At 45.4% G+C, this 288,358-nt stretch overlaps 2 protein-coding genes across 2 annotated transcripts in view; both read left to right on the forward strand.

The window, feature by feature from the left end:
• Positions 1–19,149: 19,149 nt before the first annotated feature.
• Positions 19,150–220,370, forward strand: adcy8 (adenylate cyclase 8 (brain)). Its single transcript, XM_070876004.1, has 18 exons — positions 19,150–20,007; positions 21,925–22,074; positions 27,820–27,950; positions 28,551–28,662; positions 65,756–65,883; positions 81,539–81,697; positions 81,848–82,118; positions 130,857–131,054; positions 131,549–131,649; positions 139,709–139,910; positions 142,521–142,610; positions 167,895–168,067; positions 170,394–170,472; positions 175,061–175,219; positions 176,121–176,267; positions 177,729–177,821; positions 177,941–178,055; positions 219,883–220,370. Exons 1-18 carry the CDS (start codon positions 19,150–19,152, stop codon positions 220,368–220,370), a joined length of 3,654 nt encoding a protein of 1,217 aa, XP_070732105.1.
• A 62,945-nt stretch (positions 220,371–283,315) lies between these two features.
• The window catches only part of rnf139 (ring finger protein 139), a 37,124-nt gene continuing 32,081 nt past the window's right edge, over positions 283,316–288,358 (forward strand). Inside the window, exon 1 of the mRNA XM_070892814.1 lies at positions 283,316–283,798. Within this exon, the coding sequence (XP_070748915.1) occupies positions 283,636–283,798 (163 nt within the window). The 5' untranslated portion in view covers positions 283,316–283,635. The remainder of the gene's footprint in view (positions 283,799–288,358) is intronic.

Here is a 288,358-nt window from a genome sequence, read left to right on the forward strand (position 1 = left end):
AAGAAACATTTGAAATCTGTGAAACTCTTACACTGCTAGTGTTGTCTGTAAGCATAGCCTGGTCTCAGGAGTTACTGTATAGTCAAATCAGATTATAGAAATTGACTGGATTGAATTAAATCTCATTTTATTGTGATAAAAGAGACCCCAGGATAAAGAGCTTGAACTGAACTAAGTGTTCGCTTAGTCCATTGGTAGCACTTGTGCATTTAAGTTAGAAAGTTGTGAGTTCAGAGCCCAACTCCAGGACTTGAGCATTTAAGAGGCTGGTAATTCAGTGTAGTACTGAAGGAGTGTTGCATTTTCAGAAGTGCCATCTTTTAGATGAGATGTCAAATTGAGGCCCCTTCTTCCTGTTCAGGTGGACATAAAAGATCACGTGGCCTTAATTTTGAAGAAGGAGGAGTTCTCCAAGTGTTCTGGCCAACATTCATCCCTTAACCAACACCACCAAAAACAGTTTAACTGGCCATTGATATTGTTGCATTTTTGTGGATCTCACTGTTCATAGATGTTTGCCTAAAAAATAACAATGACTACATTTCAAAAACACTTAATTAGTTGTGAAGCAATTTCGAACATTCTGAGGATGTGAAAAAGTGCTGCATAAGTGCAAGTTCTTCTTCTATTGCACCGTGATCGGTTTTATTAAAAATATTGTGATTATAAGGTACTGAAAAGTGATGGTTGCACCACCTATTCTTCATATTTGACTCCACACTATACAATATTCTGATTATCATAAAATAATGACTAGTTTTTGTATGTTTAAGATGTATTGATAGTTTTTGCTGGTCCACTGGTCAAACCATGGTATAGATTAATGGTGCCATAATAGCTTGTATCATAACTGTTACACTATCCATGTTTCTGATAAATAAATGTACCGTGGGGTGTAATATGAAGAATACTTTGATAAGTGGACTGATCTGGCAGCCTTTACGTGACACCATTATAAATTACTTGCAATGTGTTCATAAGTAGCAATATTCTCCAAATTTTACCCCCTGTCCTTGCAATGACATGCATTTTTTTTTGATGTTACAGCCATAAATAATTTTTTGTTTATTTTCAGATTTATAAGCAAAGTAACCTGTATTTTGTATAGTGCACTGTAATTTGTACATGGTTATAAGAATATAAGAACATAAGAAATAGGAGCAGGAGTAGGCCACCTGGCACCTCAAGCCTGCTCCGCCATTTAATAAGATCATGGCTGATCTGATCATGGACTCAACTCCACTTCCCTGCCTGCTCCCCATAACACTTTACTCCCTTATCGCTCAAAAGTATTCAATGACCCTCATTATCTTATATGTTTTGATAAGATCACCTCTCATTCTTCTGAACTCCAATGTGTATAGGCCCAACCTACTCAACCAATCTTCATAAGTCAAACCCCTCATCTCCGGAATCAACTGAGTGAACCTTCTCTAAACAGCCTCCAATGCAAGTATATCCTTCCTTAAATACGAAGACCAAAACTGAACGCAGTGCTCTAGGTGTGGCCTCACCAATATCTTGTACAGTTGTAGCAGGACTTCTCTGCTTTTATACTCTATCCCCCTTGCAATAAAGGCCAACATTCCATTTGCCTTCCTGATTACTTGCTGTTCCTGCATACTAACTTTTTATGTTTCATGTACAAGGACCCCCAGGTCCCTCTGTACTGAAGCACTTTGCAATTTTTCTCCATTTAAATTATAATTTGCTTTTCTATTTTTTCTGCCAAAGTGGATAACCTCATATTTTCCCACATTATACTCCATTTGCCAAATGTTTGCCCGCTAACTTAGCCTGTCTATATCCCTTTGCAGATTTTTTGTGTCCTCACAATTTGCTTTCCCACCCATCTTTGTATCATCAATAAACTTGGCTACATTACACTCGGTCCCTTCATCCAAGTCATTAATATAGATTGTAAATAGTTGAGGACCCAGCACCCTGCTCGTTACATCTTCAAAGAACTCCAGCAAATTTGTCAAACATGATTTCCCTTTCATAAAACCATGCCGAGAGAGTACATGTAACATGCTATGTTAAAGCAACATCCCAGAGCACTCAAACTATCAAACAAAGTCTTGATATCCACCTATAAATGTAAAAGCAAAGAAATAGAAAAATACAGAAGAAGAAATGCTGTATTCTTATGTGCATATATAAAGCACATTTTCCTGTACGGATTAGTTTTGCTATCAAATCATCAAAATTCTGATAGTACTCTCTAGACCATTTATTACTATTTATTTGTATTTGCTCTATATTATTCTGTAAAATTGCCATTTATGCAGAGAACTGCTACAATTTTCACTTCTCTCATCTTGATTTTGTATTTTATCTTCACTGGCAACATCTTGTGAAAGATTGTATCATATATATGTATGCGAACATTTCAGGGATAAGTTTATAAATTTGCACTCCAGTCACAAAGTGGGACAGCCTATACTGGAACTTGGATATGCAACCACCACGATTGCCCATTCATTAGTTTTAATAGATGGACAATCGTTCGATGCTCAGGCTCTGTCAGATCGTGGCAGACATTTGTAGCTTGCTGGAAGAAGACCTGCTGCCAAGTGGACCTGGTGGACACTCCAAAGTGTCAAAGTGACCACCACCCTCAAATGATTCGCCTCAGGCTCCTTCTAGGGATCTGCAGGAGACAGTGCATCACCCAGGTGACCAATGCCATGTTTAACATGTCAAACACTTATGTACACTTTGCACTGATAAAGCCAGTCATACTGAGTGTGTGCTCAGCATTGCGGCTCTGGCTGACTTCCCACAAGTGCAGGACGTCATCAATTGCACACATGTGGCCAGGTGCAGGGAGTCATCGACTGCACACATGTGGCCAGGTGCAGGGAGTCATCAACTGCACACATGCAGCCATCAAGGTACCCCCAGATCACGCAGGAATGTTCGTGAACAGGAAGTGCTTCCACTCCCTCAATGTGCAGCTCATCTGCAAACACAAAAAGATCATCATGCATATATGCGCCAGATTTTCAGGGAGCTGTCATGATGAATTTGTCGTCCGCCACTCCACTCTCCCTCAGCTCTTTGCACCTCTGAACAGACTTACCGGCTGGCTGTTTGAAGACAAGGGCTATCAACTGAAGATGTGGTTGATAACACCCTTAAAGAGTGCTACAGGCAAAGCCAAATGACAACGAGATGTGTGATAGAGCAAGCAATCGGGATGCTGAAGATGCGCTTCAGGTGTCTGGACAGATCTGGAGGAGTTTTTCAATACGTACAAGTCAGGGTCTCCAGAATGATCGTGGTATGCTGCGCTCTGCACAATATAGTGTAGCGGCAAGGATTGCCACTGCAGGAAGAGCAAGACGCAGAGAGCAGAGCCTCTTCAGCGGAGGAGGAGGAAGAGGAACATGAGGAGGAGGAGCAGGAAGCTGAAGTGGATGTTATTGTGTTCCTAACACAGATGAGACTGCACACTGGGAGGTTAAAGTAACAGTGACCTCAGTCTTTATTAAGACATTGCAGAGTGAGGAACAGGCCGTCGGGGCCAGCTTATATACAGTGCTCCCAAGGGATGCTGGGATCCCTTGGGACTTCAGGGGATGCGTTCCCTGGTGGCAGAACATGGGAGTGCATGCATTACACATACACAACATCACTCCCCACCAAAGTCAAAGTGAAAACTATTTACAAGGTGAGGCGGTTGGGAGCCTTTCTTTCCCTGGTGGACCGCCTCAGTACAAATGTCTGTTCTGGTATGTTGGCTGTGCCCTCGCTGGGCTGGCGTGTTGTTGGCCCTGCAGGGCTGCTAGATGAGCCTGGCCTTGCTGAGCTGTTGGTCATGATGGGTTTGATTTCCTGGTCTGGTGTGGTGTCGTTGATCCTTTGGGGGTGTGTTGTAGGCTCGAAAAAGGTGGTGTCTACTGTGTGTTGTTCAGGGCAGTCTGTGAACCGCAGCCTCGTTTGGTCCAGGTGCTTTCTGCAAATTTGTCCATTGTCTAGTTTGACTACAAACACCCTATTCCTTTCTTTAGCTATCACCGTGCCCGCGATCCACTTGGGACCATGTCCATAGTTTAGCACATACACAGGGTCATTCAGATCAATTTCCCGTGACACAGTGGCGTGACCATCGTTTACATTTTGTTGCTGCATCCTGCTCTCGACCTGATCATGCAGGTTGGGGTGAACCAGCGAGAGTCTGGATTTAAGTGTGCTTTTCATGAGTAGCTCAGCCGGGGGCACCCCTGTGAGCGAGTGGGGTCTTGGCGGTAGCTGAGCAGTACTCGGGACAGGTGAATTTGGAGTGAGCCTTCTGTGACTCATTTAAGGCTCTGTTTGATGGTTTGTACTGCCTGCACTGTCTGCCCATTGGAGGCTGGTTTAAACGGGTCCGAGGTGACACGTTTGATCCCATTGCGGGTCATGAATTCTTTAAATTTGGCACTGGTGAAACATGGCCCGTTGTCACTGATCAGCATGTCAGGCAGGCCGTGGGTGGCAAACATGGCCCTCAGGCTTTCAATGGTGGTGGTGGCGGTGCTTCCCGATATTATTTCACATTCAATCCATTTTGAAAAAGCATCCACCACCAGCAGGAACATTTTACCGAGAAACGGGCCCGCATAGTCGACATGGATCCTCGACCATGGTCTGGAGGGCCAGGACCACAAACTTAGTGGTGCCTTTCTGCGCGCGTTGCTCAACTGAGCACGTACGCTGCATTGCCGTACACAGGACTCTAAGTCAGAGTCGATACCGGGCCACCACACGTGGGATCTGGCTATCGCTTTAATCATTACTATACCCAGGTGTGCGCTGTGGAGATCCGAGATGAACGTCTCCCTGCCCTTTTTTGGTCGCACTACGCGGTTACCCCACAACAGGCAGTCTGCCTGAATGGACAGCTCGTCCTTTCGCTGCTGGAATGGCTTGATTGGCTCTTGCATTTCAATGGGGATGCTGGCCCAGCTCCCATGCAGTACATAGTTTTTTACTAGGGACAGCACAGGGTCTTGGCTGGTCCAAGTCCTAATCTGGCGGGCCGTGAAAGGTGATTTATCATTTTCAAACTCTTCCATGACCATCAACAAGTCTGCGGGCTGCGCCACCATCAACAAATTTGCAGGCTGCGCCATTTCCACCCCCGTGGTGGGCAATGGTAGCCGACTGAGAGCATCCGCACAGTTCTTGGTGCCTGGCCTGTGGCGGATGGTATAGTTATATGCTGATAGCGCGAGTGCCCAGCTTTGTATGCGGGCTGAGGCATCAGTATTTATCCCCTTGTTTTCAGTGAACAGGGATGTGAGGGGCTTGTGATCGGTTTCCAGCTCAAATTTGAGGCCAAACAGGTACTGATGCATTTTCTTTACCCCGAACACACACGCTAATGCCTCTTTCTCAATCATGCTGTAGGCCCTGTCGGCCTTAGACAAGCTCCTGGAAGCATAGGCGACAGGTTGCAACGTCCCCACAATGTTAGCTTGTTGTAATACACACCCGACTCCGTACGATGACGCGTCACATGCTAGCACATGTCTTTTACATAGGTTATACAATGCAAGCAGCTTGTTGGAGCATAAAATGTTTCTGGTTTTCATAAAAGCAATTACTTGATTTTTTTCCCCATACCCAGTTCTCACCTTTGTGCAATAACACATGGTGGGGCTCTAAAAGGGCGCTTAACTCCAGTAGGAAGTTACCAAAATAGTTGAGGAGTCCCAGGAATGACCGCAGCTCTGTGACGTTCTGTGGCCTGATAGCCTCGGTCTTGGCGTCTCTGGGCCAAAAACTCCCCAAAAACTCCACTTCTGTTGCCACGAAGACGCATTTCGACCTCTTCAGCCGCAGCCCTACGCGATCCAGTCGCTGGAGGATCTCCTCCAGGTTTTGTAGGTGCTCGGCGGTGTCCCGACCCATGACCAATATGTCGTCCTGAAAGAACACCGTGTGTGGTACTGAAGTGAGTAGGCTCTCCATGTTTCTCTGGAAGATCGCTGCAGCCGACCGAATTCCAAATGGCATCTGTTGTGTTGTTGCAGGCGAGGCCCTTTGAAGACTCCTCCAGCTCCTGCATCATGTAGGCCGAAGTCAAGTTGCGCTTGGTGAATGTCTTGCCCCCTGCCAGCGTCACAAATAGGTTGACTGCCTTAGGTAGCGAGTATTGATCCTGTAGTGAGAAACGATTAATAGTTACTTTATAATTGCCGCAAATCCTGACCGTGCCATCACTGTTGAGTACTGGAACAATCGGGCTGGCCCACTCGCTGAATTCCACTGGGGAGATGATGCCCTCGCGTTGCAGCCTGTCCAGCTCGATTTCCACTCTCTCCCTCATCATGTGAGGTATGGCTCGCGCCTTGTGGTGAATGGGTCATGCCTCTGGGACCAAGTGGATCTGCACCTTCACCCCGGAAAAGTTTCCAATGCCTGACTCAAAAAGGGAAGGAAATTTGTTAAGAACCTGGGTACATGAGGCCTCATCGATATGTGATAGCGCTCGGATGTCATCGCAGTTCCAGCGGATTTTGCCCAGCCAGCTCCTTCCAAGCAGTATGGGGCCATCGCCCGGGACAATCCAGAGTGGCAGTTCGTGCACTGTGCCCTCATAGGTGACCTTGACCATGGCGCTGCCTCGGATAGTGATAAGCTCTTTGGTGTACGTTCTCAGTTTCGTGTGGATGGGGTTCAGGGCTGGTCTGAATGCCTTGTTGCACCACAATCTCTCAAACATCTTTTTACTCATGATGGATTGGCTAGCGCCAGTGTCCAGTTCTATGGCTACGGGTAAGCCATTCAATTTTACGTTTAGCATTATAGGTGGACATTTCGTTGAAAATGTGTGCACCCCGTGTACTTCAGCATCTGCCTCCTCTCTCTGAGGCTCGAAATTGCTTTGATCCACCATGGACCGATCTTCCTCTGCTACGTGGTGGTTAGCAGGTTTTGCAGAGCTTACAACTCGTTTGCAAGCTCGGTGGAGGTGCCCCATTGTTCCACAGCTCTTGCAAACATATCCTTTGAAGCGGCATGAATAGGCTGAATGGAAGCCTCCACAATGCCAACAAGGTGTGAATTGCCTTGCATTCATCCTTTGTTGGGGACTCTGAGTCATGTGGGTCACCTGAGGCCTGCTGGCAGTTGCAGACTTGTGGGTTCTGCCCTGTACATTTCTGCTCGCAAACACAGTTCCAGTTAATTTATGAACATTGCTCGCACTTGTGCGCTAAGAGATTTGTTTGGTGTTATCACTGGTGGATATAAACGCCTGTGCTATCGCAATGGCCTTACTGAGGGTCGGTGTCTCTACAGTCAAAAGTTTTCGTAGGATGGTCTCGTGGCCAATGCCCAGTACAAAAAAGTCTCTGAGCATTTGCTCCAGGTAGCCATTAAACTCACATTGTCCTGCAAGTCGCCTTAGCTCGGCGACGTAGCTCGCCACTTCCTGACCTTCAGATCGCTGGCACGTGTAGAACCGATATCTTGCCATCAGCACGCTCTCCCTCAGGTTAAGATGCTCCCGAACCAGTGTACACAGTTCCTCATACGACTTATCTGTGGGTTTCACCGGAGCCAGAAGATTCTTCATGAGGCTGTAGGTCAGTGCCCCGCAGAGGAGGACCGCTCTCCTTCTCCGTCCAGCTCATTGGCTACAAAGTACTGGTCTAGCCATTCGACATAGGCTTCCCAGTCCTCACCCTCCGAGAACTTCTCCAGGATGCCCACAGTTTGCTGCATCTTTGCATTGGATTCGTATTCTCGTCGCCAGTTATTGTGTTCCTAACACAGATGAGGTTGCACACGGGGAGGTTAAAGTAACAGTGACCTCAGTCTTTAATAAGACACTCCAGAGTAAGGAACAGGCCTTAGGGGCCGGCTTATATACAGTGCTCCCAGGGAATGCTGGGATCCCTTGGGACTTCAGGGGATGAGCTCCCTGGTGGCAGAACATGGGAGTGCATGCCTTACAGATACACAACAGATATGTCACCAGAAGTGGAGCACATTGCGCAGTGGCCCGAGATGGCCTCATTATGGCATGATTTAGTTAGGTTGCACCAGTGCACCAATATGGCACCCAGATGCTGAACCAGCTACCCCACCACCACCACCACAAAGCAGTCATAAAATTACTAAACCATTCGTATCACACCCACCCATTGCTCAAGGTTGAGCAATGTCTTACCATTCAGTCCAACTGTCCGTGCCACTTTCCAGGTAGCCGACAAAAATGGACAAGACGCAAGGAAATAATTTTACGTGGCTCAAAAATTCAACAGAAACTTAACCACCAAATTATATAACACAGCAATGTGCATATCCTTGTACATCTACAATTGTGTCATCTTTCTTGTCCTGAAACTCCTGCACTGTTCAACCCTGTGGCTTCAGCAAAGTTGAAGGCTGGCAGCTCACTTCCCTGCTTTTACTGTTTAGATACTTTTAGCAGACGTCCTCTGATATTTGGAGCCTGTGAGGGCCCTGCCAAAGACTGCTGCTCCTGCAACTGTGCAGGGGCAGACTCGGCCATTGGGAGATGAGGCAGCATGTGGGGCTCTGACTGAGGGAGGGGCAACAGGGAAGATGTGGGAGCGCTTTGAGCAGAGTCCTCACTTCCATATCCCCACCCATCATCATCCCTCTCATAGCCTACTCAAGGAGCTGGAGAGCACTTTGCTGCACATCAGTGGAGTGATGAACAGTTAAGTCTAGGTTTCTATCCATCCTAGGTATGTCTGCAATCAGAGTTTGCAAGCTGTTGTTCACAGCAAGCATGCACTATGGAAATAGTAGATGCATTCGTTGCCATCTTCCAAAATTCTACAGATTATGGAACAGTTCCTGCAGGTTGGAGGGTGGCAAATGTAACCCCACTATTTAAAAAAGGAGGGAGAGCGAAAACAGGGAATTACAGACCGGTTACCCTAACATCAGTAGTAGGGAAAATGCTGGAGTCTATTATAAAGGATGTGATAACGGCACACTTAGATAATATCAATGGGATTAAACAAAGTCAACATGGATTTATGAAAGGAAAATTATGTTTGACAAAACTACTGGAGTTTTTTGAGGATGTAACTGATAGAATAGATAAGGGAGAACCAGTGGATGTAGTGTGTTTGGATTTTCAGAAGGCCTTTGATGAAGTCCCACATAAAAAGTTAGTGTGCAAAATTAAAGCAAATAGGATTGGGGGTAATGTATTGGCATGGATTAAAAATTGGTTAACTGACAGGAAACAGAGAGTAGGAATAAACGGGTCTATTTCAGGGTGACGGGCAGTGACTAGTGGTGTACCACAGGGATCAGTGCTTGGGCCCCAGCTATTCACAATATTATAAATGATTTGAATCAAGGAACCAAATGTAATATTTCCAAGTTTGCTGACGACACAAAACTAGGTGGGATTGTGAGTTGTGAAGAGGATGCAAAGACGCTGCAAGGCGAGTGAGTGGGCAAACACATTGCAGATGCAGTATAACTTGGATAAACATGAAGTTATCCACTTTGGTAGGAAGAACATAAGGACAAAGTATTATTTAATGCTGGCTTGGGAAGTGTCGATGTATAGAGGGACCTGGGTGTCCTTGTACATCAGTCATTGAAAGCAAACATGCAGGTGCAGCAAGCAGTTAGGAAGGCAAATGATATGTTGGCCTTCATTGCAAGAGGATTTAAGTAAATGAGCAAGGATGTCTTACTACAGTTATACAGGGTCTTGGTGAGACCGCACCTGGAGTATTGTGTGCAGTTTTGGTCTCCTTACCTAAGAAAGGATATACTTGCCATCGAGGGAGTGTAGCGAAGGTTCACCAGACTGATTCCTGGGATGGCAGGACTGTCGTTAGAGGAGAGATTGGGTCAATTGGGTCAATTAGGCCTGTATTCACTAGAATTTGGAAGAATGATCTCATAGAAGGGGATCTCATTGAAGCGTATAAAATTCTGACGGGTCTGGATAGACTGGATGCGGGGAGGATGTTTCCCCTGGCTGGGAAGTCTAGAACAAGGGGTCACAGTCTCAGGATATGGGAAACGAAATTTAGGTGGTGAACCTGTGGAATTCCTTGCCACAGAAGGCTGTGGAGGCCAAGTCACTAAATATATTTAAGAGGGAGATAGATAGATTTCTAGAAACAAAAGGCATCAAGAGGTATGGGGGAAAAAGGGAATATGGTGTTGAGACAGAGCATCAGCCATGATCATATTGAATGGAGTGCAGACTCGAAGGGCCAAATGGTCTACTACTGCTCCTATTTTCTATGTTTCCATGTTTGACTGGTCCATTTGATGCTCCATGCAGGTGGCCACCCTTTCCATGGATGAACACATCATAGCCATGGCCTGTGACATCATGCTAGTTATGCTGGAGATGGACTCCTCTATTCTCCCTACAATTGAGCACATCGCAGCTGGAAAAGCTGCCAGTGCCTCACACATTTTCTGTTGCTCCTCAAGAATCATCTACTTTGTAGATGGCCCCTGAGGTTCAGCGTCTTCTTCCAGTCGAGCAATGCTTGGAGCATCCTGCGTCTTCCGACTAGGACTCTCCACTGCTGTCTCTGTCTCCACCATCTGCTCTTGCCCACATGTGATCTGTGAGACACCAGGTGACAACACTACTCTCTCTTTTACTGGGCCCACCGCCACCCAGCTTAGATGACACTAAGCTGGGTGGTGGTGTGAGCTGTGAGGAGGACGCTAAAAGGCTGCAGGGTGACTTGGACAGGTTAGGTGAGTGGGCAAACGAGTGGCAGATGCAGTATAATGTGGATAAATGTGAGGTTATCCATTTTGTTGGCAAAAACACGAAGGCAGAATATTATCTGAATAGCAGCAGATTAGGAAAAAGGAGGTGCAATGAGACTTGGGTGTCATGGTACATCAGTCATTGAAAGTTGGCATGCAGGTACGGCAGGCGGTGAAGGCGGCAAATGGTATGTTGGCCTTCATAACTAGGGGATTTGCGTATAGGAGCAGGGAGGTCTTACTGCAGTTGTACAGGGCTTTAGTGAGGCCTCACCTGGAATATTGTGTTCAGTTTTGGTCTCCTAATATGAGGAAGGACGTTTTTGCTATTGAAGGAGTGCAGCGAAGGTTCACCAGACTGATTCCCGGGATGACAGGACTGACATATGAGAAGAGATTGGATCGACTGGGCTTGTATTCACTGGAGTTTAGAAGGATGAGAGGGTATCTCATAGAAACATATAAAATTCTGATGGGACTGGACAGGTTAGATGCAGGAAGAATGTTCCCGATGTTGGGGAAGTCCAGAACCAGGGGACATAGTCTAAGGATAAGGGGTAAGCCATTTAGGACTGATATGAGAAGAAAATTCTTCACTCAGAGAGTTGTTAACCTGTGGAATTCCCTACCACAGAGATATATTCAAGGGGGAGATGGATATGGCCCTTACGGCTAAAGGGATCAAGGGGTATGGAGAGAAAGCAGAAAAGGGGTACTGAGGTGAATGATCAGCCATGATCTTATTGAATGGTGGTGCAGGCTCGAAGGGCCGAATGGCCTACTCCTGCACCTATTTTCTATGTTTCTATCTGCCCTGGTACTTAGTGTGCATAGGTTGTGTGATGGTGCACCCTCAAGTCCATAACCTCCTCTGAGGATTCGTCTTTCTCCTCTGGCTGGACTGACTGTGGGACACTTAATGGGCCTGTAGAAGAATATAGGGATGAATTAGATCTGTACTGATAAAAATGTTCTGAGTTACCATTATGCACATGATCATATTTCACTGGCTGCTGACATCATTTCAATATGATTGACTGTTGTATGCCACGTGGCTGTATGATATTTAATTGTGTCACCAGGTAGCTGGGAGCTCCCCTTCTCTCCATCTTTCACCACCAGCACTCCACAAATGCGACTCAGCTCCAGGGCCTCCTCCTCTGCTGAAGTGAGTGGTGCTGTGATTGGAGAGCCACCACATGTTTGCTACCTCTCCCGGGTGTGCTGTGCTTTCTTCTCCTGAAAGGAGGGAAACAAGAGACCTTTGAGTAAGAGTTATCGAATGAATGGATGGGCAATGTCTGTAGAGGGTGACTATGAGGAAGAGGGTGAGTGTCAGTGGTGGATGTACAGATGGGGATGTGAGGAAGTGCATAGATGGTGAGTGACAGATAAGTTGGTGTGATGAGTGATGTGCGGGAGTGGGCTTGGGAACTCAGAGTGAGGGGGTTGGGGTGACGCACACATCAGGATGTAGGGCAATGTGGCATTGTACTCACCATTCTTGACCTGATGAGGTCGTTAAAGCATTTCTGACACTGGATGCAAGTCCTGCCAATAATACTCCTGCTGCTCAATTCGTCACTAATCTCCAGCCATGTGTTTTTCATATGATCATTTGGCCTCTTCCTCCCATCACCAGAGAAGAGGAGGTGCCTGTGGGCTCCGACTCTTTAGAGTAATATCTCCAAGGAGGTATCACTGAATCTTGGGGCTGCTTTCTGCCTACATAATTAAGGATTGAGTTTTATCAAATTGTTAGAGCACAATCAATCCACTTCCCTCACAATCCCATATCCACAGGTCCACGTCCACTAGCCTTCAAGTAACATCTGTGCATTGCTCCTTTAAATAGCTCAGCTGAAGTAGAGTCATCCGTGACATCATTGAACCCGCAACAGTTAATTGGTCAGGAAACCCGGAAGTCTGATTCAATTGGAGTGGCTGTGTTAAAAAGCCACTGCAAAATGCATCTCTCCAACTCCAGTGTTCCTGACACAATCCATGACCCCCACCCACCCCAGCTGTCATCCACATGCAAAGGTAAAAATTCAGCCCTTGGTGTCCAAAATTGAATGCAGTACTCCAGATGGGGTCTGACCAAGACTGTACAACTAAAGCATCACTTCCTCACTTTTGAATTCTAACCCTCTTGAGATAAAGGCCAACATTCCATTAGCTTTTAAATTACTTTTTGTACTTGTGCACTTGTAGTGATTTGTGTACCATTCATTTGCTCCATTTGCTCCTCCACAGCTCCTAGTCTCTCACCATTAAGAAAATATTTCAGTTGCTCAGATTCAAAGTGGATGACCCTAAACTTCCCTACATCTTTATCTACCATAGTTTTGCCCACTCACTTAGTCTGCCTATGTTCCTTTGTAACGTCCTGCTCCCATCTATATGGCTTACTGTGCCTCCTAACTTAGTAACATCTGAAAACTTGGATATACAATTCTCTATTCCTTTATACAAGTCATTAATATATATGGTAAGAAGCTGAGGCCCCAGTACAGATCCCTATGGAATACAACTTGTTACAGCCTGACAGTCAGAATGAATCCTTTATTCTACTCTCTGTCTCCTACCTCCCAAACAATTACCAATTAATGTCACAAGGTTACCTCCAATTCCATGTGCTCTCATTTTTGCTAATAATCTCTTGTGCAGAACCTGATCAAATGGCTTATGTAAGCGCATATAGACAACATCCATAGACACTCCCTTACCCACCATGTGAATGCTCTTTGTAATGTTGTAACTCAAATAGATAGGATTTTTTTATCAAAATCAAGTTGGTGAAACATATAAATATCTCCTTGAGAATACATGTCTAAATTTCTCTGTGTAAGAGAAATGCCTTGCTGAAACCAGATTCTCAAATTTGATAAAGTTCACAAGGCCTCAACAATGGCTTTGGCATTACTGCAGGTGGGCTGAATCCAGTATGGAACTAACAAAGATGTAGTGCCACAGATGGCCTCACTGGCCATCAGTGATAGAGAGCATCAATGAAATTGGTAATACTAGAGTATGATGGGTATAATATCATTGCCTGAATGATGCAGGTTGTCTGATAGTGATTGTTCTAGAATATCATTTAGTGCTTTATGGGTGACAAGAGTGATTGATTTAGTTCCTAATGGACATGCTCCAGAGCACTGAAATCCATCTAATTTGGTTCAGATTGACATTAATTTTGCAATCTTACCCTGAAAAGCCACTGGAGTGCAAAATCAGAAAAGAATAACCTGGGGCGGGGGCAGGGGCGGAGTGCTAATGAAGTTAACAATATAAGGGTATTGTCGCAACAGACTCGAGAGACCTGTTTTACATTCAGTCACATGATCCTTAACTAGTGAAAGCTTGAGGTGATAACTGGAGGTGTTTCATTCCCAGCACTGATATCTCTTACCTGGTGAGTCTAAATATTCACAGCAAAAGCATTTAGTTACACAAGTATTGAAGTATCTCAGTAAAAGTTTTAATGTTATACTCATTATTTTCATGTTGTTTTTACTTTAATGTTGTATAGTCACTGCAAGAAAAGTGAAGCATTTGTGATTGTTGATGAATGGAAAATCTAGGTTCTAGCATGGTTCAACAACATAAGGAAACACAATCTAGGCACTACTGAGGGCATGTTGCAGTGTCAGAGGTACTGTTTTTCAGATGAGACGTTAATAAACCAAGGTTCCGTCTGTCCTCTCAGGTGGACGTAAAAGATCCCATGACACTATTTTAAAGAAGACCAAAGGAGTTCTCCCAGTGTCCTGCCCAATATTTATCATTCAACCAACATCACAAAATAGTTTATCTGATCATTATCATATTGCTGTTTGTGTGACCTTGTTTTGAGTAAATTGGCTGCTGTGATTCCTACATTACAACAATGACTACACTTCAAAAGTACTTATACAAAAGCAAAATACTGTGGATGCTGGAATCTGAAATAAAAACAGAAAATGCTGGAATTCTCAGTGGGTCAGGCAGCATCTGTGGAGAGAGAAACAGAGTTAACATTTCAGGTCGATGGCCCTTCGTCAGGGGTAGACCAAGCAATTATAGGCCAGTCAGCCCAACCTCAGTGGTGGAAAAAGTATTGGAAAAAATTCTGAGGGACAGGTTAAATCTTCATTTAGAAAGACACAGATTAATCAAGGACAATCAGCATGGATTTGTTGAGGGAAGGTCATGTCTGATTAACCTGATTGAATTTTTGAGGAGGTAACAAGAAGGGTCGATGAGGGTAGTGCATCTGATGTAGTGTGTATGGATTTTAGCAAGACTTTTCATAATGTTCCACATAGCAAACAGGTCATGAAAGCAAAAGCCCTTGGGATTCAAGGCTGAGTGGCAAGTTGGATCCAAAATTGCCTCAGAGGCAGAAAGAAGGGTTCAGTACTAGGTTCCTTGCTTTTTGTGGTATATATCAATGATTTAGACTTGAATGTAGGAGGTATGATTAAGAAGTTTGCAGATGATACAAAAATTTGCCATTTGGTTGATAAGGAAGAAGAAAGCTGTAGACTGCAGGAAGATATCAATGAACTGGTCAGGTGGGCAGAACTGTGGCAAATGGAATTCAATCCAGAGAAGTGTGAGGTAATGCATTTGCGGAAGGCTAAGAAGGCAATGGAATATACAATAAATGGTAGCTCATTGAGAAGTATAGAGGAATAGAGGACCTTGGAGTGCATGTTCACAGATCCCTGTAGGTAGCAGGACAGATAGATAAGGTGGTTAAGAAAGAATACGGAATACTTGACTTTATTAGCTGAGGCACAGAATACAAGAACAGGAAGGTTATGCCTGAACTGTATAAAACACTAGTTAGGCCACAGCTGGAGTACTGCGTGCAGTTCTGGTCACCACATTACAAGAAAGATCTGATTGCATTAGAGAGGGTACAGAGGAAATTTACGAGGATGTTGCCAGGACTGGAGAATTTTAGCTATGAGAAAAGATTGAATAGGCTAGGGTTGTTTTCTTTGGAACAGAGGAGGCTGAGGGGAGACCTTATTAAGATGTATAACATTATGAGCGGCCTCGAGTGGATAGAAAAGACTTATTTCCATTAGCAGAGAGGCCAACAACCGGGGGCATAGATGTAAAATAATTGGTAGAAGGTTTAGAGGGGATTTGAGGGGAAATGTTTTCACCGAGAGAGTGGTGTGGGTCTGGAACTCATTGCCTCAAAGGGTGGTAGAGTAAAAACCCTCACCGCATTTAGAAAGTATTTGGATGTGCACTTGAAGTGCCATAACCTACAAGGCTACCGACCAAGAGCTGGAAAGTGGGATTAGGCTGGATAGCTCTGTGTCAGCAGACACGCACATAATGAGTCGAAATGGCCTCCTTCCATGCTGTAAATGTCTATGATTTTATGATTCTATGACTGCCTGCCTCTTTTCAGCCGCTACGTTCATGCCTGGGTGTCCCTGGAGATGCGGTGTCCACCAGTACACTCATGGCCTTCTGCGACAGGTGGGCACCGGAGGGACTGAAGTGCATCATCACAAATGGGAAAAAAAATTAATTTGATTTATTAAGGTTCCTTTAAACGTTTTTTTAATTTACTGGTTTATTGGCTGTTGACCTAACTGCCGGTATTTTTCTAAAAGTTGTGAGCATGAATTGAAGTGTGCACCCCGGGTCAAGATTTCATTTGAAGTCCGAATGCTTCACTGCACATGAATATACGAATCCAGTAGTCTACCTTGTTAAAGAGCCAATTCGGTGTTAATTCATACTTCAGAAGCGAATACTAAGTTTGTTGCAGACCTGAGAGTCATCTAATGAGAAGCTCTTTCGACGAATAATCGATATTGAGTGGTGAAGTGACTATATGCTAATTAATATCTAAAACTACAAACTGCGACCCACCAAAGAGACCAGATATATCTGGGATAGTTTGGTCACGAAATCCACCTCATCTTTGGAAATGAAAGCGAAGCGATAGAGTCTTCGGAAACAGCCATTGTTGAAACCTGTCCATTGATCATCATTCCTTGGGCTCAATTTCCTTGTTCGAGACTCCTTCTGATGAAGGTATTACCTGGATTTGGGGGAATTTTATTGAACTTTTGTTGCCGAGCTGCTAAAGGGAACAGTCGGTGTGTACTATATAATAGTCGGTATATACTGCCGGGTTGCAGAATCAGTGAACCCGGAAAGATTGATGCGCCGCCTTCACTGAATCAGATTATCGGACTTCTTTGGAAAATATTTGTGACTATTGCTATCCACTCTTTGATAGATTCGTCCATTCTTGTTTTTAATGCATTATCTAAACACAATTTTAAACGCCTGCTTCGGTTCTATTCATGAACCCGCTCAGTTGTAATACTTTATGGAGATTAAAGGCGATATCTCGAAACTTTTTTTCCCATTATTAGGATTAGAATTATCTTGTAACCTCGTCAAATGGACCCCACTGTATGGGACCGCCAGTATTTTATTGCATTGAGAAAGGGGGTTATAATTTAGACATGGGCACGACGCTTGATTAAACCTGAGGATTCGAGTACGCTAATGAAAGGTATCTCTCCATAGATGCTGCCTGACCTGCTGAGTATTTACAGCATTTTCTGTTTTTATTACACCGTGTAAAAGCAAGAATGTGAACAAATTGTATATCCATAATGCGTAAATACATATTTTGCATTCATTGATATATGTGAAGTATGTATATATTTACAACACATTGACAATGCATACAGTGTCCTCTGTACAAATATGTATATGGTGTGCATAAAATGCTTCTGTATCAAGGAAATGTACAAATACAGTGTATACATGTGCAATGCATGCACACATAGGTAGAACGCCTAGAAGTAAATATATAGAGCACACGGTTTATATATAATTACCTACTTACTATCTGCAATATATACATATTTTATACACAAGTGTGTGGGTATTGTGCATATCAATAAATACATGCACGACATATCTATTCAGAATACAGTTAAAATGCAAGCCTCTGTCCTTTTCTCACGCCCCCTCGCCTCTTTCACTGTGGCTCGCTTATGTAGCCTATTTTCACTGCCTTTCATTTGTCATCCTTGCCCTTGTTTCTGGCTCACACGTTTATTTTTCTTCACACCCTTTTGTCTTGCATTTCCATTCTGCCTTCCTCCTCACTCGCTGCTCCTTTTCACTCTTTCTTGTTACATGTCTCAGCTCTGGCCATGTTCCTTCTTCTCTTTAACCCTTTCTTCACCACTCTTCCTCTCCATTTACCTTCCTAGTTTAATTTAGAATGCCTTCCACTCTGGCAATCTTGTATTCTCTCTGTCCTCTCTGTTCTCTCCTTTTGTTTCACACTGTGTCCAGAACACTCTCATTCTGTCTTTTTTCATTTTCTTTGTCTCGCTCTCTCCTGTTGTTTTCTTGCATCTGATATTTATCCTGTTCACTCTCTTCTCGATTTAAAGACATAGTCAGAGCCGTGTATTGCCTGCCGATGGCTTTCACTGTTTTTGCCTTTCTCTCCCCATCATACTTAACTTCCAATGGCTTGGTCACTTTGTCCCCTCTCTGTCCCTTTCGCTGTCCCTCTCTTCGGGACCCCACTGTCTGTTTCTCCGCCTCCCTTGCTCTCTGTGTGTCACTGTTTCCACCTCTCTTTTTTACTATCTATATTTGTCGCAATCTGTTTCTGTCCCATTTCTGACTGCCTACTTGTCAATTTGTTTCCATTGATATCTTTGTTTTTGCGTCCCTTTAACTCCCTCTCCCTATTTGTCTCTTCTGTCTCTCTCCTGCTTCTCTCCCCCCGCCCCCCTGCATATTTGCTGAGTGACGTCAGCACCCCCACCCTCAGCGTTGCTCTGTCAGCCTCTGTACGCGTTTTAATCCATTCCATAGCCGGCACTGACACTATCAGCAACTCTAATGCCAGCAACAAGACTAAGACAAGTAGGGACCGCTCCAGTGCCTCCGCTCGCTCGCTATTCTTAGCACGGGGTCCAGTGGAGCTGTGCTGCGGTTCGATGGCACGCCTTCCGCCCCGCACCCTTTCTCCAGCAGAGAAGCACTTGGCTCTGAACACTTTTACCACCCTGTTTACTTAGTGGGATGTTCGGCGCTCTTTCTGACGCCAATCCAGTTACTCGTGTGATCCGCAGTCGAGCAGAGGCGAGAACCGGGAAGTGAGGCTTGTTCCCCAGACTCGACTTTTCATTAAAGCCGGAATGCAAGATCTCTAGGTTAGAAATATTTGAGCTTCCGATTATAGGATGCGATAATTAAGTGAGGGGGACTCAGCGAGCGTGAGTATGCTCATTGGAATCAGGCCGGTGAGGGTTGAGAACTCGCTAATCTGTGTTGCAAAGTATCCTTGGCTAAATATGGAAGCTGAAAGGACGCTCGATGTAATTTTATAGTGTGTTACTAATAAGGACATACAAAATCATGGAATTATCTGAGGTTAGATGCTCCAGCGCAAGCGACGAACTCTATACCATTAACAAGACTCCAGGAACGAGACCTAAAAGGCTGCTTTGGCAAAATGCGGTTCGGCACATCACCGAACAAAGGTTCATAAACGAACAAACCAGCGCCAAAACCATCTCCTCTTCGGAAGACTCATGGAGTCCCAGCAGGAGGAAGCAATCTGCGGGCAAGATGTCCATAAGCGGACACAACAACGGGAGCACCAAGGTGTTCCCTGAGCGCACAAGCAACGACCTGGGCTTCTTGCACCTGGACTGCGCTCCCAGTAACTCCGACTTCTTTCTTAATTGGGGCTACACCTACCGAGGGGTGATCTTCCCAACTCTGAAGAACTCCTTCAAGTCCAGGGATCTGGAGCGACTCTACCAGCGCTACTTCTTGGGTCAGAGGCGCAAGTCGGTGGTAGTCATGAACATCTTGGACGTGCTGACCAAACTGACCGTCCTGATTCTTCACCTAACCTTGGCCTCGACCCCCATGGACCCAGCCAAAGGCATCCTGCTGGGATTTTTCACCGGCATCGAGGTGGTTATCTGTGCCTTAGTGGTGGTGAAGAAGGACACAACTTCGCACAGTTATCTGCAGTACAGCGGCCTGGTGACCTGGCTGGTTATGGCCACTCAGATTCTGGCCACTGGCCTCGGCTACGGACTGTTGGGAGGCGGTATTGGTTACGTGCTTTTTACCCTTTTCGCCACTTACAGCATGCTTCCTCTGCCTTTAACCTGGGCGATCTTGGCTGGCTTCCTGACCTCCACCCTCCACGTTATGGTACAGTTACTCATCCCCCGAGCTGCAATCCCAACCACAAACCAGGTAGCTCACGTACATGTTATACAAGCGGTATGTGGGTATGCATTACATTTCTGACGGGTGAACCAAAGAGACCGATTTGCAATGTACATGTAGCCAGAAAATGATTTATTAGTCTCGGTCTAGCCAATCAATCATACCTTTCGCCAGGCATGGTTTTTGTCTTTTGTAAACGATGTATTTATCCAGCTATGCAATTTCATATGAAATTAACTGAACGTGTGTCCAGATCCCCCAATCTTTCATCTTTCTACACTTATTGTCAGCAGCCTTTGTCCTCATCTTTGTGTCTAACCCGGCGCTGATATCTGACTGTTTTATTTATGTCTGGTGATTGTTGATGTAGTGGTGTTCGGTAGGTTGGATTTGTTGACGGGATTCATGCTGCACCAGGCCTGAAGGGTTAAAGATGTACCTGCAAATCCTGTATCAACGGTCGGGAGCATGCCTTTGGCGATGGATGGCATTGCATCGTATATATATATATATTCGATAACCAACACACACAAAGTATTTTATTTAAGCACTGATTTTGCGCAGTGGGGGCATTTCACTGCGGTAGCACACTCTGCCTCACCTTCAAGATAGAAGTTCGTGGGACTCAGATATCCCAGTCAAAGTTGCTTGGTCAGTAAATGAGATCTTCATGACATTGTATTGCTGACAAACATTCTAACGGTCAAAAACAAAGCACTTTTTTGTTGCATAGTTACATTTATGAGGGTAGAATAACTATCTGTGGAAAGCCGACACCCACGGCTCTAGTTCCCTTTCCTTGCTTGTGTCCTTCCACCAGCGTGTAGTTCAAGCCCAAACTTAAGTCGCAGCCTGTTGATCAGAGCGGCGAGGTCAGACTCCCTCTAGCGATGGGGCTGTTGCATTTTAAGTCTTCGCGTTTCCTTCAAGTACGTTAAAAGGCCTAAAAATAGATGTTTATCTTTATAAACTATAGGGACAAATTAAGCTTAAATAAATAAGTATTGTCAGAAAGAGATATTTGTAATGTATTTAAAATACGTATAAAATGAATCTCTCCAAATCAATCCAAGGCGCAATATCTTCTCCAGATGTGTAAAGGCTGGATTAACCGGTGGAGATTGAATGTAATCGTCATCCCCCGATAACAATCGGCAGTTACTTGTTTCTGTACAGCCAGGATATTTATTTAGCTAATGCGCCTAAATCGTGTCAGCAAATTGTTCCGAGACATGCACTCTGCAATGGAGCCCAAGCTTCTGTGTGAGTTTGTATTATTCCCCAGTCACACTCCCCGAGGTGAGTGGTCGGGTGTTGTAGAGAGAAGTCGCTTGCAAACATGCCTCGTCAGGTCTGATCAGAATAGGATGGCTCCCAACTACCAACGGCACAGTAAATCTGTAAATATTGACCAGCTTTTATTGTAACTTGAAGTCACTTAAGTCTATCAAATACTTGACGTTATGCCACGGTGCGCCCTCACATTTAATGGCAACTGAAGACATTGAACATACATTTTCAAATACGTTTCTACGTCAGATTTTTCCAATTAAACAGCAATGTTTGGATAATTGCAATATTTTAAAGCGAATCTGTAGTATGTGATAAATTAGTGGAGGCATTATCTATTAAGATATGTTAAGAAGACAAAAGTGTATCCCATCAGTACCAGTGGTAGTTCTAAGGAAGGGTCTTACATTCGAGACATGAACCCGTCTTTTCACTTTACAGATGCTGTCTGACTTGCTGTGTATTTTCGACATGTTGTCCTTTATTTCAGTGCCAGTAATAGTAATGGGAATCAATATTCACCTCACTATAAGTAAAACAGAGCGATAGTATTGACCAGCCTTGTGCTTTGCTATTATTGTGAGGAGGCGAGATGAAGAAAAATGAAATATTTATAGGGGGAAAAATGAAGTGTCTTGGTTCTTGCCGTTCCAGCTGATTGCCCAGTCGGTGTTGTTCATGTGCATGAACACGGCCGGGATATTTATCAGTTACCTGGCAGACCGAGCTCAACGCCAGGCGTTCCTGGAAACCAGGAGATGTATAGAAGCCAGACTTCGGCTGGAAACAGAGAATCAGAGACAGGTAAGGACGGAATCTCAGATACAGGCGCAACTGGCTTGGCCTCTTGCAGACATAATCACAAAATCCATATAATGCCGAGCATATATTTTAAACGTTTGTAAGTGGAAACAAATAAAAAAGTAAATGTCATTTGCTGGACTACAACAGAATACATTAATTTATATTTTAAGCTCTATGATATCAATTATTAATGCTTTAGTTTTAAATTATGCTGGAGTTCAGTATTTGAAGCAGAAGGAATTCTGAGTCTATAATCTGCAGCTTTAAGCAGCAGTGCTGAATAATTCCAGTTGTATGTGAAAATAGCTCACATATATAGACCATATTAAAGGACCAGCAGACAGTAAGACTGTATAATGAAAACTGCCTCGATTTTCTATTCAGTATTTGTGCACTCCGATTAACGAACTTATACCTAGAACCTGGCAGATTCAGTAACTTCACATTGATTATGATCTAAAGCTACCTGTCAGGGTATAGACACCATTACAGTTATGAGCGAGTTAACGTTGGTATAACATATTTGAACCACCTCACCGACGTTTCTGAAACTAAATGCCATCGGATAGTGAACATGGCATTATGAATGCCAGATTTTATTTGTTAGCAATTTCACAATTACTAAGTGAATATTAGTTCTGCAATTAGCAGTTAATCATCTATTCAGAAATATAATTGACTATTTCATTATTAGCTATTGTTCAGTAATTATTTGAGTAAGTTCATGATTTTTCACCACTTAAATTGGAAGACTGTGTCATATGTAATCACTTCTCCTTGACTTAACTTGTCTTCTCTCCTTACCTTTTCAATATTACTGGTGTTCTGTGCTATGGTCCTTAGGCTGTTATCATGGTTTCTTAAAAAATTCTGGGAGACTGTTTTGTTTCTGAGTTTCATAAATAAGATTCCTTTAGTAATCTTGGCCAACAGTTGTCACACTCTTCCTTTCTGATGTTACAAAGTTATTATCATCACTCAGTTTCTTCTTGAATCACCTCCAAAAATAGGACTAAAACTTTATTCTCACGATTGCAAGAGAGCTAACTGACCCCCTATCCTTTATTCGGTGGGTGATCTCAAACTCATTGTACAATAATCGATCAAGCTACAATAAAAAACAGTTAGGGCTGGACTGTTTATTCTGTGACTGAAATAATTCCAGATATCAGTTATTATTACTGTGCTCTAACCTTAAGGCCCCTAAGCTGATGTGTACATTGTATCACTAAGATGGTGCTTAAAATATCAGCTAAGTTCAACCTTTCATTTGACCATTTGGAAATATTGTCAATTAAAGATAAGTTTTCTGAATTTGAATTCGAACAGATCAAGTTCCTGAAAGCCCAGATGCTGTTTGATTATGGCCTTAGGCCATGAGTAGGGAAAGCAACTTTGCCAATATTAATAGGGTTTGCATGGATAGTTCTTTAGTATTAAATTGTTGATTACTTTAGTACCTTAGCACCTCAAGCATGTGGAATGGATCCATTAAATATAACAACATTCATTCAGTAAATACAATATGTCAGTGATATAATGCACTTTCTGGAAACATTTTAACAAAATATTTTGCAGTGTAAAAGAAATATAATAGGAAATCTGTTTTTGAAATGATGCTGGAAGAGAATGCAATACTGTCTATGTTAACAAGTGTAGTATCAGAAACAGTGAGCAGTTAATTCTTTCTTAGGTTCAAGCTCTTTTTCAAAGCATCATTTTGTGCCTTTCAGCATAAAGTGACTGATGTATTTAAGGAATACAATCTTTCACAACCTGCTGGTGGTGTCTAGATATAATACCTGTATGTCTGCATGCATCTGTGTATTGATAATACAATGGAAGCAGGAGTAAATGACATGTTATCTTGTGATCATATCCTTAAAATTGCTTCCCTAATTCTATGTGGCCACTTATCACATTCTACCTCCTTCCTAAATATCAGGAGAAAATATATATGCTGGGATTATGATCACTTCTAATCAACAAACAGTTATTCTATGTTTTGGAAAGCTCCTTTAATAATGTATCTCTGTCCAAGTATTAATAAACAGTCTGCTTTTTAAAAAACATTTTAGTTTTGGCCACTTCTTTTTTTTTAGCCCTGTCCTATAACATGAACTGTTCCCTGACTGAAAAGGTGAACAGACAAACTGTCCTCAGGCTTCTGCTGATGGTAACTTTTCTATGGGGTGAGTGCGGGGCTCAAATATGAAATGTGCTTCACTTCCTGCAAGAACTTGGAGTACTAATCCCCGTACCATCACATGTCACAAAAATTCAGGGGAGGGTTGGTTTGTTTTTTTGAAGATGAGATTTTAATTGTATTTTATTTTTAAATTTATTTAGATATTAGAAACCAGAGATTTTCATCACATCAGTTTCAGCTTGATTCAAAGCCAGGTTTCAGTGATGAAAAGACAATGGGGTATAAATTCGAACATTAGGGTATAAATTCATGTTGGGTGGTAGTGTATAATGGGCGGTAGTGAATCAGGAGTCCATTTTGCACTCCATCCGATTTTCATTTGCACTGAAGTCAATGGAAAAGAAAATAGGCTAGCATGCAAGATGGGCTGCAATTCGCTATTGCCCATTTTGCGCGATCACTCAAGACAAAGTTATACCCCAATGTTTTAATGCATTGTGTCACCCAGTTCCTCACTCCAATCATTTTGTTTCTGACATCAATTTTTATTTAAACTGATAAATATTATCTATTCTATGAAGTGTTGGGAGGGTGAAAATTCTGGAGCATTACTCAAAGGTTGATATTTTCAATTGTAAACTCATGAAAAAAGATGATATGCTGATATTCATTCACCATTAACATTGGCAGGTAGAAACCTCTTTAAAACGATCTGTAATTTGTGAAGATCAGATAAAAGGATATCTGTTAACATTTTGTGGTTGAGGAAGTAAATTCACTGATATATATATATTGTACTTACATATCCTTCTCTCCAATTACGCCAGATGTAAATGCATCTCATAAGGTACATCATCACAGTTGTCAGGGTTAATGAGGCATTCTGCTGAATTTATTTTGTCTTCAATTAAAATTGCAAAGATATGTAAGGGTAAGGATTCTACATTTTTATTAGAGGTAAAACTCAGCTTTGCTTCTCATTTAATCTATAATATGGCAAGAATTATTTCGCTGAGATACAATCAATACTGTCCTTACTTTGAAATGCAAATTCATGTGCATGTTGGTGTATTAAGAATATTATTAATGGGAAACTAAATTTCAGTAGAAAATCCATTCCTTTTGTTGTATTATTAAATAACCTTTTTATTTAGTTATTGTGAATGTTCCTCATCTATTTCTTATTTCTCCATTCAAAGTATTCTGTGCTCACTTATTTAGACTGCCAAGAATTTGCATTACATCTCTTTCTATTTTCTCTTGAAGCTGTTAAGTAAGTGAGATCACTGCACGCATGCAGCTTACCCCATATTACAGTATTCTCCTTTAGCAATAAAACTCAGAATCAGGGGGAGAGGAATGACAGTGCTGATCTCACATAGGAACTATGAGGCCTAAAATGCATCATTTACAAATAATTCTTGATAAGAACGTGACAGAATAGTGATCCATGTGGCCTAAATTGGTGAAACAGAGCATTTATAGAATCATAGAATCATAGAATGGTTACAGCACGGAAGAAGGCCATTCAGCCCGTCGAGCCCATGCCGGCTTTCTGCAAGAGCGATTCAGCTAATCCCACTCCCTCACCTTTCCCCGTAGCCCTGCAAATTTCTCCCCTTCAGGTACTTATCCAACTCCCTTTTGAAAGCAGTGACTGAGTCTTCCTCCAGCACCCCTTCAGGCAGTGCATTCCAGATACTAACCACTCGCTGTATTTTTCCTTGCGCACCTTTGGTTCTTTTGTCAATCATCTGTCTTCTCAACCCTTCTGCCAATGGGAACAGTTTCTCTCTGTCTAGACTCCTCATGATTTGGAACACTTCTATCAAATCTCCTCTCAGTCTTCTCTACTCTAAGGAGAACAACCTCAGCTTCTCCAGTCTATCCATGTAACTGAAGTCCCTCATCCCTGGAATCATTCTTGTAAATCTTTTCTGCACCTTCTCTAAGGCCTTCACATCCTTTCTAAAGTGTGGAGCACAGAATTGGACACAATACTCGAGTTGAGGCCGAACCACTGTTTTATACAGGTTCATCATAATTTACACACTTTTGTACTCTACATCTCTATTCATGAAGCCCAGGGTTACATAAGCTTTTTTAACCACTTTCTCAACCTGTCCTGCCCAACTATTTCTGACCAGAAATATACGAACAGCTGATAAAGACTCACAGTAATTACATCAGCAGCTAAGTAATGTAAGGCTTAACTTTGCCAGCAGGTTAAAAGCTCCACGAGCACCAGGATGCACATTCATGACCTTGCTTTTCACATAGTGGGGGTAATTTTGACTTTGGGTGAAAGTGTATAATGAGCGATAAAGATTTAGCCAAAAGCAAAATACTGTGAATGCTGGAAATCTGAACTAAAAACAGAAAATGCTGGAAATACTCAGCAGGTAAGGCAACATCTATGGAGACAGAAACGGAGTTAATGTTTCAGTTCGATGATTTCTTCTACCCCCTCAAGGTCTCCAGCAGCAGAGTTGGTGTGTCTGCTTAATCGATACTGGGCAATATCTGCAGTGTCACTGTGACAGGCTACCGGGTCAGCGGTGATTCTCAAACTCTCAGATCTCTCTGATTCTAGAGCCTGAAAGGATTGATGGAAGCTAGATTTTAATGTTAAGATAGTCCAGGAGTTGATGGGGGAAAAACATTTCCACATAGATTTAAAAAAAATATAACTTGCATTTCCATACCAGTTAACTGGAGAAAATTGGTGAATATTTGATTAGAACCAAAACAAAGATTGTAAGAATATTTATTGATTTGTAGATTGAAACTGAATTATATTGGAAGAAGTTAGAGATGTAACAGTTTTTAAGCAAATAAATATCGATTTAGCTTCCTGATATATATTTCTCCCAATTTTCATTTCCATTGAACTCAAAATCAGGAGGTGTGTCTAAAGGATGGCTGAATCAATATCGCCCATTTTATACAAAGTCAAAATTTCTCCTCCTGCCTTGTGTGTTTCTAATCTAGGCCATGTTGTCAAAAGAAAACACCGGATACTTTTAATTAGGAGCAACGGTGTATCATGGGCGATATCGAATTGCTGCTCATTATATGCCCCACCAAATTTTCTGTTGACTTCAATGGAAGGAAAATTCAGGTGTGGTGTATAATGTGCATCTAATTCGATATCCCCCATCTTACGCCATCATCAAAAGTTACATTACCTCCACTGTGTGGAAGTCATGGGCTTCCCTATAAAGAGAGAGAACAAAAGACCCTCAATCACAATTATAGGAGTATCTGTGTGCTACCTGCTGGGAAATACATAGGCCGGGGATGGCAAAAGATAGCGAGAGAAATGTAGGGAGATTGAACAGGGGTCAATCATTACATTGATTATTTTTACAAGAGTATATTGAGTAAAATAAAAGCAGAACTTAAATCATTGTGTGAAAGTTGAAGAAAAGCTATGTCAGCCTTTTCACAGAATTAATACTCTTGAAGAGGGTGGAGAAGAAGAGTTATAGACGTATTAACTACATTTCTTCCAAATCTAAAGAACCCTCTGTGAATATATTGCCTATAATTGCTAATGATATCCACGTGTGTATGTTTTTTTTTGCATAATTAAGGAGAGGCTGGTTCTTTCAGTTTTGCCACGGTTTGTTGTACTGGAGATGATTAATGATATGTCAAATGTGGAAGATGAACATTTACAGCACCAGTTTCATAAAATCTACATACATCGCTATGAAAATGTGAGGTAAGAAATCTATTTGCTATTGGTAGCTTTGTTTGATTTTAAAAAAACAATCTTGCTCAAAGAGGTCAAGTCTTCCATCCAGATTCTAACCAACAGTTTTTCTTTATTTTCCTTTTTAAAATGATCCTGCATACTAGTTACAAAGAAGTTAAAATGCATTGAAAATGGTCAGACTCTTTTAACATCTGACTAGTGAGGCATGCATGACTTGCATGGTCCTTTAGATTCTAGACTTGCTTAAACAGCCAGTAAAGTAGGCCAATCATCATTGATGGCTGGCAGTGAGGAATGGAAATGGTTGGCCTTTGTCCTCAATATTTTAATTATGTAATCCATGGTAAAGAGTACAGTCCCAATTATCTGCTCTCCCAGCTGCGCGTTCACAGCAGTAGAGATAGAAAGCTCCAGAAATAAGGGCGACGCAAATTTTTAAATAGACACAAATTTTGAAATGAACCTCCAATAAAACTAAGAAGCTGCCTGGTGGTAAGAAAATGTGAATAAAATAACTAAAACTGGCTGTGTATTAAGCATTGAAATGTAGCTATCCTATTTACCGAACAAAAGAAATATTAATGCAATATTTTCTGTTTTATTTAGCATTCTCTTTGCAGACGTGAAAGGTTTTACCAATCTCTCTACAACCCTATCTGCACAGGAACTGGTGAGGATGCTGAATGAACTGTTTGCGAGATTTGATCGACTTGCACATGTAAGTTGAATTAAGCATAAATGCAGTGGATGGACATTATAACTGAATTTGATAGAAAAGTCTGGTGCTACACTGAGTTCAAAAAGAATCTTGAAGGTTTAAATCCATCATGGTGTTTTGCTCAATGCAATAAACTAAATTCTGAATATTGTTTCAACACAGGTATCTTTGATTTTTATTTCTTTTGTCTTCGATTTGTTACAATTTTCTCTTAATTAATAGTTTAAAATGATAGATGATGTGAAAGTTCCATAAAATGTGCTGCTTTGTAAATTCACTGAGCATGCTTACATGCCTCTGTTGCTTGATAGTAATATACAACTCATTGTGATAATTAAATGTAACAAGGAAGTCATGTCCACAATGTGCTTGGATTTATTGCACACATTTTATAAAAATTAAAAAGTTCCATTTACTAATAAAGTTACAAAAAACTGATGAGCTCTTATTTATCATTTCAGAATCTAAGAATAAAGAATATGGGGACAATTTTCAACTACCAGCTGCCCATTTTTCACCTAAAAAACAGGCGGTTAGCAGTTGAAAATTGGGGCGCACCTAGGCTGCCCCATTGATGTCCAAAGCCCGCCTGATGCAATTTTCAGGTGGGTCTATAAATGGGCGAGCAACCTACATGCCCACCTGAAACAGGTGTAAGACTGCTTAAATATGTAAATTAGGGCCAATTGTAAGACCCCGATTGTAATTTTCAGGTACAAATTGGTGTAGTGCGTACTGCACCCTCCAATCCGCCCCCCCCACCCCACCACCAGCCACCTCTGCCCACTCGCCCCCTACCCATCCCACCTCAAACCCGACCCTGCCAGCTGGCTCACTGTGGGAGCTGGTCGATTTACCGTCCTCCCCAAATATGGTTCTGGCTTCCCAATGCCAACTTTGGGCAGGTGGCATGACCACTTCATGCTAGTTTTGGGTGGAGGTCAAATTCCCATATGTCCAAATATTTAATATAGGCTATATTGGACATATCGCTTTAAGAGGTGAAAAGAAAAATAATGCTGGAAATCTGAAACAAAAATAGAAAATGCTGAAAATACACAGTAGGTTAGTCAACACCCGAAAGGAGAAGACAGATACATATTTTGAGCATAACTTTTATGGCAACTATGCTGATATGTATTTCCAGCATTTTCTGTTTTTGTTTCTTTTTTAATGTACACTATTAATGGCTTTATAAATTCTCACATTTTAGTATTGTGGGATATGATGCAACACTTATAATGTGAATACCAAAGGGTTAATGAAATTCAATAGAAATTACTTCTGCAAGGGAGGAAATCTGAGCATCAATATCTGACTTCATCAAATGGTATTTTAAGGTATCAAAAGCTGAATATCAAATATGCTTGGCTCAGTGATAACACTTTTGCCTCTCAGTTCAAGCCTTACTGCAAGACTTGAGCACACAATCTAGGCTGACACTTCAATGCAGTACAGAGGGATTACTGTATTTTCAGAGATGCTGTCTTTCAGATGAGATATTAAAACCATTTGCTTGCTTAGTTGGACATAAAATATCTCATGGCACTATTCAAAGAAGAGCAGGGCTCCTGATGTCCTGGCCAAAATTTAGCCCTGAACCAACACCACCAAAATCAGAGTATCTGTTATTTATCTCATTGCTGTTTGTGGGTTCCTGCTGTGAGCAAGTGGCTAACATGTTTGCCTACTTAACAACAGTGATTGCACTTCAAAAGCAATTCATTGGCAGAGGAGTGCTTTGGAACATCCCGAGGACAGGAAAGATGCAATAAAAATGGAACTTCTTTCTTTCTTTGTGACATCTGTGTACTTTAGAGCATCAATACCTGCATATGTCAGGTGTTTGTGAAATCTTTACCAGCCTCCCACCTTCCACCTTCGATAAACTTCAGCTCATCCAAAACTTTGCTGCCTGTATCCTAACCCACACCAAGACAAGTCCCCTGGTCCTGATGAAATGCATCCCAGGGTATTAAAAGAGATGGCGGAAGTTATAGCAGATGCATTCATTATAATCTACCAAAAGTCTCTGGACTCTGGGGAGGTACCAGCGGATTGGAAAACAGCTAATGTAACGCCTCTGTTTAAAAAAGGGGGCAGACAAAAGGCAGGTAACTATAGGCCGGTTAGTTTATCATCTGTGGTAGGGAAAATGCTTGAAACTATCATTAAGGAAGAAATAGCGGGACATCTAGATAGGAATAGTGCAATCAAGCAGACGCAGCATGGATTCATGAAGGGGAAATCATGTTTAACTAATTTACTGGAATTCTTTGAGGATATAACGAGCATGGTGGATAGAGGTGTACCGATGGATGTGGTGTATTTAGATTTCCAAAAGGCATTCGATAAGATGCCACACAAAAGGTTACTGCAGAAGATAAGGGTACGCGGAGTCAGAGGAAATGTATTAGCATGGATAGAGAATTGGCTGGCGAACAGAAAGCAGAGAGTCAGGATAAATGGGTCCTTTTCGGGTTGGAAATCAGTGGTTAGTGGTGTGCCACAAGGATCAGTGCTGGGACCACAACTGTTTACAATATACATAGATGACCTGGAAGAGGGGACAGAGTGTAGTGTAACAAAATTTGCAGATGACACAAAGATTAGTGGGAAAGCGGGTTGTGTAGAGGACACAGAAAGGCTACAAAGAGATTTAGATAGGTTAAGCGAATGGGCTAAGGTTTGGCAGATGGAATACAATGTCGGAAAGTGTGAGGTCATCCACCTTGGGGAAAAAAAACAGTAAAAGGGAATATTATTTGAATGGGGAGAAATTACAACATACTGCGGTGCAGAGGGACCTGGGGGTCCTTGTGCATGAATCCCAAAAAGTTAGTTTGCAGGTGCAGCAGGTAATCAGGAAGGCGAATGGAATGTTGGCCTTCATTGCGAGAGGGATGGAGTACAAAAGCAGGGAGGTCCTTCTGCAACTGTATAGGGTATTGGTGAGGCCGCACCTGGAGTACTGCGTGCAGTTTTGGTCACCTTACTTAAGGAAGGATATACTAGCTTTGGAGGGGGTACAGAGACGATTCACGAGGCTAATTCCGGAGATGAGGGGGTTACCTTATGATGATAGATTGAGTAGATTGAGTCTTTACTCGTTGGAGTTCAGAAGGATGAGGGGTGATCTTATAGAAACATTTAAAATAATGAAAGGGATAGACAAGATAGAGGCAGAGAGGTTGTTTCCACTGATCGGGGAGACTAGAACTAGGGGGCACAACCTCAAAATACGGGGGAGCCAATTTAAAACCGAGTTGAGAAGGAATTTCTTCTCCCAGAGGGTTGTGAATCTGTGGAATTCTCTGCCCAAGGAAGCAGTTGAGGCTAGCTCGTGGAATGTATTCAAGTCACAGATAGATAGATTTTTAACCAATAAGGGAATTAAGGGTTACGAGGAGCGGGCTGGTAAGTGGAGCTGAGTCCACGGCCAGATCAGCCATGACCTTGTTGAATGGCGGAGCAGACTCGAGGGGCTAGATGGCCTACTCCTGTTCCTAATTCTTATGTTCTTATGTACTTATGACCAAGGCCCGTTCACCCATCACACCTGTGCTCGATGACCGACATTGACTCCCGATCCGATAACGCCTCGAATTTAAAATTCACATCCATGACCTCGCCTCTCCCTATCTCTGTAACCTCCTCCAGCCTGACAACACTCTGCACTCCTCTAATTGTGGCCTCTTGTGCATCCCCGATTTCCATCGCTCCACCATTGGCGACCATGCCTTCAACTGCGAAGGCCATAAGTTCTGAAATCCTCCTCTCGACCTCTCCACCTCTCTTCCTTTGACATGCTCTTTAAAACCTACCTCTGTGACCAACTTGTCCTATTATCTCTTAATGTGGCTCAGCATCAAATTTTGTATAATAATGCTCCGATTAAGCACCTTGGGACAGTTTCTATAATAAAGGCGCTAGATGAAAATACACGTTGTTGTGTTTTGGGCATTGATATTTGAGCTGATGAAGTATGTGTGTCTTCGGGTTCAGTGTCCTGCCACTTTCACATTGTTGCTAAATGATTTGAAATGCTCATTGATGTAAAAATGGCAAAATAATCCTACTCCAGAATACACTAAAATGAAGTGGGGCAAGGTTCTCTCAGGAAGACATCTCTTTTCGCTTGGGCTTAGCAGAATGTGTAGTGAAGCTGTGTTCAAAAAGTGCTCAGACAATCTGTTGGACTTTCTTGGCACTTTCTAAATGAACTGCCGAGTCCTTTGACTGTTATGAGAAAGCAAATGTTTCTGCCTGCATTCTCAATACATGCTAAGGATGGATCTTTGTACCTCCATGCAAGCATGTGTATGCAAAGTTCTCTTATGGTGAGTAGAATGTAATACACAGCCCACAGTATAACACCATAGGCAGTCCCTCGGAATCGAGGAAGACTTGCTTTCACTCTAAAAATTATTCCTTAGATGGCTGAACAGTCCAATCCAAGAGCCACCGTCCCTGCCACAGGTGGGACAGATAGTCGTTGGGAGAAAAGCTTGGTTTGCCGCACGCTCTTTCCATTGCCTGCGCTTGATTTCTGCATGCTCTTGGCGATGAGACTCAAGGTGCTCAGCACTCTTCCGGATGCACTTCCTCCTCTTAGGATGGTCTTTGACCAGAGACTCCCAGGTGTCAGTGGGGATGCTGCACTTTATCAGGTCTTGAGGATGTCTTTGTAACGTTTCCTCTGCCTACCTTTGGCTCGTTTGCCATGAAGGAGTTCTGAGTAGAGCGCTTGCTTTGGGAGCCTCGTGTCTGGCATGCGAACAATGTGGCCTGCCCAGCGGAGCTGATCAAGTGTGGTCAGTGCTTCAATGCTGGGGATGTTGGCCTGGTCGAGGACGCTAACGTTGGTGCGTCTGTCCTCCCAGGAAATTTGCAGGATCTTGCGGAGACATCGTTGGTGATATTTCTCCAGCGATTTGAGGTGTCTACTGTCCATGGTCCATGTCTCTGAGACATATAGGATGGTGGGTATTACTACGGCCCTGTAGACCATGAGCTTGGTGGAAGATTTGAGGGCCTGGTCTTCAAAACACTCTTTTCCTCAGGTGGCCAAAGGTGCACTGACGCACAGGAGATGGTGTTGAATCTCATTGTCAATGTCTGCTCTTGTTGATAAGACACTCCAGAGGTATGGGAAATGGTCCACGTTGTCCAGGGCCGAGCTGTGAATCTTGATGACTGGGTATAACTCTTGCAGCTATGCTTTTCTCTACAGCTACTAGTTCTTTTAGGGTTGATTGACGGTCATGTGGCTGATGGTGTGCATATGGACTTTCACAAAGGCGTTTCTTAAAGTACGACGTAATAGACTTAGAAACATAGAACATAGAAAATAGGTGCAGGAGTAGGCCATTCGGCCCTTCGAGCCTGCACCGCCATTCAATGAGTTCATGGCTGAACTTGCAACTTCAGAACCCCATTCCTGCTTTCTCGCCATACCACTTGATCCCCCTAGTAGTAAGGACGACATCTAACTCCTTTTTGAATATATTTAGTGAATTGGCCTCAACAACTTTGTGTGGTAGAGAATTCCACAGATTCACCACTCTCTGGGTGAAAAAGTTTCTCCTCATCTCGGTCCTAAATGGCTTACCCCTTATCCTTAGACTGTGACCCCTGGCTCTGGACTTCCCTAACATTGGGAACCTTCTTCCTGCATCTAACCTGTCTAAACCCGTCAGAATTTTAAACGTTTCTATGAGATCCCCTCTCATTCTTCTGAACTCCAGTGAATACAAGCCCAGTTGATCCAGTCTTTCTTGATATGTCAGTCCAGCCATCCTGGCAATCAGTCTGGTGAACCTTCATTGCACTCCCTCAATAGCAAGAATGTCCTTCCTCAAGTTAGGAGACCAAAACTGTACACAATACTCCAGGTTTGGCCTCACCAAGGCCCTGTACACCTGTAGTAACACCTCCCGGCCCCTGTACTCAAATCCCCTAGCTATGAAGGCCAACATGCCATTTGTTTTCTTAACCGCCTGCTGTACCTGCATGCCAACCTTCAATGACTGATGTTATCATGACACCCAGGTCTCGTTGCCCCTCCCCTTTTCCTAATCTGTCACCATTCAGATAATAGTCTGTCTCTCTGTTTTTACCACCAAAGTGGATAACCTCACATTTATCCACATTACACTTCATCTGCCATGCATTTGCCCACTCACCTAACCTATCCAAGTCACTCTGCAGCCTCATAACATCCTCCTCGCAGCTCACACTGCCACCCAACTTAGTGTCATCCGCAAATTTGGAGATACTACATTTAATCCCCTCGTCTAAATCATTAATGTACAATGTAAACAGCTGGGGCCCCAGCACAGAACCTTGCGGTACCCCCACTAGTCACTGCCTGCCATTCTGAAAAGTACCCATTTACTCCTACTCTTTGCTTCCTGTCTGCCAACCAGTTCTCAATCCACGTCAGCACACTACCCCCAATCCCATGTGCTTTAACTTTGCACATTAATCTCTTGTGTGGGACCTTGTCGAAAGCCTTCTGAAAGTCCAAATACACCACATCAACTGGTTCTCCCTTGTCCACTCGACTGGAAACATCCTCAAAAAATTCCAGAAGATTTGTAAAGCATGATTTCCCTTTCACAAATCCATGCTGACTTGGATCTATCATGTCACCTCTTTCCAAATGCGCTGCTATGACATCCTCAATAATTGATTCCATCATTTTACCCACTACCGATGTCAGGCTGACCGGTCTATAATTCCCTGTTTTCGCTCTCCCTCCTTTTTTAAAAAGTGGGGTTACATTGGCAACCCTCCACTCCATAGGAACTGATCCAGAGTCTATGGAATGTTGGAAAATAACTGTCAATGCATCCGCTATGCAGTCCATCAGGCCCTGGGGATTTATCGACCTTCAATCCCCCAACACAATTTCCCGACTAATAAGGATTTTTCTCAGTTCCTCCTTTTTACTAGACCCTCTGACCCCTTTTATATCCGGAAGGTTGTTTGTGTCCTCCTTGTTAGCAACATTGAAGCCATGGGATTAAAGACTGCATGAGTACAAAATTGGCTGAGGGACAGAAAGCAGACAATAGTGGTGAACAGTTATTTTTCAGATAGGAGGAAAGTATGCTTGGGACCACTGCTCTTTTTGATATATATTAATGACCTGGACATTACAGGGCATAATTTCAGATGACACAAAGCTCATTAATGTAGTAAACTGTGAGGAGGCTAGTATTAGACTTCAGGAGGACTTAGACAGACTGGTGAAATGGGCAGATAAAATTTAATGCAGAGAAGTATGAAGTGATTTATTTCGGTAGGAAGAATGAGAGGCAATATAAACAAAATGGTACAATTTTAAAGGGAGTGCAGGAACAGAGTAACCTGGGGGTGTATGTACACAAGTTTTTGATGGTGGCAGGAGAAGTTGAGAAGGTGATTAGAAAGGAAAAGGATCCTTAGCTTTATGAATAGAGTAGAAAAGCAAGGAAGTTATGCTAAAATGTTATAAAACATTTGTCATGTATGTAACCTTTATGTAACAACACTGCAATACTGTATATACGTAAGAAATGCACACCTTGACCACAGGGGATGAACTTGTGGGAGACACTCCTCATCTGGTCATCCAGGTATATAAAGGGAGGTCCCACGCAGGGTCATCACTTCTTGGTCCTGTGAATAAAGGTTCAGGTCATGGAGTGACCTTGTCCATAGAATGTGCCTTGTGTGGATTTGTGGTATTGTGTAAGGACATTACATTGGCGATGAGAAACGGGAATCAACGAGAATGGCCACCGGAAGCACAGATGAACGGTACTGTGTTGGTGAGGACTGGGACGATTTCATTGAGAGGCTCCAGCAAAGTTTTGTCATGAAGGACTAGCTTGGGAGACGTAGCGGCCGACAAGCGAAGGGCTCATCTGCTGACCAGCTGTGGACCCACGACTTACGCGCTCATGTTAGACCTGCTAGCACCCGAGAAGCCTGTGGACAAAACCTTTGAAGAGCTCAGCAAACTGATCGGTGAGCACCTCAAACTGGCGAGCAGTGTAAACATGGCCTGACACAGATTCTATACCCACTGGCCTCAGGAAGGACAGAGCATACCGGATTTCATTGCGGACCTCCGGCGCTTGGCCAGCCTCTGTAAGTTCATAGACGCCTGCAGGGGGGAGATGCTAAGCGATTTCTTTATTGAGGGCATCAGTCATGCTGGGATTTTCAGAAAGCTGATTGAGACCAAGGACTTGACCTTGGAAGCGGCGGCGTTGATGGCTCAGACTTTTATGGCTGGGGAGGAGGAAACCAAGATAATATACACGCGCAATTCTGTCTCCAATGTGATGATGGATCAGGGAGTCAATATCATAAATGCGACACAGAGCCCCACAGGCAGGCAAGGGCTGTTCGACACACCCTAGGCAGCAATAGAACCAAGAGTAAGTCTCAAACAGAGACAATGGCAGGCTGAACGGACATTTACGCCCCCACCCCCCCCAGTGGACAATGCGGCCCGGGATGGGGCCATTGACACCCACTAACAGGGTGTTCAAGAGCAGTCAAAAGGACAATCAGCGAGGAATGCCTTGTAACAGCTCTTTTGTTCACAACAATGGGAATCTCAGTTCATGCTGGAGGTGTGGGGGCAGACATGCTGCCAGGACTTGCAGGTTTTAACAGTTCATCTGCAGAAGTTGTAACCTCAATGGCCATTTAGCCAGAATGTGCAGAAAGCCTGTAACCAGGCTAATATATGAGGCGGATGAAACAGATGAGGGGTCTGCGAGGCAGGATGACGCTTGGAGCAAATCCCAAGTTCAGCGGGTTCATGTGGCAAACATTCACAGCTCATATGTCAAAACACCACCTATGATGATGAAAGTCCTATTAAACGGCATTCCTGTACGCATGGAGCTGGACACGGGGGCCAGCCAGTCACTCATGAGCTGTGGCCACTCAAAGCCAGCAGACCCAAACTAGAACGCATTGAGACACAATTACGGATGCACACCAAAGAAATCATTCCAGTGCTAGGCAGTGCAATGTTGGCGGTCACACTCAATGGATCGGTGAATTGGCTGCCGCTCTGGATTGTCCTGGACAATGGTCCCGCACTGTTGGGGAGGATCTGGGTGGTTAAAATGAACTGGAAATGGGGGGGTGTGCATGCCATGTCATCTGTGGAGCAAAGTTCATGCTCACAGGACCTACAGCAATTTGAGTCACTATTTCAACCTGGCGTCGGGACGTTCAAAGGTACTAAAGTAGTGATACGCATCACCCCGGACGCCAGACCAGTGTACCACAAAGCCAGAGCTGTGCTGTATGTGATGCAGGAGAAAATTGAGAGCGAGTTGGACTGATTGCTGAGAGAGGGCATCATCTCACCCATTGAATTCAGCGACTGAGCGGGCCCCATCGTTCCTGTCCTAAAAGCGGTGGCTCGGTCAGGATCTGTGGCGATGACAAGGCCACTATCAACCGCGTGTCCCTACAAGACCAATACCCGCTCCCAAGAGAGGAGGACCTTTTTGCCACACTGGCAGGCGGCAAGCTGTTCACCAAGTTGGACCTTACTTCAGCCTACATGACCCAAGAATTGGCCGATGAATCTAAACTACTGACCACCATCACCACGCACAAGGGACTGTTTGTTTACAACAGGTGTCCGTTTGGCATTCGGTCAACGGCCGCGATTTTTCAAAGAAACATGGAAAGCCTGCTCAAATCCATTCCCGGAACGATCGTATTTCAGGACGACATCCTCATCACCGGTTGTGACAATGAGGAACACCTCCACAACCTGGAGGAGGTGCTACGCCGGCTGGACCGGGTAGGCCTGCGACTCAAGAAGTCTAAGTGTGTTTTTGGCTCCCAAGGTCGAGTTTCTGGGCAGGAGGGTTGCTGCAGATGGGATTCAGCCTATCAAATCCAAAACGGAGGCAATTCGACGAGCGCCCAGGCCCTGCAACACATCCGCGTTGCGTTCATTTCTGGGACTCTTGAACTATTTCGGGAACTTTCTGCCGAACTTAAGCACATTGTTGGAGCCGCTACACGTGCTCCTGCGTAAGGGTTGCAATTGGTTTTGGGGGGACTGTCAGGAACAGGCTTTCAATCGGGCGCGGAACCTATTTTGTTCAAATAAGTTGTTGACCCTGTACCACCCCCGTAAGAAATTGGTTCTGACATGTGATGCATCGTCCTTTGGGGTTGGGTGCGTGTTGCAGCAGGGCAATGCTGAGAGTCAGCTACAACCTGTGGCTTATGCCTCCAGGTCGCTCTCTCAAGCTGAACGGGGATATGGGATGGTTGAGAAGGAAGCACTCGCATGTGTCTATGGGGTGAAAAAGATGCATCAGTACATCTTGGCAGGAGGTTCGAATTAGAAATGGACCAGAAGCCGTTAACATCCCTGCTGTCAGACAGCAAGGCTGTCAATGCCAATGCGTCAGCTCGCATACAGCGATGGGCTCTCACGCTCGCTGTGTATGACTACTCCATCCGGCACCAGCCCAGCACCGAAAACTGCGCTGATGCGCTCAGCAGGCAGCGGAGCAAAGCGCCGAGATGGTCATGGCTGTCGATGCCTTTGACAGCGCAGGCACCCCCATCACAGCCCGCCAGATCAAAATCTGAACCCAAAGAGATCCCCTCCTATCCTTGATTAAGAAATGTGTCCTGACTGGGGATTGAGCACCCGCACACGGAGCATGCCCTGAGGAGGTCAGACCGTTTCACAGACAGATGGATGAGCTCTCCATCCAAGCCGACTGCCTACTATGGGGCAGCCCGTTAGTCATGCCGCAGAGGGGCAGGGAGGCGTTCATCAGGGTACTCCACAGCGAGCACCCAGGCATTGTGCTGATGAAGGCCATTGCCCGGTTACATGTATGGTGGCCGGAAATTGATTCAGGCCTGGAACACTGTGTTCGCAGGTGCACGACATATGCCCAGCTAGGTAATGCCCCCAGGGAGGCCCTGCTGAGCCCGTGGCCCTGGCCCACCAGGCCATGATCACATATTCACGTAGACTACGTGGACCCATTCATGGGAAAAATGTTTCTCATTGTGGTTGATGAGTACTCGAAATGGATCGAGTGCATCATTTTGAATTCGTGCACGACATCCACCACCGTGGAGAGTCTCCGCATGGTCTTTGCGACACACGGCTTGCCGGACATCCTTGCTCGCGATAATGGCCCATGTTTCACAAGCTACGAATTCCAGGAGTTCATGTTGGGTAATGGCATTAACTATGTCAGGACAGCATCGTTCAAGCCAGCCTCCAATGGCCAGGCGGAACGTGCGGTCCAAATCATAAAACAAGGCATGCTCCGGATTCAAGGACCCTCCCTTCAATGCCATCTATCGCGCCTCCTGCTGGCCTATAGGTCCCGACCGCACTCACTCACGGGGGTCCCGCCCGCGGAGCTACTCATGAAATGAACACTCAAAACTCGGCTATCCCTCATTCATCCAGTCCTGTCCGACATTGTTGAGGGCAAGCGCCAGTCCCAAAATGAGTACCATGACTGAAATTCAAGGGGGAGATGTATAGAAATTGATGACCCCGTATTTGTTCTCAATCACGCTTTGGGGCCCAAATGGCTTGAGGGTACTGTAATAGACAAAGAGGGGAATAGGGCCATAGTGGTTAAACTTAACAATGGGCAGATATGCCGCAAGCATCTGGACCAAGTAAAAAAACAAGGTTCAGCATGGACACTGAGGAACCTGAGGAAGATCATGCGATGGTATTCACACCACCACCAGTGAACTAGCAACAAGAACATTCAGCAGCATGCACAGTCTCTGCAGTCAGCCCTGACAGGCCGGAATCACCACAGGCGACAGACACGCATACCAAGGCTCAACAACCAGAGCCCCAACTGCGGTGCTCCACGAGAGAGCGCAGACCACCCGAGAGACTTAACCTATGATCCCAATAAGCTGTTGAGGGGGAGATGATGTCATGTATGTAACCTTTATGTAACAACACTGCAATACTGTATATATGTAAGAAATGCACACCTTGACCACAGGGGGTGAACTTGTGGGAGACACTCCTCACCTGGTCATCCAGGTATATAAAGGGAGGTCCCATGCAGGGTCATCACTTCTTGGTCCTGTGAATAAAGGTTTGGGCCATGGAGTGACCTTGTCCATAGAATGTGCCTCGTGTGGGTTTGTGGTATTGTGTAAGGACTTTACAACATTGGTTAGGCCCCAGCTGAAGTATTGTATCCAATTATGGGCACCACAGTTTTGGAAGGATGTCAAGGTCTTCGAGAGGAGATTTACTAGAATGATACCAGGAATGAAATATCAGGTGGAGCAGGCTTGAGGGGCCAAATGGCCTACTCCTGCTCCTAGTTTCTCTAGTCTCTCCACGTAACTGAAGTCTTACATAAGAAATGGAGAGAATAGAAAGGTTGTTCTCCTTAGATCAAAGAAGGTTAAAAGAAGATTTGATAAAGGTGTTCAAACAAGGATTTTGAGAGAATAAATAAGGAAAAACTTTCCAGTGGCAGAAGGGTCAGTAACGAAAGCCAACCAACCCTTCCACAAGGAAGATTTTTTGGCTTTTAGCATTGTTTATTATTCAAATATATTTTTTATATTGATTCAGCACTGCTATTTATCATTTTCATAGATGACCGAGAGACTGGAATAAGTTCAAGTTTGAGAATGACATCAAAATAGGAACAGTGGCAAATAATAAGAATCACTATGCACTAATTCAGAAAGATGCTTTGTTTATGAGCAGAAAAATTGCAAATGCATTTAATGCAGGTAAATATAAAGTGGTAAGATCTGGCAAAAAAGGGCATATGGACTATATACACGCAGTGGGAATGTAGTGGAGGGATCAGAGCCAGCAGAATATTAGTGGACAGCTTACCAACACCATCATCCTACTAGTACCAGGTTTCAAAGAAAATAAACAAAATGTGTGGCTGTATAGCAAAGTATATAACAGTCCGGAATTTGCAGACAGTGATGAAGCAAAGGAGTTTGTTGCTAGCCCCGAAGAAAGCTGCCCACAAAGACTTCGAGATCGCTGTGGCGAGAAGCTTGCCAGTGGTGAATCCCTCGTGCGAGCTGCTATAATGTCAACAAGCTGTCTAAGCAGCCAATCACAATGCAGAATTCTCACAAACAAGGAATCAGGGAGTGAAGAAACATAGAAAATAGGTGCAGGAGTAGGCCATTCGGCCCTTCTAGCCTGCACCGCCATTCAATGAGTTCATGGCTGAACATTCAACTTCAGTACCCCATTCCTACTTTCTCGCCATACCCCTTGATCCCCCTAGTAGTAAGGACCTCATCTAACTCCTTTTTGAATATATTTAGTGAATTGGCCTCAACAACTTTCTGTGGTAGAGAATTCCACAGGTTCACCACTCTCTGGGTGAAGAAGTTCCTCCGCATCTCGGTCCTAAATGGCTTACCCCTTATCCTTAGACTGTGACCTCTGGTTCTGGACTTCCCCAATATTGGGAACATTCTTCCTGCATCTAACCTGTCTAACCCCGTCAAAATTTTAAATGTTTCTATGAGGTCCCCTCTCATTCTTCTGAACTCCAGTGAATACAAGCCCAGTTGATCCAGTCTTTCTTGATAGGTCAGTCCCGCCATCCCGGGAATCAGTCTGGTGAACCTTCGCTGCACTCCCTCAATAGCAAGAATGTCCTTCCTCAGGTTAGGAGACCAAAACTGTACACAATACTCCAGGTGTGGCCTCACCAATGCCCTGTACAACTGTAGCAACACCTCCCTGCCCCTGTACTCAAATCCCCTTGCTATGAAGGCCAACATGCCATTTGCTTTCTTAACCACCTGCTGCACCTGCATGCCAACCTTCAATGACTGATGTACCACGACACCCAGGTCTCTTTGCACCTCCCCTTTTCCTAATCTGTCACCATTCAGATAATAGTCTGTCTCTCTGTTTTTACCACCAAAGTGGATAACCTCACATTTATCCACATTATACTTCATCTGCCATGCATTTGCCCACTCACCTAACCTATCCAAGTCGCTCTGCAGCCTCACAGCATCCTCCTCGCAGCTCACACTGCCACCCAACTTAGTGTCATCCGCAAATTTGGAGATACTACATTTAATCCCCTCATCTAAATCATTAATGTACAGTGTAAACAGCTGGGGCCCCAGCACAGAACCTTGCGGTACCCCACTCATCACTGCCTGCCATTCTGAAAAGTACCCATTTACTCCTACTCTTTTCTTCCTGTCTGACAACCAGTTCTCAATCCATGTCAGCACACTAACCCCAATCCCATGTGCTCTAACTTTGCACATCAATCTCTTGTGTGGGACCTTGTCGAACGCCTTCTGAAAGTCCAAATATACCACATCAACTGGTTCTCCCTAGTCCACTCTACTGGAAACATCCTCAAAAAATTCCAGAAGATTTGTCAAGCATGATTTCCCTTTCACAAATCCATGCTGACTTGGACCTATCATGTCACCGCTTTCCAAATGCACTGCTATGACATCCTTAATAATTGATTCCATCATTTTACCCACTACCGATGTCAGGCTTAAAAGAAGTTGCTTTTAATCAGACATTTAAAAAATGTTATAGAGAGCTAAACAAAGATTGTGGCTCTTACATCTGGAAAAGGAAAACCTGAAATAAATATGAACAAACTTCTAAAAAAATTAAATAAATGTAAGTTTCTTAAAAATTGTAATTTTCATCATTATGGAGAAATTTGACACTCCATAAAATTAATATTAGTTTTTCAGGACCATAACATTTGTTTAGCAGTCAATACGCTGTTAAAACCCCAGTTACACCTAATCCAACATTTATCTATCTAACCTATTCACCTGTCTAACTTTTAACGGGGTATTTAACAGCGATAGTACTGCGGAAAAGCTTAAGTTTTCATCAGTTTCACTGATTTCACTGATGGTCGACGATGGGGGCACAGCGCAGCCAGTTTCAGAACAGTGAATGACTGGCCACAACTTCAGGATTTCCGCGTTAGGATGCGCATGAGCTAAATCCTGGAGTTGCAGTCAGTTTCAAAGGTATAATAACAGTGAAAGCGTTAGTTTGCTATTATTACCCACCGCAAATTCCAGGCCAACATTTAAATTGAAGCAGCCTAATTTCCTTGGTGAGACTGCGTCTGGAGTATTGGGTGGAACTTTTAACTATGCTAGGGATGTAAAACAGGCGATATCAGATTGGCCACCTGTAATACACCCCGCCCGATTTTCTTTGTTGACTTCAATGGAAAGGAAAATTAGGTGAGGTGTTTAGTGGTTGGCTGATCTGATATTGCCCGAAGTTGAAAGTTCCGTCAATTGTGTCCACTTTTGTGCCCCTACTTCAAAAGTGATATCATGTTATTGGAAAGGGTTCATCAGAGGGCTACAAGATTAATATCACCATTTCGATGTCAGTACTTTAAGCATTAAATGGTGTCAGTGTACCTGTTGATCATGGCCATCTAATAATCTGGAAGGACCTTTTAAACAGCTCTTTATGACTCCTGTCACAGTCCTCTAATAATCTGAACTGATAATCAAAGCAGCCAGATGGATGACTTAAAAGGCAAAGAACATGGCTGTAGTCTAACAATTGCATTGAAAGATGATGAAAGCTAAGTTAATTTTAAGTGCTTATTTGCAACTGGCATTTATAGCTAAACACTACAAAAGAAAATAGGCTGCTGGGAATTTAAAAACAACAACAACAACTTGCATTTATATAGCACCTTTAATGTAGTATAATATCCCAAGGCGCTCCACAGAAGTGTTATCAAGCAAAACTTGACACCAAGCCACATAAGGAGATATTAGAGCAGATGACCAAAAGCTTGCATAAAAGCATACAAAAAAGAATGATAGATAAAGACCAGCTGGTCCACCAAACAACTCCTATCTTGGCATGGTGTAACTTCTGAAAATCGTCCCCACCCCTCAACCACAACACCCACCCCCACAGCCATGCAATATCCTGAAAAGGCAAAAACCCCAGAAAAAACTCTGAAGCCAACCCAGAAAAAATCTCTGTGAAATTCATCCCTGACCTCTGAAGCTGATCAAACAAGTTCCTGGAGATTACAATGACTGTGTGACACAACCCCAATGATCCATCTGCCTTCTATGTGTAGACATGTTAGTCAATCTTGGGAATTCGCCCAGCTCCCTTTTGAATACTTACAGTGAATCCGCACTCACTGCACGTGCTGGCAAATTATTCCAGAGGTTAATGACTCTGCCAAAAGAAATACCTCTGAACCTCTAAATTGTTTCTATGCTTTCATAACTTATGCATGTCCCCTGATCCTCTCTACCCAATCGAGCTCAAATACTCTATCCTTTCATTACTTTCAAGTTACTTAAACTAGCTATCAATCTCGTGGTCCTCCTCTGACCACTTTCCATTGCCTCTATATCACCTGCCATGTAAGGGAACCAAAACTGGGCACAGTATTCTAGATGTGACCCGACAAAGGCCTTATTTCTTGTTTTGTATTTAATTGTCCTGGCGAGATATCCTAACACCATATTTGCATTTATAATAACCTTGTGGCATTGGACATGGACCTTCAATGACTTATGTTACCTAACACCTGGTTCTTCTCCTATTCAGCAGCCTTGTACACCCCACTTGGCATCGTGTATATATGCTTGGTGTTGTACCTACCCAAGTTCATAATACTACATTTATCTATATTATAAGACATCTGCCAAACATAACTATATTTCTAAGGTCCTTACACCAACAAATATAGTTCTGTCATCTGTGAATTTGTGGATGCTGTAATCAGATCATTGATGAAGATGGTGAACAGCAAGGACCTGAGCACTGGTTCCCACATGGAACCACTACCATTAATAATTATTTCTATCGATGAGAATGCAACCAGTTCCTTACCAAACTCAAAATTTGCCTGCTAATCCCACAGAACTCAATTTAGAATAATAGAATCATAAGGGGCCCAAATTGGCCTCCTGTGCGCCTGCCATTAGCGCCTCCAGGAGGAGTGCAAATTAATTTTCACCCGGGCGCATCAAGAACAGCGCCCCCCCTGCGGAATTGGGCGGGGTTTTGCAGAGGCGCTAAGAGAAATTCGGCTGCAATCCCTCACTTACCGCCTGGTGCTGACAACGACAGTTCCAGTTATCGAGTTGCAGTCAGGAGTCGGCTATTAAAAGGCGCCAACTTGACTAAGAATTTTTGACGGTCATTATTCTGTGCAGCTTGCGAACACAGAGGCAACGAGCCTGGTGGACAGATTTCAGCGATTTTTACTTCAAGGACTGTTTTGCCACCTAACTATTCCCTTATATCATTGAGGGCAGATTTGAAACCACAACATTTATATTGTTTCATGGGGGCTTGGCACTCGACCTCCTGCTCCAACGTCGGAGGCCAACTAGGTAGTGACAAATGAAGAGACAAATGCAGAGAAAAAGGCAGGGAGCAGCACAGGGAGAAGGACAGGGAGCAAGGCGGCAAAATATGGCCAGAGGGAGAAGGCCCAACATGGATGGCAACAGGAGACCTTACGGTCCCAGAGTATTCCAGCACAGTTCCCCTACATCAATTTCACTGAGGAACAGTGTGAACGATGGCTGCACTTCGGCAAGGAGGTGGTCACAGAGCTTTGCCATCTGCTGCAACCAGACCTCGAGCCTCAGACCAGGGTAAGGATGACTCTCTCAGTGGCAGTCAAGGTTCCATTGCGCTCAATTTCTATGCCAATGGATCCTTCCAGGGTGCGACAGGAGACATCTCCAACATCTCCCAGTTTGCTGTCCATCGCTCCATCCGCGAGGTCACAGATGCTCTGTACAGAAGGAGAAGGGAATACATTTCCTTCCCCAGGACCAGAGCAAAACAGCACAAGTGAGCATGTGGCTTCGTCAGGATAGTGGGCTTCCCCTGTTGCTGGGTGCCATTGACTGCACCCATGTCGCTTTGCGGGCACCGCATCACAATTATGAGGTCTTCCATAACGGCAAAGGTTACCACTCACTGAATGTGCAACTGGTGTGTGACCACACAAGCAGAATCCTCACCGTCAATGTCAGCAGCCACGATGCATTCAACCTGCATCTTTCAGCCACCACATCAAGCTCACGGCTGGATGCTCAGAGGCAAAGAATATGCGATTTCCACCGGGCTCATGTCTCCCCTCCGCAACCCTAACACTCCTGCCCAGTACTCATGCAATGAGAGCCATACCACCATCAGGAACATCATTGAGCAGACAATCGGAGTGCTAAAGCAATGGTTCCGCTGCCTTGACCATTCGGGAGGAGTCACACAGTACTCGCCTGAGTGGGTGACCCTTTTCATTATCGTTTGCTGCATGCTGCACAACCATGAGGGCACAGCCATTGCCACCAGGCATAGCCACACCACCTGAAAAGGAGGATGAGCAAAAGGAGCAGGACGAGTAAGTGGAGGAGGAGGACGAAGAGCAGAAGCAGCAACACCAATGACAGAGGAGTCAGCGAGTCAATCGTGATTCTGCAAGGATGGTCCATGAACGTCTCATCAGAGTTCGGTTCCAGTGAATTCCATCCCACTTCCCATTTCCTGTGGACGTCTCCATCACCATGTCAATTTGCCCTTCCATACCAAAGCCCCAAAACTGAAATGAGGGACAACAGCAAAGAAGAAACATTCCATTTGCTTTCCTGATTACTTGCCGTACCTGCATACTAACTTTTTGTGTTTCATGCAGAAGGAATCCCAGGTCCCTCTGTACTGCAGCACTTTTATATTTTTCTCCATTTAAATTATAATTTGCTTTTCTATTTTTTCTGTCAAAGTGGATAACCTCACATTTTCCCACATTATACTCCATATGCCAAATGTTTGCCCACTCACTTAGCCTGCCTATATCCCTTTGCAGATTTATTGTGTTCTCCTCACAATTTGCTCTCCCACCCATCTTTGTATCATCAGCAAACTTGGCCACATTATACTCGTTTCCTTCATCCAAGTCATTAATATAGATTGTAAATAGTTGAGGACCCAGCACCGATCCCTGTCGCACCCCAGTTACTGTTTTTCAACCGAAAAATGACCCATTTATCCCGACTCTCTGTTTTCTCTTAGTTGGCCAATCCTCTATCCATGCTAATATATTACCCCCAACTCCGTGAGCTGTTATCTTGTGCAGTAACGTTTTACATGGCGCTTTATCGAATGCCTTCTGGAAATCCAAATACACTACATCTACTGTTTCCCCTTTATCCACCCTGCTCGTTACATCCTCAATGAACTCTAGCAAATTTGTCAACATGATTTCCCTTGCATAAAACCATGTTGACTCTGCTTGATTGAATCATGCTTTTCCAAATGTCCTGCTACTGTTTCCTTAATAATGGACTCCAGCATTTTCCCAATGACAGATGTTAGGCTAACTGGTCTATAGTTTCCTGTTTTCTGTCTGCCTCCTTTTTTAAATAGAGGCATTACATTTGCAGTTTTCCAATCCGCTGGGACCTCCCCAGAATCCAGGGAATTTTGGTAGATTACAGCCAATGCATCCACTATCTTTGCAGCCACTTTTAAGACCCTAGGATGCAAGCCATCAGGTCCAGTGGACTTGTCAGCCTTTAGTCCCATTATTTTGCCGAGTACTACTTCTTTAGTGATAGTGATTGTATTAACTTCCTCCCTCGCTATAGCCCCTTGATTATCCACTATTGGGATGTTTTTACTGTCTTCTACTCTGAAGGCTGATACAAAATATTTGTTCAAAGCCTCTACCATTTCCCTGTTCCCCATTATTAATTCCCCAGTCCCTCTAAGGGACCAACATTTACTTTAGCCACTCTTTTCCTTTTTATGTACCTATAGAAACTCATATTACTGTCTGTTTTTATATTTCGTGCTAGTTTGCTTTCATAATCTATCTTACCTCTCTTATTTTTTTAGTCATTCTTTGCTGGTTTTTGAAAGTTTCCCAATCCTCTGGCCTCCCACGAGAGTGCTCCACTGACCCAGTGCCACTCCCCTGAGGCAGTACCTCAGCATCCCCATCAATCTGCTGGAGCACAGTTCGATGGGCTTCTGCGACACTGTAACGAGGTGTGGAAGCATGAACTCACCTTCTGAATGAGAGGTGATCTCATTGAAAAATACAAAATTGTTACAGGGCTTGACAGGGTAGATGCAGGGAGGATGTTTCCTCTGGCTGGGGAACCTAGAACTAGGGGTCACAGGCTCAGAATAAGGGGTCAGTCATTTAGGACTGAGATGAGGAGAAACTTCTTCACTCAGAGGGTGGTGAATCTTTGGAATTCTCCAGCCCAGAGGGCTGTGGAGGCTCTGTCTTTCAGTATATTCGAGACAGTGATCGATAGATTTTTGAATATTGAGCATCAAGGGATATGGAGATGGTGCAGGAAAGTAGAGTTCAGTAGAAGGTCAGCCATGATCTTATTGAATGGCGGAGCAGGCTCGATGGGCCGAATGGCCTACTTCTGCTCCTAATTCTTACATTCTTATGTTCTTCACCACCCGACAGAGGTCGGTGAATTTTTTTCTGCACTGGGTCTGAGAGGGACGCTAACTGCCCGCTAAGCTGTTACCAACCCAGCGCTGCGCTGGCAGTGCCTCCCGCAATCTTCAGTGGAGGTCTACCGGCGGCACTAAGAGTTAGCTCTACCCACTTGGTGATGTCATGAGTGTGCAACACCCTTTTAGCTCCGCGGTCACGAACATGACTGCTGATTCCTGCCGTAGCTTCTGGCGCTATTTCCGACAGGGAAAGCAGGCATCGCGGAGAAGCTGCCATGGCGATATGTCGGAGAGGGAGCAGGTGAGCAGGTAAAATTAACTTTTTTTGTCTTAATGCATCTCTCCTAGATGCTGGACACTGTTGTTTAGCTGCATTAGCTTTTCTTTGACTTTTCGGGTGTTCTAGCTGACCTCCCCTTTAGGTGCTAGGATGCCGGTTTCCTAGAGGCAGAAATTTAGTAGCGCCTCCACGATAGCGCCCCAGGAATCAGGGTTCACGCACTAAGAGGAGTGTGGAATGCTTCCCTTAGCGTCCCACTCCCCTCTTGGGGTGCTAAAAGTGAATATCTTGGTTGGAGGCGGTAAACATCGCCCGGCGTTAAAGTTACCGATCAGTAGGTGTCACCACCACAAACCAGGCTATACAGAATTTTTAGCCCTGGGTGTCGACCTGAATTTGCCCTGTGAAATCCTTCAATGGCCATATACGCTCTTTAATGCGTCTCTGGCTAACGTAACTGAAAAAGACCTCGCTCTTACGAGCACACTTCTACACTATCCTCTTCACCAATGTCCTTTTGCTGCTCTGACAGCAGCTTCCGTTGCCCTCAGCTGAGTTAGATACCTATTCCTGTTCCCCCGAGAGTTATTTTCTTTAAACCTATCTTTGGACATAACTAGTTAGCCAATTTAGTTTTAACAGACCGTATCCGTTCCATTTCCCACACTTCGTTCTCACCCCTTCCCCTCCATCCCAGAACCATGATAGGGTCCCCCTTGTCTTAACACTCCACCCCACAGCTTCCACATTCAATGGATCATCCTCCACCATTTCCGCAACATCCAGATTGATCCCACCACCAAACACATCTTCCCCTGACCTCCCCTTTCGGTATTCCGAAGGAACCATTCCCTCTGCGGCAACCTGGTCCACTCCTCTTATCACCCCGAACACCCACTCCCCTTCCCGCAGCACCTTCCTGTACAAGCGCAGGAGATGCAACACCTGTCCTTTTATTTCCACCCACCCCACTGTCCAGGGCCCCAAACACTCCTTCCAGTTGAAACAGCGATTTACTGGCACTTCTTTTAATTTAGTATACTGTATCCGCTGCTCACATTCCGGTCTCGCTTACATTGGGAAGATCAAATGCAGATTGGGTGACCGCTTTGCGGAACACCTCTGTTCCGTCCGCAAGGGTGACCCCGAGCTTCTGATCGCCTATGATTTTAATTCTCTGCTCCACTCTCACTCAGACCTCTCTTTCCTCGGCCTCTTACATTGTCCAAAGAAGTTCAATGTAAGCTCGAGGAACAGCACCTCATCTTTCGATTTGGCACATTACAGCCTTCTGGACTCAACATTGAGTTCAACTAAAATTTGCTGTGTGGTTGATAATGAAGAAGAAAGCTATAGACGGCAGGAAGATATCAATCAACTGGTCACGTGAGCTGAACAGTGGAAAATGGAATTTAATCTGGAGAAGTGTGAGGTAATGCATTTGGGAAGTGTGTATGGAGAAAGAGTCAGACTGAACACTGTGAGCTCAAAGTAAAGTGTGACCTTAGTCTTTTATTGCAGGTCTCCAGAGTGCTCTTCCAACCTGTGAAGTCTCCTTAAAAAGCTGTGCTCCCAAGGGATTATGGGATCCCTTGGGACTCCAGGGGATGAGCCCTCTGGTGGATGTACAAAGTAAATACAAGTCCACATGTATAACAACACTCCCACCGCCTCCCCAACCCCCACCCCCAAAGTCAATAGTGTAACTATTTACAATGTGAGTCGATCTGGGGCCCGTCTTGCCCTGGTTGGTCGTCTCGGTGTGAACGCTGGTGTTGTTGAATCATTTGTTGGGCCCTCGCTGGGCTGCTGTGCAGCTGGCCTTGCTGGGCTGCCTGGTGTGTTGGGCCCTGCAGGGCTGCTGTGGATGATGGGTTCTGCTTCGTGGTCAACCGTGGTGCTGGTTGCCACTGGTGTGTATGTTAGGGGATCAAAAAAGGTAGGGTCCAAGGTGGGTTGCTCAGGATAGTCTGTGAATCTGAGTTTAATTTGGTCCAAGTGTTTCCGGTGAATGAGTCCATTTGAAAGTTTGACCCGAAAAACCCTGCTCCCCTCTTTGGCTACAATAGTGCCGGGAAACCACTTGGGACTTTGTCCATAATTTAATACAAATACAGGATCATTGACTTCAATCTAGCGTGACACATTTGTGCTATCATGGTATGCGCTTTGTTGAAGCCGCCTGCTCTCCACCTGTTCATGTAGATCACGGTGAACTAACGAGAGCCTTGTCTTAAGTGCTCTTTTCATGAGCAGTTCAGCAGGTGGGATCCCAGTAAGTGAGTGGGGTCTCATGCGGTTGCTAAGCAGGACTCAGGATAGGCGAGTCTGCAGTGAGCCTTCAGTTACCCTCTTCAAGCCTTGCTTGATGGTTTGCACTGCTCTCTCTGCCTGACCATTGGACACTGGTTTAAACAGGGCAGATGAGACATTTTTGATCCCATTATGGGTCATGAATTCTTTGAACTCAGCAATGGTAAAACATGGCCCGTTGTTGCTCACCAGGACATCGGGGAAGCCGTGTGTGGCAAAAGTGGCCCGCAGGCTTCTCACATTCAATCCACTTGGAGTACGCGCCAACAAACACAAAGAACATTTTACCCAAGAATGGTCCTGCATAGTCGACGTGTACCCTAGACCATGGTTTGGTTGGCCAAGACCATAAACTTAGCGGCGCCTCCCTGGGTATATTGCTTAACTGAGAGCACGTATTAAATTTGTGAACCCAGGACTCTAAGTCCGCATCGATACCAGGCCACCACACATGGGATCTGGCTATCGCTTTCATCATTACGATGCCTGGGTAGGTACTGTGGAGGTCATTGATGAAGGCGTCTCTGCCCTTCTTGGGGACCACTACTCGATTGCCCCACAGAAGGCAGTCTGCCTGTATAGACATTTCATCTTTGCGCCGCTGGAATGGCTTTATCTCTTCCTGCATTTCCACTGGGACATTGGACCAGCTCCCGTGAAGCACACAGCTTTTGACTAGAGATAATAAGGGTCCTGGCTTGTCCAGGTTTTGATCTGCCAGGCAATGATGGGTGATTGCTCACTCTCAAATGCTTCCATAACCATGGCTAGATCTGCGGGCTGTGCCATTTCCACCCTCCGTGGTGGGCAATGGCAGCCTACTGAGAGCATCGGCACAGTTTTCTGTGCTTGGCCTGTGGCGGATAGCGTAGTTGTATGTGGACAACGTGAGCGCCCATCTCTGGATGCGGGCCGATGCGTTGGTATTTATCCCTTGGATAGGTTAGGTGAGTGGGCAAATGCATGGCAGATGAAGTGTAATGTGGATAAATGTGAGGTTATAAAAACAGAGAGACAGACTATTATCTGAATGGTGACAGATTAGGAAAAGGGGAGGTGCAACGAGACCTGGGTGTCATGGTACATCAGTCATTGAAGGTTGGCATGCAGGTATAGCAGGCGGTTAAGAAAGCAAATGGCATGTTGGCCTTCATAGTGAGGGGATTTGAGTACAGGGGCAGGGAGGTGTTACTACAGTTATACAGGGCCTTGGTGAGGCCATACCTGGAGTATTGTGTACAAGTTTGGTCTCCTAACTTGAGGAAGGACATTCTTGTTATTGAGGGAGTGCAGCGAAGGTTCACCAGACTGATTGCCGGGATGGCAGGACTGACATATCAAGAAAAATTGAATCAACTGTGCTTGTATTCATTGGAGTTCAGAAAAATGAGAGGGGATCTTATACAAACGTTTAAAATTCTGACGGGTTTAAACAGGTTAAATACAGGAAGAATGTTCCCAATGTTGGGGAAGTCCAGAACCAGGGGTCACAGTCAAAGGATGAGGAGTAAGCCATTTAGGACCGAGATGAGGAGAAACTTCTTCACCCAGAGAGTGGTGAACCTGTGGAATTCTCTACCACAGAAAGTTGTTGAGGCCAATTCACTAAATATATTCAAAAAGGAGTTAGATGTAGTCCTTATTACTCGGGGGATCAAGGGGTATGGCGAGAAAGCAGGAATGGGGTACTGAAGTTGCATGTTCAGCCATGAACTCATTGAATGGCAGTGCAGGCTCGAAGGGCCGAATGGCCTACTCCTGCACCTATTTTCTATGTTTCTATGTTTCTATGTTTCTATATTTCTATGTTACTCTCGGAAAACAGGGATATAAGTGGCTTAAGGTCAGTTTCCAATTCAAATTTTAGCCCAAACAGGTATTGATGCATTTTCTTTACCCCATAGACACACGCTAACGCTTCTTTTTCAATCATGCTGTCGGCTCTCTCTGCCTTCGACAGACTCCTGGATGCATAAGCCACTGGTTGCAGTTTCACGAAATCATTAGCTTGTTGCAATACACACCCGACGCCATATAATGACGCATCACATGCTAGTACCAAACGCTTACATGGATTATACAACACAAGCAATTTGTTTGAGCATAACAATTTTCTCGCTTTTACGAAGGCATTTTCTTGGCTTTTGCCCCAAACCCATTCGCCCCCTTTTTGTAGTATGACATGTAGTGGTTCTAACAGTGTGCTGAGACCCGGTAAGAAGTTACCAAAGTAGTTCAAGAGTCCCAGAAACGACCGCAGCTCCATCACGTTCTGTGGCCTCGGTGCGTTCTCGATTGCCTCTGTCTTCGCGTTGGTGAGCCTGATGCCATCCGCCGCAATCATCCTTCCCAAAAACTTCACTTCAGGCCAGGAAAACGCACTTCGAGCGTTTTAACCTGAGCCCCATGCAGTTGAGTAGACTAAGAACCTCCTCCAGGTTCTGCAGGTGCTCGACTGTGTTCCAACCTGTGACCAAGATGTCGTCCTGGAAGACCACGGTGCGCGGGACCGATTTCAATAAACTTTCCATGTTTCTCTGGAATATCGCCGCTGCTGATCGGGATTCCAAACGGGCATCTGTTATAAACAAAAAGACCCTTGTGCATGTTGATGCACATGAGGGCCTTCGATGATTCCTCCAGTTCCTGCGTCATGTAGGCTGAAGTCAGATCCATCTTCGTGAACGTCTTTCCTCCCGCCAGCGTTGCAAAGAAGTCGTCGGTCTTTGGTAGTGGGTATTGGTCCTGCAGGGAGAAATGATTGATAGTTACTTTGTAATCGCCACAGATTCTGACGGTGCCGTATCCTTTGAGGACTGGGACAATAAGACTGGCCCACTCGTTGAACTCAATCGGTGAAATTATGCCAGCCAGTCTAGCTCAATCTCTACCCTTTCTCTCATCGTGTACGGTACTGCTCTCACCTTGTGATGAATGAGTCGCGCCCCCAGAATTAGGTAGATCTGCACTTTTGCTCGTTGGAATTTCCCGATGCCTGGTTTGAACAGCGAAGGAAATTTGTTTAAGACCTGGGCACACGAAGTGTCGTCAGCGGGTGATAGCGCTCGGATGTCGTATCAATTCCAGCGTATCTTTCCCAGCCAGCTCCTGCTGAGCAGTGTGGAACCATCGCCCGGTACCACCCAGAGTGGTAGCTTGTAGGAGATCTTTACGGTAGCACTGCCGATTACAGGAATCAGTTCTTTCGTGTAAGTTCTTAGTTTCGTGTGAACTGGAGTTAAGACTGGCCCTGAGGCCTTGTTGCACCACAACCTTTCGAAAGTCTTTTTGCCCATGATGGACTGGCTCGTGCCCGTGTCCAGCTCCATTGACACCGGGAGTCCATTTAGTTCAACATTCAGCATTATCGGGGGACAATTTGTGGTGAATGTGTGCACCCCATGCACCTCTGCCTCCTCTGTCTGTGGCTCTGGTTCCTCGTGATCCTCCGTGGATCTGTCCTCCTCTGCAACATGGTGGTTTGCAGGTTTAACAGGCTTAGCAGCTCGCCTGCACACTCGTTGGAGGTGTCCCATTGTTCCACATCCCTTGCAAAGGTACTCTTTGAATCGGCATGAATGGAAACGATGATCACTCCCGCAGTGCCAACAAGGTATTAATGGCCTTGCATTCATCACCCTTGATGGTGGACTCTGAGTCATCTGCGGACGTACAGCTGCAGGTATGTGTGACCTGCCCTGTACGTTACGATTCAAAAACAACATCACTTTGTTCACAGTACTTGTAGCAGCACTTGTGTGCTGAGAGATATGCTTTGTATCTGGTGGCTATGAACGCCTGGGCTATTGCTATGGCCTTACTCAAGGTTGGGGTCTTTACAGTCAAGAGTTTGCGAAGTATGGCCTTGTGGCCAATGCCAAGTACGAAAAATTCTCTGAGCATGTGCTCCAAATGTCCTTCAAATTCGCAATGTCCTGCAAGGCGTCTTAGCTCGGCGACATAACTCACCACTTCCTGGCCTTCAGACCTTTTGTAGGTGTAGAACCGGTACACCGGAATCAGAAAGCTTTCCTTTGGGTTCAAATGCTCTCGGACCAATGTGCACAAATCGTCGTATGATTTCTCCGTGGGTTTCGCCGGAGTGAGCAGATTCTTCATGAGGCTACACGCTTCATAAGGTGATCGCCCTTCATTTGGCAGTGCTCTCTTCCCCATCTTGTTCGTTGGCCACGAAGTATTGGTCGAGTCGCTCCACAAAAGTTTCCCAATCATCTCCCTCTGAAAATTTCTCCAGGTTGCCCATTGTTCTCTGCATCTTTGGGTTTACTATCTGTATCCTGTCGACAGTTGTTGTGTATGGAGAAAGAGTCAGACTGAACACTGTGAGCTCAAAGTAAAGTGTGACCTTATTCTTTTATTGCAGGTCTCCAAAGTGCCTCTCCAACCTGTGAAGCCTCCTTAAATACCTGTGCTCCTAAGGGATTATGGGATCCCTTAGGACACCAGGGGATGATCCCTCTGGTACAGAGTAAATACAAGTCCACATACATAACAGGAAGGGCTAACAAGGAAAGTGAATACACATTAAATGGTAAGACACTGAGAAGTGTAGAGGAACAAAGGGACATTGGAGTGCATGTCCACAGATTCCTGAAGGTAGCAAGCTAGGTAAATTAAATAGTTAAGAAGGCATACGGAATGCTTGCCTTTATTAGCTGAGGCATAGAATACAAAAGCAGAGGGGTTATGCTTGAACTGTAAAAAATACTAGTTAAGCCACAACTAGAGTACTACGTGTGATTCTGGTCACCACATTACAGGAAGGATGTGATTGCACTGGAGAGGGTACAGAGGAGATTTACAGGATGTTGCCGGGAGTGGAGAATCTTAGCTTCGAGGACAGATTGGATAGGCTGGGTTTGTTTTCCTTGGAACAGAGCAGGCTGAGGGGAGACCTCATTGAGGTGTATCCAATTATGAGGGGCTAGATATAGTGGATAGAAAGGGCCTATTTCCCTCAGCAGAGGGATCAACAACCAGGGCGCATAAATTTAAAGTAATTAGTAGAAGGTTTAGAAGGGATTTGAGGGGAAATTTCTTCACACAGAGGGTTGTAGGGGTCTGGAACTCACTGCCTGAAACCCTCACCGCATTTAAAAAGTACTTGGATGTGCACTTGAAGTGCTGTAACCCACAGGGCTATGAACCTTAAACTGGAAAGTGGGATTAGGCTGGATAATTTGTTGTTGGCCAGCATGGCCATGATCGGCCAAAATGGCCTCCTTCCGTGCTGTAAATTTCTATGATTCTATGAATTTAAGATCATAAACTCTGCCCCCATTTTTTCGAACAGCAGCCATTTCACGTAATTCTGATATTCCCATTTACACCTCCTCTAGACCCATCTTTTTTTTCTTTACTTGTCCAATTACCATTTCCTTTTGCTTTGTACCATCATACCTTTTGCCATTTAATTTCTCCTGTCTTCCACAGACCATCCTTTTTATTCTTTCCTTCTGTTATGTATAAAATAACTCAATAGACTGAATACTGTAAACTCCGAACAGGTACAAACCTGGCTCTACTTTATTAGGGCCCAAAGTACTTACATTCCAAGATGGCTGGCCTTTTATGCCTGGGCCGCACACGTGCGCACAGTCCAATGACCTCTGACAGTGGCGCCACCTGGTGGCTAGTAAACCCAAGCTTACATACATGACAATATCCCCCTTTAAGATATTAATAACGGTCTTTTTACAAATTGAGATGGTCTGGCTTTCTGCTCCCGAGTTGAACGTCTCAGTTCAACTCCGGCCTTGGGTGATCATTCTGAGTCTGCTATAACTGGGGGCTGGGCAGCTGATCTGATGGGAGTGGCAATGACCATGTCAGGGATTGAAAGTCCAGATTCATTGATCATGTCAGTGATTGAAAGTCCAGATTCATTGATGACAGCAGAGTCCTCTGATGACTGAGGGTAGGTTGGTTGGTCATTGATTGTGTCTTCCTCAGACTGTTCCGGTTCATCCGTGTGCCACAGCTTTATCTGATCGTCATGTTTCCTGCATGTCTGCCCATTCTTGAGCTTCACAATAAACACTCTGTTACCTTCCTTGGCCGTAACAGTACCGACGATCCATTTGGGAACTTGACCATAATTCAGTACATATACAGGATCATTGATAGAAATGTCGCATGACACAGCAGCGCGATCATGATAATCTTGCTGACTTTGACATCTGTATTCGACACGATTATTCAAGTCAGGGTGGACAAGAGAGAGCCTGGTCTTGAGACCTCTCCATCAATAGTTCAGCAGGGGAGACCCCGGTAAGCGTATGGGGTCTTGTCCTGTAACTAAGCAATATGCGTGACAAGTGAGTTTGCAGTGAACCTAGAGTCACACGTTTCATACACTGCTTGATGGGTTGGACCGCACGCTCTGCTTGTCCTTTGGATGCGGGTTTGAATAATGCTGACCTCACATGTTTGATACCATTGAGTTTCATGAACTCTTGAAACTCCATACTGGTGAAGCAAGATCCGTTGTCACTTACAACGATGTCAGGCAGACCATGCGTAGCAAACATGACACGAAGGCTCTCAATGGTAGCTGTGGATGTGGTGGATGACATGATTGTACATTCTATCCACTTGGAATAAGCATCCACCACAACTAAGAACATCTTTCCCAGGAAGGGACCTGTAAAGTTGATGTGGATCCTGGACCATGGTTTAGATGGCCATGGCCACAGACTCAGCGGCGATTCCGCTGATGCTTTACTAAGCTGCATGCAAGTGTTGCACTGATGCACACATGATTCCAGATCAGAGTCAATTCCAGGCCACCATATATGAGACCTGGCAATGGCTTTCATCATGACAATACCGGGATGCATGCTGTGTAGATCATGCACAAATTTCTCTCTGCCTTTCGGGCATAACAACAACATAAAAACCACTTTATACAATCTGATTGAATGGATAGGTTGTCTTTGCGGCGGATGTAAGGTTTGGTCTCCTCACACATTTGCTTGGGTATGGCAGACCAATCACCACTAAGGATACAACGTTTCACAACCGATAATATCGGGTCCTGGCTGATCCAGGTGTTAACTTGTTGGGCCGTGACAGGGATTCCTTCACTTTCAAAAGCATCCATGACCAACAGTAGGTCTGCCGGTTGTGGCGTTTCCACCTCTGGTGTGGGCAACAGCAGACAGCTCAATGCATCGGCACAATTCTCAGTGCCAGGTTTATGGCGAATGACATAATCATAGGCAGATAATGTCAGTGTCCACCTCTGGATGTGGGACGAAGCATTGGTATTGATACCTTTGTTTTCCGAAAGCAATGAAATGAGTGGCTTGTGATCTGTTTCCAGGTGAAACCGAAGACCAAACAGGTATTGATGCATCTTTTTAAGCCTATACACACAGGTTAGTGCTTCTTTCTCTACCATGCTGTAGGCTCTTTCTGCCTTTGACAAACATTTTAAAGCATATGCAACAGGTTGTAATTTGCCTGACTCATTAGCTTGTTGGGGCACGCAATCAACTCCATATGACGAAGCATCACAGGCCAATTTTAGACGCTTACACAGATCATAATGTACCAGCAGCTTGTTAGAGCAAAGCATATTAGTAGCTTTCTCAAAAGCTCTATCTTGAGACGCACCCCAAACCCAGTTGTCGTCTTTTCTTAGCAGCATGTGCAGTGGCTCTAATAATCTAGGTAAGAAATTATCAAAGTAGTTGAGTATACCAAGGAACGAATGCAGCTCTGTCACATTCTGAGGCTTGGGTGCATTTTTGATGTCCTTGGTTTTCAAGTCCATAGGCCTGATACCGTCAGCAGCAATTTTCCTCCCCAGAAATTCGACTTCCGGTGTCATGACGACGCACTTCGAGCATTTCAGTCTGATTCCCACTTTGTCCAGACGATGTAGAACCTCTTCCAGGTTGTTCAGATGTTCGGCGGAGTCGTGACCTGTGACCAGTATGTCATCTTGGAACAAAGCGGTTCAGGGAACGGACTTCAGTAGACTCTCCATATTCCTCGGAAATATGGCTGCAGCCGAGAGAATTCCAAAAGGGAACCTGTTGTAGATAAGCAGTCCTTTATAAGTGTTGATGCACGCAAGTTTCTTCGACATGTCGACCAACTCCTGTGTCATGTAGGCCGACGTCAGATCCCGTTTTGTGAATAACTTCCCCCCGGCTAACGCTGCAAACAGGTCATCAGCCTTCGGTAACAGGTATTGATCCTGTTTCGAAACTGGGTTGATCGTAACCTTGTAGTCTCCACAAATCCTGACAGTACCATTACTTTTCTGCACAGGAACATTGAGGCTGGCCCATTCATTAAATTCGAACGGTGATATGATCCCTTCACACTGGAATCTGTCCAGTTCGATTTTGACCTTCTCCCTCATCAAGTACGGAACTGCCCGAGCTTTATGATGGATGGGTCTTGCATCGAGCCCACGTGGAGCTGCACCTTGGCTCCCGTGAAATTGCTGTTGCCTAGTTCAAATAGCGAGGGGACCTTGCTCAGCACTTGAGCACATGGAGTATCCTCCTCCAACGACAATGCTTTGATATCGTTCCAGTTCCATTTGATTTTTCTGACCAGTTCCTACCGAACAGCGTTGGACCATTGCCTGGAACAATCCATAACGGTAAATCGTGAACCACACCATCATACGACACCTTGATTACTGAACTGCCAGTCACCGTTATGAGTTCTTTAGTGTACGTACGCAACTTGGCATTAACTGGACTCAGCTTATGCCTCACAGCCTCAGTATCCCACAGCCTGTCGAATGTCCTCTGGCTCATTATTGATTGACTCGCACCCATGTCCAATTCCATCATACCGGCACATCATTAAGTTTTACATTGATCATTATCGGTTAACACTTTGTTGGGAATGAATACAGTCCATACACTGCCGCCTCTGGTATCTCGGATTGCATATCCGGATCCGCGCTATACTGGTCATCATCTTCCACATGGTGTGTCGCAGCACGCTTGCTCAGTTGCGGACACATGAGCTGGAGATGCCCCACTCTCGAACAGCCTTCACAAATATACTGTTTAAACTGACACTGATGATGCCGATGATTTCCTCCACAATGCCAACTTGGTGATAATCGGATTTATTCCCATTGGTGGACTTTGAGCAGCCACAGGTTTCGCGTATGCAGTCGGGTAGGCCCTGCCATATGCGGCTCTGCCAAATAACAATACTATCTTGTTTACAGTACTTGCCGAGTTCTGATTTTTCAATTATATCTGCTTTAAGCTTTTGTCTGTCGTCATGCATGATTGGGCAATCGTGATGGCCTTGCTCAAATCCAGCGTCTCTGCCACCAGTAGCTTATGCAGGATCACCTTGTGGTTGATGCCAATTATAAAGAAGTCCTGCAACATGTCTGCCAAAGCATTTTTGAACTTACATGGTCCAGTTAGACGTCTTAGGTTGGCAACGAATTCCAGTACATCCTGGCCCTCAGAACGAACGTGTGTATAGAATCGATATCTTGAGATGATGATGCCTTCATCTGGTTTGAGATGGTCACGTACCAGAGCACAAAATGTTTCATAGTCTTTGTCCATCGGACTTAAGGGCGAGAGGAGATTCTTTATGTGTCCATAGATTTTCAGACCGCAAACCATGAGGAGGACCACTCCATTTTGTTGGCCATGAAGTATTGGTTCAAGCAGGCTACAAAGTCTGCCCAATCATCTCCCTCCACGAATTGCTCCAGAATTCCAATTGTGCTCATTTTTGCATGCGAAGGTTCTTGTTACCTCGTCGCCAAATGTTGTGTATGCAATAACTCAATAGACTGAATACTGTAAACTCTGAACAAATACAAACCTGGCTCTACTTTATTAGGGTCCAAAGTGATTAAGATGGCTGGCCTTTTATACCTGGGCCGTGCACGTGTGCGCACAGCCCAATGACCTCCGACAGTGGCGCCACCTGGTGGCTAGTAAATCCAAGCATACATACATGACACCTTCCCTGCCCCCTTTGCCTGCCTCTGTAATTGCTTAAAGCCTGTTATATCGCTAACATTTTCCAGTTATGACGAAAGGTCATCAACCTGAAACGTTAACTCTATTTCTCGTTCCACAGATGCTGCCTGACCTGCTGAATATTTCCAGCATTTTCTGTTTTCATTTCAGATTTCCGTCAGCCGCTGTATTTGCTCTTTTAGTTTTATTTTACCATCGGCCTCTCTTTTAATACTGGAGACTTGCCTTACATCCTTCAGCGTAAGGATGGTTCTAAAAGTACTCAATTTCTCTTCAGTGTTTCTTCATTAGGACCTCCTAATCAATTTTACTCAAGTGCCACATATTAGGCTTGCCAGAAAAGTTGAAGCCCATGGAATAAAAAGGACAATGGCAGCATAGAAATGAAATTGGCTAAGTGACGGAACAGAGTGTAGTGCTGAATGGTTGTTTTTCAGACTGGAGGAAGGTATACAGTGGGTTTCCCCAGGAGTCGGTACTCGGACCACTGCTTTTCTTGACATATTAAAAACTTGGAAGTATAGTGAACAGTGAGGAGGATAGTGATAGACTTCAAGAGGATATAGACAGGCTGGTGAAATGGCCGGACACGTTGCAGATGAAATTTAACGCAGAAAATTGCGAAGTGATACATTTTGGTAGGAAGAATGAGGAGAGGTGATATAAAATAAAGGGTACAATCCTAAACGAGGTGCAGGAATAGAGAGACCTGGGGGAATATGTGCACAAATCGTTGAAGGTGGCAGAGGCAGGCTGAAAAAGTGGTTAAAAAAGCATATGGAATCCTGGGCTTCATAAATAGAGGCATACAGTATAAAGAAAAAAGCACAGAAGTTATGACGAACCTTTATAAAACACTGGTTCGGCATCAACTAGAGTATTGTGTCCAATTTTGCGCACTGCACTTGAGGAAGGATGTGAAGGCTTTAGAGAGTGCAGAAAAACTTTACAAAAATGGTTCCAGGGATGAGGGACTTCAGTTACGTCGATAGACTGGAGAAGCTGCGGTTGTTCTCCTTGGAGTAGAGAACGTTGAGAGGAGATTTGTTAGAGGTGTTCAAAATCAGGAACGATCTAGACAGAGTATATAAAGAGAAACTGTTCCCATCGGCGCAAGGGTCAAGTACCAGAGGACACAAATTGAAGGTGATTGACAAAAGAACCAAAAGTTTATGCAGCGAGTGGTTAGGGTCTGGAATGCACAGCCTAAAAGGATGGTGGAGGCAGAGTCAAACGTGGCTTTGAAAGGGAATCGGATAAGTACCTGAAGGAAAAAAAAATTCCAGGGCAGGGGAGTGGGACTAGCTGAAATGCTCTTGCGGAGAGCTGGCATAGGCTTGACGGGCCGAATGGCTTCCTTCTGTAACCAGTCTATCATTCTATGATTCTAAATTAGTTGTTATCGTTGTAAAGTTGGCCCTCGTGTTAGCAGTACGTTTTCAGTTGCCTTGTTTTGGTTGATTATGGTCACTGTTGCCCAGGTGCCTTTTTACCCCTAATTTCCTTTTACCATGTTGTAAAAGGAAACAATTGTTTATAATATCTGTAAATCTTTCAGCTGATGGGCTATTTTCTTTTCCTTTGGCATCCATTTGCTCTGAGCCCAGTTTACGCTACTGGCGAAGATCAATTTCACCCCCCACTATGTTTTATAATGAAATTGACAGACATATAGTACCTCTTGAGAGGTAATGCTAGTGAGACGATGTCATAGCTCTCAGAACTCAGCTATTAGCTTAAAGAGTCGTTTACATTGCATTTTACCAGCGATTCATAGAATGTTATTTTCTAAGCAGAATGATACATTATTATGGGACTTTTGGCATTATGTCACAATATTTAGCAAATGGAAACATTTTACTTACTTAAAGTTGAATTTAAATACATATCTCAGGGATTCATATGTAGCTCAGTAATTCTAGATAAGGTGTAATAGAACATAGAACATAAGAATTTGGAACAGGAGCAGGCCATCTAGCCCCTCGAGCCTGCTCCGCCATTCAACAAGATCATGGCTGATCTGGCCGTGGACTCAGCTCCACTTACCCGCCCGCTCCCCATAACCCTTAATTCCCTTATTGGTTAAAAATCTATCTATCTGTGACTTGAATACATTCAATGAGCTAGCCTCAACTGCTTCCTTGGGCAGAGAATTCCACAAATTCACAACCCTCTGGGAGAAGAAATTCCTTCTCAACTCGGTTTTAAATTGGCTCCCCCGTATTTTGAGGCTGTGCCCCCTAGTTCTAGTCTCCCCGACCAGTGGAAACAACCTCTCTGCCTCTATTTTGTCCATCCCTTTCATTATTTTAAATGTTTCTATAAGATCACCCCTCATCCTTCTGAACTCCAACGAGTAAAGACCCAGTCTACTCAATCTATCATCATAAGGTAACTCCCTCATCTCCGGAATCAGCCTAGTGAATCGTCTCTGTACCCCCTCCAAAGCTAGTATATCCTTCCTTAAGTAAGGTGACCAAAACTGTATGCAGTACTCCAGGTGTGGCCTCACCAATACCCTATACAATTGCAGCAGGACCTCCCTGCTTTTGTACTCCATCCCTCTCGCAATGAAGGCCAATATTCCATTCGCCTTCCTGATTACCTGCTGCATCTGCAAACTAACTTTTTGGGATTCATGCACAAGGACTGTTCCTGTTTTACTGTTTTTTTTCCCAAGGTGGATGACCTCACACTTTCCGACATTGTATTCCATCTGCCAAACCTTAGCCCATTCGCTTAACCTATCTAAATCTCTTTGCAGCCTCTCTGTGTCCTCTACACAACCCGCTTTCCCACTAATCTTTGTGTCATCTGCAAATTTTGTTGCACTACACTCTGTCCCCTCTTCCAGGTCATCTATGTATATTGTGAACAGTTGTGGTCCCAGCACCAATCCCTGTGGCACACCACTAACCACCGATTTCCAACCCAAAAAGGAACCATTTATCCCGACTCTCTGCTTTCTGTTAGCCAGCCAATTCTCTATCCATGCTAATACATTTCCTCTGACTCCGCGTGCCTTTATCTTCTGCAGTAACCTTTTGTGTGGCACCTTATCGAATGCCTTTTTGGAAATCTAAATACACCACATCCATCGGTACACCTCTATCCACCATGCTCGTTATATCCTCAAAGAATTCCAGTAAATTAGTTAAACATGATTTCCCCTTCATGAATCCATGCTGCGTCTGCTTGATTGCACTATTCCTATCTAGATATCCCGCGATTTCTTCCTTAATGTAGCATTTTCCCCACTACAGATGTTAAACTAACCGGCCTATAGTTACCTGCCTTTTGTCCGCCCCCTTTTTTAAACAGAGGCGTTACATTAGCTGCTTTCCAATCCGCTGGTACCTCCCCAGAGTCCAGAGAATTCTGGTCGATTATAACAAATGCATCTGCTATAACTTCCGCCATCTCTTTTAATACCCTGGGATGCATTTCATCAGGACCAGGGGACTTGTCTACCTTGAGTCCCATTAGCCTGCCCAGCACTACCCCCCGAGTGATAGTGATTGTCTCAAGGTCCTCCCTTCCCACATTCCTGTGACCAGCAATTTTTCGCATGGTTTTTGTGTCTTCGACTGTGAAGACCGAAGCAAAATAATTGTTTTAGGTCTCAGCCATTTCCACATTTTTCAAGGGTGCTTGAGATTGTCTTTTTATAATGCCTGGAGTGGTTTTTCCAGACCTCTAATCTCATGATATGTGTAATCACTGAAGAGAAATGACTGTTTTCTGCTTTTTCTCCTCAAATATAAGTGTCAGAATGTTCTATAAATGTGAAAGTGTGAAAATGTGCAACAATGCTCTCTTCACTGTAAATGTATAGCAAATAGCAGCTTTGACAAGTGTACTGTAAGACAATGAATATTTCTTGTTATACTGTGCATGCAAAAAGCTCCATCTGACACAATTCTGCAGTACAATTATATTAATTAAAGTAATGCATTTTCAATAACATTTTAGGAACATCACTGTCTTAGAATTAAGATCCTGGGAGATTGCTATTACTGCGTATCTGGACTCCCTGAACCACGCCAAGACCACGCACATTGCTCTGTTGAAATGGGTCTTAACATGATCAAAACTATAAGGTATTTTCATCATAATCATACAAGTGTGCCTCAGCTCATTAAAAATCTAGCTTTAAGGCAGTAAATTACATAATGCACTTAAAGTTGTGTGTTTAATAATGATTATTACTGAGATGATTAAACATATTAATAATGGATTTTACTGGGAATTTAAATGGATTTTAAGGTTTTCAACAGACTGAACATTAATTGAATATTTTGATTCATTATTTTGGTAATAATATAAATTATATGATGTACTAGTTAAATGTGCAGTCAACAATAACATCCTGAAAAAACCTTGTTCATTCGGTTTGCGTTTCCCAGCCGGAGCACGCCAGTGGTGGATTTAGTGACAATTCCCCATGTTAAATCATGCAAGAAACATTGAGATATATTTTTATTACACAAACATGGTGAATCAATAAAACATCTATTTTGCTCACCTTCTCATTTAGATATACTTGTGGTAGATCTATTATAAAGTGTCAGTCTTGGCTCAGTGGTAGTGTTTTGCTTCTAAGTTAGAAGATTGGGGGTTCAAGCCACACTCCAGAACATGTAAGAACATAAGAAATAGGAGCAGGAGTAGGCCATTTGGCCCTTCGAGCCTGCTCCCCATTCAATAAGATCATGGCCGATCTGATCTTGGGCTTAGTTCTACTTCCCTGCCCACTCCACATAACCCTTTACTCCCTTATTGATCAAAAATCTGGCTATCTTCGCCTTAAATATATTCAATGACCCAGCCTCCACAGCCCTCTGGGGCAGAGAATTCCACAGATTTCCAACCCTCTGAGAGAAGAAATTCCTCCTCATCTCAGTTTTAAATGGGCGACCCTTATTCTGAAACTATGCCCACTAGTTCTAGATTCCCCCATGAGTGGAAACATCCTGTCTGCATCTACCTTGTCGAACCCCCTCAGTATCTTGTATGTTTCAATAAGATCACCTCTCATTCTTCTGAACTCCAATGAATACAGGCCCAAACTGCTCAACCTTTCTTCATGACTCAACCCCTTCATCTCAGAAATCAACCGAGTGAACCTTCTCTGAACTGCCTCCAATGCAAGTACATCCCTCCTTAAATAAGGAAACCAAAACTGTAAGCAATACTCTAGGTGTGGCCTCACCAATACTCTGTACAACTGTAGCAGGACTTCTCTGCTTTTATACTCCATCCCCCTTGCAAAAAATTTCAACATTCCATTTGCCTTCCTGATTACTTGTTGTACCTGCATACTAACTTTTTGTGTTTCAAGCACAAGGACCCCCAGGTCCCTCTGTACTGCAGCATTTTGTAATTTGTCTCCATTTAAATAATAATTTACTTTTTAATTTTTCTGCCAAAGTGGATAATCTCACACTTTCCCACATTATACTCCATCTGTCAAATTTTGGTCCACTCACTTAGCCTGTCTATGGGCTAGAACCTCCACTTTTGTGCTTATCGCCCAAAAATGGCATTATTTCTGGCGTGGGCAGTAAAAAAGGGTTTTCAGATTGCCAGCTTCTCGCCCATTCTCAAAACACCTAGTCTCCATTTTTGAAATTGGGCGTTACCGCAAGCGATATGAAATGGGCGGTAGCGTTAAATTTCACTGAACTTCTGCCGTAAAGTGTGGCCGTCCTTAGCAACGGCATGGCAACGCTCGATTCCCATGATTCAGGAGGTCAAGGGTCATCATGACATGCGCAGAAGAGGAGACGGAGAGAGAGGTAGTTCAGAGTGACTGAAGGTGTGTCTGGGTGTGGTATGTTTGCTTTGGGAGGAAGGAGGGAGATTTTAGAGCTTCACAGCAAGTAGGCAATCAAAAAGTAGCTGTTACCACTCACATATTTGCCCAAATTTGGCCTATAATGGAGAGAGAGGAGATACATCACAGCAAGATGTGGAGACTGACGCTGGAGAGAGCAGTGAGGTGGGAGAAGAGCACATTGGAGGCCGCAAAAGAGCCAGGAGGTTCTCGGACGAGGCAAATGCCTCCCTCCTGCAGGAGGTGGAGTTACGCTGGGGTGATTTGACACAGGGAAGGCGTGGGAAGCCCACCCCAAAGGTCTACCAGAGGATATGGACCGAGATAACAGAGGTGTTCTCGTCGATGACCAACAAGGCTCGTGAGGGCAACGAATGCCAGAAACGATGGAATGACCTTTTGGGATCCATAAGAGTAAGTATTACATTGATTTACATGTACTTATGTATTTATATAATTTGATTTGTAACATTCATGAGTGACTGTCAGCAAATGTGAGGTCTTTCACTTTTACCGGGAATATTTTACTCAAAGCCTGCGGACACAGTGTATGTCTTTAGGTAAAGAATGATAATTTTCATAATAATCATGATTACATCTATCAGTTATGTGTTGTACCAGTCTCTGTGACAGTACCTAGCAATTATATCACGCAATTATCTCATGCCATGTTGTCCTGTCACCTTTTACAGAAGAAGCTATAGACGATGAGGGCCGTGCAGAGGTGAACGTATGGGGGGCCACTAGTCACCAGCGACATCACTGACATGGAGGAGCGGGTGCTCGCACTCGTGGGGAAGCATACCCGGACAGCCACGGATGTATCTGCAGACCCTGAAGTGATGCCACGTGAGTAAAGCTTATACCATTACATGATGTGAATCAATGGATGCCACACCATCTCGTATCCGAACAATCATATATGATAGATGATTTCTAAAATTGTCCTCGAAATAATGATGGCCTAATGAAAATCATTGCAATGCAAATGTGTTGATGGTCATGAAATGTGATGTCTGTGATGATTTTGAGAGCGGTGATGCTTTTGCCGTGCATATGCTGTGTGTAGAGCTGGACTCACCTTGTCACCCTCTAATAACCTCATTTGTGTTTTGCAGCTCAGCCAGCAGCGCGACCCAAGGCAAGACCACAGAGGCCAGAAGGTGGGGGCGTGGGGCCCGACTCTCCGAACGATCCTACATCTGGTGCTGAGGAGTTCCGATTCTCACCCGTCAATCCGCTGGGTCTGTTCTCCACGGATGAGAGCGCTGACTTCGAGGAACCTGCATCGCCACGCTCCAGAAGGCATTCCACCCCAAGGCCATCTAGTGGTCCACAGGTCATTCCCGCCTCCACTCTGGAGGTACAAGGCACAAGCACCTCGCCACAGGCACAAGATCCTGCTTCTGCATCAGAGAATGTTGCCCCCTCGGCACACTCCGCTCCCGTAACCATGCAACGACCACATCTGCCTTCATCCCCACCCCAATGAGGCACCGCCTGAGGAGCTCCTCAGCCAGGTGCCATGGAGCGAGGAGTGGTAGAGGGGTAGAGGTGGGGAGAAGAAGGGGAGGCGGGTTGGAAAGTGAGGTGCATGTCTGCAGGTGATGGCTGTGTTATATCTCCATCTGGGTGTATACAATTTGTTGTAATGTATGGGGGCTGGAGACCACCCTCCTGCTTTGCCTTTGTATTCTGTGGTGCTGGACATGTTGAACATTTGATTAATGTCAATGGTGAAAAAAATGGGGTGTGATTGGGGTTGGGTGTTTTTGCCTGTGATACTTATGATTTCAGACCAATGTTGGTATAACATTTTTGTTATTGAACATAACATTGTTGTGCATTGTCTCAGATAGCTAGACCGTTACACACTGGTGATTCCTTAACATGAAAGGGTTAAATACAACTTAACATCAATCAACGTAAACTTTAGCTGGCGCCAAGATGATGTCTGAGCTGCGCACACACAGCAGTGTGTCAGCGTTGTCACTCACATCAATGCTCTTTCAGGCAAATCGTTCAGATATCAGCTTCTCACTTAAGAGTCTTGCTGCTATGTAGCCACCACGGGCCCTTTCCTGTGGTCTGGAGGTGGATGTGGGCATGGTTGCATAGCTAGCCTGATTGTCTGGCCCTAGGTCAGCGTCCAGCCCCTCGTCGTCCTCTTCCTCTCTCTCCTGAGGTGGAGCATCAGTCCCTTCTGGCAATTCTTGGCCCCTCCTGATAGCCAGGTTGTGCAGCATCGAGCAGATGACCACAAATTTACCTACTTGCTCAGGGTTGTATTGTAGCTCCCCTCCTGAGTGGTCAAGACATCTGAAGCGCTGCTTAAGCACAGTTATTGTTTGGTGGCCCAATTGCATTGAAAGTATAATAGCGATTGATCAGAAGCAATGATTTCTTCACTAAAATACACCTGGAGTAAACCCCCAATAGTCCAGAATCTGAAAATATGTCTGTTGAGATGATCACTTCACCTGAGAAGAACTCCAGAGTCAATGCAAACTCCCCCAGAGTTGAGGCAGCCTTTTGAATGAAGTGACCTGCGATTTAAAAAATGCCAGCCACATCGTTGGCGTTCGTTCAGAATAGTTCCACTTTTTATGGGCGTTTTTTTGGGCGAGCGATATTGTGGGCGATATGTGCGAGGTGGTGAAAGTGATGGTGGGCGATCTCCTGGGCGTTAGTTTCGCCAAATGTGCTCTTTACGACAAAAAAAAAGTGGGCGGGTGGTATTATTGAATCTTGGTGTTAATTCCGTGTGGAAAGTAATGCTGGGCGATATTATGGGCGTGATTCGCCCATTCTGATGACTCCGCCCAAAAAACGTGGGCGGGCGGGAATATTTTTTCCCGGCATTAAGCACATGTTGAAAGTTTCCTAAAAATGCCTGTCAGTTTCCATTTTGTGTCAAAATGAGCGCGATATGAGTGTTATACGCCATTGGGGTGGTAAAATGGGCATTAAGTGGGCATTAAGCATGTAAAAATAGTGGCGGTTCTAGCCCCATATCCCTTTGCAGATTTTTTATGTCCTCCTCACAATTTGCTTTCCCACCCATCTTTGTATCATCAGCAAACTTGGCTACATTACACTCGGTCCCTTCATCCAAGTCATTAATATAGATTGTAAATAGTTGAGGCCCCAGCACCGATCCCTGTGGCACCCCACTAGTTACTGTTTGCCAATCGGAAAATGACCCCTTTATCCTGACTCTCTATTTTCTGTTAGTTACACAATCCTCTATTCATGCTAATATATTAGCCCCAACCTGTCAACTTTTATCTTGTCCAGGAACCTTTTATGTGGCACCTTATTGAATGCCTTCTGGAAATCCAAATACACCACATCCACTGGTTCCCCCTTATCCACCCGGCTCGTTACATCCTCAAAGAACTCCAGCAAATTTGTTAAACATGATTTTCTTTTCATAAAACCATGCTGACTCTGCTTGACTGAATCATGCTTTTCCAAATGTCCTGCTACTGCTTCCTTAAAATGGACTCCAGCATTTTCCCAATGAAAGATATTAGGATAACTGGTCTATAGTTTCCTGCTTTCTGTCTGCCTCCTTTTTTAAATAGGGGTGTTACATTTGGGGTTTTCCAATCTGCTTGGACCTCCCCAAAATCCAGGGAATTTTGGTAAATTACAACCAATGCATCCATTATCTCTGCAGCCACTTATTTTAAGACCCTAGGATGCAAGCCACCAGGTCCAGGGGACTTGACCACCTTTAGTCCCATTATTTTACCGAGTACTTCTTCTTTAGTGACAGTGATTGTTTTAAGTTCCTCCTCCCTCCCTATAGCCCCTTGATTATCCACTATTGGGATATTTTTGTGTCTTCTACTGTGAAGACCGATACAAAATATTTGTTCAATGTCTCTGCCATTTCCCTGTTCCCCATTATTAATTCCCCAGTCTCATCCTCTAAGGGACCAACATTTACATTAGCCACTCTTCTTTTTTATATACTTATGGAAACTCTTACAATCTGTTTTTATATTTCTTGCTAGTTTACTTTCATAATCTATCTTTACTTTCATAATCTATCTTCCCTCTCTATTATTTTTTAGTCGTTCTTTGCTGGTTTTTAAAAGTTTCCCGATCCTCTAGCCTCCTACTAATCATGGCCACTTTGTATGCCCTTGTTTTCAATTTGATACCATGCTTTATTTCCTTAGTTAGCCACGGATGGTTATCCCTTCTCTTAAAGCCTTTCCTTCTCATTGGAATATATTTTTGCTGAGAGTTGTAAAATATCTCCTTAAATGTCTGCCACTGCTAATCAATCATCTTACACTTTAATCTATTTTCCCAATCCACTTTAGCCAATTCTACCTGCATACCTTTGTAGTTTCCTTTATTTAAGCTTAGAACACTGGTTTGAGATCGAACTGAATTTGAAATTCAACCATGCTATGATCACTCTTTCCTAGAGGATCCTTTACTAGGAGATCATTTATTAATCCTGTCTCATTACACAATACCAGATCTAAGATAGCCTGCTCCTTGGTTGGTTCTGCAGCGTACTGTTCAAGGATACTATCCTAACTACACTCTTTGAACTCTTCCTCAAGGCTACCTTGGCCAATTTGATTTGTCCAATCAATGTGAAGATTAAAACTAGATTAACATCTTAGTGCAATACTGAGGGAGTGTTGTACTACTGGAAGTGGTGCCTTTTGGGTGAGATGCTAAACTAAGGCCCCATCTGCCCTGTCAGATTGAAGTAAAAGATCCGATATCCAGCCAATATTTATTCCTCAATCAACAGCATCAAAAAACAGATTCTCTGGTCATTTATCTCATTGTTTTTGGTACGATCTTGCTGTGTCCAAATTGGCTGCTGCATTTCGCTACATTACAACAATAACAATACATTAAAAGGTGTCAGCTTCATTGGCTGAAAAGCACTTTAGTACCTCCTGAGGTCATGAAAAGCACTACAGAATTGCAAGCCCTTTCTTATTTAATATTAATTTCTGCACAATTTTGTGAAGCTTCCTTCATATTTTGCTATCCTCGCTTCTGGAAATCTGTTTTATTTAAATTGTATGGTAGTTTTGAACATTGGTTGCAAAGTTTGATTTTGTTAAAACTTAATGGGGTAGAAATTTGTCTTGGGAGCTGGTGCATAATGGTTGGTGTTGGATGGGCTGCCTGATATACACAGCGCCTAATATTCTGTCTCATTGACTGCAGTTGAACTGACTATCAGGCGCTGCCTATAGTGGGCGGCCGATTTGTACTGTCGCCCAAGGTAAATTTTCCTTTAAGCATTAATTCTTATTGCTATGAAAGGCTGATTTTTTGCATTGCAAGAATTTTAGTTACTTCTTTTTGTCATGCAATACTTGTGCATGTAGCAGCAATTTTACTTGCAGTGAGCCTATTAAAATTAATAGGAGCCACTGGCCCCACAAAATCAGCCATAGCCAGTCGTCTAAACACCTAACCTGAGCCTGTCTGCAAAATCAGTGATCCCAGCACAAATTCTCCTCATTCCACATCACTTGGCTTTGAGAACCAATCATTGTTTCAGATCTGCCATGAAATAACATTGTAAGTATAAGCAGTAACAAAAAAAGTAGTAGTTTTGAGGATCAGATGCTCAAGTTGAATTTTGAATGGCAGCAACAAGGCACCAGTCCTCACAGCTGGTTTCATGTGTGAGGCTCACTGCAGCTGCTCATGTTTACGAAGGCGCGTTCTAAATCATGTGTCAATCAACACAACAACTTGTATTGATATAGAACTTTTAACGTAGTAAAACATCCCAAGGTGTTTCACAGGAGTGTTATAAGAGAGAAATTTGACACCGAGCCACATAACAAGAAATTACAGCAGATGACCAAAAACTTGGTCAAAGAGGCAGATTTTAAGGAGCATCTTAAAGGAGGAAAGAGAGGTAGAGAGGTGGGGAGATTTAGGGAGGGAGTTCCAGAGCTTGGGGCCTAAGCAGCTGAAGGCATGGCCACCAATTGCTAAGCGATTATAATCAGGGATGCTCAAGAGGGCAGAATTAGAGGAGCATAGATATCTTGGTGGGGGGTGGGAGGTTGTGAGGCCGAAGGAGATTACAATGATAGGGAGCGGCGAGGCCATGGAGGAATTTGTAACCAAGGATGATGTAAAGTCCTATCCCCTCAGTACAGATTCACACGAGGCATATAGTGAAGTCAAGGTCACTCTGGACTTGCACCTTTAATTCACAGCTCTGGAATGCTGCACTTGCCTGAGACCTGCCCTTATATACCTGTCTCTTGCAAGTGCACCCCTGGTGGTAAGGTATGCTGGTGGTTACAGGTCATATCTTATTACAGTCATGTATAGCATGTTAGGATAGAGTTATATATAATAATGTAAGATACATGACATCACCCTCTCCCAAGGTCTTATTGTCTTTATAGGTTCAGTCTCTCAGGTGGTCTACGCTCTCGCGTGGAGCGTCTGAGTTGTGGTTCAGTTGTTTGCCTTGGTGTCTGTTTTTCTTTGGGTGTGGTTGCTGGTATCTCGCCTCAGCTGTCTGTTTCGATTGGTGTGATTGTTGTTGACTCGCCTGGGCTGTCTGTTGGGATTGCCCTTTCCTCAGGTTGTTCCCTCTGTCTGTCCACCAGGTGTGGTGCGAGTTCCACATTGTAGTCTGCCTCTGGTTCCGCAGTGTTGTTGGTAAATCTGCTTTTGACTTGGTCTACATGCCTCCGGTAGGTTTTGCCATTGTCCATTTGTACTACCAGTAGCCTGTTTCTTCCTTGCCCGTTACTGTCCCTGCAAGCCATTTGGGACCCCTGCCATAGTTTAGTACAAATACTTTGTCCCCTATCTCATTTCATCTCCCCCTCGAATTTCTGTCATGGTACTCAGTCAGCTTATGGCGCTTTGCCTCAACGATTTCTTGCATGTCTGGGAGGATTAATGAGAGCCTTGTTTTTAAAGTCCTTTTCATCAACAGTTGCGCAGGGGGGAATCCCAATCATTGAGTGCAGACGAGATCTGTATGCCAGCAGCAGTCGCGACAGGCGACCCTGCAGCATGGGACCTTAGATTTTAAGTATGCCTTGTTTAATGATTTGCACTGCTCTCTCCACCTGGCCGTTGGAGGCCGGCTTGAACGGTGCTGTCTTGACGTGATTTATGCCGTGGTCAATTATAAAGTCTTGGAATTCTGCGTTGGTGAAGCATGGACCATTGTCACTGACCAATATGTCAGGGATTCCGTGCGTTGCAAACATGGTTGCGAGGCTCTCCACAGTGCTGGAGGTTGTGCTCGAGTTTAAAATGGTGCATTCGATCCACTTTGAAAATGCATCTACAACTACGAGGAACATTTTGCCCATGAAAGGGCCCGCATAGTCTACGTGCATCGGCGACCACGGTTTGGTAGGCCAGGGCCAGGGGCTCAGTGGAACCTCCCTGGGGGCATTGCTGAGTTGGGCACAAATGGTGCACCTTCGGACGCAGAGCTCCAGGTCCGCGTCAATACCAGGCCACCAGACTTGGGATCTGGCTATGGCCTTCATGAGAACGATCCCCGGGTGCTCGCGGTGGAGGTCCCGGACAAATGCCTCTCTGCCTCGCAGAGGCATGACTACTTGGCTGCCCCACATCAGGCAGTCTGCTTGCAGTGATAGCTCATGCACGCGCCTGTGAAAGGTTTTTAATTCCTCGGGGCAGGCATCGCGAACCTCTGCCCAGTCACTGGTTAGGACACATCTTTTTACTAAGGATAACGTGGGGTCGCTGGTCGTCCAGACTCTGATTTGGCGAGCCGTCATGGGCGAACCTGTGGACTCAAAGGCATTGATTGCCATGACTATCTCACAGTCCTGTCCGTCATACCCTTCTGTGGTCGCCAGTGGTAGCCTGTTGTCTGTGCCTGGTCTGTGCCTTATGGTATAGTCGTAGGAGTGCCCACCGTTGAATTCGTGCCGAGGCGTTGGCGTTTATTGCCTTGCTCTCGGATAGGAGGGACGTGAGGGGCTTGTGGTCGGTTTCTAACGTGAACTTGGCCCCGAAAAGATATTGGTGCATCTTTTTGACACCGTACACGCACGCGAGCGCCTCCTTCTCTACCATTCCGTACCCGCGCTCCGCCCGCGAAAGTGACCTGGCATAAGCTATGGGTTGTAATTTGCCCGCACTATTGACATGTTGCAAAACGCACCCGACCCCATACGCTGATGCATCGCATGTGAGAACTAGCTTTTTACCTGGGTCAAAGAAAGTCAAAACACTGTTGGAACACAGAAGGTTGCGTGCCTTATTGAAGGTGCGTTCCTGGACGTCCCCCCAAAACCAATCGCACCCCTTTCTGAGTAGCACGTGGAGAGACTCCAGCAGCGTGCTTAAGTTCTGCATAAAGTTCCCAAAGTAATTGAGTAGCCCGAGAAAGGCTCGCAGTTCTGAGACATTCCGGGGCCTGGGTGCCAGGCGGAATTGCTTCTGTTTTGGACTCTGTTGGGCGGATTCCATCAGCGGCAATCCTTCTGCCCAAAAATTCAACCTCGGGTGCGAGAAACAGACACTTGGATTTCTTGACTCGCAGGCCTACCCGATCCAACTGCTTGAGTACTTCCTCCAAATTACGGAGATGGGAGTCGGTGTCCCTGCCCGTGATAAATATGTCGTCTTGAAATACAACCATTCCTGGGATGGACTTGAGCAGACTCTCCATGTTGCGCTGGAATATGGCAGCTGCCGACCTGATGCCAAATGGGCATCGATTGTACAGGAAAAGGCCTCGATGTGTGTTGATGGTGGTGAGTAGCTTGGATTCCTCGGTCAATTCTTGCGTCATATACGCAGATGTGAGGTCTAATTTTTACCTCCAGCCAATGTGGCAAATAAGTCCTTCGCTCTGGGCAGAGGGTACTGGTCCTGGAGGGAGACTCTGTTCATGGTAGATTTGTAGTCCCAACAGATTCGTACGGATTCATCAGGCTTCATGACTGGGACGATGGGACTTGCCCAGTCGCTAAATTCCACAGGTGATATAATGCCTTCCCTCAGAAGCCTGTCTAGTTCGTGTTCAATCGTTTCCCTCATCACATAGGGTACAGCTCTGGCCTTGTGATGGACCGGTCTAGCATCCTGTGTGATGTAGATTTTGACTTTGGCCCCTTTGAAAGTGCCCACACCTGGCTGAAAGAGATGTTCAAATCGCTTTATAACTGTTGAGCAGGAGGTCCGTTCCTCTAATGACATGGCATGGACATCATCCCATTTCCAGTTTAGTTTTGCCAGCCAGCTTCTCCCCAGCAGTGCTGGGGGGTCTCTGGGGACAATCCACAGGGGAAGTCGGTTCAGTGTCCCTTTGTGTGTGACAGAGAGCATGGCGCTGCCAAGGACTGGTACGATTTGTTTGATATAGGTTCTTAGTGTGGTGTTACTCTTGTGAGTTTTGGTCTGTCTCTTTTGTGCGGCCACAGTTGTTCAAATTGTTGAGCGCCCATGAGAGATTGACTCGCTCCCATATCCATCTCCATGTTGACAGATATCCCGTTGAGTAGGATCCTCATCATTATAGGAGGCGTCCTGTTGTAGGAGCAATGGCCATTGATTGAGTTGACCCGCTGTACATCGGTGACCCGGGTACTGTCCCCACCATCTTCTGGTCTGCTTTTCAACCCATCCGATTTGTATACCAGCCGAGCTGCCATTTTTTTGCACATGCGGGCCAAATACCCTGTATATTCACAGATCCTGCAAACAGCCTGCTGAAACCGACATCCCCTTGCTGAGTGCCCAACCCCACACCTCCAGCACAGACCTGTTCCATTGTTCAAAGAGTTTCCAAAGAATGAGCTGCGTCTGGCTGATCTCTCTTGAGCTTCTCTCAGTTTGTAGTTGATTGCTCGCATTGTGGGTTGATGAGGTGTGAACGACCATTCCTGTGGCCCTTGATGGCTTCTGCCTGCTGTCGAGAACCTGTTCTTCCGGTTTTGTCTGTGTGTGGGAGTAGCAGCTTGTTTAGTGCTGTGAACTTCTTGTTCCAATATTTCATTAGTTGTCGTAGCTGCATTGTAACTCAACCTCGTTTATTCTTCCCCTGCCAAGAATGTCTGTGCAACCAGTGCTGCTGCCTCTAAGGTCAGGTTCTTGGTCTCTATGAGCTTTTGGAATATGGTTGCGTGGCCTATTCCTTCAATGAAAAAGTCTCTCAGCATTTCTCTCCTCAGTTCATTGGAGAACTCACATAAGAAGCCAACCTCCGAAGTTCCGCCACGAAGTCAGGTATGCTCTGGCCCACACAGCAACTGTAGTTGTAGAACCTGTGTCTGGCCATGTGTAGGCTACTCGCTGGCTTCAGGTGGTCTCTTACCAGTGTGCTCAATTCTTCAAACGACTTGCTTGCTGGTTTCTGTCAATCAAGCAGACGCAGCATGGATTCATGAAGGGGAAATCATGTTTAACTAATTTACTGGAATTCTTTGAGGATATAACGAGCATGGTGGATAGAGGTGTACCGATGGATGTGGTGTATTTAGATTTCCAAAAAGACATTCGATAAGGTGCCACACAAAAGGTTACTGCAGAAGATAAAGGCATGCGGAGTCAGAGGAAATGTATTAGCATGGATAGAGAATTGGCTGGCTAACAGAAAGCAGAGAGTCGGGATAAATGGGTCCTTTTCGGGTTGGAAATCGGTGGTTAGTGGTGTGCCACAGGGATTGGTGCTGGGACCACAACTGTTTACAATATACATAGATGACCTGGAAGAGGGGACAGAGTGTAGTGTAACAAAATTTGCAGATGACACAAAGATTAGTGGGAAAGCGGGTTGTGTAGAGGACACAGAGAGGCTGCAAAGAGATTTAGATAGGTTAAGCGAATGGGCTAAGGTTTGGCAGATAGAATACAATGTCGGAAAGTGTGAGGTCATCCACCTTGGGGAAAAAAAACAAAAAAAGGGAATACTATTTGAATGGGAAGAAATTACAACATGCTGGAGTGCAGAGGGACCTGGGGGTCCTTGTGCATGAAACTCTTCCCAAAAAGTTAGTTTGCAGGTGCAGCAGGTAATCAGGAAGGCGAATGGAATGTTGGCCTTCATTGCGAGAGGGATGGAGTACAAAAGCAGGGAGGTCCTTCTGCAACTGTATAGGGTATTGGTGAGGCCGCACCTGGAGTACTGTGTGCAGTTTTGGTCGCCTTACTTAAGGAAGGATATACTGGCTTTGGAGGGGGTACAGAGACGATTCACTAGGCTGATTCCGGAGATGAGGGGGTTACCTTATGATGATAGATTGAGTAGACTGGGTTTTTACTCGTTGGAGTTCAGAAGGATGAGGGGTGATCTTATAGAAACATTTAAAATAATGAAAGGGATAGACAAGATAGAGGCAGAGAGGTTGTTTCCACTGGTCGGGGAGACTAGAACTAGGGGGCACAGCCTCAAAATACGGGGGGAGCCAATTTAAAACCCAGTTGAGAAGCAATTTCTTCTCCCAGAGGGTTGTGAATCTGTGGAATTCTCTGCCCAAGGAAGCAGTTGAGGCTAGCTCATTGAATGTATTCAAGTCACAGATAGATAGATTTTTAACCAATAAGGGAATTAAGGGTTATGGGGAGCGGGCGGGTAAGTGGAGCTGAGTCCACGGCCAGATCAGCCATGATCTTGTTGAATGGCGGAGCAGGCTCGAGGGGCTAGATAGCCTACTCCTGTTCCTAATTCTTATGTTCTTATTATGTTCTCGGGTGCCAACAGATCCTTCATTAAAGCGTATGTTTTCGAGCCACAGCTGGTCAAGAGATGGGCTCTTCTCTTGTCTGCCTTATCGTCGCCTAACCAGTCTTTGGTTACAACGCTTTGCTGGAGCCTTTCTATAAAGTCCTCCCAATTGTCTCCCGCATTGTACTTTTCATCTGATCCGTTGTTCGCCATTCTGTGGACTCTATAATCCCGTAACTCGTCACCACTGTAAAGTCCTGTCCCTCACTACAGATTCACACGAGGCATGTAGTAAAGTCAAGGTCACTCTGGACCTGCACCTTTATTTCACAGCTCTGGAATGCTGCACTTGCCTGAGACCTGCCCTTATATACCTGTCTCTTGCAAGTGCACCCCTGGTGGTAAGGTATGCTGGTGGTTACAGGTCATATCTTATTACAGTCATGTATAGCATGTTAGGATACACTTATATATAATAATGTAAGATACATGACAGATGAGAATTTTGAAATCAAGGCGTTGCTTAACCTGGAGCCATTGTAGGTCAGTGAGCACAAGGCTAATGGGTGAATGGGACTTGGTGCGAGTTAGGACATGGGCAGTCGAGTTTTGGATCATCTCAAGTTCAGATCGGGTAGAACGTGGGAGGCCAGCCAGGTGTGGCTGGAATAGTCAAGACTAGAGGTAACAAAAGGTTTCAGCGGCAGATGAGCTGCGGCAGGGGCGGAAATAGGCAATGTTCTGCCTCTCAAATAGATAGGACTTATTGTTAATTTAAATGAATTTGCCAAGCCACATATGTAAACCACCCTCTTGCCTTCCGTGCATACTCTCACCCCACCAATGGTGGCTGAGCTGCCTGACCTGCTGAGTATTTCCAGTATTTTCTGTTTTGATTTCAGATTTCCAGCATCCGCAGTGTTTTGCTTTTGTAATGGTGGCGGATTATTCAGCTGTCTTCACCTTCATTTCTGTAACTCGCTGCCTAAATGGTTTTGTCTCGCTACCTCTCTTCCCTGATTTCAGTTACCTTCCCCACTTTCTCTCAAAGATTCAGTGTCTGTTTTTCTCCTTCTCTATGAAGCCCAATGGACGCTTTCCATGTAAAAAGTGCTAGATAAATACAAGTTAAAATCAATGGAAATGACAATCGGACAAGTTCTATATTGAACGGACAATATGCTCCATCAGGTTACCACCCAAGCGGTGAAGTTGAAAATGACCCCAGTATGTAATAAATTATTTTATTGCATAGATTTGTATGGACTAGATTATTCAAAGAAAAGCAAGTTGTAATATTTCAAATATTTATATTTTTTCCTTATCTCCAGTTTTCCCATCTGCCACTGTACTCCAAAGCCTTATTTGTGCACTATTCTGTGCACCATTCAGCTAAAAACATGCTGTAGTCCAGATTCCAAACATTGCCACAATTGTTGCTAATTGCTCTTCAAGTTCAGACAACTGTTGTGTTTGCAGAGATGGCAAGGTGAGCTATATAAATGTTTGCTTTCACCAAGGTGGAGCACACCGCTATCACCTGGCCAAGACCTGAATATGCCTTTCTGAGCAGCTGCTCAGACCTGTGGCCATTTGTTTGAGAGGAGACCCAAAGAACAAGAACTCTTTGTAAGATTCATCGTTTGACATTTAACCATGCTCTTTTGAGAAAGGATCTGGCACTTAAAATGCAACAAAATGTCACCATTGCATTTCAAATGGCACATTCAACTGGTTAAAGCTTTTTATGGTAATGATTTGTCAATTCAAAATCCCTCTTATGTCTTCAAAATCAATTCATGAGCTTTTGGTATTGAAGTTTATGTGAAGTGATCCAGCAAGTTAATGCAGTTAAGACATCAGTAACATTTAAGAGGGCAGTGATTCTTGAAATAATTCATTAATTTTCTGTAGTAAATATTAAGCACTTTGTTATATGCATTTATAAACAACTTAAAAAAAGGCATATCTAAACATAAATGAGATTAAAAGGTAACTATTCTGCTACTGTGCAGCCCATGATTTTCCAGCAGGAGTGCACAAGTGGAAAAGTGACCCTTAATTTACAATGCTGTTGAAATGATGCTGTGTGAATATAAACATTTAACATATTGCTTTGATCACTCTTTTAATGAAGGTGTTAACCCATTTATATTTGCATAGCATAATTTTAAGATTACAGCAAATAGCTTGTTTTAATGTTGGAAAGTTTCTATAATTTTTGTTTTTGTTTGGATAGATATGTGAGAGTCCATACGAAACATGAGATTGACATGCGTATAGGAATACACTCTGGATCTGTGCTTTGTGGAGTGCTCGGGCTTCGGAAGTGGCAGTTTGATGTTTGGTCCTGGGATGTCGATATTGCAAACAAACTGGAGTCTGGTGGAATCCCTGGGTAAATATCATGACCTTTACGCAAACCGTAAGCAATTTATTCTCCTTCTAATAATAAATTTACAACAAATGCTCTTGTTATTAAGGTTTCTGGGAGGGATGGTTTCTTGGTAGGATCTGAATGTGTTTTCTTTCATCTTCTGGTTTGCAGGAGGATTCATATTTCTAAGGCGACACTGGATTGTCTGAATGGTGATTATGAGGTAGAAGAAGGGCACGGAAAAGAGAGAAATGAGTTTCTGCGAAAACACAACATTGAAACATATCTGATAAAGCAACCAGAAGAAAGCCTTTTGACTTTGCCTGAAGACATTATGAAAGAATCCAGTACATCTTGTGACAGAAGAAATAGCACCACAACATTTACTGAAGGTTCCTGGAGTCCTGAACTTCCATTTGATAATATTGTGGGAAAACAGAACGTAAGACAAATTTTATCTGATCTAACTTCTCAGGTGTTGTGGTTTAGTGTAATTCATATAATGGAGTTATTTACCAATCAGTAGAAGTAGTAATCTTCGCCTGAAATCCTGCTACCATCATCATGCAGTTACTTTCTGAAATCATACCTGTGAAGTCTTGCACATATTCGTACCGATAGTTTTCTTGTTTTTATGGAAACATGACTAGCAATTTTGTAATGAGACAGAAACCAAAGCAGTATAAAGCACCCCACTGATTCTGCAGATTTGCCAATTTTATTTTTCACGCCACTTTGGACTTAATGGCCCCAATATTTACAGTGAGGTGGAGAGGGAGCGGGGGGTGTCAATGTTTTGCATTCTGGAAACCTGGAAGAATGCGTTTCCCTCAGGACCTGCCGATTTTAATGGCAGGAGCTGATTAACATTTTTTGTCTCCATTTCCATTTCCCGGCTGCAGACAGTCAGATTGAGAGGGTGACTGACTGTCGGGAGTGTAGGCCTTCAGCACCAGGCCGCAGCCGGGGAGCAGAGAGGAGGGGGGGGTAAAGGGATTGGAGAGGCCGAGGTGGGTGGGGAAAGATTGGAGGCCATGGGGAGGCATGATTGAAGACCGGTGTCTGTTGGGGGAGATCGGACGCCGGAGGGAGGGAGGGGGGGGGGAGGCGATCAGAAGGGTCATGGGGAGATCGGAAAAGTCGGGGGGGAGATCAGAGGCTGCAGCCAGGGAGCGCATGGGAAGGAAGGGATTGGGAAGACCGTGGCGGGGGGGATCTGAAAGGCCAGTTTGTGGCGACATCATGGTTTGGGGAGATTAGTTCACGGGAGGGTCTGATCATGTGGGTGGGGAGGGGGTGTCTGATCGTGGGGTGGGGGAAGCAGGTTAGCTTGGTGGGCCAAGGAGAAGCACTCCTGATCCTCAGCCCACAAGCAGTGCTAGAAAGGCACTTACCTCTTCCACGCAGCCGTCCTCATCTCACTTTAGCTGCCAGATTTCCCGAATCCCGGGAAACTCGGCTGGCCAGGATTAAACCTAAAATTGAGAAAATAATCTGAGGCACGCAGCCTCATTAAAATATTTAAACGAGGGACCCACCTCCTGCGAACAGATTGATCACCCATCCCCGTCCTGACACCATGAGAACCAGAAGTGGGCAGGTTCAAGATGGCTTGGAGTCAGGTTTGAGATTTTAAATATTTCAACATCCAACCTGACACAAACCCACCTGTTTTTGGGGGTTAAAATTTAAAATTTCCCACAATATTGCTGTATAATGTATGGATTCTTGTAGATATGATTGACTGATAAGTGTTGATAGACCATAATTAAGCTTTCTTAAGGCTATTTTGCAAATCAAAAATAAGCATTTAAATGAGGCAAGAACCCCTCCTACGCACAGTGCGCCCCGTTACTACACCAGAAAGGAAATAGAGAGCTTGATTTAGCGCTCCACTTCCTTTTGGGGGTGGTAACCCGAATTTATCGAGTGGGGCGGGACTTCCCCGCCTGGTGCAAAGTTTCGTTCTTCCCAGATGTTACAGCCCCCAAACAGGGCGATATGTAATTTCTAGGCCCCTCAACACAATATCTAACTGCATCTTAGACATTTTCAGTGTCTTTGGTGCAAGGTTGTTATATAAAAGCAGCCATGTACCAACTCAAGGAGCTTAGCTGAAGAGATATTTCCAAAATGGTCTAATCATTGCAGGCTGGGAGACAAAGAACTCTTTGATTTTGAGGATTTGAACTTCTGATTTTTAGATGGTCAACGGCAGCCCTGATATACAATGGCCCTGAATTCAAGGCCCCTACGGCTCACGCGCCTGTTGGGGCCCCGCAAGTTCCAGTTTTAGGCACGTGAAGCGCATGCGCCCAAACCCGGAACTTGTAATCTGTCCAGATCACACACATCTAGAAGTAAAGGATCTCCACGGGTGGAGAGTTGGGCTATTTCCCAACTACTGCCCAGCAAATGCCCTTGAAATTCTTACAAATGATAAAAGCAGACATAAGGCCTGCTTTTATCAGGCAAGGCTTTTAAAGGAAAGAAAAATATATTTTTCTCAAGAATTTAAACATTAAAAATCTTGTTAAATAAGGTAAGTTTATTTTTAGACCCTTTAAAATATATAAATTTATTTTTCAAAAAATTCAATTTTTGTGTTAAATAATTAATTAAATTCCATTTTGGTTCATTTTAAATATGTGATTTATAAAAAAATTATTTTAAATGTTTGTGTGTTTCGGAATCACCATAAGTATGAATGGGAATACCCCTACTTGGATTGGTTGGGCCGGCCCACATGATCCCAGGGACGCGTACGAAGCGCCTAAGTCCCAGGGATACGTGGGCCTTTATGCAGGCCTTCACGTAGAGGCCCAGGACCACAAGTCTCCCAACCTCCCAGACCACCCGTTTAGATTCGTAGAAATTTTTCAGGTCGGTGGCATCCGCCCGCAGGAAGTCTACAACCGCAATTTCTGGGCCAATTTCTTATGCTTTTACAGTACATTGGCTAAAGCTTGTGCTGCGATTATGCTATGTATATGGCAGAGGTCAACATTTTCACTGCTGGCGTTGAAAGGCCAGTAAACCAGTGGTTTGGCATCAGCATGACTGAGATTGTATCCAATAGATAGTCTTGTTTCATCTCTCCTTGTGGTGTGGTACAACTACAGCTGGGATGAAACCCACTTTTCAAGCAGCTTGCTTTAAAGTTTTCCAAAAGAAACTTGCAAACCACTGTACTATTCAGTTTTTAAAGGACTGAAATATGTTGCCCTGCCTGCAGTTGTTTGTCACTGAACAAAACAGCAGCTGCAGTCAGAAGCTTGCAAGCAGCACTGTGTTCATATGTTTACATAGAAATGTATGGAATTCTGACTTCCTCTATTTTATAATAATACGAGACAGCCTCCATTGACCTACTGATGTTGGTACACTTGCTGCAGAATAACTAGCAATAGGAATGAAACACTTTGGATCAATAAACTTGCTTAAATAAAAGGTTATTTAAAGGATCAGTTTCAAATCAGTAATCTTCACTGGCACTTGGATCAATTTTGATAAGACGTTTAATTATTAAACAATCTGTAATACAATGACAGTAGTAGTTGCAGTAATAAGAGTTAATCTGTTATTCTAGACAGGACAGATTTACCAACAGAGGCTTAACATGATGTGTCACAATGGAGAGTACAGCCTTGAAAATAGGGCTTTTATTGCAAATAGAACAGGTTTGTCTTTTGGAGCTGTAGTGCATTTCAGCAAGGACTTTCATCTATGTATTTCTTGCAGCTAGCTTGTTCAATCACACTCCAGATGTTACACACCAGATATTATACTCCAAAGTGTCATACTTTGTTATAGTTGCAAAATAATCTTTAAAAAAGAAAGCCAGCCATTGACCTGGAGCCTAAAATTTACGAGTAATTTACTGACCTCTAATTGACATCAGCTATAACCAGCTGCAATTACAAGCAGAGATAATTACCTGGATTTCCAAAGAGAAAGGGCAGGATAGCAGCTAAGTATCACAACCATTCTCCAGGCCCCAGACTAACTGTGGTCAACGGGAGATGTTTAATTTATATATACTTTTTAAAAATCCATAATATATTAAGTCTCTTGCCACTACACACACTTCCTGCCAACTTTTCCTATTATAAATTCCTATGTCCATGTTTATAATGTAAAGACTTCATGCTGCAATTGCACCTCCCAGCCAGTGACAGTCTTATAGCACCTAAGTTTTGTATCTCCCAACTCCTCAACACAGAGAAACTCCAATGCTCCAATCAAATCTATGGCCGTGATTTCACCTGCTGAGGTGGAAGCATGGCCGGCGATATCCATAGCAATGTCCCAGCCCGCTGTCGGCTCCAACATGCTTTGTACAGTTAACGGATATGATGTAATTGGCATCACGGAAACATGGCTCCAGGGTGACCAAGGCTGGGAACTCAACATCCAGGGGTATTCAACATTTAGGAAGAATAGACAGAGAGGAAAAGGAGGTGGGTTGGCGTTGTTAGTTAAAGAAGAAATTAATACAATAGTAAGAAGGGACATTAGCCTGGATGATGTGGAATCGGTATGGGTGGAGCTGCGGAATACCAAAGGGCAGAAAACGCCAGTGGGAGTTGTGTACAGACCACCAAACAGTAGTAGTGAGGTTGGGGACAGCATCAAATAAGAAAAAAGGGATGTGTGCAATAAAGGTTATCATGGGCGACTTTAATCTACATATTGATTGGGCTAACCAAACTGGGAGTAATGCGGTAGAGGAGGATTTTCTGGAGTGTATTAGGGATGGTTTTCTCGACCAATATGTCGAGGAAACAACTGGAGAGCTGGCCATCCTAGACTGGGTGATCTGTAATGAGAAGGGACTAATTAGCAATCTTGTTGTGCGAGGCCCCTTGGGGAAGAGTGACCATAATATGGTAGAATTCTTTATTAAGATGGAGAGTGACACAGTTAATTCGGAAACTAGGGTCCTGAACTTAAGGAAAGGTAACTTCGACGGTATGAGGCATGAATTGGCTAGAATAGACTGGCAAAGGATACTTAAAGGGTTGACGGTGGATAAGCAATGGCAAACATTTAAAGATCACATGGATGGACTTCAGCAATTGTACATCCCTGCCTGGAGTAAAAATAAAACGGGGAAGGTGGCTCAACCGTGGCTGACAAGGGAACTTAAGGATAGTGTTAAAACCAAGGAAGTGGCACATAAATTGGCTAGAAAAAGTAACAAACCTGAGGACTGGGAGGAATTTAGAATTCAACAGAGGAGGACTAAGGGTTTAATTAAGAGGGGGGAAATAGAATACGAAAGGAAGCTTGCAGGGAACATAAAAACTGACTGCAAAAGTTTTTATAAATATGTGAAGAGAAAAAGATTACTGAAGATAAATGTAGGTCCCTTGCAGTCGGATTCAGGTGAATTTATAATGGGGAACAAAGAAATGGCAGACCAATTGAACAAATACTTCGGTTCTGTCTCCACGAAGGAAGACACAAATAACCTTCTGAATGTACTAGGGGACAATGGGTCAAGTGAGAAGGAGGAACTGAAGGATATCCTTATTAGGCGGGAAATTGTGTTAGGGAAATTGATGGGATTGAAGGCTGATAAATCCCCGGGGCCTGATAGTCTGCATCCCAGAGTATTAAGGAAGTGGCCCTAGAAATAGTGGATACATTAGTGATTATTTTCCAACAGTCAATCGAATCTGCATCAGTTCCTATGGACTGGAGGGTAGCTAATGTAACCCCACTTTTTAAAAAAGGAGGGAGAGAGAAAATGGGTAATTATAGACCGGTTAGCCTGACAGTAGTGGGGAAAATGTTGGAATCAATTATTAAGGATGAAATAGCAGTGCATTTGGAAAGCAGTGACAGGATCGGTCCAAGTCAGCATGGATTTATGAAAGGGAAATTGATACGTCCTTGCTATACAGTATAAATGCACACGAGGCCCATGCTTGAGAGGTCAGTCTGTGACCTGTCCTTTATTCCTTAGCACTCAAGTGCAGCAAGTGGGTGGAGCTTCCCCTTTTACCTTGAAGGTCCAGGTTAAGAGTGACTCCCACACATTCACCACCTAGTGGTCATTGTTCTCACAGTGCACAACTAAGGTCAGATTATACATGGGTTACAATGCTGGTTGAATACATGACATCACCTCCCCCCCAAAGTCTTATTGGGATCACAGGTTGAGTCTCTCTGGTGGTTTACGCTCCCTTGTAGAGCGCCTAAATTGGGGCTCCGGTTGTTGGGCGCTGGCCTGAGTGTCTGCTGTTTGCGGTGCCTTAGGCCTATCCGGACTGCCCACAGTGACTGGGCTCTCCTCCCTTTGGTTCCTGTGTTCGGTCACCTGTGGAGGAGTGAACTCTACATCATCTTCTCCCTCTGCTTCTTCTATGGGGTTGCTGAACCTCCTTTTTGTTTGGTCCACATGTTTGCGGCAGATTTGTCCATTGTAAGTTTAACTACCAGAATCCTATTTCCCTCTTTGGCAATCACAGTGCCTGCGAGCCATTTGGGCCCTGCAGAGTAGTTGAGGACAAAAACAGGGTCATTTACATCAATACATCGCGCCCTCGCATTCCTGTCATGGTAGTCATATTGTGACTGGCGCCTGCTCTCAACAATTTCTTTCATGGTGGGGTGTATAAGGGATAAACGGGTTTTGAGCGTCCTTTTCATTAGCAGCTCTGCGGGTGGAACCCCTGTGAGTGAGTGTGTAGGCCAACAGGAGGCCAACAGGAGGTATGATAAGCGTCTTTGTAGGGAACCCCCATGGATTCTGAGCATCCCCTGTTTGATTATCTGCACTGCTCGTTCTGCCTGGCCGTTTGAGGCCGGCTTGAACGGTGCCGTTCTGACATGATTAATTCCATTGCCTGCCGTGAAGTCCTGGAATTCAGTACTTGTGAAGCACGGGCCATTGTCGCTGACCAAGATTTCCGGTAGACCGTGGGCGGCGAATATTGCTCGTAGACTTTCTACCGTGGCAGAGGATGTGCTTGAATTTAAAATGTCACACTCGATCCATTGGAGTAGACGTCTACTACAACCAAAAACATTTTTCCCATGAAAGGACCTGCGTAGTCCACATGGATGCGTAACCAAGGCTTGGCCGGCCAGGACCAGGGGCTAAGGGGGGCTTCCCTGGGCGCATTGCCTAGCTGGGCACACGTGTTGCACCTGCGAACATAAAGTTCCAGATCTGCGTCTATCCCTGGCCACCAAACGTGTGACCTGGCAATTGCCTTCATCATGACAATGCCCGGGTGCTCATTGTGGAGTTCTCTGATGAACACCTCTCGGCCCATCTGGGGCATGACTACACGGTTTCCCCACAGTAGGCAATCGGCCTGAATCGAGAGTTCATTCCTGTGCCTGTGAAATGGTTTAAATTCCTCAGGGCATGCCCTGTACGTGGCTGCCCAGTCCCCATTCAGGACACATTTCTTGACTAGAGACAATAGCGGGTCTCTATTTGTCCAGACTGAAGCTTCTATAAATATGTGAAGAGAAAAAGATTAGTGAAGACAAATGTAGGTCTCTTGCAGTCGGATTCAGGTGAATTTATAAAGAGGAACAAAGAAATGGCAGACCAATTGAACAAGTACTTCGGTTCTGTCTTCACAAGGAAAACACGAATAACCTTCCAAAAGTACAAGGGGACAGTGGGTCGAGTGAGAAGGAGGAACTGAAGGATATCCTTATTAGGCAGGAAATTGTGTTGGGGAAATTGATGGTATTGAAGTCTGATAAATTCCCGGGGCCTGATAGTCTGCATCCCAGAGTACTTAAGGAAGTGGCCCTAGAAATAGTGGCTGCATTGATGATCATTTTCCAACAGTCTATCAACCCTAGGTCAGTTCCTATGGACTGGAGGGTAGCTAATATAACACCACTTTTAAAAAAGGAGGGAGAGAGAAAATGGGTAATTATAGACTGGTTAGCCTGACATCAGTAGTGGGGAAAATGTTGGAATCAATCATTAAGGATGAAATAGCAATGCATTTGGAAAGCAGTGACAGGATCGGTCCAAGTCAGCATGGATTTATGAAAGGGAAATCAGGCTTGACGAATCTTCTGGAATTTTTTGAGGATGTAACTAGCAGAGTGAATAAGGGAGAACCAGTGGATGTGGTGTATTTGGACTTTCAAAAGGCTTTTGACAAGATCCCGCACAAGAGATTGGTGTACAAAGTCAAAGCGCATGGTATTGGGGATTATGTACTGATGTGGTTGGAGAACTGGTTTGCAGACAGGAAGCAGAGAGTGGGGATAAACAGATCCTTTTCAGAATGGCAGGCAGAGTGCCGCAGGACTCAGTGCTGGGACCCCAGCTCTTTACAATATACATTAACGATTTGGATGAAGGAATTGAGTGCAATATCTCCAAGTTTGCAGATGACACTAAACTGGGTGACGTTGTGAGTTGTGAGGGGAACGCTAGGAGGCTGCAGGGTGACTTGGACAGGTTAGGTGAGTGGGCAAATGTATGACAGATGCAGTATAATGTGGATAAATGTGAAGTTATCCATTTTGGGGGCAAAAACACGAAAGCAGAATATTATCTGAATGGCGGCAGATTAGGAAAAGGGGAGGTGCAACGAGACCTAGGTGTCGTGGTTCATCAGTCATTGAAGGTTGGCATGCAGGTACTACAGGCGGTGAAGAAGGCAAATGGTATGTTGGACTTCATAGCTAGGGGATTTGAGTATAGAAGCAGGGAGGTCTTACTGCATTTGTACAGGGCCTTAGTGAGGCCTCACCTGGAATATTGTGTTCCGTTTTGGTCTCCTAATCTGAGGAAGGACGTTCTTGCTATTGAGGGAATGCAGCGAAGGTTCACCAGACTAATCCCAGGGATGGCTGGACTATCATATGAGGAGAGACTGGATCAACTGGGCATTTATTCACTGGAGTTTAGAAGGATGAGGGGGGATCTCTCATAGAAACGTATAAGATTCTGACGGGACTGGACAGGTTAGATGCGGGCAGAATGTTCCCGATGTTGGGGAAGTCCAGAACCAGGGGTCATAGTCTAAGGATAATGGGTAAGCCATTTAGGACTGAGATGAGCAGAAACTTCTTCACTCAGAGAGTTGTTAACCTGTGGAATTGCCTGCCGCAGAGAGTTGTTGATGCCAGTTCATTGGATATATTCAAGAGGGAGTTATATATGGCCTTTACGGCTAAGGGGATCAAGGGATATGGAGAGAAAGCAGGAAAGGGTACTGAGGGAATGATCAGCCATGATCTTATTGAATGGCGGTGCAGGCTCGAAGGGCCGAATGGCCTACTCCTGCACCTATTTTCTATGTTTCTATGTTTCTGACGGGCTGTCACGAGTGAACCTTCGCTTCCGAAAGCTTCAATAGCCATGACCATCTCAGCAGCATGCTCGGTAGCCCCCTCAGTGGTGGCTAGTAGGAGCCTGCTGAGTGCATCGGCGCAGTTTTCGGTGCCCGGTCTGTGTCGAATTGTGTAGTCATAGGCGGCTAATGTGAGTGCCCACCTCTGTATGCGGGCCGATGCGTTTGCATTTATGGCCTTGTTGTCGGCCAAAAGGGAGGTTAGGGGTTTGTGATCTGTCTCCAACTCAAATTTCCTGCCAAACAGGTACTGGTGCATTTTCTTTACCGCATATACACATGCGAGCTCCTCCTTTTCTACAATCCTGTAGCCCCTTTCTGCCTGGGACAGACTTCTGGAGGCCTAAGCTACCAGCTGTAACTGACCCTTGGCATTGACATGCTGCAACACACACCCGACACCATAGGATGACGCATCGCATGTTAACACAAGTTTCTTACATGGGTCATATAGCGTTAACAGATTGTTGGAACATAACAAATTGTATGCTCTATTGAAAGCCCTTTCCTGGCTGTCCCCCCAGACCCATTCGCGACCTTTGTGTAGGAGCACATGTAGTGGCTCTAGCAGCGTGCTCAATTTGGGAAGAAAGTTACCAAAATAGTTCAGGAGCCCCAGGAATGAACGCAGCTCCGTCGTGTTACGGGGTCTGGGTGCTTTCTGGATCGCTTCCGTCATGGACGCAGTAGAGCTGATCCCGTCTGCTGCTACCCTCATCCCCAGGAATTCTACCTCTGGAGCTAGGAAGATGCACTTCGCCTTTTTCAGTCGCAGCCGTACCAGGTCCAGTCTGCGTAGCACCTCCTCCAGATTGTGGAGGTGTTCTTCAGTATCGTAACCCGTAATGAGGATGTCGTCCTGAAAAACCACCGTCCCTGGAATCGACTTGAGGAGGCTTTCCATATTTCGTTGGAAGATCGCGGCGGCCGAGCGAATCCCGAACGGACATCTGTTGTACTCAAACAACCCCTTGTGTGTCGTGATGGTGGTCAGCTTCTTCGACTCACTCGCCAGCTCCTGGGTCATGTAAGCTGAGGTCAAGTCCAATTTTGAAACAAGTTTGCCACCGGATAGCGTCGCAAAGAGGTCCTCCGCTCTCGGTAGCGGGTACTGGTCTTGGAGTGACACCCGATTGATGGTGGCCTTGTAATCACCACATATCCTGACCGACCCATCCGCCTTGAGCACCGGCACAATCGGGCTCGCCCAGTCACTGAATTCGACTGGCGAGATGATGCCTTCCCTCAGCAGGCGGTCCAATTCGCCTTCTATCTTTTCCCGCATCACGCACGGCACCGCTCTGGCCTTGTGGTGTACTGGCCTGACGTCCGGGTTTATGTGAATCACTACCTTGGCCCCCCATAAAAGTGCCAATGCCAGGTTGAAATAATGAGTCAAATTTGTCCAGGATCTGTAAGCATGATACTTGCTCCACAGAGGAAATTGCATTGACATCGCCTCATTTCCAGTTCATGACAGCAAGCCAACTCCTCCCCAGTAGTGCAGGACCGTCCCCCGGGACAACCCAGAGTGGCAAACAGTTCTCCGAATCTTTGTGGGTCACGACTACTGTGGCGCTGCCTAGCACCAGAATGATCTCCTTTGTGTATGTCCGTAGCTGTGCGTCAATCAGCGATAATTTTGGCCTCCTGGCCTTGGATGCCCACAACTTTTCGAACTGTTTGATACCCATCAGGGACTGGCTGGCCCCCGTGTCTAGCTCCATTGATACTGGGATGCCATTGAGGAGCACTTTCATCATTATTGGTGGCGTCCTGGTGCATGAACTGTATCCGTGCTCCACATGAACTCGCTGAACTTCAGCTTCCAGCGATTTCCCCCAGCGTTCATTTCTGCAATTTCTGCAGGTATTTTGCTCATCTCTGCAAAGTCCGGCTGAGTGTGTGCCTCCACGCCTCCAGCATGAGCTGCTGTTGGAAACAAAAGGTCCCGTGCCAGTCGATTGTCCCTGACTGCCCCTGTTATTGCCCTTGAGTGCACCATTAACAGGTGTTGATGGCCCCATTACTGGCCGCATTGTCCCTCGCAATGGCGTGAATCGCCGTTCAGCTTGCCATTGTCTCTGTCGAACTCCCCCTCTGGGTTCGACTACATGTTGGGGCATGCCCGATTGCCCTTGTCTGTCTGGAGAACTGTGTGCTGCTTTAATAATGTTGAATCTCTGTTCCAACCATTCCTTAACACAGTACCTCTCGTCTGTTCTGCTAGTGGCCATGCTCACGTGGTTTAAATCCAAGTTTCTCGTCGCCATTGATACATCCTTACTATACAGTATAAATGCACACGAGGCCCATGCTTGAGAGGTCAGTCTGTGACCTGTCCTTTATTCCTTAGCACTCAAGTGCAGCAAGTGGGTGGAGCTTCCCCTTTTACCTCTGAAGGTCCAGGTTAGGAGTGTCTCCTACACGTTCACCACCTAGTGGTCATTGTTCTCACAGTGTACAACTTAGGTCAGATTATACATGGGTTATAATGCTGGTTGAATACATGACAGAAATCATGCTTGACGAATCTTCTGGAATTTTTTGAGGATGTAACTAGCAGAGTAGACAAGGGAGAACCAGTGGATGTGGTGTATTTGGACTTTCAAAAGGCTTTTGACAAGGTCCCGCACAAGAGATTGGCGTGCAAAGTCAAAGCGCATGGTATTAGGGGTAATGTACTGACGCGGATAGAGAACTGGTTGGCAGACAGGAAGCAGAGAGTCTGGATAAACGGATCCTTTTCAGAATGGTAGGCAGTGACTAGTGGAGTGCCGCAGGGCTCAGTGCTGGGACCCCAGCTCTTTACAATATACATTAACGATTTGGATGAAGGAATTGAGTGTAATATCACCAAGTTTGCAGATGACACTGAACTGGATGGCGGTGTCAGCTGTGAGGGGGACACTAAGAGGCTGCAGGGTGACTTGGACAGGTTAGGTGAGTGGGCAAATGCATGGTAGATGCAGTATAATGTGGATAAATGTGAGGTGATCCATTTTGGGGGCAAAAACACGAAGGCAGAATATTATCTGAATGGCGGCAGATTCGGAAAAGGGGTGGTGCAACAAGACCTGGGTGTCATGGTTCATCAGTCATTGAAGGTTGGCATGCAGGTACAGCAGGCGGTGAAGAAGGCAAATGGTATCTTGGCCTTCATAGCTAGGGGATTTGAGTATAGGAGCAGGGAGGTCTTACTGCAGTTGTACAGGGCCTTAGTGAGGCCTCACCTGGAATATTGTGTTCAGTTTTGGTCTCCTAATCTGAGGAAAGACGTTCTTGCTATTGAGGGAATGCAGCGAAGGTTCACCAGACTAATTCCAGGGATGGCTGGACTGTCATATGAGGAGAGACTGGATCAACTGGACCTTTATTCACTGGAGTTTAGAAGGATGAGAGGGGATCTCATAGAAACGTATAAGATTCTGACGGGACTGGACAGGTTAGATGCGGGAGAAATGTTCCCGATGTTGGGGAAGTCCAGAACCAGGGGACATAGTCTTAGGATAAGTGGTAGGCCATTTAGGACTGAGATGAGGAGAAACTTCTTCACTCAGAGAGTTGTTAACCTGTGGAATTCCCTGCTGCAGAGAGTTGTTGCCTCCGATCCCATCCTCTCAGCGCCGGTAAAATTCCGGCCCACTTGTCTGATTCCCACATTGCTCTAAGTTTTGGCATTTAACTCTGGAGTGGATTTTCCTCCCGAACAGACTTCGGTGGGGAAGCCACCAGTCAGTTAAACAGTAGTCATCATGCTTACCTCCAATTATGCTCTCCAAGCTAGGTGGCGCTATTGATCACTCATCTATGAAACCTCAGTTGCATTTCCAAGACAGGTGGTGCTACTTGCCCGAAATGCTAAAAACCTGATGCTGCGGCCTCGAAATTGGAAGTCTTAGCACCGGCCGTTAAGGCCCATTTCGGCAAAGAAAATGGCGGCTGCCTCACTTCCGTCCGCTACCAACGGATCCAGCAGCGGCCGCCATTTTTGGCTGGACGGCAGGGCTGCTGATGTTCGCGCTCGCTAATGATATGTAGACTATGCAGATCACAACGTCAGTGAGTGTGCAATGCTCACCTGACTTTGGGGCAATGTTGATGGTGATGACAGAGCGAATTAGACGGTGGTCCATCCAGCAGTCAGCACCTATCATGGCTCGGGTGATACACACGTCTTTGTGGCCCCTCACTCGGACGATGATGTACTCTCGCAGATGACAGTGTTTTGAGTGAGGGTGTTGTCATGAGGCTTTATATTTGCCCTTTTGACGGAACAGGATATTAGCTATGACAAGGCCGTGTTCTAAGCATTTTGTCAGGAGGAGGGTGCCATTGGAGTTAGCTTTCCCTACCCCTCTCTGCCGATTACACCTCCCCAGAGGTCAGTGTCCTTTCCAGCTCTGGCGTCAAAGTCGCCAAGGAGGATCAGCTGCTCGCCCGTTGGGACTGGGGACAGGGATTGTTCGAGGCTAGAGTATAATTCCTCTTTGATCTCGTCTGTAGCTTCCAGTGTTGGGGCATACGCGCTGAAGACCATAACACACTGGTTTGGGTCTAGAGTGAGCCAAAGAGTCATGAGGGATTCATTTATCCCGCAAGGGGAGTCTTTGAGACAGCCCATTAGCTCATTTTTTATGGCGAAACCTACCCCATAGGGGCGGCGTTGTTCTTCTGGTTTACCTTTCCAGAAGAAGGTAGTAGCCACCACCTTGTTCTTTGAGCTGGCCTTTCCCTGCCCGTTGGGTCTCGCAAAGGACGCCGATGTCTGTGTCAAAGCGCCTGAGTTCCCAGGCAACAATAGCAGTGCGGCGTTCGGTCTGTTGCTGTTGGGGTTGTCCATGAGGGTCCTGACGTTCCAGGTGTGGAACTTCATCTTAAAGTGTGGAAGATGTCTGTGCATGAATTCTTTTCATGTGGGGTGGCCTTTGCATACCAGCTACCACATGGGCTTGACAGAGCAAGGTCTTGGTCCAGTGGCAAGGGGATCCAAAACGACTGGAGACCAGGCTCTGCTGTATGGGCCTAGTTCATACACACACGCATTCCCCTACTGTCCTCCTTTCCACAGGAACTCTCTCCTTGAGGTTCACAGTGTAGTCCTCGCAGCACCTCGCTGTTGGCCTGTTCTGTTCTTTTCCTGGGCCACTCCTTGGCCTCGACCTCACAGCTCCTGGACTTCTGACCTCCGCTGTGAGTCCCGACCTCCTCTCCTCCTACTCTGGCACTGACCTCTGACTCCTCCTGGGCCCCGACCTCTGACTCCTCCTGGGCCCTGACCTCTGACTCCTCCTGGGCCCCGACCTCTGACTCTTCCTGGGCTCCAACCTCCATCTCCTCCTGGGCCCTGACCTCCGACTCCTCCTGGGCCCCGACCTTCGACTCCTCCTGGGCCACGACCTCCGACTCCTCCTGGGCCCCGACCTTCGACTCCTTCTGGGCCACGACCTCCGACTCCTCCTGGGCCCCGACCTCTGACTCTTCCTGGGCCCCAACCTCCATCTCCTCCTGCACCCCGACCTCCATCTCCTCCAGGGCCCTGACCTCCTGGGCCCCAACCTCCGACTCCTCCTGGGCCCCGACCTCCTGGGACCCGACCTCCGACTCCTCCTGGGCCCCGACCTCCGACTCCTCCTGGGCCCCGACCTCTGACTCTTCCTGGGCCCCAACCTCCATCTCCTCCTGGGCCCCGACCTCTGACTCTTCCTGGGCCCTAACCTTCATCTCCTCCTGGGCCCCGACCTCCGACTCCTCCTGGGCCCCGACCTTCGACTCCTCCTGGGCCCCGACCTCTGACTCTTCCTGGGCCCCAACCTCCATCTCCTCCTGGGCCCCGACCTCCATCTCCTCCTGGGCCCTGACCTCCTGGGCCCCAGCCTTCGACTCCTCCTGGACCCCGACCGCCGACTGCTCTTGGGCCTCGACTTCCGACTCTCCTAGGACCCGACCTCCGACTCCTTCTGGGCCCCGACGTCCGACCTCTGTCATCACCTTCAACATTGCCCCAAAACAGCGAGGGCAACAGAAACAATGCCCTCTTTGTTTCTGAAAGCCCTATTTAGCCAGCACCTCACTACCAACCTGATGACTCCCAGTGACCCAGAGATGTAGAGTGTCCACAGTGCCTGATCTGCCCTCAAGGCTTCCATAATTAGTACCTGTGAAGAGGCGCTCGATCACTTGACCAGGAAACACCAAAACTGGTTCGAAGAGAACGACCAGGAGATCCAGGAGCTAATATGCCACAAGCGCAAGGCATTCTTGGACTGGAAACAGCAACATAACTCGAGGGCAAGAAAGCAGCTCTGAAGGCCAGGGTCCAACAGAAAACCCGCAACCTAAAAAACAGATGGTGGGTGGAGAAAGCACAAGAAATCCAGCAGCTAGCCGACAACCACAACGTGTGAGGATTCTTTAGCGCAGTCAAGATGACCTACGGCCCAAGCAGCCAAGGTCCTACCCCACTGCTGACCAAGAACGGAGAGGTGCTCATCAAGGACAAAGAGGCAGTCAGTGCCCGCTGGAAGGAGCACTTCGAGGGTCTCCTTAACCGAGACTCTGTCATCAATGTGAGTGTCCTTGACTCCATCCCGCAGCATGCAACCCGCCATCTTCTCAGCAAAACCCCAGCCCGGCATGAGGTTGAAATGTCCATTCGACAAGTGAAGAACAGCAAGGCATCAGGAACCAATGGAATCCCCGCCAAAGCACTAAATGATGGCGGAGAAGCAATACTGGTGCGGATTCATGACCTCATCTCTCTTATCTGGAAGGATAAACAGCTATTTAGTAATTTATCCTCTTACCTATTTGAACACAAAATCAAAGAGATATACTCACCAGCCGATCAGCCAACCACTTACCAGCTTGGCTGTGACGTCACTTTTTGATTTCTTGTCTCTCCTCCCCACACTGTTCGCTCACCGACTGCCACTGGGCCTTTATAGGCCGCTGACCCCAGACTGACGCTGACGCTGCTCCTCCCCGCACTCTGACGTCACCTCTCGATTTCTCACCCCTCTATCTTTGTCTGCAGCTGGTTGGGCTGGTCTCTGGGCCTCCGTCTCCGACTCTCGCACTCCTTATCTGCTGCTCGAGTGTCAGCGCTGGTAGGAAAAACAAGACAAAACAGCACCTGCCACCCCCACTTGCCCTTAAAACTCACCCACTTACCAAACTCACAAATGCCACTCTATGCTGGACAAATTTGACAGTAAGGCGGCTGTGCAGCCTGAGAAAAGTGGTGGTTAAAGAGCGGTTCTCGGATGGAATCGCCCAGCAAGAAATGTAAATTTTTCTGTTTATTTATTTCTGCATGTTTTCATTAGTTTTAAGAATGGGGAAATGTGTGTGTGGATCAGAGAAATGTTAGGGTTTTTTTCCCCCGTTTTATTTCCTAGCATGGCATGCAGCCTCCCTTTGCGAAATTGAGTCGGCCTCCTGAGCTTCTGCCCCATTGGTGCCCGAGGATGAGTGTGCAACGCCACTTTTTAGTGCTGCTCTCTCATCTTTGGGAGTTAAAACTGAAGTTAGCAATTTGAGGCTGCTAAAATCAGCACTCAGGGAGTGACACCGTCTCAAAAACGGGCATAACAGATTGCGACCCCGTTCTCTTTGCTGGTGCTCAGCCTTGTATTCCAGCAGCAACTGCAATTCCAATTCCAGCTCCAACTCCAATGACAATGAGGTGGTGCTGCTGCATCAAAGCACCGTCCCTTTAAATAGTGGAGAAAGACCAGGCCAAACATTACTGGCCATTAGACTGCACCCGGTATTGACCCACTTGTTGAGCGGTAAGCTAATCAGCAGCACATTTGGTGCTGAGATCAGCACTCCAATCATGTAAATGAGCAGGCAGCACAATTTTTCCTCCTGCTTGGACCACTTTGAATGGGTGCAGCCAAATAGTACTGGGGCATGACACCACCCATTTTCAGGACATATCCAATTTCTAGGCCTGCCTCTCTCCAGCTGCCACCTCCCCAACAATTCCCAACTGTCGCTGCAATCCTGACCATGACTGGGAACTGGCTTCCAAAACCTTTACGGGCTAGATTTTCCACTTTTTTGCATGCTTAATGCCCACTTAACATCCATTTTAACGCTGAAATGATGTATAATGCCCAGATATCAGCCATTTAGCCACAAATGGAAATGGACACTTATCGCCGAGCATTACTTTCCCCATGTGCGTAACACCGGGAAAAAATACTACCGCCCGCCCACTTTTTTTGGGCTGAATCATCAGAATGGGCGAAATCAACGTCCATAATATCACCCAGCGATAGTATGCGCATGTAATTAACGCCGAGATTCAATAATACCGACCGCCCACTTTATTTTGTCGTAAAAATCACATTTGCCGAAACTAATGCACAGGAGATCGCCCAGCGTCACTTTCACCACCTCGCACACATCTCACCCACAATATCGCTCGCCCAAAAAACCACCGGAAAACTAACCGGAACTACTCATAGCGTAATGGACGCCATGTTCTAAATCACATTATTTGAAAGACTGCTCTGCTTCAACCTTGGGGGAGTTTGAATGTACTCTGGAGGTCTTTGGAGGTGATGTGAACATCTGAACAACCATCTTTATCATACTGTGGACGATTAGAATTTAAAGGTGTCTCCTGAGTGTAACGTAGCCAAATTTGCTGACGATACAAAGATAGGAGGAAAAGCAATGTGTAAGGAGGACACAAAAAATCTGCACAATCAGGCTAAGTGAGTGGGCAAAAATTTGGCAGATGGAGTATACTGTTGGAAAGTGTGAGGCCATGCACTTTGGCAGAAAAAAAGTCAAAGAGCAAGTTATTATTTAAATGGAGAAAGATTGCAAAGTGCTGCAGTACAGTGGAACCTGGGGGTACTTGTGCATGAAACGCAAAAGGATAGTATGCAGGTACAGCAAGTGATCAGGAAGGCCAATGGTATTTTGGCCTTTATTGTAAAGGGGATAGAGTATAAAAGCAGGGAAGTCTTGCTACAGCTATACAGGATATTGGTGAGGCCACACCTGGAATACTGCATGCAGTTTTGGTTTCCATATTTACGAAAGGATATACTTGTTTTGGAGGCAGTTCAGAGAAGGTTTGCTAGGTTGATCCCGGGGTTGAGGGGGTTGACTTATGAGGAAAGGTTGAGTAGATTGGGCCTCTACTCATTGGACTTCAGAAGAATGAGAGGTGATCTTATCGAAACGTATAAGATTATGAGGGGGCTTGACAAGGTGGATGCAGAGAGGATGTTTCCACTGATGGGGGACACTAGAACTAGAGGGCATGATCTTAGAATAAGGTGCCGCCCATTTAAAACAGAGATGAGGAGAAATGTCTTCTCTCAGAGGGTTGTAAATCTGTGGAATTCGCTGTGGAAGCTGGGACATTGAATAAATTTAAGACAGAAATAGACAGTTTCTTAAACGATAAGGGGATAAGAGGTTATGGGGAGCGAACGGGGAAGTGGAGCTGAGTCCATGATCAGATCAGCCATGATCTTATTGAATGGCGGAGCAGGCTCGAGGGGCCATATGGCCTACTCCTGCTCCTATTTCTTATGTTCTTATGTTCTTATGTTCTTCATCGGGACATTCATTCTTTGTGACCAATCAGTGGAAAACAGAGAGCTATTGCCATGGGACCTGTCCTTTTTCACCCTCGTCTTGATGGCCAATTACATGCTGCGGACTCGAGATGGCCGAAGATACGCTCCGCAGCATTATGTGCTCAATGTAAGACATACCAGACTGATGAGGAGGACCAGACGTTACACCCCCCGCAAGTACAGGGAGAAGCAGGCTTACCTCAACTTGCCCAACACCACATTCTGAGACTGAGCTTCCACAAAAAGGTTATCACTGATGTATGCCAGCTCATAAAGGCGATCTGCAGCCTGCCAGCACCATCAGTACTGCACTGTCTGTCGAGGTCAAAGTCACCGCCTGGTTCTTTTCAGGCCTCAGCTGGCAACACTTGCAGTATGTCTCAGCTTGCCACACATTGCTGCATTAGACAGGTCACTGAAATCCAGTACGCACGCTGGATGGACTTTATCAGCTTCCCTATGACCAGCGAGGCTCAGACTGAGAGGGCTTTAGGATTCTACCGAATTGCTAACTTCCCCAAGGTGCAGGGAGCAATAGACTGTACGCACATCGTGATGCGGGCACCTTTTCAGGATGCAGAGGCTTTCAGAAACCGCAAGGGATTCCACTCCCTGAATATCCAACTCGTTGTCGACCACCAGCAAATTATATTGGCAGTGAATGCTAAATTTCCAGGCAGCATCCATTATGCTCACATCCTGCGTGAGAGCCCCGTATCTGACTTGTTTAAAAATCAGCCACAAGGTCAATGCTGGATACTTGGTGACAAAGGATATGGCCTCGCCACCTGGCTGATGACCCTTCTGCGTGACACCCACACCGAAGCCGAGAAGCGATACAACGAGAGCCACAGAGCCACTGAGCCACTTGCAATGTCGTGGAGAAAACCATTGGAGTGCTTCAGCAACGCTTTAGATGCCTGGACCACTCAGGAGGTGAACTCCAATATCACCCTGAGCAGGTAGCTCAATTCGTGGTGGTGTGCTCCATGATGCACAAATTGGCTATTAGGAGGGGACAAGAATTGCCAGAAGAGTCTGACAGTCCACCTCACCAGAGCGACGAGGAGGTGGACACTGACATTGGCCAAGACAATCAGGCTGACACTGAAGCCATGCCCTCGCCCCCTTGTAGACCGCATGAAAGGTCCCATGGTGACTTGATAATTACAAGACTCTTACGTCAGGAGCTCAACAATGAGCACTTTGCCTGAAAGAACATTGGTGGTATTTACAAAGCTGACAAACTGCTGGGTGTGCAGGTGGGAATCACTTTGGTGACAGTTAAAGATTAAGTTGATTGAAGTTAAGTGTAATTATACCCTTTGATGTTAAGGAATCACCAGCGTGTAACGGTGCAGCTATCTGATCCAATGCGCAACAAGGTTTTGTTAAATAAAAAGCATTTAACCCAAACATTTGTGTGAAAACATAAGTATTTCTGTAAAAACCAACCCTCCCCCCACCCCTCCCCTGGCTTCTCCTCACCACCTCTACCCCTTCCCCTTCCCCTCCTGACTCCAAGCCATCTGGCCGAGGAGCTCCTCAGGTGATGCTTCATTGAGCAGGGAGGGGGATGATTGCCGAACCGCTACTTGGACGGATACGGGAAAGGACGATCCAGAGGTGGGAACATGCTCCGAGCCAGAAGCATGATGTTGTTCCCGGCTCTCATGTGTCGTTGGCAATGGGGGTGCGGCACCTTGGGGTGCAGTGCCGCACTCCGGGACCACTGGGACACCTCTGCCGCCAGTGTTCTTGGCTACTAGCTCCAAGGCCTCCTTTATGCCTTCCATGTTATATATTATTTGTTGGACCAAAACTCGGTGCCAACTACGATCTTGGTGTTTAGTAGGCTTTTTGCTGCTGGTGAATTTCCCTCGTGCCTCCCACAACAGCCAAACAAGCACACACCACACGCCTTCAGTCCCTCTCTGCTCCCTCTCTCTCTGTCTCTTCCGCGCATGTCATGATGACCCTTGACCTCCTGAATCGCAGGAATCGAGCATTACCATACGTTGCTAAGGACAGCGACACTTTGTGGCAGAAGGTCAGAGAGATTTAACGCTACCGCCCATTTCATATCGCTCGCAGTAACGCCCAATTTCAAAAATGGAGACTGGGGGCTTTGAGAATGAGTGACAAGCCGGCGATCTGAAAACCCATTTATACCACCCACGCCGGAAATACCGCCTATTTTGGGGCGATCTGCACAAAAGTGTAAAATCTAGCCTTAAAACTTTTAAAGTCAGTGCAGCTACTCATTTCAAAAGCACATATTCCCTCAATTTACTGCTCAGGAAACATTTTCAGAAATCCCCTCCTTCTAAAACTCGACTCTCCCAACTGAGTACCCACATCTTCTCCCCCCACTATTCTCTTCTGACACCTCTCATTGCTCTCATCCTCACACCAAACACCTATATATTTCCACTGCTAATATGCCCTGAGAAAACTTTCACTAGAAACCCTTCTCTCAGGATACCCACACCTAGTAATGCCCTCCCTAATGGTCCCGCACACTACCATATCCCTCCCAATGCTCTGAAACCCTGGGCTTGTCTCATACTCCTACCACACCCCCGCCAGCGCTGCCATACCCAGCATCCCATTATCATCCCTGCCAGACCCTAGTTCTCAGTGCTGTCAAACATCGTCACCACTTTTCCCAGTGCTTCCACATCCCATAACCACTGCCCCAAACCCCAGAAAAGTCCAAACTTAAAAACAAAAATTGTTCTTGGGATGTAGGTGATGCTGGCCAAGCCACGTGTATTGCCCATTTCTAATTCCTTGAGAAGGTCGTGGTGGGCCTGCTTCTTGAACTCTACAGTCCTTGTGGTGATAGTGTTCCCATGAAGTTAAGGAATTCCAGGATATTGACCTAACAATAATGAAGGAATAACAGTATCCAAGTCAGGATGGTGTGTGACTTGGAGCGGGAGCAGCAGGGAGATAAAAGCAACACCCGAGACCAGTGCCGAGAGTAGGAGCAGCGAGTTGGGAGCAGCATGAATGGGCCTGTGAGCAGAAAAAAAATTAATCAAAGTGTGATGTTACAGGAAAGCAGGTAAGTAATTGGTTGATGCATATTTCTCTCTTTTTTTCTAAACTTGGGTTAAATTAAAAGCTGTGATTGCAGATTAAAAACTATACATAGATAATTGATATTTCAAAACCTAAAAACCTAATTAGTTAAATAAAATACAATAGAGATGGCAGGACAGGCGATGTGTTGCAGCTGTAGCATGTGGGAGCTGGTGGACACCAGTGTAATCCACGGCTCTCACATCTGCAGTAAGTGCTGGTGGCTCAACGAACCTCAGCTCAGAGTTGATGAACTTGAGTCCGAGTTTCAGACACTACGATACATCAGAGAGGGGGAGAGTTACCTGAAAACTCTGTTCCAGGAGGCAGTCACACCCCTTATGTTAAATACTTCAAATTTGGTCCGTGGTTAATGACAGGAGGGTGTGACTACGAGTGATGCAGAGATGGGGATTCAGAAGGTAGCATTGGAGGAGCCTCAGCCCTTCAGCCCTTGCTCTTGTCCAACAGGTACGAGGTTCATGCTCCCTGTGTGGATGAGAGCAGGGACTGCAGGGAGGTTGAACAAACTGACCACAGCACCATGGTACAGGGGACCGATCAAGTTGGGGGAGTAAAAAGAAATATAGTAGTGGTCGGGGACAGTATAGTTAGGGGAATAGATACTATTCTCTACAGCCGAGAGCGTGAGTCCCGAAGGCTGTGTTGCCTGCCCAGTGCCAGGGTTAACGACATCTCCTCTGGGCTTGAGAGGAACTTGGAGTGGGAGGGGAAAGATCCAGTTGTCATGGTTCACATAGGTACCAACGACATAGTTAAGACAAAGAAAGAGGTTCTGCTGAGGGAGTATAAGCAGCTAGGAACTAGAGGATTTTGTGGAGAAATTTTCCTCTCCTGAGCGGACCCACTGAATTAGAGGATCGCGCCCGATTGATGATAGAGATAGGTTCGAAACGATCTTTATTCCAACATAAGCTGGGGAAGCTGTCAGTCTCAGCCACGCAAGACAAGAACTTCCAAAAACCCAAAGGATTCACACATTATTATACAAATTTCAAATAGGCTGGCCTCCAATTAATCCTTGAAATTACATTGATAGAAAACAGTCAGTGGCAAAAGAAAAGTTATCTAACTGTCACAGATAACACAAATGGGAGAATAGACACAAAGAAAGGAATTCAGTCAAAGCATTGTTAACCCTTATCAGATTGCCTGCTAAGTGGCCTATGATCTTTTCACCCTCCATAGCATATAGAACCGCTCTCAGCTTCTTGGAATGTGTTATCTCTACAGGTTTGACCTTGTTCTGGCCTTTCCAGCCTGTTCTATGTATTCCCTCAAAATCTAAAGTTTCCATGTTATATGCCCATTTTCTATCATTTATGTGATTTTTACATACAATCTGTCTGTATTTTCCTCACTCTCCTACAAGAACCACAAAGGTAATGATCTCTGGATTACTACCTGAGCCACAAGCTAATTGGTATAGGGTAAATAAGATCAGAGAGACGAATGCGTGGCTCAAAGTTTGGTGTGGGAGAAATGGGTTTCAATTGGGGCACTGGCACAAGTACTGGGATAAAAGGGAGCTGTTCTGTCAGGGCAGGCTTCACTTAAACCGTGCTGGGACTAGTGTCCTGGCGAATTGAATAACTAGGGCTGTAGATAGGGCTTTAAACTAAATAGTGGACGGAGGTGGGGGGTGGGGGGGGTGCGGAAGGTTCAGGTAAGCGGAAATGAAAAAAGTCAAAAGAAAGGAGAAGGCAATAGTGCAGGGTAGCGATAGGGGTAATGATAACCAGAGTGTGACAGGAAGGGGCTGAGCGTATACACAGAAGAGTGCACCAGAAAGTGGGGTCAGAGGTGGGAACAATGGTAAAAAGACAAAATTAAAAGCTTTTTATCAAAATACACGCAGCATTCGTAACAAGACAGATGAGTTGACGGCACAAATAGAAATAAATGGGTATGATCTGACAGCCATTACAGAGACGTGGTTGCAGGGTGACCAAGGCTGGGAACTGAATATTCAGGGCTATTTGATATTTCGGAAGGATGCGCAGAAAGGGTAGCTCTGTTAATAAAGGATGAGATCAGTGCAGTAGTGAGAAATGATATTGGCTCAGAAGATCAAGATATTGACCTGGAAATCCTGGCCTCGCTGAGTCCGTATGGAATACGTACGAACCCGGTGAGGCCTCGCAAAAGCGTTTTTTGGCGCGCAATGCGCATGCGCCGAAAACCGGCTTTTCCGATCTGTCAAGATATCTCTTGACAGATCCTGCGCATCCCCGGAAGAAGGACATTTGTACAGGCAGGATTGGGTGATTTGCCCATCTCTTGCCCAGCGGATGTCCTTCAAACTTTTACGCCTGGTAAAAGCAGGTGCATAGCCTACTTTTACCAGCATAAAGTTTTAAAACATATAAAAATAAAATTTAAATACAAATTTTATAGTAAAAACCCTGTCCACTAAGGTAAAACCAATTAAAACACATAAAAAAAAAATATATATGTTTTCTAAAACATTTAATTAACTTTAATTTCAATTAATTTTAAATATGTGTGGGTTTTTTTTATTTATTATGTTGTGTTTCGATGTTTTAGGTGGTTATTCTCATTGATAGTAATGGGAACTTGTAAAATCGGAGTTCCCATTACTATCAATGAAAATACTGCAGAGTGATTGGTGGTCCAGGCCCACGTGGCTCCAGCTTCTCTGTCCGTATCTAGAAGATGTGGACATGCTGCGAAGCGTGTGGAAAGAAAGCCTCCGACCGGAATCCAAGGCACCTTCGGGACCACCAGGTACATTCGTAGAAATGTTTCAGGTCGGAAACCTTCAACCGCAATTTCTGGGCCATAGAATCAGTTTGGGTGGAGATAAGAAATAATAAGGGAAATAAGTCACTTGTGGGAGCAGTCTATAGGCCCTCTAACAGTAGCTACACTGTAGGACAGAGTATAAATCAAGAAATAATGGAGGCTTGTAAGAAAGATATGGCAATCATCATGGGTGATTTTAATCTTCATATCGATTGGACAAATCAAATTGGCAAAGGTAGTAGCCCTGAGGATGAGTTCATAGAGTGTATTCAGGATGGCTTCTTAGAACAATACATTATGGAACCAACCAGGGAGCAGGCTATACACTGCGACACATCAGGGAGGGAGTTACCTGGACTCTGTGTTCCAGGAAGCAGTCACACCCCTTACATCAATTAATTCAAATTTGGTCCGTGGTCAGGGACAGGAGGGTGTGACTACAAGTGAGGAAGGTATAGGGACCCAGGAGGTAGTGATGGAGGAGCCTCAGCCCTTGCTCTTGTCCAACAGGTATGAGATTCTTGCTCCCTGTTTGGACGAGGACAGGGACTGCAAGGAGTTTGAGCAAACTGACCACATGGCACCATGGTATGGGGGGCCATTCAAGTGGGGCAAGTAAAAAGAAATATTGTAGTGGTAGGGGACAGTATCATTAGGGGGATAGATAAGGTTCTCTGCAGCCAAGAGCGTGAGTCCCGAAGGATGTGTTGTCTGCCCGGTGCCAGGGTTAAGGACATATCCTCTGGGCTGAAGAGTAATTTGGAGTGGGAGGGGAAAGATACAGTTGTCGTGGTCCACGTAGGTACCAACAACTTAGGTAGAACAAAGCAAGAGGTTCTGCTGAGGGAGTAGGAGCAGCTAGGAGCAAAATTAAAAAGCAGAACCACAAAGGTAATAATCTCTGGATTACGACCTGAGCCATGAGTAAATTTGCATAGGGTAAATAAGATCAGAGTGCTAAACACGTGGTTCAAAGACAGGTGCGGGAGAAATGGGTTTTGGTTCACGGGGCACTGGCACCAGTACTGGGGTAAGAGGAGTCTCTTCCTTTGGGACGGGCTTCACTTGAACAATGCTGGGACTTGTGTCCTGGCGAATGGAATAACTAGGGCAGTAGAGAGGGCTTTAAACTAAATAGTGGGTGGCGGGGGGGGGGAGGTTTCAGGTGAGAGGAAATTAAAAAAGTTAAAGAGCAAGGAGAAAACAATAGAGCAGGGTAGCAGTGAGGGGAATGATAACCAGACTGTGACAGGAAGGGACAGAATGTATAAAAATAAAAGTGCATCCAAACGTGGGGTCAAAGCAGGGAAAAATGGTAAAAAAATAACATTAAAATCTTTCTATCTGAATGCACACAGCATTCGTAACAAGATAGATGAGTTGACGGCACAAATAGATATAAATGGCTATGATCTGATGGCCATTACAGAGACGCGGTTGCAAGGTGACCAAGGCTGGGAAATGAATAGTCAGGGGTATTTGACAATTTGGAAGAATAGACAGAAAGGAAAAGGAGGTGGTTTAGCTCTAATAATAAAGGATGAGATCAGTGTAATAATGAGGAATGATATTGGCTCAGAAGATCAAGATGTAGAATCAGTTTGGGTGGAGATAAGGAATAATAAGGGGAAGAAGTCACTGGTGGGCGTAGCCTGTAGGCTCCCTAACAGTAACTATACTGTTGCACAGAGTATAAATCAAGAAATAATGGAGGCTTGTAAAAAGGGAAAGGCAATAATCATGGGTGATTTTAATCTTCATATTGATTAGACAAATCAAATTGGCTAAGATAGCCTTGAGAAAGACTTCATAGAGTGTATCCAGGATGGTTTTCTTGAACAGTATGTTCCAGAACCAACCAGGGAGCAGGCTATCTTAGATTTGGTACTGTGTAATGAGACAGGATTAATAAATGATCTCCTAGTAAAAGACCCTTTATGAATGAGTGATCATAGCATGGTTGAATTTCAAATTCAGTTGGAGGGTGAGAAAGTTGGATCTCAAACCAGTGTCTTGATCTTAAATAAATGAGATTACAAAGGTATGAAGGCAGAGTGGTTAAAATGGACTAGGAAAATAGATTAAAGTGTAAGACGGTTGATAAGCAGTGACAGACATTTAAGGAGATATTTCATAACTCTCGACAAAAATATATTCCAGTGAGAAAGATAAACTTTAAGAAAAGGGAGAAACATCTGTGGCTAACTAAGGAAGTAAAGGATGGTATCAAATTGAAAACAATGGTATACCAAGTGGTCAAGATTAGTGGGAGGCTAGAGGATTGGGAAACTTTAAAAAACTCGCAAAGGATGACTAAAGAAAAATAAAGAGAGGCAAGATAGATTACGAAAGTAAAGTAGCAAGAAATATAAAAACAGATCATAAGAGTTTCTACTGGTATATAAAAAGGAAGCGAGTAGCTAAAGTAAACATTGTTCCCTTGAGAATGAGACTGGGGAATTAATAATGGAAAATAGGGAAATGACAGGGACTTTGAACAAATATTTTGTATCGTTCTTCACGGTTGAAGACATTAAAAGCATCCCAATAATAATAGATAATCAAGGGGCTATAGGGAGGGGGGAACTCAAAACAATCACTATCACTAGAGAAAAAGTACTAAACAAACTAATGGAACTAAAGGTGGACAAGTCTCCTGGACCTGTTGGCCTGCATCCTAGGGTCTTAAGAGAAGTGGCTGCAGAGATAGCAAATGAATTGGTTGTAATCTGCCAAAATTCAATTGATTCTGAAGAGTCCAAGCGGATTGGAAAACCGCAAATGTAATGGCATTATTCATGAAAGGAGGGAGACGGAAAGTAGAAAACTATGGACCAGTTAGCCTAACATGTGTCATTGGGAAAATGCTGGTGTCCATTATTAAGGAAGTAGTTGCAGGGCATTTAGAAAATCATAATACAGTCAAGCAGAGTCAGCATGGTTTTATGAAAAGGAAATCATGTTTGACAAATTTGCTCAAGTTCTTTGAGGATGCAATGAGCAGGGTGGATAAAGGGGAAACAGTAGATGTAGTGTATTTGGATTTCCAGAAGGCATTTGATAAGGTGCCACGAAAAACGTTACTGCACAAGATAAGAGCTCAGGGGGTTGGGGGTAATATATTAGCTTGGATAGAGAATTGGCTATCTAAAAGAAAACAGAGAGTCGGGATAAATGGGCCATTTTCAGGTTGGCAAACTGTAACTAGCAGGGTGCCACAGGGATCAGTGCTGGGGCCTCAACTATTTACAAATTATATTAATGACTTGGATGAAGGGACCGAGTATAATGTAGCCAAATTTGCTGATGATACAAAGATAGGTGGGAAAGCAAGTTGTGAAGAGGACACAAATAACCTGGAAAAGGATATAGATAGGTTAAGTGAGTGGGAAAAAAATTGGCAGATGGAGTATAATGTGGGAAAATGTGAGGTTATCCACGTTGGTAGGAAGAATAAAAAATCAAATTATTATTTAAATGGATAGAGACTACAAAATGCTGCGGCACAGAGGGATCTGGGGTTCCTTGTGCATGAAACAGAGAAAGTTAGCATGCAGGTACAGCAAGTAATTAGGAAGGCAAATGGAATTTTGGCCTTTATTGCAAGGGGGGGTGGAGTATAAAGGTAGTGAAGTCTTGCTACAACTTTATAGGGCGTTGGTGAGACCACACCTGGAGAACTGCGTACAGTTCTGGTCTCCTTATTTAAGTAGGGATATACTTGCATTGGAGACAGTTCAGAGAAGGTTCACTAGATTGATTCCTGAGATGAAGGGTTTGCCTTATGAAGAACAGTTGAGCAGGTTGGGCCTATACTCATTGGAGTTTAGAAGAATGAAAGGTGGTCTTATTGAAACGTATAAGATTCTGACGGGGCTTGACAGGGTAGATGCAGAGAGGATTTTTCCACTCGTGGGGGAATCTAGAACTGGGGGGCATAGATTCAGATAAGAGGTCGCACATTTAAAATGGAGATGACGAGGAATTTCTTCTCAGAGGTTGTGAATCTTTGCAATTTTCTACCCAGAGAGCTGCGGAGGCTGGGTCATTGAGTATCTTTATGGTGGAGACAGACAGATTTTTGAAAGATAGGAGAGTCAAGGGTTATGGGGAGCGGGCAGGAAAGTGCAGTTGCAGCCAAGATCAGATCAGCCATGATCTTATTGAATGGCAGAGCAAGCTCGAGAGGCCAAGTGGCCTACTCCTGCTCCTATTTCTTATGTTCTTATATTATATTCTTATGAAATTTGTAGGTGATGGCATTCCTACTGTTGAAAGAATATGGGGCTAGAACCTGCACTTTTTTGGGCGATATTTCCACGTGGGCGCTAAAAAAGGATTTTCAGAATGCCAGTTTATCGCCCATTCTCAAACCACCTAGTTTCCACTTTTGAAAATGGGCAATTCTTCTCCCTAAGAACTTGACCTCTGGTGCCAAGAAAACACACCGAGCGTTTCAACCTGAGTCCCACAAGATCTAGCCGACTTAGAACCTCTTCCAGGTTCTGCAAGTGTTCGATGGTGTCCCGACCTTTGATCAATATGTTGTCCTGGCAAACCACGGTGCGTGGAACCGACTTTAGCAGACTCTCCATGTTCCTTTGAAAAATAGCCGCGGCCGATCGAATCCCAAACGGGCATCTATTGCAGATGAACAAACCTTTATGCATGTTGATGCAAGTGAGGCCTTTCGAAGATTCCACCAGCTCCTGCGTCATGTCGGCCGAGGTCAGGTCCAACTGGATGAATGTCTTTCCTCCTGACAGGGTCGCAAATAGATCATCTGCCTTGGGTAGCGGGCACTGGTTCTGCAGCGAAAAATGGTTAATCGTTACTTTATAGTCCCCACAAATTCTGACCGTGCCATCGCCCTTGAGGACCGGAACAATCAGACTGGCCCACTCATTGAACTCCACTGGCACGATGATGCCTTCTCATTGCAGCCTGTCCAGCTCGATCTCCACTTTCTCTCGCATCATATATGGCACCGCCCGTGCCTTGTGATGGATGGGTCATGTACCGGGAACCAAGTGGATCTGCACCTTCGCCCCCGAGAAACTTCCGATGCCTGGTTCAAACAACGATGGAAACTTGCTCAGAACCTGGACACATGAGGCATCATCGACGGACGAGAGCACTCAGATGTCATCCCAGTTCCAGCGGATTTTCCCCAGCCAGTTTCTGCCGAACAGTGTGGGGCCATCTCCTGGTACAATCCATAGTGGTAGTTCGTGCACTGCTCCATCATAGGAGACTTTTACTGCTACGCTGCCAATTACAGGGATCAGCTCTTTCGTGTAAGTTCTCAGCTTGGTATGAATGGGGCTAAGATTGGGCCTGTGTGCCTTGTTGCACCACAGCCTGTCGAAAGCCTTTTTGCTCATGATAGACTGACTCGCACCCGTGTCCAGTTCCATGGATACTGGAATTCCGTCCAGTTCGACTTTTAACATGATCAGTGAAGATGTGTACCCCGTACACTTCTGCCTCCTTGGTTCAAGTCTCTAGTTCAGTTTGATCCTCCATGGATCTATCTTCCTCTGCAACGTGATGGTTTGCAGGGTTTGCAGCTCGTCTGCACATTCGCTGGAGGTGTCCCATTGTTCCACAGCCTTTGCACACATAGTGTTGGAAGCGGCATTGATGGGCTCGATGATCACCTCCGCAGCGCCAACAAGTTGTTAACTGCCTTGCATTAACGTTTGATGGCAGACTCTGGGTCATCTGAGGTCGTGCAGCTGCAGGCATGTACGTTCTGCCATATGCATTCCTGCTTAAAAACGATGTTACTTTGTGTACAGTACTTGCCGAAACATGTTTATGCTGCAAAATTTGTTTGGTGTTATCGCTGGTGGACATAAATGCCTGGGCTATCATTATGGTTTTGCTCAGGTTCGGTGTTTCAACAGTCAATAGTTTGCGAAGAATAACCTCATGGCCAATGCCAAGCACAAAAAAATCTCTGAGCATTTGCTTCTGGAATCCATCGAATTCGCAATCTCCTGCAAGGCGCCTTAGTTTGGCAACGTAGCTTGCCACTTCCTGGCCTTCAGACCGTTGACATGTGTAAAATCGATAAATTGCCATCAGTACGCTCTCCTTCGGATTTAGGTGCTCCCGGACCAGCGTACACAATTCTTCATATGATTTGGTTGTTGGTTTCACCGGAGCAAGAAGATTCTTCATGAGGCCATAAATTGTTGCCCTGCAGACGGTGAGGAGGATCGCCCTTCGTTTGGCAGAGTTCTCATTCCCATCCAGCTCGTTGGCCACAAAGTATTGGTTGAGTCGCTCCACGAAAGCCTCCCAATCATCCTCTTCTGAGAATTTCTCCAGGATACCAACAGTTCTCTGCATTTTCGCGTGATGGTTCATTATCTCGTCGCCAGTTGTTATGTTCATAATAAAGTAATGTAACTGAGAACTGTAGACGTGAGTAGTTCCTTTATTCTAACTCCAGAGTGCTGGTACCGCATGAGAGGCCTGCTTATATACAGTGCTCCCAAGGGATGCTGCGATCCCTTGGGACTCCAACAGGTACGCCCTCTGGTGGTGGTATGATACTGGTTACATAGGGTTGTATACATAACACCCCCCACCCTCCTTCATTAGTTTAAAGCTCTGTCTACTGCTCTAGTTATTTGATTCATCAGGACACTGGTTTCAGCCCGATTCAAGTGGAACCCGTCCCAACAGAACAGCTCCTCTTTCCCCAGTATTGGTGCCAGTGCCCCATGAAGCAAAACCACTGCCTCCCACACCACTCTTTAAGCCACGAATTTAACTTTCTAATCTGCTTATCCCTATACTAATTGGTGCGTGGCTCAGGTAACAGTCCAGAGATTAATAACTTTGAGGTTCTGCTTTTTAATTTGGACCCCAACTCCTCAAACTCTTTCAGCAGAACTCATTTAAATTCTACCTACGTCATTGGTTCCTTCATGGACCACGACAACTAGATCCTCCTCTTCCCAATCCAAGTTCTTCTCCAGCTGAGAGGAGATGTCTTTAACCCTGGCACCGGGCAGACAACACAACCTTTGGACCTCCTGGTCGAGGCTGCAGAGAACTTTGTCTATCCCTCTGACTATACTGTCCCCTACCACAACTACATTCCCTTTCACTTCCCCCACTTGAATGGCCTCCTGTACCATGGTGCCACGGTCTGACTGCTCATCCATCCTGCAGGCTTTTCTCTAATCCCCACAGGGAGCAAAAACCTCATACCTGTTGGATAAGGGCAAAGGCCGAGGCTTCTCCAGCACTACACCTGGGGTCCCCTTACCTGACTGTGTTGCAGTCACACCCACCTGTCCCTGACCACTAACCAGGCCTGTACCACTACCTAACCTGATGGGTGCAACTGCCTCCTGGAGCAAAGTGTCCAGGTAGCTCTGCACCTCCCAGATGCATCGCAGTGTCAGCAGCTCGTACTCCAGCTCAACAACTCTGAGCCGAAGTTCCTCGAGTTGCAGACACTTCCTGCAGATGTGGTTGCTCGGGATCACGATGCTGTCCGCCAACTCCCGCATGCCGCAGTTACGACACACCGCCTGCCGTGGCATCGCTAACCTTGGTTAATTTATTAATTAATTAAAGCTTTTATTCAATCGATATTTTAGTTTTATTGTTTAATAATTTTATATGTTCTGTTATTAATTTAATAAGTACTAGCAAGTTACAGTTTCTCAGCACTTAATTTAAACCCCCTTCCTAACTTAGAAAGCAAATAAAAGCTGTAATACTCACCAACCAATCACCTACCTGCTCTCCTGTGATGTCAATCTTTGATTTTGATTTTTCGCCACACACTTTTTAACTGTTCGCTCCTTTCTGGGCTGCGCTATTTTTAAACTGTCCACTTCTCTCCAGCTCCCGCTCTTTTTAAACTCTCTTTCCCTCTCTGAGCCGCGCTCTTTTCTAACTCTAAGAGGAAATAGCAGAGGCTCTGACCATCATTTTTCAATCCTCCCTGGCTGCAGGTGTGGTGCCGGAGGACTGGAGGATTGCTAACATTGTACCTTTGTTTAAAAAGGGAGAAAGGGATAAATTGACTAATTACAGGCCAGTCAGCCTAATCTCGGTGGTGGGAACATTTTTGGAAAACATTTCTGAGGGACAGGATAAGACCTCATTTAGAAAGACACGGATTAATCAAGGACAGTCAACATGGATTTGTTAAGGGAAGGTTGTGTCTATCTAACTTGATTGAATTTATTGAGGAGGTAACAAGGAGGGTCAAAATGAGGGTAGTGGTTTTGATGTACTGTATATGTTTGAACAAAGTTTTTGGTAAGGTCCCACATGGCAGAATGGTCACGAAAGTAAAAGCTCATGGGATCCTGTAATATATATAGCTCCACCTGTGGACTACTGTGTCACTGCAGCCAGTGCTGTGTACAAATAAAGAGGGAACAGGTCACTTGACTAGAGTTCCGGAGTGTTCTGCCATCTTAAGGTTGTGTGTGTGTGTTTGTGAGTTGTACTGAAGATATAACAATGGTGATGAGAATGGGATAATCGGCGAAAAAAAAGCTGCAATTTTTGTTGGTGGAGGATTCAGCCAACCGACAGAGAGATTTTGAGAGCTTATCTGTTTTGATTAACAGCTACAAATAAAAGTAAATTACAAGCACACTTGTCTGAACTGCCAGAGTCCAGATCACCGCACCTATGGGAATAATAGGGCGCTTGGGGGAGTTTCAATGTGACCGTGAAAGCTTCGGAGCATATGTGGAGCAGCTAGAAATGTTTTTCACCACAAATAATAATATCATCAAAGTCCCTAATGGTGAAAACCATAACCGGGTGGTGTTGGAAAGGTAACGGGTGATTTTCTTAACTGAAACAGGGCCCGAGATGTCTGAAACTCTGAAAAATTTGCTTGTGCCTGTCAAGCCAAAGGACCCAACTCTCAAGTAGGCAGCACTACAGTAGTGAGCTCCTGGAATTTGCTGAAAGTTATCGTTTCGGAAAACGAGATCAGTTAACCGAAGAAAATATCAGTGCGTACATTATAGTGTTAAAAAAGCTATCTATTATGTGTAATTTTGGAAACTTTCAAGACCGACCATTGCGTGACTGTTTTGCATCATTTTTCATCCCACAAACAATCAGAAGAAAGTAATTGACAACTCCTAAGTTGACTTTTGATTTAGCTTGTCAGACAGCTATGTCAATTAACATGGCCGACCAATATTCCCGAGAATTTCATACTATTTTCAGTCATCAGACAACCGAGGTGAATCGCTTGCAGGTTAAAAGTAAAAGGCAGTTGGGACCCAAGGTCTCAGAAACTGGCAATAGTAACAGAGCATTGAAATCCTGCTATCAGTGCCTGGGACAACACATTGCTCAAAGTTGTCCATATGTGAAGGTAGAGTGTTTCATCTGCAGAAAAACTGGGTATCTTGCAAATGCATGCCGACTGAAGGGTAAACCAGCTTTCAAAGCTATAAGTAGAAATCCTCAGAGACTACATAGCATGGAAGAAATACAACAGGACGAGGAGGTCTTAAAGCTACACATCATCAGGAGCACGAGGTTAACTAACAGCAATTCGAAAAGTATCATAATCCACATAGATGTTGCAGGAACCAAGATACCCATGGAAATCGACACTGGTGCATCCGTGACTATAGTACCGGAGTCGCTATACCTCGACAAATTGCATGATTTCCCATTGGAGAAATCCAAGATAGAGCTGCGAGGCTACTCGGGATAGAACATTCCTGTGGTAGGTCGTATCACTGTACTGGTGAAATACAAAGATCAATTTCAGAGCTTGCCTCTATGAGTAGTGGCAGGAGACAAGCCTGCCTTACTAGAAAGAAATTGATTGGGATCACTGAAGCTGGATTGTAGTGAGATTTTATGTGTTGAAACGAGATTTGCATCAAAGGAGGATGTCATCAAGAATTATCCGACGGTGTTCTGCAAAACAGGCAGTCCGATCCAAGGCTTCAAGGTGAGTGTCAGGGTACTGAAGAATTTTAGATCGGTTTACTACAAGCCACATTCTGTATCTTATGCACTCAAGGAGAAAGTTGAGCAAAAACTCAAATGACTAGAGACAGAGAACATTAATTCTAAAATAGATCTATGTAATTGGGCTATACCCATTGTTGTTGTACCTAAGTTCAATGGTAAGGTAAGATTGTGTGGTGATTATAAAGTAACCGTAAACCAGGTTCTAGAGGGTAATCTCCTCAATACATTGCCAAATGTAGAAGATTTGTTCACAACACTGACAGGTGGTCAGATCTTCTCAAAGTTGGATCTTATGAATGCCGACTTACAGCTTTAAACCAGATGAGGAGTCCAAATCATGCTTGACTATAAATACTCATCTAGGCCTCTATCACTTTAATAGGCTACCATTTGGAGTGTCTTCCGCCCCTGCCATATTCCAAGGGGTGATGAACCAGATTTTGCAAGGTATTGAAGGGGTAGTATGTTATTTGGATGACATACTTTCAGCACCAAATAGGCAAATTCATAACCATATGTTGAATGAAGTCCTCAAACGGTTAGAGATGCACAGAATACGAGTGTCTGCTCGCAAGTGTGAGTTATTTCAAAACTCCATGGAGTACTTAGGGTACAGAGTAGACAAAGATGGTTTACATCCAACCAAGGAAAAGCTGGATGCAATCAGGAATGCACCCACTCCCAAGAATGTCACTGAACTTCGATCATTTTTAGGTCTTTTGAAATATTGTGGGAAGTTCCTACCAAATTTGGCTACAGTATTACATCCACTGAATGAACTATTGAAAAAACAGGTCCATTGGAAGTGGTCAGCATTCAAGGAGTGTAAAAGCAAATTGGTATAGAGCACCATGTTAGTGACTATGACGTATCAAAGGAAATCAAGCTAGCATGTGATGCCTCTCCATATGGAGTTGGCACAGTGATCTCTCATGTACTACATAGTGGGAAGGAGAGGCCAATTGCTTTTGCTTCACGCGTTCTCAGTGCCAGTGAGTATAGTTATGTGCCAATTGAAAGGGTAGCTTTGGCATTAATTTTTGGGGTCAAGAAGTTCCTTAAATACTTGTATGGTCGTAATTTTACCATCATATTACGGACCATAAGCCCCTGACAGCAATCCTCCATCCAAAGTCCCCAGTTCCAACATTAGCTGCAGCCCGAATGCAGAGATGGGCTTTGATTTTGTCAGCAGATATATATGATATTGAATACAGACGATCAGTTGATCACAGTAATGCTGATGCAATGTCTAGATTGCCTTCCCCATCACAAGTTACACCCAATAGGGAAGAAGTGTTCTATTTTTCATACATTGATGAACTGCCAGTCACAGCTGAAGAGATTGGTAGAGCAACCAAACGTGACCCAGTTATGACAAAGGTGTATGACTATATTGCAAATTGCTGGCCAAACCAGGTAACAGACAAAGATATTCAGCCATTCTTCATTCGTAAAAATGAATTATCAGTTGCTAAAGATTGTATCATGTCGGGTGCAAGAGTGGTTATATCAAATAAATTCAGGTCCAAATTATTAGGAGAGCTCCATGACCAGCACCTGGGAATGTGCTTGACCAAGCATTTTGTACGCAGTTACTTATGGTGGCGAGGTCTAGGTAAAGATATAGGGCTAGAACCTCCACTTTTGTGGTTATCGCAATAGGCGATATTTCCGGCGTGGGCAGTAAAAAAGGGTTTTCAGATCGCCGGATTCTCGCCCATTTTCAAACCACCTAGTCTCCACTTTTGAAAATGGGCGTTACCATGAATGATATCTCATGGGCGGTAGCGTTACATTTTTTTGACTTCCTGCCGTAAAGTGTGGCCGTCCTTAGCAACGGCATGGCAACGCTTGATTCCCGCAATTTTGGAGGTCAAGGGTCATCATGACATGTGCAGAAGAGGAGGCAGAGAGAGAGGGAGCTCAGAGGGACTGAAGGCGTGTCTGGGTGTGGTGTGGCTGCTTTGGGAGGAAGGAGGGAGACTTTAGAGCTTTACAGCAAGTCGGCAAACAAAAAGTAGCTGTTAACAGCCACATATTTGATCGAATTTGGCCTATAATGGAGAGAGAGGAGGAGGCATCACAGCACGCTGTGGAGACTGACGCTGGAGAGAGCAGTGAGGTGGGAGAGGAGCACATTGGAGGGCGCAAAAGAGCCAGGAGGTTCAAGGATGAGGCAAATGCCTCCCTCCTGCAGGAGGTAATTCTGGGGTGATTTGACACAGGGAGGGCGTGGGAAGCCCAGCCCAAAGGCACACCAGAAGAATGGGCCGAGATAGCAGAGGTGGTCTCGTCGGCGACCAACGAGGTGCGTGAAGGCAACCAATGCCGCAAACGATGGAACGATCTTGTGGGATCCGCAAGAGTAAGTATTACATTGATTTACATGTACTTATGTATTTATATAATGTGGTTTGTAACAGCCATGAGTAACTATCATCAGATGTGAGGTTTTTCACTTTTACAGGGAATGTTTTACTCAAAGCCTGCAGTCACGGTGCACGTATTTAGGTAAAGAATGATAATTATCATAATAATCATGATTACATCTGTCAGTTATGTGTTATGTCTGTGTCTGTGACAGTACCAAGCAATGATATCACGCAATGATCTCATGCCATGTCGTCCTGTCACCTTTTACAGAAGAAGCTATCGACGATGAGGTCCGTGCAGAGGCGAACGGGTGGGGGGGCCACCAGTCCTCAACGACATCACAGAGATGGAGGAGAGAGTGCTAGCACTCGTGGGGAAGCACCTTCGGACAGCCACGGACGCATCTGCAGACTCTGAAGTGATGCCACTTGAGTAAAGCTTACACCATTGCGTGATGTAAAGTCAATAGATGCCACACCCACTCATATATGATAGATGATTTCTAAAATTGTCATTATAAATAATGATGGCCTAATGAAAATCATTGGAATGCAAATGTGTTGATGGTCATGAAATGTGATGTCTGTGATGATTTTGATAGTGGTGATGCTTTTATCGTGCATCTGCTATGTGTAACGCTGGACTCACCTTGTCACCCAAGCACCGCCTTCTCCTCTAATAATTTGCAGCTCAGCCAGCAGCACGTCCCAAGGCAAGACCACCAGAGGCCAGAAGGTGGGGGCGTGGGGCAGGAGTCAGCGAATGATCCTACTACATCTGGTGCTGAGGAGGTCCGATTCTCACCCATCAATCCGCTGGGTCTGTTCTCCACGGATGAGAGCGCGGACTTCGAGGAACCTGCATCACCACGCTCCAGAAGCCATTCCACCCCAAGGCAATCTAGTGGCCCTCCGGTTATTCCCGCCTCCACTCTGGAGGTACCGGGCCCAAGCACCTCACCACAGGGCACCCCATTTGCCCCCAGGACGGCGCTGACCTCGCAGAGGTCCCGTGGATGCGGCAGGTCTGTTCCACGAGCGCCACATGACAGGACGACTGCAGACATTGGTGACCAGCTTATCGAAGCATTCGGGGGATATCCCAACAGCTGGCCATCATCTCCGGCACCATGACCAAGTACATTCTGCGATGGCGGAGTTCCTGGATGCGATAGCCAGGAACACTGCTGCTACAGGCCTCCCAGTGGTCCCCGAGCGCGGCACTCCACCCCTAGGTTCCGCAACACCACTGCGAACGACAGATGAGAGCAAGGACCAAGATCCTGCTTCTGCATCAGAGAATGTTGCCCCCTCGGCACCCCCCGCTCCCATCCTGTCCAATGAACGCATCTGCCTTCATCCCCCCCAATGAGGCACTGCCTGAGGAGCTTCTCGGCCAGGCGCCATGGAGGGAAGAGAGGAAGGGGTAGAGGTGGGGAGAAGAAGGGGAGGGGGGAAGGAAAGTGAGGTGCATGTCCGCAGGTGATGGCTGTGTTATATCTCCATCTGGGTGTATGCAATTTGTTGCAATGTATGGGGGCTGGGGACCATGCTCCTGCTTTGCCTTTGTATTCTGTGTTGCTGGACATGTTGAACATGTGATTTATGTCAATGGTGGAAAAAGTGGGGTGTGGGCGGGGGCTGGATGTTATTGCCTGTGATGCTTATGATTTCAGACCAATGTTCTTATAAAATTTTTGTTATTGGACATAACCTTGTTGCACATTGTCTCAGATAGCTGCATCATTACACACTGGTGCTTCTTTAACATGAAAGGGTTAAATACAACTTAACATCAATCAACATAAACTTTAACTAGCACCAAGCTGATGGGCACCATTGATGTCTGAGCTGCACACACACAGCAATGTGTCAGCATTGTCACTCACATCAACGCTCTTTCAGGCAAATCATTCAGTTATCAGCTCCTCACGTAAGAGTGGGATTTTAAAAATGCCAGCCACACCGCTGGCGTTCGTTCAGAAAAGTTCCACTTTTTGGGGCGTTTTTTTTGGACAAGTGATATTGTGGGCGATATGTGTGTGAGGCGGTGAAAGTGATGCTAGGCGATCTGCTGGCTGTTGGTTTTGGTAAATATGCTCTTCACGACAAAAAAAAGTGGATGGGCGTTAATATTGAATCTCGGCGTTAATTCTCTGCGGAAATTAACGCTGGGCGATATTATGGGCGTTGATTTAGCCCATTCTGATGATTCTGCCCAAAAGATTTTTTCCCAGCGTTAAGCACATAGGGAAAGTAGCGCTCGGCACTACGTTTCCTAAAAATGGGCATCAGTTTCCATTTTGTGGCTAAATGGGCGATATCTGGGCGTCATAAGTCATTTCAGCGGTAAAATGGGTGTTAAGTGGGCGTTAAGCATGCAAAAAAATTGCAGGTTCTAGCCCATAGAGTGGTCAATAATGTAAAAGTTGACAGACAGGTTGAGAAGGATTAGAAGAAATAGAGAGCCACAGACTGCAAAAGCTTCTATAGATACGTGAAGAGAAAAAGATTAGTGAAGACAAATGTAGGTTCCCTTGCAGTCAGAATCAGGTGAATTTATAATGGGGAACAATGCAATGGCAGACCAATTGACCAAATACTTTGGTTCTGTCTTCACTAAGGAAGACACAAATAGCTTTCTGGAAATACTAGGGAACCAAGAGTCTAGCGAGAAGGAGGAACTGAAGGAAATCCTTATTAGTGAGGAAATTGTGCTAGGGAAATTGATGGGATTGAAGGTTGATAAATCCCCAGGGCCTGATAGTCTGTATCCCAGAGTACTTAAGGAAGTGGCCCTAGAAATAGTGGATGCATTGGTGGTCATTTTCCAACAGTTTATCGACTCTGGATCAGTTCCTATGGATTGGAGGGTAGCTAATGTAACACCACTTTTTAAAAAAGGAGGGAGAGAGAAAACAGGGAATTATAGACCGATTAGCCTGACATCAGTAGTGGGGAAAATGTTGGAATCAATAATTAATGATGTAATAGCAGCGCATTTGGAAAGCAGTGACAGGATTGGTCCAAGTCAGCATAGATTTATGAAAAGGAAATCATGCTTGACAAATCTTCTAGAATTTTTTGAGGATGTAACTAGTAGAGTGGACAAGGGAGAACCAGTGGATGTGGTGTGTTAGATATATTCAAAAGGGAGTTAGATGTGGCCCTTACAGCTAAAGGGATCAAGGGGTATGGAGAGAAAGCAGGAATGGGGTACTGAAGTTACATGATCACCCATGATCATATTGAATGGTGGGCTGAATGGCCTACTCCTGTATCTATTTTCTATGTTTCTATGTTTCTATGTCTATGATACCTTTGTAATCTAGGATCAATTCCTTTAAATGTCCTCAAACAAGTCACCTCTTTTTCCTTTCATCTCTTTTTCTGTCAGTTCTGTTCCTCCCCCTCTCTGAAAGGGGTTAGCTCCTTGCTCAGCTCGGGTTCCATCTTCTCTTGGCACTACTTGCCGTCCTGTACCCACACAAGTGGCTATTCTTCATGGCTATCCTAGATAATAACACCATGAATTTCCACAGGATCTGTGGTGAGTCTTGACATAAGTTCATCAGGGGTTCAACATGGCGTCATGGAAATTGGATCTGAAGTACTCTAGTTCTCAGACCCGGCTGTGAGTTTCTTTCGAGGCCTACCTGGGGCAGAGCAATCATCAACCCCAAACATGGCCCATGATGTCAGAGGAGGCAAGGCAGGGGAAGGAATTAATGCCATTTTATAACTAAGGTACTCATTCCATTTTATAATTAAATGACTTACTAAATGTAATAATTTATTGAAGTAATTATTTCATTAATATAAATCACTTAATTTCATAATTAAATTAATGTCTACATTTAATAATTAAATTACTTATTACATTTAATTTAATAATCATCATAAGCGGTCCCTCGAACGAGGATGACTTGCTTCCACAAGAGTTCACAGATGTTTCAATGAAGGACCCGATGTTCCAGTCCTGAACTCCAATTGAGAGGGTGGAAGATGCCTGTGCGTGGATTTTTTTAATGTGTGGTGACCGTTGCACATCAGCCACCACACAGGCTCGACAGAGCTAGGCCTTTATCCAGGGTTAACCAGGACGACTGGAGACCTGATTTAGTAATAGATAAGAAATAACTCCCCATATTTAAATATCCATTTATTAAATACATTATAAATTCAGGGGCTAGAAATTCACCACTGTAACAATTGATTTATGGAGCTTTTTTTTTGGCGCTAAATAAATTTAAGGCCATTTTGTTAGTTTCGCTAGTGGTGTAACGGCATCCTTAAAAAATAAGGGCCGATTTTTTTTAAGAAGCGTTTTTATGATGTCACTCGGGGTCAAACCCAATGATAATGCCGTTTTTGCGAGTTTCCCCAATAAGGATATTTTTAAGGACAGTGCTAAATACCGATTTGAAAAAGCTTGGTCGAGACTGATCGAAATCAGCAATAACGGCGCCATCTTGGGAAATGGAACTAAAAGTTAAAGCTTTTGGAGGGAACAAAACCTATGTTTTATTAAAAAACTACTTAAAAATGTTTACAGCATTTCCTCCAAACGTATATCCAGCAGTCGGTTAATCGTGACAGTGTCAAAGGCCTTTGTAAGGTCAAAGAAGGCCATGTATAAGAGCTGGCACTGCTCCCTGCATTTTTCCTGTAACTGTCGCGCTGCAGAAATCATGTCCATTGTGCCCCGTAGGGGACGAAATCCGCACTGTGACTCCGAGAGGAGCTCCTCGGCCATGGGAAGAAGATGGTTGAGGAGGACTCTAGCGACGACTTTCCCAGTGGCTGACAGCAGGGAGATTCCTCTGTGTTGCCGCAGTCGGACTTGTCCCCTTTTTTAAACACGGTCACGATCACTGCATCTCTGAGCTCTCCCGGCATGCTCTCCTCCCTCAAGATGAGAGAGATGAGGTCATGTATTCGCACCAGCTGTGCCTCTCCACCATACTTCAATGCCTCAGCAGGGATTCCGTCCGCACCCGTAACCTTGTTGTTTTTAAGCTATCTGTCCTATGGCTTTTTCTACCTTGTGCAATGTTGGTGTCTCACTGAGGCCCTGGACACCGTGGACCACTTCCCATACCTCGGGAGCCTTCTATCAACAAGAGTAGGCATCGACGACGAGATCCAACACCGCCTCCAGTGCGCCAGTGCAGCCTTCGGCCACCTGAGGAAAAGAGTGTTTGAAGACCAGGCCCTCAAAACTGCACCAAGCTCACGGTCTACAGGGCTGTGGTAATACCTGCCCTCCTGTATGGCTCAGAGATATAGACCACGTACAGCAGACACCTCAAGTTGCTGGAGAAATATCACCAACGATGTCTCCGCAAGATCCTACAAATCCCCTGGGAGGACAGGCGCACCAACATCAGCGTCCTCGTCCAGGCCAACATCCCCAGCATTGAAGCACTGACCACACTTGATCAGCTCCGCTGGGCAGGCCACATAGTTTGCATGCCAGACACAAGACTCCCAAAGTAAGCGCTCTACTTGGAACTCCTTCACGGCAAATGAGCCAAAGGTGGGCAGCGGAAACGCTATAAGGACACCCTCAAAGCCTCCCTGATAAGGTGCGACATCCCCACTGATACCTGGGAGTCCCTGGCCGAAGACTGCCCTAAATGGAGGAAGTGCATCCGAAAGGGCGCTGAGCACCTTGAGTCTCAATGCCAAGAGCATGAAGAAATCAAGCGCAGGCAGCGGAAGGGACGTGTGGCAAATGAGTCCCACCCACTCCTTCCCTCAACGACTATCTGTCCCACCTGTGAAAGAGTCTGTGGCTCTTGTATTGAACTGTTCAGCCACCAAAGAACTCACTTCAGGAGTGGAAGCAAGTCTTCCTCGATTCTGAGGGACTGCCTAAAATGATGATGATGATGATGACGATGAATCGTATCCTGTATCCGATTATTAATTGATCCGTTGGTCAACCATTATAACTGCATTATAAATTAATTCAAAAGGTATAACCAATACACAAAGGTCATTTAGAAATAGTAAAACACAATTGAAATTTCCGAGACGGGATGTGAACAGTTTGGTGGTGACCGAAATCTCTGCCATCCATAATCGGGTCAGTGGGAATCCTTCCAACTCAGGGTTTTGTGAACAAATCCCTCCTGTTTAATTCAGGTTACTATAGCTGATATTAGTTTGAGGAGCTGGGGCAAAATGCAAACAGAAAATGTAATTCAAGGATATGCTAAGATTGCCGAGAGCCCCATCTTTTTGTGAAGAAACTCGCCGATTTGCAATTGTGTCTCGCGTTTCATTGAATAACGATACCCTGGAAACCTAAATGCACCGAGTGTTGGGCATGTGCAGAACAAGCGTTATTTTTAAGGTGAAAAAATTTAGCTCCGTCCTTAAAAACAGAGATATTTTAAGGCTACGGCAAAATGTAAAAATATTTTGGCGAAACTTAGGCCTTATTATTTGGCGTTATTTCAGCCTAAAAAAACATCCGTTAATCGGAAATAATGCCAAAAAATTGAGCTATTTTTCAATGTGGAAAGTCTGGCCCATTATGAGTTCTTAACTACAATAATATTGGAATTTGTGTTTGCTTGAATTAATTTATATCAGATCTGTTATTACAAAACCTGTCCATTTTGCGTATGAGCAATTCCATGGATGATAAACTAGCCAGATTTTGAAAGTAACACAGGACAATGACAGGAAGAGCAAGAAATCAGACAAATGAATGATAGGAATAGGAAATATAAAGCACTGTAACAATTAGAAATGGTTAAGAATATTCCACTGACCCCGCCACCTTTGCTGTTCAGGTATTATTCTACATGGTACAAACTCCCCAGCACTATCCAATCCTCATTCAGGATCTTTTCAGTTCTTCTCTTCCCCCATAGCAATTTTCTGTTTGACATCTGTACCCCAAAGCACTTTATCACCTGGCTTCTCCCTGCTAAGCTCTTTTGTTGCCCAAAACCTTCCCCAGAGGTAGTTTTCCACCAGGCGCACCACCCCCCCCCCCTCAGCTCAGACAGTTTGCCGCTAAATCCCCATCTACATTCCTGTCCCTGACCTACATTTCTTTTCCCCCCTTCTCTTCTCGTCCACCCCACTCTCATTTCATCTCCTCCCCCTCTCCAGCCACTCCTTCCCCATTTTCCTTTTTTCTCCTCTGCTTCTCTTTCCCTATTTCACTTTCCCTCTCCGTCCTTCCTCTTTGTCTCCCTCCCGCCTCCCTTTTCTCCATGTCACCCTGCCCTCCTCACACCCTCTCACCCTCACCTTCTTCCCTCCTTTCTCTCGATTCTCCTCCCCTTCTCTTTCCTCCTCCTCCACTTCCTTCCCTACTTCCCTTCCACCTCTTACCATCTCCTACCCCTCCTTTTTCATCTCTTCTGCCCCTCCCTTCCTCTCTTCTTCCGCCTCCATCCCTCCCCTCTTCCTGCTCCCTATCCTGCTTCTGTCTGATTCAAAAATGAAAGTGCTACCCACTGTGCCAAGTTAACACTTTGAATTTGGACAGAAAAAGTTGGAAGCATGTTCATTTTTCAGATTTGTCTTTTCTGTCTGATCCAAAACAGCGCATTATTTCTGCAGCAAACATTAAATTCTGCAGCAAGCTTCAGCATTGTAGAATCTCAGGGACCCAGGTGGTGGTGGGATAAAAGGTTTTAGCAATTACTGATAGTGCCCTGTCTTATCTGCCAGATCGTTTCACAGAAATGTCTTTCAGTGACAGTTGGTTGTGCAAACCAGGAAAGAGGGGTAAAAAATGATTTAACCCTTTTGCTGAAAATTGCAATTGGTGGTTGTTTTGTTATTACACTGAGCTTCATTCCTTTATCTGCATGTAATCAAGTCGATTATACTGTCAGTATGCCATAAGCTGGTCAAAAGAGAATTGTCTTCGATACGTGGAATCAAAGGATAAGAGCCTTTTATTGTTCTATCCTGGGATACTCTTTCTGAAGGCTATTCTAATAATGATTTGATTATTGGACCCAGGGTAAATTCATTAAAATTAACATTAATTTCCCATTTGTAATCTGAAAATATCAAGATATGATAAAATAAGAACAAAAGCTGAAAATGTTAGACATCTGAAATAAAAATAGAAAATACTGTAAATACACAGATCAGTAAAGAGAGAAAAAAACTGGTTTTGACATTTTGGAAGGATACCCATAATCATATATAATATAACCTTGCTGTAGGGCTGTCTTTACAGATGACCAAAGAAGTGTGTTACAGAATGATGAAATAAGTACAGTGCTAACTAGTTTTAGTACTGTGGGAGAAATAGTCATTATGTGTGATATCAAAATTTGCATTAAAGAGCGATGTTATGTGGTCTTCTTCTGAGGGGGAAGAACAATTTTCTAATAATGGCTGCTTCATGTGAGAATAAGGGAGGAAAGAAAGAGAAAATTGATGAGGGATTAGAACCTCTTACCATATTGCTCATGGTGGCTTGATCAAAAAGCAATGACAATAGTGCTTGTGGAGATACAAGTATCTGCATGCTGGGCTCTGTCAATGAGCCTAGATAGTGTGGGTGTGACTGTCTAGCACTGAAGGGATAGGGCTCAATAAGCAAGCTCCTGCATTTATAATATGTAACCATGCATGCAACATTTTCAGTAGATATAATTGGTCAATAATCATTTAATGATCATGTGTTATTACATAACAATGAGTGAAACATCTGCATTGTTTCTAAAATCGGCATGCCTTTGAGTTAATTATTGCTATTTGATAGTACCTGATGTTCAACTCTGCAATCAGTTATTACAACAGTTAGAATAGCCATCTAGTGATGCATGTTTAAAGGTTTGTCTTCAAGGAACAACATTATATATTACAAAAGCAAAATACTGTGGATGCCGGAATCTGAAATAAAAACAGAAAATGCTGGAAATCTCAGCGGGTCGGGCAGCATCTGTGGAGAGTAAAACAAATATATAACATATATTAGTTATAACTGACATAATTGTATCCTCTCCAAATTTTAAGTTCAGAGTTATTATTAGGCATTATATTTCTTTTCAAAAAGTTTTTTAAGTAAGCAACTGCATTATCTCATTTTGTTGCCGTTTGTGGTTTACGAGTATCACTATATAAAACTCTTATTTGATTACTTAGACAATTGTGCTCATACCTTTTTTGAAAAAAATGGAACTTAAACTCCTGGGTGAAGTAGTTCTCTCCTTTATAATTGCTGTGAATATTTCTCAGCTATTTAGTACACCTCCGGTCACAGTTCTCCATACTAACATGAACTTATTATTCTAGTTCTTTCTGTTTATTAAAAATAAACCTTTTAAAATAGTTAAAACACAGGCTGCCAGATCATATTTTCCTTTCATCTTACAGACTTGGGTTTGACTTTCTTGAAATATAATGACAGCACGGTAAATCACCCTTGACTTATGAACCCTGAATTGCCCGCTATTGGCATTTTATAACACTTCTATCTCCTGTGGAATCCCTGCCCCATGGATTTATTCTTATTTAAGTAATTAAAGTGATGTCGTTCTAACTTTACACAGGAACTGTTGTGTCACTTAACCATAGTCCGTAGCAGGAAAACAAAATCCTAGAAATGCAGGTAACCTAAATAAGTGGTCACACAATGCATCTATCAGAAGGATAAGAGCCAGCTGAGAAACATTCACAATAATCAAATGGGGAGCAACGCGAGTAAGTTAATAAAAGGAATGACTTCACTACTGGAGCTTTGTTCCACTTTGGTAAGTTTTCTGTTGCTTTAATTATCTTTTTAATATGTGCTCCCCAATGCAGTGCTCGGGAATTAAACATCATATTGCACGGTCTGCTATGTCATAGGCTAAATGGCTACTTAGCTTCCTCCTTCCCTCTAATAATATGCCTCAATCCCAACTTCAATAAGTCGTTTGCTTCAGCAGTGTCACATTTCCATTCTCATACTCTTTCTGTTTTTATAGCTTCTGAATAATATTGCTAGATCAGTGTAAATCAATTCCAGATTTAAAACCATTTCTATGCTGTGGGTTTTTATCCACTGAGGCCTCAATTTAGACTAATTTCCTGATTGCCCACAGCAGTCAGAGGGACCATACTGTCGATAACCTCCATCAAACTGGAATCAAACACAAGGCCTAGAGATGAAATTATTATGTTCTGATCTGTCAACCTCTAGAGATGACCACAACATTTGTATATACTATAGATCATGGTAGTCCATCTTTCCCAGGTGCTGTAGATCATTTAAACAACAAATCAATTGTACAAACCTACGAAAAGGGATATTGCAGCTTCAACCTTTAGAGTACGTTTCATAAATAACGGTTTGAAAACATGACTGAGTTTGTAAAGTGCACGTTTGCTAAGCATTGTAACATGCTTAAAGGTCATTTGACAAGGTTTTCCACTTAGTAATCTAAACTGTTGGTGAGTGTATGTCTGTTTTTATCCTCTTAATCATGAATTAAGCAAAATTATATCTAAAATAAGAAAAATTGTCAATACCTTTAGTTATATTTGCTTTCCATGTTACTTCATTGAGGTCATGGCTGATGGCTTTAGATTACCAAAGTATTAACTCCTTGCTGGGAAAATATGGAATATTAACCATTTAGCCTTATTGATATGAATAAATTAAAACCACTGTTCTGGACCAGTCAAAAAGTAGGCTTCACATTAACTTAAAAATTAAGAGTAATGAATTAAAATATTTAAATTTTATATTAATATATCATCACAAAGCACGGGATTCTCCTGGAGTGGGAAGAGAAGTATGCCTAATATTGCCTGGTTCATTTTAAGGATGGTGGGCCAGGAAAGGAAGGGAAACTGACCATGAAGCATTCATTTCCCTTTTCTAATCTGGAAATATGAAGGCACTTTCTGGCTGTTTGCTTTTTTTTTGCAAATGATGATGGGAAAAATAAAATAAATCAAATCAGTGGAAAAAAAAATCGAAGGCAACGTTAAACGGTCTGCCGATTGGCTATTGACTGTTTTGTGCTTTCACCGAAGACCAATTTCAGCTGCTATAAATATATAGAACAACACGGATTTCAAACAGATAATATTAAAATATTCTATAGTGTGTTTCAATCACTGCCTTCTTGAGGTAGTAAGCTATATAAAATAAGTTTCATCAGTCTGATTGATATATATGCGATTTGCATCAAAATAAATTATAATTTTTTTAAACATATAAAAAGGATTTTCTCCTTTTTATCTTATTTTTACTTATACAAAGATAGGACTATATAATCACCCCACCCCCTTTAGTACTTGATCTTTTAACCTTGAATCCTTTTAAGTTATGATAGAGTATTTTCGATTTCAAAATTACATTAATTGTTCCACCATTAAAGTTCAGCAAAAATGATTTTTGTTAATAAATATTGGGAAATAAAATTAGAGAAATATATAGGTTATTAAAATTAGTACACAGTATTAACAAACACTTAAAGTGATAGTATAACATTTCTATGTCCACCATTTTATTAATCCATTAATTTACATGGTTAATGTCTCTATTAACAGCAGGCAGAGGAACATCTTGCTTCTACTCCCTTCTCGGGGAAACATTTGCCTGCTAATAATTCCAAATATTATTTCTAGGCTCATACTTATCTTGGAGAGGGAAGGAGAAAACCTAAAAAATTGCAGGATTTTCTAATTTAAAGTTTTACATCAAAAGCTTACCGCAGCTCTGAAATATTAAAATTTCATGATGGCAGCTTTGACTCATTGTATGGTGCTTCTGTGGTTTGGTGGATAAATTGCAGACATGCTATGAGAGGTATTAGTCCAAAATATTGAGGATGCAGTACCTGTAGAACAAGGAACTGAGAGTAAAAGAAATTTTAAAAATATATAAATTTATCTTCTTGATTCAGTAACACATAATCCCCACCTTGTCACATGTCCTTTAACTATTCACTCTAATGCAATTGAACAGAGGTCTAGCGGGGTTTATTCTGTTTGCATGTGCTTTCCCTAGACTCTGGCTGCCCTAACAAGAAATTCAATAAATCTGCTTCCAAACCACCTTGCACAAGCTTTGCATGTCCAGTCTGGGCCTGAGGAAATTAACAAGCGAATAGAACATACCATCGACTTAAGGAGTGGGGATAAATTAAGAAGAGAGCATATCAAGCCTTTCTCACTGATGTTTAAAGACTCCAGCCTGGAGGAAAAGGTAGCTGGGCCACAAATGCACATTTTGGCAGCATTAGCAAAAAGGACACTTTAAGTGGAAACAAAGAAAAGCTTTAAGGGAAAAAGATGCAATCACAACATTTGAAATTTGAAAAGTAAACATTTCTATTATTGTATACCTTTCACACAAAAAAGTTTAAAAATGGTTAATACAATGAATAGAGACATGATTAAACTGTGAAAGGAAAGATAATCAAAAGACAAAGATAATTTAATGTGTTAATCAAGACTGGTTATTTTAATAGCTCATCCATTGGATTTAGTTATTTATCAAATCATTTTTTTTAAACTCCCTGTGAAGTAACCCTGACAATACCTTTAGAAATTTAGTATTGTTTTTTTTTAAAATTGACACAGCTCATCCTTCTGGTAGGCATAATCTTGCTAATTTCCCAGAACCCCCATAGAGACAGATAAATCATTGTGGAATCTGCAACACATAGTCTGTTAATGTTTTGTGCTTCTTTCTTCCAGTATTCACAGATGCGAGATGAAGTTTTCAAGTCAAATCTGGTGTGTGCTTTTATTGTTCTTATATTTATCACAGCAATACAAAGTTTACTTCCTACATCAAGGTAAATAGAAACAAATGCCTTCCCCTCTTGAATGATGAATTGTGTATTTTTTTTGCAGCTTGGTGTGGTGTAACATGGAGCTTTTTATTTTAGGTTCCATAGCTTTTGGGGGACAGTGTTGTTATTTATTTGCCTCAGTGTTATTCAGAAGACAAGAAGTGTCTTTTCAAATATATTGGCCCGTAATTTGCGGACAGCGGCGATGCAAAGGTGTTTATTGTTCTTATAGTTATCACAGCAATACAAAGTTTACTTCCTACATCAAGGTAAATAAAAACACATGCCCTCCCATCTTAAATGTGAATTGTGTATTCGCCGCTGGCCCTGAAGAAAGCTGCCCACAAAGATTTTGTGTCTCTGTGGCAAGAAATTTGGCTTTTTCGACATGCAGGTGAGATCAATACAGTGTAGTGGGAATCCCTTGGTACGAGCTGCTGTGACATCAACAAGCTGTCCAAGCAGCCAAATCACAATGCTGAATTCTCACAGACTGGGAACCAGGAAGTGAAGATGCTCCTTTTATTCTGACTTTTTAAAAATGTTACAGAGAGAAAAACAAAGATTAGGGCTCTCACATGGGGAAAAGATGATCCTGAAATAAATATGAACAAAAATATACATTTTTTAAAATGTCTTAAAAATTTTTATTTTTATTATAATGGAGAAATTTGATACTCCACAAAATTAAAAATGAGTTTTTCAGGACCATAACATTTGTTTAGCAGTCAATACGCTGTTAAAACCCCAGTTACACCTAATCCAACGAGGTCTAACTTTTAATGGGGTATTTAACAGTGATATTACCACAGAAAAGCTTAAGTTTTCGACATTTTCACTGATTTCCCTGATTATACTTATTGCCGGGGGGGTGGTGGTGGGGCGGGGGGTGCAGGGGAAGGGGATGGCCGCAGTTCAGCCAGTGTCGGAGCAGTGCATTACTGACCATTACTTCAGGATTTCTGCGTTAGCGTGCGCATACTCTAAATCCTAAAGTTGCGGTCAGTTTCAAAGGGGTAATAACAGTGATTGCAAATTCTGGGCCATTTAATTTTTTTTATGCCAAGACTGTTTTAATAAATAGGTCTCAAAAAACAATCAGCATATATCAAAAATATAAACGAGAAGGAGGAAGTGATATAGAGATAAAAGGAAATAACAAAGTGAAAAGAAAAATAAATCCTGGTACGCGTGAAAAAATAATAGTGTAGTGTGGCATCACCATCATGCTAACTGGGATAGGCTCAGGACAGATCAAACAACCCAAAACTGGGCATTCATTAGATGTTATTGACCCTCATCCACCATGGACTTGTATACCACCATATTCTTTAACTTCCTGGCCTGGCACCTCTCTCTCTCTCACATCCATTAGCGCCTAATCAGGAGACCAAGCCTGGTTCAAATGGAAGAATAGAAGTGCATGCCAGTGGCAGCACCAGGTATACCTTAGAATGGGGCATCAATCTAATGAAACCACAACATAGCTACCTGCATGCTAAAGATTAAAAGCATTATGCTATAGATGGAGCTAAACACCGTCAATCTTGATGGGGTGTGGTAAGGCTATAGAACCAAGAGATCAGACCAATGTTGTGTAGCTCTATCACATGCAGTTGAGAATGCTGGTGGATAACTAGTCAAATTACAGGAGGAGGAGGCTTTGCAAACATCCCCTTTCTCAACTATGGTGGAGCCTAGTATGTGAGTGTAAAAGACAATGCTGAAGTATTTGCAAATATGTTCAGTCAAAACATGCCAAGTGAACGATCCGACTCAGCTTCCTCTTGAGGTCCACACAATCATAAGTGCCAGTGTCCTGTCAATTTGGTTCATTCCATGTGACGTTAAGAAGCAGCTGAGTGCACCGATCACAGTGAAGGCTATGACCCTGATAACATCCCAGTTGTGATGCTGAAAATCTGTGCACCAGAGCTAGCTAGTTCCCTAATCAAGCTGTTCCAGCTGAGCTATGACACTTGCAGCTACTCAGCTCTAGTTCTCATCACAGCTTTAATCTGGATATGAATACAAGAGTTGAATACCAGAAGAGAGATGAGAGCAGCTGCCCTCAACATCCATCATCAACACAGGCAGTCCCTCGGAATCGAGGAAGACTTGCTTCCACTCTTAAAATAAATCCTTAGGTGGCTGAACAGTCCAATATGAGAACCACAGTCCCTGTCACAGGTGGAAAAGACAGTCGTTGAGGGAAAGGGTGGGTGGGACAGGTTTGCTGCACGCTCTTTCCGCTGCCTGCGCTTGATTTTAGCATGCTCTCGGCGATGAGACTCGAGATGCTCAACGCCCTCCCGGATGCACTTCCTCCACTTAGGGTGGTCTTTGGCCAGGGACTCCCAGGTGTCAGTGGGAATGTTGCACTTTTTCAGGGAGGCTTTGAGGGTGTCCTTGTAACGTTTCCTCTGCCCACCTTTGGCTTGTTTGCCATGAAAGAGTTCCGAGTAGAGCGCCTGCTTTGGGAGTCTCGTGTCAGGCATGCGAATGATGTGGCCTGCCCAGCAGAGCTGATCAAGTGTGGTCAGTGCTTCAATGCTGGGGATGTTGGCCTGGTCGAGGACGCTAATGTTGATGTGTCTGTCCTCCCAGGGAATTTGTAGGATCTTGCGGAGGCATTGTTGGTGGTATTTCTCCAGCGACTTGAGGTGTCTACTGTACATGGTCCACGCTAAACATCCGTAAGACAAAGGTCCTCCACGAGCCTGTCGTCGCCGCACAGCACTGCCCCCAGTCATCAAGATCCACGTGTGGCCCTGGACAATGTGGACCATTTCCCATACCTCGGGAGCCTCTTATCAACAAGAGCAGACATTGACGACGAGATTCAACACTGCCTCCAGTGCACCAGTGCAGCCTTCGGCCACCTGAGGAAAAGAATGTTTGAAGAACAGGCCCTCAAAACTGCCACCAAACTCATGTTCTACAGGGCTGTTGTAATACCCGCCCTCCTGTATGGCTCAACATCAAGGTAGCATTCAACCAAGCAAAGAACTACAGAGCCCAAACAAAACTGAAGTTAAAGAGAAAATGCTTCAGTGGTTGGAGTCATATCTTTCACAAAGGAAGATAATCATGATTCTCTTACGCTAATCATCATAGCTCCAGAAAATTATTGCAGGGGTTCTTCAGGGAAGCAACCTCAACCCAATCCTAGGTGGCTGCTTCATCATCATAATATCAAGAGTCAGGTTGATTGCTGGCGATTCCACCATTTTCAGCTGCATTTACAACTCCTCCAGTATTCAAGCAGCCCATGGCAGCTTACAGGAGGCTTTGATCAGTATTCAAGTTTAGGCTGACATGGCAAGTAGCATTCATATCACATTTCTCAGTAATAACCCTCTTGAAGAAAGCCCAACCATCTCCCTCTGACCTTCAATTATACCACCATTGCCAAGTCAATATTGATCAACATGTTCACTGACCAGAACTTTAATAGATCGGTCATATCAACACCATGATTGCAATACTGGTATTAGAAATAGCCAAATTATGGCTACCTCTGGTCACTTTAAATAATCAGATTCGAGTGCAAACCAATATGTTGGGTATATTGTGCTGAATCAGAATTTAAGACGGAATATAACACGTTAGTTATACAGCACAAACATACAACCGTGACAAATAGTCGACGCCAATCCAATCGGACAGACAGTTGACACATGTGAGCAATTCTCTTCCTTTCGTCTCAAGCCTCCTTCTCTCATCCGTCTGTGAGCTCCTCTCTCTCTCTGTCTTCCATCTGTGAGTACAAGCTTTAGGGTGGTTTTTAGGGGTGGGCCTGAACCGAAATATTGACAAGACCTTTTGACCTATAGAAGGTCCCCTAATACCTTAATGCCAAATGGCATATCATGTTCTTTGTCTCAATTCATGCGTCAAAGCCCGTCCTAAAGATGTCATGATTTTGGCCACATGTCTTTCTCTGTTTATATTTTCCCAGGGTTTCCTTCCTGTGGAATTCGTGTTTTATCTCTTTCGTCCGTTTTCTTCTTTGATCTCATGAGGCCCAAGCCAGAAACCTGTTCGCTTCAGAGTGGTACCTCGTTTATGACGTAGCAAATGTATACATTAACTTCTACCAACTTCCATCCATTATCTTCGCAAGCAATTCTGCTAAGCTATCTTCAAACCCTACCTTAGTATTATACATAAAATACATAAACAAGGTTCAAGTCTTAACTTAAAAACAACAGACAATTGCTTCGCAACTCTCCATAGGACACCAAAACATTAGGGGGCTGAATTTGCCCCTTTGGATAAGGCCTCTGGCCGCCTGAAAGCAGCAGCCACAAGGCAGCGCGGAATGGCCGTCGAGTCCCCGTGGAAGGGCCGCCATTTTGGAAGGTGCCCTTCCTCAGCTTTGGAGCGATGTCTGGGACCGTTCCTCCCATTTTCCCGCCGCGGTGGCGCGCACCAATCCCTTACCGACTGGCGGGGACCCCATTTGTGAAATTGCCCCTGGGGAAATTGCCCCTTTTCCGGTATTGCCCCGCTCCCAACAAATATTGCTGTCGGTACACTCTCTGTAGCTGGGCGGTGCAGCCGCCCTTAAAGGGGAGAGCACACTGACGCGGTCACCATGTTATTTTTTTTGTCGGCTGACTGCCAGGTCGGTCTGACAATTATGCCCATGGGTTCGACCGGGCTGCCAACAGGCAGCCTGGCACCCTCTCTTGGGTGCCAGGCTGCTGGCCCGGCTGAAGCCCTCACTGGTGGCCCAGTGTTTGCTACTAAAGTGGCTACAGAGTTTGCAGTGGCTTTCCCCTTTAACTGAAGGGGAGAGACATTGTGACGCGCCAGCGCGATTATATCATCAGTGCGGCGCTGATGACTGACAGCCTCGTCTACTCCGCCCCCACTTCCGCCCGCCAGTGATGGCCACTCCGCCCCACCACCACTTCCGCCCGCCAGTGATGGCCACTCCGCCCCACCACCACTTCCGCCCGCCAGTGATGGCCACTCCGCCCCACCACCACTTCCGCCCGCCAGTGATGGCCACTCCGCCCCACCACCACTTCCGCCCGCCAGTGATGGCCACTCCGCCCCACCACCACTTCCGCCCCATGATGAGGCCACTTCCACCCCACTCCAAAAAAATCCCCAAAGTGCTGAATTTCGACGGTGGGGCGGCCAAAACACATCGAAACCGATCGTTGCGCCTCGTTTCGGGCGGTGTGCAATTTCGGCCTCTAGCACTTCTAAGCCTCTATCTGGTCTGAGGAGACTTTCAGTTTGTAATTCGAACATAACCATTTAAACACAATTTTAATTGCATAACCATATGCATTTTTCGGCATCTTTAGTTTCTAACACTGGTTCATTTCCTCAAAGATTCACCATCTACAAGGCCCTAGTCAGGAGTGTGATGGAATACTTATCACTTGCCTGGATGGTTGCAGCTGCAATAGGACTCAAGAAGCTCAACACCATCCAGGAAAGAGAAATTCGCTTGATTGACACACCTGCTCCTCGACACCCCCACCATCGGCACATTGCGGTTGCATTATGTACGATCTACAGGATGCATTGCAGCAACTTACCAAGCTTATTTCGACAGCAATTCCCTCTCTTGTGACATTTACCACTGAGAAGGTCAAAAGCAGAATTGTTGTGGGAACACCATCATGTCCAAGTTATCCTTCACATACTATCTTGACTTGGATATATATCGCCATTCCTTCATCATCGCTGGGTCAATAAAACCATGGTGGGAGCACCATCATCACAAGGACGATAGCACTTCAAGTAGAAGGCTTATGACCATTTTCTCAGGGCAACCAAGGATCGACAATTAATTTGGCCTTCCCAATGTCACCCACATTCTGAGAACAAAAATTTTTAAAAACAAAGAACTAAAAAAAAATGTTTTAGTGGAGATGCCACCATACAGCAAGTTTTATCAAAGAGGTGGGTATTATGTAGGGTCTTAAAGGAGCAGCAGGAGATGCAGTGGTGCAGGGGTTTAGGAAAGGAATCCCAGAGCGCGGGGCCTAGGAGGCTGAAGCTATGGCCGTCAATGATGGGGAGGAGGGATGCACAAGTGGTCAGAGATGGAGCCTGAGGAATGGAGACTACTGAGGGAGGGGTTTGTGCAGTTGGAGAAAGTTACAGAGATAAGGAGGGGCAAGGCCATGAAGGGATTCAAACACGACTATAAGAATTTTAAATTGGAGCTGTTGATAGACCAGGAGCCAGTGTAGGTTAGCAAGGACAGGATAGATGGGTGTGCGGGACTTGGTGTGGGATAGGATTTGGGTACTAGAATTTTGGATGAGCTGAAGGATGGGAGGCCAGTCAAAATGGCTTTGGAATAGTTGAGTTTGGAGGTGACAAAGGCATGGATGACAGTTTCAGCAGCAGATGGTGAGGCAGAGGTGGGCAATATTATATAGGTGGAAGTAGGCGCTCTTTGTGACGGCGATGATATGGAGTTGGAAGCTCAGCTCAAGGTCGAATAGGACGCCGAAGTAGTGAACAGTCTGCTTCATCTGAGATAGTGGCCAGGGAGGGGGAATCAAATTAATGACACGGCTACAGATTGTAGCAGGAGGCAAAGACTAATGCCTTCCTATTGCAAATGACAATAGTATTAAACAACCGATTCATGCCCAAGGCAATGCATGACCTGCCGTAGAAGTGCAACACTATTCCTCCCTCAAAACAAAAAACATCTGACTGACATGTTTACTTCATATTACACTGAGATTGTGAAGTATTTGCGTACTATATATAAAGGATGATTCATAAACACTAAGAACAGGATAAAAAGCTGGCAAGAAATTCATAGCAATAAAGCAAGAACCTACCATCTGGATTCATTGGCACAAACTAAAACTTGGGTCTCTAGAGAAGCAGGAACAATAGCTGAGCATTAGCTTTCATGTGGGTACATTTGTTACATGCATATGACCAACTGGTAGCTTATCAATTGTCCTGAAGCAGTGGTGGACAATATTTTAAAAATAGTTCAAACATTTGGTGACAGCATTTAGTTCTGTACCACTGATAAAAGGATAAGAAGTCGAGCAGATTGTAAGAGTCCTTACTAACACTAACAGGTCCACAAGTTGGGGTAAATTTTCATCTTCACCACATGGGTGGTAATTTGTCTGATCAGCTTGTCCACCTATTATAGAAACCACCTGATTTTCATTCCATTGATGAATTTATCTGCTCAAGTGGCCAGCTCATCTAGTGAAATAGCAATCTCCTTGCGTAGTCTATTCAGTAGCTATTTGAGTATTATAATTTTGTTGGCATGGCCAAAAGGTGAAAATAGTGGGGCCAATTTTAACTTTGGGTGTACATCGGGCAGGCCGTCTAATGTCCTCACCAAGAAACCCAAGCCATTTTAATGGTTAGATCTCATTTCAATATGCACGGCATGTTGCAAGCACTGAACTAGTTCTGAGAGGTATCGCATCAACTGGGGCTGGGAGGGGATTCGTGGCTCCTAAACAAAGCCGACCCTGAAGTCGTAACTTAAAGGGAGGAGGCAATTGCAGGAGAAAGGCATGGAGGGGACAGCAGCAGGTGAGAAGATTTTTATAGTGCCAGGAGGAGTATTCATGCTCTTCTTGTACCCACAACAATCTTTGAAAGAACTTACCTTTGCCATGTTCCACCCATCCGTACCATAATTGTGTTGCGATCCTATGTTTGTCATAGGACTCTGATTTTCAAGTTACAAGAAACAGGCAGGCACCTATCCAGGCCACCCATCTGAAGGCCCCAAACAAAATGATGGCCAGTTGAACGGGAATGGTAATGTTAACCCCCTGAATTTAGGAATGCTACCACCCTGTTCCCGCCCAGCGGAGGGGTGAAAATTGGCCCCAGTATTTTACTTCTATTTCTACCAGTGAAAAGCCACTGCAGCTGAAATTCGGTCCTTCTAGTTTTATTGTCTGACCAGACCAGTACAGTTCATAGTAGAACATGTGATCTTAAGTTGGATGGTTTTTCAAATGAAACGTTATTTAAAGTGATACTTTGACTGTATACGGTTAAACAAAATGACCTTGCTATGTTTTCTCTTTAGAACAATGCCAATGGTGATCCAGTTTACCATTCTGATCATGTTGCATGCTGCACTGGTGTTAATTACTACTGCAGAGGATTATAAATGTCTGCCTTTAGTGCTTCGGAAATCATGCTGCTGGATCAACGAAACGCATTTTGCAAGGAATGTCATCATATTTGCCTCCATTATGATAAACTTTCTTGGTGCTATAATAAATATAGTACGTATTAAGTTGTTATTGTGCTATTTTTAGCGAGATATGTCTAAACTAAGTAACATTAATATAGGTTTAATTAGAAGACTGTTGGGCTCCACGTCTTTTTAAATATTGAAGTCCTATTGAACGTACTGCAGTCTATTTTACAACCTTCAAGGAAATTGAGGTGCAATGATTTCCCGGTCAGATAGACTTTTAATATTCAGCAAACTAAAGTAGATGTTTATAAATGCAGAGAGACTATAGCTTGTCATCAAATTTTCTGAAGAATATTAGGCTATTAATCACATATAATGTAATAGGACATAAGGCCAACTCTTTCATAATTAAATATACCATTATTCTGACTTATGTCAAGTCATCTCATTACTTTATTATACAGTTAGAGCTACCGTCCTTTATGACTAGTTTTAATGAGACTTTCATGGCGAAATTCTCCCCTGAACTCACCAGCTTCTCAAATTTAATTATTTCAAAATTAGTGTGTGCATGCTCTACCTTGTAGAGCTGGATCATTGCAGTTGCACCTGCTCTCCCCTTCAGAACCTTACTGGGGAGAAGTAGGAATTTTCACATATATTTCATTGCCTCTTATCTAGTGAATAACTTCCCCTATGAACTGATTGTTTGGCTAACTGTATTAATTTCCCAGTAGAAATGATGTAGGACGCCCATTTTATTCATAATATGGGCATGATATGCAAAGCAGTATCACCTTTTCAACAGTGCGTATTGCTACCTTTCTGTCTTGTAATTCCCCGTTCCAGAAAAATTAATAGTTGGCTCTATTTTTACATTTAAGGTATTGAAGCTTAAATCTGGCATGAAAATGTTGCTTGTCTTGAATGGCAGTTTGGGTCTCTGGATGGATCAGAGGCTTAATGACAAAAGCCTTCTGGCAGGAAGCATCCTGCTGCCACATAGAGCAGCCTTTCCAGCAGATCTTTGTGATCTGAATCCAACAGGCTGTTTCAAATTTTTATCCATGTGTGAATGTGTATGTTAGCTTTTAATGCAGGCAATTTTCTCCCGTAAATTCTCATCCTTGTTTTCAAAACCCTCCATGGCCTCGCCTCGCCCCTCCCTATCTCTGTAATCTGCTCCAGCCCTACAACCCAGATATCTGCACTCCTCCAATTCTGGCCTCTTGAGCATCCCTGATTATAATTGCTCAACCATTGGCGACGATGCCTTCACTTGCCAAGGCTCTAAGCTCTGAAATTCCCTCCCTAAACCTCTCCACGTCTCTATCTCTCTCTTCTCCTTTAAGATGCTCCTTCAAACCTACCTCTTTGTCCAAGCTTTTTGTCATCTGCCCCAATATCTCCTTATGAGGTTAGGTGTCAAATTTTGTTTAATAATGGTCCTGTGAAGCACCTTGAGACATTTTACGATGTTAATGGCTCTGTATAAATATCAGTTGTTTATGTTATCAATATAGGGATTTCTCTGGTATTTTCCCCCCACTGAAGTCAGAAGAAATGCAAGAGTTCAATACCATATAAACAAACATAGGAAAAGGAAGGACAGGGAAAGACGAACTGGTTCATCCAGCCTGCATGCACCATCAACTCATCTTCAAAGCCACACACTCTCCTGGGGGAGGCAAAATAAATAATGAAGAATTAAAAACCCTAGGAGAATTTAGGGAAAATATACTCTGGGAAATTCTTCTCTGACTCCCAAAGGCAATAAGCAAGTTTCATGGAGACTGCAATAACTAATAACACTAGTGACTTCTCACCCTGCCTATCTTCTACAACTCGAGATGCCTTCCATTTGTAGGATCTCATCCAACTCTTTGTTGAAGGTCTGTAGCAAATCCACACTCACCGATGTACTGGCAACTTATTCCAGAAATCAAAAAGAAGCACTTTCTGGCATCTAATCTAACACTATGTTTTCTTGTGGCCCCTAGTGATCCCATCCCTAACTAGCTCTAATAACCTAACGATCTGAACAGTATTTAGTCCCTGCATCATTTCAAAGACCTATCATTTCCCCTCAGGGTCCATACTTCTCCAATGACAAAAAGCTCCCATTCCCTGAGCCTGTCTTGGAAAGAGCGGTAAGATTAGAGCTGGGAATTTCGTTGGAACAGCTCCTGCTCTGACATTGTAACTCAGTCAGAAGTGAAGCGGAAACCTCATTTATTCATTGCACTTCCAGTGAAATCACGGTAGCGTAGATCAAGGCGCTCTGAGAAAAATTCCCAGCCTAGGCATCATTCTTGTGTATTATTAACCCCACTCTTTCATTGTTTATTTGGGAAATATCAAACAGTCTGCTGTAAATTCTTCAATTTGGATATAATTATCTAGAAATCTAAAAATTGAAGTATTTATTGTGTGAAGAAAACTACTTTAGATGTTTGATAGACATTAAATATTTTTGTATATAGACAGATGGCAGACCATCATACAATGATGCCTTTATTGACAGGTTAAAATATACACCTGTATTTAACAGATTGCTTTTCAAATATGTGTTTTGATATCTTTATATCATTCTTAAATAATTGGATCAAAGCCATTTCAAAATGACTAGATATGGGATTTGTGAATGATAGAACTATTTAATATATCCCACCTAACATTTGAGCTCCTTTTTCAGTTTTGGTGTGATGCAGATAAATCGACAACTGTGAAGAACCAGACATTCAATTCCACTGCCATGTGTACAGACATATGCTTCTATCCAGAGGTATTTAAATACTCTGTTTTCAGTCATGTGTGTCTTTAATTTAATCACCTTCTAAGTACGGGCCAGATGTATTTTTGATGAATCTCGACAGTCTGACTATATGCAGTATAAATGAAAAAGAACATACACCTGGACCTTTTTCACCCGCAGACACAAGCAGTAACTCACTGGTCAATTGAACTGCCAAGATCTTCCTCATGAGGAAATGAAAGTGGTCATCAATTGTGAGGTTGTTCTTAGTCTAACTGCTCAGCTTGAATTAAAAGCTTCCTAGCCCACTTTGAGTGGCATTTTGTACTCATCAAAATGAATAATGTCAGTACTAGGGGATGGAATAGTTCCTTGCCAACTTTGTCACCCAGTGCCAGCATTGAACATTTCCAGATCAACAAGAACAATAGCTTGCATATACTTTAATATAGAAAAACATTCCAAGATGCTTCTTAGAAGCGTAATCAGGCAAAAATTGACATAGAACCAAAGGAAATATTACAAGGTGTGTCTAAAACCTGAGTCAAAGAGGTGGGTATTAAGGAGGGTCTTAAAGGAGAAAAGGGAGATGGAGAGATGTAAACGTTTAGAGAAAGAATTCCAAATCTTAGGATATAGACGACTGAAGGAATAGCCACCAATGATGGACTGAGGGAACAGAGGATGTAGAGAGCTGGAGAAACACAGAGGGGGTCATTTTAACCCCAAGCATGGATGGGTTTGACTTGTATGAGAAATTAAAATTTAAAATATTTCAATCCCGACCCCAACCTGTACATCCCTGTCTGGAGTAAAAATAAAACGGGGAAGGTGGCTCAACCGTGGCTAACAAGGGAAATTAAGGATAGTGTTTGTTAGTGTTAGTGTTTTTCAGAAGAATCACTCAACACTCAGAGTCGGTTCCAACGCCAATGCGGCCTTTATTAACGCCAGCAGGGAGGAAGTCACAGGACTGGATCCAGGCTTCTGTCCGCAGAACAAAGGGTTTCATGGATCTTTATATGTTTTACAACAGTTTACTACAGTTACATTAGATCAATAGATAGCGTTAGTCTCTAAACGTAAAGTGGCTCATGTGTTGCCAAGAGCTGTGTTGCTAAGAGGTGTGTTGCTAGGAATGACTCATGTGTCTTGTAACATGGCCTGGGCCTCCCTTATTGTCCTTACTTCCACCAGAACATTTAGTCCTGAGGCTTGGCTGATTAGCTTGTTAGTCCTGTGTGTGTGAAACAACAATTATCAGTTTCCAGGAATGCGGTCTAATTCAGCTAACAGAAATTCCTTGAGGCTTCACTGGTAGCCATTTTATGATTCAAGTTACATATAGTTCTTTACAGTTACTCAGCCCACTTCGGCTGGACACAATCCAATCATAACGATTATAGATTACATATAGGTTTCTTTAACCCAATAGAATTTCCCTGATACCTCAGGAACTGCATGTTCGGGTTTTGTCAGCTCGGGCTGATTAATGACCTCGTTATGTGAGGCAGATTCTCCCCTTATCTCTCTTCCTTGGACTTCGGCTGTGTGAAATCACTGGTTCACTGTATCCAAGGCATTCCTGGTAGTGGGCCTCACAGGGTCATTGCTCGGTAATTGCTCGGTCAGTCCCAGTTCATTACTTGACTAACGGGGTTCCCATCATGCTTGGGCAGCCATTTTATATGTGGCCGTTTTAAACTTATATGAGTTTAGATATATTCAGCAGGTGCCTAATGCCTAGTGTTTTATATATTCAGCAGGTGCCTAATGCCTACAACAATTCCCTCCTTTCGGTAAAGGGACTAGTCCTAGTCCCCCTTTAACCGACCGCCCTACTTTTATTAGATTCTGTGCACGGCCCGGTACTCCCTGCCTCAACGTGCTGGCCAGTCACGCTGTTTCAGGAGTCCCGGTTGCTTAAATCAAATTGACAAAGGCCAAATCCTCCTGCCCCTTTATTAGACAGACTTGTTTAGTATTTGGGGACCGGTCATGGGTCCCTCTTTGTTGTGCTTGGTGCCTGCATGCCTGGCAGGCCATTATGCCCCATGTTATCGCTAAGATCAATTGTACCCCGACCAGTATGTGTGAAATTATTCGAATCCAAGGATGGATGTTCACATTCATTCCTCAGTCCCAGACCTTTCTCCACCAACTCTGACTTTGTAAGTCTACATCGATATCTTCTTCCAGTACTTTGATTTTAGTTTGCAGTTGGTGGTAGAGCTTTACGGATTGACCCACTCTGAGCCTCAACTCTCGTAATACTTCGGTTAGATGTGGGATAGGGACCTGATCTGGCTCGTCATAATCCTGCAAATGATCATGGAGCTGATCGGTTACCTCAATAACTTCGGTCTTCCGGCGCCTAACCTGGGTGATATGCGCTTGCCTGATCGTGACAGGTCGTAGTGGCGTAAAGCAAAAGTTTGGCTGTGGTATAGGGCACTGCAGGTCATTATACTGGTATGAACGCTCTGTGGTAGAGACGCAGTATCTTCCCTTCCCTCCGTAGCCTGCCCTCGCGAAGTGCCTGTGTGCGAGCACTATTTCTAGTACACACCTGTCGGTTCGGTTAAACCCGCACTCGTCTAGCTCACCTCGGCCTACCGGGTGAGGGCATACTGTGATCTCCCCCCTTTGCTTGCAATCTTTTAAGGAAATCCCGGTAAGTATGTTGTTTCGACGAACGGCGGAGGTGGTGGTCAGATAGTAATGCATGGAGACATTTTCCCGTATTACTCTGATATTCTCTCGTTGGTATATGGGGAACGGCCCTGAGTCCGGCGTGGCTATAGGGATCATCAGGACTATCCCTATCCCAGTATTCCTACCCATCTGGCAATTTGGAATTGCTGGGTATACTCGGGTCAGTCCCTTCAGAGTACAATTATCCAGTGTCCCCCTCTGGTTAGCCAACTGAGCCAGATGTGAACTGTCTATCCAATCGGGTACTTCCCCGCGTTGGATCTGGTCGAGATTGTGGCGGATCTGTCCCACCATCCACAGACCATAAGCGTGACAGAGTTTCCCCTGTCTTTGCTTTCCTGTATCTTCTTTTTCTCCATCAATGAGGTGATTGATGGTTTTGGCGTGAGCTTCCAGGACTGAGATGCCATCCAACTGGATTTCGGCACCCTCCTTTCCTAGGTTGGTCTTCCTGGTTTTGCTCCACCCTCTCTAATAACCCCTTCATCACCCCTCTAAGTTGTTCCACCCTCTCATTTAACCCTTGTATGTCTATTTCCCTCTTTATCCTGGGGGCTGACCCCTGTCCTCGGAATCTACTGGCACCCATTGCATCGGCAGCCTGCTGCATTACAACTTTACTTAATACATATGTACATTTTCCTTGACTGTTCTGTACAGTATTCCGGCATCTGGATGCCTGAAATATTGATCAGGACAGGCACAATTTCATGTTTAACATTATTATACAATAATTCCCCTCCGTTGTACATTACAATCCCATTCTCTGGTCCCTTAGTAGTTATGGGACAAGGCAGTTCCTCGGGCAATGTAGTGGTTCTTATGGGGCGCGGTGTTGGAGGGGGTGAGAAATATACATACAATGATATTGCAGCCGCCCCCACCTCCTCGTAGTACCCACACAGCCCCATTCCCTTCTTGCGGATGACTGATTGCTGGGATTGTCCCGGAGGCGCGCAAATTATGCCGAAAGTACATTCATCAGGCCCTTTGACATCCCTCCGTTTAATGCAGCTGCTCCTTATACCCGTGGAGCACTGTACACATACTCTTATTCTTATTAGGATTCTTATTAGGATTCACTTGTAACCATGCATTAAAATAAGTCCTGTTCTTGCTCCAGTCCTTGGCTGCTGGGATGCACATTCCATCCGTTAAATTAAACAAGACTCCATAGTTCATGTAGTTGTTTATTTCCTGAGTGCGCTGCAATCCATCGGTGTCGTCCAGGGTACGTGCCTGTCACAGGGCTATCCATATTACGAGGAGTGCCGTTCGTATTCCCATTCTGGTAGGTATTATCTGTAATTTTAAACAGACGGCCTGGTTGTCACCAGGGGTTAGGTTTTGCTCTACGAGTATCCCTGTCACCCTGCGAAATCAGAAGCACAAGGTTATAATTGAACCATTTCGAGTTGAATCTGTGGGGCGTGTGCCCGTGTCTTTACCCACTTAAATATTACCCAAACTTCTATTATGACCAAGGCCAAAGCTATTCCTCTGAACATCGTTGTCTGCTTTACCGTTAGGTTGGGTTTGTGGACTACACCTACCCACCGTGGGGTACATTGGCTCTATTGCCAGAGGTGATGGTGCTATGGCTGCGCACTGCACTATCCGTCTAGTCCCGTTATCTCTTCCAGCCTGTTTATCTTAGCTTTTAATTCTTCAATTTGTTTTGTTTGAGTATCTATTTCTTTATTGTATCAGGCAAGCATTATTACATAAGCTAGTTCTGTTTTTATTTTTGTTTCCTCTGTTAGGTGAGTCTTTTTTTCTATTAAGAAATCCAAATTAATAATGTTCAGTATAAAACGGCTGTCAATGGAAAGGGTTAACTCCTTTCCAGGTTTGTAAGGAGACCTGATGTCATTATGTAACTTCACGTAATCATCTGAAAAAAAAGGCTTTGTGCCTTCAAAACTGGCTTAGAAATTAGGAATCCGTTAAACAGCATAAATCATTAGAGTAAACTCCAATGTTTTCTTAACTTCTAATTCAAGTACTTGCCATTTAAATTGATTTAAAACGAGACCACATATACAATAGCAATTTTGTTTACTGAAATTCAATTTTTTTTTTAAATTTCTCTCTTTCTCCTCGTTATCTTCAAAACCCTCCTGCTTGTTTAGACTGTTCGGGACTTTTCTTGATAAACACTGTCCATTTTGGAAATCTTTTCAAACTGCATTGAAACTTTCTCATAATTTAAAATCATTATCAATGTTGAGTGTTTTTTTACCTCTTCCAAATTTTTTTTTTCTTTTTCTAATTAAACCAATATCTTTTTTTTTCACAGCAAATATCAACTAGTATTTAGTAAGTTATGTCTTTTTTCCATCATAAACACATTTTTTTTTCAGCACTTATTTAGTCCGTTACATCTTTTTTTTTCTTTCTTCAAATTAGGTTTTGTATTTTACACGGAGGACCCGTAACTCCATAAAGTTGCTAATTTAAAATCATTTGTTTACTTTCAAAGTGGCGTCTTTATCTTTTTCTTTTCTCCATAACTGGAATGGATTCCAGCTTTGAGGGTTTGAGGGCTGCTTTTTGTTATTTTTCAAAAGTCCCTTTTACACCTTCGCAGATAGCTGGCCACTCGCCCAGGAGTTTGACCTGATCAGATTTAATTTAATAATTTTTTTTTTTGAATCCACCTCAGTATTTTCTGTGCCTTCTCTGAATATCTCAAAATCCCAATTCAAACTTTGTAATTTCAATCTTTATTTAAAACCTTTTTTTTGTTTTGAGCTAGAAGCTTTCTTAAAAGGCATTCTTTATTTCATTCCGAGACTAAATTTATGTCTTTCAATCCAATGTAATCAATCATTGCACGTTTTCTTTCGACAAGTAAATTCTTTTTTTTTTTAACCACCGGGACCATGTATTTATTATGTTTTACTCAACAAACCTATCCTTTGTACATTTCCTAGCTCCGTAACTTATCATCCGAATAAATCCACACCTGCGTTTCTAACTTAAAATGTCTTAAAACTTCCCACATACAGGAAAACACTACAAAGGGTTAAAAAAAAGACTTTCACTCTGTTTCTAAAATAAACAGACACTTGCATTCCTCTTCCAACCAGGCTTTCGGAACATGAAAACATAAAAAATTCATTCCGCAGTCAAAAATCACACAGGCACTTCTCATTTAAAACAGACGTTCACAAAAGTCTCTCTTCTTTCCTATTGTTTTGGCCGGCTCTATTCCTCTTCCATACTTCACTTAAGACAATCACCGTCAGTTTCTTTTATTGATTAACTTCCTATGTTAATTTACATGGGCTCGCAGTATCAAGACCACAGCCTTTTTTTTCTTTTTGACTTTCCGTTCCTTCTCCCACCATTCCCGTTGGTCTGCTGGCAGGTCCTGAGTATCCCACACTGCTCCAATCATTTTCTCGATTAGTTTCTTTTGCTTTTCCGCCAGATGGCGGGTAATGGACCCTTTTGATCCCCACTCTAGTTTACTTGCTTTCATGGCCATTCTTGGGTAGGACTAGAACAGTTAGGAATCTACTCTCAGAGGTTTGCCTTTTACCTCGCACAACTTGTAGTAGACCTTCTCTGGGCTGCTGTCAGGTCACAAGTCTGCTGTTACACAAACTTATACAATTCTTAAAACGCGTTTAAGCAATTCCCGCAGCGCTCTACGTATCCTTAACGACTACCTACCACTGCTCTGCCCGTTGGTCCGACCCTGTTCACAGGTTTGGATTCCGTTAGCCGCTGTACACCGCTTGGTTCTCCCGGGGTATATTTCAAATCACACTACTGGGTCCGGAAGATGTCTCTCGGTATCACGATCCCACGGTCTAAGTGTGTTCTCTACGCCTACTTGGTTCCTGGCCGTCACTGGGACAAAAGTCCTCTTAATTCAGGCTCAGGCTAGGCATTTGAGATATTAGACCGTCTCCTCGTGTCGATCAACCAGCATCCACCTTCCACACCCTTTATAATTAAAAATCATTTTTTATACTCACCCGGGTTTTTCCAAGGGCGTCCAGCGACCCCGAAATCCTGTTCGTGACGCCACTGTTAGTGTTAGTGTTTTTCAGAAGAATCACTCAACACTCAGAGTCGGTTCCAATGCCAATGCGACCTTTATTAACGCCAGTGGGGAGAGAAGCCTGGAGGGAAGTCCTGTGCCTTCCTCCCCGCTGGCGTTAATAAAGGTCGCATTGGCATTGGAACCGACTCTGAGTGTTGAGTGATTCTTCTGAAAAACACTAACACTAACAGTGTTAAATCCAAGGAAGAGGCATATAAATTGGCCAGAAAAAGCAGGAAACCTGAGGACTGGGAGGAATTTAGAATTCAGCAGAGGAGGACAAAGGGTTTAATTAGAGGAGGAAAATAGAGTACGAGAAGAAGCTTGCCGGAAACATAAAAACTGACTGCAAAAGCTTCTATAGATATGTAAAGAGAAAAAGATTAGTGACGACAAACGTAAGTCCCTTGCAGTCAGATTCAGGTGAATTTATAATGGGGAACAAAGAAATGGCAAACCAATTGAACAAATACTTTGGTTCTGTCTTCACGAAGGAAGACACAAATAACCTTCCGGAACTACTAAGGAACCGAGGGTCTAGTGAGAAGGAGGAACTGAAGGATATCCTTATTAGGCGGGAAATTGTGTTAGGGAAATTGATGGGATTGAAGGCCGATAAATCTCCGGGGCCTGATTGTCTGCATCCCAGTGTACTTAAGGAAGTAGCCCGAGAAATAGTGGTTGCATTGGTGATCATTTTCCAAAAGTCTATTGACTCTGGATCAGTTCCGATGGACTGGAGGGTAGCTAATGTAACACCATTAAAAAGGGAGGGAGAGAGAAAGCGGGTAATTATAGATTGGTTAGCCTGACATCAGTGGGGAAAATGTTGGAATTAATTATTAATGATGAAATAGCAGCGCATTTGGAAAGCAGTGACAGGATCGGTCCAAGTCAGCATGGATTTATAAAGGGTAAATCATGCTTGACAAATCTTCTGGAGTTTTTTGAGGATGTAACTAGTAGAGTGGACAAGGGAGAACCAGTGGATGTGGTGTATTTGGACTTTCAAAAGGCTTTTGACAAGGTCCAACACAAGAGATTGGTGTGCAAAATCAAAGCAGATTTTATTGGGGGTAATATACTGACGTGGATAGAGAACTGGTTCGCAGACAGGAAGCAGAGAGTTGACATAAATGGGTCCTTTTCAGAATGGCAGGCAGTGACTAGTGGAGTGCCGCAGGGCTCAGTGCTGGGACCCCAGCTCTTTACAATATACATCAATGATTTAGATGAAGGAATTGAGTGTAATATTTCCGTTTGCAGATGACACTAAACTGGGTGGCGGTGTGAGCTGTGAGAGGGATGCTAGGAGACTGCAGGATGATTTGGACAGGTTAGGTGAGTGGGAAAATGCATGGCAGATGCAGTATAATGTGGATAAATGTGAGGTTATCCATTTTGGGGGCAAAAATGCGAAGACAGAATATTATCTGAATGGCGGCAGATTAGGAAAAGGGGAGGTGCAACGAGACCTGGATGTCATGGTTCATCAGTCATTGAAAGTTAGCATGCAGGTACAGCAGGCGATGAAGACAAATGGTATGTTGGCCTTCATAGCTAGGGGATTTGAGTATAGGAGCAGGGAGATCTTACTGCAGTTGTGCAGGGCCTTAGTGAGGCCTCACCTGGAATATTGTGTTCAGTTTTGGTCTCCTAATCTGAGGAAGGACGTTCTTGCTATTGAGGGAGTGCAGCGAAGGTTCACCAGACTGATTCCCGGATGGCTGAACTGACATATGAGTAGAGACTGGATCAACTGGGCCTTTATACATTGGAGTTTAGAAGAATGAGAGGGGATCTCATAGAAACATATAAGATTCTGACGGGACTGGACAGGTTAGATGCGGGTAGAATGTTCCCAATGTTGGGGAAGTCCAGAACCAGGGGACACAGTCTTAGGATAAGGGGTAGGCCATTTAGGACTGAGATGAGGAGAAACTTCTTCACTTAGAGAGTTGTTAACCTGTGGAATTCTCTGCCGCAGAGAGTTGTTGATGCCAGTTCATTGGATGTATTCAAAAGGGAGTTAGATTTGGCCCTTATGGCTTAGGGGATCAAGGGGTATGGAGAGAAAGCAGGAAAGGGGTACTGAGTAAATGATCAGCCATGATCTTATTGAATGGTTGTGCAAGCTCGAAGGGCCGAATGGCCTACCCCTGCACCTATTTTCTATGTTTCTATGTTTCTAACCGATCTCGAACCCGTCCACTTCCGGTTTTAACGGAGTCGGGTTGCGGGGGCAGTCAATCAATCTGCTCTCGTGGAGCGGTTCAGTCAGTAACAGCTTTTAAGGAGGCTATGTGCCTCCATTTATATAAGGATTTTATTTTTAATCCATTTATGGTCTCATAACCACCATGAGACTGCTCCAACCACCATGAGACACCGTCCCCCCCACATGGACTGCAATCTCTCCCTGCCTCCTTACCTGCTTGGCTACATCCTTCTGCCACAGGTTTTCCTTTCTGACAGGCAACCAGCATGTCAATCAGTCTGGCTGTCGGGTGGGAAATTAGCAAATAACATTTCAGGACATCCGGGAAATCCATACTTCAGGGTTTTCCGTCAACTGCTCCTCCTTCCTGCTCCAAACGTACGGGCCAGAGTTCTTGGGTATTGTAGGCCTGCTAGTGGTTACAGAGATAGGGAGGGTCAAGGCCACGAAGAGAGTTGAACATGAAGATGAAAATTTTAAACTTGAGATATTGGGCAACCGGGAGCAAATGTAGGTCAGCAAGTGCAAGGGTGATAGGTGAGTGGGATTTGCTGCAGATTAGGATATGAGTAGCAGAGTTTCAGATCAATTGAAGTTTATGAAAGGTGGAGGATGGGAGGCCTGCCAGAAGAACACTGGAGGTGACAAAGACATGGATGAGCATTTCAGCATCAGATGGGCTGAGACAGGGACAGAGATGGGCGATATTATGGAGATTTTTGTGATGGAGAGGATATGGGGTCAGAAGCTCAGCTCAGAAACAAATAGGATGATGAGGTTGCAAACAGTCTGGTTCAACCTGAGAGAGTGGCTGGGAGGGGAATGGAATCAATGGCATTGGTACAGAGTTTGTCGTTGGGGCCAAAGACAATAGTTTCAATCTTCCCAATATTTAACTGGAGGAAATTGCAGCTCATCCACGACTGGATGTCAGACAAACAATCTGACAACACAGGAGCAGTGAAGAGGTCGAGAGATGATGGAGAGGTAGAGCTAGGTATTATCGGCGTACATATGGAACCTGGCCCCATGTCTCTGCATGATGTTGCCATGGGGCAGCAGGTATATGAGAAACAGGAGGGAGTCTAGGATAGATCCTTGGGGGGACTTCAGAGGTAACACAGTGCGAGGTGAAAAGAGAAGCCATTGCGGGAGATTCTCTGACTATGAATGGATTGGCAAGAGTGGAACCAAGCAAAGGCAATCCCATTGCGCTGGATAACAGAGCAGATGCATTGGAGGATGATAGTATGGTTGACTGTCAAAGGTCACAGAGAGATTGAGAAGGATGAGGAGAGAGAGTGCACCATGGTTATAGTCATAGAGGATGCGTTTTGTGACTTTAATTAGGATCATTTCAGTTCTGTGGTGGAGATGAAAACCTGATTTGAGAGATTCAAACATAGAAAAGGTGGGCACAGATTTGAGAGTTGGCACCACGTTCAAGGACTTTGGAGAGGATAAGGAGCTTGGCGATGGGGCAGTTGTTTGCAAGGATAGAGTGGTCAAGGATGGTTTTTTTAGAGGAAGAAGGTGATGATAACGATTTTGAAAAAGAAGGAGACAGTATCTGAGAAGTGGGAATTATTTATAATGTCAGTTAATCTTGGGTCCAGGAAGGGAAGTTGGGTGTTCAGCAGTTTTGTGGAAATTGGGTCAAGGAAGCAGGGATCACATGGGCAAGATGAGCTCAAAGAGGGCATGAACAGAAATCGGAGAGATACTAGAGAAGGAAACTAAAGAAACATCAGATATAGAATCCTAGAAATTACAGCACAGAGGAGGCCATAATCCAATCATATCTATGTTTTACATGCCCTTTCATGTAACCTTTTTTGTTTTTCCATTTCAAATACTTATATAATTCCTTTCAAATGATGTTACAATCTCTACCTTAATAGCCAATTGTAGAAAAGTTCTACTAACCCTCTGTGGAATTAAAAAAAAAATTCCCTCTGTTGTTGTAGTGATAATGCCGAATCTCCCTCTGGAGTCCCCAGGGGATCTACCATTGGCCCCCTCCTAGTTCTCATCTACATGCTGCCCCTCAGCGACATCATCTGAACATTAGGTTCCACATGTACGCTGAGGACACTCAACTCTATCTCATTGCCATCTCTCTTGACCCCTCCACTGTCTCTGATTTGTAACATTGCTTGTTCGACATCCAGTATTGGATCAGCAGAAATTTCCTCCAACTAAATATTGGGATGACCAAAGCCAATGGGCTAGAAATTCTGTTTTTGGTGACAGTGTTATTTTTCCGCCAAAAATACCGCTATCACTCTGCTACCGCTACGAGGCCTAAAAGTTGGGCTTCAATTCGCCCAGCAGCAAAAATTGGCCGATAACTCCTCAAGAGAGGCCTTGGGAGGGCGGAAAACACCCCCAAAAAATTGCAAAAAACAAAAAAATTTTTAAAAATCACAAAACATTCACAAAACACTTAACTATTGAATCGCTGCAAAATAATTTTTTTTTAAATCTTTAACTTACCTTTTTTTGCAGGTCTTCATACCTATCGCTGTTCCAAGGACTGCAACGCAAGTTTTTCCCTGACGTTTTTTTTTGACGTGAGCCAAATTTTAGGTGAAAGCGCTATTTCGAGTCTTGCACGCCGGCAGTCTGCCCCCCAGCGGTACGTAAAAACCACCGGCGCAAGACTTCTCCGAATTTCCCAGTTCACCGTTTCGCGCCAAAAACGGTGAAATATTGCTGGAAAAGCAGCGCAAGGTTGGTGAATTTTTAGTCCATAGTCTTTGGTCCCCACCACAAACTTTGTTCCCTAACCACCATTGCCATCCCTCTCCTTGGCAACTGTCTGAAGCTGAGCCAGACCATCCGCAACCTTGGTGTTGTGTTTGACCCCTGGGATGAGCTAAAAAAAACGCATATCCACTCCCTCACCAATACTGCCTATTTCCACCTTGTAACATCACTCGACTCTGAACCTGACTCAATTCATCTGCTCCTGCAACCCACATCCATCCCTTTGTTACTTCTAGATTTAACTATTCCAATGCTCTCCTGGCAGACCTCCCATCTTCTTCCCGACATAACGTGCTCATATAATATTGGCCTAAAAGATTGCGGTCGGCGGCATTGCTATGGAGTACTCTACTGACCGCCGAAAAGAATACGAACTTACCTTGTGCGAGAATGGAGAATGCTCTTTGGCGCTGCAGAGTTCTGCGCAGCATATTGCATCACGGATGGCAGGAGCGCAGTGTACAGCCTATGGGTAAGGGAAGACACGCCCACAAAATCTGTCAAAACTAAGCCATGCCCACAGAAACTTCGTTCAGTCTCTTCCAATTAAATTACGTTTAAAAACTTTTTAAAACTTTTAATTAAACTGATACTTGAACTTATTTCATATATCAGCATTTTGTTAAAATTAACAAATGACCAACAATAATTTAGCATCTGTTTTCCACTTGAAGGTTAAAAAATACATAATTTGAAGTCAATGGAAAGATTCTCGTCCTTTGACCGTTTATTAAAGTGAAATAAATAGTTTAGCTGTTCAACCTTCTATTCAGGTTAAAACAGTTTCTATCACTTGGGAAGTGTATTAAATCTTATTTTATTTATATTTCATTCTAAGAAACATGTACCTTTTCTTATTTGCACTAAGGAGCATTGTAGAATGTTGTAGCGTGCTTTGTTAGCCCAAAGAATTACTTGTGTTGTACTTAAATTATCCCGGCTTTTTAAATTAAGGATGTGTTTAAATCAGGTAAGTTTTTTATTCTTTTAAGGCTAGCATTTAATATCGTGTCAAAGGTCCATTACGACAGATTGCGATTCAATAACACTGAAAGGTGTTGGCAATGATCCTTTTGATTTACTAAACACCATGTACGTAGCACACCAGCTGTGGGGCAGCTTTAAATGTATTATCTAAAATAATTAAATAGCAAAATGGTTTTATTTCATACATTTGGAGGAAGTATAAATGATCTGTGCCAAATGCCCAGTTCTTGATCATACAATTGGAGCGCAGAAAACATTGATAATTTTAAATATTGATTGTCAGATTTTATATTTTTAATGTTTCTAAATGTTGCCACTAGGTACATGTATTTTATTGACTGTGAGGTGGAGCATGGCAGCAAGGAAGATTGAGAAGAGGATTGGGGCGATGACGCAGCCCTGTTTGACACCGGTCCGGAGGTGGATTGCGTCTGTAATGGACCCGTTGGTAAGGATCACAGCCTGCATGTCGTCGTGGAGCAGGCAGAGGATGGTGACAAACTTTTGGGGGCATCCGAAGCGGAGGAGGATGCTCCATAGACCCTCGCGGTTGACAGCGTAAGGTCGAAGAAGACCATGTATAAGGGCTGGCGCTGTTCCCTGCATTTTTCCTGCAGCTGTCGCGCTGCAACGATCATGTCCATTGTGCCTCTAGGGGACAGTTCCTCGGCCACCGGGAGAAGACGGTTGAGGAGGACTCTCACGACTCCCAAAGCAAGCGCTCTACTCGGAACTCCTTCACGGCAAACGAGCCAAAGATGGGCAGGGGAAACGTTACAAGGACACCCTCAAAGCCTCCCTGATAAAGTGCAACATCCCCACTGACACCTGGGAGTCTCTGGCCAAAGACCGCCTTAAGTGGAGGAAGTGCATCCGAGAGGGCGCTGAGCACCTCGAGTCTCATCGCCGAGAATATGCAGAAAACAAGCGCAGGCAGCGGAAAGAGCGTGCGGCAAACCAGTCCCACCCACCTCTTCCCTCAATGACAATCTGTCCCACCTGTGACAGGGACTGTGGTTCTCGCATTGGATTGTTCAGCCACCTAAGAACTCATGTTAAGAGTGGAAGCAAGTCCTCCTCGATTCTGAGGGACTGCATATGATGATGATGAGATGATGATGTATTTTATTGTGAAGTGATACCAGACCGGGTTAACAATCATTTTAGACGCACTCAAATATGTTCCTTTCACAGTGAAACAGACTCTTGTGCCCGCTTTCACTAACCGTAACATTTTTGGACTTAATTGCTGGGTAGTTGTTGGGCAACTAGCCCAACTCTGCACCAGCAAATAGTATTTCTCGTTGGTGTGGATCATCTGCCAAGGTGTACCTTGACAGATCGCAAGTTCAAGATTTAGAGCATGCCAAAGCGCATGCGGAATCCCCGAACTTGCGGTATATGTCAAAGGCGGTATGACGGCGTACATTGTGTATGCCAACATAACCACCGCAAAATCTGCCCCCTTAACTTGCACCAAGTCCATCACCCCTGTGCTTGCTGACCTACATTGGCTCCCAGTCTGACAATGCCTCAATTTTAAAATCCTGATCCTTGTTTTCTTTCCATGGCCTCCAGCCCTACAAGCCTTCGCGATCTCTGTGCTCCTCCAATTCTGGCATCTTCCACATCCACAATTTTAATCGCTCTACCATTGACAGCTGTGCTTTCAGCTACCTTGGCCCTAAGCTACGGAATTCCCTCCCTAAACCTTTCTGCCTCTCTACCTCACTCTCCTCCTTTAAAACATACCTCTTTGACCAAGCTTCAGCTCATATGTCCTCATATCTGCTTCTGTGGCTCGGTGTCAAATATTTATTGGTTACGTTCTTGTTAAGTGCCCTGGGACATTTTGCTACATTAAAGACTCTATATAAATGCAGTTGTTGCTGTTGTTGAGTCATTCCCCACTAGTTACCGATTTGCCAATCAGTGGAAATGATCTTTCACTATCTACCTCCTCCAAACCTTTCATAACTTTGTTAAAACCTCTGTTAAATCCCCCTTAACATTCTCTACTCCAATGAAAAAAACACTAATCAAGCTTTTCTTTATAACTACAACCTCATATTGTAGAATCTTCGCTGCACCTTTTCCATGGCGCTAATATCTTTCCTATAATGAGAGCCCAGAACTGCACACAATATACACACTGTGACCTAACCAACATCTTGCACAAATTCAGCATCAATTCTTTGTTTTTATATTTAAAGCCACTAGTCTCATTTGCACTCTTCTACTCATCTTTTCTACCTGTATTTCCACCTTTAAAGAGCTATGTATGTGCACCTCCATTCTGGTAAGAATTCTACCATTTAGAGTGTTCTTCCTTTTGCTGTTAAATCTCAAAATGTATTAACTGATATTTTTCTGCATTGAGCTATATCTAGCACGTAATGGCCCATTCTGCTAACCTGATTATGCCCTCCTGCAATGACAGCCAGATGCAGATCACAGCTCCCTTTATTCTGCCTCAACCTTCAACCTCACAAGAGCGCCCCAATGTGCCAGTATCAATGTTTACAGTACCAGTTCTGACGAAAGGTCATCGACCTGAAACGTTAATTCTGTTTCTCTCTTCACAGATGCTGCCTGACCTACTGAGTATTTCCCAGCATTTTCTGTTTTTTATTTCCAAAGCCAGCATCCTTATGGCCTTTCTGAGCTAGGTTGTCAATTAGTGACAAACTACAACTGTTTTGTTATTTAGACGCAAATCCATTAGCAACTGGATTGAGACTACCCAAACGAATTCAAATCAGACCCTTATAACTGGCAGAATGAGGCGTTCAACACCGTTGTCATTTGTATTTTGTGTATTATTGTTTGTATTCCAGGAGGTGTAAATTATCACTACTAAGGGTGCTTTGATTATTCCCAATCCACATGGAATATGAAATAACAATAGATAGCTGGAAGAATGCTACAGAGCTAGTTGAGGGATTCAGATTATATGACACACCATGAGATTGATGTTTGAGTAGTTCATCAAAATCAGCTAACCTACCAAATGTATCTCTGCCTTGAAATAAACTTTGAATTATTTGTTTCTTATAAATAGATTATTTAAATTTAGATAAGCCTGGAAATTACTTCACACTTAATGCATTGACATCAAATTATTCTCTCCTTTCTTTTAATGAGGCATTAATCCATTTAAAATAAATCTGTTAATGCCTCTGTTGAAATACTGGACAGAGGAAGTGTGTTAAGTGAGCATACTATAATATCACTCAGTCATTTCCAGGCTGTAATATTCAAAGCCAGTAGAACTGATCCATTACCTCTGAATAATGAATCAATGAATTGATCTCAGAATATTACATTTGTTCACTGCACAAATATTGAGTTTTCTTTACAAAATCTGCAGGTCTTTTTTTTTTACCCTTCCAGCTTGAAAAAATTACACCTAAAATGAATGAGGGAGGAATTGTAGAGAGACACAACAGAAACGTATTACACTAACAGGAAGAAATTATATTTATACAGCACCCTATTGTGCCCTTATGACCTCGCAAAGCACTTTATAACCAATGTAAAATGTCTTTTAATACTATTTACTAATAACTGTGAAGCAGATTTTGCACAGAGGTCGCTGCGGCAGCAACTCCTGAGTTAATGAAATGAATCCATTAGCTTCAAATTTGTATAGGTAAAGTTTATTCAGTCTTGAATGCACCATGTCACTAATGACAACTTAATGCATTAACATCAAATTCTTCTCTCCTTTATTTTAATGAGGCATTAACCCATTCAAGTTCTATAGTTAATATAAAGTTCGTCAGCAGTACTAACTTAGTGGAAGTTTATTAATAGGTAACCATGGCAGTAAACTCGTGTCTTCCCTTGACATAGCATGTTGGTCTTCAAATACACTGCCAATGTAGTACTCCCATATAAAGCCTCATTCTTACAAAATATGTATATAAATCTATTCATAATACAGATGTTTCCCCCGATCCCAGTGGACCCTGTTAGAGCCAATAGGAGAGCTCCATCCTTGATCATATGCTTGTTCCCCTTCCCTCGGGAAAGAAAAATAACTCTAAATCTTAATTCTAATGCTAAGGTTTCATATACCAATAATGTGGTATCTTATGGAATTGGTATAAGTATGATTTTAGGTCAGTTATTAGCTGTCTTGTTTCTGAGTCAGAGAGGTAGAAATTGATCTCATTGCAGTTGGAAAATGGGCGTAAAAAGTATCAATTTCTGGAGGAAATGCCCTGTGCACCAAGGATGCCTGAAACATGTCCGACCCCATATTGGGTCATCCAGTTTTTCAGTCCGCCCTGGTGACTGCCTAAAAACCAGCTGTTAGGCCCCTTACATATATAAATGAGGGTCTAACACGTATTTTATAGACCCTCTGTTAAACTGGGCGCACTGAGCAAAGCAGGCGACAGGCCTCTTCCACTCAGGAATATTCAGTGGCTAAGCAGCGGCTGGAAACAGTGAGTAAATTTTATTTAAATTCAATGTGGAGTCAGTTGGAGCAGGAATGCTACTCACAATGGCTGCTGCCAGCCTACGATGGCCACCCACCTCACCCCATCTGTTGTCCTCTCCTCCTTCCCTGGAATATATCTGATGGCCTCTGCTGGCAAGAAAATCTGCCCAAAATTGATCTCCTTGAAAATGATGTTCGAGGTCCAATTTCAGATAAGTCTCAAGTCCCCTGGTTGAGGCACGTGCTGTCTGTGCATGTTGTTATGAGTCCGAAAACTAGCTATAATCAATTCTACCCCAAAAGGTTTTGGGTTCGAGACCCAGTGCAGGACTTGAGCACATGATTTAGGCTGATACTTCAGTACAGTACTGAGGAAGCACTGCAATTTCAGAGGTGCCATCTTTCAGATGAGATTTTGAGACTCCACTGCCTACTTAGTAGAATAAAAGATCCCACAGCAATATTCAAAGAAAAGCAAGATATTCTCCTGTTGAACTGGCCAATATTCCCTCCATGGCCTTGCCCCTCCCTATCTTTGTAACCTCCTCCAGCTCTACAGTCTTCCGAGATCTCTGTGCTCCTCCAATTCTACCGTCTTGCATATCCCCAGTTCTCATTGCTCTACCATTGGCGGTGATGCCTTCAACTGCCTCGACCCTAAACTGTTTAAATTTTATTGTTGAGGAATAAATGTTGGGCAGATAATAGTTTGGGAACTTTCCTGTTCTTTGAATAGTGCCATGGAATCTTTTATGTTCACTTGAGCAGACAAATGCGGCCACAGTTTGACATCTCATCCAAAATGCAGCACCTCTGAAAGTAGAGAACTCCATCAGTACCGTATTGAAGTGTTAGTCTAGATTATGTGCTCAAGTTTTGCTGGAAGCAAGGTGAGGGAGATGTTGAGAAATCAACAGCTGCAGAGGTATCATGGTGAATGAGGGTCCAAAGGCTAGGCAATAAACAGTTTGAAGGAGCAGTTGTAAGCGACTTAGGAGATAGCTTTTTCCAGGGATGGAGCCAGAAGCAAGTGGGGCTAGAACAGGCTAGAGGGATGTGGGTTGGAGATGGCCTTGTTACTCATTGAAACCACAAGGAGGTGAGAGGCCATAGAAATAAAGGGACCATGGGAGATAGTAAGGCCAGAATATGGGTAGGTGAGTTTATGTGGAGAGAAAGGTTTACAGAGAACACAAGCATGGTAAGTTCAAAGAAGAGAGGGCAAGGGATATTGAAATGGAGATTGAAATAACCAAGGTGAAGAGTCACTCAGTGCAGAAGCTAAATGAGAGAGGATACTGTTGCGTATGCATTAACTCAATAGGCTTAGTACCGTGAACTCAATCAGGTGCGATCTGACTCTACTTTATTAGCTCTCAAAGTGAGGATTAAACATTGAGGCTTTCTTTATATACAAGGGCTGCACGTGTGTGTCTGTGGCCCAATGGCCTCCGAGGTCGTTCTCCCTGGTGCCAGGTAAACGCGGGCATACATACTTTACATCATTCCACCCCCAAGATCTTGGTATCAGTCCTATTTACAAATTGAGACGGTCCGGGGCTTTCCACTCCCTAGTTGATCATCTCAGTTCAATTCCAGATCTGGTTGAGCTCTCCGAGTCATTCATGACTTGAGGCTGGGTAGCCGACCTAATGCGAGTGGCAGTGTCCATGTCGGGGATTGAAGGTCCAGATTCATTGACAACAGCCGGGTCTTCTGATGGCTGAATATGAATTGGTTGGTCATTGATGGTGTCTTCTTCAAACTGTTCTGGTTCGTCTGTGAGCTGCAATCTTGTCTGATCAATGTTCCTCCTGCATGTTTGCCCATTAGTGAGCCTGACAAAAGCACCCTGTTACCCTCCTTGGCCGTAACAGTGCCAGTGACCCACTTGGGGCCTTGACCATAATTTAACAAATACACAGGATCATTAATAGAGATGTCGCGTGACACGGCAGTGCGATCATGATACCACTGCTGATGTTAACATCTGTTTTCGATGTGATTGTTACGATCAGGGTGGACAAGCAAGAGCATGGTCTTGAGACCTCTCTTCATCAACAGTTCAGCAGGGGGGACCCCGGTAAGCGTGTAGGGTCTCGTCCTGTAACTATGCAGTATGCGTGACAAGTGAGTCTGCAAAGAATCGTGAGTTAAGTGTTTCAGGCTCTGCTTGATGGTTTGGACAGCCCGCTCCGCTTGACCATTGGATGCGGGTTTGAATGGTGCTGACCTTATGTGCTTGATACCATTGAGTCTCATAAACTCTTGAAACTCCAAACTCATGAAGCACGATCCGTTGTCACTCACAACGATGTCGGGTAGACCATGAGTGGCGAACATGGCACGAAGGCTCTCAGTGGTGGCTGTAGATATGCTGGATGACATGATTACACATTCTATCCATTTGGAATACGCATCCACCACAACCAAAAACATTTTGCCCAGGAAAGGACCCGCATAGTCGATGTGGATCCTCGACCATGGTTTGGATGGCCACGACCACAGACTTAACGGAGATTCCACTGGTGCATTGCTTAACTGCATGCAAGTGTTGCACTGATGCACACATGACTCCAAATCAGAGTCAATGCCAGGCCACCAAACGTGAGACCTGACAATGGCCTTCATCATCACAATACCGGGATGGGTACTGTGTAAATCCCGTACAAATCTCTTCCTGCCTTTCTTGGGCATAACAACAAGATTACCCCATAGCAAACAATCAGATTGAATGGATAGTTCATCTTTGCGACAGTTGTAAGGTTTGGTCTCATCACACACTTCCCTGGGAATGGCTGACCAATCACCACTAAGGACACAACGTTTACAACCAATAAGATCGGATCCTGGCTAGTCCAGGTCCTAACTTGTTGAGCAGTGACAGGCGACCCTTCAAACTCAAAGGCATCCATGACCAACAGGAGGTCTGCGGGCTGTGGCGTTTCCATCTCCGGTGTGGGCAACGGTAAACGGCTAAATGCATCAGCACAATTCTTGGTGCCAGGTCTATGGCAAATGACATAATCATAGGCAGATAATGTCAGCGGCCACCTCTGGATGCTGAACAACACGTTAGTATTAATACCTCTATGTTCTGAAAACAAAGATATGAGCGGCTTGTGATCGGCTTCAAGCTCGAAACGAAGCCCAAACAGATACTGGTGCATCTTTTTAACCCCATATACGCAAGCTAAAGCTTCTTTCTCTACCATGCTTCTCAATGCGTATGCAACGGGTTGTAGTTTGCCCAACTCATTGGATTGTTGGAGCACGCAACCAACCCCATGTGATGAAGTATCACAGGCCAATACTAAACACTTGCATGGGTCATAATGTACCAGCAATTTGTTGGAACAAAGCAGATTTCTAGCCTTCTCGAAGGCCCTGTCTTAAGATACACCCCAAACCCAGTTGTCGCCTTTTCTGAGCAGCATGTGCAATGGCTCTAATAATGTGCTCAATTTAGGTAAGAAATTACCGAATAGTTGAGAAGACCAAGGAACGAAAGCAGCTCCGTCACATTCTGAGGTCTGGGTGCATTTTCGATGGCCTCTGTTTTCGAGTCCGTAGGCCTGATGCTGTCTGCAGCAATCTTCCTTCCCAGGAATTCGACTTTCAGTGACATAAAGATACACTTTGAACGTTTCAGCCTGAGCCCCATTTTGTCCAGACGATGTAGAACCTCTTCCAGGTTGTGCAGGTGTTCGGCAGTGTCACAACCTGTGACCAGAATGTCATCTTGGAAGACCATGGTTCTAGGGACTTACTTCATGTTTCTCTGAAATATGGCTGCAGCCGAGCGAATTCCAAAAGGACACCTGTTGTAAATGAACAGCCCTTTATGCGTATTGATGCACGTAAGTTTCTTCGATGATTCGACAAGCTCCTGTATCATATAGGCCGACGTCAGATCCAATTTGGTGAACGACTTTCCCCCGGCTAGCATTGCAAACAGGTCATCAGCCTTTGGTAACGGGTACTGATCCCAGTTGATTGTAACTTTGTAGTCTCCACAAATCCTGACAGTGCCATCACTCTTCAGCACAGGAACAATGGGACTAGCCCATTCGCTAAATTCAACCGGTGAAATCACCCCTTCACGTTGGAGTCTGTCCAGTTCGATTTCGACCTTCTCATCAGGTATGGGACCGCCCGGGCTTTGTGATGGACGGGTCTTGCATGCAAGTCCAAGTGGATCTGCACCTTGGCTCCCGTGAAGTTGCCGATGCCTGGTTCAAACAGCAAGGAAAAGTTGCTCAGCACTTGAGCACATGAAGCGTCATCCACTGATGACAAAGCTTTAATATCGTTCCAGTTCCACTTTATTTTTTCGAGCTAACTCCTGCCGAACAGCGTTGGACCATTGCCTGGAATGATCCACAGCAATAGATCATGAACCACCCCATCGTACGACACCTTGACTGCTGCACTGCCAATCACTGGTATGAGCTCTTTGGTGTGAGCTCTTTGGTGTAGGTATGCAATTTTTTATTTATTGGACTCAGCTTGGGTTTCACAGCCTTGGTGTCCTACAGCTTTTCAAAAGTCCTCTGGTTCATAATTGACTGACTCACACCCGTGTCTAATTCCATAGATACCAGCATGACGTTCAATTTTACTTCAATCATTATCGGTTGGCACTTTGTCAGGAACGAATGTACACTATACACTTCCTCCTCGGGTATCTTGGGTTGCACTGCCGGATCCGCTCCAGATCGGTCATCATCATCCACGTGGTATGTCGCAGCACGCTTACTGAGCTGCAGACACATCTGCTGAAGGTGCCCCATTTTGCACAGCCTCTACAAATATACTGTCTGAAATGGCACTGATGAGGCGATGATTGACCCCACAACGCCAACAGGGTGAAATCAGATTCATGCCCAATGGTGGACTTCGAGCAGCTACAGGTTTCGCAAACACAGTCGGGTAGGCCCTGCCAGGTGCAGCACTGCCAACCAACGACACAATCTGGTGCACAGTACTTGCTGTGGCGTTCCGACTCTGCGAGGATATCTGCTTTGTATTATCGACCGTGGTCAAGCAAGCCTGGGCGATCGTGATGGCCCTGCTCAGATCCAGCGTCTTCACAGCCAGCAGCTTTCACAGGATCACCTCGTGGTTTATGCCAATTACAAAGACGTCGTGCAGCATGTCTTCCAAGGCGGTTCCAAACTTCCACGGCCCAGTGAGACGTCTCTGGTTGGCAACAGATTCCGCCACGTCCTGGCCCTCAGAACGAACGTGCTTGTAAAAGCGATATCTCAAGATAATGATGCCTTCTTTAGGTTTGAGATGGTCCCAGATCAGAGCACACAATTCCTCATAGGTCTTTTCCATTGGACGTGCAGGAGAGAGCATATTCTTTATGAGGCCATAGATCTTTGGACCACAAACCGTGAGGAAAACCGCCCTGTGCCTAACTGCGTCAGGGTCTTCATCCATCTTGTTGGCCAAAAAGCACTGGTCGAGGCGATCTGTAAAATCCTCCCAGTCTTCCCCTCCATGAATTGCTCCAGGATTCCAACGGTGCTAATTTTTTTTTGTGTATGAAAGTTCGTATTGTGCCTTGTCACCAAATGTTGCGTATGCAATAACTCAATAGCCTTAGTACCGTGAACTCAATCAGGTGCGACCTGACTACTTTATTAGCTCTCAAAATGAGGATTAAACATGGAGGCTTTCTTTATATACAAGGGATGCACATGTGTGTCTGTGGCCCAATGGCCTCCGACGGTCACTCCCCCTGGTGGCAGGTAGCCCAGGCATACATACATTACAGATACCTCAAGGAGTAACTGGGGGTAAGGCTTGGTGAGGCGTTAGACAATGAAGATTTTAAAGGAGAAATATGAGGGGTAGGACAGCATGAAATGCTCAAAGGAGGAGAAGGTACTGGAGTAGTACGGCAGTAACCAAGAGGGAGACTGTAGCATTATTCAAGGAAATTCAAGTCTGGGACAGTGGTGGGGGAGTAGGAAGTTATAGGAGTAATGATGGGTTGGGATCGGTGGAGGAGGGGAAATCAAAGTAACTGAGAGGGAAGACATGAAAGATGGCATAGCCTGGTGACAGGGAAGGGAAGAGTGGGAAGAGAAGGGTCCAAGAGCAGCCAAGAAAAAAGGTGTGAAATGCTTTTAAGCAACCTGAGAGTGTGATAACTTGCTATATTACAACAGTGACTGGGCTTTAAAGTACTTCATTGGCTGTAAAGTGCTTTGGGACATCCTGAGGTTGTGAAAGGCACTATATAAATGCAAGTTCTTTTCTTTCTACAAATGCAAGGTATTTCTTTTAGTGTAATGTGTTTCTGTTGTGCCTCTCTCATGTATTTTAATTGTTTTTAAAGCTCTGAGGGACCTCAATATGTTCCGTAAACAAATATGAACTATTTCCAAGTGTTCTGCTCAGTGCGCTTGAGACAGAGGTGTCGCAAACTTAAAGAACATGCTGTCCCAGCCTCACTGATTTTATTTTTATTATATGAGGTTTCAAACAGGATTTTACATGCTAATTTTGAGACTGCTAAATAATTATTTTACTGAAATTAAACAGGAAGCATGATTTTAATTACTTACAATTTGCAGTACATGACTGGCAGCCTGGTGCATAATGCATTGGTGTACTAATGTTCTGAGTCATGGAAAATACATACTGATGCTATGATTCCTCATACAGCCACTCCATTATCTCAGTGGTACAGTTATGGAGCAAGAAATGAGACTGGGTACTCACCCACAGGAATGAGAGCAAATTGCACTGAAATTCCAGGGTAATTTATGCAGCTCATAAAGTTGCAATACATGCCAATGGCAGTGGCTAAGGTGACATGCTGGTTCTCGTAGACAGAGAATGTTGTATCATGTTGGGAGACCTAAAAGAAAGGAGGTAACTAAAAAAGAAAAGATAGCAGTTACCAGAATAACTAAGTCGTTCAAACTCTTGTAATAAATTCATGGAATATCTGAATATGTGAATATCTGAAACTCTGCCCACTAGTCGAGTCGAGTCGGGATAAATGGGTCCTTTTCGGGTTGGAAATCGGTGGTTAGTGGTGTGCCACAGGGATCGGTGCTGGGACCACAACTGTTTTAAATATACATAGATGACCTGGAAGAGTGGACAGAGTGTAGTGTAACAAAATTTGCAGATGACACAAAGATTAGTGGGAAAGCGGGTTGTGTAGAGGACACAGAGAGGCTGCAAAGAGATTTGGATAGGTTAAGCGAATGGGCTAAGGTTTGGCAGATGGAATACAATGTCGGAAAGTGTGAGGTCATCCACCTTGGGGAAAAAAAACAGTAAAAGGGAATATTATTTGAATGGGGAGAAATTACAGCATGCTGAGGTGCAGAGGGACCTGGGGGTCCTTGTGCATGAATCCCAAAAAGTTAGTTTGCAGGTGCAGCAGGTAATCAGGAAGGCGAATGGAATGTTGGCCTTCATTACGAGAGGGATGGAGTACAAAAGCAGGGAGGTCCTGCTGCAACTGTATAGGGTATTGGTGAGGCCGCACCTGGAGTACTGCATGCAGTTTTGGTCACCTTACTTAAGGAAGGATATACTAGCTTTGGAGGGGGTACAGAGACGATTCACTAGGCTGATTCCGGAGATGAGGGGGTTACCTTATGATGATAGATTGAGTAGACTGGGTCTTTACTCATTGGAGTTCAGAAGGATGAGGGGTGATCTTATAGAAACATTTAAAATAATGAAAGGGATAGACAAGATAGAGGCAGAGAGGTTGTTTCCACTGGTAGGGGAGACTAGAACTAGGGGGCACAGCCTCAAAATACGGGGGAGCCAATTTGAGAAGGAATTTCTTCTCCCAGAGGGTTGTGAATCTGTGGAATTCTCTGCCCAAGGAAGCAGTTGAGGCTAGCTCATTGAATGTATTCAAGTCACAGATAGATAGATTTTTAACCAATAAGGGAATTAAGGGTTATGGGGAGCGGGCGGGTAAGTGGAGCTGAGTCCACGGCCAGATCAGCCATGATCTTGTTGAATGGCGGAGCAGGCTCGAGGGGCTAGATGGCCTACTCCTGTTCCTAATTCTTATGTTCTTATGTTATGGCGTTGAAGCTCTAACCTAACCCTTGTGTGTTATCTGTTCAGTATTTTGTGTTTACTGGGGTGCTAGCGATGGTGACTTGTGCAGTGTTTCTCCGTCTGAATTCCGTCTTGAAACTTGCCGTGCTGCTGATAATGATAGCAGTTTACTCACTGCTGACTGAAACCATCTACAGCTCGCTCTTTGTTAGATACGACAACTTCCATCACAATGGAGAGTAAGTGTTTACTGTTTTACCTCACTCAGTACTAATTACATTACTTAGACTTGTGCCAGCATTGTAGTATTTAGCTTTAGCATGGTAATGCTCAGTGCCTAGAAGCAGGAAGGGACATGTTTCAAATCTCATTCCCCTCAATTCATAGTCTGAGCCTCAATGCATGGCAAAGGCCCAAGCAGTGTCCAACGATATATGGAGTTAGATCGCACATCAGCCACGATCTCATTGAATGGTAGAACAGGCTCGAGGGGCTGAATGGCCTACTCCTGTTCCTATGTTCCTATGAGTAGCCTTGGTACTTCCTAGCATCCAGCTGCAGGGGTCACTGGCAGCAGCCTGGGAGCAGGCTGAACAACTACCCTCTCAGTTACACAGGTATCTGGCTCGGTGTGAAGAAGAAGGAAATTAAATTACTGAAAGAGAGAATCTTGCAACAAAAACACAGAAATAAAGAAGAAAGTTCAAAGAAAAAAGACCAACTAGTATTCCTGCTCCAGCTGAGGTAACTCAGCACAGAACAGGGATCAAATCTGGGGCCTTCAAGGACTGTGTGATCAGTACCACAGCCCATAGTGTACTTACTGACTGAGCCATCAAGGCAGCCTAGAAGAGACATTCATGATTTTCTTACAAAGATCTAGGGGCTGGAATTGTCCCTTTTTAACGGGTGTTAAGGCCTTTCCATCCAGGGACAGGCGGCTGGTGCGACCCTGGGGGCTGTGGTCTCAGGTTTACACCGCGCCCCGTCTTTCCCACCCTGCGCGCCAACCCCTTACCACCCAGCGCCAACGCATTTTGCGCCCCATGGGGGGAACTGTCCCATGGTTGGTGCCGATCGCAGGACGCAAAGCTGCCGGTGGCTGGGTGCTGTAGCCACCCTTAAAGGTGCGGTAAGGCGTACTGCCACAGCCACCATTTTGTTTTGATTGTCGGCCGACTCCTGTGTCAGCCCGACAATGGCGGACGGGCCACCAACAGGCAACCTAGCACCCCCGCTTGGGGGCCGGGCCGTTGGCCCAGCCGAACCCCTACCTGGGTAGAAGGCCTCGTAACATCCCTCCCCTTTAAGTGAAGGGGTGGAACGTTGCGACACATCAGCGCTGCGCTGACATGCTCAGCGCGTCGCTAAATGACACCGCTCGCCTTCCACCCTGCTCCCGACTCTGTTCTGTCTCGCTCCCGACTCTGTTCTGTCTCGCTCCCGACTCTGTTCTGCCCTGCTCCCGACTCCAACAGCACCCGAGAGCGCCGGGAGGCTTCCCAAAAAACAAAGTCCTGAATATCGCCCCGTTCTCCGCCCCGTCTCTATGGCTGCTAAATCTTCAGTTTACTCAAATTATCCACCGCAAACGAGGCGGAGGGCAATTTCGGCCCCTTAGAATTTGCTTTATCTGTTGCAAAAGTTTCTGCAGGAAACAAATTCTGTGGTTACAAAATCAGAGTTTTCAAGGACCCTACAAAATATACTTGCAATGATGTAACATATAAACAGAAAAAGCGACCGCTTTCTATTTCTATTTGCTTCTAAGCAATAACTGTTGGTTACAAATGCCAGGTGAGCTTGTAAATGGACAAGCAAGCTGCCTACCAGCCTGATTCCAGTGGGAAATTGCTTAAGTATACAAATGGGGGTCCTTCTCCGGTTGTGGGACCTTGTTAGCAATTTTCAGGTAAAATTGGTGGAGTGTGTGCACAAACCCCAAACTGGTTCAGGCCATCTGATGTCAACTTTGAGCAATTGGTGCGGTGAAATTCAAAAATCATCCTTCAAGAATTTTTGCGTGATAATGGATTAGCAGGTTGGAAATTAGAATACGTTCTAAAGAACTAAGGTCTGAAATTCCTCGTGTCACGATCTGGGTAGTTATGTTTCCCTGGTCTGGTCCTTACCGGTGGTGCCTATATATGCTGCACCTTATTGAATGCCCCAGCCTCCATAGATATGCCAGCTCTTGACAGAGCCACTGGAACATGAACTCATGGCATCGTGAGCCCCTTCCCCTGGCTCCTTCCTCCTGATAACATTTGCCTTGTAAGGGACCCGTGGAGGTTCTGACCTTTACATGGCAAGCAAATGGATCTCCACCACTATCCTGCCAGCCTCCCATGGAGTTATGGCAGGAATCTGGAGGAATTTCCTCAGACTTGAATCTTAAAGGATTGACTTTTCTGATTTCTGTAATTTGTATTTACATTGTTAATTTATTTAGCCAAAATGTACAAAGTATAATCACAGCTGCAAAGACGGTAACTGTAACTCTAAGATCCCTGCAGTGTGTTGCCTTTAATATTAACAAGTGCTCCAATATTTCTTTTGTAGCAGAAACTTCCTCGGCACAAAGGAGACCTCCCTGTTGCTCATGGCAATGTTTCTTTTGGCTGTGTTTTATCATGGACAACAGGTAATGGCAAGCTTTAAAGGTTCACTAACTGTGAAATTACAATGAATTAATTTATAAATACATAATCAGCAAATGAATTGTGTAATTAACTTAATAATTTATTTTATTTCTTATCTATATTTTATTCTTTATAGTTTACCCAACCACTAACCCATTTCCCCCATAAAAAGGCTGCTTCATGGGGGTTGTCATTTTCACCTTGTGTAGAACTACCAGATCCAGAGTGTGGTGCACAAACCAGGCACAACCTTTATAAATAGCAACTATGGCACACACATAGCAGAAAATACACTCAATTTTATTCAATGGTTTATCGAGTTTATGCCATTAAATTAAGCTTCAAAGTTACTGCCGTTGTTCGGGAGGTTTTTTTGAGTTGCTGCTATTTTCACCGAGATACGTTGGGGATATTTATCAGGTGTTTTGAGGGTGATGACACTGGTAAAAAAATTGTGAGAGTAGTAGTGTTCTAAGTTTATTGCTGAATAAGACATAAAGCCAATTTGACAGCTGTGAAAGTATAATTATCAGTTAGTGCTAAAGTTCTGGATCTGTGTTTTACCATTTGTCCATCCCTTGTGTATAAGTGTGTATTGCTGTTTGTGTGTTTCCGTCTGCATACTTGTGTATATATCTGTGTCAATTCTCAGCATTTTTCACAATTTCCTGTGTTCATTATCGTTTTTACAATAAATTGAAAAGAGGGTTTCTGTTATTTGTAGTAAGGTTACATTAGGGCCATTGGTGGAATGCTCCAATTGATTTCAGTGTTATAGGGCCACTTTTTGACTTCTGATAACTATCCAGCAACTCCTGCTCGTAGAGCATTCTGATATGTCAGGTGAGACAAGGATCAGAAATAAAAACAGAAAATGCTGGAAATACTCAGCAGGTCAGGCAGCATGTCGATGTTGACCTGAAACATTAACTCTGTTTCTCTTCCCACAGATGCTGCCTGACTGCTGAGTATTTCCATCATTTTCTGTTTTGATTTCAGATTTCCAGCATCCGCAGTGTATTGCTTTTGTGATGTGTTGGAGAAAAGGACCAGGCTTGGCTGAGGTGGCTTCCACAGTTGCATAGTCTCCTGCCATGCTCACTGTTCAGGCTCACACATTAAGGGGTCGAAATTCATTTTTTAACGCCACCCTATTGCCACCGGAGGGAGGCGGCTAACGGGCGGCTAAGTCCTTACTGTCGACGGCAACTGGGTTCCTGGGCTGCCTGGAAATATAGTTGGGCGGTAAGGGTGGTGGCATGACGTACCGCTGCGCGCTCGGCTGCCACCCACGTGGTGACGTCATCGAGCATGCAATGCCCCCTTGCCACCACAGCTCCGAAATTAGGTGAGTACGGTGCCCTTACCGGAAGGCGTCCGTACAGCCTGGGAAAGGTGGTAGGACATCGGGGATCTCGGTGCGCTCGCGTCCAGGGATTAAGCTAAGTGTTTATGTTTATTTTTTTTGTATTTAGGTATTAATGGGATCAGTGGGGAAGTGTGGGTGCAGCTGAGGGAAAGTGTCGGCAACTTTTTTTTTCTTTTTTTTTGAACTCGCATGCCGGCAACCGTCGGGAAATTCGGTAGGCCTCCTGAAATGCCACTCCGTTGACACCTGAAGATAAATGTGCAATGCCACTTTTAGCACTGCTCTCTCATCTTTGGGTGGCAAAACTGAATTTTTCAGTTTGAGGCGGCACCTACTACCTGGCGTTAAAATCAACACTCAGCCGGTGTCACCGCCTCAAAAGCAGCGGGACCGGATTTCGACCCCTTAAAATGGCCACATGACGTAGAGGAGGTCCATTATGAGCCATGGAATCATGAGATAAATGTTACGATTTAGTCTGTCAAGACCAATTTTCACAGCACCTGATTCACAGCCTGCATGATTTTATATCCATTAATAGTAATAGCTGGAAAATCATGTGGGCTGTGAATAGGATGCAATGATATCCAGGCACATATCAATTAAACTGTTTTCCCACTTGCAAATAGAAAGATAGAAAGATAGAAAGATAGAAATTTACAGCGCAGAAGGAGGCCATTTCGGCCCATCGTGTCCACGCCGGCCAAAAAAGAGCCGCATTGCCCTTGGTCAGCAGCCCTAAAGGTTACATATAAACCTGTGAACAATGACGGAAAGGCAAAGAGCACCCAGCCCAACCAGTCTGCCTCACCACAATTGCGACACCCCTTATACTGAAACATTCTACACTCCACCCCAACCGGAGCCATCTGATCTCCTGGGAGAGGCAAAAACCAGATAAAAACCCAGGCCAATTTAGGGAGAAAAAATCTGGGAAAATTCCTCTCCAACCCATCCAGGCGATCAGAACTAGTCCAGGAGATCACCCTGGCTGGCTTTATTCCCTGCAGCACTTACCATTATATCTGTGCCATCCAACAAAAGGTCATCAAGTCTAATCCCAATTACCAGCTCTCGGTCTGTAACCCTGCAGGTTACTGCACTTTAAGTGCCCATCCAACCATCTCTTAAAAATTGTGAGAGTTTCTGCATCCACCACTCTTCCAGACAGCGAGTTCTAGATCCCCACAACCCTCTGCGTAAAGAAGACCCCCCTCAAATCCCCTCTAAACCTTCCATCAACTACCTTAAAACTATGCCCTCTCGTAATAGACCCCTCTACCAATGGAAATAGACTCTTACTATCCACTATGTCCAGGCCACTCAATATTTTGTACACCTCAATGAGGTCTCCTCTCAACCTCCTCTGTTCCAATGAGAACAAACCCAGCCTATCCAATCTGTCCTCATAACTAAGATTCTCCATTCCAGGCAGCATCCCAGTAAATCTCCTCTGCACCCTCTCTAGTGCAATCACATCCTTCCTACAGTGACCAGAACTGCACGCAGTACTCCAGCTGTGGCTTAACCAAAGTATTATACAATTTAAGCATAACCTCCCTGCTCTTATATTCTGTGCCTCGGCCAATAAAGGCAAGCATTCCGTATGCCTTCTTAACCACCTTATCCACCTGGCCTGCTACTTTCAGGGATCTGTGTTCAAGCACTCCAAGGTCCCTTTGTTCATCTACACTATTAAGTGGCCTACTGCTTAATGTGTATACCCTTTCCTTATTAGCCCTCCCAAAGTACATTACCTCACACTTCTCTGAATTAAATTCTATTTTCACTGCTCTGCCCACCTGACCAGTAGATTGATATCCTCCTGCAGCCCATGACTTTCCTCTTCATTATCAACCTCATAGCCAATTTTAGTGTCAGCTGCAAACTTCTTAATCATACTCCCTATATTCAAATCTAAATCGTTGATAAATACCACAAAAAGCAAGGGACCCAGTACTGAGCCCTGTGGAACCCCACTGGAAACATCCTTCCAGTCACAAAAACATCCATCAACCATTACCCTTTGCTTCCTACCTCTAAGCCAATTTTGGATCCGACTTGCCACTTTGCCCTGTATGCCATGGATTTTAACCTTCATGACCTATCTACCATGTGGCACCTTATCAAAAGCCTTGCTAAAGTCCATATATACTACATCATATGCACTACCCTCATCAACCCTCTTGGTTACCTCCTCAAAAAATTCAATCAGGTTAGTCAAACACGATCTTCCCTAAACAAATCTGTGCTGACTGCCCCTAATTAATCCTTGCTTTTCCAAATGTAGATTTATCCTGTCTTTCAGTATTTTTTCCAATAATTTTCTCACCACTGAGGTTAGGCTGACAGGCCTGTAATTACTCGGCCTATCTCTTTCTCCCTTCTTGAACAAGGGTACTACATTAGCAGTCCTCCAATCCACCAGCACCATGCCCAGATCCAAAGAGGACTGGAAAATGATGGTCAAGGCCTCTGCTATTTCCTCTTTTACTTCGCTCAACAGCCTGGGATGCATTTCATCCAGGCCTGGGGACTTACCTACTTTCAAAGCTGCTAAACCCCTTAATAATTCCTCTCTCACTATATTTATTTCATCCAGAATATCACACTTTTCCTCGATAGCAGTATCTGCATTGCCTCTTTCCTTTGTGAAAACAGATGCAAAGTATTTGTTAACCAACATCTTCCGCCTCCACACAAAGATTACCCTCATGGTCTCTAATAGGCCTTACCCTTTCTTTATTTACCCTCTTACTCTTAATATATTTATAGAATGAAAGGAATCATTTATTTTCCTCTCCCAAGAAAAGATTTGACATATTTATCCTCCTAACAGGAAGAAAATGTATACATTTTTAGAGAGGAAATAGAGAAAGGGAGACATATGTCCCAAATAATAAAGAGCTGGGGTACCTGCAATGAAAAATATTTGTGTTTAATCAGTTCTTTTCGAGAGATGCTATATTTGTAATTCTTTAGTGGTGTACAATTCGACAATTCTACTTTATAACCATCATCTTGATAGAATATTGATTTGGGCAACATAAAAAGATGGGAAAGGAATAAGGTGGCTTTGTATGTTATCATGGGGTTGAAGGACAAATTCTGGAAAAGGGAAAAATTTATAAATTGTGGTTGACAAAGCGTGAGGAAAATTTTGAATTTTTCAATACAACCTGCATGAAAAGAACTTACATTTTTTTTTAAATAAACTTTAGCTGGAATACACTGCAAGACTGGACTTCCTTTGGCGTATTCAGGCAAAAGAGGAAGTTAATGAAATGAAGGAGCTACGTGAACATAATGAAAATATGCTTCGGAATATTCTACCAAGTCATGTTGCACGCCATTTCTTGGAAAAGGATAGAGACAATGATGTAAGTTCATTAAATTACACCAAATTTAAAATGAATCAAATCTGTAGCCACGGTTTTCCACTTCTGTAAGCATCAGCCTGTTTATAACCAATGGAAAATTATTGGTTATAAATATCTCCACAGCCAACACACTTGTCAATTATGAACCCTTCCAAACAGTAAATATGAGAATCCTTTATAATTCCAATATTATCAATATCAACATGGCATTAACTATCTAGAGTAATTGTGTATTTCCACACTGTCATGGCATGGAAGGATGCTTGTCAGAATCTACCTGGAGCAATATATAAATATCTGTAATGTTTGTGAAAGAATGGAACGATTTACACATGGGCGCTCTGCAGATATCAGTAATGGAGAGGCTCTGCCTTTCTCCCTGTGATGTTGACACCTCACTTCCACCCAAATTGACCAAGGGAAATTACATTTTAGCTGTTACATAAGACAATAGGACAAAACTGGGAGCTCTGGGGTCGACGCTGATACTCTATGCTATATGTACTGAGCAGTCTGACTGTCTTGCCTTGGCAAGAAAACAGAAGCTGGTCGGTGGCGGCCTGTGTTGTGAGATAATCATTATGGAATCTGCTGCGGTTCCTTCCTCTTTCCATGTTACCTTCTTATGCCATAGTTAAGACAAGTAATAAGCACAACATCTGGAAATGTTTTTTGAAAATTTAATATAATACATTCTACCTATCTTCATTCAAAGTTGGTTAACTTAAATTATTTGCTAATTCAATTATTAGCACTAAATTCCCACGTTGCTGAATTCAAATTATTAGATAATTTATTTTTATAACACACAACTTTGAATTATCAGAAATAAACTATAACGCTGACAAATTGATGATTGCTCATTAGTACTTTATTACTGTTATTGTTCTTTTCTCATCAGGAACTTTATTCACAGTCGTACGACTCTGTTGCTGTGATGTTCGCCTCAATTCCAGGATTTGCAGACTTCTATTCTCAAACTGAGATGAATAACCAAGGAGTAGAATGTTTACGTTTGCTGAATGAAATAATTGCAGATTTTGATGAGGTAACTTTAAAGTCTTAGCAATACCACTTCACAGTTTAACAGAGTCTTGTGCTTTTATTTCTTCTGCTGGGTTTTGAAGTATAAAGTGAACTGTCTTCATAAGAAAGCATTCGGCAAATCTTTGTTGCTGTGATAAAAAAAAATAGTTTACCATCATTTTTGTCATGTTCTTGTCGGTCATGGTGGGGGGGGGGGTTTCAAATCGGGGTTCTACCTTTTGATGACACAATATTACAGTGCTGGGAGGGGGGAGTGGAATCAGAGAGAGAATTGTCCCCACATCGCTGTCCCATTCCATCTGAATTTCCTACATTACAACAGTGACTACACTTCAAAAGTAGCTCACTGGTTTTAAAGCACTTTGTGACATCCTGAGATTGTGAAAGGCAATGTAGAAATGCAAGCTCTCTCTCTGATAACTATCCAGATAACAACAACAACTTGCATTTATATAGTGCCTTTAACGTCCCAAGGCACTTCACAAGAGAGTTCATAGAATCATAGGCTGGAGTCTTACCAGTGCTGAGAGTGCGAATTTGGAGGCGGGTACATTTGTCAAAATGGCAGTGATTGACAGCGGAGCGGAAGTCCATTCTGAACCCGCCTCCATGGCAGTTTCTCAAGTGTCGGCTCTAGTGACAGGTCAGTCAATTGAGATACTTAAGAAGCTGCTTAAAGGTACTTAAGCAGCATTTTACAATGTCCTAACGAATTTTCCAAGTTTTTTGCGAGGTTCCCGGCGCTCGGGGATCACGACAGGTAAGTGTGTCGGGTTCTCAATGATTCTCCATTGCTATGAATAGTTGACAGCTGCAAAAGTAATATAAAAGCTACCATTTCACAGCTGTTCAATTTCCAATCTTAGAAGCTGGAGCGTTCAGGATTTGGAATAAACTTTCCAGCTTTATGCAGGTTTAAAATGTTTGCAGTGAACTCTCTATCCAGTGTCACCTCCTTGGAGCAATGTTTCTCACCACTGACAGATCATTTCTGTCATCTCAACTTCATCTGCCACCTATTCCATCAGCATTGGTGCCCTTGAAAAAATCTCACCTTGGTCCTCAGAATCCCACTACGATCAGCCCCAACACTAACCTCACCGACAACAACACCAACCTTCTCCGCAATCACCTGATATTAGGACTGCTGACCAAAAGCTTGGTCAAAGTGGTAGATTTTAATGAGTATCTTAAAAAAGGAGAGAGAGACAGAAAGGTTTAGGGAGTGAATTCCAACTAAGGGGCTAGGCAGTTGAAGGCATGGCTGCCAACAGTAGGATGATGGAAATCAGGGATGCACAAAAGGTCAGAATTAGAGAAGCGCAGACATCTCAGAGGGTTATAAGGCTGGAGGAGGTATACAGAAATAGGGAGGTGATCGGAACTGTCCAAATACAATTTTGGTGATGATACATGTGCCCATTTATATTTGACTGTTCTGCCTTCTTGATACTTCTTGCAGTTGTTGGGTGAAGAACGATTTCAGGACATTGAAAAAATTAAAACTATTGGAAGCACTTACATGGCTGTCTCTGGATTGTCTCCTGAGAAGCAGGTAACAAACGAAACACTTTAAATTGTGTCTGCACAATTTGTAACATATTAAATACAAAATTTCAATACTTTTTTTTATATTCATTTTCAAAGTTTACTTTTATCGTCTACTATTTACAGCAATGTGAAGAGAAATGGGGCCATCTGTGTGCTCTGGCAGACTTTACTATTGCTTTAAATGAAAGTATACAGGAAATAAACAAACATTCCTTCAATAACTTTGAACTTCGCGTTGGTGAGTATAACTTGAATATGCATGTTAATTCTCAATTGTACTTGTTCTGGCAAATTCTACATATTTCTACATAGAAAGTGTAGGGGTGAAATTGAAAAGGAACTTAGAAAAGCAAAGAGAGCATGAAAAAATGTTGGCAAGTAAAATCAAGGAAACTCCCAAAATGATTAAAAAATATATTAAGAAGAAGAGGTTAACTAAAGGAAGAGTAGGGCCTATTAGAGACCATAAAGGTAATCTGTGTGTGGAGACGGAAGACGTGAGTATGGTTCCTAATTAATACTTTGTGTCTGTTTTCACAAAAGAGTGGGGCGATGCAGACATTGCAATCGGGGAGGAGGAGTGTGAAATATTAGATGAAATAAACATAGAGAGGACATATTAAGGAGTTTAGGAGATTTGAAAGTGGATAATTCCCCAGGCCCGGATGAAACATATCCCAGGCTGTTAAGAAAACATAAGAACATAAGAAATAGGAACAGGAGTAGGTCATTTCTTCAGCAGTATGTAACAGAACCAACCAGGGGGTAGGCTATCTTAGATCTGGTCCTGTGTAATGAGACAGGATTAATAACAATCTCCGAGTAAAGGATCCCCTTGGAATGAGTGATCATAGCATAATTGAGTTTCAAATTCAGATGGAGGGTGAGAAAGTTGGATCTCTAACCAGCGTACTAAGCTTAAATAAAGGAGACTATGAAGATATGAGGGCAGAGTTGGCTAAAGTGGACTGGGAAAATAGATTGAAGTGTAGGACAGTTGCTATTGCTGTTGGGGAGGAGTCAAGCTAATATGGCAGGAGGATGGGAACCTATGCAGGGAGACAGAGGGAAGTAGAATGGGGGCAGAAACAAAAAATAGAAAGAAGAAAAGTAAAAGTGGAGGGCAGAGAAACCTAACGCAAAAAGCAAAAAGGGCCACATTACAGCAAAATTCTAAAGGGGCAAAGTGTGTGAGAAAGACAAGCCTGAAGGCTCTGTGCCTCAATGCGAGGAGTATTCGGAATAAGGCGGACGAATTAACTGCGCAGATAGTAGACATGGCTCCAGGGTGACCAAGGCTGGAAACTCAACATCCAGAGGTATTCAACATTTATAAAGGATAGGCAGAAAGGAAAAGGAGGCGGGGTGGCATTGCTGGTTAAAGAGGAAATTAATGCAATAATAAGAAAGGACATTAGCTTGGATGATGTGGAATCGGTATGGGTGGAGCTGCGGAATACCAAGGGGCAGAAAACGCTAGTGGGAGTTGTGTACAGACCACCAAACAGTAGTAGTAAGGTTGGGGACAGCATCAAACAAGAAATTAGGGATGCATGCAATAAAGATACAGCAGTTATCATGGGTGACTTTAATCTACATATTGATTGGGCTAACCAAACTGGTAGCAATGCGGTGGAGGAGGGTTTCCTGGAGTGTATTAGGGATGGTTTTCCAGACCAATATGTCGAAGAACCAACCAGGGAGCTGGCCATCCTAGACTGGGTGATGTGTAATGAGAAAGGACGAATTAGCAATCCTGTTGTGCGAGACCCCTTGGGGAAGAGTGACCATAACATGATAGAATTCTTTATTAGGATGGAGAGTGACACAGTTAATTCAGAAACTAGGGTCCTGAACTTAAGGAAAGGTAACTTCGATGATCTGAGGCGTGAATTGGCTAGAATAGACTGGCAAATGATACTTAAAGGGTTGACGGTAGATAGGCAATGGCAAACATTTAAAGATCACATGGATGAACTTCAGCAATTGTACATCCCTGTCTGGAGTAAAATTAAACGGGGAAGGTGGCTCAAACCGTGACTAAAAAGGGAAATTAAGGATAGTGTTAAATCCAAGGCAGAGGCATATAAATTGGCCAGAAAAAGCAGCAAACCTGAGGACTGTGAGAAATTTAGAATTCAGCAGAGAAGGACAACATGTTTAATTAAGAGGGGGAAAATAGAGTATGAGAAGAAGCTTGCCAGGTATATAAAAACTGACTACAAAAGATATGTGAAGAGAAAAAGATTAGTGAAGACAAACGTAAGTCCCTTGCAGTCGGATTCAGGTGAATTTATAATGGGGAACAAAGAAATGGCAGACCAATTGAACAAATACTTTGGTTCTGTCTTCACGAAGGAAGATACAAATAACCTTCCAGAAGTACTAGGGGACCGAGGGTCCAGTGAGAGGGAGGAATGAAGGATATCCTTATTAGGCGGGAAATTGTATTAGGGAAATTGATGGGATTGAAGGCCGATAAATCCCCGGGGCCTGGTAGTCTGCACCCCAGAGTAGTTAAGGAAGTGGCCCTAGAAATAGTGGATGTATTGGTGATCATTTTCCAACAGTCTATCGACTCGGGATCAATTCCTATGGACTGGAGGGTAGCTAATGTAACACCACTTTTTAAAAAGGGAGGGAGAGAGAAAGCGGGTAATTATAGACCGGTCAGCCTGACATCAGTGGTGAGGAAAATGTTGGAATCAATTATGAAAGATGAAATAGCAGCGCATTTGGAAAGCAGTGACAGGATCGGTCCAAGTCAGCAAGGATTTATGAAGGGTAAATCATGCTTGACAAATCTTCTGGAGTTTTTTGAGGATGTAACTAGTAGAGTGGACAAGGGAGAACCAGTGGATGTGGTGTATTTGGACTTTCAAAAGGCTTTTGACAAGGTTCCACACAAGAGATTGGTGTGAAAAATCAAAGCAGATGGTATTGGGGGTAATATACTGACATGGATAGAGAACTGGTTGGCAGACAGGAAGCAGAGAGTCGGGATAAACGGGTCCTTTTCAGAATGGCAGGCAGTGACTGGTGGAGTGCCGCAGGGCTCAGTGCTGGGACCCCAGCTTTTTACAATATACATCAATGATTTGGATGAAGGAATTGAGTGTAATATCTCCAAGTTTGCAGATGGCACTAAACTGGATGACGGTGTGAGCAGTGAGGAGGACGCTAAGAAGCTGCAGGGTGACTTGGATAGGTTAGGTGAGTGGGCAAATGCATGGCAGCTGCAGTATAATGTGGATAAATGTGAGGTTATCCACTTTGGGGGCAAAAACGCGAAGACAGAATATTATCTGAATGGCGGCAGATTAGGAAAAGCCGAGGTGCAACGAGGCCTGGGTGTCATGGTTCATCAGTCATTGAAAGTTGGCATACAGATACAGCAGGCGGTAAAGAAGGCAAATGGTATGTTGGCCTTCATAGCTAGGGGATTTGAGTATAGGAGCAGGGAGGTCTTTCTGCAGTTGTACAGGGCCTTTGTGAGGCCTCACCTGGAATATTGTGCTCAGTTTTGATCTCCTAATCTGTGGAAAGACGTTCTTGCTATTGAGGGAGTGCAGTGAAGGTTCACCAGACTGATTCCCAGGATGGTTGGACTGATATATGAGGAGAGACTGGATCAACTGGGCCTTTATTCACTGGAGTTTAGAAGGATGAGAGGGGATCTCATAGAAACATACAAGATTCTGATGGGACGGGAAAGGTTAGATGTGGGCAGATTGTTCCCGATGTTGGGGAAGACCAGAACCAGGGCACACAGTCTTAGGATAAGGGGTAGGCCATTTAGGACTGAGATGAGGAGAAACTTCTTCACTCAGAGAGTTGTTAACCTGTGGAATTTCCTGCCGCATAGAGTTGTTGATGCCAGTTCATTGGATATATTCAAGAGGGAGTTAGATATGGCCCTTACGGCTAAGGGGATCAAGGGGTATGGAGAGAAAGCAGGAAAGGGGTACTGAGGGAATGATCAGCCATGATCTTATTGAATGGTGGTGCAGGCTCGAAGGGCCGAATGACCAACTCCTGCACCTATTTTCTATGTTTCTATGTTTCTAACAATGGTGTACATTTAATTCTCAAGAAAAATATATAGCAATAAGGAGGAAAGGGTGCAAGGGAAAAGAAAGCCATCCGTGGCTAAGTAAAGAAATAAAGAATGGTGTCCAATTAAAAACAAGGGCATACAAAACTAGTGGGAGGACAGAAGATTGGGAAGCTTTTAAAAGCCAGCAAAGAATGACTAAAAAAATGATTAAGAAAAGGAAAACAGACTATGAAAGTAAAGTAGCACAAAATATAAAAACAGATCGTAAAAGTTTCTATAGGTATATGAAAAGAAAAGGAGTGGCGAAAGTAACTGTTGGTCCCTTAGAGGACGAGACCGGAGAATTAGAGATGGGGAACATGGAGATGGTAGAAACTCTAAACAAGTATTTTCTATCAGTTTTACGGTAGAGGACACGAACAATATTCCAACAGTGGATAGTCAAGGGGCTATGGGGGGGGAGGAACTTAACACAATCACAATCACTATGGAGGTGGTACTCAGTAAGATAATGGGACTAAAGGCAGATACATCCCCTGGACCTGATGGCTTGCATCCTAGGGTCTTAAGAGAAGTAACGGCAGAGATTGTGGATGCATTGGTTGTAATTTACCAAAATTTCCTGGATTCTGGGGCGGTCCCAGGAGATTGGAAAACTGCAAATGTAATGCCCCTATTCAAAAAAGGAGGCAGACAAACAGCAGGAAACTATAGACCAGTTGGCCTAACATCTGTGGTTGGAAAAACATTGGAATCCATTATTAAAGAAGCAGTAACAGGACATTTGGAAAAGCAAAATTTGGTCAGGCAGAGTCAGCATGGATTTATGAAGGGGAAATCATGTTTGACAAATTTGCTGGAATTCTTTGAGGATGTAACGAACAGGGTGGATAAAGGGGAACCAGTGGATGTGGTGTATTTGGACTTCCAGAAGACATTTGACAAGGTGCCACATAAAAGGTTACTGCATAAGATAAAAGTTCACAGGGTTCGGGGTAATATTTTAGCATGGATAGAGGATTGGCTAACTAACAGAAATTAGAGAGTCGGGATCAATGGTTTATTCTCTGGTTGGCAACCAGTAACTAGTGGGGTGCTGCAGGGACCCCAACTATTTACAATCTATATAAACGACTTGGAAGAAGGAACTGAGTGTAATGTAGCCAAATTTGCTGATGATACAAAGATGGGAGGAAAAGCAATGTGTGAGGAGGACACAAAAAATCTGCAAAAGGACATAGACAGGCTAAGTGAGTGGGCAAAAATTTGGCAGATGGAGTATAAAGTTGGAAGGTGTGAGGTCATGCACTTTGGCAGAAAAAATTAAAGAGCAACTTATTATTTGAATGGAGAAAGATTGCAAACTGCCGCAGTACAGCGGGACCTGGGGGTACTTGTGCGTGAAACACAAAAGGATAGTATGCAGGTACAGCAAGTGATCAGGAAGGCCAATGGTATCTCGGCCTTTATTAAAAAAGGGATGGAGTATAAAAGCAGGGAAGTCTTGTTACAGCTGTACATGGTATTGGTGAGGCCACACCTGGAATACTGCGTGCAATTTTGGTTTCCATATTTATGAAAGGATAAGCTTGCTTTGGAGGCAGTTCAGAGAAGGTTCACTGGGTTGATTCCGGGGATGATGGGGGTTGACTTTTATGAGGAAAGGTTGAGTGGGTTGGGCCTCTATTCATTGGAATTCAGAAGAATGAGAGGTGATCTTATCGAAACATATAAGATTATGAGGGGGCTTGACAAGGTGGATGCAGAGGGGATGTTTCCACTGATGGGGGAGACTAGAATTAGAGGGCATGATCTTAGAATAAGGGGCCACCCATTTAGAACTGAGATGAGGAGGAATTTCTTCTCTCAGAGCGTTGTGAATCTGTGGAATTCGCTACCTCAGAGAGCTGTGGAAGCTGGAACATTAAATAAATTTAAGACAGAAATAGACAGTTTCTTCAATGATAAGAGGTTATAGGGAGCGGGCAGGGAAGTGGAGCCGAATCTATGATCAGATCAGCCATGATCTTATTGAATGGCGGAGCAGGTTCGAGGGGCCATATGACCTACTCCTGCTCCTATTTCTTATGTTGTTATATTCTTATTTGAAGCAAAAGAGGAAACAGCAGAGGCTCTGACTATCATTTTCCAATCCTCTCTGGCTACAGGTGTGGTGCCGGAAGACTGGAGGACTGCTGACATTGTACCTTTGTTTAAAAATGGAGAAAGGGATAGACCGAGTCATTACAAGCCAGTCAGCCTAACCTCGGTGGTGGGAAAAAATTCTGAGGGACAGTATAAGTCTTCATTTAGAAAGATATGGATTAATCATGGACAGTCAGCATGGATTTGCGAGCAGGGCTCAGTAATATGTCCCTTGCTTTTTGTGATATATATCAATGAATTAGACTTGAATGCAGAGGGTATAACTAAGAAGTTTGCAGATGAAACAAAAATTGGCTGTGTGGTTGATAATGAAGATGAAAGCTGCAGACTGCCGGAAGATATGAATGAACTGGTCAGGTGGGCAGAATAGTGGCAAATGGAATTCAATCCAGAGAAGTGTGAAGTAATGCATTTGGAGAAGGAAATAAGGCAAAGGAATAAACATTAAATGGTAGGACACTGAGAAGTGTAGAAGAACAAAGGGACCTTGGAGTGCATGTTTACAGAGCCCTGAAGGTGGCAGCCCATGTAGATAAGGTGGTTAAAAAGGCATACGGAATACTTGCCTTTATTAATCGAGGCTTAGAATACAAGAGTAGGGAGATTATGCTTGAACTGTATAAAACACTAGTTAAGCCACAGCTAGAGTACTGTGTGCAGTTCTGGTCACCACATTGCAGGAAAGATGTGATTGCACTACAGAAGGTACAAAGCAAATTTACGAGGATGTTGCCAGGATTGAAGAATTTTAGCTATGAGGAAAGATTGGATAGGCTGGGTTTGTTTTCTTTAGAACAGAGGAGGCCAAGGAGAGACGTTATTGAGGTGTATAAAATTATGAGGGGCCTAGGTAGAGTGGATTGGAAGGACCTGGTCAACAACCAGGGGGCATAGATTTAAAGTAATTGGTAGGAGGTTTAGAAGGGATTTGAGGGGAAATCTTTTTACCCAGAGAGTGGTGGGGATCTGAAACTCACTGCCTGAAAGGGTGGTAGAGGCAGAAACCCTCACCACATTCCAAAAGTACTTGGATGTGCACTTGAAGTGCTGTAACCTACAAGGCTACGGATCAAGAGCTGGAAAGTGGGATTAGGCTGGATAGCTCTTTACCGGTCGGCGCAGATACAATGGGTCGAAATGGCCTCCTTCCGTGCTGTAAATTTCTATGATTCTATGATTTCACAATTATTTAAATATTAAAATAGTATGTGAAAATATTTTTAAATTAATATTTTCATTATTTTATGTTTAAAGTTCGAAGGTTCATCCAAAATGTTTGATATAGAATGTTATGTAGAGATAATCCTATATTCGCAACAACAGCAACTATATAATGGCTTTAACATAGTAAACTGTCCCAAGGTGCTTCACAGGAACCTTATCAAACAACATTCAACACTAAGTCAATAATGAGATATTAGGACAGTTGACGAGGTAGGTTTTAAGGAGTATCTTAAAGGAGGAGAGAGAGGTGGAGAAGTTTCGGGAGGGAAGTCCAGAGCTTAGGGTCTAGGCAGCTGAAGGCATGACCAATAGTAGAGCGATGAAAATTGGGGATGCGTAAAAGGCCAGAATTGGAGGAGCGCGGCGACACATAGCACAAGTTTAGAGCAGTTTAGGATAACATTAGCAATGTTAAAATACATGTAAATAGCATGAGAAACACTCAAACCCTGATCCCTCATGCCATTCTAATTACAAAACTGAAAAACATTCTTAAAGTGAGGTAGACGGAGCTCTCGCTGCTGAAGCAAAACACTTTTGTCAAATTGTTTGACTTTACATTTCTTACTTTCCATCAATGGGCTAATCTTGTTTTAAGTTCATCAAATTCTCAAGCACAAGCTCTTTAGTATAGGGTGAGCATCCTTCCACAAGTCTGCATAACTTCCGCATTCCATTAGACTACTACAGATGTATCAACATCACAAAGAGACCACATACTCTTCTTACACAATTTCATTAGGAACTAAATGAAAATATCACCAATATGGGTACATTTAATCCTCCCCAATCTTCACTAAACTATAAAAAATTTGGATAGAAAGTTACCATGAAGACTTTCACCATAAAGTCAATTGCTACCTCCTTTCAAATAATAGTGATCAAATAAATCCATGACCATCATAAGGCTGGATCCTCCCTCCCTCCCTACTCAATTATTAAGAAATAGACTTACATATTCATAAAATTAAAATCCTTTTTGTCTCTGTGGATGGAACCATAAGCAAGAGATGGTCATTCCGTAACCTTGGGCCCAAGTTTCCACATGATTTGCGCCTGATTTTTAGGAGCAACTGGTGGAGAACGGACTATCTTAGAAATCGCAATTCTCCACATTTTTCTTTCTGCAGTTCTAGTCAGGTAGAACAGTTCTACTTTGGAACAGAATTTTTTCTTCAAAAGGGGGCGTGTCCGGCCACTGACGCCTGATTTGAAAGTTTCCACAGTGAAAACGTACTCCAAACTAACTTAGAATGGAGCAAGTGAAGATTTTTGTAGAACTGAAAAAACCTGTTCTACACATTAAAAAATCAGGCGCAGGTTACAAATTAGGCGTCCAGAACGAGGGGGGGGTGGGGGGGGGAAGGGAAGTCATTAAATTCTACAATAAATCCTTATTTATACTTATACAAATATTATACAAATAAATCCAACCTGAATAAACATTTATAAGCAAAGAAAAGATTAAATAAACCATCTTCCTACCTGTGTGAAAGTGCTTCAGGCACAGAGAATGCTGCAGTCAGCCTGAGACGCCCGTTCGTTCCTGCGGGGGGGGGGAGGAGGCGCCCGTTCTTCCCGCGGGGGGGGAGGAGGCGCCCGTTCTTCCCGCGTGGGGGGGGAGGAGGCGCCCGTTCTTCCCGCGGTGGGGGGGAGGAGGCGCCCGTTCTTCCCGCGGAGGAGGGGGGAAGGAGACAGTGAGAAGGCTGCAAGTGCTGATGTGCTGATGGCAATGTGCTTTTATTAAAAAATGTTCAAAAATTAAACAGCTACAAAGAACTACAAAAATGGCCGACTGCCAATGTTTCCTTCACACTGCGCGTGCGCGAACGCTCCAACGCGCATGCGCAGCGTTGCCGGCAGGAAAAAAACTAATTTAAATAGTACCCGCCCCCTCCCACTTACAAGATCGGCGCGAGTGTAGGCTCCGCCCCCCTGAGCGCCGCGCCAAACAGACAAGGAGCTGCAGGGCTCTCCAGAATCGCGAGGTTTTTTTCCGGCGCCGTTTTAGGCGCGAAAAACAGCTGGGCGCCCATTTTTTATCGTGTGGAAACTTGGGCCCTAAGAGTTTATCCAGTAAAATAGTGAAAAATGCATGTTTTACTCCAACTACACATGGTTCCCTACTTTTACAAAACAAAATGGAAAGTGTTCAAATTTGGACATTTGGAAAAATAGCTCCAATAGTAAGTTGAGGTTCACAATTCAGTTCAGTCTTCACCTCTACAACAATGTGATTACCAACACAGTCCACAGGAGTTCAGACAAGGTCTGTATGCAAATAGCAAATTCAGTGAATACTTCCATTTTAAAAGAGTAAAGATATTAACATAATAACATAAGAAATAGGAACAGGAGTAGGCCATACGGCCCCTCGAGCCTACTCCACCATTCAATAAGATAATGACTGGTCTGATCATGGACTCAGCTCCACTTCCCTGCCCGCTCCCCATAACCCTTTATTCCCTTATCACTCAAAAACCTGTCTATCTCTGCCTTAAACATATTCAATGACCCAGCCCCCACAGCTCTCTGAGGCGGGGAATTCCATAGATTTACAACCTTCTGAGAGAATCAATTTCTCCTCCTCTCAGTTTTAAATGGGCGGCCCCTTATTCTGAGACTATGCCCCCTAGTTTTAGTTTCCTCTATGAGTGGAAGTATCCTCTCTGCATCTACCTTGTCGAGCCCCCTCGTTATCTTATAAGTTTCAATAAGATCACCTCTCATTCTTCTGAACTCCATTGTGTATAAGCCCAACCTACTCAACCTATCCTCATAAGTAAATCCCCTCACATCCGGAATCAACCAAGTGAACCTTCTCTGAACAGTCTCCAATGCAAGTATATCTTTACTTAAGTACGGAGACCAAAGCTTTACGCAGTACTCCAGGGTGTGGCCTCACCAATACCCTGTACAGTTGTAGCAGGACTTCTCTACTTTTACACTCTATCCCCCTTGCAATAAAGGCCAACATTCCATTTGCCTTCCTGATTGCTTGCTGTACCTGTATGCTAACATTTTGTGTTTCATGCACAAGGACCCCAGGTCCCACTGTACTGCAGCACTTTGCAATTTTTCTCCATTTAAATTATAATTTGCTTTTCAATTATTTTTGCCAAAGTGGATAAGCTCACATTTTCCCACATTATACTTGATCTGCCAAATTTTTGTCCACTCACTTAGCCTGTATATATCCCTTTGCAGATTATTTGTGTCCTCCTCGCAATTTGCTTTCCCATCCATCTTTGTGTCAGCAAACTTTGGGGCAGAGAATTATTTTTCTTTTTCTTTTACCTCCCTTGGGTTTCTGAATGGCATACAACATTCTTCAACTAAGACTATGGCTGGGTCCCACCTGTGATACTCGAACTTGCTGTGAAAAGATGTACAAAATCAGACTCGGATAATATTTTCCCAATGAGAATTGGCGCAGGAGCTAAAGTTAGGACAAATGCAAAAAAAAACCTCACAGCGAAAATATTTATGCGGGTCAGAAGCTTTTGAGACTTGATTATCTTATCAAATTAACAGAGGATGAATATTGTATTACAAGCTACCCTTTATAAAACCATGTATCTCCTGACTTTTCCTCTTGAGCCATGCCACAGTCCACTGGTAAATATTGAATATATCCAACAGTTGCTGATCAAACAGCAGATTTCACAACGTGTAAACAGTCATCTCCAGTACAGTTAACCTAACAGCAAAGTTTAAGACCAAATCTCAAGACATTCTTTACAGCGAAACATATATTATTTTAAAACAGCTGTTTTTAAATCTTTATTTAGAAGTTTTAGTAAGTTTATTATTGGTTTGTGAGCATTATGACATGGTGATGCAATTCACATCAAAACATGTGTTGTAGGCATGTGACTTCACTATTTGTCCATAATTTAATCACAATCAAATTGACATTTGGCTATTCTATGATAAAAACAGTGGGGTAAAAGTTCCTTTTCTGCACTGGTCAAATGACTTTCTGCCCATGCTCTTTAATGGGTGGGAAATTGCAGGACAATGAGAACAGAAGCACATTTTTTACATTGTTTCTTTAACCAGGCTGTTTCTTTAAAGTTTTAACAAGGCTACAGAATCAAGATATTTTTTTAAAGACATTGACCTAGAAATTCGATTCGGCCGGAAAATGGGCGGTGCCACCGTGGGCCGAAGTTTATGGCCGCCCACAAAAAGAGCGCAGCTGTTTTGGGCGATAATCTCAGCAGGAAGCCCAATGTAGCATGGCTGTAGTGTCCCTGGAGTAAGGCAGCATTCTCTTATAGCTAGCTTGTGATTTAGAAAGTATTGTCGATCCCTTAACAAGGAACTGCCTTCTAAGTGAGAAAAAAGTCATTTAAAAATAGCCAATTTTTAGCCCTTAGAGCTCAACTGCTTTCTGAAAAAAAAATTCCAAATGGCAGTCTTCAGCTCTTAAAACTTTCCGTACGTAAAAAAGTGGTAAAGTGCTTCAGCGCTAACACAAATGGCTCAACAAGGCAGGGAAGGGGCACCCAGGGTCTCACACGCAGCACTCCAGCTTTGTGCAGGGGGCCAACACCGCAAGAGAGGTCCCCTACCCACAGGGGCAGAAGGCCCTCCAGAAAGAACGATGCGGGACTAGATCACAGAGGCTGTCACAGCCAATAGTGTCGCCCCACCACCCGGCTCCAGTGCCCAAAGAAGCTTCACGATCTCAGACCAGTGGTCAAGGTCAGTCAAAAGCCATCTCCGCCCAACTGCACCACTAACCTCACACACTGCTCATTGCATGAACACCCTACCATCACTCATCTACCAACAATCTGTACCAAACACGAGGCACACCTCCCATTCCAGCTTCACCTCAACCCTTGGAGGAGACGGTGCTGGTCCTTCTTGGCAGGGGCGTGGCTGAGCCCTTGGCCAGTGGTGGGGTTGAAAGGATACAAGATGCTGGTATCCTCATACGTTATCCTCCTTCTCACATCCCACTTTCCCCTCATCCCACAATATCTTCTGATTTACAAGATACGCATATGGTAAGCATACAATTCTTAATGTCCCACCCTCCTCTCACCACAACTTTACCCTTGTGCCTTCCTCATTTCACACACCCATGAAATCCAGCCTGCCCAGCCATCGGGTGACCAAGAAGAGGAAGAGGAGGTGAAGAAGAAGAAGAAACATCGTCACTCGATTTCACACATCCAGCCACCAGCTCCTCAAGTTTGACCAGCAAGGCCATCTGCAATATACCCACTGAAAGTCAGCAGCCTTCCACCGGCCAAGCTGTAGCCACTGGTGCAGCACTGCGTGACATCAGTAGGATAAGCAAAGGAAAACACAAGACAGTCATTATGGGAACGCACAAGGGTAATTAGTTGATCTTGATGTCATATTGGATGCATATATGGATGAAGTTGGATTGGAAAGTTTGCTTTGTGGTGGCTTTATTTCAGCATTGTGGACAAGAGGACGCTATGATGGGCAGTAACAGAGGGAAGGTAAGGTGTGGGACAAATGTTGAAAGGGAAATTGTAGTTGTGGTCACTGGTACGGCACGGGGATGATTCCATCCCTGATATCCTGGCCAGAAAGGGGCTGTCTGGGTTGCATCCTTCCTTCTGCTTCCGCCTCTTCTGTATCTTCCTCTTCCCTCTGCGAGCGGATGCTGGGATTTGAAATAAAAGCAGAAATTGCTGGAAATACTCTTTTATTGCAGGTCAGGCAAAATCTCAAACTGAGATGATAACTCTGTTTCTCTCTCCACGGATGCTGGCTAGCCTGCTGAGTATTTACAGCATTTCTCTCTTAGAGACCTTCATGTTCAGCCATGAACTCATTGAATGGCGGTGCAGGCTCGAAGGGCCGAATGGCCTACTCCTGCACCTATTTTCTATGTTTCTATGTTTCTATTTAGCATCCAAAGCCTTACAAGCATGCAGCAGCATTCCCTGCACTCCAGTCACACTTTAAAAACTTTTAACCTCTATTGCACCAAGCCACTACTACAATAAAATATAAAAAAAAGTCCAAAAGCTTAAATTCAAACTTTCTTGAAAGATGTGTGTGTCCCTTTAAGAAGTGCTGACAGCATCTCTGTAGGGCTGCTTGATGCACGCTTTTCTGTGCATGGTTAGTGTTATATATGTAAACTTGTATATACCTTGTACAGCCACCAGAGGGCTCACCCCCCGCAGTCCCAAGGGATCCCACAATCCCTTGGGAGCACAGGTACTTAAGGAGGCCTCACAGGCTGGAGAGGCACTCTGGAGACCTGCAATAAAAGACTAAGGTCACACTACTTTGAGCTCACAGTATCCAGTCAGACTCTTTATTCATACATAACAACGGGCGACGAGATAAAGATGACGAACCCAACGATGCAGAGAACAGTGGGCATCCTGGAGAAATTCTCAGAGGGAGATGATTGGGAATCCTTCGTGCAACGACTCGACCAACGAGTTGGAAGGAGAGGCAAACACTGCCAAATGAAGGGCAATTCTCCTCACCGTCTGCGGGGCACCAACGTACGGCCTCATAAAAAATTTGCTTGCTCCAGCGAAATCCACAGAGAAATCGTACAATGATCTGGTCCGGGAGCATCTGAACCCGAAGGAAAGCGTTCTGATGGCGAGGTACCAGTTCTCCACCTACAAAAGGTCTGAAGGCCAGAAAGTGGAGAGTTATGTCGCCGAACTAAGACGCCTTGCAAAACATTGCGAATTTGAAGGACATTTCGAGCTCATGCTCAGAGACCTTTTCGTACTTGGCATTGACCATGAAATTATACTTCGCAAACTTTTGACTGCAGAGACCCCAACCTTGAGTAAGGCCATAGCGATAGCCCAGGCATTCATTGCCACCAGTGACAATACTAAGAAAATCTCTCAGCACACAAGTGCTGCGACAAGTACTATGAACAAAGTGATGTTGTTTTCAAATTGCAACGTACAAGGCAGACCCCACATGCCTGCATCTGCACGTCCGCAGATGTCTCAGAGTCCACCATCAAGAGTGATTAATGCAAGGCCATTAACATTTTGTTGGTGCTGCGGGGGTGATCATCGCTTCCATTCATGCCACTTCAAAGGGTATGTTTGCAAGGGCTGTGAAACAATGGGACACCTCCAATGTATGTGTAGGTGAACTGAAAACCCTGTTAATCCTGCAAACCACCATGCCAGTCCATTATGAGCAAAAAGATTTTTGAAAAATTGTGGTGCAGCAAGGCCTCAAGGCCAGTCTTGATTCCCATTCACAGGAAACTGAGAACTTACACAAAAGAACTGATTCCTGTAATCGGCAGTGCTACTATAAAGGTCTCCTACGATGGAGCGGTGCACAAGCTACCACTCTGGGTGGTACCGGCTGATGGTCCCACGCTGCTCGGCAGGAGCTGGCTGGGAAAGATATGCTGGAACTGGGATGACGACCGAGCGCTCTCGTCCGCTGACGACACTTCGTGTGCCCAGGTCTTATACAAGTTCCCTTTGCTGTTCGAACCATGCATCGGGAAGTTCCAAGGAGAAAAAGTGCAGATCCACCTAATTCCGGGGGCGCGACCCATCCACCACAAGACAAGAGCAGTACCATACATGATGAGAGAAAGGGTAGAGATCGGGCTAGACCGGCTGCAAAGAGAGGGCATCATTTCGCCGATCGAATTCAACGAGTGGGCCAGTCCAATTGTTACAGTCCTCAAGGGAGACGGCACCGTCAGAATCTGTGGTGATTACAAAGTAACTATCAATCGTTTCTCCCTGCAAGATTAATACCCACGACTAAAGGCTGACGAGATTTTTGCTACGCTGGCGGGAGGAAAGACGTTCACGAAGCTGGACTTGACCTCAGCCTACATGACGCAGTAGCTGGAGGAATCATCGAAGGGCCTCACCTGCATCAACACGCACAAAGGACTCTTCATTTATAACAGAAGCCCATTTGGAATTCGATCAACCGAGGCGATATTCCAGAGAAACATGGAAAGCTTACTGAAGTCGGTCCCACGTACTGTGGTCTTCCAGGACGAAATCTTTGTTACAGGTCGGCACACAGTCGAGCATCTGCAGAATGCTCGAAGTGCATTTTCCTGGTGCCTGAACTGGAGTTCCTGGAGAGAAGAATCGTGGTGGACGGCATCAGGCCCACCGATTCGAAGATGGAGGCAATCGAGAACGCACCGAGGCTACAGAACGTGATAGAGCTGCGGTCATTTCTAGGACTCCTGAACTACTTTGGTAACTTCTTGCCAGATCTCAGCACACTATTAGAACCACTACATGCCTTACTGCGTAAATGAGATGAATGGGTATGGGGAAAAAGCCAAGAAAATGCCTTTGTAAAAGCTAGAAAATTGTTATGCTCAAACAAATTGCTTGTGTTGTATGATCCATGTAAGTGTTTGGTACCAGCATGAGATGGGTCGTCGTACAGCGTCGGGTGTGTATTGCAACAAGCAATCTTGTTGTGTGAGGCCCCTTGGGGAAGAGTGACTATAATATGGTAGAATTCTTTATTAAGATAGAGAGTGACAGGTAATTCAGAGACTAGGATCCTGAACTTAAGGAAAGGTAACTTCGATGGTATGAGACGTGAGTTGGCTAGAATAGACTGGAGAATGAAACTTAAAGGGTTGATGGTGGATAGGCAATGGCAAACATTTAAAGATCACATGGATGAACTTCAACAATTATACATCCCTGTCTGGAGTAAAAATAAAACGGGCAAGGTGGCTCAATCATGGATAACAAGGGAAATTAAGGATAGTGTTATATCCAAGGAAGAGGCATATAAATTGGCCAGAAAAAGCAGCAAACCTGAGGACTGGGGGAAAGTTAGAATTCAGCAGAGGAGGACAAAGGATTTAATTAGGAGGAGGAAAATAGAGTATGAGAGGAAGCTTGCTGGAACATAAAAACTGACTGCAAAAGTTTCTATAGATAGGTAAAGAGAAAAAGATTAGTGAAGACAAACATAGGTCCCCTGCAGTCAGAATCAGGTGAATTTATAATGGGGAACAAAGAAATGGCAGATCAATTGAACAAATACTTTGATTCTGTCTTCACGAAGGAAGACACAAATAACCTTCCGGAAATACTAGGAGACCGAGGGTCTAGCGAGAAGGAGGAACTGAAGCAAATCCTTATTAGTCAGGAACCTGTGTTAGGGAAATTGATGGGACTGAAGGCCGATAAATCCCCACGGCCTGATAGTCTGCATCCCAGAGTACTTAAGGAAGTGGCCCTAGAAATAGTGGATGCATTGGTGATCATTTTCCAACAGTCGATCGACTCTGGATCAGTTCCTATGGACTGGAGGGTAGCTAATGTAACACCACTTTTTTAAAAAAGGAGGGCGAGAGAAAATGGGGAATTATAGACTGGTTAGCCTGACATCAGTAGTGGGGAAAATTTTGGAATCAATTATTAAAGATGAAAAGCAGCGCATTTGGAAAGCAGTGACAGGATCGGTCCAAGTCAGCATAGATTTATGAAAGGGAAATCATGCTTGACAAATCTTCTAGCATTTTTTGAGGATGTAACTAGTAGAGTGGACAAGGGAGAACCAGTGGATGTGGTGTATTTGGACTTTCAAAAGGCTTTTGACAAGGTCCCACACAAGAGATTGGTGTGCAAAATTAAAGCACATGGTATTGGGGGTAATGTATTGATGTGGATAGAGAACTGGTTGGCAGACAGGAAGCAGAGAGTCGGGATAAACGGGTCCTTTTCAGAATGGCAGGCAGTGACTAGTGGGGTGCCGTAGGGCTCAATGCTGGGATCCCAGCTATTTATAATATACATCAATGATTTAGATGAAGGAATTGAGTGTAATATCTCCAAGTTTGCAGATGACACTAAGCTGGATGGCAGTGTGAGCTGTGAGGAGGATACTAAGAGGCTGCAGGGTGACTTGGACAGGTTAGGTGAGTGGGCACATACATGGCAGATGCAGTATAATGTGGATAAATGTAAGGTTATCCACTTTGGTGGTGAAAACATGAAGGCAGAATATTATCTGAATGGCAGCAGATTAGGAAAAGGGGAGGTGCAACGAGACCTGTGTATCATGGTACATCATTCATTGAAGGTTCGCATGCAGGTGCAGCAGGCGGTGAAGAAGGCAAATGGCATGTTGGCCTTCATAGCTAGGGAATTTGAGTATAGGAGCAGGGAGGTCTTGCTGCAGCTGTACAGGGCCTTGGTGAGGCCTCACCTGGAATATTGTGTAAAGTTTTGGTCTCCTAATCTGAGGAAGGACATTCTTGCTACTGAGGGAGTGCAGCGAAGGTTCACCAGACGATTCCCGGGATGGCAGGACTGACTGACATATGAGGAGAGACTGGATCGACTGGGCCTGTATTTACTGGAATTTAGAAGAATGAGAGGGGATCTCAAAGAAACATATAAAATTCTGACAGGACTGGACAGGTTAGATGCAGGAAGAATGTTCCTGATGTTGGAGGAGTCCAGAACTAGGGGTCACAGTTTAAGGATAAGGGGTAAGCCATTTAGGACCGAGATGAGGAGAAACTTCTTCACTCAGAGTTGTTAACCTGTGGAATTCTTTTCCGCAGAGAGTTGTTGATGCCAGTTCGTTAGATATATTCAAGGGGGAGTTGGATGTGGCCCTAACGGCTAAAGGGATCAAGGGATATGGAGAGAAAGCAGGAAAGGGGTACTGAGGTGAATAATCAGCCATGATCTTATTGAATGGTGATGCAGGCTCGAAGGGCCGAATGGCCGACTCCTGCACCTATTTTCAATGTTTCTATGTTTCTATGTTTCTATGTATCAACAAGCTAATGATTTGGGGAAATTGCAACCGGTTGCTTATACATCTAGAAGTCAAAAGAAGCGTTAGCGTTTGTCTATGTGGTAAAGAAAATGCATCAATATCTGTTTGGGCTAAAATTTGAATTGGAAACTGACCATAAGCCACTAATATCCCTGTTTTCCGAGAGTAAGGGAATAAATACGAATGCATCGGCCCGCATCCAGAGATGGGCGCTCACGTTGTCCGCATACAACTACGCCATCCGCCACAGGCCAGGCACAGAAAACTATGCCGATGCTCTCAGTAGGTTGCCATTGCCCAGCACTGGGGTGGAAATGGCGCAGCCCGCAGATTTAATCATGGTTATGGAAGCATTCGAGAGTGAGCAATCACCCGTCACAGCCCAACAGATTAGAACCTGGATGAGCCAGGACCCCTTCCTGTACCTAGTAAAAAATTGTATGCTTCACGGGAGCTGGTCAGTGTCCCAGTGGAAATGCAGGAAGAGATAAAGCTGTTCCAGCGGCGCAAAGATGAAATGTCTATACAGGCAGACCGCCTTCTGTGGGCAATCGGGTAGTAGTCCCAAGAAGGGCAGAGACACTTTCATCAGTGACCTCCACAGTACCCACCCAGGCACCGTAATGATGAAAGCGATAGCCAGATCCCACGTGTGGTGGCCCGGTATCGATGAGCCACTAAGTTTATGGTATTGGCCCTCCAAACCGTGGTCCAGGGTCCATGTCGACTATGCAGGCTCGTTTTTGGGTAAAATGTTCCTTGTGGTTGTAGATGCGTACTCCAAATGGATTGAATGTAAGATAATGTCGGCAAGCACGTCCGCTGCCACCACTGAAAGCCTGCGGACCATGTTTGCTACGCATGGACTACCTGATGTCCTTGTGAGCGACAACGGGCCATGTTTTACCAGTGCCGAGTTCAAAGAGTTCATGACCTGTAACGGGATCAAACATGTTACATCTGCCTCGTTCAAACCAGCATCCAATGGTCAGGCAGAGAGAGCAGTGCAAACTATCAAGCAGAACTTGAAGAGGGTAACTGAAGGCTCACTGCAGACTCGCCTATCCCAAGTCCTGCTTAGCTACCGCATGAGACCCCACTAGCTCACTGGGATTCCACCTGCTGAACTGCTCGTGAAAAGGGCACTTAAGACAAGGCTCTCATTAGTTCACCCTGATCTACATGAACAGGTAGAGAGCAGGCGGCTTCACAAAGTACATATCATGATAGCGCAAATGTGTCACGCAAAATTGAAATCAATGATCCTGTATTTGTATTGAATTATGGACAAGATCCCAAGTGGCTTCCCTTCACTATTGTGGCCAAAGAAGGGAGCAGGGTGTTTCGGGTCAAACTTTCAAATGGACTCATTCACCGGAAACACTTGGACCAAACCAAACTCTGATTCACGGACTATCCTGAGCAACCCACCTTGGACCCTACCTTCTTTGACCCCCCAACATACACACAAGTGGCAACCGATACCGCGGTTGGCCACGAAGCAGAACCCATCACCCGCAGCAGCCCAGCAAGACTCACCACACCAGGCAGCCCAGCAAGGCTAGCTGCACAGGAGCCCAGTGAGGGCCCAACAAACAATTCACCAAAACCAGCATTTGCACTGAGACGATCAACCAGGGAAAGAAAGTCCCCAGATTGACTCACCTTGTAAATAGTTACACTGTTGACTTTGGGCGGGGGAGTGTTGTTATATTTGTAAACTTGTATATACCTTGTACAGCCACCAGAGGGCTCATCCCCTGGAGTCCCAAGGGATCCCACAATCCCTTTGGAGCACAGGTACTTAAGGAGGCCTCACAGGCTGGAGAGGCACTATGGAGACCTGCAATAAAAGACTAAGGTCTCACTTTACTTTGAGCTCACAGTATCCAGTCAGACTCTTTATTCATACATGGCAATTAGGACCCAGCGTAATGATGAGTAAAAATGTCCAAATTAGCTGATTGACATCACGATCTGCTAATTTACATTTCAGTGGCCAGCGCTGTCAATGGCAGTGATGTGGCAGCTGCAATGGCCCACACCAGAAGTGGGCGGTAGCAAGGCGGCTGCCATTTTTTCAAGAACGGTCGGCACTAAGGTAGGGAATTTCTAGGCCCCAGTTAATATATATATAGATATATATAATATACACTTAATCGCTAAATTTGGAAGAACTTAAAGTTATAGGTTGGGAGTATTCACCCAGTACTACGTGGTACGACTGCTGATTGTATTCTTTGGTTGTTCTGTCTCTTCTGTGACATGAAATGTTGTCATTACAAAGAAAGGTTTTGTCATGTGCCAGTACTGAGAGAACAAATCCTTTAAAATACAAATCAAAAGACCTGAATAATTATGTAGGTTACTATATATCTTATTATTTTATTTTTTATGGACAGCCAGATCACATTTTTAAATAAATGGAATAGGGAGGACTCAGAAGATGTCATTCATTTCTGGTAAGCTAGGTGTACATCATCCAGATTTCTCATGAAATACAGGTTTAAAAAATCAAAATTTGCAGGGCAAAAAATAATACTGTGCCTCCTTCTCTTGTGGGGATTAGTTTTAGTTACTTGTGTTACTTTTAGGTTACAAAGTCTGTTGCAGACATTCAAAACACATAGGCCAGGATTTTGCTGTCAGCAGCGATGGAATGGTGGTTGCCGTGCACGACGCTGACAGCTGCCCAGAGTTTTCATCGACTTTTGAGCGGAGACGCGCTGATCTAGTGCAGCGCCCTCTACAGGGGATCTGTGGCATGTGTGAGCAAGCGAAGAAACAGGGTGGCTCTTCAAACAATCAGATTGAAAAATCTTCACTGAATCACAAAACCAGGAAGTACAAACCACGTAGTATAAATTAGATTTATATAATGTACAGCAAGCAAAATAGTTACATTTTGAAGCAATGAGACTCCACACATTGTAAAATAAAAAAAATCTGTGCCAGATTGCCAGATTGGCAATAATTATGACTTATTACGACATTAAATATCCATCGACGCCTGAATGCACCAACCCGAACATTTTCTGGTGTATTTAGTGGATAACTAGTGGGTAAGTACCACAATGGCATACCTTTACATTGATTTCAATGCCGAATGTATCAGCGAAGTACTATCAAACCATAGCCTGTGAAGAGTAACTTGGACAGTAAGTTCTGGATTTCCATCTTTAACTGCAACTACGGAAGTTGCTGTCTAATTTATTCCATAATAACGGTGAGCGCTGTTAGCCTCACCGTTATTCTCAATGCAAAACCAGGCTACAGAAACAGAAAATGCTGGAAACATTCAGCCGATCAGGCAGCATCTGTTGAGCAAAAAACAGAGTTAACATTTCGGGGCGATGACCTTTCATCAAATCTCAAAACCGCATCTCCATTTAATACATGCAAATCTACAATTAGTGAGATGACAAAACAACACAAGTAACTTCTGTGCAACCTAATCATAGAATCATAGAATAGTTACAACAACAACAACTTTTATTTATATAACGCCTTTAACTTAGTTAAACGTCCCAAGGCGCTTCACAGCAGTGCTATTAGACAAAACAGATAAATTTGTCACCGAGCCACATAAGAAGAATCTACGGCAGATGACCAAAAGCTTGGTTAAAGGGGTAGGTTTTAAGTAGCGTCTCATAGGAGGAAAGAGAGGTGGAGAGGTTCAGGGAGGGAGTTCCAGAGCTTAGGGCCCAAGCAGCTGAAGGCAGGGCCACCGACGGTTGAGCAGTTATATTCAGGGATGCACAAGAGGGCAGAATTTGAGGAGCGCAGACATCTCGTGGGGTTGTGAGGCTGAAATAGATTCATAGTCAGTCCCTCGGAATCGAGGAAGACTTGCTTCCACTCTTAACATGAGTTCTTAGGTGGCTGTACAGTCCAATACGAGAACCACAGTCTCTGTCACAGGTGGGACAGATAGTCGTTGAGGGAAGGGGTGGGTGGGACTGGTTTGCCGCACACTCTTTCCGCTGACTGCACTTGATTTCTGCATGCTCTTGGCGACAATATTCGAGGAGCTCAGCGCCCTCCCGGATGCACTTCCTCCAATTAGGGTGGCCTTTGGCCAGGGACTCCCAGATGTCAGTGGGAATGTTGCACTTTATCAGGGAGGCTTTGAGCGTGTACTTATAACGTTTCCGCTGCCCACCTTTGGCTCGTTGGCCGTGAAGGAGTTCCGAGTAGAGCACTTGCTTTGGGAGTCTCGTGCCTGGCATGCAAACAATGTGGCCTTCCCAGTGGAACTGATCAAGTGTGGTCAGTGCTTCAATGCTGGCGATGTTGGCCTGGTCGAGGACACTAACGTTGGTGCGTCTGTCCTCGCAGGCGATTTGTAGGATCTTGCGGAGACATCGTTGGTGGTATTTTTCCAGCAACTTGAGGTGTCTACTGTACATGGTCCATGTTTCTGAGCAGGAGGGTGGGTATTAGTACAGCCCTATAGACCATGAGCTTGGTGACAGTTTTGAGGGCCTGGTCTTCAAATACTCTTTTCCTCAGGCAGCCGAAGGCTGCACTGACACACTGGAGGCGGTGTTGGATCTCGTAGTCAATGCCTGCTCTTGTTGATAGAAGGCTCCCAAGATAAGAGAAGTGGTTCCCGTTGTCCAGGGCCGTGCCGTGGATCTTGATGACTGGGGGGCAGTGCTGTGCGGCAAGGATAGGCTGGTGGAGGACCTATGTCTTACTGATGTTTAGCGTAAGGTGCATGCTTTCATACGCCTCAGTAAATACGTCGACTATGTCCTGAAGTTCAGCATCTGTGTGTGCGCAGACGCAGGCATCATCCGCGTACTGTAGCTCAACGACAAAGTTTGGGGTGGTCTTGGATCCGGCCTGGGGACGGCAAAGGTTGAACAGGTTCCCACTGGTTCTGTAGTTTAGTTCCACTCCAGCGGGGAGCTTGTCGACTGTGAGGGGGAGCATGGCAGCAAGGAAGATTGAGAAGAAATAGATTAGAGAGATAGGGAGGGGCAAGGCCATGGAGGGATTTGTAAACAAGGATGAGAATTTTGAAATCGAGGCATTGTTCAACCGGGAGCCAATGTAGGTCAGCGAGCACAGGGGTGACGGATGATCGGAACTTGCGGAGGTGGAAATAGGTGGTTTTAGTTATGCCGCAGATATGTGGCCGGAAGCTAATTTCAGGGTCAAATATGACGCCTAGGTTGTGAACAGTCTGGTTTAGCCTCACATAGATGCTAGGGAGAGGGATGGAGTCAGTGTTTAGGGAACACAGTTTGTGGCAGAGACCAAAGACAACGGCTTCGGTCTTCCCAATATTTAATTGGAGAGAATTTCTGCTCATCCAGTACTATTCCATTGAAGAGGAAAGGGTGTAAGAGAAAAGGTAGCCATCCGTGACTAACTAAAGAAATAAAGGACGATATCCAATTAAAAACAAGGGCATACAAAGTGGCCAAAACTAGTAGAAGGACAAAAGACTGGGAAGCTTTTAAAAGGCAGCAAAGAACGACTAAAAACATGATTAAGAAAGGGAAGATAGACTATGAAAGTAAACTAGCACAAAATATAAAAACAGATAGCAAGAGTTTCTATAGTTATATAAAAAGGAAAAGGGTGGCTAAAGTAAATGTAGGTCCTTTAGAGGACGTGACCGGGGAATTAGTAATGGAGAACATGAAGATGGCAGAAACTCTGAACAAATATTTTGTATCAGTCTTTACGGTAGAGGACACTGACAATATTCCGACAGTGGATAGTCTAGGGGCTATAAGGGAAGAGGAACTTAACATAATCACAATCACTGAGGAGATGGTACTCAGTAAGATAATGGGACTAAAGGCAGATAAATCCCCTGGGCCTGATGGCTTGCATCCTAGGGTCTTAAGAGAAGTAGCGACAGAGATTGTGGATACATTGGTTGTAATTTACCAAAATTCCCTGGATTCTGGGGAGGTCCCAGCAGATTGGAAAACTGCAAATGTAACGCCCCTATTTAAAAAAGGAGGCAGACAAAAAGCAGGAAACTATAGACCAGTTAGCCTAACATCTGTGGTTGGGAAAATGTTGGAGTCCATTATTAAAGAAGCAGTAGCATGACATTTGGAAAAGCAAAATTCGGTCAGGCAGAGTCAGCATGGATTTATGAAGGGTGTTATGTCTTGAATAAAGAGTCAGATTAGATACTGCACGCTCAAAGTAAGTGTGACCGTAGTCCTTTATTACCGATCTCAGAGTGCCTCTCCAGCCTGTGAGGTCTCCTTATATACAGGTGCTCCCATGGGATTGTGGGATCCCTTGGGACTCCAGGGGGATAAGCCCTCTGGTGGTTAGACATGGTATTTACAGGTTTATATACATAACAACACTCCCCCCAAAGTCAATAGTGTAACTATTTACAATGTGAGTCGGTCTGGGGCCTTCCTTTCCCTGGTTGATCGTCTCAGTGCAAATGCTGGTTTTGGTGAGTCATTTGTTGTGCCCTCGCTGGGCTGCTGTGCAGCTGGCCTTGCTGGGCTGCTGGGGGTGGTGATTCCTGCTGGGCTGCTGCAGGTGATGGGTTCTGCTTCGTGGTCAACCGCTGGGTCGGTTGCCACTTGTGTGTGTGTTGGAGGGTCGAGAAATGTAGAGTATATTGTGGGTTGTTCTGGATAGTCCGTAAATCTGAGTTTGGTTTGGTCCAAGTGTTTCCTGCAGGTGAGTCCATTTGAGAGTTTGACCACAAACACCCTACCCCCTTCTTTGGCCAGAACAGTGCCAGGAAGCCACTTGGGACCTTGTCCATAGTTCAACACAAATACGGGATCATTTATCTCAATTTCGCATGACACATTTGCGCAATCATGATGTGTGTTATGTTGAAGCCGCCTGCTCACTACCTATTTGTGTAGATCAGGGTGGACTAACGAAAGCCTTGTCTTAAGTGCCCTTTCCATGAGCGTTCAGCGGGAGAGACCCCAGTGAGTGAGTGGGGTCTTGTGCGGTAACTAAGCAGGACACGGGATAAGCGAGTCTGCAGTGAGCCTTCAGTTACCCTTTTCAAGCTCTGCTTGATTGTTTGAACTGCTCGTTCTGCCTGACCATTGGACGCTGGTTTAAACGGGGCAGATGTGACATATTTGATCCCATTGTGGGTCATGAACTCCTTGAACTTGGCACTGGTAAAGCACTTCCCATTGTCACTTACAAGGGCATCATGCAGGCCGTGCATGGCAAACATGGCCCGTAGGCTTTCAATGGTGGCAACAGACGTGCTTGCCGATATTATCACACATTCAATCCATTTGGAGTACGCATCTACAAACACTAAGAACATTTTTCCCAAGAATGGGCCTGCATAGTCGACATGGACCCTGGACCATGGTTTAGAGAGCCAGGACCATAAAGTTAGTGGTGCCTCCCTGGGTGCATTGCTTAACTGTGAACATGTATTACATTTGTGCACGCAGGACTCTCAGTCTGCATCGATACCGGGCCACCACACGTGGGATCTGGCTATTGCCTTCATCATTACGATGCCTGGGTGGGTGCTGTGGAGATCACTAATGAAAGTGTCCCTGCCCATTTTTGGCACCACTACCCGATTGCCCCATAGGAGGCAGTCTGCCTGTATGGACATTTCATCTCTGCGCCACTGTTATGGCTTTATTTCTTCCTGCATCTCTAACGGGATATTAGACCAACTCCTGTGGAGCACACAGCTTTTTACTAAGGACAGTAAGGGTCCTGGCTCCTCCAGGTTCTAATCTGTCGGGCATTAACAGGTGATTGCTCGCTCTCGAATGCTTCCATTACCATAACTAAATCTGCGGGCTGTGCCATCTCCACCCCTGTGGTGGGCAATGGCAGCCTACGAAGAGCATCGGCACAGTTTCCTGTGCCTGGCCTGTGGCGGATAGCGTAGTTGTATGTGGACAACGTGAGCGCCCATCTCTGGATGCAGGACGATGCATTCTATTTATCCCCTTGCTTTCAGAAAAGAGGAATATAAGCGGCTTATGGCGGCAGTTTCCAATTCAAATTTGAGCCCAAACAGATATTGATGCATTTTCTTTACCCCGTAAACACACGCTAACTATTCTTTTTCAATCATGCTGTAGGCCTTCTTAGCCTTAGACAGACTTCTGGATGCATAAGCAACTGGTTGCAATTTCCCAAATTCATTAGCTTGTTGCAATACACACCCGATCCCGTACGATGACGCATCACATGCTAGTACCAAATGTTTACATGGATCGTACAACACAAGCAATTTGGTTGAACATAACAGCTTCCTAGCTTTCTCAAAGGCATTTTCTTGGCTTTTACCCCATACCCATTCATCTCCTTTACGCAGTAAAGAGTGCAGGGGTTCTAACATTGTGCTAAGATCCGGTAAGAAGTTACCAAAATAGTTCAGGAGTCCGAGACAACGACCGTAGCTCCGTCATGTTCTGTGGTCTCGGTGCGTTCTTGATTGCCTCCGTCTTCGAATCGGTGGGCCTGATGCCATCCGTCACGATTCTTCTCCCCAGGAATTCCACTTCGAGCGTTTTAGCCTGAGCCCCACACGATTAAGCCGACTAAGAACCTCCTCCAGGTTCTGCAGGTGCTCGACGGTGTCCCGACCTGTAACCAAGATGTTGTCCTGGAAGACCACAGTGCACGGGACCGACTTCAGCAAGTTTTCCATATTCCTCTGGAATATTGCCACAGCCGATCAAATCCCAAACGGGTATCTGTTGAAAATGAAAAGACCTTTGTGCTTGTTGATGCAGGTGAGACCTTTCGATGATTCCTCCAGCTCCTGCGTCATGTAGGCCAAGGTCAAGTCCAGCTTCGTGAACGTTTTCCCTCCTGCCAGCGTCGCAAATAGGTCGTCTGCCTTTGGTAGCGGGTATTGATCCTGCAGGGAGAAATGATTGATAGTTACTTTGTAATCACCACAGATTCTGATGGTGCCATCTCCCTTGAGGACTGGAACAATCAGACTGGCCCACTCGTTAAATTCGATTGACAAAATGATGCCCTCTTGTTGCAGCCTGTACAGCTCAATCTCCACCCTCTCTCTCATCATGTAAGGTACCGCTCTTGCCTTGTGATAGATGTGTCGTGCTCATGGAATCAAATGGATCTGTACTTTTGCTCCTTGGAACTTCCTGATGCCTGGTTCGAACAGCGAGGGGAATTCTTTTAGGACCTGGGCACATGAGGTGTCGTCAATGGACGAAAGCGCTCGGACGGCATCCCAGTTCCAGCGTATCTTTCCCAGCCAGCTCCTGCCGAACAGCATGGGGCCATCGCCCGGTACCAACCAGAGTGGTAACTCGTGCACCACTCCATCTTAGGAAACCTTTACGGTAGCACTGCCAATTATGGGAATCAGTTCCTTTGTGTACATTCTCAGTTTAGTACGAATGGGAGTCAGGACTGATCTTGAGGCCTTGCTGCATCACAATTTATCGAAAGTCTTTTTGCTCATTATGGACTGGCTTGCATCCGTGTCCAGCTCCATGGACACCGGGAGTCCATTTAATTCAACCTTCAGCATTATCGGGGGACATTTTGTGGTAAATGTGTGCACCCATGGACCAGTGTGCACAACTCATCGTACGACTTGTCTGTGGATTTCGCTGGAGCGAGCAGATTTTTCATGAGGCCATACGTTGATGCCCTGCAAACAGTGAGGAGGATCGCCCTTCGTTTGGCAGCATTCACTTTTCCTTCCAGCTCGTTGGCCATGAAGTATTGGTTGAGTCGCTCCACGAAGATTTCCCAATCATCTCCCTCTGAAAATTTCTCCAGGATGCCCACGGTTCTCTGCATTGTTGCGGTGGGATTCATAATTTGTATCTCGTCGCCAGTTGTTATGTCTTGAATAAAGATTCAGACTAGATACTGCAAGCTCATAATCTTTTATTACAGATCTCAGAGTGCCACTCCAGCCTGTAAGGTCTCCTTATATACAGGTGCTCCCATTGGGATTGTGGGATCCCTTGGGACACCAGAGGATAAGCCCTCTGGTGGTTGGACATGGTATTTACAGTTTTACATACATAACAAAGGGGAAGTCATGTTTGACAAATTTGTTGGAGCTCTTTGAGGATGTAATGAACAGGGTGCTAGGCTCCGCCATCATTGAGAATGGGGAGATTCATGGAGCGTCTTCCTCCTGTTAGTTGTTTAATGGTCCACCACCATTCATGCTTGGATGTAGCAGGACTACAGAGCTTTAAGCTGATACATTGGTTGTGGGATCGCTTAGCCTTATCTATAGCATGCTGCTTCCACTTTTTAGCATGCATGTTGTCCTGTGTTGCAGCTTTCCCAGGTTGGCACCTCATTTTTAGGTACACCTGGTGTTGCTCCTTGCATGCACTTCTACACTCTTCATTGAACCAGGGTTGGTCCCCTGGCTTGATGGTAATGGTGGAGTGAGGGGTATGCCGGACCATGAGGTTACAGATTGTGGTGGAATGCAATTCTGCTGCTGCTGATGGCCCATAGTGCCTCATGGATGCCCAGTTTTGAGCTGCTGGATCTGTTCTGAATTGATCCCATTTAGCATGGTGGTCGTGCCATACAACACGATGGATGGTGTCCTCAGTGTGAAGATGGGTCTTCGTGTCCACAATGTCTGCGGTGGTCCCTGCTACCAATGCTACCAATGAACAGATGCATCTGTGGCAGGTAGATTGGTGAGGATGAGGTCATGTAGGTTTTTCCCTCGTGTTGGTTCTCTCACCACCTGCTACAGGTTCACTCTGGCAGCTATGTCCTTCAGGACTCGGCCAGCTTGGTCAGTACTGCTGCTACCGAGCCACTCTTGATGATGGACATTGAAGTCCCCCATCCTGAGTACATTCTGTGCCCTTGCGACTCTCAATGCTTCTTCCAAGTGGTGTTCAATATGGAGGAGTACTGATTCAGCAGCTGAGAGAGGGCGGTAGTGGTAATCAGCAGGAGTTTTCCTTGCCCGTGCTTGACCTGAAGCCTTGAGACTTCAGGGGGGTACAGAGTCAATATTGAGGACTCCCAAGGCCACTCCTTCCCGACTGTATACCATTAACCCTGGTGGGTCTGTCCTGCCAGTGGGACAGGACATACCCAGGGATGGCGATGGAGAAGTATGGGTCATTCGCTGAAAGGAATGAATCTGTGTGAATGACTATGTCAGGCTTGACTTGACTAGTCTGTGGGACAGCTCTCTCAATTTTGGCATAAGTCCCCAGATGTTGGGGAGAAGGACTTTGCAGGATCAACTAGGCTGGGTGCGCCGTTGTTGTGTCCGTAGCTGATGCCGAGGTCAATGCTAGGTGGTCCATCCGGTTTTATTCTTATTATTGTTTTTCATCGCGGTTTTGCACTGAGTGGCTTGCTAGGCCATTTAAGAGGTCAGTTAAGAGCCAACCACATTGCTGTGGGTCTGGAGTCACATATAGGCCAGACCGGATAAGGACGGCAGAGTTCCTTCCCTAAAGGACATTTGTGACCAGATGGGTTTTTATGACAATCCGGTAGTTTCATGGTCACCATTACTGATACTAGTTTTTTATTCCAGATGTATTTAATTAACTGAATTTAAATTCCTCAGCTGCCATGGTGGGATTTGAACTTATGTCTCTGGATCATTAATCCAGGCCTCTGGATAACCAGTCCAATGACGTTACCACTATGCGACCATTCCCGAAATCTCCTCTCAGCCTTCTCTGCTCTAAGGAAAACAACTCCAGCTTCTCCAGTCTATCCATGAAACTGAAGCCCTCATCCCTGGAACCATTCTTGTAAATATTTCCTGCACCTTCTATAAGGCCTTCACATCCTTCCTAAAGTGCGGTGCCCAGAATTGGACACAATACTCCAGTTGAAGCCGAACCAGTGTTTTATAACCCTCTATGTACCTCATCAAAAAGCTTAATCAAATTAGTCAAACACAATTTGCTTTTAACAAATCCATGCTGGCTTTTCTTAATTAATTCACTCCTATCCAAGTAACTCTTAAATTTGTCCCAGATTATTGTTTCGAAAAGCTTCCCCACCACCGAGGTTAAACTGACTGGCCTGTAGTTACTGGCTTTATCCTTGCATCTTTTTTTGAACATTTGCAATTCTCCAGTCCTCTGGCAGCCACTCCCCCCCCCCGCCCACCCCACCCCCGCCACCCCCATCCCCCATATCTAAGGAGCATTAAACATAGACATAGAAACATAGAAAGTAGGTGCGGGAGTAGGCCATTCAGCCCTTCGAGCCTGCACCACCATTCAATGAGTTCATGGCTGAACATGCAACTTCAGTACCCCATTCCTGCTTTCTCACCATACCTCTTGATCCCCCTAGTAGTAAGGACTACATCTAACTCCTTTTTCAATATATTTCGTGAATTGGCCTCAACAACTTTCTGTGGTAGAGAATTCCACAGGTTCACCACTCTCTGGGTGAAGAAGTTTCTCCTCATCTCAGTCCTAAATGGCTTACCCCTTATCCTTAAACTGTGACCCCTGGTTCTGGACTTCCCCAACATTGGGAACATTCTTCCTGCATCTAACCTGTCTAAATCCGTCAGAATTTTAAACGTCTCTATGAGATCCCCTCTCATTCTTCTGAACTCCAGTGAATACAAGCCCAGTTGATCCAGTCTTTCTTGATATGTCAGTCCCGCCATCCCAGGAATCAGTCTGGTGAACCTTCGCTGCACTCCCTCAATAGCAAGAATGTCCTTCCTCATTGGAAGATTGTAGCCAGTACCTCCTCAATTTCCATCTTAACTTCCCTCAGCATCCCAGGATGTATCCCATCCAGTCCTGGTGACTAACCTACTTTAATTACAGACAGCCTTTCTTGTACCTCCGCTTTATCAATTTTTAGCCCATCCAGTATCTTAACAACCTCCTCTTTCACTGTGACTTTGGCTGCAACTTCGTCCTTGGTAAAGACAGATGCAAAGTACTCATTTAGTACATCAGCCATGGGCTCTACCTCCATGTGTAGGTCTTTTTGGTCTCTACTCAGCCCCACCTCTTCTCTTATTATCTGTAAAGTCCTGTCCCCTCAGTACAGATTCACACGAGGCATGTAGTGAAGTCAAGGTCACTCTGGACCTGCACCTTTATTTCACAGCTCTGGAAATGCTGCACTTGCCTGAGACCTCTCCTTATATACCTCTCTCTTGCAAGTGCAGCCCTGGTGGTAAGGTATGCTGGTGGTTACAGGTCATATCTTATTACAGTCAAATATAGCATGTTAGGATACAGTTATATTTCATAATGTAAGATACATGACATCACACTCCCCCAAGGTCTTATTGTCTTTATAGGTTCAGTCTCTCAGGTCTACACTTTCGCGTGGAGCATCTGAGTTGTGGTTCAGTTGTTTGCCTTGGTGTCTGTTTTTCTTTGGGTGTGGTTGCTGGTATCTCGCCTGGGCTGTCTGTTTCGATTGGTGTGATTGTTGTTGACTCGCCTGGGATTGCCCTTTCCTCAGGTTGTTCCTTCTGTCTGTCCACCAGGTGTGGTGCGAGTTCCACATTGTAGTCTGCCTCTGGTTCCGCAGTGTTGTTGGTAAATCTGCTTTTGACTTGGTCTACATGCCTCCGGCAGGTTTTGCCATTGTCCATTTGTACTACCAGTAGCCTGTTTCCTTCCTTGCCCGTTACTGTCCCTGCAAGCTATTTGGGACCCCTGCCATAGTTTAGTACAAACACTTTGTCCCCTATCTCATTTCATCTCCCCCTCGAATTTCTGTCATGGTACTCAGTCAGCTTACGGCGCTTTGCCTCAACGATTTCATGCATGTCTGGGAGGATTAATGAGAGCCTTGTTTTTAAAGTCCTTTTCATCAACAGTTGCGCGGGGGGGATCCCAGTCAGTGAGTGCAGACGAGATCTGTATGCCAGCAGCAGTTGCGACAGGCGTGGGACCTTGGATTTTAAGCATGCCTTGTTTAATGATTTGCACTGCTCTCTCCACCTGGCCGTTGGAGGCCGGCTTGAACGGTGCCGTCTTGACGTGATTTATGCCATGGTCAATTCTAAAGTCTTGGAATTCTGCGCTGGTGAAGCACGGACCATTGTCACTGACCAATATGTCAGGGATTCCGTGCATTGCAAACATGGTTGCGAGGCTCTCCACAGTGGTGGAGGTTGTACTCGAGTTTAAAATGGTGCATTCGATCCACTTTGAAAATGCATCTACAACTACGAGGAACATTTTGCCCATGAATGGGCCCGCACAGTCTACATGCACCCGCGACCACGGTTTGGTCGGCCAGGGCCAGGGGCTCAGTGGAGCCTCCCTGGGGGCATTGCTGAGTTGGGCACAAATGATGCACCTTCGGACGCAGAGCTCCAAGTCAATACCAGGCCACCAGACGTGGGATCTGGCTATGGCCTTCATGAGAAAGATCTCCGGGTGCTTGCTGTGGAGCTCCCGGACAAATGCCTCTCTGCCTGGCAGAGGCATGACTACTCGGCTGCCCCACATCAGGCAGTCTGCTTGTAGTGATAGCTCATGCATGTGCCTGTGAAAGGGTTTTAATTCCTCGGGGCAGGCATCGCGAGCCTCTGCCCAGTCACCGGTTAGGACATATCTTTTTACTAAGGATAACGTGGGGTCGCTGGCCGTCCAGGCTCTGATTTGGCGAGCCGTCATGGGCGAACCTGTGGACTCAAAGGCATTGATTGCCATGACTATCTCACAGTCCTGTTCATCAGACCCTTCCGTGGTCGCCAGGGGCAGCCTGCTGAGCGCGTCGGCACAGTTGTCTGTGCCTGGTCTGTCACAGCAAATCCCTGACAAGAAAGTAAACCTCATCTCCACAACTGGAGAGCAATATCGCCTTACGTTTATCTCTCATTGCGTCCGTGTCCTCCGTCAGGTCGTTTGCTGTGAAGTAGCACTCGGGCCTTTCTGTGAAGGCCTTCCAATCATTGCCCACGGTAAAATCCTTTAGCGAGCCCAGAGTAGCCATGGTTGCATGGAGTTCGTACGCTTCCTTGTCGCCAATGTGGTGTATGTAGCACACAAATCATTGACTCCACACGGTCTGGTGTAAATCTAACTGCTGTGACCTTCGTCCTTTATTGTTCAGCTCCAGAGTGCCTCTCAGGTGTGGTGGTCAGCCTTTTATTGTGCCTGTTGCAGGTACTTTCAGGTTTCCCACCACAGCGCCCTCTGTGGTGTAGCATTGTGCTTACATTACATTTAAGGTACCAGGACGATACACACATCAATACATAACATCACACTTGAATTGTCTCCCGCATTGAACTTTTCATCTGATCTGTTGTTAGCCATTCTGTGGATTCTGTAATCCCATCCTCGTCGCCACTGTAAAGTCCTGTCCCCTCAGTATAGATTCACATGAGGCATGTAGTGAAGTCAAGGTCATTCTGGACCTGCACCTTTATTTCACAGCTCTGGAAATGCTGCACTTGCCTGAGACCTGTCCTTATATACCTGTCTCTTGCAAGTGCACCCCTGGTGGTAAGGTATGCTGGTGGTTACAGGTCATATCTTATTACAGTCATGTATAGCATGTTAGGATACAGTTATATATAATAATGTAAGATACATGACACTATCCATTTACTATTTATATGCCCTTAGAAGACTTTTGGATTCCTTTTTATGTTATCTGCCAGTCTATTCTCATACTCTTTGCCCTCTTATTTCCTTTTTCACTTCCCCTCTTAACTTTCCATATTCAGCCTAGTTCTCACTTTTATTCGCAACCTGACATCTGTCATGTGCCCCCTTTTTCTGCTTAATCTTACTCTCGAATTCTTTTGTCATCCAGGGAGCTCTGGCTTTGGTTGCCTTACCTTTCCCCAGCATGGGAATGTACATCGACTGTACCCAAACCATCTCCTCTTTAAAGGCAGCGTATTGTTCAATTACCGTTTTGCCTGCCACTCTTTGATTCCATTTTACCCGAGCCAGATCCATTCTCAACCCATTGAAATTGGCCTTCCTCCAATTAAGTATTTTTACTCTAGATTGCTCCTTGTCCTTTTCCATAGTTATTCTAAACCTTATGATACTAATATCACTGTTCTCTAAATGTTCCCCTACTGACACTTGCTCTACTTGATCCATCTCATTCCACAGAACCAGATCCAGCAATGCCTCTTTCCTCGTTGGATCTGAAATATTCTGTTCAAAAACGTTCTTCTGAACACACTTCAGAAATATTTCCCCCCCTCTCATCCCTTTACACTATTACTATCCCAGTCTATATTAGTATAATTGAAGTTCCTCGTTATCACTACTCTATAGTTCTTGCACCTCTCTATAATTTTCCTGCAAATTTGCACCTCTATATCCTTCTCAGAAGGTGGCCTATAGAATAGACCTAGTAGTGTAATGACACCTTTATTGTTTCTTAACTCTAACCAAATAGATTCTGTCCTTAACCCCTCCAGGACATCCTCTCTCGCTAGCACTGTAATATTCTTCTTAATCAATATTGTCATTCCACCTCCTTTTTTCCTTCGCTACCTTTCCCAAACACCTTATATCCCGGAATATTTCGTACCCAACCCTGCCCTTATTTGAGCAAGGTCTCCGCTATTGCCACGACAATGAGCTACTTAATGGGTCGGATTATCAATGGTGAGGCTAACAGGGCTCACTGTTATTAACGATAAAATCGGACAGCAACTTCCAGTGACCGCACATGTGCAGTTAATTACATAAATCAGGAAGTTGCTGTCCGAGATGCCCTACTCCTCCAAAAGCTGTGTGAGAATGGTATCCCACCGAGAGACTCACCATTGAAATACATGGAATGGCGTGAAGTTGCTGTCTTACGTTCTTACGTACTTACCTGATATATAGGCCCCAATATTACTATGAACCTGACATATAGGCCCCAATATTACTATGAATCTGATATATAGGCCCCGATATTACTATGAAAGCAGCTTCTGAGTAGTGAAGGGTGGAATTGCATCGGCAAAACCCGGTAGTAAAAGCAGCAGGTCGGAATCTGCGATCTAAGCTCAATTATAATTATTAATTTTAACTTCCGGGTTTCGCGTCCCCAAGCTGCGCAGCGGGCATGATGCGTACCTGTTTGATGCGATCTCGGCTGTATTTAAAGTGACAATGCAAGAATGGAAATTGGAGGAGTTCAGGATGGATGATGGACATGCAGCAAGGGCAGCACCAAGTTCAATAATGCTTCGCTTGAATTATTGCTGGGAGCAGTCAGGAGCAGGAGAGACATAATTTTCCCCAGCAATGGGAGGAAGGAACCTGCTGCTCTCACCAAGAAGATGTGGTTGGAGATAGCTGAGGAGGTGAGCAGCAGCAGCGTTGCACTCTGATCTTGGATGCAATGTAGGAAGCAGTTTAATGACCTAACTAGGTCAAGAAACGTGAGTACATTTGCTGATTCAACTACATCCTGTGCTTTAAGCTGCCCACTCCACTGTCTTGCTAAGCATACTCCATCACATCATACTTCACATCCAGTCAAATCTCAGCGGCACCAGCCCTCACTTTTTAAGCACTTCATCACCTCCCATATATCCATCAAGCGTTGCCACTCACCTCAATCCTTATGCAATGTGATTTGTCTCATAGTCACAATCACCAAATGCACTGCATCCCCCAAGTAATACCTGACCTTCACACACAGGTCTGTCTTTTTGCCCCTTGAAGGAAAAGAAAATGCAACACGCAAGGCAGAGGGAGAGGACTGGAGGTGGGCTGTCACATATGGTGCTCGCTGATGCAGAGGAGGAGGTCCTAGACATAACTGGCACATCTGCGTCCCTCTCATTCGGAGATGGAGAGACAAAGGGCTCACAGATAGCTGGTCACGGAATTACAAATATCTCGGCACAAATATTATGACTTTATTTCATCAATGACTGTACCATGAGAAGACTGAGTATGGTGATTGTCAATATTGTGACTTTGCCACAACAAAATCATATCCCTTTCTTTTTTCTTCCAGGGCCTTCATAGAGCAAATGGCGCCGGACATCCATGATGGCAATTCCTCAGAGGACCTCATTCCTTCTGAGGGTGCACCATCACAAGATATACAACAGTGCAGATACTCATATGTTGGTGGGTCCAGTTAGACAGTAATTTGAATTTTCACCTGGTGATTCACACCTCACAAGTGAGCACAAGCAGACACTGGTAATGGACAGCTGTGGCAAATCGTGTCAGGGATACAATCCTCTCCAAGCTCTGCTCAGCTGGACACAAATGCTGAACACCGGGGGCTACCATTGAGAAGGAGAATGCTAGAGGTGCATCAGCAACTTGGCCAGGTATTGACAGACGTGCCCTGCACACACTCTCCACAATAGCAGAGAGAATGGAGGAGTCCAACTCGATCACTAGTGGATTGGTGGTGCAGTGAATTAATAGAATCATAGAAATTTACAGCACAGAAGGAAGCCATTTCAGCACACTGTGTCTGCGCTGGCCGACCAAGAACTATCCAGCATTATCCCACTTTCCAGCTCTTGGTCCGTAGCCCTGTAGTTTACAGCACTTTAAGTGCACATCCAAGTATTTTTTAAATGTGGTGAAAGTTTTTGCACCTACCACCCTTTTAGGCAGTGAGTTCCAGACTCCCACCACCCTCTGGGTGAAGAAATGTCCCCTCAAATCTCCTCTAAACCTCCCCACAATTACTTTAAATCTATGCCCCCAGGTTGATCCCTCTGCCAAGGGAAACAGGTCCTTCCTATCCATTCTATCCAGGTCCCTCATTACGTTATACACCTCCATCAGGTCTCCCCTCAACCTCTTCTGTTCCAAAGAAAACAGACCGAGCATCTCCAATCTTTCGTCATAGCCAAAATTCTCCAGTCCAGACAACATTCTTGTAAATCTCCTCTGCACCCTTTCCAGTGCAATCACATCTTTCCTGCAATGTGGTGACCAGAACGGCACACAGTACTCCAGCTGCGACCTAACCAGTGTTTTATACAGTTCAAGCATGACCTCCTTGCTCTTGTATTCCATACCTCGACTTATAAAAGCAAGTATTCCATATGCCTTCTTGACCACCTTATCTACCTGGCCTGCTACCTTCAGAGATCTGTGGACCTGCACTCCAAGGTCCCTCTGTTCCTCTACACATTTCAGTGTCATACCATTTAATGTGTATTCCCTTGCCTTGTTAAACTTCCCCAAATACATTTCACACTTAACCAGATTGAATTCCATTTGCCACTGTTCTGCCCACCTCACCAGTACATTGATCTCTTCCTGCAGTCTGCAGCTTTCTTCTTCATTGTCAACCACACAGCCTATTTTAGTGTCATCTGCAAACTTCTTAATCATACCCCAACATTTAAGTCCAAATCATTGATAGATACCACAAAAAGCAAGGTCCCCAGCACTGAGCCCTGCGGAACTCCACTGGATACAGCCTACCAGTCACAAAAACATCCATCAACCATTACTCTTTGCTTCCTGCCTCCGAGCCAATTTTGGATCCAACTTGCCACTTTTGCCCTGGATCCCATGGGCTATTACTTTCGTGACCAGACTGCCATGTGGGACCTTATCAAAAGCTTTGCTAAAATCCATATACACTATATCATACACACTGTCCTCATTGACCCTCCTGGTTACCTCCTCGAAAAATTCAATCAAGTTAGTCAGACACGACTTTCCCTTGACAAATTGTGAGAATGTCTGCCATGGAGAGAGGGCACCTCCACAGAGCTTCAAGCATAGCTCTCAAATGAGTTCATGCAGACCAGCGGATTGGAAAACTGCAAATGTAACGACCCTATTTAAAAAAAGAGGCAGACAGAAAGCAGGAAACTATAGACCGGTTAGCCTTACATCTGTCATTGGGAAAATGCTGGAGTCCATTATTAAGGAAGTAGTAGCAGGACATTTGGAAATTCATAATTCAATCAAGCAGAGTCAGCATGGTTTTATGAAAAGGAAATCGTGTTTGACAAATTTGCTGGAGTTCTTTGAGGATATAATGAGCGGGGAGTATAAGGGGGAACCAGTGGATGTAGTGTATTTGGATTTCCTGAAGGCATTCAATAAGGTGCCACGTAAAAGGTTACTGCACAAGATAAAAGTTCAAAGGGTTGGAGGTAGTATATTAGCATGGATAGAGGATTGGCTTACTGACAGAAAACAGAGAGTCGGGATAAACGGGTAATTTTCCAGTTGACAAACAGTAACTAATGGGGTGCTTTAGGAATCGGAGCTGGGGACTCAACTATTTACAATCTATATTGACCTGGATGAAGGAACCGAGTGTAATGTAGCCAAGTTTGTTGATGATACAAATATGAGTGGCAAAGCAAATTGTGAAATAGACACAAAAAATCTGCACAGGGATATAGACAGGCTAAGTGAGTGGGCAAAAATTTGACAGATGGAGTACAATGTGGGAAAATGTGAGGTTATTCACTTTGGCAGAAAAAATAGAAAAGCAAATTATAATTTAAAATGAAGAAAAATTGCAAAGTGCTGCAGTACAGAGGGACCTGGAGGTCCTTGTGCATGAAACACAAAAAGTTAATATGCAGGTACGGCAAATAATCAGGAAGGCAAATGAAACGTTGGCCTTTATTGCAAGGGAGATAGAATATAAAAGCAGAGAAGTCCTGCTACAACTGTACAGGGTATTAGTGAGGCCATACATTGAGTACTGCATACAGTTTTGGTCTCTGTATTTAAGGAAGGATATACTTACATTGAAAGCTATTCAGAGAAGGTTCACTAGGTTGATTCCGGAGATGAGGAGGTTGACTTATGAAGATAGGTTGAGGAGGTTGGGCCTATACTCATTGGAGTTCAAAAGAATGAGAGGTGATCTTATCGAAACATATAATGAGGGGGCTCGACAAGGTGGATGCAGAGAGGATATTTCCACTCATAGCGGAAACTAAAACTAGGGGGCATAGTCTCAGAATAAGGGGCTGCCCATTTAATGAGGAGAGTTGTAAATCTGTGGAATTCTCTGCCCCAGAGAGCCGTGGATGCTGGGTCATTGAATATATTTAAGGCGGAGATAGACAGATTTTTGAGCGATAAGGGAATAAAGGGTTATGAGGAATGGCAGGGAAGTGGAGCTGAGTCCATGATCAGACCAGCCACAGTCTTATTAAATGGCGGAGCAGGCTCAAGGGACCGTATGGCCTACTCCTGCTTCTATTTCTTATGTTCTTATGACCGCGGCTGTGCAGATATTTGCTGCCCTAAACAGGTGGCCTTACAATGTATCACTGCTCTCCACCAAGCTGGTTTTCAGCAGAGAGGTCGGAGTGCTGTGGCATTGGCCCAGGAGAGGGATGATGGTGAAAGGGACATGAAAGTGGGAACTCCACTCAAGGTGCTCCCATTTCTCAGCCATTGCCTCCGGCTCACCCTGTACCCGAAATGGTGCCACATCTCCCGTCTTTGGCTGGGCCTTTAGGGGCTTCAAAACCCAGCAAGCAGAGACCAAAAGCATCTCCGCAGTCAGGGCAGAGATCTGAGCAACCTCTACTGAAGCCACCCAGCCCTGGCTGAAGGGGGATTGGTTACCTGCCTTCTCTCTCCCTCCTAGTCCTCTTCCTCTTGCTCCTCTTCCTTTCTCTCCTCCTCCTCGTCCCCCCTCGTTCCACAATCCCAGGTGGTCCTGCAATCCCTGGTGACAAAGGCTGTGCCCTCACGATGTCGAAGTTGTGAAGCATGCAGCAGACTAAGACCAAAATGGGGCACCTGCTCCAGTATGCACTGGTGTGCTCCTCCCGAGCGAAACTGTTGCTGGGCTTGGTCGCACACCAACTGCACATTATGAGTGGTAGCCTTTGCCTTTATGGAACATCTCAGAATTGTCATATGGTGCCTGCAAAGCCACGTGTGTGCAGTCGATGGCACCTTGCACTATAGGGAAGCCCGCTATCCTGGCAAAGCCACATGAACGCTCGTCCTGCTTCTCTCTGCTCAGATAGAAGAAAACGTAGTCCCTTATCCTGGTGTAGAGAGCCTCAATGACCTCACAGATGCAGTGATGGACGGTGAACTGTGAGATGTTAGCTATTCTCCTGCTGTAGACTGGAAGTATCTGCTGGTGAAGAAATTGAGGGCCACGGTGACCTTGACTGCCGCTGGGAGAACCATGTTCACCCTGCTCTCAGGCAGTAGGTCTGGTTACAAGAGGTGGCAGAGTTATGTGACTACCTCCTTGGTGAAGCGTAGCCTCCTAATATACTGCTCCTGGCTTAAGTGGGATATAAGAGAAATGCTCTCGGAAGTCCTTACGTGGATAAGGCCTCATCGCTCTGCTCCTCCTCCTGTGCGCATCTTCTCGTTTTCTTGGCTGCCACCGCTCCCTCTCCTGAAGATCACGAGTGCAAAGGAGATTGCCAGTAGAGCCGCCATGACCGTGAACAAGGGTTGTGAGCAGAAGCCTTTAAATAATAATGAAGGCCTTCTCCACTTTCAGCAGCACTTCCTGTTACCTTAGAACCTTGCAATAAGTTTATAAAGCTGCTGGAGTTGCAGAAAGTTGTACAGAGCTAGTCAAACTGAACAAACAGTTGCTGATGATTCCTTTAAATACCACAGTTGGAGTTTCCTTTCTGCTTGTCAACGCTTGCTCAGCTCATCGTACTTATGGCATGGCAGTAAGGGGAGTGGCGAAGTCCAAACCCGCAGATCGGGTGTCAAGTGAACGTTGCACAATCACTAACATCACAATCTGCTTCATTTCAATGATTTTCACGATTGCTGCTTTCGGCAGTGCTGCCAGTGATCCAAAATTTGTGGCCGCCGCAGGACCTGCCAGCAGCTGGCGGCCGCCGTTATTTTGCCCGATTACGGCAGTAATGGGTGGCAATAAACCACCCAATTTCTCGGCCAATGTTTTTTAATTCATTCATTCACACATTTGATTCTTATTTCCACCTGACACTGTCATTTATAAAGCATTATAGTGACACATAGTGGTAGGTAATATGTACTCCATAAAACATCTATTTGAGAATAGCAAGATATTCCTGAAATGCAGATTGTGGTTTTGATTTTTTTTTGGTCAAATTTCAGAGGGTTTTGCTATACTTACTGGAATAGTTTCCAAAAATAATATAAATTCAAATTAATGGATATATTGTGCTACAAATGATTTTAATTCATGTCTTTCTTTGCTCTGAGATCAATATGTTGATATATATATTGAAGGCATTTACTATGTAGTCTGGAACAAAGATTTAATCATTGATTCTTAGTAAAGTGGTTCCATTTTGTCAAACTTCTATTATTTTCATATTAAGTTTAATCATATAACATGTGCCTTGGGAATGTTACTGTGAGAAATTTGTAGATGATGGTTTTCTTGTTCCCTCTTTTCTCTTTAAATAATAGTTAATAAGTTCCCCTGATGACTAAGTGCAAGCATCACCGAGTATCACACTGAGGTACTGAGCAATACAGCACAGGAATGTTCTCGGTTTGATCCCTGGTCTGTGCTGAATTTCTTGGAAAAGTAATTGGACTCAGTGCCTAGCTTAGCTAAAAAAATCAGCCAAGGTTCTGCTCATGATCGCTATTCATCGATCTCTGCTGGAAAGTACATGGGTCTGGTAATCAGGTGAGGACTAGATTGAGCTCAGCTCTAATGTGTTCCACGATGAGATAGCCTGCCAATGCTCATTGTTTGGGCTCATGAAGAATAGCCACTTTGATAAGGCTTTTGGAGGGCTACTAGTACCTGTGATGTTTTACTCTATCATAAGTCAGTATCTTCAGGAGAAAAGATAAGTAAACTGTGTGTGGGGAGTGGAGATGGGGTGGGGTTCGTGATGAATGTAATTATGTTGCCATGACATTAAATAGCATCTCTGCAGGAGTTAATGCGTTCAATTATTTGAATAATTTACTTGGTAATGCACATTTATTTTCAGGTATTAGTCATGGCTCAGTCGTTGCCGGGGTTATTGGCGCTAAGAAGCCTCAATACGATATCTGGGGTAAAACTGTAAACTTAGCAAGCCGCATGGATAGCACAGGCATTAGTGGCAAAATTCAAGTGCCTGAAGATACGTATCTTATCCTGAAGGACAAAGGATTTGCCTTTGAGTACAGAGGTGAAATATATGTCAAAGGGATAAGTGAACAAGAAGGAAAGATTAAAACATATTTTCTTCTGGGAAGAGTTCAGCCAAATCCACTTATCATGCAACCAAGAAAGCTAACCGGTCAATACTCATTAGCTGCTGTTGTCCTCGGACTCGTACAGTCTTTAAACAGACAAAAACAAAAACAAATTCTGAATGAAAATAACAACTCTGGCATAATTAAGGGACACTACAACAGAAGGACATTACTTACTTCCAATGTACCTGAAGCAGTGACACAGGTCGAAGTCTCAGAAAAAACTGAATTGCCATAATAACATTTTCATTGTGTTGAAATTTTGTATTTCTTTTATATATATATATAAATAAAAAGGTTTACTTTTTTAAAACTGGTCTAGTGCTTTAAAGTGTGCGTTGCTTACACTATTGAGAAACCAACATAATCACAGAAGTTAAATCTACACATCTCTGTTCAATACTTGATAACAGTAGTTATCTACACGATTATCACAGATGATTTAATGCATTTCACTCCGATTCTCACAGAAAGCCACAGAAAAGTTTTTTTGTGAGTTATATTATTAAAAATAGTTACATGGTTAATGAAATGAGTTAAAGAACGAGTTGTTATGATCTGCAATGCGCTGCCTGAAAGGATGGTGGAAGCAGATTTAATAGCAACTTTCAAAAGGGAATTGGATATATACTTGAAAATGAAAGATTTGCAGGGCTCTGGGGAAAGCTGGGAGTGGGACTAATTGGATAACTCATTCAAAGGCCTCCTGTGTTGTATGATTCTATTAACATTTATTCGCTGTGATAACTGCAGAGAGAAATAGGAACATTTTAAAATTGATTACAAAATGTTATTTCTAGCACCTTGACAGTGCAAGTAGTTGCTGATGATCCCTTTAAATACCACAGCTGGAGCCTGCATCTTGCTTGCCAATGCTTGCTAAGCACGTCGTACTTAAGGCATGGCAGTAAGTGATTCTATGATTCTATGAAGCAACATTAATTCGCAGTGACAATTGCAGAGAGAAATAGGAACATTTTAAAATTGATTACAAAATGTTATTTCCAACACTTTAATAGTTCAGTGGATGCATTTATCACGAGTATACAGAGTATCCAGATTGCTATCCAATGACTCCCAGCAGGAAACTGCATGTGTTTTGACATGATGTAAGAGTAAAATTTGACTCATTGCTATATCTGCAAGATCAAGTAGCCTGATGACACACACTGAGGGAAGATTTCCATGTGCAGTATGCACTGTCCATGTGTGACAAAATCATAAACAGTTTACTATTTTGTTACACATAGCACACAGAGCAAATTTCCCACTGTGCATTCACTCCACTCCACTGTGTAGTGCTTTTCATGGCAATGTGCTTTACAGTCAATGAAATATTTTTGAAGTGAAGACACTGTTGTCATGTAGGAAATGCGGCAGCCAATTTGCACACAGCAAGGTCCCACAGACAGCAATGTGATAATGCAATGCCAGGTCTCTGACAGGTGGCGCCCTAGTAAAATGAGGCAGGTTGCATAATGATATCAGTCCTGTTTCATTAGCAGGGTATTTAAATGCATCTATTCCCGGGATGGTGGGACTGACCTATCAAGAAAGACTGGATCAACTGGGCTTGTATTCACTGGAGTTCAGAAGAATGAGAGGGGACCTCATAGAAACGTTTAGAATTCTGATGGGTTTAGACAGGTTAGATGCAGGAAGAATGTTTCCAATGTTGGGGAAGTCCAGATCCAGGGGTCACAGTCTAAGGATAAGGGGTAAGCCATTTAGGACCGAGATGAGGAGAAACTTCTTCACCCAGAGAGTGGTGAACCTGTGGAATTCACTACCACAGAAAGTTGTTGAGGCCAATTCACTAAATATATTCAAAAGGGAGTTTGATGAAGTCCTTACTACTAGGGGGATCAAGGGGTATGGCGAGAAAGCAGGAAGGGGGTACTGAAGTTGCATGTTCAGCCATGAACTCATTGAATGGCGGTGCAGGCTAGAAGGGCCGAATGGCCTACTCCTGCACCTATTTTCTATGTTTCTATGTTTCTATGTTTCTATTCCAGGTGGGAGTGGGACACCGTCCCTCTCCTCGGAAACCCCTGCAATTGTGTGAAGTAGAAAAAGGGCAGGGACTGGTCATCGACCTGTAAAATATCAGTGGTCTAAATTTTCTGCAATCATTATCATCCACATACAATTACCGGGCATAAACTGGGTGTAACTGATCAGATTCTGGCAGCCTCTGGTAGTTTCTGGTTCATTGGCAGCAGTCACTCCGTAATTTTAAATCAGGCTCCCAATTGCACTGTGAGAGTCGGATTTAAATATGTTAAACATAGAAACATAGAAACATAGAAAATAGGTGCAGGAGTAGGCCATTCGGCCCTTCTAGCCTGCACCGCCATTCAATGAGTTCATGACTGAACATGCAACTTCAGTACCCCATTCCTGCTTTCTCGCCATACCCCTTGATCCCCCTAGTAGTAAGGATTACATCTAACTCCTTTTTGAATATATTTAGTGAATTGGCCTCAACAACTTTCTGTGGTAGAGAATTCCACAGGTTCACCACTCTCTGGGTGAAGAAGCTTCTCCTCATCTCGGTCCTAAATGGCTTACCCCTTATCCTTAGAGCTTATCCCTTATCCTTAAGGGGCAGGACACTCACATGCCATGAAACCTGCTGCCCTACAAACGGCAACGGGCATTTTCTCGATCAGTTGGGGACGCGATCCTGGTTCTTTTAATTTTAACGCTCCCAATCCTAACCCTAATCCTACCCTAACCCTCTCCCACCCATCATGGGAGTGTTTAATATCGAGGCCTTGATGCCAAAACAATTGTGTTTCAATAAAGCATCCAAACTGCAAAATGTTACATATGATTACAGATTTTCCAGGTAATTATTTTCCTATTGTAAAGCCGGCAAGCTGGCTGCACGGGACCCCTGGAGCCCTGCATGACCACGCAGCTTACAAGGAACATTGGTGATTAAATGACGAAGTAAACCTGCTCTATTGTGCATTTGATGTAGTCTACATGGATTTTAACAAGGTCCCACATGGCAGACTGGTCAGAAAAGTAAAAGCCCATGGCTCCCAAGAGAAAATTCGATCCAAAATTGACTCAGAGGCAGGAAGCACAGGGTAATGGTTGACGGGTGCTTTTGTGACTGGACGTCTATTTCCAGTGGGGTTCCACAGGGTTCAGTAGTAGATCTCTTGCTTTTTGTAGTATATACCAATGATTTCAATGTAGGGAGCATGATTAAGCAGTTTGCAGATGATACAAAAATTTGCCGTGTGTTGATAGTGAGGAAGTGAGGAAGAAAGTTGTAGACTGCAGGAAGCTTTCAATGGACAAGGTGGCCTCTGGGATGGCAGTTCCCTAGGGAATTCTCCCTGAACAAATTTACCTCTGGCCATCCGTTGCCATCCTTCATTCTTTCTCCCCCAATCTCTCCTCCCCCGCTCCCCTATCTACTGTTTAAGCTTCCCCTGGCCCGAATACTGAGTGCATTTCTTACCCCTAAAATTAATTCTTTACCCCTAAAATCTGTGCTGCAAGGGCAACTACCTGAGCCCACTGCCCATTCCCCAACCATGCCTGCTCCTCACCTCCATATGTGGGCGCCGGATTTACCATCCAAATCGACCTTCCTGCTACCAAGACTTTCGCTCCCCCACTGGATGTAGCCGACTCAGCTGCTCTACTCGATCCCCGGCGGCATCCGCCCAGCCTCCAACCAGCTCCGACCACAGGTTTGGGTCCTGCCTTCTCTCTCTGCCCTCACATTCTGCCCTCCCTCTGCCGACCTTCTGCCCTCCCTCCAGTGACGTTCTGCCCTCTCTCCGGCAACGTTCTGCCCTCCCTCCGCCGATGTTCTGCCCTCCCTCCGGTAACGTTCTGCCCTCCCTCTATTGACGTTCTGCCCTCCCTCCAGTGACGTTCTGCCCTCTCTCCGGCAACGTTCTGCCCTCCCTCTATTGATGTTCTGCCCTCCCTCCAGTGACGTTCTGCCCTCTCTCCGGCAACGTTCTGCCCTCCCTCCGCCGATGTTCTGCCCTCCCTCCGGTAACATTCTGCCCTCCCTCTACTGACGTTCTGCCCTCCCTCTACTGACGTTCTGCCCTCTCTCTGGCGATGTTATGTCCTCCCTCTACCCTCACGTTCTGCCTTCCCTCCGCCCTCACATTCTGCCCTCCCTCCGGTAACATTCTGCCCTCCCTCCACCGACGTTCTGCCCTCCCTCTATTGACATTCTGCCCTCCCTCCGCCAACGTTCTGCCCTCCCTCCGCCCTCACGCTCTGCCCTCCCTGCAGCGACGTTCTGCCCTCCCTCCGCCCTCCCTCCGGCGTCATTCTGGCCTCCCTCCAGCGATATTCTGGCCTCCCTCCGGCGACGTTCTGCCCTCCCTCCGCCGACATTCTTCCCTCCCTCCGGCAACGTTCTGGCTTCCCTCCGGTCACTGGTCCCACACACCTGCGGAGCCCTTGTCGAACACGTGGTGCCTGCAATGGCGGCGGCCACTCTGACCTCCATGACCTCTCTCACGAAGTGGATCTCTGACCATCCCAATGCCTGCCCTCAGCCAGGGGCTAAAACCTGGGAGAGGGAAGCATTACCTCAAATCTCTCACCCCCACTCTCCACACCTCGGATCTCTCACCATCTCTCCGAAAGGTACAGCTCAGCGTTGAGCTTATGGCTCGCATCCCACCATAGGCAACTCGACCTATACAGTAGAGCCTGGTCCCCAGTCGTCTCAGACCCCCTTGCCACTGGTCCAAGACCTTGCTCTGTTAAGCCCGTGTGGTTGCCGGTGTGCAACGGCCACCCCATATTAAAAGAACTCACGCACGGGCATCTTCCACCCTTCAAAAAGAAGTTCGGGACCTGGAATGTCAGGACCCTCATGAACAACCCCAACAGCGACAGACTGGAACTTCACACTGCTATTATTGCCCGGGAACTCAGAGGCTTCGATGTCGACATCACCGCCCTAAGTGACACCTTCACCTCCATGGAATTGGCTTCTCAGAGACTCCCCCCGAGGGATAAGTGAACGTCTCATGACTCTCCGGCTCACCCTAGCCCGGAACCAGTGCGCCACAGTCATCAGTGAGTACTTCCCAACACTCAACACAACATATGAGACCAAAGAGGAATTTTACTCCAGCCTCGACCAATCCCTGTCCCGAGTCCCTATGGACGACAGTCTGATCCTCCTTGGCGACTTCAACGCCAGAGTCAGTAAGGACACAGAGCGCGGGTAGGGGAAACCAACTCCAGGGGTACCCTGCTCCTGACAAAATGCCTAGAACATGACCTTGTCATCACCAACACCTTGTTCCGTCAGAGGGACAAGTACAAGGCATCATGGCAACACCCTCACTCCAAACACTGGAATCTGCTCGACTACGTCATCATATGAACGAGGGACCGCAAGGACGTACACATCACCTGCGACATGACAGGAGCCGACGACTGCTGGATGGACCACTGCCTAATCTGCTCCATCATTAACATCAATATAGCCCCAAAGCAGCGACGGCAACAGAAACAATGCCAAAGGAAAACCAATGCTGAGGCACTCAAAGACCCAGTTAAGAAAGCCCTACACAGCCAGCGCCTCACTGCCAACCTGGCGACCCTCGATGACCCTGAGATGCAGAGTGCCCACAGCGCCTGGTCATCCCTCGAGGCCTCTATAACCAGCGCCTGCGAAGAGATGCTCGGTCACTCAACCAGGAAACACCAAGACTGGTTTGACGAGTATGACCAGGAGATCCAGGAGCTAATAAGCTGCAAGCACAAAGCATTTCTGAACTTAAAGCAGCAACCCAATTCGGGAGCAGCAAAGCAGCTCTACAGGCAGCTGAAGGCCGAGGTCCAACAGAAAACCCGTGACCTAAAGAATAGATGGTGGGTGGAGAAAGCACAGGAGATCCAGCAGCTGGCCGACAACCACGACAAGACCACCTACAGCCCAAGCACCTACTGCTGGCCAAGAACGGAGAGACACTCATTAAGGACACCGAGGCAGTCAGGGCCTGCTGGAAGGAGCACTTCGAAGATCTTCTTAATCGAGACAATGCCTTTGACACGAGTGTCCTCGACTCTATCCCGCAGCATGCCACCCGCCACCATCTCAGCACGAGGTAGAAAAGGCCATCCACCAGCTCAAGAATAACAAGGCATCAGCAGCAGATGTAATCCCGTCTGAGGCACTAAAGTATGGTGGAGAAGAACCATTGGCATGAATGCATGATCCCATCTCTCTTATTTGGAAGGAGGAGAGCATGCCTGGAGATCTCAGTGATGCCATAATCGTGACCATCTTCAAAAAAAGGGAAAATCCGACTGTGGCAAATACAGAGGAATCTCCCTGCTGTCGGCCACTGGGAAAGTCATTGCAAGAATCCTCCTCAACAGTATTCTCCCTGTGGCTGAAGAACTCCTCCCAGAGTCGCAATGCGGATTCTGTCCAATAAGGGGTACAACGGACATTGGGCTAGACTTTCCTCTTTTTTTGCATGCTTAACGCCCACTTAACGTCCATTTTACTGTTGAAATGACGTATAACGCCCATATATTGCCCATTTAGCCACAAACTGGAAACTGACGGGCATTTTTCGGAAACTTATCGCCGAGCGTTACTTTCCCCATATGTGTAACACCGGGAAAAAATAATACCACCCACCCACTTTTTTGGGGCGGAATCATCAGAATGGGCGAAATCAATGCCCATAATATTGCCCAGAGTTAATTTCCGCACGGAATTAACGCCAAGATTCAATAATACCAACCGTCCACTTTTTTTTGTCGTAAAGATCATATTTGCCGAAATTAGCGGCCATGAGATCGCTCAGCGTAATTTTCACCACCTCGCACACATATCGCACATAATATCGCTCACCCAAATAACGCCCGGAAAAAGTGGAACTAATCAGAACTAATCACAGCGTTATGGACGCCATGTTCTACATCACATGTCGCATCCTTTAAAAGACTGCTGTGCTTCAACCTCGGGGGAGTTCGGATGTACTCTGGAGGTCGTTGGAGTTGATGTGAACATCTGCACAAACATCTTAACCATACTGTGACCGATTGGAATTTAATGGGTGACTTCGTCGGGGCATTTATTTTTGTGACCAATCGGTGGAAAACAGAGAACTATTGCAATGGGGCCTGTCCTTTCTCACCCTCTCTTGATGACCAGTTACATGCTGGAGACTCGAGATGGCCGAAGGTACACTCCACAGCATTATGTGCCCAATGTAAGACATGCCAGACTGATGAGGAGGACCAGACGTTACACCCCCTGCAAGTACAGGGACAAGCGGTCTTACCTCGACTTGCCCGACACCACCTGCCTTCGGAGACTGCGCTTCCACAAAGAGGTTATCACTGAGGTATGCTAGCTCATAAGGGAAGATCTGCAGCCTGACAGCACCATCAGTACTGCACTGTCCGTCGAGGTCAAAGTCACCGCGGCACTGTCGTTCTATGCGTCGGATTATTTTCAGGCCTCAGCTGGCAACATTTGCGGACTTTCTCAGCATGCCACACATTGGTGCATTAGACAGGTCACTGAAGCCCTGTACGCATGCAGGAGGGACTTGATCAGCTTCCCTATGACCAGGGAGGCACAGAGTGAGAGAGCTCTAGGATTCTCCAGAATTGCAAACTACCCCAAGGTGCAGGGAGCAATAGACTGTACACACATCACGATGCGGGCACCTTTTCAGGATGCAGAGGTTTTCAGGAACCGCAAGGAATTCCACTCGCTGAATGTCCAACTCGTTGTCGACCACCAGCAAATTATAATGGCAGTGAATGCTAAATTTCTGGGCAGCATCCATGATGCTCACATCCTGCGTAAGAGCACTGTATCTGACTTGTTGGATGCTTGATGACAAAGGATATGGCCTCGCCACCTGGCTGATGACCCCTCTGCGTGATACCCACACCAAAGCCGAGAGACGATACAATGAGAGCCACAGAGCCACTCGCAATATTGTGGAGAAAACCATTGGAGTGCTGAAGCAGTGCTTTAGATGCCTAGACCATTCAGGAGGCGAGCTCCAATACCACCTTGAGCAGGTAGCTCAATTCGTGGTGGTGTGCTCCATGCTGCACAATTTGGCTATCAGGAGGGGACAAGAATTTCCTGCAGAGTCTGACAGTCCACCTCACCAGAGAGAGGAAGAGGAGGACAAAGAGGTGGACGCTGACATCGGCCCAGACAATCAGGCTGACGCTGAAGCCATGACCCCGCCCCCTGTATAACACATGAAAGGGCCCGTGGTGGCATGATAGCTGCAAGACTCTTACATCAGGAGCTCATCACTGAGCGCTTTGCCTGAAAGAACGTTGGTGGTATTTACAAGGCTGACACACTGCTGGGTGTGCAGGTCATACATCAATGGTCGGCATCACCTTGGTGACAGTTAAAGTTTAAGTTGATTGAAGTTAAGTGTAATTTGATGTTAAGGAATCACCAGCGTGCAATGGTGCAGCTATCCGAGCTAATGCGCAACAAGGTTTTGTTAAATAAAAAACATTTAAACCGAACATTAGTCTGAAATCATCAGTATTTCTGTAAAAACCAACCCTTCCCCCCCGCTTCTCCTCCCCACCTCTACCCCTTCCCCTTCCCCTCCTGACTCCAAGCCACCTGGCCGAGGAACTCCTCAGGCGATGTTTCATTGGGGGGAGGGGGGAGGGGGGATGATGGCCGAATCGCTGCATGGACGGATAAGGGAGAGGAAGGTCCTGAGGTGGGAACGTGCTCCGAGCCAGAAGCAAGATATTGCTCCTGGCTCTCATGTGTCGTTGGCAATGGGGGTGCGGCACCTTGGGGTGCAGTGCCGCGCTCCAGGACCACTGAGCACCCTCTGCCACCAGTGCCCTGCAGCTGGTAGTCACTCTGGCTACCAGCTGCAGGGCCTCCTCCATCCCGTCCATGTTATACATTATTTGTTGGACAAAAACTCGGTGCCAACTATGTTCTTGGTGCTTAGTAGGCTTTATGTTGCTGGTGAATCTCCCTCGTGCCTCCCACAACAGCCAAACAAGCACATACCACAGCCACACACGCTTTCAGTCCCTCTCAACTCCCTCTGTCTCTGTCTCCTCTTCTGCGCACGTCATGATGATCCTTGACCTCCTGAATCGCGGGAATCGAGCGTTGTCATGCCGTTGCGAAGGACAGTGACACTTAACGGCAGAAGGTCAGAGAGGTGTAACGCTACCGCCCATTTCATATCGCTCGCGGTAACGACCAATTTCAAAAATGGTGACTAGGTGCTTAGAGAATGGGCGAGAAGCCGACGATCTGAAAACCCATTTTTACCGCCCACACCGGAAATAATGCCCACTTTGGGGCGATATGCACAAAAGTGTAAAATCTAGCCCATGATCTTCACTGTGCATCAACTACAAGAGAAATGCAGGAAACAGCACCAATCCTTGTATATGACCTTCTTGACCTCACCAAGACCTTTGACACTGTCAACCGTGAGGGACTATGGTGCGTTCTCCTCCATTTCGGCTGCCCCCAAAAGTTTGTCACCATCCTCCGCCTGCTCCATGATGACATGCAAGCCATGATCCTGACCAATGGATGCACCACAGATCCAATCCACATCCGGACTGGGGTCAAGCAGGACTGCATTATCGCAGCAACGCTCTTTGCGATCTTCCTTGCTGCAATGCTCCATCTCGCTCTCAAAAAGCTGCCCGCTGGAGTGGAACTAAACTATAGAACCAATGGGAACCTGTTCAACCTTCACCGCCTCCAGGCTAGATCCAAGGTCGTCCCATCCTCTGTAGTCGAACTACAATATGCGGATGACAATTGCGTCTGCGCGCACTCAGAGGCTGACCTCCAAGCCATCATCAACACCTTCACTGGGGCATACGAAGGCATGAGCCTTACACTAAACATCCATTAGACAGAGGTCCTCCACCAACCTGACCCCGCCACACGGCACTGCCTCCTGGTCATCAAAATCCACGGCTTGGCGTTGGATAACATGGACCATTTTCCATTCCTTGGGAGCCTACTATCAGCAAGAGCAGACATCGATGTTGAGGTCCAACATTGCCTCCAGCATGCCAGTGCAGCCTTCGGTTGCCTGAGGAAGAGAGTGTTTGAAGACAGGACCTCAAATCTGGCACCAAGCTTATAGTCTACAAGGTAGTAGTCCCTCCTCCTATAATACCTGCCCTCCTATATGGCTCAGAGATGTGGACTATATACAGCAGACATCTCAAAGCGCTGCAGAAGTACCACCAGCGCTGCCTCTGCAAGAACCTGCAAATCCGCTCAGAGGATAGACGCACCAACATCAGTGTTCTCGCTCAGGCCAACATCCCGAGCATCGAAGCACTGACCACACTTGACCAGCTCCGTTGGGCGGGCCACATTGTCCACATGCCCGACACAAGACTCCCTAAGCAAGAGCTCTACTTGGAATTCCTACACAGCAAGCGAGCCCCAGGTGGGCAGAGGAAATGTTTCAAGGACATCCTTAAAGCCTCCTTGACAAAATGCAACATCCCCAACAGCACTTGGGAATCCTGGTCCAAGACCGCCCAAAGTGGAGGAAGTGCATCCGGGAGGGCGCTGAGCACCTTGAGTCTCGTCGCCAAGGACAAGCAGAAATCAAGCGCAGACAGCGGAAGGAGCGGCAGCAAACCAGGCTCCCCACCCACCCTTTCCTTCAACCACTGTCTGTCCCACCTGTGACAAAGACTGTAATTACCGTATTGGACTGTACAGTCACCTGAGAACTCACTTTTAGAGTGGAAGCAAGTCTTCCTCGATTTCGAGGGACTGCCTGTGATGATGATGACTGTGTACAGTTCTGGTCACCACATTACAGGAAAGATGTGATTGCACTCGGGAGGGTATATTGGAGATTTACGAGGATTTTTAAAAAATTAATTGATGGGATGTGGGCATCGCTAGTAAGGCCAGCAATATATTGCTCATCCCTAATTGCTCTTGAAAAGGTAGTGGTAAGCCACCTTCTTGAACTGCTGCAGTCGGTATGGTGAAGGTACTCCCACAGTCCTGTTAGGGAAGGAGTTCCTGGATTTTGACCCAGCGACAATGAAGAAACACAATATATTTCCAACTCAGGATGGTGTGTGACTTGAAGGGGAACTTGGAGGTGATTGTATTCCCATGCGCCTGCTGCCCTTGTCCTTCTAGGTGGTAGAAAGACAAGGGCAGCAGGCGCATAAGAACACAATCACCTCCAGTTCTCCTCCAAGTCACACACCATCCGGGCCTCCAGTCCAGATCCAAGGTTGTTCCAACCTCTGTCATTGAATTATAATATGCAGATGACGCTTGCGTTTGTACACACTTTAAGTCCAAACTGTAAACCATCATTGACACCTTCACTGATGCATACGAGAGTCTGGGCCTTACATTAAACATCAGCAAAACAAAGGTTCTCTCCCAACCTGCCCCTGCCACACAGTACTGCTCCCCAATTATCAAGATCCATGGTGAGACCTTGGACAATGTGGACCACTTCCCATATCTTGGGAGCCTACTATCAGCGAGGACAGACATCGATGACGAAGTCCAACACCACCTTCAGTGTGCCAGTGCAGCCTTTGACCGCCTGAGGAAAAGAGTGTTTGAAGACCAGGATCTCAAACCGGGCATCAAGCTCATGGTCTACAGAGCAGTAGTGATACCCGCTCTCCTATATGCTTCAGCGATATGGACTATGCACAATTGCCACCTCAAAGCACTGGTGGAGTACCACCAACGCTGCGTCCACAAAATCTTGCAAATTCTTTGGTAGGATAGGTGTACCAATGTTAGCGTTCTCTCTCAGGCCAGCATCGAGGCATTGACCACGCTTGATCAGCTCCGATGGATGGACCACATTGTCCGCATGCCCGATACTAGACTCCCGAAACAAGCACTCTACTCCAGGAATCTGCCTAAGAAGAAGAAGGTAGAGGTTGCGGGTTTGGGAGGTGCTGTCGAAGAAGACTTGGCGAGTTGCTACAGTGCACATGTAGATGGTACACACTGCAGCCACGGTGCGCCTGTGGGTGAAGGAGTGAATGTTTAAGGTGGTGAATTGGGTGCCAATCAATTGGGCTGCTTTGTCCTTGATGGTGTCGAGCTTCTTGAGTGTTGTTGGAGCTGTACTCATCCAGGCAAGTGGAGAGTATTCCATCACATTCCTGACTTGTGCCTTGTAGATGGTGGAAAGGCTTTGGGGACTGAGGAGGTGATTCTCTCGCTGCAGATTACCCAGCCTCTGATCTGCTCTTGTAGCCACAGTATTCATGTGGCTGGTCCAGTTAAGGTTCTGATCAAAGGTGACCCCCGAGGATGTTGGTGGTGGGGTATTCAGTGGTGAAGATGCCGTTGAATATCAAGTGGTGGTGGTTAGGCTCTCTCGATGGAGATAGTCACTGCCTGGCACCTGTGTGGCGTAAATGTTACTTGCCACTTATTAGCCCAAGCCTGAATGTCATCCAGGTCTTGCTGCATGCGGACATGGACTGCTTCATTATCTGAGGATGATGCCAGGACTGGAGAATATTAGCTATGAGGAAATAGGAGGCTGAGGGGAGATTTAATTGAGATGTATAAAATTATGATGGGCCTAGATAGGGTGGATAGGAAGGATCTATTCCTTAGCATAGAGGTCAATAACTAGGGGACATAGATTTAAAGTAATTGGTAGAATGCTTAGAGGGGAGTTGAGGAGAATTTTTTTCCACAGAAAGTGGTGGGGGTCTGGAACTCACCACATGAAAGGGTAGTAAAGGCAGAATCCCTCATCATATTAAAAAAGTGCACTTGAAGTTCCATAACGTACAAGGCTATGGACGAAGAGCTGGAAAGTGGGATTAGGCTGGATAGCTCTTTTTTGGATGGCAGACACGATGGGCCAAAATGGCCTTCTTCGGTGCTGTAAACTTCTAAGGATTCTATGATAGAAACATAGAAACATAGAAACATAGAAACATAGAAAATAGGTGCAGGAGTCGGCCATTCGGCCCTTCGAGCCTGCACCGCTATTCAATGAGTTCATGGCTGAACATGCAACTTCAGTACCCCATTCTTGCTTTCTCGCTATACCCCTTGATCCCCCTAGTAGTAAGGACTACATCTAACTCCTTTTTCAATATATTTAGTGAATTGGCCTCAACAACTTTCTGTAGTAGAGAATTCCACAGGTTCACCACTCTCTGGGTGAAGAAGTTTCTCCTCATCTCGGTCCTCAATGGCTTACCCCTTATCCTTAGACTGTGACCCCTGGTTCTGGACTTCCCCAACATTGGGAACATTCTTCCTGCATCTAACCTGTCTAAACCCGTCAGAATTTTAAACGTTTCTATGAGATCCCCTCTCATTCTTCTGAACTCCAGTGAATACAAGACTGGATCAATTGGGCTTTCTTGATATGTCAGTCCCGCCATCCCGGGAATCAGTGTGGTGAACCTTCGCTGCACTCGCTCAATAGCAAGAATGTCCTTCCTCAAGTTAGGAGACCAAAACTGTACACAATACTCCAGGTGTGGCCTCACCAAGGCCCTGTACAACTGTAGCAACACCTCCCTGCCCCTGTACTCAAATCCCCTCGCTATGAAGGCCAACATGCCATTTGCTTTCTTAACCGCCTGCTGTACCTGCATGCCAACCTTCAATGACTGATGTACCATGACACCCAGGTCTCGTTGCACCACCCTTTTCCCAATCTGTCACCATTCAGATAATAGTCTGTCTCTCTGTTTTCACAACCAAAGTGGATAATCTCACATTTATCCACATTATACTTCATCTGCCATGCATTTGCCCACTCACCTAACCTATCCAAGTCACTCTGCAGCCTCATAGCATCCTCCTCGCAGCTCACACTGCCACCCAACTTAGTGTCATCTGCAAATTTGGAGATACTACATTTAATCCCCTTGTCTAAATCATTAATGTACAATGTAAACAGTTGGGGTCCCAGCACAGAACATTGCGGTACCCCACTAGTCAGTGCCTGCTATTCTGAAAAGTACACATTTACTCCTACTCTTTGCTTCCTGTCAGCACACTACTCCCAATCCCATGTGCTTTAACTTTGCACATTAATCTCTTGTGTGGGACCTTGTCGAAAGCCTTGTGAAAGTCCAAATACACCACATCAACTGGTTCCCCCTTGTCCACTCTACTGGAAACATCCTCAAAAAATTCCAGAAGATTTGTCAAGCATGATTTCCCTTTCACAAATCCATGCTGACTTGGACCTATCATGTCACCTCTTTCCAAATGCGCTGCTATGACATCCTTAATAATTGATTCCATCATTTTACCCACTACCGATATCAGGCTGACTGGTCTATAATTCCCTGTTTTCTCTCTCCCTCCTTTTTTAAAAGTGGGGTTACATTGGCTACCCTCCACTCCATTGGAACTGATCCAGAATCTATGGAATGTTGGAAAATGACTGTCAATGCATCCGCTATTTCCAAGGCCACCTCCTTAAGTACTCTGGGATGCAGACCATCAGGCCCTGGGGATTTATCGGCCTCCACCCCATCAATTTCCCTAACACAATTTCCAGACTAATAAGGATTTCCCTCAGTTCCTCCTTCTTACTAGACCCTCTGACCCCTTTTATATCCGGAAGATTGTTTGTGTCCTCCTTAGTGAATACCGAACCAAAGTACTTGTTCAATTGGTCTGCCATTTCTTTGTTCCCCATTATGACTTCCCCTGATCCTGACTGCAAAGGACCTACGTTTGTCTTTACTAACCTTTTTCTCTTTACATATCTATAGAAGCTTTTGCAGTCCAGTTTAATGTTCCCTGCAAGCTTCCTCTCATACTCTATTTTCCCTGCCCTAATCAAACCCTTTGTCCTCCTCTGCTGAGTTCTAAATTTCTCCCAGTCCCCGGGTTCACTGCTATTTCTGGCCAATTTGTATGCCATTTCCTTGACTTTAATACTATCCCTGATTTCCCTTGATAGCCATGGTTGAGCCACCTTCCCTTTTTTATTTTTGCGCCAGACAGGGATGTACAATTGTTGTAGTTCATCCATGTGATCTCTAAATGTCTGCCATTGCCCATCCACTGTCAACCTCTTAAGTATCATTCGCCAATCTAATCTAGCCAATTCACATCTCATACCTTCAAAGTTACATTTCCTTAAGTTCAGGACCCTAGTCTCTGAATTAACTGTGTCACTCTCTATCTTAATAAAGAATTCTACCATGTTATGGTCACTCTTCCCCAAGGGGCCTCGCACAACAAGATTGCTAATTAGTCCCTTCTCATTACACATCACCCAGTCTAGGATGGCCAGCTCTCTGGTTGGTTCCTCGACATATTGGTCTAGAAAACCATCCCTAATACAATCCAGGAAATCCTCCTCCACCGCATTGCTACCAGTTAGGTTAGCCCAATCAATATGTAAATTAAAGTCGCCCATGATAACTGCCATACCTTTATTGCACACATCCCTTATTTCTTGTTTGATGCTGTCCCCAACATCACTACTATTATTTGGTGGCCTGTACACAACTCCCACTAGCGATTTCTGCCCTGTGGTATTCTGTAGCTCCACCCATACCAATTTCACATCATCCAAGCTAATGTCCTTCCTCACAATTGCATTAATTTCCTCTTTAACCAGCAACGCCATCCCGCCTCCTTTTCCTTTCTGTCTACCCTTCCTAAATGCTGACTGCCCTTGGATGTTGAGTTCCCAGCCTTGGCCAACCTGGAGCCATGTCTCCGTGTTGCCAATCACATCATATCCGTTTACTGCTAATTGCACAATTAATTCGTCCACCTTATTTCGAATACTCCTCGCATTGAGACAAAGAGCCTTCAGGCTTGCCTTTTTAACACATTTTGACCCTTTAGAATTTTGCTGTAATGTGGCCATTTTTATTTTTTGCCTTGGGTTTCTCTGCTCTCCACTTTTACTATTCTCCTTTCTATCTTTTGCTTCTGCCTCCATTTTATTTCCCTCTGTCTCCCTGCACAGGTTCCCTTCCCCCTGCCATATTAGTTTAACTCCTCCCCAACAGCACTAGCAAACACTCCCCCGAGGACATTGGTTCCGATCCTGCCCAGGTGCAGACCGTCCGGTTTGTACTGGTCTCACCTCCCCCAGAACCAGTTCCATTGCCCCAGGAATTTGAATCCCTCCCTTGTGCACCACTCCCCAAGCCATGTATGATGTTTATGATGATTCTAGACATACTTCATTACATGTTAAACTACTCGATTTGCAACTCCAGAAACACTAAGCTGCAGCTTTCTATAGGCTGGTATTTTTATCTGACCTGAGCAAGTAAAATTTAGGACAATGTTATCTTTCTCCAAAAACTGAAATCTAGTTCACAAATTTTTCTAAAGAATTCTCCCAAGTATGTTCCAATGTAGCTGACTCATATCCTGCAATGGCTTCTGCTTTGTGGCCAAGTGGTACACCCAAGGTTTTATCCTTAGCTCCCTCTTTTTTCTAATCTACATGCTGCCACTCAGTGATATTGGCCCAAACTTCCTTGGGGCCCCTGATGTACCTGAAGAGAGGTTCCAGCAGCAGATGACTGTTGAGGGTGATAAGTTTGGAGTAAGAACCGGCAGCCAATTTACTGGAGTGGCATAAGTGGGACTCATCGAGGTGTCAGCCAATGGCTCAGTTGCTAGCACCCTCACCTCTGAATCACAAGGGTGTGGGTTCAAGTCCTACTCCAGAAACTTAAGCACAAAAATCTAGGTTGACACTCCAATGCAGTACCGAGTGACGTCTTTCAGATGAGATGTTAAACCGAGGTCCGGCTACTCTCTCAGGTGGATGTAAAAGATCCCATGGCACTTTTTTGAAGAAGATCAGTAGAGTTATCCCCAGTGTCCTAGCCAATATTTATCCCTCGATCAACATAATTAAAAACAGATTACCTGGTCATTATCACATTGCTGTTTGTGGGAGCTTGCTGTATGCAAATTTGCTGCCGCGTTTCCTGCATTACAACAGTGACTACACTTCAAAAAGTACATCATTGACTTCATTAAAGCACTTTGGGATGTCCAGTCGTGAAAGGCGCTATATAAATGCAAATCTTTCTTTTGTTTCTGACCAGGTTCGTGGCCTGACACACCCCAGAAAATAAAAAGTTGTCACATTGAAATCTGCTCCCTAAGCAAGGGATGCTGATTTGACAATGTCTGCACTTTTAAGCCAATTCTGTCGATTTTACTTACACATAGGTTTCAAGGCCCGCATTCTGCTGATCCCATCCTGTCACTGGGAATTCTGGTGATGTTAGGTTTTCCTATCCGGCAAGGCTTCGCCAGAGTTATGGCAGCGGAGTGGATTTGCAGATGTTTGCTGGAATTATCTGTAAACATGGTGTCAGCTTTCATAGGTATGCTGACAACAGCCAGCTTTTACTCTCTGTTACTATGCTGTCAGATTGCCTGTGCCATATCAAGTTATGGATGAGCCACAACCTCTTCCAGCAAAACACTGGCAATACAAAAGCTAACCAGTTTGGTTTCTGCCCTGATTCTGGTTATTCCCCAGCCCGCCACCATGACCTCTCTAGCCTCTAGTAGTTCCCCATCCCTATTGATTTTGATATTAATGCATTTATTTAAAAATCCCTCCATGACCTGAATCCACCTTACCTGTGCCTCAATCCAATCTTCTGAGCTGTATATGGACTTCATGGTGGGATGCGACAGAGGTAACGGAAAGCACCTTGTTTAGGAGACAAGGTGGACATTATGACATTTTGGACATGGTATCACACAATGACGCAGAAAACTTGAGTGCAGCAGAAGGCCTGGGAAAAAGGTCAGGACCTAGCCTTCTGGTGGGGGTAGGGAGCTTAGTCTGGTAGAAGCTCTGTCTACCCAAAACATAGACTCCCATGTCGGGTGTGGGGGGGAGGAAGTCTCTACAATATCCTAACCTCCATAGGATTTGGCATAAGGTAATTTAATTTTTTTTTTAAATTAAACTATATATATAATATATATATATATTATCAGCTCTCTTTCTACAGGAGTTGAAGGGACCAGGAAATTGTTTCTCCAGACAGATCAGCCACACCCCCAGATGGCAGAGGCACCAGAATTTCCAACCTGTGTGGACTGATGGCTGCCCAAGGTGAACCTTTAGTGGCCTGGGTATTCACCTGCCCACACAAATGGAGATCCCTCCCCTTGTCCCCATAGGCAGGATCAGCATTGAAGGGCTATAAATGGTGATTGACTGCTGCAGATACCATAAAAGGCGCACAGTAATTATGCATGTGAAGTGCTACTGTGAAATATTTACAACTGACTTTCCGCATACTGATCGTGGACTGAAGTGTTGCAAACTCCCAATCTTCTTAAGGTATATATTTTAACTTACCAGACTAATGTGATTCTGGGAATGAGGTTTCTCCTTTAGGAACTAACTTGAATAGCTTACCATTGGTTTTCTTCAACCAGCTGGGTTCCTTTTCTTTAACCACCAGTTGGGGCACTCGTGTCCGATGGGAGTGAAGTGGCCCCCTCCTGATAAGCAGGAGATCAGAGCTCTGACCTCTAAATACTGGGTTGGCATTCAATGGGACACTCACATCCGAAGGAAGTGAAGTGACACCACCTCAATCATACCCAGCCAGTCCTCCTGCTAGGGAAGTGTGAGTCAGACTAACAAGTTACAACCTATCCACATAAAAAGGGTCTTTGTTGTGAAAACAGCTCAGAACACAATCTGATAAATGTCGGCCTCTGGACAGCGTGAAGGCCCCGACCTGCAAGAAACCATCAGCGGCAGGTCGGGGCCAGAAAAGGAACGGTGTGCGGCCCCTGGACAGCGTGGAGGTAGGCCACTACAAGGTACAGCGTGAGCTGGTGCAGGAGGGCAACAGCAGTGAAGAGTGACGTCAGCAAGGTCCAGGTCGGTGATTGGAGCGTGGGCAGATACAGCAGGAGCGGCGAGAAGGGTGAAGGGGCTGTGAGAGACTGTGGAGGGATGTGATCGGGGTCAGAGGAAGCGTGAGTTCGGGGTCAAGGGCCCAGGGGCAGCACGGGCCAGCCCACACTGCGAAATGTGTCCGCACTAGGTCCGTGCAGCAGAGCAGGTCTCCAGTTGTCTTGGGTAATCCTTGCCACTGGACCAAGACCTAGCTCTGTCAAGCCCGTGTGGTGGCTGGTTTGCAACGACCACCACATGTTAAAAAAATCCACACACAGGCATCTTCTACCCTTGAGGATGTAGTTCCAGTTCTTCATTCGAAACACCTGTGAACTCATCCTTTTTTGGCATGGAAGTAAGTCATCCTCGTTTCGAGGGACCGCCTATGAAGATGATGATGATGAGATGTAAACAGCAGGGGAAGAAATGGGTTGGTTCACTCATATACATGGAAGAAAAAAAAAGACATGGATGAGAAAGAAAGAACCACCTCGGTGTGCTTTGGATCTTTTATGCATTAAAATCAACCTTCTTCCTTGTCACCCTTTAGATTCCTGTGATTTTAATGAATTTTTGTCAATTGACTTTTTTTTAAATCATGGTACACACCCTGTGAGAAAACAGCAATGATTGTATCCACTAGAATGCATCTTTCTATTTTATAAACCATCTGATTAAATAATGAATTCAGATTTTGGAAAATGCGGCTGTCTATATTTCCTTCTGAACACCAATCTGCACCCTTACCACCTCTATCAGCAGCAACACAAATTATTACACAAACATTAGAGTACGAAAAGTAGTAAATTAGCATTATGTCAATTAACCTCTGATTAGTATCTCAGAGCTGCTACAATTTTAAATCTTTCCAGTTATTCATTTGCTGAAGATATTTAAGCCCTACTTGTCCAAGGCTTTGTCTGCTATGCGGAGCCTTGCTAGTGGCGGCACAGATTAGAAAATCCAGCCCGGATCTCACATGTCACACTTGCATCGCACACAATTTGCTGATGGACAATTTAGGATCAAAAAATGAGGTCATTTTACTGAAATACATGAGTCTCATTTAAATAAGTTAAAACAGGCCTGAGGCTGAATATTCTGACTTTGAGTAAGATTCCAATCACAGCATGCATCTCGCTCATCTAAACTGGATGTCTGGGCCTACTCATGCAGGCTTCTTACAAGGCAGGAGTAGCATGGGCAAAGGTTTAATTTGGAGCCCCTGCATCAATAAAGTTGAGATCATTAAACTTCTCCCTGGATCCACTCGGGGCTCCTCAATGGCTATGGTGCCGTGCATGGTTCTAACACCATTCCTGCTTAAAGGGAGATAGCAGTTTTGGTTCCTGGTAAAAGTCTTTGGACTTGACATTCCTGAGGGCCCACTCAGGAACTCCTCAGACACACCCCTTAGACATGGGGGTGGCAGGCAGACTATCTGCCCATGGCCCTCCCACTGGAATTAAAGGAGCAGTGCAAACAGAGCAGAATCCCAGCATAGCTGGGTTTTCCCCCCAACCCCGGCATTTTAATTACATTTTTGCTGCATTATGCTCCCTGCATTAGTTGGTTCTGCTGAGCAGACCCGTTTTAAATAGCATTCCTCTTCGCTGCTACTGGCATTTAAATAGTGGTAGGGGGATTAGATAGTTATTGGAGCAGACAGGTGTTTCTGTGGCCGCAGATGTGACTCCAAGATGGTACATTGCCTCCCTGGTGCGAGGGTCAAGGATGTCATTGAGCGGCTGAAGGGGATTCTGAAGGGGGAGGGTGAACAGCCAGAGGTCATAGTCCATATTGGTACCAATGACATTGGTAGAAAGAAGGATGAGGTCCTGCAGGCAGATTTTAGGGAACTAGGAGAGAGATTAAAAAGCAGGACCTCTGGATTACTCCCGGTGCCACGTGCTAGTGAGTACAGAAATAGGAGGATAGAGCAGATGAATGTGTGGCTGGAGAGATGGTTCAGGAGGGAAGGCTTTAGATTCCTGAAGCATTGGGACCATTTCTGGAGGAGTTGGGACCTGTACATGCTGCACGGGTTACATCTCAACAGAGCCGGGACCAATATCCTCGCGAGGGACGGGGGATTTGCTCGTGCTGTTGGGGAGGGTTTAAACTAGCTTGGCAGGGGGATGGGAACCTGAGAGTAGATTCAAATGGGAGAAAAGCAAAGCTGGAATTGGAGAGCAGAAAATTAGAAAATAAATTTGGAAGGCAGAGGAAACAAAGGCTAGAAAATAGACTACAAGGGAGTTTGGCAGTCTTAAATGGTATGTATTTCAATGCACGGAGTCTAGGGAATAAGGCACAGATAGACATTTGGAAGTATGATATTATAGCTATTACTGAGACATGGCTGAAAGAAGGGCAGGTATGGCAGCTCAACATTCTTGGTTACAGAGTTATCAGACGGGATAGAGAGGGAGTTAAAAAAAGAGGGGGTTTGCAGTATTAATTAAAGAAACAATTACAGCTGTGAGGAGGGATGATATGTTAGAAGGATCATCAAATGAGGCCATATGGGTTTAATTGAAGAACAAAAAAGGGGCAATCACACTGCTGGGAATGTACTAAAGACCCCCAAACAGTCAGAGGGAGATAGAAGAACAAATATGTAGGCAAATTGCTACGAAATGCAAAAACTATCGAGCTGTTAAAGTCGGGGATTTCAACTACCCTAATATTAACTGGGAAAAAAGTAGTGTGAAAGATGCAGAGGGTGCAGAATTCCTAAAATGCATTCAGGAGAACTTTTTTTAGCCAGTATGTAACAAGCCTTTAGGGCGGTTCTGGACTTAGTTTTAGGGAATGAAGTTGGGCAGGTGGAAGGGGTATCAGTGGGAGAGCATTTTGGTGCTAGTGATCATAATTCAGTTCGATTTAGGGTAGTTATAGAAAAGGACAAAGACAGACCAGGAATAAAAGTTCTCAATTGGAGAAAAGCCAACTTTACTAAGCTGAGATGTGATTTAGCAAAGGTGGACAGGAAACAGCTACTGGAAGGTAAATCAGTGTCAGAGCAGTGGGAGCCATTCAAGGAGGATATCTTGAGGGTTCAGAGCAAGTATGTTCCCTTAAAGAAAAAGGGTGGGATGTCAAGGGGCATACAGGGTAAGATAAAGACAATAGGGAGGCTTCTGATAGATAGCGAGGGCTCAATACTGCAGAAACCCCAGAGGAGTATAGAAAGTGCAGGGGTGAAATTAAAAGGGAAATTAGGAAAGCACAGAGAGAGAGCATGAAACAATTTGGGCAAGTAAAATCAAATAAAACCCAAAGATGTTTTTATAAATACATTAGGAGTAAGAGGATAACTAAAGAAAGAGTATGGCCTATTAGAGACCTTAAACGTAATGACCCTGAAATTCCGGCCTCCCCGGGTACGTACGGAGTGTGTACGGACCCGAGAAGACATCGGAAAAGCCGATTTTCAGCGTGCAATGCGCATGCGCCGAAAACCAGCTTTTCCAATCTGTCAAGTTTCTGGCTTGACAGGTGGCCATATCTTGGGGAGAAGGACATTCCCACGGCAGATATTGGGCTATTTGCCCATCTCTTGCCCTGCAAATGTCCTTAAAACAATTGCGCTTGGTAAAAGCAGGCACATGGCCTATTTTTACCAGCATAAGAGTTGGAAAACATATCAAAAGCATATAAAAATAAAATTTAAAAATACATATTTATGTTAAAAACCCTGCTACTCAGGTAATTATATTTTAAACGATAATTAAAACTTCTTTAAAAAATCTGCGAATATTTTTTTTTCAAAAACATTTCTATCAACTTTAATTTCTATAATGTATTTATGTGAGGTGTTTTTTTGATGTTCTATGTAGTGTTTGGGTGTTTGGGGATGTTTCTCATTCATAGTAATAGGAGTTTCAGACTTATGAAACTCCTATTACTATGAATGAGAAAATACTTTACCGTGATTGGGTGTCCAGGCCCACGTGATTCCTACGGACATCCCAACATGAACACACTCCGTTGCGCAAGAAGAGGAGGCTTCAGGACCGGGATCTCTGGTGAGTGTTTGACCAAAAGGTAGGTGTGCATCTTTTCTCCTATTTTTAGGCGAACGCCCACAGGAAGAAGAAACCGTGATTTCTGCACTAATCTGTGTGTGGAGGTGGAAGAAGTGGGTATGGTTCTTCATGAATACTTTGCATCTGTTTTTACAAAAGAGAGCGGCGATGCAATCAGAGAGGAGGAGTGTGAAATATTAGATGTAATAAACATAGCGAGAGAGGAAGTATTAAGGGTTTTAGCAGCTTTGAAAGTGGATAAATCCCCAGGCCCGGATGAAGTGTATCCCAGGCTGTTAAGAGAACCAAAAGAGGAAGTAACAGAGGCTCTGACCATCATTTTCCAATCCTCGCACGCTACAGGTGTGGTGCTGGAGGACTGGAGGACAGCTAACATTGTACCTTTGTTTAAAAAGGGAGAAAGGGATAGACCGAATAATTATAGGCCAGTCAGTCTAACCTTGGTGGTGGGAAAAGTATTGGAGAAAAATTCAGAGGAACAGGATAAATCTTCATTTAGAAAGATACGGAGTGATCAAGGTCAGTCAGCATTGATTTGTTAAGGGAAAATCATAGAACCATAGAAACATAGAAATTTACAGCCTATCGTGTCCGCGCCAGCCAACAAAGAGCCACACGACCCTCATTCAGCCCTGAAGATTACATATAAACCTATAAACAATAAACAATAAGGGACAGGTAAAGAGCATCCGGCCTAACCAGTCCACCACACACAACTGCAATACCCCATGTATCGCAACATTTTACACTCTACCCCACCTGGAGCCATGCGACCTCCTCAGAGAGGCAAAACTACAGGTAAAATCCCAGGCCAATTGGGAAAACAATCTGGGAAAATTCTTCTCTGACCCATCCAGGTGATCAAAACTACTCCAGGAAATCACTCTGGCCGTATTAGATTCCAGGGTGTACTTACCATCGTGTCTGCGCCAGCCAGTAAGAGTTTCTCCAGTCTAATCCCACTTACAAGCGCTAGGTCCATAACCCTGCAGGTTACGGCACTTCAAGTGCACATCCAAGCACCTTATAAATGTGATGAGGGTTTCTGCCTCCACCATTCTTCCAGGCAGCGAGTTCCAGACTCCCACAAACCTTTGCGTGAAGAAGCTTCTCCTCAAATCCCCTCTAAACCTTCCACCAACCACCTTAAACCTATGCCCCCTTATAATTGGCCAAGGGAAATAGGCCTTTGCTATCCACTATATCCAGGCCCCTCAAAATTTTATAGAACTCAATGAGGTCTCCCCTCAGCTTCCTCTGTTCCAAGGAGAACAAACCCAGCCTATCCAATCTATCCTCAGAGCTAAGATTCTCCATTCCAGGCAGCATCCTCGTAAACCTCCTCTGCACCCTCTCCAGTGCAATCACATCCTTCCTATAATACGGCAAATCTGTCCCACCCTCCCTTACCCTCAACAACTATCTGTCCCACCTGTGACAGGGACTGTGGCTCTCGTATTGGACTGTTCAGCCACCTAAGGACTCATTTTAAGAGTGGAAGCAAGTCTTCCTCGATTCCGATGGACTGCCTATGATGATGATAATGATAATACGGTGACCAGAACTGCATGCAGTATTCCAGCTGTGGCTTAAGCAGTGTATTAAACAATTTAAGCATAACCTCCCTGCGCTTGTATTCTATGCCTCGCCCAATAAAGGCAAGCATTCCGTATGCATTCTTAACCACCTTATTTACCTGGCCTGCTACTTTCAGGGATCTGTGGACAAGCACACCAAGGTCCCTTTGTTCATCTACATTTCTACGTGGCCTACCGTTTAATGTGTATACCCTTTCATTATTAGTCCTCCCCAAGTGCTTTACCTCACACTTCTCTGTGTTAAATTCCATTTGCCACTGTTCTGCCCATCTGACCAGAAGATTGATATCCTCCTGCAGTCCATGACTTTCCTCTTCATTATTAACTGCACAGCCAATTTTAGTGTCATCTGCAAACTTTTTAATCATACCCCCTTTATTAAAATCTGGATCATTGATATATACCACAAAAAGCACGGAAACCAGTACTGAGACCTGCGGAACCCCTCTGGAAACATCCCTCCAGTCACAAAACATCCATCAACCATTACCCTGTCCTTCCTACCTCTAAGCCAATTTTGGAACCAACTTGCCACTTTGCCCTGGATCCCATGGGCTTTTACCTTCATGACCAGTCTGCCATGTGGGACCTTATCAAAAGCTATGCTAAAGTCAATATACATTACATCGTATGCATAACCTTCATCGACCCTCCTGGTTACCTCTTCAAAAAATTCAATTCGGTTAGTCAAACACAATTTTCCCTTAACAAATCCATGCTGACTGTCCATGATTAATCCATGCGTTTCTAAATGTAGATTTATCCTGTCCTTCAGGATTTATTCCAATAATTTTCCCACCACTGAGGTTAAGCTGACAGGCCTGTAATTACTCGGCCTATCCCTTCCTCCTTTCTTAAACAAGGGAACCACATTAGCAGTCCTCCAGTCCTCCGGCACCATGCGTGAATCCAAAGAGCACTGGAAAATGATGGTCAAATAATGTTCAAAGCCTCTGCTATTTCCTCTCTTGATTCACTCAGCAGCCTAGGATGAGTTATATCCATTTTCAAAGCTGCCAAAAACTCCAATACCTCCTCTCTCACTATGTCTATTATATCCAGAACTTTATACTCCTCCTTGATAGCAGTGTCTACATTGCCCCTTTCATTTGTGAAAACAGACGCAAAATATTCATTAAGAAGAATACCCACATCTTCTGCCTCCACACACAAATTACCCTCATGTGGCTGGATTTTCACTGTTTTTTCATGTTTATCGCCCACTAAATGTCCATTTTACCGCTGAAATGACGTATAACATAGAAACATAGAAACATAGAAAATAGGTGCAGGAGTAGGCCATTCGGCCCTTCGAGCCTTCACCACCATTCAATATGATCATGGCTGATCATGCAACTTCAGTACTCCATTCCTACTTTCTCTCCATACCCCTTGATCCCTTTAGCCATAAGGGCCACATTTAACTCCCTTTTGAATATATCTAACGAACTGGCCTCAACAACTTTCTGTGGTAGAGAATTCCACAGGTTCATAATTCTCTGAGTGAAGAAGTTTCTCCTCATCTCGGTCCTAAATGGCTTACCCCTGATCCTTAGACTGTGACCCCTGGTTCTGGACTTTCCCAATATCGGGAATATTCTTCCTGCATCGAACCTGTCCAGTCCCGTCAGAATCTTATGCGTTTCGGAGAGATCCCCTCTCATTCTTCTAAATTCCAGTGACTATAAGCCTAGCCGATCCAGTCTTTCCTCATATGTCAGTCCTGCCATCTCGGGAATCAGTCTGGTGAACCTTCGCTGCCCTCCCTTAATAGCAAGGATATCCTTCCTCAGATTAGGAGACCAAAACTGTACACAATATGCAAGGTATGGCCTCACCAAGGCCCTGTACAACTGCTCCTATACTCAAATCCGCTCGCTATGAAGGCCAACATGCCATTTGCCTTCTTCACCGCCTGCTGAACCTGCATGCCAACTTTCAATGACTGGCACCATGACACCCAGGTCTCGTTGCACCTCCCCTTTTCCTAATCTGTCACCTTTCAGATACTATTCTGCCTTCCTGTTTTTGCCACCAAAGTGGATAACCTCACATTTTTCTACATTATACTGCATCTGCCATGCATTTGCCCACTCACCTAACCTGTCCAAGTCACCCTGCAGCCTCTTAGCATCCTCCTCACAGCTCACACTGCCACCGAGCTTAGTGTCATCTGCAAACTTGGAGATATTACATTCAATTCCTCCGTCTAAATCATTAATGTATATTTTAAATAGCTGGGGTCCCAGCACTGAACCTTGCGGTACCCCACTAATCACTGCCTGCCATTTTGAAAAGGACCCATTTATTCCTACTATTTGCTTCCTGTCTGCCAACCAGTTCTCTATCCACGTCAATACATTATCCCCAATACCATGTGCTTTAATTTTCCTCACTAATCTCTTGTGTGGGACCTTGTCAAAAGCCTTTTCAAAGTCCAAATACACCACATCCACTGGTTCTCCCTTGTCCACTCTACTAGTTACATCCTCAAAAAATTCTAGAAGATTTGTCAAGCATGATTTCCCTTTCATAAATCCATGCTGACTAGGACCGATCCTGTCACTGCTTTCCAAATGCGCTGCTATTTCATCTTTAATAATTGATTCCAACATTTTCCCCACTACCGATGTTAGGCTAACCAGTCTATAATTCCCTGTTTTCTCTCTCCCTCCTTTTTTAAAAAGTGAGGTTACATTGCTACCCTCCAATCCATAGGAACTGATCCAGAGTCTGTAGAATGTTGGACAATGATCACCAGTGCATCCACTATTTCTAGGGCCATTTTCTTAAATACTCTGGGTGCAGACTATCAGGCCCTGGGGATTTATTGGCCTTCAATCCCATCAATTTCCCCAACACAATTTCCTGATAATAAGGATTTCCTTCAGTTCCTCCTTCTCGCTAGACCCTCGAAGGTGAGAGATTATTTGTGTCTTCCCTAGTGAAGACAGAACCAAAGTATTTGTTCAATTAGTCTGCCATTTCTTTGTTCCCCATTATAAATTCACCTGATTCTGACTGCAAGGGACCTACATTAGTCTTCACTAATCTTTTTCTCTTCACATATCTATAGAAGCTTTTGCAGTCAGTTTTTATGTTCCCTGCAAGCTTACTCTCAGACTCTATTTTCCCCATCCTCATTAAACCCTCTGTCCTCCTCTGCTGAATTCTAAATTTCTCCCAGTCCTCAGATTTGCTGCTTTTTCTGGCCAATTTATATGCCTCTTTCTTGGATTTAACACTATCCCTAATTTCCCTTGTTGGCCACAGTTGAGCCACCTTCCCCATTTTATTTTGATGCCAGACAGGGATGTACGCCCATATAATTGCCCATTTAGCCACAAAATGGAAACTGATGGGCATTTTTCGGAAAAGTCTCGCCGAGCGTTATTTTCCCCATATGTGTAATGCCAGGAAAAAATAATACAGCCCGCCCATATTTTTGGGCGGAATCATCAGAATGAGCGAAATCAATGCCCATAATGTCGTCCAGTGTTAATTTCCATACGGAATTAATGCCGAGATTCAATATTAACGTCCACCAAATTTTTTTGTCGTAAAGATCACATTTGCCGAAACTAACGGCCAGGAGAACGGCCATTGTCGCTTTCACCACCTCGCACACATATGGCACACAATATCGCTCGCCCAAAAAAAGCCTGGAAAAGTTGGACCTAACCAGAGCTAATCACAGCATTATGGACGCCATGTTCTACACCACATGTCGCATTCTTTAAAAGGCTGCTCTGCTTCAACCTCGGCGGAGTTCGGATGTACTCTGGAGGTCGTTGGAGTGGATGTGAACACCTGTACAAACATCTTGACCATATTGTGACCGATTAGAATTTAATAGGTGTCTTCATCGGGACAATCATTCTTTGTGACCAATCGGTGGAAAACAGAGAGCTATTGCAATGGGTCCTGTCCTTTCCCACCCTCTCATGATGACTAATTACATGCTGCGGACTCGAGATGGCAGAAGGTATGCTCCACAGCATTATATGCCCAATGTAAGACATGCCAGACTGATGAGGAGGACCAGACGTTACGCCCCCCGCAAGTACAGGGACAAGCGGTCTTACCTCGACTTGCCCGACACCACCTGCCTTCGGAGACTGCGCTTCCACAAAGAGGTTATCACTGATGTATGGCAGATCATAAGGGGAGATCTGCAGCCTGCCAGCACCATCAGTACTGCACTGTCCGTCGAGGTCAAAGGCACCACAGCACTGTCGTTCTACGCATCGGGTTCTTTTCAGGCCTCAGCTGGAGACATTTGCGGTCTGTCTCAGCATGCCACACATTGCTGCATTAGACAGGTCACTGAAACCCTGTACGCACACAGGAGGGACTTCAGTGGCCTGTCGAATGCAGTAATGACGAGGGAGGCACAGAGTGAGAGGGTTCTAGGATTCTCCAGAATTGCAAACTTCCCCAATGTGCAGGGAGCAATAGACAGTACGCACATCGCGATGCGGGCACCTTTTCAGGATGCAGAGGTTTTCAGGAACCGCAAGGGTTTCCACTCACTGAATGTCCAACTCGTTGTCGACCACCAGCAAATTATAATGGCAGTGAATGCTAAATTTCTGGGCAGCATCCATGATGCTCACATCCTGCGTGAGAGCACTGTAAGGGACCGAGGGTCTAGTGAGAAGGAGGAACTGAAGGAAATCCATATTAGGTGGGAAAGTGTGTTCGAGAAATTGATGGGATTGAAGGCCGCTAAATCCCCGGGGCCTGATAGTCTACATCCCAGAGTACTTAAGGAAGTAGCCCTAGAAATATTGGATGCATTGGTGATCATTTTCCAACAGTCTATCGACTATGGATCGGTTCCTATTGACTGGAGGGTAGCTAATATAACACCACTTTTTAAGAAGGGAGAGAGAGAGAAGGCAGGTAATTATCGATCGGCTAGCCTGACATCAATAATGGGTAAAATGTTGGAATCAATTATTAAAGATGATATAGCAGCACATTTGGAAAGCAGTGACGGGATCGGTCCAAGTCAGCATGGATTTATGAAAGGGAAATCCTGCTTGACAAATCTTCTGGAATTTTTTGAGGATGTAACTGGTAGAGTGGACAAGGGAGAACCAGTGGATGTGGTGTATTTGGACTTTCAAAAGGCTTTTGACAAGGTCCCACACAAGAAGTTGGTGTGCAAAATTAAAGCACATGGTATTGGGGGTCATGTACTGACGTGGATAGAGAACTGGTTGGCAGACAGGAAGCAAAGAGTCGGGATAAACGGGTCCTTTTCAGAATGGCAGGCAGTGACTAGTGGGGTGCCACAGGGCTCAGTGCTGGGACCCCAGCTATTTACAATATACATTAATGATTTGAATGAGGGAATTGAGTGTAATATCTCTAAGTTTGCAGATGACACTAAGCTGGGTGGTGGTGTGAGCTGTGAGGAGGACGCTAAAAGGCTGCAAGGTGACTTGGACAGGTTAGGTGAGTGGGCAAATGCATGGCAGATGCAGTATAATGTGGATAAATGTGAGGTTATCCACTTTGGTGGCAAAAACACGAAGGCAGAATATTATCTGAATGGCGGGAGATTTGGAAAAGGGTGGTGCAATGAGACCTGGGTGTCATGGTACATCAGTCATTGAAAGTTTGCATGCAGGTACAGCAGGCAGTGAAGGTGGCAAATGGTATGTTGGCCTTCATAGCTAGGGGATTTGAGTATAGGAGCAGGGAAGTCTTACTGCAGTTATACGGGGCCTTGGTGAGGCCTCACCTGGAATATTGTGTTCAGTTTTGGTCTCCTAATCTGAGGAAGGACATTCTTGCTATTGATGGAGTGCAGCGAAGGTTCACCAGGCTGATTCCCGGGATGGCAGGACTGACATATGAGGAGAGACTGGATCAACTGGGCCTGTATTCACTGGAGTTTAGAAGGATGAGAGGGGATCTCATAGAAACCTCAAAAATTCTGATAGGACTGGACAGGTTAGATGCAGGAAGAATGTTCCCAATGTTGGGGAAGTCCAGAACCAGGGGACATAGTCTAAGGATAGGGGGTAAGCCATTTAGGACTGAGATGAGGAGAAACTTCTTCACTCAGAGAGTTGTTTACCTGTGGAATTCCCTGGCGCAGAGAGTTGTTGATGCCAGTTCATTGGATATATTCAAGAGGGAGCTAGATATGGCCCTTATGGCTAAAGGGATCAAGGGGTATGGAGAGAAAGCAGGAAAGGGGTACTGAAGTGAATGATCAGCCATGATCTTATTGAATGGTGGTGCAGGATCGAAGGGCCGAATGGCTTACTCCTGCACCTATTTTCTATGTTTCTATGTTTCTATGTATCTGCCACAAGGTCAATGCCGGATGCTTGGTGAAAAAGGATATCGTCTCGGCACCTGGCTGATGACTCCCCTGCATGACATCCACACCGAAGCCCGAGAGACGATACACTTGCAATATCGTGGAGAAAACCATTGGAGTGCTAATAGCAGCGTTTTGGATGCCTGGACCACCCTGAGCAAGTAGCTCAATTCGTGGTGCTCTGCTCCATGCTGCACAACTTGGCTATCAGGAGGGGACAAGAATTGCCAGAAGAGTCTGACAATCCACCTCACCAGGGAGAGGAAGAGGAGGACGAGGAGGCGGATGCTGACATCGGCCCAGACAATCAGGCTGAGGCTGAAGCCATGACCCCACCCCCCTGTAGACCGCATAAAAGTGCCCGTGGTGGCATGAGAGCTGCAAGAGCCTTACGTCAGGAGCTCATCAATGAGTGGTTTGCCTGAAAGAACTTTTGTGGTATTTACAAGGCTGACATACTGCTGGGTGTGCAGGTCATACATCAATGGTGGGAATCACCTTAGTGACAGTTAAAGTTTAAGTTGATTGAAGTTAAGTGTAATTTTACCCTTTGATGTTAAGGAATCACCAGCGTGTAACGGTACACTATCTGAGCCAATGTGCAACCAGGTTTTGTTAAATAAAAAACATGTAAACTGAACATTTGTCTGAAATCATCAGTATTTCTGCAAAAACCAACCCACCAACCCCCCGCCCCCCCCCCCCCGGCTTCTCCTCCCCACCTCTACCCCTTCCCCTCCCTCTCCTGACTCCAAGCCGCCTGCCCGAGGGGCTCTTCAGGCGATGCTTCATTGGGAGAGGGGGATGCCGGCCAACTTGCTCCTTGGATGGATACGGGAGAGGAAGGTCCCAAGGTGGGAACGTGCTCCGAGCCAGAAGCAAGATGTTGCTCCTGACTCTCATGTGTCGTTGGCAATGGGGGTGCGGTACCTTTGGGTGCAGTGCCACGTTCCGGGGACTGTATAGTCCTGTCCCCTCAGTACAGATTCACACGAGGCATGTAGTGAAGTCAAGGTCACTCTGGATCTGCACCTTTATTTCACAGCTCTGGAATGCTGCAATTGCCTGAGACCTGTCCTTATATACCTGTCTCTTGCAAGTGCACCCCTGGTGGTAAGGTATGCTGGTGGTTACAGGTCATATCTTATTACAGTCATGTATAGCATGTTAGGATACAGTTATATATAATAATGTAAGATACATGACATCACCCTCCCCCAAGGTCTTATTGTCTTTATAGGTTCAGTCTCTCAGGTGGTCTACGCTCTCGCGTGGAGCGTCTGAGTTGTGGTTCAGTTGTTTGCCTTGGTGTCTGTTTTTCTTTGGGTGTGGTTTCTGGTATCTCGCCTGGGCTGTCTGTTTCGATTGGTATGATTGTTGTTGACTCGCCTGGGCTGTCTGCTGGGATTGCTCTTTCCTCAGGTTGTTCCCTCTGTCTGTCCACCAGGTGTGGTGCGAGTTCCACATTGTAGTCTGCCTCTGGTTCCGCAGTGTTGTTGGTAAATTTGCTTTTGACTTGGTCTACATGCCTCCGGCAGGTTTTGCTATTGTCCATTTGTACTACCAGTAGCCTGTTTCCTTCCTTGCCTGTTACTGTCCCTGCAAGCCATTTGGGACCCCTGCCATAGTTTGTCCCCTATTTCATTCCATCGCCCCCTTGAATTTCTGTCATGGTACTCAGTCAGCTTACGGCGCTTTGCCTCAACGATTTCCTGCATGTCTGGGAGGATTAATGAGAGCCTTGTTTTTAAAGTCCTTTTCATCAACAGTTGCGCGGGGGGGGGAATCCCAGTCAGTGAGTGCGGACGAGATCTGTATGCCAGCAGCAGTTGTGACAGGCGACCCTGCAGCGTGGGACCTTGGATTTTAAGCATGCCTTGTTTAATGATTTGCACTGCTCTCTCCGCCTGGCCGTTGGAGCCCGGCTTGAACGGTGCTGTCTTGACGTGATTTATGCCGTGGTCAATTCTAAAGTCTTGGAATTCTGCGCTGGTGAAGCACGGACCATTGTCACTGACCAATATGTCAGGGATTCCGTGCGTTGCAAACATGGTTGCGAGGCTCTCCACAGTGCTGGAGGTTGTGCTCGAGTTTAAAATGGTGCATTCGATCCACTTTGAAAATGCATCTACAACTACGAGGAACATTTTGCCCATGAATGGGCCCGCATAGTCTACGTGTACCCGCGACCACGGTTTGGTAGGCCAGGGCCAGGGGCTCAGTGGAGCCTCCCTGGGGGCATTGCTGACTTGGCATAAATGGTGCACCTTCGGACGCAGAGCTCCAGATCCGCGTCAATACCAGGCCACCAGACGTGGGATCTGGCTATGGCCTTCATGAGAATGATCCCCGGGTGCTCGCGGTGGAGCTCCTGGACAAATGCCTCTCTGCCTCGCAGAGGCATGACTACTCGGCTGCCCCACATCAGGCAGTCTGCTTGTAGTGATAACTCATGCATGCGCCTGTGGAAGGGTTTTAATTCCTCGGGGCAGGCATCGCGAGCCTCTGCCCAGTCACCGGTTAGGACACATCTTTTTACAAAGGATAACGTGGGGTCGCTGGCTGTCCAGGCTCTGATTTGGCGAGCCGTCATGGGCGAACCTGTGGACTCAAAGGCATTAATTGCCATGACTATCTCACAGTCCTGTTCGTCAGACCCTTCCGTGGTCGCCAGGGGTACGCTGAGCATGTCGGCACAGTTGTCTGTGCCTGGTCTGTACCTTATGGTGTAGCTGTAGGACGCCAGCATGAGTGCCCACCGTTGAATTCGCGCCGAGGCGTTGGCGTTTATTGCCTTGCTCTCGGAAAGGAGGGACGTGAGGGGCCTGTGGTCGGTTTCTAACGCGAACTTGGCCCCGAAAAGATATTGGTGCATCTTTTTGACACCATACACGCACACGAGCGTCTTCTTCTCTACCATTCCATACCCGCGCTCCGCCCGCGAAAGTGACCTAGAGGCATAAGCTATGGGTTATAATTTGCCCGCACTATTGACATGTTGCAAAATGCACCCGACCCCATACGCTGACGCATCGCATGTGAGAACTAGCTTTTTACCTGGGTCAAAGAAAGTCAAAACACTGTTGGAACACAGAAGATTGCGTGCGTTCCTGGGCGTCCCCCCAAAACCAATCGCACCCCTTCCTGAGTAGCACGTGGAGAGGCTCCAGCAGCGTGCTTAAGTTCTGCATAAAGTTCCCAAAGTAATTAAGTAGCCCGAGAAAGGCGTGCAGTTCCGAAACATTCCGGGGCCTGGGTGCCAGGCGAATTGCTTCTGTTTTGGACTCTGTTGGGTGGATTCGATCAGCGGCAATCCTTCTGCCTAAAAATTCAACCTCGGGTGCGAGAAACAGACATTTGGATTTCTTGACTCGTAGGCCTACCCGATCCAACCGCTTTAGTACTTCCTCCAAATTACGGAGATGGGAGTCGGTGTCCCTGCCCATGATAAGTATGTCGTCTTGAAATACAACCGTCCCCGGGATGGACTTGAGCAGACTCTCCATGTTGCGCTGGAATATGGCAGCTGCCGACCTGATGCCGCATGGGCATCGATTGTACATGAAAAGGCCTCGATGTGTGTTGATGGTGGTGAGTAGCTTGGATTCCTTGGTCAATTCTTGCGTCATATACGCAGATGTGAGTTCTAATTCTGAGAAAAGTTTACCTCCAGCCAATGTGGCAAATAAGTCCTCCGCTCTGGGCAGTGAGTACTGGACCTGTTGGGAGATTCTGTTTATGGTAGATTTGCAGTCCCCACAGATTCGTATGGATCCATCAGGCTTCATGACTGGGACGATGGGACTTGCCCAGTCGCTAAATTCCACAGGTGATATAATGCCTTCCCACAGAAGCCTGTCTAGTTCATGTTCAATCTTTTCCCTCATCACATAGGGTACAGCTCTGGCCTTGTGATGGACCAGTCTAGCATCCTGTGTGATGTAGATTTTGACTTTGGCCCCTTTGAAAGTGCCCACACCTGGCTGAAAGAGATGTTCAAATCACTTTATAACTGATGAGCAGGAGGTCCGTTCCTCTAATGACATGGCATGGACATCATCCCATTTCCAGTTTAGTTTTGCCAGCCAGCTTCTCCCCAGCAGTGCTGGGGGATCTCCAGAGACAATCCACAGGGGAAGTCGGTTCACTGTCCCTTTGTGTGTGACTGAGAGCATGGCGCTGCCGAGGACTGGTACGATTTCTTTGGTATAGGTCCTTAGTTTGGAGTCGACCCTTGTGAGTTTTGGTCTGTCTCTTTTATGTGGCCACAGTTGTTCAAATTGTTGAGCGCCCATGAGAGATTGACTCGCTCCTGTATCCAGCTCCATGTTGACAGATATCCCGTTGAGTAGGACCCTCATCATTATAGGAGGCGTCCTGTCATAGGAGCAGCGGCCATTGAGCGTGTTGACCCGCTGTACATCGGTGTCCCGGGTACTGTCCCCAACATCTTCTGGTCCGCTTTCCGACCCATCCGATTCGTATACCAGCCGAGCTGCCGTTTTTTTGCACATGCGGGCCAAATGCCCTGTATATTCACAATTTCTGCAAACAGCCTGCTGAAATCGACATCCCCTTGACGAATGCCCACCCCCACACCTCCAGCACAGACCTATTCCATTGTTCAAAGAGTTCCCAAAGAATGAGCTGCGTCTGGCTGATCTCTCTTGAGCTTCTCAGTTTGTAGTCGATTACTCGCATTGTGGGTTGATGAGGTGTGAACGGCCGTTCTTGTGGCCTTTGATGGCTTCTGCCTGCTGTCGAGAGCCTGTTCTCCCGGTTTTGTCTGTGTGTGGGGGTAGCAGCTTGTTTAGTGCTGTGAATTTCTTGTTCCGATATTTCGTTAGTTGTCGTACCTGCATTGTAAATCAACCACGTTTCTTCTTCCCCTACCAAGAATGTCTGTGCAACCAGTGCTGCTGCCTCCAAGGTCAGATTCTTGGTCTCTATGAGCTTTCGGAATATGCCTGCGTGGCCTATTCCTTCAATGAAAACGTCTCTCAGCATTTCTCTCCTCAGTTCATCGGAGAACTCACATAAACTTACCAACCTCCGAAGTTCCGCCACGAAGTCGGGTATGCTCTGGCCCACACAATGTCTGTAGTTGTAGAACCTGTGTCTGGCCATGTGTAGGCTGCTCACTGGCTTCAGGTGGTCTCTTACCAGTGTGCTCAATTCTTCAAACGACTTGCTTGCTGGTTTCTCGGGTGCCAACAGATCCTTCATTAAAGCGTATGTTTTCGAGCCACAGCTGGTCAAGAGATGGGCTCTTCTCTTGTCTGCCTTATCGTCGCCTAACCAGTCTTTGGTTACAAAGCTTTGCTGGGGCCTTTCTATAAAGTCCTCCCAATTATCTCCCGCATTGTACTTTTCATCTGATCCGTTGTTCGCCATTCTGTGGATTCTGTAATCCTGTAACTCGTCGCCACTGTAAAGTCCTGTCCCCTCAGTACAGATTCACACGAGGCATGTAGTGAAGGCAAGGTCACTCTGGACCTGCACCTTTATTTCACAGCTCTGGAATGCTGCACTTGCCTCAGACCTGTCCTTATATACCTGTCTCTTACAAGTGCACCCCTGGTGGTAAGGTATGCTGGTGGTTACAGGTCATATCTTATTACAGTCATGTATAGCATGTTAGGATACAGTTATATATAATAATGTAAGATACATGACAGAGACCACTGGGAGCCCTCTGCCACCAGTGTTCCTGGCTATCAGCTCCAGGGCCTCCACCATCCCTTCCATGTTATATCTTATTTGTTGGACAAAAACTCGGTGGCAACTATGTTCTTGGTGCTTAGTAGGCTTTTTGCTGGTGATGAATCTCCCTCATGCCTCCCACAACAACGAAAGAAGCACACACCACAGCCATACATGCTTTCAGTCCTTCTCAGCTCCCTCTCTCTCTGTCTCCTCTTCTGCGCATGTCATGATGACCCTTGACCTCCTGAATCACGGGAATCGAGCGTTGCCATGCCGTTGCTAAGGACGGCGACACTTTATGGCAGAAGGTCAGAGAGATTTAACGCTACCGCCCATTTCATATCGCTCGCGGTAATGCCCAATTTTAAAAATGGAGACTAAGTGCTTTGAGAATGGGTGAGAAGCCGGCGATCTGAAAACCCATTTTTATCACCCACGCTGGAAATAATGCGCATTTTTGGGTGATATGCATAAAAGTGTAAAATCTAGCCCATGGTCTCTAATAGGCCCTACTCATTCTTTCGTTATCCTCTTGATCTTAATACATTTATGGAACATCTTTGGATTTTCCTTGATTTTACTTGCCAAGAATTTTTTCTTATCTCTCTTAGCATTCCTAATATCCTTTTTAATTTCATGTCTGACTAACTTGATTGAATTTTTTGAGGAGATAACAAGGAGGGTCGACGAGAATAGTGTGTTTGATGTAGTGTATATGGATTTTAGCAAGGCTTTTGATAAGGTCTCACCTTGCAGACTGGTCACGAAAGTAATAGCCCGTGGGATCCAAGGGAAAGTGGCAAGTTGGATCCAAAATGGGCTCAAAATCAGGCAGCTAAGTGAAATGGTTGATGGTTGTTTTTGTGACTGGAAGGCTGTTTCCAGTGAGTTTCCGCAGAGCTCAGTGCTAGGTACCTTGCGTTTTGTGGTATTTAGACTTGAATGTAGGAGGTATGATTAAGAAGTTTGCAAATGATATAAAAATTGGCTGTGTGATTGATAATGAAGAAGAAAGCTGTAGACTGCAGGAAGATATCAATGAACTGGTCAGGTGGGCAGAACAGTGGCAAATGGAATTCAATCCGGAGAAGTGTGAGGTAATGCATTTGGGGAGGGCTAACAAGGCAAGGGAATACACATTAAAATGGTAAGACACTGAGAAGTGTAGGGGAACAAAGGGACCTTGGAGTGCATGTCCACAAATCCCTAAAGTTAGCAGGCCAGGTGGATAAGGTGGTTAAGAAGGCATATGGAATACTTGCCTTTATCAGCTGAGGCATAGAATACAAGAGCAGGGAGGTTATGCTTGAACTGTATAAAACACTAGTTAGGCCACAGCTAGAGTACTGCATGCAGTTCTGGTCACCACATTACAGGAAAGATGTGATTGCACTAGAGAGGGTGCAGAGGAGATTTACAAAGATATTGCCTGGACTGAAGAATTTTAGCTATGAGAAAAGAGTGGAGAGACTGGGTCTGTTTTCTTTGGAACAGAGGAGGCTGAGGGGAGACATTATTGAGGTGTATAAAATTATGAGAAGCCTAGATAGAGTGGATAGGAAGGACCTATTTCCCTTAGCAGAAGGGTCAACAATCAGGGGGCATAGATTTAAAGTAATTGGTAGGAGATTTAGAGGGGATTTGAGGGGAAATCTTTTCACCCAGAGGGCTATGGAGGTATGGAACTCACTGCATGAAAGGATGGTAGAGGCAGAAACCCTCACCACTTTTAAAAAGTACTTGAAGTGCCATAGCCTACAAGGCTACAGACCAAGAGCTATAAAGTGGGATTAGGCTGGATAGCTCTTTGTCGGCCGGCGCGGACACGATGGGCCGAAATGGCCTCATTACGTGCTGTAAATTTCTATGATTCTATCCACCATAGAGAGGTGAGAATCGGCACTCCACATGATTTAGAGGAGTTCATGGGGTCAACAAGAGCAGTTGCTATAAAACATAAAGTCTTTGGTCCACGCCTGTGACTACCCCAGGATCCACATTTGCATACTTCTCAAAGGCTTACCTGGACATATTGGAGGAGACTTGTCTTCACCACCTCCACTTCACATGAGCGGCTGCCACAGAGTTGTACCATTTGTTGCTGGATAACCTGCAGATAGAAGGAATGGTTGCCACAGCATCAAGTTTCATGCCATTGCATTTTTCCAATCGACCAGAGGGGACATCTCACCTCAGGCACTTGTATCAAACAAGTAATGAACACTATAGCCCTGATTTTAACTCCCTTGTGGGAGTTGGGTGGCCAGGGGCTGAGGCAGATAGAAAACCATCTGGACCTTTGCAATGAGAGACCTGGTGATTTTAACATCAGTGTGCTGGTGTGCAACGGCCACCATATGTTAAAGAAATCTATGCGCAGGCATCTTCCACCCCTCAACATGTAGTTCGGGACCTGAAATAATAGGTCCTTCATTGAAACACTTGTGAACTCATCCCTTTTTGGCATGGAAGCAAGTCATCCTCACCTATGATGATGATGATTTTAACTCCCAGGCTTCAACTCCATAGGCCCCATCAGTCCTGTTCAAGACTGATGGGAAGCGTTTGCTAACTGGTGGGCAAGGATGGGATTTGGAGCGGCAGTAGGCCGCTGCCAAGGGACAAAGGAACGGTCTCCAGCACTCAGATACATGGTTGGGCATCAGGTTGGTTGGGCATCAGGGGAGAGTGAGGGAAGCCTGGGGCAGGAGAAGTTCCCTTGTGGGGCTCGGAAAAGCAGTTCTGATCCTTCTGGTAGTAAAAAAAAATTAACCTATTTTGCTGGGACTCTTCTGACCCAACTCCTCGCTGCTAGGTTGGCTAGGTGGGGAAGCATCATCGCTTGCCTATGCAGACCCGAGCTAAAATTGCAGTCAGACCCCGATGACATCATTGATCCCATTTTGCATATTTAAAGAAGTACCCCACTGCTTTCCGGGAAGTATCCCTCTCGCCTGCAAAAATGAGCAGGTTAAAATTATTACTAATGGAAAGGCAGTGGGATCAGTGGGAGTAAGGTGCTGCAGCCATTTTAACTGCCTTCATGGTTTCTGATAGGTGGGAGGGGTTAAAATCAGCTCTTAAGTTTGCAGCAATAATTAATTTTTTTCTATGAAAGGGAAGCATTCATTGGACAGGGTACAAAACCTGAGTTCCCATGAGAGTTCGGTGTGGTATCACTTTACAGAGCGCTCTCTTTAATTTCTTTTTCCCTTATCACTTGTCCTTGTTCTGTTCCTTTCTAATTGTAATATCTTCCAGTTTTGACAAAGAGTCCACAATCTAAATGCGAACTTTTATGTTCTCATCACAGATGCCTGCTAAATGTTTTCAGCACTTTACGTTTTTATTTCAGATTTCCAAGATCTGCAGTTTTAATATAATTTTTGTTTAAGTTGTACAATCATAGAATCATAGCATGATACAGCACTGAAGGAGGACATTCGGCCCATCGTGCCTGTACTGGCTCTTTGGTAGAACTATCCAATTAATCTCACTCCCCTGTTCTTTCCCCACAGCCCTGATAATCCTTTCATTTCAAGTATTTACCCAATTCTCTTTTCACTGTTACTATTGAATGTGCTTCCAGCACCCTTTCATGCAGTGCATTCCAGATCACAACTCGCTGTACAAAAAAATTTTTCCTTATGTCGCCTCTGGTTCTTTTGGCAATCACCTTAAATCTGTGTCCTCTGTTTACTGACCCTTCTGCCACTGGAAACAGTTTCTCTTTATTTACTCTACCAAAACCAATCATGCTTTTGAGCACTTCTATCAAATCTCCTTCTGAACCGCTGAAGTCCGTGTGCTGAAGGTACGCCCAAAGTGCTGTGAGGGAGTTCCAGGATTTCGAGCAAGTGACGATGAAGGAACGGCGATATATTTCCAAGTCACGGTGGTGCGTAAATTGGAGAGGAACTTTCAGGTGATGGTGTTCACGAATGCCTGCTCCCTTGTCCTTCTAGGTGGTAGAGGTTGCGGGGTTGGGAGGTGATGTTGAAGAAGCCTTGTCGAGTTGCTGCGGTGCATCTTGTAGATGGTACACACTGCAGCCACAGAGCACTAGTGGTGGAGTGAGTGACTGTTTTAGGTGGTGAATAGGGTGCTAATCAAGTGGACTGCTTTCTCCTGGACGATTTTCTAGCTTCCTGAGTGTTGTTGGAGCTGCACTCATCCAGGCAAGTGGAGAATATTCCATCACACTCCTGACTTGTGCCTTGTAGATGGTTGAAATACTTTGGGGAGTCAGGAGGTGAGAGACTCACCACAGAATACCCAGCCTCTGACCTGCTCGTGTAGCACTGAATTTATGTGGCTGGTCCCATTAAGTTTCTGGTCAATGGTGACCTCCAGGATGTTGATGCTGGGGGATTCGGCGATGGTAATGCCGTTGAATATCAGGGGGTGGTGGTTAGACTCTCGCTTGGAGATGGTCATTGCCTGGCACTTGTGTGGTGCGAATGTTACTTGCCACTTATCAGCCCAAACCTGAATGTCGTCCAGGTCTTGCTATATGTGGGCATGGACTGCTTCATTACCTGAGGAGTTGCGAATGGAACTGAACACTGTGCATTATCAGCGAACATCACCACTTCTGACCTTATGATAGAGGGAAGGTCATTGATGAAGCAGCTGAAGATGGTTGGGCATCGGACACTGCCCTGAGGAACTCCTGTAGCAATGTCCTGGGGCTGAGATGATTAGCCTCCAACAACCACACCCATCTCCCTTTGTGCTAGGTATGACTCCAGCCAAAGGAGAGTTTCCCCCCTGATTCCCATTTACTTCAATTTTACTAGGGCTCCTTAATGCTACACTCAGTCAAATGCTGCCTTGATGTCAAGGGCAGTCACTCTCGCCTCATCTCTGGAATTCAGATTTTTTTGTCCATGTTTGGACCAAGGCTATAATGAAGTCTGGAGTTGAGTGGTCCTGACGGAACCCAAACTGAACATTGGTGTGCAGGTTATTGGTGAGTAAATGCCATTTGATAGCACTGTCAACTGTATCTTCCATCCCTTTGCTGTTGATTAAGAGTAGACTGCTGGGGTGGTAATTGGCTGGATTGGAATTGTCCTGCTTTTTGTGGACAGGAAATACCTGGTTAGTTTTACACATTGTCAGATAGATGCCAATGTTGTAGCTGTACTGGAACAGCTTGGGTGGAAGCGTGGCTAGTACTGGAGCATAAGTCTTCAGCACAACAGCCATAATATTGTTGGGTCCCATAGCCTTTGCTGTACCCAGTGCACTCAACCATTTCTTGATATCACATGAAGTGAATTGAATTTGCTGAACATTAGCTTCTGTGATGGTAGAGACCTCTGGAGGAGGCCTATATGATCATCCACTCAGCACTTCTGGCTGAAGAAGGAAGTTAAGGATGATATCAAATTGGAAAAAAGGCATACAATTTTGTGAAGTTTATTGGTAGGCCAGAGGATTGGGACATTTTTAGAAACCAGCAAAGGACAACTAAAAAAATAATAAAGAGGGAGAAGATAGATTATGAGGATAAACGAGCATGAAATATAAAAACAGAAAGTAAGAGCATCAACAGATATATAAAAAGGAAGAGAGTAGCTAAAGTAAACATTGGTCCCTTATAGGATGAGACTGGGGAATTAATAATGGGAAACAGGGAAATGGCAGAGGAGTTGAACAAATATTTCACAGATGAAGACACGAAAAGTGTCACAATAGTAATAGACAATCAAGGGGATATAGGGAGGGAGGAACTTAAAACAATCACTATCACTGGAGAAAATGTATTAAGCAAACTAATGGGACTAAAGGTGGACAAGTCCCCTGGACCTGATGGCTGCAGAGATACATTGGTTGTAATCTACCAAAATTCCCTGGACTCAGCTCCACTTACCCGCCCGCTCCCCATAACCCTTAATTCCCTTATGGTTAAAAATCTATCTATCTGTGATTTGAATACATTCAATGAGCTAGCCTCAACTGCTTCCTTGGGCAGAGAATTCCACAGATTCACAACCCTCTGGGAGAAGAAATTCCTTCTCAACTCGGTTTTAAATTGGCTCCCCCGTATTTTGAGGCTGTGCCTCCTAGTTCTAGTCTCCCCAACCAGTGGAAACAACCTCTCTGCCTCTATCTTGTCTATCCCTTTCATTATTTTAAATGTTTCTATAAGATTACCCCTCATCCTTCTGAACTCCAACGAGTAAAGACCCAGTCTACTCAATCTATCATCATAAGGTGTTGTTACGGATTCTTTTCCCTCAATCTGTTTCAGCGAATACACTGATTCGAACACTTTAAAGTTTAGTTCAGACTAACTTTATTCAGGCTTCAACGATGAAGGTACTTGCTCTGATAAAGGGGCACCAGACTCCATGAGTCTGTCGAATCCATCAGAGCAAGCAAAAATCATTACAAAATCAATACATTTATACATTTTGTGAATGGTACCACCCCTTTTCATTGTCCTATCACATCAGCTACTGTGGCATAGATACAAGCTAAATTAGTCATTTACACAGTTAATTAAGCAATGCCCCTAATCATGAGAGAAGATTAAGTCATCTCCAGCTTATCTTTGTTTTGCAGGCAAGGAAGACACAGTTCTGCTTCTCTGGGTATTCCCACAGTTTAGCTCCTATAGCTGTTGCTACATTTCCATGATCAGACGGTTCCTCAAGGTTGTTTAACAAAGACAAGTCACTCATTGTTTTCCCCTACAGTGAGATCTAAAGAGTCAGCAATAACCATGAGCGGCCATTTTAGAAAGAGTTAATACATTTGAAATTAGTACGGATAATACATCTAAAGTTGGTAACTACAGTGATACAGATTCTCAAAGGTAACCCCCTCATCTCCGGAATCAGCCGAGTGAATCGTCTCTGTACCCTCTCCAAAGCCAGTATATCCTTCCTTAAGTAAGGTGACCAAAACTGCACACAGTACTCCAGGTGCGGCCTCACCAATACCCTGTACAGTTGCAGCAGGACCTCCCTGCTTTTGTACTCCATCCCTCTCGCAATGAAGGCCAACATTCCATTCACCTTCCTGATTACCTGCTGCACCTGCAAACTAACTTTTTGGGATTCATGCACAAGCACCCCCAGGTCCCTTTGCACCACAGCATGTTGTAATTTCTCCCCATTCAAATAATATTCCCTTTTACTGTTTTTTTTTCCAAGGTGGATGACCTCATATTTTCCGACATTGTATTCCATCTGCCAAACCATAGCCCATTCGCTTAACCTATCCAAATCTCTTTGCAGCCTCTTTGTGTCCTCTACACAACCCGCTTTCCCACTAATCTTTGTGTCATCTGCAAATTTTGTTACACGGCACTCTGTCCCCTCTTCCTGGTCATCTATGTATATTGTAAATGGTTGTGGTCCCAGCACGATCCCTGTGGCACACCACTAACTACCGATTTCCAACCTGAAAAGGACCCATTTATCCCGACTCTCTGCTTTCTGTTAGTTAGCCAATAGTACCTCCCCAGAGTCCAGAAAATTTTGGTAGATTATAACGAATGCATCTGCTATAACTTCCGCCATCTCTTTTAATATCCTGGGATGCATTTCATCAGGACCAGGGGACTTGTCTACCTTGAGTCCCATTAGCCTGTCCAGCACTACCTCCCTAGTGATAGTGATTGTCTCAAGGTCCTCCCTTCCCACATTCCCATGACCAGCAATTTTTGGTATGGTTTTTGTGTCTTCCACTGTGAAGACCGAAGCAAAATAATTGTTGAAGGTCTCAGCCATTTCCACATTTCCCGTTATTAAATCCCCCTTCTCATCTCCTAAGGGACCAACATTTACTTTAGTCACTCTTTGCAGTTTTATATATTGGTAAAAGCTTTTACTATCTGTTTTTATGTTTTGCGCAAGTTTACTTTCATAATCTATCTTTCCTTTCTTTATTGCTTTCTTAGTCATTCTTTGCTGTCGTTTAAAATTTTCCCAATCTTCTAGTTTCCCACTAACCTTGGCCACCTTATACGCATTGGTTTTTAATTTGATACTCTCCTTTATTTCTTTGGTTATCCACGGCTGGTTATCCCTTCTCTTACCACCCTTCTTTTTCACTGGAATATATTTTTGTTGAGCACTATGAAAGAGCTCCTTAAAAGTCCTCCACTGTTCCTAATTATGCCACCATTTAATCTGTGTTCCCAGTCTACTTTAGCCAACTCTGCCCTCATCCCACTGTAGTCCCCTTTGTTTAAACATAGTATGCTCGTTTGAGACATTACTTCCTCACCCTCAATCTGTATTACAAATTCAACCATACTGTGATCACTCATTCCGAGAGGATCTTTTACGAGGAGATCGTTTATTATTCCTGTCTCATTACACAGGACCAGATCTAAGATAGCTTGCTCCCTTGTAGATTCTGTAACACACTGTTCTAAGAAACAATCCCGTATGCATTCTATGAATTTCCCCCTCAAGGCTACCCCGTGCGATTTGATTGACCAATCGATATGTAGGTTAAAATCCCCCATGATTACTGCCGTTCCTTCTTCACATGTCTTCATTATTCCCTTGATTATTGTCCGCCCCACCGTGAAGTTATTATCTGGGGGCCTATAAACAACGCCCACCAGTGACTTTTTCCCCTTACTATCTCTAATCTCCACCCACAATGATTCAACATTTTGTTCATTCGAGCCAATATCGTCTCTCACAACTGCCCTGATATCATCCTTTATTAACAGAGCTACCCCACCTCCTTTCCCTTCTTGTCTATCTTTCCGAATTGTCAGATACCCCTGTATGTTTAATTCCCAGTCATGGCCAACCTGCAACCACGTTTCAGTAATGGCCACCAAATCATACCCATTTGTAATGATTTGTGCCGTCAACTCATTTACTTTGTTTCGAATGCTCCATGCGTTTAGGTAAAGTGTTTTAATACTAGTTTTTAAACCATAGTTTTTAGTTTTGACCCCTCCTGCAGCCCCTTTATATTCATACATAATTTCCCTTCCTATCACGTTGTGATTTACACTTACCCCAGTGCTACTCTGCTCTGTTGCCTCCTGCCTTTTGCATCCTTTCTTGGAGTTCTGGTCACCTGAGCACTCACCCACTCTAACTAGTTCAGAGCCCTCTCCTGGGTTCCCATCCCCCTGCCAAGCTAGTTTAAAGCCCTCCCAACCGCACTATTAAAACCACCCGCGAGAACATTGGTCTCGTCTCTGTTGAGGTGTAACCGGTCCGACTTGTACAGGTCCCACCTACCCCAGAAGCGGTCCCAATTGTTCAGGAAACTAAAGCCCTCCCTCCTACACCAATGCCCCAGCCATGTATTTATCTGAATAGCCTTCCTATTTCTACCCTCACGAGTACATGGCACTGGCAGTAATCCCGAGATTACCACCTTTGAGATCCTGGCTTTCAATCTTACTCCTAGCTCCCTAAACTCCGCTTTCAGGACCTCACCCCTCTTTCTACCTATGTCGTTGGTACCAATGTGGACCACAACCACTGGCTGTTCCCCTTCCCTCTCCAGAATGCCCTGCAGTCGCTCAGTGACATCATTGACCCTTGCACCAGGGAGGCAACACACCATCCTGATGTCACTTTTGCTGCCGCAGAAGCGCCTATCTGCTCCCCTAACTATTGAATCTCCTATTACTATAGCCCTTCCCGTCTTCTTCCTCCCCCGCTGTGCAGCTGAGCCACCCACGGTGCTGTGTAATTGGCCCTGGCTGCACTCCCCAGAGGCATCACCGCCCTCGCCAGTAGTCAGAATAGAGTACCAGTTGGAGAGCGGGATAGCCTCAGGGGACTCCTGCACTAGCTGCCTCGCCCATACTCTTGTGTGCGACGGTCACCCATTCCCTATTCTCCTGTACCCTTTTAATCTGCCACAGGGATCAGTGCTGGTGCCTCAACTATTTACAAGCTATATTAATGACTTGGATGAAGGGACTGAGTGCACTGTAACCAAATTTGCGAATGATTTAAAGATATGTGGGAACGAAAGTTGCGAGGTCGACACAAACAACCTGCAAAGGGATATAGATAGGTTAAGTGAATGGGAAAAAAATTGGCAGATGGAGTATAATGTGGGAAAATGTGAGATTATCCACTTTGGTAGTAAGAATAAAAAAAACAAATTATTATTTAAATGGAGAGGGACTATAAAATGCTGTGGCGCAGAGGGATCTAGGGGTTCTTATACACGAAACACAAAAAGTTAGTATGCAGGTACAGCAAGTAATTAGGATGGAAAATGGAATACTGGCCTTTATTTCAAAGGGGATGGAGTATAAAAGCAGGGAAGTCTTGCTACAACTGTACAGGAGTTTTGGTGAGACCACACCTGGAGTACTGCGTACAATTTTGGTCTCCTTATTTAAGTAGGGAGATACTTGCATTGGAGGCAGTTCAGAGAAGATTCACTCGGTTGATTCCTGAGATGAAGGGGTTGTCTTATGAAGGAAGGTTGAGAAGGTTGGCCCTATACTCATTGCAGTTTAGAAGAATGAGAGGTGATCTTATTGAAACATATAAGATTCTGAGGGGGCTTGACAGGTTAAAAGTCCCAAATTGGGGAAAAGCTAACTTTGCTAAGATGAGAAGTGATTTGGCCACAGTGGACTGGAAACAGCTACTTGAAGGCAAATCAGTTTCGGAACAGTAGGAGGCATTCAAGGAGGAGATCCAGAGGGCTCAGGCTAAACATGTGTCCTTAAAGAAAAAGGGTGGGAATAACAATTCTAGAGCCCACTGGATGTCTAGGGATTATAGGGGAGGATAAAGAAAAAAAGGGAAGCTTACGTCATATACCGATGGCTAAATACTGTAGAATCTCTGGAGGAAATAGAAAGTTTACAGGTTAAATTAAAAAGGATATTAGGAATGCTAACGGAGAGGATGAAAAATTCTTGGAAAGTAAATTCAATGAAAACCCAAAGATGTTCTATAAATATATTAAGAGCAAGTGGATAACTAAAAGGTAGGGCCTATTAGAGACCATGAGGGTAATCTGTAAGTGGAGGTGGAAGATGTGGGTATGGTTCTTAATGAATACTTTGCGTCTGTTTTCACAAATGCAGATGCAGGTACTGCTATCGAGGAGGAGTGTGAAATTCTGGATGAAATAAGCATAGTGAGAGAGGAGGTATTGGGGGGTTTAGCAGCTTTGAAAGTGGATAAGTCCCCAGGCCTGGATGAAATGTATCCCAGACTGTTGAGCTAAGCAAAAGAGGAAATAGCAGAGGCCTTGACCATCATTTTCCAGTCCTCTTTGGATTCAGGCATGCTGCCGGAGGATTGGAGGACTGCTAATGTGGCACCCTTGTTTAAGAAGGGAGAAAAGGATAGGCCGAATAATTACAGGCTTGTCAGCCTAACCTCAGTGGTGGGAAAATTATAGAAAAAAATCCTGAAAGGCAGGATAAATCTACATTCAGAAAGGCAAGAATTAATCAGAGACAGTCAGCACAGATTTGACTAACCAGATTGAATTTTTTGAGGAGGTAATCAGGAGGGTCAATGAAAGTAGTGTGTACGATGAAGTGTATATGGACTTTAGCAAAGCTGTTGATAAGGTCCCACATGGCAGACTGGTCACGAAGGTTAAAGCCCATGGGATCCAAGGCAAAGTGGCAAGTTGGATCCAAAATTGGCTTAGAGATAGGAAGCAAAGGGTAATGATTGATGGATGTTTTTGAGACTGGAAGGATGTTTCCAGTGGGGTTCAGCAGGGCTCAGTACTGGGTCCCTTGCTTTTTATGGTATACATCAAGGACCTAGATTTGAATATAGGGTGAATGATTAAGAAGTCTGCAGATGATACTAAAATTGGCTGTGTGGTTGATAATGAAGAAGAAAGTCATGGACTGCAGGAAGATATCAATCTACTGGTCAGGTGGGCAGAGCAGTGTCAAATGGAATTTAATTCAGAGAAGTGTGAGGTAATGCACTTGGGGAGGGCTAATAAGGAAAGGGTAAACACATTAAATGGTAGGCCACTTAGAAGTGTAGATGAACAAAGGGACCTTGATGTACTTGTCCACAGAACTCTATTGGGAGGAAACTAAAACATTAAATCGTGGCCCCCCGATCTGGGGGACGCACCAAACATTTACAAGGCCCTTTTTTTGTTGTTTTTTTTTGTGTTTTTTTTGGGGGGGCACTAAAATCATATATTTTTTCTCCTAGTGCCCCCTATAAAAGGGGAGGGGGACACTAAAAACACTGGCAATTAAAACAAATTAAACTTTAAAACTTAAAATCAACTTAAAATTTGGTTGCCGGGCGTGATGATGCACTCCAGTCCCTCCGGTGCCCACCTCTCGCGGATGGCCGCGAGCGTACCGGTGGACACCGCGTGCTCTATCTCCAAGGACAACCTGGCGCGGATGTAAGAGCGGAAGAGAGGCATGCAGTCAGGTTGAACGACCCCCTCGACCGCCCGCTGCCTGGACTGGCTGATGGCATCCTTGGCCGTGCCCAGGAGCAGTCCTACGAGGAGGCCCTCGGACCTACCCGCTCCCCTCCGCACAGGGTGCCCAAAGATCAGGAGTGTGGGACTGAAGTGCAGCCAGCATTTCAGGAGCAGCCCCTTTAAATAATAAAACAGGGGCTGCAACCTTGTGCATTCAATAAAAACATGGAACACGGACTCTTCCAGACCACAGAAATTGCAGGCGGCCTGGGAGCCCGTGAACCGGCTTAAAAATTTATTGCATGGCACTGCTCCGTGCACCACCCTCCAGGCCAAGTCCCCGATAAATAGTGGGAGTACTCCCGCGTAGAGTGCCCTCCATCGGGCTACCCGCCTCCTCCGGACGGCAAGATGGTACCCCATGGCGTGTCCGGACGGCAGGCGAGGATGGCAAAGTTGAGAGTGTGCAGGAGCAGCCTGTACAGGAAACCCCTCCGCGTGGAACTGAAAGGCACGGAGGGGATTTCCCCGAAGCGGCTCAAGTTGTGAGGCGCCGGCTCCCGAGGGAGGTTCCGGGGTTTGGCGCCGATGAGGAATTCCATCCGGACGGGGGTCAGTTCGGACGGGATCTCCCCACGTGCTTGAGCCTCCTCGATGCACCTAATGGAGTCAGGGCCCAGAGCTGTTTTTAGCGACTCGATGGCATCGGCCGCATGGCGGACGTTGGCCGAATTTAGGCGCCGCGCCAGCGTGTCTGGCGCCATCGAGCCCGCTCCTCCGCCATCGAGCAGGTCCCTGACCCTGGTCACCTCACCAGCCACAGCCCTCTCGTCCGACCACCACCTAAAACCTCGGTCGTGGAGGTACGGATTCCCGAGCAGTGGCTCCTGCAGGACAGCCGCCACTCCAGCTGGTGGAGAGCTGCGCTTGGTGGAGATTTTGTTCCAGACCCTGATGAGTTCCTTGTAAAAGACAGGCAGCTCCTGGAAGGCGGTCCTGACGCCCCCCGAGCTCACAAACAGGAGCTGCATGTCGTAGTTGAGGCCGTGCTGTTGGCGGAAGAAATACGTCGCCAGAGCACGCCATCTGGGAGGGGGCTCGACGTAAAGGTATCTCTGCAGGGTCTGAAGACAGAAAGTCGCGAGCTGGGTGCTGACGCACACCAACGACTGACCGCCCTCCCCAAGCGGGAGACTCAAGACCGCGGCAGAGACCCAGTGCTTCCTGTTGTTCCAGAAGAAGTCCACCAGCTTCTTCTGTATCTTGGTGACAAACGCAGGGGGAGGGGTCAAAGTGACCAGCCGGTACCACAACATGGCGGCCACCAGCTGGTTTATGACTAGCGCTCGACCCCTGTAGGACAGCACTCGGAGCAGTCCTGTCCAGCGCCCTAGACGAGCGGCGACCTTGGCCTCCAGCTCTTGCCAGTTCGCCGGCCAGGCTCCCTCGTCGGGGCTAAGGTAGACTCCCAGATAGAGGAGATGGGTCGTGCTCCAGGCAAAAGGCCTGAGCTCCTCCGGCAGGGAGTCCACCCGCCTCTGACCCACCAGGAGTCCGGAACATTTCTCCCAGTTGATCCTGGTGGAGGATGCGGCCGAGTAAATCTCCTGGCACTCACGCATCCTCCACAGGTCAGCGGGATCCTCTACTGAGAGGAGCACGTCATCGGCGTAAGCCGAGAGGACGACCTCCATGCCCGGACCTTGCAGAGCCAGTCCCGTTAACCTCGTCCACAGGAGGCGCAGGAAAGGCTCCACGCAGATGGCATATAACTGGCCGGACATCAGGCATCCCTGGCGCACCCCTCTCCCAAAGCGAAGGGGCGCCGTCAAGGACCCGTTAACCTTTATCAGACACTCCGCGGCGGCATACAAAAGTCGAATCCGGGCAACGAAATGCGTCCTGAACCCGAAAGCGCGCAGAGTTCCGAACAGATAGTCGTGATCCAACCTGTCGAACGCCTTCTCTTGGTCGAGAGATAGGAAGGCAACCGACAGACCAGCCTCCTGGGAATGATGGATGAGGTCCCGGACCAGATGGATGTTATCGTGGATTGTCCGGCCCGGGACCGTGTAGGACTGGTCGGGGTGGATCATGTGGTCCAGCACGGTGCCAAGGCGAGCAGACATCGCCCTGGCGAAGATCTTGTAGTCCGTGCTGAGGAGGGAGACCGGGCGCCAGTTCTTAAGGAGGCGGAGATCGCCCTTCTTAGGCAGCAGGACGATGACTGCCCTGCGCCAAGAGAGGGACATCTCCCCGGTCGCCAGACTTTCCCCCAGGACCCGCGCGTAGTCGCCCCCCAGGACGTCCCAGAACGCCCTGTGGAACTCCACGGTCAGCCCATCCAGCCCCAGGGCTTTTCCCCTCGAGAGCCGGTCAAGGGCACCGGTCATATCCGCCAGGCTTAGCGGAGCTTCCAGATTTTCGGCGCCCTCTGGGCCGACCTTCAGCAGGTCCTCCCACAAAACTCTACGTGCTTCCTCGCTGGACGGCTGCGGAGAGAACAGAGCCCCGTAATATTCACGGGCCCTGTTGTTGACGCCCTCCGGATCCGAGATGAGAGAGCTGTCGTCGGCCAGCAGCGTCAAGAGCTGCTTACGGACACTCTGTCTTTTTTCCAGCGAGTAGAAGGGGGAGCCGCGGTCCAGATCCCGCAGGAACCGGATCCGCGACCTCACGAATGCGCCTCGGGACCCGACAAGCTGCAGGTCCTTCAGCGCGGCCTTCTTCACTTCGTACACCATCCGCAGGGCCGGGTCCTCGACGACTTGACCGAGACGGGACTCCAGGTCGAGCACCTCTTTTTCTAGGCGCCTGACCTTGGCCGCCCGCCTCTTGGTCGACCCCCTCGCGTACTCTTGACAGAAGACGCGGACGTGAGCCTTGCCCACGTCCCACCATAGCCTCAAGAAGGGGAAGCCTCCCTGCTTCCTTCTCCAGTCGGCCCAGAAATGACGGAACGAGTCCTGGAACCGCATGTTCTCCAGCAGCTGGTTGTTAAAATGCCAGTACGTGGACCCCGTCCCCGCGCGGAGCGAAGCGAGCTCTGCCCACACCAGGTGGTGGTCCGAATACGGCACCGGCCGCATGGAGGCCGCCGGAACACAGGAAACGTACGCCCGAGACACGTAAAGGCGGTCGATTCTGGACCATCCTACTCCAGACCTCACCCAAGTAAAGGCGCTGGAGTCGGGATGGAGATTTCGCCAGGCGTCCACCAAGTCGAAGGACCCGACCAGGTCCCTCAACTTCTCCATCGCCGTCATGCTCTGCGAGGCACCGGAGCGGTCCCTCGCCTCGAGGGTGCAGTTAAAATCCCCCCCTAGGACAATGCAGTCGCCGACGTCGACGGAGCCAAGAAGAGCGGACACTTCTTCGAAGAAGCGCGTTTGCTGCGGTCCGGGCTGAGGGGCGTACACGTTCACGAGATGGAGCGGCACGTCCCCCAGGCGAACCGTCACGTGCAGCAAGCAGCCTGGCACGGGCTCCTCGACCCCCAAGATCTCCGGCTGAAAATGCGGGGCCAACAAGATGGCCACCCCACAAGAAGTAGTAGTGAGGTGGCTCATGCGGACCTCTCGTTGTCATTCCAGGAGCCACGTGGCTTCGTCTCCCGGAATGGTGTGGGTTTCTTGCAGGAAGCACACCGCATATTTCCCCTCCCACAGGAGCGAAAAATTGTTAAATCTACGGCGTGCCACTCTGCCGCCGTTGATGTTGAGGCTGGCTATGGTTATCTTCATGACAAAAGCATAGTGCAACCTCTACCTAACCTATTGTGTGGGGGGGGGTGGAGTCATTTGTTGACCTCCACTCCTTCAGCAGCCCAGCGAGGAACCTTTTGAGCCGGCGCAGCTCAAGGCCTTGCGTCTTTGACAAGGGCCCGCCCGCGGCCATGGTTTTAGCGACGGCGCGGACGGACGCGACGAGCAACACCGGCTCAGACCATCTTTCCAGGGCCAGACGGGCTTGGTTGCGGCGACCCTGGCTCTGGACCAAAAAGTCCCGGAGTTCCTTTGCAGGAATGAGGGGGGACTCAGCAGCGGGCAAGATGCGGGCAAGATGCAGGCGGCCTAGGATCCCGTGAACCGGCTTAAAAATATATTGCACGGCACTGCTCCGTGCACCACACTCCAGGCCAAGTCCCCGATAAATACTGGGAGGACTCCCGCGTAGAGTGCCCTCCATCGGGGACACCCGCCTCCTCCGGATGGCAAGATGGTACGCCATGGCGTGTCCGGACGGCAGGCGAGGATGGCAAAGTTGAGAGTGTGCAGGAGCAACCCGTACAGGAAACTCCTCCGCGCGGAACTGAAAGGCACGGAGGGGATTTCCTCGAGGCGGCTCAAGTTGTGAGGCGCCGGCTCCCGAGGGAGGTTCCGGGGTTTGGCGCCGATGAGGAATTCCGTCCGGACGGGGGTCAGTTTGGACGGGATTTCCCCACGTGCTTGAGCATCCTCGATACACCGAACGGAGTAGGGGCCCAGAGCTGTTTTTAGCAACTCATAGAAACATAGAAAATAGGTGCAGGAGTAGGCCATTCGGCCCTTCTAGCCTGCACCGCCATTCAATGAGTTCATGGCTGAACATTCAACTTCAGTACCCCATTCCTGCTTTCTCGCCATACCCCTTGATCCCCCTAGTAGTAAGGACCTCATCTAACTCCTTTTTGAATATATTTAGTGAATTGGCCTCAACAACTTTCTGTGGTAGAGAATTCCACAGGTTCACCACTCTCTGGGTGAAGAAGTTCCTCCGCATCTCGGTCCTAAATGGCTTACCCCTTATCCTTAGACTGTGACCCCTGGTTCTGGACTTCCCCAACATTGGGAACATTCTTCCTGCATCTAACCTGTCTAACCCCGTCAGAATTTTATATGTTTCTATGAGGTCCCCTCTCATTCTTCTGAACTCCAGTGAATACAAGCCCAGTTGATCCAGTCTTTCTTGATAGGTCAGTCCCGCCATCCCGGGAATCAGTCTGGTGAACCTTCGCTGCACTCCCTCAATAGCAAGAATGTCCTTCCTCAGGTTAGGAGACCAAAACTGTACACAATACTCCAGGTGTGGCCTCACCAATGCCCTGTACAACTGTAGCAACACCTCCCTGCCCCTGTACTCAAATCCCCTTGCTATGAAGGCCAACATGCCATTTGCTTTCTTAACCGCCTGCTGCACCTGCATGCCAACCTTCAATGACTGATGTACCATGACACCCAGGTCTCTTTGCACCTCCCCTTTTCCTAATCTGTCACCATTCAGATAATAGTCTGTCTCTCTGTTTTTACCACCAAAGTGGATAACCTCACATTTATCCACATTATACTTCATCGATGGCATCGGCCGCGCGGTGGACGTTGGCAGAATTTAGGCGCCGCGCCAGCGTGTCTGGCGCCATCCAGCCCGCTCCTCCGCCATCGAGCAGGTCCCTGACCCTGGTCACCTCACCAGCCACAGCCCTCTCGTCCGACCACCACCTAAAACCTCGGTCGTGGAGGTACGGATTCCCGAGCAGCGGCTCCTGCAGGACAGCCGCCACTCCAGCCGGTGGAGAGCTGCGCTTGGTGGAGACTTTGTTCCAGACCTTGGTGAGTTCCTTGTAAAAGACAGGCAGCTCCTGGAAGGCGGTCCTGACGCCCCCCAAGCTCACAAACAGGAGCTGCGTGTCATAGTTGAGGCCGTGCTGCTGGCGGAAGAAGTACGTCACCAGATCACGCCACCTGGGAGGGGGCTCGACGTAAAGGTATCTCTGCAGGGTCTGAAGACGGAAAGTCGCGAGCTGGGTGCTGACGCACACCAACGACTGACCGCCCTCCCCAAGCGGGAGACTCAAGACCGCGGCAGAGACCCAGTGCTTCCTGTTGTTCAAGAAGGAGTCCACCAGCTTCTTCTGAATCTTGGTGACAAACGCAGAGGGAGTGGTCAAAGTGACCAGCCGGTACCACAACATGGCGGCCACCAGCTGGTTTATGACTAGCGCTCGACCCCTGTAGAACAGCACTCGGAGCAGTCCTGTCCAGCGCCCTAGGCGAGCGGCGACCTTGGCCTCCAGCTCTTGCCAGTTCGCCGGCCAGGCTTCCTCGTCGGGGCTAAGGTAGACTCCCAGATAGAGGAGATGGGTCGTGGTCCAGGCAAAAGGCCTGAGCTCCTCCGGCAGGGAGTCCACCCGCCACTGACCCACCAGGAGTCCGGAACATTTCTCCCAGTTGATCCTGGTGGAGGATGCGGCCGAGTCAATCTCCTGGCACTCACACATCCTCCGCAGGTCAGCGGGATCCTCTACCGCGAGGAGCACGTCATCGGCGTAAGCTGAGAGACGACCTCCACGCCCGGCCCTTGCAGAGCCAGTCCCGTTAACCTCATCCGCAGGAGGCGCAGGAAAGGCTCCACGCAGATGGCATATAACTGGCCGGATATGGGGCATCCCTGGCACACCCCTCTCCCAAAGTGAAGGGGCGCCATCAAGGACCCGGTAACCTTTATCAGACACTCCGCGGCGGCGTACAAAAGTCGGATCCGGGCGACGAAATGCGTCCCGAACCCGAAAGCGCGCAGAGTTCCGAACAGATAGTCGTGATCCACCCTGTCGAACGCCTTCTCTTGGTCAAGAGATAGGAAGGCGACTGACAGACCAGGCTCCTGGGAATGATGGATGAGGTCCCGGACCAGATGGATGTTATCGTCGATTGTCCGGCCCGGGACCGTGTAGGACTGGTCGGGGTGGATCATGTGGTCCAACACGGCGCCAAGGCAAGCAGACATCGCCCTGGCGAAGATTTTGTAGTCCGTGCTGAGGAGGGATACTGGGCGCCAGTTCTTAAGGAGGCGGAGATCGCCCTTCTTAGGCAGCAGGACGATGACTGCCCTGCGCCAAGAGAGGGGCATCTCCCCGGTCGCCAGACTTTCCCCCAGGACCCGCGCGTAGTCGCCCCCCAGGACGTCCCAGAACGCCCTGTGGAACTCCACAGTCAGCCCGTCCAGCCCCGGGGCTTTTCCCCTCGAGAGCCGGTCAAGGGCGCCGGTCAGCTCCGCCAGGCTTAGCGGAGCTTCCAGATTTTCGGCGCCCTCCGGGCCGACCCTCGGCAGGTCCTCCCACAAAACTCTACGTGCTTCCTCGCTGGACGGCTCCGGAGAGAACAGAGCCCCGTAATATTCACGGGCCCTGTTGTTGACGCCCTCCGGATCCGAGACGAGAGAGCCATCGTCGGCCAGCAGCGTCAAGAGCTGCTTACGGACACTCTGTCTTTTTTCCAACGAGTAGAAGAAGGGAGAGCCGCGGTCCAGATCCCGCAGGAACCGGATCCGCGACCTCACGAACGCGCATCGCGACCCGACGAGCTGCAGGTCCTTCAGCGCGGCTTTCTTTGCTTCGTACACCATCCGCAGGGCCGGGTCCTCGACGACTTGACCGAGATGGGACTCCAGGTCGAGCACCTCTTTTTCTAGGCACCCAACCTTGGCCGCCCACCTCTTGGTCGACCCCCTCGCGTACTCTTGACAGAAGACGCGGACGTGAGCCTTGCCCACGTCCCACCATAGCCTCAAGGAGGGGAAGCCCCCCTGCTTCCTTCTCCAGTTGGCCCAGAAATGACGGAACGAGTCCTGGAACCGCACGTCCTCCAGCAGCTGGTTGTTAAAATGTCAGTACGCGGACCCCGTCCTCGCGCGGAGCAAAGCGAACTCCGCCCACACCAGGTGATGGTCCGAACACAGCACCGGTCGCATGGAGGCCGCCGGGACGCAGGAAACGTACGCCCGAGACATGTAAAGGCGGCCGACTCTGGACCATCCTACTCCAGGCCTCACCCAAGTAAAGGCGCTGGAGTCGGGATAGAGATTTCGCCAGATGTCCACCAAGTCGAAGGACCCGACCAGGTCCCTCAACTTCTCCATCGCCGCCATGCACTGCGGGGCACCGGAGCGGTACCTCGCCCCGAGGGTGCAGTTAAAATCCCCCCCGAGGACAATGCAGTCGCCGACGTCGACGGAGCCAAGAAGAGCGGACACTTCTTCGAAGAAGCGCGTTTGCCGCGGGCCGGGCTGAGGGACGTACACGTTCACGAGCTGGAGCGGCACGTCCCCCAGGCGAACCGTCACATGCAGCAAGCGGCCTGGCACGGGCTCCTCGACCCCCAAGATCTCCGGCTGAAAATGCGGGCCCAGCAAGATGGCCACCCCACAAGAAGTGGTAGTGAGGTGGCTCATGCGGACCTCTCCTTGCCATTCCAGGAGCCACGTGGCTTCGTCTCCCGGAACGGTGTGAGTTTCTTGCAGGAAGCACACCGCATATTTCCCCTCCCGCAGGAGCGAAAAATTGTTAAATCTACGGTGTGCCTCTCTGCCGCCGTTGATGTTGAGGCTGGCTATGGTTATCTTCATGACAAAAGCATAATGCAACCTCTACCTAACCTATTGTGGGGGGGGGAGTGGAGTCGTTTGTTGACCTCCACTCCTTCAGCAGCCCAGCGAGGAACCTTTTGAGCCGGCGCAGTTCAAGGCCTTGCGCCTTTGATAAGGGCCCGCCTGCGGCCATGGTTTTAGCGGCGGCGCGGACGGACGCGACGAGCAGCCCCGGCTCGGACCATCTTTCCAGGGCCAGATGGGCTCGGTTGCGGCGACCCTGGCTCTGGACCAAAAAGTCCCGGATTCCTTTACAGGAATGAGGGGGACTCAGCGGCGGGCACGAGGAGATCCACCGCCTCACTGGCGATGGACTCGAGATCTTCTCCCTCGTCCCCCACCGAGTCCCCGTCCCCCTCCGGGAGGTCGCCGCCAGCAGCCGGCCCGTCGACCGCACGAGGTACGGCAAACGGCACGGCCGCTCCATCCGACCCTGGCTCTGCCCCGATCCCACCGCCAGGATCGTCAGCAGAGGAGTTCCCACTGGGCTCTTTTAAAAGCGATGCTGGGTCAGGAAGCGACAGCGGAAGGGGTTCCTCCTCCGCCCCAGGAGCCGGGGAACGCGGAGAGATCTTGTCAAAGAAATGTTCCAGGTCCTCCAAGTACCCCAGCTCCAAAGTAGGGGGCGAGGGTTGGTGTTCTTCCCCCTCCCCGCCGCCACCCCCTGGCCCAGCGTGTGGATGTTCTGTAAAATTATTAACATTTTCAGTTTCTGCCGAGTCGAGCAAATCCCGGGGGAAGTTGGATAAAGGCAGGGCGGGCTCAGGTTCGGCTTTTTCGACCCCGCCCGCCTCAGTCCCCGGGAGGCAGAGGCTGGGCAGCCTCGACTGTCTCACCCTCCCCGGGGACAGACTCCTCTCGCCTACAGCGCAGTTTGGGGGCGTTGATAGGGGACGCAGGACATGCGGCGGGCACCGACTCCTCCGCGGAGGGATGTTGTTCCCCCTCCGCCTCATTGGAGCGGCGCCTCCTGTTGTTCCTGGGGGTGCGCGGAGGCAGGGAGACCTCCATGTCTGCCGAGGCCTCCCGCTCCACTCCCCCCTTTTTCTTATCTTGCCCGCGCCTGAGCCCCTCTGTGATATTGGTCAAGGGCTCGGGCACAGGCTCAGGGCACCCCGCGCTCGCCGGTGTCAGGGTTGGGCTGAGCGCGGTGTTCAAGCTGTCTGCCGCACTGAGAGGACCCGCCTCGAGATGTTTTGCCTTCCTCCGCGCCTTCCTTCCGATCGGACGCTCTCCCTCCCCCCCGCCGGAGGCCGTGAAAACAAAGACCCCCGACGATGCCCGCGCACCTACAGCTCCCGGCACGTGGACGCAAATAGAGGGAGGGGTGGCGGCGGCGGCGTTCTTGCAAACGTGCCCCACCTCCCTGCAGGCATGGCACCGCACGCCGTCCGACATCCAAAAGACGCGGTAGGCAGTCCCCTCGTGCACCATATTAAAACTTCCCTCCATCGTCTCCTCCCGCGCCAGCCGGACAAAGAGCTGGCGGAAGGAGAACACGTGGCGCAGGCTGCTCTCCCTGAGGCCGAGCGGTATGGGGTTAATCCCTGACCTTACCTCCCCCAGTTGGTGTAGGTGAGGGAGGAGGAGCCCAGTGGGAACAAAGGGCGGGACGTTAGAAATGATGACCCTCTGCGCGGTGGCCTCGAGAGGGTGCACCGGCAGGAACGTCCCGCTCACCATGAGCCCCTTTTCGAGGGCCAGGGACACCGCCCGCTCCGACCCCAGGAAGAATACAGCCTTCCCAGACATCTTGGAGGCCGCGACAATGGCCGAGGGGCCGACTACCCCAGCCATCGCCCGCACGCACTCCTCGATGCTCATTGTGGGGTGAGTGTAGCTCTTGACCCTGTGTTTTTTTGTTATAAGTCTAAATGGTGGCAGGGCAGCAGGAGGCGCAGGAGGCGCCGTGGATGTGGACGCCGCCTGCGCATACGTCTTAGCTGGCCCTGCCACCGGTGTGGATGGGGTCGCCATCACGGGGTCCCTTTAAGGGCTACACCCACCCCAAAGTCACAGGCCTTAATGGTCTTTAATTGGCCTCGTTGGTGTTTTGAGCAGAGGGAGCTCTTAATGGGGCATACCTCTCCCCTAGTTAACGAATGGGGAGGGGCTTTGCTCCCTCTGCTCAGTTGTCTTAATTAACTTTAATTTAAGGAGGAAAGGGGCTCTCAGAGAGAGAGGGGAGAGACAGAGAGAGTGACAGAGAGAGAGGGGGATGGGAAAGTGGGAAGCTGCGAGGGCAGGTCTCCCCTCACAGCGATGCGTGGGCGTTTTTCTGGGGTGCACTCCCCAGATGATGGAAAAAAAACAAGACACAGTCCTTGTCGATGGTCTTCGGGTGGGGGGAGATGTCTTCATCTGGGGCAGCTGGAGCCACCCAGGCACACACTCCCAATGATGTTAGATAGCGTAATTAATGATTCTTCAGCCAGGTAGCTCCAGCTATCCCAGGCTAGGCAATGGGGGAGGGGTACTTCAGTGGTGTGTGGGGCCTTGCTGTAAGCAAGACCCCCACACACACTTCCACACACACACACCCCCCGCGATGTTCCGGCCCTTGAGTTATCTTCGTTCCTTCCCCCACCAATAAAACAAAGTCTTTCGGGGAATGCACCAAAATACACCCACCTGTTGAAGATTGTAGAAATGGCTCTCCCTCCTTCCACACTGGATGGTGTTTTCTCAGGTTGTTGTTCTTTTCCCCCTCTCTCCAACTCTCTGTAGCAGTAATAAAGTTGATAAATTTTTCTGCTCTCCTCCTCTCCCTCTGGATGAATTGGAACTGTAGTAAGCCCCTTCCTCCTCTTCCTGGGCTGTTTCACAGGGCTCACTCAAGGCCTCCCAGGCAGGAGCAACAACAGCAAGCTCCTTCTCTCACTGCTCCAGGCTCCAACTGAATAGGCCACACCTCCAAAGCTCCACCATTGGTCCACAGATTCCCTGAAAGTAGCAGGCCAGGTGGATAAGGTGGTTAAGAAGACATACGGAATGCTTGCCTTTATTAGCCGAGACATAGAATACAAGAGCAGGGAGGTTATGCTTAAATTGTATAATACTTTGGTTAGGCCACAGCTGCAATACTGCGTGCAGTTCTGGTCACCGTATTATAGGAAGGACGTGATTGCACTGGAGAGGATGCAGAGGAGATTTACGAGGATGCTGCCTTGAATGGAGAATCTTAGCTATGAGGACAGATTGGATAGGCTGGGTTTGTTCTCCTTGGAACAGAGGAGGCTGAGGGGAGATCTCATTGAGGTGTATAAAATTTTGAGGGGCCTGGATATAGTGGATAGGAAGGGCCTATTTCCCTTAGTGGATGGGGTCTATTACGAGGGGGCATAGATTTAAGGTGGTTGGTGGAAGGTATAGAGGGGATTTGAGGGGAAGTTTCTTCACGCAGAGGGTTATGGGGGTCTGGAACTCACTGCCTGGAAAGAAGGTAGAGGCTGAAACCCTCACCACATTTAAAAGGTGCTTGGATGGGCACTTAAAGTGCTGCAACCTACAGGGTTATGGACCTCGAGCTGTTAAGTGGGATTAGACTGAATAACCTCTTGTTGGCTGGCGCAGATACGATGGTAAATACTTCAGGGAATCTAATAGGACCAGAGTGATCTCCTGGACTAGTTTTGATCGCCTGGATGGATCAGAGAGTAATTTTCCTAGATTTTTCTCCCCAATTGGCCTGGGTTATCTGTTTCTTTGCCTCTCTCAGGAGATCGCATGGCTCTGGGTGGGGTGGAGTGTAAAATGTTGCGATACATGGGGTATCGCAGTTGTGTGGGGCGGACTGGTTGGGCCAGATGCTCTTTACCTTTTCGCCATTGTTCATTGTTCAGAGGTTTATATGTAACTTTCAGGGCTGCTGACCGAGGGCCGTGTTGTTCTTTGTCTGTCGCCTCGGACATGATGGGCTAAAATGGCCTCCTTCTGCGCTGTAAATTTCCATGTTTCTATGTTTTTATATGCAAAGAGAATGTCTCCCCTCGTGGGGGAATCTAGAACTGGGGGATATGGTTTCAGAATAAGGGGTCGCCCATTTAAAATGAAGATAAGGAGGAATTTCTTCTCTCAGGGGGTCATGAATCTTTGGAATTCTCTACCCCAGAGAACTGTGAAGCCTGGGTCATTTAATGTACTTAAGGTGGAGATAGACAGATTCTTGAACTATAGGAGAGTCTAGGGTTACGGGGAGCAGAGTGGAAAGTGGAGTTGAGGCCAAGATCAGATTAGCAATGATCTTATTGAATGGCGGTGCAGGCTCAAGGGGCTACATGACCTACTCCTGCTCCTGCTCCTATTTCTTATGTTTTTATGGTTGCAAATGCTTCAGCTTTGTCCTTGGCACACATATGCTTCATTGAGCATGGTGATATTCGTGGATCCTCCTCCTCCTGTTGGTTGTTTAATTTTCCACCATCATTCAGACTGGATGTGGCAGGGCCATGAGGTTGTGGTGGATTACAATTCTGCTGCTGCTGATTTCCCACAGTGCCTCATGGATGCCCAGTTTTGAGCTGTTAAATCTGTTCTGAATCTATCCCATTTAACACTGTGGTAGTGTCACACAATGCGATGGAGGGTGTCCTCAGTGTGAAGACGGGACTTCGTCTCCACAAGGACTGTGCGGTGGTCACTGCTACCAATGCTGTCATGGACAGATTCACCTGTAAAAAATAGATTGGTGAAGATGAGATTAAGTAGGTTTTACCCATGTGTTGGTTCTCGTGTTGTTAGGATGCATCCCATCTGGACTGGGTGAGTTTTCTACTTTGAGGACTGCCAACCTGTTAAGTAACCCGTCTTTATCTACTTTTATTCTATTCAATATCGCTTCTGCCTCCTCCTTTACTGCTACTTTATTCAGCAACCTCTTCTCTATTGAAGATAGATGCAAAGTACTTATTTAGAACCTCAGCCATGCCCTCTGCCTCCACAAGAAGATTGTTTTGGTCCCTAATCGGCCTCACTCTTCCTTTGACTACAGTTTCACTATTTATGTGTTTATAAAAGTCTATTGAGTTCCCTTTTATGTCATCCGCTAATCTATTCTCATACCCTCTCTTTGCCCCTCTTATTTCCTTTCTTAGATCTCCTCTGTACTTTCTATATTCAGCTTGGTTCTCTATTTTATTATGAACTTTACAATTGTCATAATCCTCCTTTTTCTGTCTCAGTTTAACCTCTACATCTTTCGTCATCTAGGGAGCTCCCGCTTTGGAAGCCCCTCGTTTCCCCCCTCATAGGAATGTGTCTACTCTGAAACCAAACCTTCTCCTCTTTGAAGGTCTCCCATTGAGACCTCCTTCAGTTAAGTATTTTTACGCTTGATTGTACCTTGTCCTTTTCCATAACTATTCTAAACCTGTTGATAGAAATAATTGGCATACGCTAATCATACTAATTTCGAATTTTCAAAACCATAATTCCTAATGTACTTGGCACATCCTCAGATGTTATTTACATTACTGTAATTTCATAAACATTTTGAACTCTCACTTCACAATTTCACACTAAAGCTACACCAACTATTGACTTAATTTGCCAGTAATAAGCCAGTACCGCCACTGGAGAGCGATGTCAACATGGTCACTTGACAACCTTTCAGCATGAACGACAGTTCAGTACATGCAGCCCCAAATTACGCGTCTGCGCAAATTCTGGCTCTGCGACCGAAAATAAAAACCTCTTGGCGTACGTCCGATTGTGACGTGCCAGGCGTGCCCCACCCCCCTCCCCCCGGCCTTTCAGCAGGCTGAACATTCTATCGTGCGTCCGATTGTGACGCGACTTGCGTCTTCTTCCTCAGTCGCGCTTCATGTTCTCCATCTGTCCGATTATGACGTGTTGGTTTGCGTGACGCGCCTTTCGCGTTGTGCGGAGAGGAAGAGGGAGAGAGGGCCGGCTGTGGGCTTGGGTATGGAAAGGAAGAGGAGAGCGGCGGTGGCGGCCGGGCAGCCATATAGTGGCGACAGCTGACTCACCGGCAGCGACAACTCCGCCACATAGAGGCGTGCGTACACGGTATACCGGCAGGCAGGCCGCGCGGCCCCTTCAACGAGCAGCCGACTCTGACTCAGCGGCAGCACGGCGGTTGACGATGTCCTCACAGTGGGTGTCGATGGGGAGTCACCTCCGAGGGGTCCTGGACGTGGCCCTGCGGGTGCCCTGTATCTTCGTCATCGACGCCATCTTGAACTCGTACTACGACGGTGACGAGACCCTGTCCGCGGTGGCTCGGCAGGTATCGCAGCGGTTAGTGGGTGAGTGACTGCGGGAGCGGGCACGGCGGCCCAAGTCCGCTGCAGAGGAGGAGAGCGGGCTTAGGCCGGGTTCCTGCCGACTGTTGTCAGCGCAGCCCCACTGGGAAGATGGGTCCTCTTGCATCAGTGGATACTAATGGGGGAAAGACCACTCCGATTAGCTGGACACTGAAGGGTGTAGAAGTCGGTCTGGATTAGTTGGGCTTCGATGGGGAAGGGTGCAGTGTTCCTGCTTGGTCAGTTGTAGCTCTGTTGAGAAAGTGTGTGGAGGTGTTAAGGGACTAGTTGCAGGCCTAATCTGCCGGAGAGGGAGGAATAAAGGCAAGCCTTTATTTCATTCGATCAGAACTTCTCTTCACCTTTTTGAAAAGAGCCCGAGCTGCAATATTTGAATCTCCAATGGGAAGGAGCTGGAGGACCTGATGGATTAATTCAGGGCGAATGGAAGAGCGTGTTCCTTCAGATTCGTTGGTACTCTGATGGGAAGGGGGTTCGTGTTGGATTCGTTGGAGCTCTGATTTAGGAAGCTGTTCAATGGATTGCAGCTCTATTGAAGAAGATAGTCTTCCTGTATTAGTTCAGGTTGGAAGAAAGACATGAGTTCTGTTGAGTTATGCATATTACTTCTGAGTGAATGTGGGAACAAATATTTTTTGGGGACACATTTTGAAAATTTCTGTTGTGGATGCTTCCTGTGGCTAGGATGGCCACACGTGTCTCTTGATTGCATAAGCTCAAACATTTTGAGCTTCAGGAGCAACTAGGAACATTCTATCACAAGTAAGAAGCTGAAGTTTCCTGGTATACATATTCCAGGAAGTGCTCACCTTGCAGACAAGAGCAAGTTACTTAGCAAAGGACATGGGTGACCATCCATCATGGTAGGAAGAGGAGATGGGAGGTAATCCAGAGATCTCTTGGGTACTGACTTGACAAATGGGTATTTGAATACCAGTGATAACATTAACTTGAAGGATGATGATGGTGAGCAATGCTTTGGAGCAAGAATTGCTAAAGTGGGGGAAGTGAAGTGCAGAAATGCATTAGTTTAGGGGATTCCATATTCAAGGGAATAGACAGATACTTTTTTAACTACAGCTGAGTTTAAAAAAAAATCTTTCTTGGGATGTAGGCATTGCTGGCAAAATTTGCACTTAACGCCCAACCCTAGTTGCCTTTTTGAGAACATGGTTGTGAGCTGCTGCCTTGAATTGCGATAGTCCTTGTGTCCAAAATTTGTTGCCTCTTGGGTGTCCGAGTAAGGGATATGAATAGAGCGGGTACAAAAGATTTTGGAGAGATAGGGTACAACCAGAAGTGGTAGTTCATATTGAAACTATTGAAGGATTGGAATTATGATATACATTAAAGAGCCGGATCTGGAGGGTAGTAATCTCAGTATTACTCCTGATGCCATGTACCTGTTGATATAGGAGCGAGTGTAGCAAGAGTGGCCTTTCCAGGATGAGCGGGCTTCATTTGAACAGCGTTGGAACCAGTGTCCTTGCAGGGAGAGTATTGCTTTGTGTGTTGGGGAATGGGTCATTAATATATTTATTATAGGACTGAGAGTTAAACATTTCTGGTTACAATATTTTCTGGAAGAATTGAGCAGGGGAAAAAAGATACATGGCAGTTTTACTTGAATTACTTTACAGCACTAGTGCATAATGATTTATATAGAGGATGAGGAGAAAGCTGAATCTGGTGAGAGTTAAAGAATATAAAAGGGGAACTGTTACTGTTTTCTTTTGTAGCCCACAATTCAGTAGAAAGGAGATAGCGGAAAAGACTTGAGTCACATGAGGGAAAAGGGATGTACTAAAAATTGTAGTCCCTGAACGTGCAAAGAAAATTAGAATGGGATGTAAGGTATACTGCCCATCTGAAGCTAATATGAAAGAAAATCAAGTGGACTTTAGAAGCATGAGGTTACAAAGGAGAAGGAGTGGCAGATCAGGTAGTGAGAAATAAAGGATTTTGTAAAGGTGTAAAAAGGGAATTAGAGAGACAAATGGAACCTACTCGTAGAGGTTGAAGGAGTGGTGAGGCTACTGAAAGTAGTTTGTATCAGTTTTTCCAAAAGTGATGGTGGAAGCATACAAGAGGAGGAGGTGGAGCAATTTTATATACCTATAAATATTATAGTGGTACTGGAAAAGTTGGTGGAACTCAAAGTGGAAAAGGCACCTCAATGCATCTGCTCTGACCACAATCTTGCATACATCGTTGGATTTGGAAGCTGTGCCACAGGACTGGAGAGATGTCACTAATATCTCCGAGAAGGGAGAAACTGAGTAGACCAAACATCATTAGTGGATAAGCTTGCTAAAATTAACGATGTATAGTCAAAATCAACTGTAGTCTTCAAAAAAAAGACTTGCATTTATATTGCGCCTTTCATGACCTTGGGAAGACCCAAAGCGCTTTAGAGCCAATGAAGTACAGTACTTGGAAACAGGGATGAGTAAATTAGGATGCACAACTGCAATTCAGTCCTCCATATAAGTGTTCCGTCTGCCCCAATGCATTCGGGTCGGCTGCCGCTCGGATTCGTCAGTATCATGTGGATGTGCCACATTGTGCTGACTTGTTATAACGTGTCCTTCCTCTTTAGTTAAAGGGGAGGGCCACTCTGAACTCTGAAGCCACTTTAGTGGCAAACACTGGGCTACCAGGGATGGTTTTGGCCGGACCAGCGGCCTGGTACCCAAGAGGGGGTGCTGGGCTGCCTGTTGGCGGCCTGACAATGAAAATACAATGGCAGCCGCGGCAGTGCGCCCCCCTCCTTTAAGGGCCGATGCGCTGCCCATCCACAAGAAGGTTCCCATTGGGAAAAGCCGTCAGTGGCAGCGGCCGATCCGCTCCCGTGGGGCAATTTCCCACGCGGGGAGGAAAGGGGGTCGCCGCTGGTTGGTAAGGGGTCGACGGGGCGGCAACATGGGCGGAGCGGAGACTTTCTCCGCCGGGAAAGTCCATGAGGGCAATTTCCAAAATAGCGGCCCCTCCGCGACAACTGAGCGGTGAGTGTTTACTGACTCATGGCCGCCTCTTATTGAAAGGGGTGATTTCGGACCCTTAATCTCAAAATAGGCCACTGTATTACTATGAAGCCATAAATTTGAATATATTGTGCATTAGAAAGTTATAGCGCAGAAGGAGGCCATTTCGGCCCATTGTGTCTGTGCCGGCCGACAAAGAGCCTCACGGCCCTTGGTTAGCAGCCCTAAAGGTTATTGTTGTAGGGAGGTCCATTAAAGTTCATGGTTGAAATTTTTGTGAAAAATTATACTCCATTCTTGCCAATTAATGTGCAGTTTTGGATACCCTACTTCAAAAGAGCATTGATGCATTGCAGAGCAATAAAGGGGATTCAAGGATCAGAGGCTCTTTAAATTATGAAGGGAAATTCTCAACTGAGATCTTTCTATTTTTAAAATATCGAGAGGAATATATAATGTAGATGAGTTTCCAAGCATTTTTTGCCGTAGTGAGCTCATCATGAAGCCTCGTGATTGTAATAGTTCATTTTGACAATATTAACTGATTATTACTAATCTATCTCTGCTTAAGTGAAAAAACACTTTTTTCAACTATTGGGCTATTTGAATTTGTATTCTGGCTTTTTTTTAAATGGAGCTGGGTTTACCTGTTTTAACTTGACAGGATTTTAGTTTAGAAAAGTTTTGAACTCCTAGTACTGCTTTCATTGGTGAATTTGAGCTATGAGTTCTATAGGAAGGTGAGTCACTGAAATATGTAGATAAGAGTACCGTGTAAACAGTTAATGCTATGTTGATTAACATCAGGTTTTTTAATGTCCCAGATGAATATTTGATTAAGAATGAGTTTACATGTCAAAAGTATAGTTAGAAATGATTGAATGCAATAAGGAGTATGGTTATTCCTTCCTAGAAGTGTTAAGAGTTCCAACAATAACCATGGCTTGTATTTATATCGCACCTTTTTAATGTTGTAAAACATCCTAAGGCGCTTTCAAGTGTTGGATGGACTTTAGCTGTGCATATTTCAGTTGTTAAGGGAAAAAGCACTTCGCACAATATGATCTTCTTGGAGGCAGCTTTAGCAATGGAGAAGATATGAAGGTTCCATCTGAGGTCAGAGGAGATAGCAAAGTCAGGAGAATTGATTGAGCAAGGCTAGAAGAATTAACTGAATAAAAGATAAAAGTTGAAATCATCAAATGATAGCTGTTAATTACACACGATATACAAAGAAGCTCTTTGAAGAATTTAAAATTTTCATGTTCCCCATCAGGGGCTTGGAGATCACTATGTAATGATGAGTAATGTTATGTACAATTTACAAGAAACCAGTGAGTGCAGCAGAAGAGTGGGTATAGTTATGATTTTAGTGGAGTAATTAATAGTAAGATGAAACTGAGTACCATAGAGTCCTGGGGCTACAAGCCAAGGTAAAGTTGGCTTCGGATGCTTTAGACTGCAGTAGCAGAACTTTTATGAAATGGAACAGTAGGCATAATTGAACCAAGGTGCATTACTAGATCTGACAGAAGGGCAAAGAGACCAGTATGAAGCA

Source organism: Pristiophorus japonicus, chromosome 1 (genome assembly GCF_044704955.1).
Source record: "Pristiophorus japonicus isolate sPriJap1 chromosome 1, sPriJap1.hap1, whole genome shotgun sequence".
In the NCBI taxonomy this organism is placed as follows: Eukaryota; Metazoa; Chordata; class Chondrichthyes; family Pristiophoridae; genus Pristiophorus; species Pristiophorus japonicus.

Bases quoted from the DNA above. Each gene is read 5' to 3' on its own strand.
- adcy8 (XM_070876004.1), top strand. From the start codon at position 19,150: ATGGAATTATCTGAGGTTAGATGCTCCAGCGCAAGCGACGAACTCTAT. The intron at 170,473-175,060 runs GTAATGGCAAGC...AATAAACTTTAG, and splicing joins TGTTTTATCATGGACAACAG to CTGGAATACACTGCAAGACT. The intron at 176,268-177,728 runs GTAACTTTAAAG...TACTTCTTGCAG, and splicing joins TAATTGCAGATTTTGATGAG to TTGTTGGGTGAAGAACGATT.